At 39.2% G+C, this 288358-nt stretch overlaps 4 protein-coding genes and 5 pseudogenes across 15 annotated transcripts in view; 2 read left to right on the plus strand and 7 right to left on the minus strand.

The window, feature by feature from the left end:
* The first annotated feature begins 2451 nt into the window (after positions 1–2451).
* On the plus strand, positions 2452–8956 carry LOC309868887 (MANSC domain-containing protein 4 pseudogene; annotated as a pseudogene). The gene is made up of 3 exons: positions 2452–2933; positions 5658–5792; positions 8298–8956. The product of its transcript is annotated as an MANSC domain-containing protein 4 pseudogene (transcript).
* An 8337-nt stretch (positions 8957–17293) lies between these two features.
* LOC309868534 (small ribosomal subunit protein mS35-like) lies at positions 17294–64186 on the minus strand. Its single transcript, XM_082738454.1, has 6 exons — positions 64146–64186; positions 62374–62541; positions 59596–59656; positions 45594–45733; positions 38721–38830; positions 17294–17577 (listed from the first exon to the last, which is right to left on the minus strand). Exons 2-6 carry the CDS (start codon positions 62515–62517, stop codon positions 17445–17447), a joined length of 588 nt encoding a protein of 195 aa, XP_082594580.1. The 5' UTR covers positions 62518–62541; positions 64146–64186; the 3' UTR covers positions 17294–17444.
* Positions 64187–68023: 3837 nt separating this feature from the next.
* On the minus strand, positions 68024–69186 carry LOC309868533 (rab15 effector protein pseudogene; annotated as a pseudogene). The gene has a single exon. The product of its transcript is annotated as a rab15 effector protein pseudogene (transcript).
* Positions 69187–69483: 297 nt separating this feature from the next.
* LOC309868514 (liprin-beta-1-like) lies at positions 69484–147533 on the minus strand. Of its 7 annotated transcripts, none has more exons than XM_082738433.1 (28): positions 146393–147533; positions 133093–133190; positions 129668–129876; positions 121234–121320; positions 120190–120303; positions 119139–119270; positions 114489–114581; positions 112605–112719; positions 109114–109175; positions 105703–105787; positions 95465–95619; positions 90177–90292; positions 88879–88935; positions 87513–87573; positions 87128–87157; positions 85058–85229; positions 84561–84593; positions 82298–82430; positions 81883–82011; positions 80240–80390; positions 79445–79556; positions 79209–79297; positions 75472–75594; positions 74622–74747; positions 73860–74048; positions 72382–72561; positions 71629–71694; positions 69484–71347 (listed from the first exon to the last, which is right to left on the minus strand). In XM_082738433.1, exons 1-28 carry the CDS (start codon positions 147262–147264, stop codon positions 71261–71263), a joined length of 3876 nt encoding a protein of 1291 aa, XP_082594559.1. In that variant the 5' UTR covers positions 147265–147533; the 3' UTR covers positions 69484–71260. The 7 variants fall into 7 exon arrangements, with proteins under 7 accessions (XP_082594559.1, XP_082594562.1, XP_082594561.1 ...); XM_082738436.1 differs by lacking the exon at positions 146393–147533 and adding an exon at positions 114074–114166 and having other exon boundaries at positions 133093–133397; XM_082738435.1 differs by lacking the exon at positions 84561–84593 and having other exon boundaries at positions 105712–105787.
* An 8273-nt stretch (positions 147534–155806) lies between these two features.
* LOC309870272 (MANSC domain-containing protein 4 pseudogene) lies at positions 155807–157519 on the plus strand (annotated as a pseudogene). The gene is made up of 2 exons: positions 155807–155894; positions 156840–157519. The product of its transcript is annotated as an MANSC domain-containing protein 4 pseudogene (transcript).
* A 27139-nt stretch (positions 157520–184658) lies between these two features.
* Positions 184659–206225, minus strand: LOC309868536 (small ribosomal subunit protein mS35; the record flags this gene model as incomplete). The annotated part of the gene is made up of 6 exons (XM_082738456.1): positions 206185–206225; positions 204412–204579; positions 201649–201709; positions 194103–194242; positions 187230–187339; positions 184659–184728 (listed from the first exon to the last, which is right to left on the minus strand). The coding sequence occupies exons 2-6, from the start codon at positions 204553–204555 to the stop codon at positions 184659–184661; spliced, it is 525 nt and encodes a 174-aa protein (XP_082594582.1). The 5' UTR covers positions 204556–204579; positions 206185–206225.
* Positions 206226–210034: 3809 nt separating this feature from the next.
* Positions 210035–210801, minus strand: LOC309870567 (rab15 effector protein pseudogene; annotated as a pseudogene). The gene has a single exon. The product of its transcript is annotated as a rab15 effector protein pseudogene (transcript).
* A 693-nt stretch (positions 210802–211494) lies between these two features.
* Positions 211495–262375, minus strand: LOC309868537 (liprin-beta-1-like). Its single transcript, XM_082738457.1, has 23 exons — positions 262289–262375; positions 261236–261367; positions 256599–256691; positions 256184–256276; positions 254715–254829; positions 251222–251283; positions 247820–247895; positions 237340–237494; positions 232042–232157; positions 231013–231069; positions 229640–229709; positions 227266–227437; positions 224507–224639; positions 224092–224220; positions 222450–222600; positions 221653–221764; positions 221417–221505; positions 217693–217815; positions 216843–216968; positions 216081–216269; positions 214386–214565; positions 213639–213704; positions 211495–213353 (listed from the first exon to the last, which is right to left on the minus strand). The coding sequence occupies exons 1-23, from the start codon at positions 262298–262300 to the stop codon at positions 213267–213269; spliced, it is 2538 nt and encodes an 845-aa protein (XP_082594583.1). The 5' UTR covers positions 262301–262375; the 3' UTR covers positions 211495–213266.
* A 25869-nt stretch (positions 262376–288244) lies between these two features.
* LOC309869422 (kelch-like protein 42 pseudogene) overlaps positions 288245–288358 on the minus strand; it is a 1522-nt pseudogene continuing 1408 nt past the window's right edge. The window contains exon 1 of the transcript in view: positions 288245–288358. This exon is cut by the window's right edge and continues 1408 nt beyond it. The product of the transcript in view is annotated as a kelch-like protein 42 pseudogene (transcript).

The raw sequence follows: 288358 nt of genomic DNA on the forward strand, positions 1-288358 counted from the left end.
CCAGTTTCTATCTCTCCTTTTCAAAATATTTGGCTCCAAGAAGTTCCTGGTTTCCAACTGAATGTTTATGCAATCACAAAAAAAAAAAAAAATGTTTAAAAAATTTTAAAGCATGCTTTTACATTGGTATTTGGAGATTCTTTAAAAAATGCAACTTTGATCTTTACTTGAATACCATTTGACAGCAAAAGGATTAAGCAATTATGGGTTGTTCCATTATCCCTGCAGGATACATGAGAACTTCAAGGAATTCTATATCACCCAAAAGAAACTGCATTTAATGTGATTGAAAGACACTGAGGGGAGAAGGTTAGAAAGCTGACTTTCTGGTTTATGTCCCCGGGGCATGAACTAATTGCTGTATCTATGGAACCTCATGGAAAAAAAGGGAGTAATCTTTTTGTTCCTCGCCTGTCACTTACTTTGCCATCAGGAAACCTCTCTTCCCTTTCTCCTTGGAACAGACAGAATGGTCGGATTATTTGCAGGTAAGCAACTGAAACTTGTTTTCTATGAGAAGTTCAATAGAATAACACATTAATCATTTTTAGTATATTTTAGGTGGCTTATGCAGGGTTAGGAGTTAATCCATGTTATAATTTTTGCTTAGGAGAAAGTAAAATGTTTTGTTTTTAAAGTTATTCAGCCCTTTGATTATTTGCTTATTATTGATGATTAAATCATTTCTAAAAATTAAAGCATATGTGATAGGCTATTATTACAAAACAGGTAGAGAAATGAAAATTCAAAGAATGTTAACATTTTTGTGCCAAGTAAGTGAATGAGTCATTGTGCAAAAGGTACGAAAGAAACTGAGATCACAGGATAGAAAAAGCTTTATCTTTTTTTTTTTTTTAAAAAGAGCAGTTCAGCCGTACTTTATGCCAAAAGCTGATTTTCACTTATGCTTGGTATAAAAATGGCATAAAAACCCAACAGTTTCATATTTTGAACTACTTTGTCAACGTGGACATCATCATGGGATATGGAAACTACAACCTTCACAAAAGTGAGAGGCCATTTTTTGCCTCCTTTAGTATCTTTTCGAATGTTTTGGCCTTGCAATTGAAGTGATTTTTATTAATACTTAGAAATTTATTTTATTTTATTTTTTTTAAAGATTTTATTTATTTATTTGACAGAGAGAAATTACAAGTACACTGAGAGGCAGGCAGAGAGAGAGAGAGAAGGAAGCAGGCTCCCTGCTGAGCAGAGAGCCCGATGCGGGACTCGATCCCAGGACCCTGAGATCATGACCTGAGCCGAAGGCAGCGGCTTAACCCACTGAGCCACCCAGGCGCCCCAATACTTAGAAATTTAAAACCATTTCATTTCCCTAATACACATTTCTTAGAAACTGTCCCTGCTTTAGTCAGAGATACTATGCATTTTGTATATGCTTCAGAAAGAAGTATCTTTTATAACTTGCAAACAAGCCCCCATTTTGAACTTTTTTTTTTTTTTAAGATTTTATTTATTTATTTGACAGAGAGTGAGCGAGGGAGGGAACACAAGCAGGGGGAGTGGGAAAGCGAGAAGTAGGCTTCCCCTTGAGCAGGGAGCCCAATGGGAGCTCAATCCCAGGACACTGGGATCAGGAACCAAGAGGAAGGCATATGCTTAATGACTAAGCCACCCAGGTGCCCCCTCCTTCCACTTTTTGAACTTCTTCACAACTTTCACTGTTATGTTTTATTTTCTCTTTTTAAAGAAAGTCTGTGGTTGACCTTTGAGGGGGTGGGGAATGCCTAGCTCCAAGAAGTGACCAGGATCCACATATCCACATTCAATGTTTTCAAAATCACTGCAAAATTAATTTTTTTTCATTTTCAGTTTTCATTTACTTTCAAGGTTTTGTTGTTGTTATTTTGTTAATAAAAACAAAAAATTTAAACCAGGGCACAAACTGGTTTTCTGGTGAATGTAAATACCAGAACTTAAATCATAGGGGGAACATTTTTTTTTTTTAAGTCTGCAGTTGGGCGCCTGGGTGGCTCAGTGGGTTAAGCCTCTGCCTTTGGCTCGGGTCATGATCCCAGAGTCCTGGGATCGAGCCCCACCTCAGACTCTCTGTGGTGGGGAGCCTGCTTCCTCCTCTCTCTCTGCCTGCCTCTCTGCCTACTTGTGATCTCTCTCTCTCTCTCTGCCAAATAAATAAATAAAATCTTTAAAAAATATAATAAAAATTTAAAAATTAAAAGTCTGCAGTCACAGGTTTCTTTAAAACCATACAACAGTCCCCTTACAAACCATGTCTTGTTTCTGGTATGATGGATCCTTCCTTTATCTGACGTCAAGTGACTAAATTATTGTTTTCCTCAGAAAGACTCTGGGCTAGGATTTCCACTTGTCTTTATATTTACTTAGGAAGAGGTGTCTGTGACTATTCACTTTCAGAGAAAGAAGAAAAGCAGAGGAGAGAATCCACATCTTCAAGAGGTTAAGGGACAGAGTATCAAAATGGCCTGGAAAATGTTCAGAATTAACATCAGAAAGTCAAATGTTCACCTAGGGCTCAGCTGGGAAGAAACAAAAGAAAAATCAATATGCAGTCAAAGAATGGCTTCACTTTTCTAGAAGGTGACTCTCTAGGAGAGTCCCTTAGCAACAGCTTTGAAATTCCAGAACCTGTCCTCAACCCTGATGGTCAGCTTCGGCGTCTGTCTGGATCTCAGACTTCTTGCCCGATCTTCCTACCACGGAAATGCACGTGGCAGTGGTGGAAACAGCCTTGGTGCTGCTGCTGAGCATGGGGTGGACCTCAGACTCTCTCTGCTCACCCACCATTTTTTATAGAGACTGTTGGATCCGTCGCTTTCCAGGTCTTCTGATTGACCTGGAGGAGTCTCAGAAGCTGGGAGCTCAGTTCCTGAAGTATTATTCTGAAAGTACCGGCCAGAAATGTAGCAGGAGCTGCTGCCTTAGGAAGGATGGTAAGTATCAATGATATGCCTGAGCAAAAATCAGGAGAAACTTAGAAAATGAAGACCTAAGTAAGGAGCTCTAGGCAGAGGTTCCAGGGAACAGATGATCAGGACTAGGGAAGATGAGGGAGAGACAAGGGGATGGGGGAGGCAGGAGAGAGATTGAGACTGACTTTGCCATTTGGATCAGTTCTGGCTCAGTTTACAAATCTGGTGATGGTCCAGAGTGCCATGGAACCCACAGGTAACACAGAATCTTCTTTTCTTCACTAAAGCACTAAATGAAACTATTTCCTCGAGGGTTAACTAACAATATTTCCACATCCCCCCAAAATGGCATATTTGGCTTCAAAAAATAATACAATAATTTCTTTTTCAAACTTCTTTTGGTGATCTCAATATTTCAAATTTTTGAAATGTGCTTGTTTGTGTTGAGCAAATGTGGGTTGCATTGAGCAAGAATTTAGATTGTTTAGATGTTTTGAAGGACATAGGTAGATATATGTCAACTAGCAAAAAGAAAGAAAATAAATATATATTTTAAATATTCTGATTTTTTTGTCTGAAGTCCAGAATCAGAGTTAAGCATCACCCATGTAATATGATCAAGGTTTATAATAAGGAAAACATTTCATTATTGCAGAATTTCCAGTTATAATTGTCTAAAGACTACTTTCATTTGTTTTTCATTTTTCCAAGATTTTAAAGCTACTTGGAAAGAAATAGCAAAAGCAACACAATACGTTAAAATAATTCTCTTGTTTCTTCTACACTTTCTTTCCATGGTTTGATACTGACTTATTAATTGCCAGTGCCTCCTATCCAAGTACACATGGCAGATTTCTGGGATGTGTACTGAGGCTACCCAAGGGTGTAAACTGACCACAGTGTGAGAAGCTGTCCCGGGCTAAGCCCTAGAAAGTTAATCAGGCACACAAGAGAGCAATTAATTTTTTAAAGGGAATTTTTTTTTTTTACAGAATTTATTTATTTGAGAGAGAGAGAGAGAGAGAGTGTGTGTGTGTGTGTGAGAGAGAGAGTACAAGCAGAGGCAACAGCAGAGGGAAAGGAGAAACAGATTTCCCGTTTAGCAGGGAGCCCAATGCAGGGCTTGATCCCAGGACCCGGGATCATGAGCTGAGCCAAAGGCAGACGCTTAACTGACTGAGGCACCCAGGTGCCCCAAAGGGAAATTTTTTGGAAAAGGTTGCCAATCTAGATTCTCACCTTAAAGATGCTTCTAACTCCCATAAGCCTGAAGGGAAGGTGTGTGGGGGGGTGTACCTTTCAGCATTTTCCCATGGTATCCATTTACCTGACTGTCCATTGCAGGGAAACTGTGTCCTCTGGACTTCCAGGGATACTTTAAGCATCCAGTAGAATTCCATGATTTTAGAGCCTCTGTAGCTTCCAAGTTGTGGTTTTCTTCCTCCAGAAGAAAGGGCACGAACACACGTCTGTTTTTAGCTGGAAGCCAGAACTTTAAAAAGCCACAGTCCTGCAATAACTAACCTGTTCAGAGCTGGAACTCTAAAATGTACACGAAGAGGAATATAAAACTTCTTTTAAAATTGTTCTCTTTACAGCATCAACTACTTTCTTATCAAAAATTTAAATGTCTAAATTTGCATATTTTTAATCCTTTCCCTTAAACTTGACAGTCCAGTCTTTAAGGAATGCATTTGTAATCTAAAATGTATTAGCAATGTATTATTCATTGAATTCTGCCCTCTTCTTTATCCTCCTGGCTGGCCCAGAGGTAACGGGGGAGGGGTGGGATAGAGCTCCCCACAGTTAACCTTACACAGAAGCAGCAAAGGTTTGGCCAACCACAGTTCCACAACAGCTTTAGGGATACTCTGAGGTCTGGTAATTGTATGCTATCCCTCTGTAATCTTATTTTATTAAAGAAGTTGATACCTTTGGTCAATGGATATTTCCTACTACACTGCAGCAGGAGGAAAGTCTGTTTTGTACTTTAGGGAGGACAGACTGGATACTGGCACTCAGCAAATCAGACTTAAGGGTTTCCAGAAATAACATGATGTATTTTATGGAGCAAAGTTATTTAGGAGAAGGGGGATAGCATCAGTGACGTACCCCCACCCACTAGAATTCCAAATGTTCACATCCTTGTCAGTGGACTCTCTTCCTCTTTAAAGGACATTGAATGGGCTTTCCGTTGGATGTGTGATTTGCAAATGGGGCTAGTGCTCCCCTATAATCAGGGTCAGGGTAGCGTTCACCTGGCCTGCTGCCTTTCTACCATCCGGGCCTCTCCCAGTAATTGCAGTGTTTGCCTTCCCATGACTCCCTCTTTTGTTACAACATCTGTCACTTGATTTTTGTTTTTCTTTCTCTGGTGAACTCCGGTGCATTAGCATTCTGAGAGGGCACTGCAACTAGAAATCTGATAAGCCCCAGGGGCTTCTGTAGCCAACTGAACTTTTCATGAACATAAAATCCTGGGATTGGAAAATGATTCCAGGTAATCCTGTGTGGAATGGAATGTGTGAAAGATTAGAGAAAAATCCATGGACAGTTTCTTTTAAAAGGGCATTTTCCACATTCATAGAAACAGTTACTGTAGTTCACCATGTTCTGTGAGATGTCTGAACATAGCCCTGCAATATACTGGTGTGAATGCCATGTTCTTGGAAGAAATAGAAGCTACTCAGAGCTCTTCCAGCTGGGAGAAACCAAAACCACCTGCAGATGCACTTTTCCTTTCAGTTTCCTGTAACGTGGCTGTCTTCTACCATGATCCCATGCATGACAATGTCAACTGCCTCCATGTTCACTGCCCCACACTGGAGAGCTGCATATTAGAGCCTGGAACCAGTGCCATTTTATACAACGTAACAGAAGGTAATGATTTGTGCATTTTGTGTTTATGCTGAAGAATGTTGGTAACGCTCTAGTAGAGATGTATAACCTAGAAACTGGCTGGTAACAACCTGAACCACTATTTTCCCATGATCTCTATCTGGAAAAGTTTTGGGCATCCAGGGCAGAAAACTACAAATAAATTTGCTCTAGTTTGGCATGCTCAGCACTGATGAATTCATTCCAGATGATAACAAATTGTATGTGATCAAAGAAGAGCTTAAGCATTACCTATATTCCAGGAGCCCCTAGCAAAAGCCCAAAAAGGCATTCCTAATAGTGAATACTGTTATGCTGAAAAAAATAAGTAAATTAAAAAAAAAAAAAAAGAAGAAGGCATTCCTACTGGAGGGGCTAAGCGTACTACTAGGAACAAAGAAAATGCTTAGTGGCAGTTTTGAGGTCTATGGACAGACACTGTATACAAGGCTTCTACAAAGATTGATGTCAAGGACAAGGAAATGCACTTACTAACATACATTAGCCTACCAATGGTCCCAAGATAACCATTATTTTAGATAAATACACATTTAAGCGTGCCTTGCCCATGTATACAAACACATGGTACAAATTGGTAAATGTGAAAAAATAGATTTTTGCCATCTGGATACAAAGGCGCTAAATTTCATCATTGGTTTTATTTACTGAACACCTAATTCAGGCCAGGAGCAGCATTGCAGAAGATGGCAGCTGTATGTCTGCCCTCGAGTTTCTTACAATCTAGTTGATATGACAAGGCTCACAATTAGTGTAGAACCTAATTAAATACAAAAATGTGTGATACTGCCTCAAGTACAAGCACTCAAAAGAAGAGACTAAAGAAACCTATGTTCAGAGGCAGCTTCGTGGAAGAGGCCAGGCAGAAGCAAGACAAGGAGTTCTATATCACACGACGGGAGAGTAGAAAACAGATCTGGCTACAAAAGGGGCACTTTTGGGGTTGCAATGAAAATCTGGGTAAGGATAGGGTAGGCCAGGTTACAAAAGTGTTTTGGACAAAGCAGTGTTTGGACTTGACATTGTCAGCAACAGAGAACCAGCAAAAGAATTTAGTGAGAGAACGTTATCATTAAAGTGATGAGTGTGATTGTCTTTAGTCTGGAAAAATAATATGCAGGATGCGAATTAGAATATCTAGTCAGGGAAGCATTAGATCTGGAGAAGGTGACCAGAACTGCAATGAAGAGGAGGGATGATTACCAGCACATTGGGAGGGAACCAGATAGGAACCACTTTTTGGATGAAGGAAAAGAAGAAAGTGGAGTCCAAGATTGCTCTGCAGTACATAGATTCCAGCTTGGGTGATGGAAGATTGGTGAGGTCACGGAAAGGGATAGAGAGCCAGACAAAATGATTTTGGCTTTGGGACTGTTCAGTGATGACATGAGATGTCTAGGTGGGAACCTTCAGTAGACCACAGGAGCAATGAGACCAGGGACCGAAAAAGAGGAAATAACAGGTGATGCGGATTTCAGTGCCACTGACATAATGGTGACAGCCGATGAGGATACTTGTGTGTGTGTGTGTGTGTGTGTGTGTGTGTGTGTGTGTGTGTGTGGTGAAGGGGTGAGATGAAGGGAAAAGACCACAGACTAAAGATTGTGGAAAGCACACAACCAATTTGAACCAAGGAGAGAACCAGCTAAAGAAAGAAAAAATGAGAAACAGGCAATCTGAGATAAAGTGTCAAGAGAGTCTGCATTCCAGGGAGTCACAAAAGGAGAATTTTAGGGAAAGGATGGCCAGCAGGATTGAGGGTAAAAGAGAAGTCAGAACAATGAGGTGGCCAGGAAATATGGAAACTACTGATTATCTCAGAAGCATAATTCTGACAGAATAGTGTGGATGGAACAAGATGGCAGAAGGCAAACAACAAAGAAAGGAAATGGATATCGTTATGTTGAGAGGGAGAGAGGCAGAGAGACAGAAACTGATAGGAGAGACAACTGAAAAGCTGTTGAGAAGTTTTTTCCCCTCCCCTTTATAGACAGAGCAATATTTGCTTGTGTCTGAAGTCAGAGGGAAAGGAGTTCCTTTACAAGAGAGAAAATACTGAAGACAAAGTCATTACCTTCAGGGACTGGGAAGGGAGGAGACAGAGGGCTTTGCTCATGATTTTGAATACAGTTATACTTCTGTATTATTTATTTTTTTAAAACTTTAAGATGCTTCATATCTCAAATGGTTACTGCTTTTTTTGCAATTCTTGCACTAACATTGGCTATTGTTACCCAGAAGCCCCGGCAGACACAAAGAATCCTCCATGATGGAGCCAGCTGTTTGTAACAGAAAGTGTTCTTGAAAGTTAAGATAAATTCAAATGTGGCCAGGACGTTTCTAAGCCTTCCAGAAATATGCAATAGTAGAACTTGAACTTAAGCTCAGTTCACTAACTTGGTGGCAAACCCAAGACTTCTCCAAGCTGTGCTTTGATATTCTCTCCTTGAAATAAAAAATAAAATGAATGATGCCTTATTTATCTTTCAGGTATAGATCCAGATTTGCTGGTTTTTGAACAATCACGTCCCACATATCTAAATACTCGTTCCTCATCTAACACACGGGACAGACTAAGGATTTTAAAAGCTACGCATTTAGATGAACAACAAACCACAGTGATAAACCAAATGCTACCATCAACAGAGATGCCGTCATCAACCACACATCAAGATTTGGTTGTCAACACAAACAGTACTAGGTATTCCAAGGAGTTAACCACAGATTCTTGGGCAAAACTCATTTCCCTGAATAACTCCATTACCACAGAGGTAAATATGGTGTCACACAGCACTGATTTCATCAATAATCCAGATAACAAGACTATTTCTCCTTTCTTTGTTCCCATAGACACAAAAGCTTTTCATAGGCCTATTCCATCCCGACTCAACAGTAGCAAGCAATTACTAAATAAAACCAAGGGGTCCAACAGCAGAAACCACACAGCTGAGAATGAAGACATGACACCTGATGGGGCATCTGTGACTTCAAAGATGTGGCTGGCTCCAGTGGCCCTCTGTACCTCTGTCATCTTTCTTTGCTGTTGTATGATCATCCTAGCATCTGGATGCTGGAGAAAGCAGCAGGGCCAGTATAAGCCAGGGCAGAGAAAGGCAGGATCCAGGCATGTCAAAAAGTTAACACTCTAAAGAAGAACTCTTCATAGTAAAAGTTACAAGATTGTAAGCTTTCAAGGGTATCGTTTTTAGTTTTCTGTAAGACAAGGGCTGTTTGTTTAAAAAAAATAAATATTGCACAGGATTGCAAGGCCATAATCTTCATAAACTTAACTGCTTTGATCATTTCTATTTTGTGAATAGTCTACCCTTTGCCAAAGTTCCAAAATTCTGACCCCTGCACTTGTTTAGCACAGTGTGAGAGATATGCTTCTAAGTGCTATACATGTATTCCCTCATGGATATAATTTTATGAATTAGATATACTTTTTAAAATGACTATAGTATTATTATCACATTTTACAGATGAGGAAAATGAGAAGAGAGAGGCTATCTTCCCTAAAGTCACATAGCTTAATATTAGGGAGGGCAGGATTTAATAGATATCTGGTTCAAAAGTTCATGCTGGAAATCACTGTTAGATTAAAAGCCTCCAAAAAACATGGAAAAAAAAATACAGAGAGGAAAACACCATAATATCATATGTTTCCTGTCAAGGTCAAATAATTGTCATGTATGTTAATAAAATCTTTTAGTGGATTGGACAGAAAAGTGCTATTATTACAGTTACTAACACATGTGCAAATGCTGCCTTTTAAAAAAATTTAGTTTTGATGTTCGACTGATTAATTCTTCTTAATCCTAAACCATCTTCATTTTTTAAAGTTGACATGCCTTTAACTCTGGTACTGGAATTGTGTTGATCTCTGTTGAATAAAGTTTGGGAGTTTTAGTTTACAGCCCTCACGTGTATGTAGTGTTTTCCCAGGTGCAAACATTAGCTGTAGGTATTTGAGCTCTGTCCAAATCTTACACCAGATCTACCCCCACCCCCACCCTGAAGTGCAGACACTTTAATTCAATCAAGTCTCCAATGATTTTAAGCTTTAGACCCTTAATCTAACCCTTGAAACTCTTTTTAAATGTGAGGAGAGATACTAAAAGACAGCCAATATGCAAGAATAGATAAAAGAAAGCCCTATTACAGGATTAATAAAACAGTATTGTTCTCTCTTATGTTAAAACAAACTGTCCAGTGGCTTAAGAGGTGTTTCTGTTTCTTTCCCTAGTGTTGATACTATGTGGGGGAAAAATATGTCTGTTTCTTTTTTTAATATAAGGAAGAAATATAAAAAATCTCTATCAGTGGAATATTAGCTACAAATAAAAATCTGATTTTTACAATGTCATCAACTTACCCTTATTTACTAGTCATGATATTAAATATTAAATTTTATCAATTTCTTTCCCAATTCATTAGGAAAAAAATTATTCATATTACATAGGGAGGATATAAAGACTTAAATTACCCTAAAATTATATTTCAATAAGTAACTCAGGAAGCAGTCTTTAAAAATTATTTGTACAATCTTTTAAAAGATTATTTTTCTTTAAAATATATGCAAGTTTTTAATTTACCTTATTTTATTTTTTATATACAAGCTTTTAAAGGTTTCCAAAAAACCAGGGGTGCTAGAAAAACATTTTTCTTCCTTGGGGTTTCTTAGAATTTGCTCATTTCCTAAAATTGGTAGTTTTATAAAAATGACCATAATTTGAGAAAACATATTTACATTTGTAAGAAACCAAACTCATACTCCTCTTCTTCAGCCACTATCTGTGACCATCAGATAAACTGAAGACATTTATTAGACTGCAGATGCAACCAGGCCAGTGTCAGCCAGGAAGCAAAAATCGCCGAGCCTAGAAACCATGTCCTTCCTGGAAGCCACAAGGACCAAAAGAGAACTTCTGAATAGAATTTAAAACTTTCTCAAGAAACAATAAAAGATTCTCAAGGCCAACAACCAGTCAACAACCAAGGCCAAGATTGTTAAACTCAATTGCAAAGTAATGATAATACTGAAATCCTCCCAACATTGTAACTAGCCAGACCTCTTTTAAAAAGTCTGTAACTGTCCAGTATTATGAAATACTTACCACTGTTGGGGAAGACATATGCAAAGAAAGAACTAAAGCATGTCACAATTAAGGGAACAGATTTATCCTACTTCTTAGTTGCCTATGTGTTTAAGCAACTTCTGAGTTATATAATTTTAAGTTTGATGTCAGCAGTCAATGTGTTATCAATGTAGCAAATATCCCTTAGACTTGGTTAAAGGATAAATATGATGTTCATTGTATATATTGGCTCAATTAATATCTTAAAGGATGGGTAAAGATCCGATTAATGAAAAACAGTAGTTTAATTATTGCTAAAATTATAATGATCGTAACTGCTTTCTATCTGAGGAAGTTCTGTATTAATCTCACAGCTCTAAGATTTTGCCATTAGGTGTCAGTGCTACAGCCTATCTTCAGATCAGTTGCCTGGAGATACCCAAACTGCAAAGGCTAGAGGGTACAGTGCTCTGTGAGACACCAAGTATAAATTTGGACCGGGGAGGTCTGTCTGAAAAACCACCCTCGGGTTTGGTAATTCACTAGAATAATTCACAGAACTCAAGGAAAGCTGTTATACTCATGGTTATGGTTTATCACAGGGAAAGGATATGGATTAAAGTCAGCCAAGGAAAGAAGCACATAGAATGAAGTCACAGAGGGTTCCAAAGTTATAGTTTCTCGTGTCTGCCCCTAGAGGCAAGATATGTTACTTTTCCTGCACCAGTGTATGGTAATATGCCCAGAGTACTGCCAGCCAGGGAAACCTGCCCAAACTTTAGCAGTTCAAAGATTTTATAGAGGCTCTATTGCATGGGTATGACCGAGTGATTACCTGGGTGGTTGATCTCAGCTGCCAGGTGGACTGATCCCAGGTGACTTAATGCCCCTTCCTCTAAATCATGTGGTTTTGCTGGCATGGCTAAGACTGTCAGGTGTGGCCAGCCCCACCCTAAAATCCATTGTGACTGGCTCTCACCCTAAACAAAGATATTCCTATGAGGTATGACATAGGTTACCTCCTAGAAGCTGCAAGCAAAGGCCAGACCTCTCTTTGGGCCAGGTCAGATTTTTTATTACACAGCATTACCTCCTCTGTTTTATCTACTATTATAGTATTATTTCAAAAGATGGATGACCCTAACCTACCATCTCTTTACATGTTCCCAAAGGATTTCTCCTCAACCTCTATTTTCAAAATGTTCCCTTCTTCAATACTGTTTCTGCATCTGAAATTCCTTAAACTCCATGAATCTCTAAGAAATATAACATTTCAATACACTTAAAGTATGCTTTTAATTTTTAATTTTAATTTATTTTTTAATTTTTATTTTTTTAATAAAATTTTTTTAATTTTTATTACTTATTTATATTTTTTTTAAAAAGGTTTTATCTATTTATTTGACAGAGAGAGATCACAAGCAGGCAGAGATACAGGCGGGGGGGTCAGGGGTGGGGGGAGCAGGCTCCCCGCCAAGCGGAGAGCCCAATTCAGGACTCAATCCCAGGACCCTGATATCATGACCTGAGCCAAAGGCAGCGGCTTAACCCACTGAGCCACCCAAGCACCCTAATTTACTATTTCTATGCAGTGGGTTACAATGTATCTCTCTTTTTGCAGTCAAGGTCATCTTATCATACTTAATAACATACAGATTCTTGAACTTGCTAATACTAAATCATACCTTCATTTCATATAAATCCTTTGGGTAACTGTTTTCAAATTCTTTTTGGCTTTCATTTATGTTCTCTAATTCTGTTAGGCAAAGTAAGTTTTGGACAAGTAACAAACTCATTAATTCCAAGTAATTAAACTCAATAGAAAATAAAATTCTATTTTAATTAACTTAACCACTTACAACTTTGGAAGTGGTAGACATAATAGATAAAAAGACTGAATTGACAGTTAAATTGAATGGAATGTTTCATAGGACAAGTCTTACTTTGTCATTTACTCCAATTAATTTCAAGGTCTTACAACTCATCTCTTTTCTGAGCTGCAGAAACTCTAACTGGGGAATCTAAAGAGATGAATACCAGTTAACCTCCATTTCCACTTTTCTGCAAGCATTGGCTTGGAGAAGTGAGCCCCAGAAAACAGAAAGAAGGATGCTAAGCAGAGTTGAATTAACATAAAGTGAGCCCAAAAGAGAGGAATGGAGCAAACTTTTCAGATTAGAAATATACTTCCAAGAACCTGTTTCTAATCAGAATTGGCATCTGTAGAAAAGGCATTGGGTGGACAGTAGTTATGTAAAAAAAAAGCACTGAACTATATACAGGGAAGTAGGTTCTGGACTTAGCCTCCTAAATAACCAAAGTCATTACAGCTGGTCCTGACTTATTTTGACTCACGATTTTTTGAATTTATAATGGTGTGAAAGCAGTAACATACTGAGGAAACCATACTTCAGATTTTGAATTTTGATCTTTTCCCAGACTAGTGATATATAATGATACATTTTCATGATACTGGGCAGCAGCAGCCAAAGCTCCTATCCAGCCATGTGATCCTAAGGGTCAACAACCTGTTTAATGACAACCACTTTGTACCCATAAAACCATTCTTTAACTTTCAGTACAGTATTCAATAAACTTCATGAGATATTTAACACTTAATTATAAAATAGGCTCTGTGATAGATGATTCTGGCCAACTGTAAGCTAATGTTAAGTGTTCTGAGCACGTTTAAGGTAGGTTGAACTAAGCTATGATGCTTGGTAGGTTAGGTGTATTAAATATATTTTCAACTTACGATATTTTCATCTTAAGATGGATTTATTGGGACATAACCCCATCCTAAGTTGAGGAAGATCTGGATTTAAAAGCAACCAATAGGTGCTAATTTGTATAAAAAGAAATAGGAGATAAAATAACAACATATGTATATACATGAATATTAAAGTGATGGCAGAAATAAAATTTAAATACTTTCAAACCAGAAGGAATCACACAGGTCGTCTAATCAGTTCTACTGCCACACCATACAAATAAGAAAATTGCTGAATAATCATTGCCATGATGCATTAGTATGAGAAAATATTTTAAATGTGATGTGGCTTCTAGAGTTAACATGGTGGAGTAGTAAGGACCCTCTGTTAGTCTTATCCCTGGAATTCAGCTAGATAGTTATCAAATCATTCTGAACACTTGCATTTTCAACCAGAGATCTGATAAAAGAAATGCTGCAATGCTACAAAGAGAAAAGTGGCCACTTCTTAGAAATATTGTCGTCTTTACTCTCTCTTTCTTCTTTTCTTTTCTGGACATAATAACAAGATGGAGAAACTTAATAACAAAAGAAAGAAGAACAGGAGTTAATATGGATATAAGTAAGATGTCTGAACTAGAACTTAAAACAATGATTATAAAGATACAAGTTGGGCTTGAAAAAAGCATTCAAGATACTAAAGAATCCCTTACTGTAGAAATAAAAGAACTAAAATACAGTCATGCCAAAATTAAAAATGCTATTACTGAGATGCGGTAAAAAATGGAGGCTCTGAAAGTGACAATAAATAAGGCACAGGAGAGTCAGTAATATAGAAGACAAAATAATGGAAAATAAGTAAGCCGAAGAGAGACAACTACTTAATCACGAAGGAAAGCTTCCAGAAATCGGTGATTCGATAAAGCAAAATAATATCCAGATAATAGGGGTCCCAGAAGATGAAGGGGAAGGAGGGAGGGCAGAATGTTTATTTGAACAAATTACAGCTGGGAACTTCCCTAATTTAGGGAAGGAAATAGGCATTCAATCCAGGAGGGACAGAGACACCCCCTCAAAATCAATAAAAAGATTGAGGTAATGATAAATGGTTCTCTAACCCCTTACTCTCAGTTTGGAGTTGTGTTTGGACATACAATAAAGAAGCTTGCAAATTTCAGATAAAGAGAAAAACCTGAAAGCAGCTTAGGACAAGAGGTCCATAACCTACAATGGTAGAAACATAAAGCTGACAGCGGACTTGCCCAGAGACCTGGAAGGCCAGTAAGGACTGGCATGATATATTCAGGGTACCAAATGAGAAAAATATGCAACCAAGAATACTTTTATCCAGCAAGGTTGTCATTCAGAATAGAAGGAGAGATAAAGAGTTTCCAGGTTAGACAAAAACTAAAGGAATTTTTGACCACTACACTAGCCCTGTAAGAAATATTAAAGGGGATCCTTTGAGGGAAGAGAACCCAAAAGTAACAAACAGCAGAAAGGAACAGTGACAATCTACAGAAACAGTGACTTTACTGAAAATACAATGGTATAACTTCCTACGTAATTACTTTGAATGTAAATGGACTAAATGTTCCAATCAAAAGACACATGATATCAGAGTGGATAAAAAACAAGACCCATTGATATGCTGTCTATAAGAGACTCATTTTAGACCCAAAGATACCTCCAAATTGAGCATGAGGGGGTGGAGAACCATTTATCATGTTAATGAATATCAAAAGAAAGCTGGAGTAGCCATCCTTACATCAAACTAGACTTTTTAAACCAAAGACTATAATAGGAGATGAAAAGGACACAGTATCATAATAAAAGGGTCTACCCAACAAGAAGATCTAACAACTGTAAATATTTATGCCCCTAACTTGGGAGCAGCCAATTGTACAAACCAATTAATAAAATTAAAGAAACACACTGATAATAATACAATCATAGTTGGAGACTTCAACACCCCACTCACTGCAATGGACAGATCATCTAAGCAGATGAAAAAGGAAACAAGGGCTTTGAATGACACACCAGACCAGATGGACTTAAGAGATCTATTTAGAGCATTTCATTTTAAAGCAACAGAATACACATTCTTCTTGAGTGTACATGGAACATTCCCCTGAACAGATCACATACTGCATCAAAAATCAGGCCTCAACTGGTACAGAAAGACTGAGATCATACCATGCAAATTTTTAGAACACCATGCTTTAAAACCTGAACTCAATCACAAGAGAAAAATTGGAAGGAACACAAATACATGTTGGTTAAAGAGCACCTTATTAAAGAATCAATCAGGAAATTAGAGAAGAACTCAAAATATACATGGAAACAAATGTGAAAACAGGATAGTTCTGAACCTTTGGGATACAGCAAAGATGGTCCTAAGAGGGAAGTATATAGTAACATAAGCCTTTCTCAAGAAATAAGAGAAGTAGGGTGCCTGGGTGGCTCAGTGGGTTAAACCCTCTGCCTTCGGCTTGGGTCATGATCACAGGGTCCTGGGATCAAGCCCCACATCAGGTTCTCTGCTCAGTGGGGAGTCTGCTTCCCCCTCTCTCTGCCTGCCTCTCTGCCTACTTGTAATCTCTCTCTCTCTCTCTCTGTCAAATAAATAAAGAAAATCTTAAAAAAAAAAAAAAAAAAAAAAAAAGAAAGAAAGAAACAAGAGAAGTCCCAAATACACAACCTAACCTTAGACCTAAAGGAGCTGGGAAAAGACCAGCAAATAAAGCCAAAATCTAAATCTACTACAAAGCTGTAATCAGCAACACAGCATGGTACTGGCACAAAAACAGACACATAGATCAATGGAGCAGAACAGAGAGCAGATATGGACCCTCAACTCTATGGTCAACTAATCTTCAACAAAGCAGGAAAGAATGTCCAATGGAAAGAAGACAGTGTCTTCAACAAATGGTGCTGAAAAATTAGACAGCCACATGCAGAAGAATGAAACCGGACCATTTCCTTACACCATCACAAAAATAGACTCAAAATGGATGAAAGACCTAAACGTGAGATAGGAATCTGTCAAAATCCTAGAAGAAAATATAGGCAGCAACCTTACCTCAGCTGCAACAACTTCTTGCTAGATATGTCTCCAAAGACAAGGGAAACAAATGGATAAAGATGAGGTATATATACACAGTAGTATTTTTATTCAGAAAGAATTAAATCTTATCATTTTCAACAATGTGGATAGAATTAGAGTATTATGCTAAGCAAAATAAGTAAGTCAGAGAAAGACAAATACCATATGATTTCATTCATATGTGGAATTTAAGAAATAAAAGAGATGAACACAGGAGAAGATAAGGAAAAATAAAATAAGATGAAAATTGACAGGAAGGCAAACTGTAAGAGACATTGAACTCTAGGAAACACACTGAGGGTTGCTGAAGGGGAGGTGGGTGGGGTGATGAGGTAACTGGGGGATGGGTATTAAAAAGGGAAACCGATGGAATGAGCACTGGGTATGTTATATGCAACTGATGAATCACTAAACTAATAATAATCACTAAGCCTCTGAAACTAATAAAAAAAATCTGAAATATGTAAAAACGTTTTTTTTTTTTTAGCATTTTCAAATTTATATAAAGTGAGATAATTATAAAATTATATCATGGAGATTTTAAATCAAGGAGATTTTTAAAAATCATAAAATAAAAATTAAATCAAGGAGATTTTTCTAAATAAATCACATTAGATTTAATAGTTTCTTCACTGATTCTTTGTACTGAGAAAGGGTATTTTCATTGTCCCCTTCATTCTTAAGACTAACAACAGACTTTTTGTACTCTTCAACTTCTTTCGTAGCAAGGAGCTCTTCTTTATTTACATCCAGATTTTTCTCAGCAGCTTTGATTTGGAGAAGTGTTTCCAGAATATTTTTTTCAGAGGAGCTATTGTTCCATACATACTCTTCCATGTCTGCTTCAGTCTTATCTTTCTCCCATTCTTCAGTTTTCTGAAAGGAAAAAAATGAGTTCTGAAATCTGAGAAATACGATCCAAAAACAAAGTTTTGTTTTTGTTTTAGGGAAAGAGAATCTGCAAAATGTGGAGTCCCTATGGATACTTTGTATGTGAACTTTGATTTCCCTCCCTTACAGCACTGCTATCCACCTGCACCAACTGTTTCAGGACCCCACACTCTGTAATGTGACTACTACATTACCACTCACTAACTCTACAGAATTTATCTGGCTTGCAAATTCCACTCACAAAGCAACACTATTTCCCAAAAGAGACAGAAAACTCATTTTTTGCAGCTTTCTAATCCCTAAACTCTTAACACATCAACACTTGCACATTTCTGAGGTTAATAATAAAGAGTTGAGAAAAGACTGTATTTATCTTTGTAACATGCCTGTGGGGATGACAAGGAATACCAATCATTACAATAAAATAAAAAATATAAAATACATGTGTAATACATGATTTTTAGTCCTAATGGCTTCATATATTCTGGAATTTTATTTTGTTATTATCTTTATTTTCTGTTCCTCTAAGGGAAACAATTTTTGTTACTACTTGTTTTCTCTTTTCTTTCTTTCTTTCTTTTTTTTTTTAAAAGATTTTATTTATTTATTTGATAGAGAGAGACACAGTGAGAGAGGGGAAGCAGGGGGGAGCGGGTGAGGGAAAAGCAGGCTTCCCTTGGAGCAGGGAGCCTGATACAGGGCTCAATCCCAGGACTCTGGGATCATGACCTGAGCTGAAGGCAGATGCTTAACAACTGAACCACCCAGGCTCCCCACTAACATGTTTTTTCTTACAAAAGTTACTACTATGCTATCTTAGGGAACACTGTTAGGTTTTATATTAATATAATTCAGATTTTTGATTTAGATGAAGATGTAACAATCTGTGAAAAATCAAGGAACGCAGCTGATAAATAATAAGCCCTGGTTCAATGAAGTGCTGAATGCCAGCCACATTCTTTTCAAACTAACATATTCTAACATAATATAACATATTAACAATATTTATTTCCAAAATAACATATTCTGAGCTATATACTATTATAGAATCATCCAATATTCTTAAAGCTTTTGAAGGTGGTAAACCCCGCAAATTAGAACATTTCTGAAGTATTAAAAGAAAGATTTGTAAGGCTGTCAAAATTATTTTATCTCTGAAAACTCCTCTTGAAAAAGACCCCAACTTGAGCAGACAGAGCTCCAAGTCTGTTCAGAATTAAGTGAGTACCAAGGAGTCGGTTTCCACTTCTGCCTCCCTCCTGTCCCCAACCTTACTATTCGAGTCCATGAAAAAAGAAAAAGCACAAGAGGGGTGCCTGGGTGGCTCAGTGGGTTAAAGCCTCTGCCTTCCGCTCAGGTCATGATCCCAGGGTCCTGGGGCATTAGGCTCTCTGCTCAGCAGGGAGCCTGCTTCCTCCTCTCTCTCTCTCTGTTTGCCTCTCTGCCTACTTGTGATCTCTATCAAATAAATAAAAATTTTAAAAAATCTTAAGAAACAAAAAAGGAAAAGAGAAAAAGCACAGGAAATGCATCCCTCAAAAGGTAAAGAGGAGCCCCACCAACTGCAAATAGGCCCCTGGATATGCCATGGACTCAGCTAACCCCATTTGGGTTAACTGAAGGCAAGGAAAGAGTCTCCTCCACAAAGAACCACAAGAAAAAGAAATCCTGTTTATATCCTTCAAACTAAATAACCTTTCCTTCAAGATAAACCAATAGGATGTGGAGTGTCTCCCTGACCCTCAAATTCCTTAGCCAAAGGGGCTATACTCACAACTCCCTATATACTGTTTGCCCCACCTCCCTATCCTGAATTTATAGCTGAGGAAAACATCGCAACTAACATTCTAGAAACATATTATCTGGTTGAGAATTAACTCTACACTCCTTTTTTAATCTGGCTGTGATTCACCCCATAGACTTGGCAAAGGGGCGGGGTGGGTGAATAATGTGAAACAACTTCTTGTATCCTGTGCAAATAACTTCCAACAGCCAAACTCTGAATTTTACATTAAAAAGAAAACTGACAAAATCATCCTACCCTACCTACGTTTTACTGTAATATTTGGGGAAAAAATAAATGTCAGACCCTTAAAAAAAACAAATGCCCTAAATTAAATGTATCTTTGGTCCTATCTACTCTTAGAAGTGCTTTAAATGATGAAACAGTGTCATGGTTTCTTCATAATTCTAACTTACAAATGAGTATCCTTAAGATTCCAACAAATACATTATATAAAGCACTATGTAAAACAGTCAATCTACCTCTTACTTTAAAAAAAAAATTCTAATCTACTTCATTCTTGACTGCTAGAAGACAATTAAGAAATGAATAATTTAAAAAATTATAACTTTCACTTAGTTTTATGTGGATTTTTTCACCTATTCTGAAATAGATACTTAAAGAGGTAACAAAAGTAAATTCACTGTAATCTTCATCATTTCATTTATCTTCCGCTTATGTTTGGTGTACACAATTCTAGGCTGCTTTGTCAAAGTGTTACAGTGTGCCATGCTATTGATTCTCTCGGCCCTCAGGTGGCCAGGAGACCCTGGAGCAGCGGTGCACAAGCACCCTCTTCCTTCACTGATCTCAGGAAAGACTTTTCTCTGTGTGCAGCGACACAAAAAAGGTTAGGAAATACTGCACTAAGGGATAACAAACACTTACAGGAGAAAATCATACTGTGTTAAATAGCCAGTGGTAAGTCAAAGTGACTACAATGTGTAGAAGGCATAGTTTCCTACTAATCCTACACAGACACAAAGCAGTGTTGGGCTTCAGCTGCAAGCTAAACAAAACTCATGTTTTCAACAATTCTAATAACTTTAGGATCCAAACTCTGCACAGTTGAATATAAATTCCAAGATAATGATAGTAACAATACCAATAAATTAAATACTTATATGCCACGGACCTTAAATGCTTACATACGTTAATTATTTCATATAATTCTTATTAAAACCTACTGGGTTTGATGTTAACATCTCTACAGAAAAAAAATAAAGTAATATGGAAGTTAAATAGGGGCCATAGCCACCTGGGAATGTTTCTGATTTCAGAATTTTTTACATTTTAGAAAATTAATACAGTGCATACACCATATATTTTGTTAACATTTCCAGAGAAGATCAACCACAGGACACCCTAAATCAAATACATCACCATTTTTGCAGCAACATGTATGCAGTCACACTAAATGGGATGAACAAAGGCTGTAAATGTTTTTCATCCATTCAAGTCTCATTTTGCCACCAAATAAGTTATGAAAAAACTAGCAATTTCCAAAGCTTTGGGGGTTACAGAGTTAGGGTGTGTGTGTGTGTGGTTGCTCAGGATCGCACAGGGAGGTGGTATGACACAATATTTAATATGGGCTTTGGTGTTTTACGGAACTCAGTTTACATCCTAGCTTCATCACTTACTACTGTGACAGACTTGTGTTACAGAAGAAGTGATTCCAAGGGCTGTTCTGTGAATTAAAAGAGGTAAGGAATAAAAATAAAATAAAATAGGTAAGGAATATCCATGCACTTAGAGCAACTGGCTAAGAGTAAACACTAAATAAATGCTTGCTACGAATAAAACATAGCTTATGAAGATGAATGAAAGAGAGTGGGATTCAAATCCTTGTTAGCCTACCTACAAAATGTGTTTCTATGTCAAGGGCATCACTGCCCCCATCAAACAATAAATAGAAACTTTCACTGTAAATATAAACACAAACCAAATTGTTCGAATGTTCTGCAATTATTCCCACTCACAAAATTGTATCATTATTTTTATAATGTTTAGATAAAATAGTTAAAGAAACAAGAGGTCTTTATTTCTTATCCCTGATATAAAGGTAATGTTTTTCGTGATTCTTGTAACTTCATGTCTTCTTGATAAATGCTATCACTGATTAAATTTTCCCAATTAATTGCCTATTCTTACTAAGTTATCTCCAGTTTTCCTGCAGTCTCCTTCGGATATAGGCATTTTATGTCTAATCAGATGTAGATTAGAAAACACAGACACACACACACGCACACAAAATACCATTCTTGTCAAGAAAAAGAAATTTACTTTTTTGAAGTCCTGAGTTAAATGAAAGAAAATATCTTTACAGCATCTTTAGAATGTCTCTGTTTTTCAAGCAGGAAAAGTAAAAGCTAATTATTATCAATTTATTTACTTTTTGAGGGAAATCTTTACTACTCATTAATGTATAAGCTTTCACAGATGAGTAACAACCAAATAGAGCTTGTCATTGAAGAGAGAACAGAACTAACTAAAAGAGATGCTGTTCTATAAATGATATATTAGGAAGCTATTCTAAAACATCTTAATCTTTGTCAATGATATAAAGGCAGTAATACTGTCCATACTACTTGTCACGTTAGAATATTTTTCATTTCTAAGAGGTATAAATATAAAATCCTTGGGGCACCTGGGTGACTCAGTCAGTTAAACACCCAACTCTTGATTTCAACTCAGGTGATGATCTTAGGGTCCTGGGATGGAGCCCCCAGTAGGGCTTCCTCCTCAACAGGGAGTCTACTTGGGAATCCCTCTCTTTCTGCCCCTCCCCCACTCTCACTCTTTCTCTAAAATAAATTTTAAAATCTTAAAAAAAAAAAAAAGATATCAGAGTTACAGAATCAGTGATGACTAGACGAATGTGAATTCCAGGCTGCAAGGATGTGAGAAGGATCCTTTTGAAAATCCTTAAACATTTTCTTTCCTGAGGGCATTTTCCAATTCTGTACAAGACTGGCACTTGGCAAATGCAGGATTCTTCTTGGGTATAGAGGAATACGTGAAATTTGAGCTGTTACACAGGGCTCTATAAAACAGACTGGAACTGAAGAATCCCAAACATGACTGGTTTTAGTTCTGGGGTTACTTATGGAGAAGCTGGGAAATCATAATCACACCTCTAAAAAGCAAAGTAAAATCCCCCATAATCTCAGAATGTTTAGGAGACAAAGTCGCACTAGAAGGAAGAAGTGTGTTTTAAATGCACAACCAATCACCCTTTTTTTTTTTTTTTTAATTTATTTATTTGACAGAGATCACAAGTAGGCAGAGAGGCAGGCAGAGAGAGAGAAGGGGAAACAGACTCCCTACCAAGCAGACAGCCTGATGTGGGACTTGATCACAGGACCCTGAGATCATGACCTGAGCTGAAGGCAGAGGCTTAACCCTCTGAGCCACCCAGGCACCCCCTACCCCAATCACCCTTTTAAAACATCTACCAGATTCTGTTTCAAGGTTAGAGGTTACACCAAGCTAAGCTCAAAACTTCTGAAAAGTACAAATGACTCTACAGCAGATATAGAAGTTGATTAACCAAGTTCCCAATCAAAAGCCTTGAAGGCTATGCCTAAGGAAGAGCTGGATGGGATTAATAACAGTCTAGATAGAGCAGAAGTCAGAATTAATAAATGCCAAAACAGACCAACACAAAACTACATTGCTATATATATCAGATCTGTACTATGGGATTATAACTATGAGATTCTGAAATCTTTTTATATTTTATGATATAACTCCAAGATTCCCAATGATTCTACTTAACAAGTTCCAACAAATCTTAACATATTTCTTATAGACTGAATGCTTGGGTCTCCGCCCCCCCAATGCCCACCCTAAATTCTTGTAGGAATGGAATTCCCAAATGGTGGCATTGGAGGTGGGGTCTTTGGGAGATGCATAGGTCATGAGGTGGAGCCCTCATGAATGAGATTAACACCCTTGTGAAAGAGCTTCCAGAGAAAACCCTTGCCCCTTCTGCCATGTGAGGAGACAGCAAAACGATCGCTGTTTATGAAACAGGAAGTGAGCCCTCACTAGACACCCAACCTGCCAATGCTTTGATCTTAGATATCTCAAACTTCAAAAAAACAAGAAACAAATTTCTTTTGTTTATAAACAGACCAGTCTGTGGTACTGTGTTATAGCAACCTAAATGGAATAAGATAATGTCTTATACAAATAAAAATCAAAACTTATTTTTTAAGTTTGCAATAACAAATTTTGGGAAATTTAGTCTGGATCAATTTTCTTAAATAAGTTTATTTATTTATTTATTATTTTTTAAAAGATTTTATTTATTTATTTGACAGATCACAAGCAGGCAGAGAGGCAGACAGAGAGAGAGGAGGAAGCAGGCTCCCCGCTGAGCAGAGAGCCCAATGCGGGGCTCGATCCCAGGACTCTGGGATCATGACCTGAGCCGAAGGCAGAGGCTTTAACCCACTGAGCCACCCAGGCACCCCCAATAAGTTTATTCAAAAGCCTATAATTTTCACCATCTAAAACATAATTTTTCTATAACTTCAAACTTAAAGAACTAATAGTGTTAAATTTCACAAAAATAATCTGATACCATAGACTTCCTGATGGAAGAGCACAATACTAATTACACAGTAGTTTTTAAAAAGTCAAAATAGAATCTGATGAAGCTCTAGATACAACTATCAACTTAAAAAATTATAGTATGGTGATACAATCAGCAGAATTCAAATGATGGGAAAGCCCACAGCAAACAAGAGCCCAAGGTTTCTTCAACAAATAAATTGCAATGAAAGAGCTCAACAGACAAAACTCCCTTTCGGTCTGTGACTGCTCCTGCATACTCTTTCACAAAACATTTCCTGAGAACCCACCATGTGCTAGGCAGTACGGGGAGAAGCAGGATGTCTCTAGGTACCCTGGCTAAAAATGAATGTTTTCATATCCAAGCATTTTAGAAAAAGGGTACCTATGCTTGTTCGTATTAGGCATCTGCTGATGAAATAAAAAACAGAAAAAAAAAATCCTCATTATTCAAATACAATAATAATGTAGTGGAACAAAATCCAATTTTTTAAAAAAGATTTTATTTATTTATTTGACAGACAGAGATCACAGGTAGGCAGAGGCAGGCAGAGAGAGAAGCAGGTCCCCGCCGAGCAAGGAGCCTGTTGCAGGGCTTGATCCCAGGACCCTGAGATCATGACCTAAGCCGAAGGCAGAGGTTTTAACCCACTGAGCCACCCAGGTGCCCCCAAAATCCAATTTATAAGCTAATTCTTTTCTTTTCTTTTTTTCCTAATTCTTTCTTTCTTTTTTTAGAGAGAAAGGGCACATGCTAGCAGGGGGAGGAGCAGAGGAAGAGGGACAAGCCAACTTAGTGCTATGCACGGAGCCCAACTGGGGGCTTGATCCTATGACCCTGAAATCATGACCTGAGCCAAAAATCAAGAGTCCAACACTCCATTGACTGAACCACCCAGGCACCTCTAAGTTAATCATTTTCTATGAGGCTAAATACATTTTGTTTTTGTGATTTAAAGGAGTCTATTACAGAAAATTTCAAACACATACAAAAGAGATAGCACTATATAAACTCTCACGTACTCCTCAACCAGTCTCTCCACCGCAACCCCAAAGATTTTGTTTATTTATTTGAAAGACAGCAAGAGAAAGAGCAAAAGAGATAGAGAGCATGAGTGGGGTAAGGGGCAGGGAGAGAAGCAGACTCCTGGCTGAGCAGGGAACCCAATGCAGGGCTTGATCCCAGGACTCCGGGATCATGACCTGAGCTGAAGGGAGATGCTTAACCAACTGAGCCACCCAGGTGCCCCAAGAGTTTCTTCTTTTGAAGTGTAGCTGCAATATATTAATTTTAAAGTATAAATAATATCGTCTTCAAATTACTGGGTGGCAATTAAAAATATCACTAAGCTTAAATTGATCACCATTTAGGCAGAGTTTGATTAACCTATAGACTCCTATTTTAATACTTCAACCACTAAACATTTATAATTTTAGCATTTAATTTGTATGAGTGTGTATATAATACATATACACATATCTGGGCTCTCTTTTTTCTTCCCTGCCTACAACGAGAGAACCTGTTCTGACTACAACCCTATAGGAAGCAACCTTTCATTCTACACGATCTGTTCTCCTTTCTACAAAGCCTCAATTATTCATTTGCTCAATAAATCTTTATTGCACAACTACCCTGCCAGGCACACACTGTGCTGTCCTGCAATTGCCAGTCTAGTAGGAAACCTGGAGTTGAGTTGGAGCCAATCAAATGGAAGACTGCAACCCCAGCAGAGAAAAGAGCATCCAGAAAGACCTGGAGATAGCAAAGACCTCAGTATAATCACGGAACTGAATGGAGGCCAAGGTGAGGAAAGCAGCATGGGATGAATATAGCTATTAGAATACTTACTTTAGAATACTTACTACGTATGTCAGCACCATACATACAATAATTCACTTAACTTCCACAACAACCCTATGAGGTAGTACTATTACTATCTGCTTTATAGACCAAAAACTGAAGCCCAGACCCATTAAATAATTTGCCAAATCATACTGCTTTTTAGTGGCAGAACAACATATTCCAAGGAACACAGATACACTGTAAAAAAGAATATAAAGAACAAAAGAATAATTTAATTGCATCTATCACCTTTTTGTCCTCTTGTAAGCATAAATTCAATACAAAGAAAAACACTGCATTCCATGCATTGGTCAGTGTATTCTGATGTAACAGAAGGCAAAGAAATAGCTGTTCCACTGAACACACAAAGTTGTCACCTTTTACCATCTTAATTACAGCTCCCTTTGCCTAGAACATGAATCACAGTAATATTCCACTTCTCATGATTATAAGTAAGGCATTGTGCTACATGAGGAAAAAACAGTTTAAGCATTAGAAGAAAATTCAAGTTATTTGAAAATCATAAAAAATAAGAAGAGGTAAATATCCATAGTGGATTTTTTAAAAAAAGAAAGACTACTGCCAATTCTTTCAGTTACCATGGCCAAATGTTTAACTGAGTATGTCAAGGAACTCGATTTAATTCAGATTGGTTTTTTAAAAATTTACTGAATGCTATTTTGTCAGACATTGTACTCGGGGTTGGGAATGCAACAATAAATGAAAGATACGTCCTTCTCCTCAGTAATCTCACAGTCTAACAGGGTCAGTCAGACAATTACCATAGAAGCAATAAGAAGAATGCTAACAGGAGGAGGAGGAAAGGATACACTGATAACTTCTAGGACGGGCTACATCTGAAGTGTATTAAAAGATTCATATGAATCGGCAAGGCTGATCAATTTGAAAAAAAAATCATAAGCAGAAAGAACAGCATATGTAAAGTTATAAAAGAACACATTATGTTCATTACGGCTGAGATACAGAATACATAGCTTATATTTCCTGAGAACTGGTAATGAGGTGGCAAACTGTTGTGGACAGGCTATGTAGGTTAGATTTTATCCTGGGTAATAGGGAACCACTCACTGAAGGACTTTATAAAGCAATATGACACAACAGATTTGCTTTTTAGAAACAATTACTTTAACAGAAATCCAGCAGATAGACGGGATGGGAAAATCAATAAGGCTATTATAGTTAAAAGATGATGAAGACTCAGAGTGGTAGCAGTAGGCAACAGGAAGAGAAAATATTTTTAAAGGATGTAATATGATGTTTTCCCTGACAGCAAAGAGAAGTGTCACCTTAATTGTGCCATCATCCAAGAATACAGAACAGCTGCCTATTGCCTAACACATCAAGTCAAAAAAGTCTGTATCATGGACAAATTTTTTTGCCCTTCTTCTTTTTTTTTTTTAATGATCTTATTTATTTATTTGAGAGAGAGAGCAAGTAAGAGAGAGCATGAGAGGGTAGATGGTCAGAGGAAGAAGCGGACTCCCTGTGGAGCTGGGAGCCCAATGCGGGACTCAATCCTGGGACTCCAGGATCATGACCTGAGCTGAAGGCGGTCACTCAACTAACTGATACTAGACACATATACAAAAACCATCTTAAAAGAGATATACCAGCCTTCTGTGTAGTTTCTTTATTAAGAAGACTCAAAGATTGGGGAAATTATTCACAATCAGAACTTATATCAGACTCCTCTGTGGAGACTTTAAAATGAAACCTTCCTGAGTTTCACCACTAGAGATGTTAATTATGTAGAGTTCATGGATCCGTCATTTAAAAAAAGCTTCCCAGGTGAGTCTAATGCAACCCCTACCTGAAAACAGGTTAGGGGGATAAATTTTCTTTCTTTTTTCTTTTTTTAAAAAGATTTTATTTATTTGAGAGAAAGAGCACAAGCAGGGGGAGAGGCCAAGGGAGAGGAAAGGTAGGCTCGCCCCTGAGCAGGGCGCCTAATAGAGGGCTTTCCATCCCAGGACACTGGGATCATGACCTGAGCTGAAGCCAGAAGCTTAACCAACTGAGCCACCCAGGTGCCCTGGAAATAAATTTTCAACTGTCAATTGTTCAGTTTGAGAACATAGTAAGCTAGCAGCTAAAGTGCAGATTTGATTTCATCTCTTATTTTTTTTTTTAATTTTTTTTTTAAAGATTTTATTTATTTGTCAGAGAGAGAGGGAGAGAGAGCGAGTACAGGCGGACAGAATGGCAGGCAGAGGCAGAGGGAGAAGCAGGCTCCCTGCCGAGCAAGGAGCCCGATGCGGGACTCGATCCCAGGACGCTGGGATCATGACCTGAGCCGAAGGCAGCTGCGTAACCAACTGAGCCACCCAGGCGTCCCAAGATTTCATCTCTTATTTAATAGTCTGTTTTAATGGAAGTCAAAGTTGAATAACACTAAATATGATACCATGGGAAGAATATGAACTTTGAAGCTGCAGTTCAAGTCTCGAGTCCCTCAGCCAACAAACTCTGTAAACTTGAGAAAAACTATGTATCTCTCTAAATCTTGATTTCTCAATTTATATCATGAAGAGGTTGTAACAGATAAATCTGATTCCTGATCTTCAACGTCAGTACTAATTTAAAATGGATGGACACACTAAACACTATTGTGTTCAGAAAAAAGACACCATTTTAAAGCACTTTTTAAAAATGGAGCTCCTCAGAGCACCTGGGCAGCTCAATCAGATAAGCGTCTGCCTACGGCTCAAGTCATGATCCCAGGATCCTCGTATGGAGACCGGCATGCGGCTCCCTGCTCAGCGGGAAACTGCTTCTCCCTCTCTCCCCTGCTCATCATGCTCATCCCTCACTATTTCTCTATGTCAAATAAATAAATAAAATCTTAAAAAAAAAAAAAATGGAGCTCCTCTCTCACTCCTCATCCCCTTTTTGGTTTCCTTTTTATTTTTATCCAGGGTGATCATTTGGAAAGCAAAGGTAAAAAAGAAAGAGACACAGGTGACTCCTGGAGCAAGACTAAAAATTTCTTTTAAAACGAAAGCCAAGGGGAGCCTAGGTGGCTCAGTCAGTTAAGTGTCGAACTCTTGATTTTGGCTCAGGTCATGATCTCAGGACTGTGCTACCAAGCCCCACATCTGGCTGGGTGCTAGATTTGGAGCCTGCTTAAGATTCTTTCTTTCCTAGAATGAATGAAACAAGATGGGATTGGGAGGGAGGCAAACCATAAGTGACTCTTAATCTCACAAAACAAACTGAAGGTTGCTGGGGGGAGGGGGTTTCCGAAAGGGGGGTGGGGTTATGGACATTGGGGAGGGTATGTGCTATGGTGAGTGCTGTGAAGTGTGTAAACCTGGCGATTCACAGACCTGTACCCCTGGGGATAAAAATACATTATATGTTTATAAAAAAGAAAAAGAAAAAAAAAAAGATTCTTTCTCTCCTCTCTACTCCCTCTCTAAAAATAACAATAACAATAACAAAAATAAAAATAAATTAAATAAAGGCCAGATGTGCTATTTGCCTGGAATCAAGGAAAAGGTAGCAAGTAAGCACTCTTTATTGTTACTGCTCTACTACAAATGCTCAGACTCATCATGGGAATCCAATTAATGTATTTAGTTATTTTTTTCTTTAATAAACACTGTAATATTAGTTTATGCATAATTAGATTACTCAGAAGTTTATGCATAAATACATTTCACATTGAAAAGATGTACCCTGTTACAGCAGCCATTATTTTTCTATAATACAGAGGATACTACCATAGTCAAATATAAATTAGCATCAGGAAATAAACTCATAGAAGCAAATGTTTGTGGAAAACTTCCAAAACAATAAGGAATTAAGAATACTTTGTAAATATTTGAGAAAACATAATCAAATGAAAAGCAAACCTAATCTACACATAAATCATACACCCATGAAAATTAAGTATCTCAAACTGTTGCAAAGATATTTTTTATAAACTGGGCACAATTATGATTGCTGATTATTAACAATTTTATCAATAGATCATTAAGCTAGAACAGTAAGCTAATCATTGCTAAGATCTAACAAGTATGCTACGTTTTTACTAAAAAGGAAGTTTGATACTTTGTCACCTTACTTTTGAAGACTTCTACTTCAAAAGGCTATGGAAATCGGCACCTGGATGGCTCAGTGGGTTAAAGCCTCTGCCTTCGGCTCAGGTCATGATCCCAGGGTCCTGGGATCAAGCCCTGCATTGGGTTCTCTGCTCCGCAGGGAGCCTGCTTCTTCCTCTCTCTCTCTGCCTGCCTCTCTGCCTACTTGTGATCTCTGCCTGTCAAATAAATAAATAAAATCTTTAAAAAAAAAAAAAGGTCTATGGAAATCTAAAAGAATGGACAACTATTATTAAACATTCAGTGTTCTTATATAGCACTGACCTAGATACTATGAAGAACAAAATACAGTAAGGTTGGATATATGCTAATGAGGACCTTATGATCAGTCAGAAAGACAAAACATACATGGAATAACAAAAACACACATGGGAAACAGTCAACTGTTTCCAGTCATACATGGCACAACTGTCTGTGGTCAAGGGCCCTATGAACCAATATAGATGAGACAGTATAACTTGCTATTTATGTGAGATAGGAGTTACGCAAAGAATAAAAGGCTCAAATTCATCTGTTGAATTAATATCCAAAATATATGAAGAACTCATAACAACTCAAGCAGAAAAACAATTTGAGAATGAGAAGATCTAAATACCCACTTTTCCAAAGACATACAGATGGCCTAAAAGACACATGAAAAGATGTTCCACATCAGTCACCAGTGAAATGCAAATCAAAAGGACAATGAAAGACAATGAAAGAACACTTCACACCGGTTACAATGGTTATTCTCAAAAAGACAAGAAATAACAAGTATTGATAAAGATAGGGAGAAAACTGCTGGTGGGAATGTAAATTGGTACAGCCACTGTGGAAAACAGTACAGAAGTTCCTCAAGAAATTAAAAATATAACTATCACAAGATCAAGCAACTCCACTTCTGGGTATACATCCAAAGAAAAGGAACATTAACTTGAAAAAATACCTGCACCCTCAAGTTCACTGCAACATTATTTACAATAGCCAAGACATGGAAACAATCTCTGTGTCCAATGATGGATAAACCGATAAAGAGTTAAGTGTGTATGTATGCAAGCATACATACATATACACTATGGACTATTATTCAGCCAAAAAAAGGAACTCCTACCATCTGTGACAACATGAATGGCTCTTGAAGGCATTAAGCTAAGTGAAAAAAAGTCAGAGAAAGATATATAACATATGATCTTATTTATGTGTGGAATCTAAAACACCTCAACGTATAGCAACAGAACAAATTGGTGGCTGCTAGAAGCTAGGGTTGAGCAAAGTGAGTGAAGATGGTTAATAGGTACAAACTTCCAGTTAGAAAGCAAATCATGGGGATGTCATGTACACCATGGTGACTACAGTTAATAATACTGTACTGCATATTTGAAAGTTACTAAGAGTAAATTTCAAAAGTTCTCATCACAAGAAAAAAACATTTGTAACTATATGCAGTGATGAGTGGATGAATGTTAACTAGACATAATGTGATCATTTCATAACATATGTTATGGAAGCATTACACTTTACCACCTGAAACAAATATAATATTATACATCAATTATATCATAAAAAATAGGCTCAAAGCAGGTATCAACTGAAGTGTTGAAGGATATACAATAAGTAGAAAAAATTAAAAATTAAATAGTAACCTATACAACATCGTAAACTATATAACAACACTTTTGTAATATTTACTACTAAACCTTGTTTCTACTAGTGTTCCTCAATGGAAAAGACAAAGTCTTCCTCCTTATATATTAAACCCCATATGCAACAACACCAAGCAAGTAATAGGCAACCAGTAAACTTTTACCCCATCAATCAATAAACAGTTCATTTTAATGAAAGCACACCTGACATTTGCTATACGGATGGTTTACTATTTCATAAACATTAAAAAAGTGAAAGGGGTACTTTCTTAAACAACTAGTAAAATGCTACCTCAGCTCAATTTTGCCCTCTGGATACAATTTTACACTCTGTAAATAAGCCATACAACCTGTTCACAACCTGGCTCTGACTTGTTTTCCTGGTCTCAACTCCTTACCTCTGCCCTATCAGCCTTACACCCCGGCCACACCCAACTTCCGCCGGCTCTCTACATCCACAAGGCCAGAGTCCTTCACCCACTGCTCTACTGCATCTTCCTATTTATCTTCCAAAACCAGTCACCAGTTCTTGTGAAGCTTCCAGGGAGAATTAATACTCATCAGTGGCTCTCACAACACCGTGTTCCTACCTCCGTTACTGAGTGAAACAGACTACGTTATAACTTACTGATTCTCTCCAGAAATAAAGGTACCTAAAGGCAGAGCTCTTTCACTTTCATAGTATGAGCAATACCTAGCACTGTACATGGTACACAAGACAAAATTACTGCTGAATGCAGGAAAGAGTACACAACATTACAAACATCATTCAAGAGTTCTTTACTGGGGCGCCTGGGTGGTTCAGTGGGTTAAGCCACTGCCTTCGGCTCAGGTCATGATCTCAGGGTCCTGTGATCGAGTCCCGCATCGGGCTCTCTGCACAGCAGGGAGCCTGCTTCCCTCTCTCTTTCTGGCTGCCTCTCCATCTACTTGTGATTTCTCTCTGTCAAATTAATAAATAAAATCTTTAAAAAAAAAAAAAAAGAGTTCTTTACTATCACCTGGAAATATACGTGCATTCCATGTATTCCACACATCATAAGGAACTCACAGACCAAACATTAAATGGTGATGATGGAGCTGCAAAAGGACTCTTCATTATCAGATACGTCTGCGATAAGGTCTGCTTTAAAAATGAACTTTTTTTTTTTAACGATTTTATTATTTGAGATAGAGAGAAAGGGAGAAGCAGGATCTCCACAGAGCAGGGAGCCTAACATGGGGCTCAATCCCAGGATCCTGGGATCATGACCTGAGCTGAAAAGAGATGCTTAACCAATTGAGCCACCCCACTGCCCCTGAACTTCTTACTTTGACATGAACTCTTTACTTCAAAAATGAACTCTGAGGGGCGCCTGGGTGGCTCAGCGGGTTAAAGCCTCTGCCTTCGGCTCAGGTCATGATCCCAGGGTCCTGGGGTCGAGCCCCACATTGGGCTCTCTGCTCAGTGGGAAGCCTGCTTCCTCCTCTCTCTCTCTCTGCCTGTCTCTCTGCCTGCTTGTGATCTTTCTCTGTTAAATAAATAAATAAAATCTTAAAAAAAAAAAAATGAACTCTGAGTCTGAAATTACCCGACTCAGAAGTTTGTTATGTGCCTTTCCAGAACCAATTTAGTATAAAGCTAGATGTATTTTTGACTAGCAATAAGACTATCATGGAATCCACATAAGACAGTTGAAAATTCAAATTTAAAAAAGGAACTATTAGTAATTAAATATCAAATTATTCAAGAATCCTTGGAATTTGATTTCAGATCTCTATAAAGTAAGTGTTTTTTTTCTTCCCCCAGTGTCTATCTTTTGTGCAAATCATTTTACAAAATGTTTCATCTGATCATTTCTTAACCAAATTACTTGTGGAAGCTTTAAAGAATATCATGGCACGAAGTTAAAATCTAGGAAGTTTTGTTATTATCAGCATGTCAGAATGCTGAGAAGGATACCTGTTCTAAAAATTCAAATACAACAGGGTACAGATCTGATTACCTATATAAAGTCTCTGTCAAGTTAAATGGGAATAAATTAATTTGAAATCCAAAGACAAATCTTTCTTCCTTTTAGTATTAACAATAATGTTAATAGCCACCATTTACTGAGAGCCTGCTACCTGCCAGACATTTCATGCAAATTCTACCCGAAAACACTTAGAAGAAAAGTGAACCTAGGAGGCCAAATAGCTGGCCAAAGCTACATAGGAAGTAATGGAATTCAAATCCAGGTCAATCAGGTTCCAAAGGATAAAAGTTAATTCACTCCTATGCTAACAACATGTCATACTGAAAGACTGAAACAAATTTCTACAACTCTCTTTCCTTCTTTGAACTGCGGAAGGATAAATGGTCTAAAGCATGTCTCATCACCTCCTAGCACTGCCATAACCATTCTTTAACTCACTGCTTGAAGTCTACGGTATGTGAAATCTATGCTTTTCAACATTTACTTTGATACTTCCAAAGTTAAACTGTTTGAATAGCATACAGTAGTAAATTTCTTTATCCTCAAGTCTAGATGAACACGTTGTCATAGAAGTTTCCGAACTGTGTGCTACATAAAATCAACTACTTTCCCCTCAACACTTAGAGGTAACCTCCACAAAAAGGTTAAAAAGCCAGAAAATTAAGAGCAGCTTACTTTTAGGTATTAAAGACTCCGAAACTAGTTAAAAAGAAATGGATTAAAAGGGGGTTCTCTAAATATTTGATTAAATACCAGTTTGGTAACATCAATTTCAAGTCTGAATTCCAGAAAGGAAGGAAAGAGAAGGAAAAAAGAACTTCAATTCAATAAAAATTCTGTTCCACCAGCTCTGCAAAATTTCACGGCTCATCTGCATTCTCTTAAAGCTTCTTCATTGATGGTACTTATTTAGAAAGGATTAAGAGCCAAGTTTAATACAGAAATTATTTAATTATATCTGTTTAGGACAGATGTATGTGGCCACTTATTCTGGCATCAAAGTAATTAGCATTAAAGATCAAAGGCTACTTGTGTGAATCCAGAATACAAACTTGTTTGGATTCTATGTCATGGAACCACAGAAAGAATCCAGTAAGTCAACTTTCACTGAATTTATTTATGCCTGTCATTTCCTTTGGGGCAAATTCAATTTCCAGGCTGCTGGCAAAAGAGACTCAAAACTGGTCAGTTTTTATTGTTTGGTATTAACTCTTTCAGGATCAGCCATAGAGCTATAGCTAATTCAACCATGTTGCTGGTTCAAAAGAGAACTTAATTACATTAAGCCAAAGGCATTTATAAAATCAACTGACAGGAAAGAGAGATTAACTGCTATTATGATGTTGCTCCTGAAGCCAGGAACTAGAAAATCTGGATAAAGTATGATAATTAGAATACCTCAGAAGAGAAAAGCTACCAGCTACTTTTTGTTCTTTAGTAACCTGGCAACAAAATTTCCTTTTCTTTTATTTTCCACTTAAGCTCTTGTGCTACAGTTTTACTGTTATTATGAAGAGAATGCTGTGAGCAGTCTGGAGAATGGTTGCATGTGTTTACTCAATTACAACAACTCAGGGATGGCAGGAGATTCCCAAGGGCATCTAATCCAACTATCTATCCACAGAGAGTGATCCTTTCACCACCATATCTCCATTAAGTAGCCAAAGGATGGAATGTTCTCTACCAATTAAAAGTAGCACACTCCATCTTTAGAGGACTCTCTTAGAAAGTTTGTACTCAGTGACAAAGTCTGTTTCTCTATTGCTTTTACCTTGTTGTAATACCTAAAAGTCATGAAAAACAAATCTAACCTTTCTTTAATATGAAGTCCTTCAAACATCTAAAGAGAGTGACACTCTCCTATCTCCATTCCTTCATATGTTCCTAATAGAAAATACTACTGAGTCCCATGTCTGTTAGGCAAGCTGCAAAAAAATTAATTTATGCATATTTTAAATTATTTTAATTTTTAAAAATAATATTTAAAACTTTGAGTTACCCAAACTATTAGATACCAACTTTAAATTAGTAAGTTGATGCTCAAGCAAAAACTTCCTTATAAATAAATGTGTATGCCTGTATTAAATCTCAAAACACTCAGACACAAGACTATTTTTAATACTAAAATTAAATAAATAATTGCCCTTAATTGTCCCTGATGTAAACTAGTGAAATGTTCACACAAAAGGCTATGTGTTAACTAAAAATTTTAATAAATATTTAAAATACCTTTCTATAAAGTTTTGGGGCTTTGTTATGAAGTTTATTTGAACAGCAGGATGCATTCTAAATTCTTGAGTTATACAGATGAACTCCCTTCTATAACTTTGATAACTTTCAGCCAAAGTCAAACAAAAGAAAAAAAAAATTCAGATCTTCTAAACGAAGACAGAAACTCTGAATTTTAAAGGCATTTAGTATTTGGTCATCTGATTTCTGTAAGATGGAACTGAGATGGACTGCATAATCTATTTCAAGGTCCTCAATTTCAATGTCAGTAGAAATTATTTATAACATTTCATCTGTAGTTTAGTGGTTCATTAAATCCTCAACCGACTAACTGTCACAGACTGTTTTGAAATGTTAACACCATCTAAATTATCCTGACAAAATTATTAAACATTCACACACAATCACTTACCCAAGACTCATGGTATAAAACTGTTAGCAGATAGAGTGCATAATCATAATTCTGTCTCTTGAAAGGGCACCTGTAAGAGAAAGAGAGAGAAGAAGTCAAAATTTTAAAAATTCAGTACATAAAATAATTTGCAAAATATACAAACAATAAATACAAAGGATAACTTATATTCAGGTATTCTCTATATTCAGGGAATATCCTACCTTTTATTTCTCTTTGTTTTCATCACTAATGGGAGTTATTTGTATCTGATAATAGTTTTACACTATTTTTAATATGACTGTGTCCAATCCAAGTGCCCTTCACAATCTTGGGGCTAAGAGTCTGCTGGACAGTGTGAGTGTATCTACTGAGTTCATTTTAAAAATAGAGATAGACTAAAGACAGTGGCTAATCAAAACGTTCATCTTGATTTCTCCAGAGCCAAGTTTTAAAAAAAAATAAGCTATATTATTCAATGCTATACTGAAGTTGTTGTATTTAAAATAGAATTAATGACCTAATACTAGATAAAACTTCTATATAAATTTGAGATAACAAATTAAGCTTTTAGAAATTATTAATTCCAATTTCTTTAAATATAAAATAAAATCATCATTTGACAGGAGCATATCGGTGGCTCAGTAAGTTAAGCATCTGTCTTTGGCTCAGGTCATGATCCCAGGGTCCTGGGATGGAGTCCCATGTTGGACTCTGCTCAGTGGGGAGCCTGCTTCTCCCTCTGCCTGCTGCTCCCCCTGCTTGGACTCACTCTCTCCCTCTTTCTGTCAATTAAATAAATAAAATCTTAAAAAAAAAAAAACAAAACCATCACATGACAAGTGACTTTAACAGTACTCTGCTTATTCTACATATTTAGGTTTAATAGTTCTCTAAATAGTTGCTACCATAAACACACACCCACACCCACCAACACTGGAAAACTTAGGGAAAAACTCTGTCAGATACTTACAGAATTTCAAAGAGCAACACTTTAAAAGTAATTTTTTAAGCTGCACAAACTAAAAACTCAACCTTATTTTACATTTTCTAAAGACAGTAAAAAAGAATATTACTAATATATCTCAAATCTATTTTCCCCCATACTATAATACTCTAAAACCAGGGTTCCCAAGTTTTTTCCACCCCTCATTATTGCCTTCATTTATATATGCCATACTACTTCTTCTCACCATTAAGAAGGAGGACATAGGGGCGCCTGGGTGGCTCAGTGGGTTAAGCCGCTGCCTTCGGCTCAGGTCATGATCTCAGGGTCCTGGGATCGAGCCCCACATCGGGCTCTCTGCTCAGCAGGGAGCCTGCTTCCCTCTCTCTCTCTCTCTGCCTGCCTCTCTGCCTACTTGTGATCTCTGTCAAATAAATAAATAAAATCTTTAAAAAAAAAAAAAAAAGAATGAGGACATAAAACTTAAATGACTTCCAAGAGCTTTGAAACTAGAATGGGAAGGGAGAGAAGATATCTGCCCACTTGCTTTTCTTTAAAGGCAGGTCTTTATATTTTGACATAATTCAGAAACAGCCAAATATGGTAAGATAAAAATAAAATAATCCTGGGGCTCCTGGGGGCTCAGTCCGTTAAGTGTCTGACTCTTGATTTTGCTCAGGTCACGATCTTGGGGTCACAAGATCATGCCCCGTGTTGGGCTCCGTGGTGGGCATGGAGCCTGTTTAAGATTCTCTCTCTCCCCCTTTCCTTCTACCCTTCCCCGCCTTCCAGAAACAGAAATAAAATAACCCTTTTGTAAAAACATACCAATAACCCTTCTTCACCTCAAATAACACAATTTATAAATTCATATGAGGTAAATTTAATACTGTTTTTATGAAGCAAATTCACTAAAATTCTTATTTACAAAATTGCCTGGGTAAATTAAATCTCTGTATTTAATCATTTAAATTTTGAACTGAAAGATCTTTGACTTTGTAAAAATCAGTTTAAACTTTAATCACTTGCAAATCACACTTTTGTTCTCTTCTAACATCTTCCCTGAGTCTTATTCACATGGATATATTAGAATCCAGACTGAAAAATAACAATAATAATTTAACTAGGCAGTTAGGCAAGCCTCTCCATGTCCATAAAGAGGACAGCAACAGTAGACTAGTGTGAAGATATTAAACACATGAAATGTAGGTGGCTGGGTGGCTCAGTTCTTAAGTGTTTGCCTTTGGCTCAGGTGATGATCCCAGGGTCCTAGGATGGAGCCCTGCATCGGGCTCCCTACTTGGTGGGAAGCCTGCTTCTCCCTCTTCCACTCCCCCTGCTTGTGTTCCCTCTCTCACTGTGTCTCTCTCTGTCAAATAAATAAAATCTTTAAGAAAAAAATAAAATAAATAAACACATGAATGGGACAACTTCACTGACCTAATACGTTAGTTTATGTTGATGTATAAGGCTACCCCGATTTTTTTTTATTGTTTTAATTTCTTTTCAGTGTACCAGAATTCATTGTTTATGTATACCCTGATTTTCAATGTCATTTCTTAAGGAAAGGACTGCCAGAAGACTGGAAGATAATAAAACAACACAATGACCAATAAAAACAACACAATGACCAATTGGCTGAACTTTTCTTTACCTGTCTGTTTTGATGGTAAGTACATCTGTAGTCTTGCAGCATCGCTCTCCCACAAGTTTAATGAGTTTCTTCTTTGCATGATCATCTAAATTCAAACTGGAAAGTTTAACCTTAAAAATACAAGAAAAAGTTATTTGAAAAGAATTATTTCAGATACTTTGTTTAGTGAAAAGAAAACCCCAAAACCCAGTATCAATATCATTTAATGTTAAACTAACCAAAAAGAAACTTTTGCAACCTGTACTGTTGTCTATGTAGAGTTAGCAAACGGCATGCATTATGAAGCCTGATCTTACTCATGGGGGAAAAAAAAAAGGAGGAGGAGGAAACTGTTTTGAGTTGAAAGTTCTGGGCATTAGCACCTTTCCTGTTAAAACCAATAAGTCTCTTAAATAAATGATATTACAGCTTATGAGTAGCACTAAGAATTACACTCAATTAGTATTAGTAAAGCTGGAATATAAGAATACTGGGATAAAACAAAAATGCTTTAAGATATTTCCACCATGCAATTATGAGACTTTTATCATTGCAACTTGCTTAGGGGTATTTATTTTAAAAGGTACAGGTATCTCATGGAAGATGGTATAGAGCATTCATGAAGGATCAAGACATTTAAAATTCAGCTCAACATTTCTCAAAATGTTAATACTAGTCCCAGAGGCTGTTAAGTAGAATTATTTCTCGGGGCCCCTGGGTGGCTCAGTGGGTTAAAGCCTCTGCCTTCTGCTCAGGTCATGATCCCAGGGTCCTGGGATCGAGCCCCACATCGGGCTCTCTGCTCAGCAGGGAGCCTGCTTCCTCCTCTCTCTCTGCCTGCCTCTCTGCCTACTTGTGTTCTCTGGCTGTTAAATAAATAAATAAAATATTAAAAAAAAAAGAATTATGTCTCTAAAAAGGCTATTTTTGTTGAATATATTCAGATAATACAGAGTTAAACTGGGTTCTTTATAGAAGGACTTCTTAGAAGTGGTAATATGCTAATGAGCATTCTGAAATTTCAAGACGCAGGGTTCTTATGTAACAATTTCCAGATTTATCTGACCTCATATTCTATTTTTCAAGGGACAGTTCATGGAATTAGTCTTCCTTAAAACATATTTTGGGAAACACTGGACTACATGAACAGTTTTTAATTTGGAGAGAATTATGGCATGGATTGAAGGTATCTAAAAGAAAACTAGACTTGACATAGAAAAATAGGTTAGATATTAGAATACAGTTAAGTAAGGTAAGCCACACACTGTTTTTCCATGGACGGCATTAAGAATAAGAAAAATCCATAACTATATGAAGAGAAAAAAAGGCTCAATAAGATTTTACAATCACATCTACTTCTCGTTAGCTTCAATAACCCTGCACTTCCCTCAAGCCTTTATAGCAGAAGAGCTTATTTATTTTTCCATTTTTCCCACTAGCCTGCAAACTCTCCAGGGTAAGAACGGTATCAGTCCCATTTTTGGTGATGGCCTAGCACTTAAAGAACATATGACATGTATTTGTTGAATGAACACATTAATGAAAAAAAGAAAGGATACATGTTTTTTTTAAGCACTGTGAATTTTTATTTGAACTAAGAAAATATAGGAAATAAATAAATAAAAATATACTTTTAAAGAATAAATGCAGGAAAAACATTGACTATTAAATATCAACCTAACAGAATGGTCCTATGTGCAGGCAGTGCAAATTACCACAGTCCCCTGGAAAGAATACGTATCAACAACCAGTTTATCAGCTTGAGGTATAAGAAATATAATTCTGATTATTAACGATAAGAATTACTTAAAAGGAAATAGTGAAATGAATGTACCCCTAATTATTAACATACTTGTACATATGCATGCATACAGATACAGTACAAAGAATAGTTTTTACGTTAGAATAAGAGAATGGAATGATTTTTTTCCTTTTAAAACTCCCTTCAATGTAATCATTTTCAACAATAAATTTAAAAATTTACAATTTAAAAAATTTAAGTGTTCTAGCTTTTTATGTAAGAAGTAGTAAAAAAAAAAAATGGCACCAATGCTGATTATTGTAACTGCTTTAAAACTAACATTCACATTAACACTTTGAATGTTCAAAAATTATACAGCGTTTATGCCAGAAACTCCAAATATTTTAGAGCCATGTGGTACACTCACGCCACCTGCTAGCACTCAAAGGCACTGCAAAATTGTAGTCATTAAACTAGATGAACAGTCTGACTCTGAAATTGAGCAGCAATCATTACCATTCTTTTTCCAAAATTCCAAAGAATGCTTGGACTTTTCTTTTGCTACATTTTAAAGCATCAATACTGTATTAACATTATCCCCCAAAACAACACTGACATTTCAAATCATAGGAGATCATGGTTTTATGTATATACTTTCAAATGCCCATATTTAAGAGTTACATAAATTGAGAAATAAACCTAATTGTGTGAAGTACCTTCTCTATTTAGAAGCATAGTACGTCAGTTAAAGAACTATAGTTATATACAAAAGACAAGACCTGGGTTTGATTTCTAGATTTGCAACTTTATTTGCTAAGTGACCTTAAATCACTTGATCTTACTGTTTCCTCATTTACAAAACAAAGTACTCACAGGATTTTTGTCAGGAATAAATGAGAATAAATAGAAGAAAGCCATTTTTAAAGAAAAGTCCTACACAAATATTGTTTTTAATTCAGCACTACCTTTATGACTATCAAGAAAAATATGATACCATCTTTCTTTCTCTGAATTTAAAAATTTGAGTATCTTTTTTTTTTTAAAGATTTTATTTATTTATTTGACAGAGTGAGAGAGATCACAAGTAGGCAGAGAAGCAGGCAGAGGGAGGGGGGAAGCAAGCTCCCCACTGAGCAGAGAGCCCGATGCGGGACCCGATCCCAGGACCTTGAGATCATGACCTAAGCCGAAGGCAAAGGCTTTAACCACTGAGCCACCCAGTGGCCTCGAATATCTCTTAATATAGTACTTTATACTATTTGACTGGCTTCACAATATTACTTTAAATCATGCCAGGCGACACCTGGTTAAATATCTGACTCTTGATTTTGGTCATGATCTTGGGGTTGTGAGATCAAGCCCCACACTGGGCTCTGCACTGGGCAAGAAGACTGCATGGGATTCTCTCTCCCTCCCTCCCTATACCCCTGAAGAGAACTCAGGTTCTCTCTCATGTTCTCCCCCCCAAAAATAAATAAAATAAAAAAATAAGTCACACAGGAATGCACATGCTTTAGTCCCACTGTTTTACCTACTTTTACCCTTGAAATGATACCATTCAGGACACCACCACTGAGCTTCAACTGTCAGTGGGTAGAGTGAAAAGAGTCCGAGAAGGGCAGATGTGAGTTAGGAAAAGAACACAAAGAAGTGATGAAGGTTTCACATGGTGGTATAAGACAAAAAGAAGACAGGAGGCCCCTGTGTGGCTCAGTGGGTTGGGCCTCTGCTTTTGGCTCAGGTCATGATCTCAGGGTCCTGGGACCAAGCCCCACTTTGGGCTCTCCACTCAGCGGGGAGCCTGCTTCCCCTTTTCTCTCTGCCTGCCTCTCTGCCTACTTGTGATCTCTCTCTCTATCTCTCTGTCAAATAAATAAATAAATAAAATCTTTAAAAAAAAATTTTTTAAAAAAGGAGACAAAAGTGGATGGCGGCCTGATAGGTAAGTGGTATCTTGTGGGATACTTCAAATAATGCAGTCGGATTATTTTTATGTAAAATAAAATAAACAAACAGAACAAGTAGGGAACCGGATGTCTATTCTGGTACTGAAGATTAAGGCCCACAAAAAGTAAGGCAAAATTCTAGATTTCCTGATTCTGAGTTCAGAGATTTTTTAAATCACTTAACATGGAGCTTGACAACAGCTGGTTGTTATTATCATCATTATTATTAAAAAGAGGCAACATTTACTAAATTATTAAAAATATATCAGGTATTAATTACCCCTAGGTACTTTTTAAAAAAATTTTTAAAAACATTTTTAGGTAATCTCTATACCCAACATGGGGCTCAAACTCACATCCCTGAGATCCAGAGTCACATGCTCCTCTGACTGAACCAGCCAGGCGCCTTACTCCTTAGGCAATTTATATTAACCTGGGGAATGTTGGCCAAGCATAATTTTAAGGTTTCCCCCCCTTTATCTAGATTTTCTAAAATTTATACAGTAAACATGTATTGTCTTTTGTGATTTTAATATTTTCAATTTCTCCAAACATATAAATGTAATGCTATGATATTTAAACTATTCTAGGGGGGAAAAAAAGGCTGACGAGCTTTGTAAATTTATTTCATAAAGAAGGCACAATCCTGATACCAAAACCTTTCAAAGAAAGAAAATTACAAATCAAACATGGATGTACCTCTAATAATATTTCTAGAAATTAAAGTTTATCTACTTGTTACCTTATAGTGTAAAAATGGTTGCGAGACTGTCAACATATTTTTGCAGTCCACATGGAATGTTCTTTTTCATTTTTTTTTTAAGATTTTATTTGACAGACAGAGATCACAAGTAGGCAGAGAAGCAGGCAGAGAGAGAGGGGGAAGCAGGCTCCCCGCTGAGCAGAGCCCGATATGGGGCTCGAACCCAGGACCCTGGCATCATGACCTGAGCCAAAGGCAGAGGCTTTAACCCACTGAGCCACCCACGAGCCCTTTCTTTTTCATTTTTTAAAAAGATTTTATTTATTTGACAAAGAGACAAAGAGAGAAGGGGAGGGAGGGAGAGAGAGAGCACACATGAGCAGGGGGAGGGGTAGAGGGAGAAGCAGGCTCCCAGCTGAGCAAGGAGCCCAAAGTAGGTCTTGATCCCAGAACCCTGTGATCATGACCCTGGCCAAAGGTAGCCGCTTAACTGTCTCAGCCACTTAGGCACCCCAAACATGGACTGTTCTGATTTAAAATAAAAACTACATGGAGTACAAAATCTCATTTTTTGAGTGTAAAAAAAAAAAAAAAGGAGTCTCCACCTTTGCTATGATATGACGAAATGGCACTTTACTGGTGAGGTTTTCCTCCCCAAAAATACATACCAGTCTAAGCATGAGAAGAAAATCAAACAAATCTAAAATGAAGTACATTCCACAAAATACATAACTAGTACTTCTCAAAACTGTCAAGGTCACTAAAAACAAGTAAATTCTGAGAAACCACCACAGTCAAGAGGTGCCTAAAGAAATCTGAATAGGGGCACCTGGGTGGCTCAGTCTGTTAAGCATCTGCCTTTGGCTCAGAGCATGATCCTAGGGTCCTGAGACAGAGCCTGGTGTCAACAGGGCTTCCTGCTCAGCGGCAAGCCTGCCTCTCCCTCTCCCATGCACTCCAACTCATGTTCTGTCTCATGAGTGCTGTTTCTCAAATAAAGAAATAAAATCTTTAAAAAGAAAATCTGAATAAAGTATGAACTTTAATTAATAATGTATCAATATTGGCTCGTTGTAATAAATGTACCACAATAGTAAAAATGTTAACAACATAAGAAATTTGGTGTGAAATATAGGAGGATTCTGTGAACTATCCTTGAAAGTTTTCCATAAATCTAATTTTTTTTTAGTTAAAAACAAAAAAACAAAAAACAAAAACCCATCAGGTAACTGCTCTGTGACTGCTATATGAGAAAGCTATGCCATGTGGATCAAGACTCTTACCGGAGAAAACAGTGGTTTCAAATACTAACTTGGAAGTTAGTACAGCAAGACACTTGGAACTGCAATAGTATGTGACATGCTCTGATGGGTAGGAGCAGGGATTTAATGTTTCTCCAAGCAACAAACGATCCTAAAGAAAATGCTAACAGAGCAGATCCATAGGAAGGCAAAAGAATGATGTACTATGAAATAATCAGGGTTCAGAACACTTCAGTAAGTGTAAATACAACCATATAATTCATTACTACATTAATTCAAAGGAGATCATTTCAAAAATGCTATAGGACTAGGACACATCGTTAACATAATAGAGGCTATTATCTCAAACTGAATACCAGTGTATACTTAGAAGCTAAAAGCCAGAGGCACATCCATTGTATAGAACAGCATAAAGGACTACATAAACATTATTTTAGAAGTTTCACCTAATGAAAAAGACAAAAAGAAAAGATAAAAACAAGGTATAGATATTTAAAAAGGAGAATTAAAACCACTCTTATTTATCACTTATTTCCTAAGAAATCTCTGAAAGAGTAAACAAAAAGCCCAAATATTCAGATTTTGGTCTCTTATTATATATCAGTGTTCAGCCTCAAACACTCTCTTAGCATAGAAAAGACCCTGATTTACGTTATTCTATGTAGCCATTAATAATATATGAAAGAGGGGCATTTGGCTGGCTCACTCAGTAGAGGATGTGACTCTTGATCTTGGGGTTTTGAGTTCAAGCCCCACCTTGGGTATGGAGATAACTTAAAAATAAAATAAAAAAATAATATTAAAGAGTGATAACTTTGTATGCTAACAGATGGTAACTGCACTTATCATAGTGAGTATTTTGTAATGTATATAATCATCACTAGCTTGTACACCTGGTATTAATATAATAATGTATGTCAACTATACTTCAATAAAAAAATTAAAGAATGTTTAATAACCTTGGAAAAATTTTAATTCACATTGTTAAATAAAAAAGAGCAGATAACTAATCAAATATAGTATCATCCTATTAACATACACAAAGGTTGACTATATATATACTAAAATGAATTCCAGTAGTCAAGGTTATTTATAAGTAGTAGAATTAGAGGCAATTTTATTTAATACTTTAAAATTTTCACTGTTTTCCAAATTTTCTACAGTATCAGTTTTCTATATACAAAATGTTATTTTGAATTAATGTATTATAATAATTCTTATTTTTAGAGAAATATTCCTTACCCTTAAGGTTACTACTCGTGCTTTGGGGTTTCGGATAGATGGTCCTGCTGAAACATAATCAGTTGTGTCCACTTCAATGGGAAAATGCTTCTCACATTTTTCATCACTGTCCAGAGCAGCTGGCCACTCAGTGCAGAAATCTGAGAATTAAGAAAAATAATCTCAAGTATAGTTTCGCCAAGTACATTCTCGTTGCAATGTGCGCTACCAGACCAAATCACTGAGGGAGATGACTCTCGAGCTACATGGAATGAAAGAGCAGACTCTCTTCTGCACCTCACAAACACATCATCATCCTTCACCCCTTTTCTTCTCAGATGAATCCTCGTTAGGGAATGTGATTAAATAAAAGACTCAGATAACTTGGGTTTGGTGAGGAGCAGTAAGCTTGGTTAAAAGGAAGCTATGACTTGATAGAAGCTTATTATAGCTTTGCACATACCCAGTTATGGGGCACTTTAATCCCCCCTCACTCACCAACTAAAAGCAAACAGTTCATAGTGCTCAGAGTGTTAATTATTTTTGAGAAAAGCAACAGTTCATAGTAATTCATTCCCAAATGAAAGTTACTAAAGTTCTGAGGGGAACTGAAAAAGGCTCTGAAAGAGCTCTTAGAAGAGAGATATGGTCTCCATTCTCTCAGAAACTGAGCTGAATAGGGCCTCAAACTGAACAGGTACAGTCTAGGGCATTACTAAATAGATCCTTACAGTAACTCATGTTTCCTCTAGGTGACTTCTGTGCCAACGAAGCTAAATGGAAAAAGGAACAGACTTGTCCTCAGATTCAGGCAACACAACTAGCCTAAAGGGGAGATGGGACTGGCTGTGAGAAGTGGGCCACAATGGGAAGTTTCAAGCACTGTGACAAAAATGTGGTGCACCGTCTATCTCCACAGCACAGATCTCCACAGCACATACAAACTCAGGCCTTCAGTGGAGGGGTGGGGAATAGGGGAGAGGGGGCTGAAAAGAAAAAGAGCTCCTGGCATGTCCTACAGCTATCTGTATTGAGGGACTCCGTAAGAAGGTAGCTGATTTCATTTTGCCCTATTCCTATAAAGTTAGTGAGGTAGAGGGCTCTCAGCTTGAGATGTACTTCTGGCACTATCAGCCTCCCCTCCATGGAAATTTCACTGCATTCTAAGAGTCTTCATTCATTCGAAGAATACCTAAAAGTAATTGGTTTCTTAGGTCAAACCTATTAAATCTCAGGGGGTCTGTGCTTTCTCCAAAAAGCATGACTGCAGGAGAGGCTGGTCACAAGCACAGGCATATGTGGAAACCCTTCCACGTGACCATTTAAGGGACAGTGAAAGGTACTTTGTCAATAACATTTCCTATAGTTAACAATTTTCTTTCTTTTTTTTTTTTTAAGATTTTATTTATTTATTTGACAGACAGAGATCACAAGTAGGCAGAGAGGCAGGCAGAGAGAGAGGAAGGGAAGCAGGCTGCCTGCTGAGCAGAGAGCCCGATGTGGGGCTCGATCCCAGAACCGTGGATCATGACCTGAGCCGAAGGCAGAGGCTTTACCCTAGTTAACAATTTTCTTATAGTAGGTACTATATTTAGCTCCCTTTATAGGCTTTAATACCAGTCAGCAAAATGCCACAAAGACTCTCCAAGATTTATAACTAAATATATGGTAACAAATTAAGTATAGCTCACACCATTCCCTGAACACCCTGCTTAAGAGAGCAATACTCACACACTTGAGGGGAAAGAAGTAGCTCCACAATTCTGACATTTAAATAAAATGGAAAGAGCATGATTACTGAAGTTAAATTTTATTCCCATCATGGAACAATTCCAATATCCTGCACTCTAAGATGCCACACTGCCAAGCACTTTATAAGAGACTAGTTTGGAGAATTTTATGAGTTCTTGGGTTTGTATTGACTCTTTTATTTTTTATAACTTTGAATAAGTCATTTCAATAACCAGATGATAATTACAACTTTTTTTTTTTTAAGATTTTTTTATTTATCCATTTGAGAGAGAGACAGTGAGAGAGAGAGCATGAGCGAGGAGAAGGTCAGAGGAAGAAGCAGACTCCCCATGGAGCTGGGAGCCCGATGCGGGACTCGATCCCGGGACTCCGGGATCATGACCTGAGCCGAAGGCAGTCGTCCAACCAACTGAGCCACCCAGGCGTCCCGGTAATTACAACTTTTAAATTACCGGATTATATGTCTAAAAAATACAGCCAACTGGAAAGTACATAATAGACCCCTATTCATCTGATAGGTAGAGCAATAGACTAGACTTCGAAAGACCTTGGTTTTTACTTAACTTCTACCACTGATTATTAAAGTTTGGGTAAATTACCTAACTTTCCTGTGCTTCAGATTTTCCACTTGCAAGTTAGATATAAAATCTGAACTGACCTACTTTAAAAGAAAATTGAGAAGAAATATTTTAACTTTTTATTTTTTATAAACATATATTTTATCCCCAGGGGTACAGGTCTGTGAATCACCAGGTTTACACACTTCACAGCACTCACCAAAGCACATACCCTCCCCAATGTCCATAATCCCACCCCCTTCTCCCAAACCCCCTCCCCCCAGCAACCCTCAGTTTGTTTTGTGAGATTAAGAGTCACTTATGGTTTGTCTCCCTCCCAATCCCATCTTGTTTCATTGATTCTTCTCCTACCCACTTAAGCCTCCATGTTGCATCACCATTTCCTCATATCAGGGAGATCATATGATAGTTGTCTTTCTCTGCTTGACTTATTTCGCTAAGCATGATACGCTCTAGTTCCATCCATGTTGTCGCAAATGGCAAGACTTCATTTCTTTTGATGGCTGCATAGTATTCCATTGTGTATATATACCACATCTTCTTGATCCATTCATCTGTGGATGGACATCTAGGTTCTTTCCATAGTTTGGCTATTGTGGACATTGCTGCTATAAACATTCGGGTGCATGTGCCCCTTTGGATCACTACGTTTGTATCTTTAGGGTAAATACCCAATAGTGCAATTGCTGGGTCATAGGGCAGTTCTATTTTCAACATTCTGAGGAACCTCCATGCTATTTTCCAGAGTGGCTGTACCAGCTTGCATTCCCACCAACAGTGTAGGAGGGTTCCCCTTTCTCCACATCCTCGCCAGCATCTGTCATTTCCTGACTTGTTGATTTTAGCCATTCTGACTGGTGCGAGGTGATATCTCATTGTGGTTTTGATTTGTATTTCCCTGATGCCGAGTGATATGGAGCACTTTTTCATGTGTCTGTTGGCCATCTGGATGTCTTCTTTGCAGAAATGTCTGTTCATGTCCTCTGCCCATTTCTTGATTGGATTATTTGTTCTTTGGGTGTTGAGTTTTCTAAGTTCTTTATAGATTCTGGACACTAGTCCTTTATCTGATATGTCGTTTGCAAATATCTTCTCCCATTCTGTCAGTTGTCTTTTGATTTTGTTAACTGTTTCCTTTGCTGTGCCAAAGCTTTTGATCTTGATGAAATCCCAATAGTTCATTTTTTCCCTTGCTTCCCTTGCCTTTGGCGTTGTTCCTAGGAAGATGTTGCTGCGGCAGAGGTCGAAGAGGTTGCTGCCTGTGTTCTCCTCAAGGATTTTGATGGATTCCTTTCGCACATTGAGGTCCTTCATCCATTTTGAGTCTATTTTTGTGTGTGGTGTAAGGAAATGGTCCAATTTCATTTTTCTACATGTGGCTGTCCAATTTTCCCAGCACCATTTATTGAAGAGTCTGTCTTTTTTCCATTGGACATTCTTTCCTGCTTTGTCGAAGATGAGTTGACCATAGATTTGAGGGTCTATTTCTGGGCTCTCTATTCTGTTCCATTGATCTATGTGTCTGTTTTTGTGCCAGTACCATGCTGTCTTGATGATGACAGCTTTGTAATAGAGCTTGAATTCTGGAATTGTGATGCCACCAACGTTGGCTTTCTTTTTCAATATCCCTTTGGCTATTCGAGGTCTTTTCTGGTTCCATATAAATTTTAGCATTATTTGTTCCATTTCTTTGAAAAAGATGGATGGTACTTTGATAGGAATTGCATTAAATGTGTAGATTGCTTTAGGTAGCATAGACATTTTCACAATATTTATTCTTCCAATCCAGGAGCATGGAACATTTTTCCATTTCTTTGTGTCTTCCTCAATTTCTTTCATGAGTACTTTATAGTTTTCTGAGTATAGATTCTGTGTCTCTTTGGTTAGGTTTATTCCTAGGTATCTTATGGTTTTGGATGCAATTGTAAATGGGATTGACTCCTTAATATCTCTTTCTTCTGTCTTGCTGTTGGTGTAGAGAAATGCAACTGATTTCTGTGCATTGATTTTATATCCTGACACTTTACTGAATTTCTGTATAAGTTCTAGCAGTTTTGGAGTGGAGTCTTTTGGGTTTTCCACATATAGTATCATATCATCTGCGAAGAGTGATAATTTGACTTCTTCTTTGCCGATTTGGATGCCTTTAATGTCCTTTTGTTGTCTGATTGCTGAGGCTAGGACCTCTAGTACTATGTTGAATAGCAGTGGTGATAATGGACATCCCTGCCGTGTTCCTGACCTTAGTGGAAAAGCTTTCAGTTTTTCTCCATTGAGAATGATATTTGCGGTGGGTTTTTCATAGATGGCTTTGATGATATTGAGGTATGTGCCCTTTATCCCTACACTTTGAAGAGTTTTGATCAGGAAGGGATGCTGTACTTTGTCAAATGCTTTTTCAGCATCTATTGAAAGTATCATATGGTTCTTGTTCTTTCTTTTATTGATGTGTTGTATCACATTGACTGATTTGCGGATGTTGAACCAACCTTGCACCCCTGGGATAAATCCCGCTTGGTCGTGGTGAATAATCTTTTTAATGTACTGTTGAATCCTATTGGCTAGTATTTTGTTGAGTATTTTCGCATCTGTGTTCATCAAGGATATCGGTCTATAGCTCTCTTTTTTGGTGGGATCCTTGTCTGGTTTTGGGATCAAGGTGATGCTGGCCTCATAAAATGAGTTTGGAAGTTTTCCTTCCATTTCTATTTTTTGGAACAGTTTCAGAATAGGAATTAGTTCTTCTTTAAATGTTTGGTAGAATTCCCCCGGGAAGCCATCTGGCCCTGGGCTTTTGTTTGTTTGGAGATTTTTAATGACTGTTTCAATCTCCTTACTGGTTATGGGTCTGTTCAGGCTTTCTATTTCTTCCTGGTTCAGTTGTGGTAGTTTATATGTTTCTAGGAATGCATCCATTTCTTCCAGATTGTCAAATTTATTGCCGTAGAGTTGCTCATAGTATGTTCTTATAATAGTTTGTATTTCTTTGGTGTTAGTTGTGATCTCTCCTCTTGCATTCATGATTTTATTTATTTGGGTCCTTTCTCTTTTCTTTTTGATAAGTCGGGCCAGGGGTTTATCAATTTTATTAATTCTTTCAAAGAACCAGCTCCTACTTTCGTTGATTTTTTCTATTGTTTTTTTGGTTTCTATTTCATTGATTTCTGCTCTGATCTTTATGATTTCTCTTCTCCTGCTGGGCTTAGGGTTTCTTTCTTGTTCTTTCTCCAGCTCCTTTAGGTGTAGGGTTAGGTTGTGTACCTGAGACCTTTCTTGTTTCTTGAGAAAGGCTTGTACCGCTATATATTTTCCTCTCAGGACTGCCTTTATTGTGTCCCACAGATTTTGAACTGTTGTATTTTCATTATCATTTGTTTCCATGATTTTTTTCAATTCTTCTTTAATTTCCCGGTTGACCCATTCATTCTTTAGAAGGATACTGTTTAGTCTCCATGTATTGGGGTTCTTTCCAAACTTCCTTTTGTGGTTGAGTTCTAGCTTTAGAGCATTGTGGTCTGAAAATATGCAGGGAATGATCCCAATCTTTTGATACCGGTTGAGTCCTGATTTAGGACCGAGGATGTGATCTATTCTGGAGAATGTTCCATGTGCACTAGAGAAGAATGTGTATTCTGTTGCTTTGGGATGAAATATTCTGAATATATCTGTGATGTCCATCTGGTCCAGTGTGTCGTTTAAGGCCTTTATTTCCTTGCTGATCTTTTGCTTGGATGACCTGTCCATTTCAGTGAGGGGAGTGTTAAAGTCCCCTACTATTATTGTATTGTTGTTGATGTGTTTCTTTGATTTTGTTATTAATTGGTTTATATAGTTGGCTGCTCCCACGTTGGGGGCATAGATATTTAAAATTGTTAAATCTTCTTGTTGGACAGACCCTTTGAGTATGATATAGTGTCCTTCCTCATCTCTTATTATAGTCTTTGGCTTAAAATCTAATTGATCTGATATAAGGATTGCCACTCCTGCTTTCTTCTGATGTCCATTAGCATGGTAAATTCTTTTCCACCCCCTCACTTTAAATCTGGAGGTGTCTTCGGGCTTAAAATGAGTTTCTTGGAGGCAACATATAGATGGGTTTTGTTTTTTTATCCATTCTGATACCCTGTGTCTTTTGACAGGGGCATTTAGCCCATTCACATTCAGGGTAACTATTGAGAGATATGAATTTAGTGCCATTGTATTGCCTGTAAGGTGACTGTTATTGTATATGGTCTCTGTTCCTTTCTGATCTACCACTTGTAGGCTCTCTCTTTGCTTACAGGACCCCTTTCAATATTTCCTGTAGAGCTGGTTTGGTATTTGCAAATTCTTTCAGTTGTTGTTTGTCCTGGAAGCTTTTAATCTCTCCTTCTATTTTCAATGATAGCCTAGCTGGATATAGTATTCTGGGCTGCATGTTTTTCTCGTTTAGTGCTCTAAAAATATCATGCCAGCTCTTTCTGGCCTGCCAGGTCTCTGTGGATAAGTCAGCTGCCAATCTAATATTTTTACCATTGTATGTTACAGACTTCTTTTCCCGGGCTGCTTTCAGGATTTTCTCTTTGTCACTGAGACTTGTAAATTTTACTATTAGGTGACGGGGTGTGGGCCTATTCTTATTGATTTTGAGGGGCGTTCTCTGAACCTCCTGAATTTTGATGCTCGTTCCCTTTGCCATATTGGGGAAATTCTCCCCAATAATTCTCTCCAGTATACCTTCTGCTCCCCTCTCTCTTTCTTCTTCTTCTGGAATCCCAATTATTCTAATGTTGTTTCGTCTTATGGTGTCACTTAATTCTCGAATTCTCCCCTCGTGGTCCAGTAGCTGTTTGTCCCTCTTTTGCTCAGCTTCTTTATTCTCTGCCATTTGGTGTTCTATATCACTAATTCTTTCTTCTGCCTCATTTATCCTAGCAGTTAGAGCCTCCATTTTTGATTGCACCTCATTAATAGCTTTTTTGATTTCAACTTGGTTAGATTTTAGTTCTTTTATTTCTCCAGAAAGGGCTTTTCTATCTCTCGAGAGGGTTTCTCTAATATCTTCCATGCCTTTTTCGAGCCCGGCTAGAACCTTGAGAATTGTCATTCTGAACTCTAGATCTGACATATTACCGATGTCTGTATTGATTAGGTCCCTAGCCTTCGGTACTGCCTCTTGTTCTTTTTTTTGCGTTGAATTTTTACGTCTTGTCATTTTGGCCAGATAAGAGTAAATGAAGGGGCAAGTAAAATACTAAAAGGGTGGCAACAACCCCAGAAAAATATGCTTTAACTAAATTAGAAGAGATCCAAAATCGTGAGTGGGGAGAAAGGGGATAAAAAGAGGTTCAAAAAGAAAGAAAAAAAAAAAAAAGAAAAGAAAAAAAAATTTTTTAAAAAAAGAAAACACCTGAGAAAAATGTAAAAAAGAAAAAATATATATATTAGATAAACTAGTAAAAAATCGTTAAAAAAGAAAATGGTAACAGTTAAAAAAAAAAAAAATTTTTACCCGAAGGCGAGAAGAAAAAGAAAAAAAAAAAAATGAAAAAGAAAAAAATTAAATTAACTGCAAGACTAAAAAAAAATCACAGGAAAAAAGCCATGAGTTCCGTGCTTGGCTTTCTCCTCCTCTGGAATTCTGCTGCTCTCCTTGGTATTGAAACCGCACTCCTTGGTAGGTGAACTTGTTCTCGGCTGGATTTCTTGTTGATCTTCTGGGGGAGGGGCCTGTTGTAGTGATTCTCACGTGTCTTTGCCCCAGGCGGAATTACAGCACCCTTACCCGGGGCCGGGGTGAGTAATCCGCTCGGGTTTGCTTTCAGGAGCTTTTGTTCCCTGAGCGCTTTCCGTTGAGTTCCGGAGGACGGGAATACAAATGGCGGCCTCCTGGTCTCAGGCCCGGAGGAGCCGAGAGCCCAGGGCCCCACTCCTCAGTGTGCCCTCAGAGAACAGCGCCCAGTTATTCCCGTCTGCCTGACCTCCGGCCGCGCTCCGAGCTCACCGAGCCTGCGATCGGTTCAAGGTCACCCCAGCTGTGAGCTTACTGTCGGCTCTGTTTCTGTAGCCGGCTTTCCCGTTCCAATACCCGCAAGCTCTGCGACACTCAGACACCCCTGATCCTTCTGTGACCCTGCGGGACCTGAGGCCACGCTGACCCCGCGTGGGCTTCGCCCCGGTTTAGCCTCTGGAGCTATGTCCCTCAGCGGAACAGACTTTTAAAAGTCCTGATTTCGAGCGCGGTTGCTCCGCCGCTTGCCGGGAGCCGGCCCCTCCCCCCGGGGTCTATCTTCCCGTCGCTTTGGATTCACTTCTCCGCCGGTCCTACCTTTCAGAGAGAAGAAATATTTTAAAAGCTTTTGAGTTATTTGGAAGATACAAGCTAAATCTAGAAGCTGGCAAAAGTGTAAAGACAAAATCAAAGAAAGATTAAACAAACACTTAAAATATAATGCAACTTTTCTGAATGTGCTATATGAAAACCATTCATTTAAGAATTGTGAAGTATTTTAGAAGTACCTCATTTAAAAACCCATTTCTAGATTATAAATGCACATTCCAAAATAATGTTTAAAAAGGAAAAAAATGAGATTTATCACAGTGCAGAACATTCCTTAACTGGCTTCACAAAGGATCAAAAAGTGCTACATGGTTTGTGCCAAACAAGGAACAAATCTGGAATAATGATCAGTGACAGTCTATCACTAGGCACCAATATAAACAGAAACATACTAAAAGGATAGAAATGCATTCTACTATCCCAAAAAGACCACATCCATGAAAGAAGATAGGAGAAACTGTTCTTCCTTCATGTAAGAGTAAAGTCATTCTTCCTACTTTTTGACTTCTTTATTTCTTCCTTACATTTCTCAATAAAAGGCCCTTCCAAAAGCTCAAATTATATCATAATCATGATCACTATACTATTTCTCCTTCCAGCATTATCACGTTACCTGCGAAGAGCTTTTGCATTTCATTTCTTTTCTGAAAAGCCTTAACAAGTGTACTGAGCATTTATATATCTCCTTTTTAATTAGCATGAAGAATTCATTCAAAGGTACTAACTCTTGAATTAAACTACACAACCAATCACTAACAGCTGTGAACCTAAAACAATTCTAATGTCCTTCTGTATGTAGTCCAATGCAAATGAGATGAGAAATTGAGTCTATGTATATATGAAAACATGCATAAAACTATGAAAAAAAAATTCTTTGCCTTTACCTCCGTGCATGTGGGAAGGAAAAAGAATAAGTGAGTGAGGGCTATCTGGGTGGTGCAGTCAGTTAAGCCGACTCTTGGTTTGGTTCAGGTCACGATCTCAAAATCATGAGACTGAGTCCCCTGTGAGGCTCTGTACTCAGCAAGGAGTCTGCTTCACATTCTTTTCTTTTTTTTTTTTTTTAAAGATTATTTATTTATTTATTTATTTGACAGACAGAGATCACAAGTAGGCAGAGAGGAGGAAGCAGGCTCCCTGCTGAGCAGAGAGCCCAATGTGGGGCTCAATCCCAGGACCCTGGGATCATGACCTGAGCCAAAGGCAGAGGCTTTAACCTACTGAGCCACCCAGGTGACCCTCTGCTTCAGATTCTCTTTCCCTCTTCCTCTCTCCCTCCCCTCTGCATGCTCTCTCTGCCAATATCTAGGAATCAATAAATATTGTTCAAATTCAATAAATTTAGAACTGGCAATATAGTCATGGTCTGGTGATTACTTCCATTTTACGTATGTATAATGAAAAATATATACTAACATAACTATACATATATAAAATATACAGAGAAAGAATATATAATAAATACTGTATAGAAAGAGATTATATCGGGCACCTGGGTGGCTCAGTGGGTTAAGCCTCTGCCTTCAGCTGGGGTCACGATCTCAGGGTCCTGGGATCGAGCCCCATATTGGCTCTCTGCTCAGCGGGGAGCCTGCTTTCTCCTCTCTCGTTGCCTGCCTCTCTGCCTATGATCTCTCTGTCAAATACATACATACATACATACATACATACATACATAAATATGAGACTATGTGGAAAAAATAAGCAAATATACTCTCAGCAAGTAATTATCAGACCTAAACAATGACTAAAAGAGAACACTTCTAAAATGAGGGGCTGAGGGGAAGGGAGAAATAAAAGACTACTGCTTTTCATCATCAGTTTTTCTGCTACTTGATGTTACCACATCTATGTATCACTATGAAGTTCTTATTTTAAATAGTTTCTTCAAGATAACTCTCTGCAAAGTATCCCATTACTGACTCTATAACTATTGACTTGGCATCTTTCTACATTATCTTCAGTTTGGATTATACTGACTTCTATCTATAGGCAACACTCTGCAATATTTTCTTCCATCACTTTATGTATGTGCTATCTATAATGCAACAATTAAGTCCCTAGTCTACCTGAACAAGGACTACAATTTCCGGTTCTATTTATTATTCATAGCCACTTGCAGAGTAGTCTGCAAAAAAAAAGAAAAAAAAAAAAAAGGAACTTGCAGATTTGACATCTTAACAATTCACTGAAAACTTGAAAATTTTTCTAAAAAAAGGAGAAACTAGCAATGAATATAAGACAATTTAATACAATAAAAATGAGGTTTTGTTCTTCCATTTTTATTGAGATATAGTTGACATAAAACATTGTGTAAGTTTAAGGTACACGATATATTGACTAGATGCACTTAATATATGTTGCAACATGATTACATTCACAACACTAACACAGTGTCACGTAATTACCATTTCTTCTTGTGTTAAGAATATTTATGATCTGCTCTCAGCAAATTCCAGGTAGAGAACACAGTATTAATAACTATAATCACTATTCTGTATGTTAGATTCCCAGAACTTATCATAAAACTGGAAGTTTGTATTCTTTGACCAACATCTCCCTCCCCCACGTAGCCCCTACTCTTCTGAGTTCAGCCTTCTCAAATTTCACATGTAAGTGAAATAATAATCCAATTGTTTTTCTCTGTCTTATTTCATTTAGTACAATGCCCTCAAGGCCATCTATGTTGTGACAGATGGCAGGATGTCCTTCCTTCTCATAACTAAATAATATCAAACACACACCCCACTTTTTTTTTTAAGGTTTCAATTTATTTATTTGACAGAAAGAGAGACTGAGAGAGGGAACACAAGCAGAGGAAGTGGGGGAGGGAGAAGCAGGCTTCCCACTGAGCAAGGAGCCCAATGCAGTGCTCAGTCCCAAGACCCTAAGACCATAACCTGAGCTGAAGGCAGACGCTTAATGACTGAGCTACCCAGGCACTCCCCACTTAGGTTGTTTCCATTTTTTGTTGTGGTAAATAATGCTGCAGTGAACAGAAGAGTACAGATATCTCTTCAATACCATGTTTCCTTTTCTTTTGAAAAAAAAAAAAAATATATATATATATATATACACACACCCACACACATATACACATTCACACACACATACATGTATATATCCAGAAGTGTGATTGCTGGATCACATGAGAGTTCTAATTTTTTTTTTTGAAGATTTTATTTATTTATTTATTTGACAGACAGAGATCACAAGCAGGCAGAGAGGCAGGCAGAGAGAGAGAGGAGGAAGCAGGCTCCCTGCTGAGCAGAGAGCCCGATGCGGGACTCGATCCCAGGACCCTGAGATCATGACCTGAGCCCAAGGCAGAGGCTTAACCCTCTGAGCCACCCAGGCGCCCGGGAGTTCTAATTTTTTAAGGGACCTACATATATATTCCATACTGGCTATATCAATTTACATCCCTAGCCATTAGTACAATAGGGTTTCCCTTTTTTCCACACCTTCACCAACATTTGGTATCCCTTGCCTTCTGGGTGGTAACTATTTCTAGCAGGTGAGAGGCAACAGCTCCTTGTGGCTTCGATTTGCACTAATCTTTCCACAATTAGTTATACTGAGCATCTTTTCACTTGTCCACTGATGATTTGTATGTCTTCCTTGGAAAGACATCTATTCAGGTTCTCTGCCCATTTTTTAATCAAATTATTTGGGATATTTTGGTGTTGAGTTGTGTAAGTTTTTTATATATTTTATATAACCCTTATTAGATATATCACTTGCAAATACCTTCTCCCATTCAGTAGGTTGCCTTTTCATTTTGTTGATGGTTTCCTTCATTGCGCAAAAGCTTTTTATTTTGGTGGTCTCAAAAGTTTATTTCTGCTTTTATTTCCCTTTCCAAAGAGACATATCAAGAAAAATAGTGCTAAGATCAATGTCGAAGAAATGCCCATGTTTTCCTTAAGCAGTTTTATGATTTCAGGTCCACATTTATGACTAATCCATTCTGAGTTTATTTTTGTGTGTGACTTAAGCCAGTGGTCCAGTTTCATTCTTTTGCATACAGCTGTCCCATTTTCCCAGCATCATTTATTAGAGACTGTCTTTTCCCCATTGCATATTCTTGCCTCCTTTGTCACAGCTGAATTTACCATATAAGCATGGGCTTATATGGACTCTCTATCCCATTCCATTGATTTATATGTCTACTTTTGTCCTGATATCATACTGTTTTGATTACTGTAGCTTATTGTATATCCTGAAATCTGAGACTGTGTTATCTTCACCTTTGGTCTTGCTCAAGACTCTTGGTTATTCAGGGACTTTTGTGGGTCCATACAAATTTTAGGATGCTTCTTTCTAGTTCTGTGAAAAATGCTGTTGGTATTTTATAGGGATTATATTCAATCTGTACTTTGTTTTGGGTAGTATGAACACTTTAACAATATTAATTCTTCCAATCCTCTATTTATTTTTAAATTGAGTTGTCTGGGATTTTTTATCATTGAGTTGTATGAATTCTTTATATATTTTGGATACTAACCTCTGACCCGAAGTTTGCAAATATTTTCTCCCATTCTGTAGACTGCCCTTTCCTTTTGTCAATGGTTTTCTTTGCTGTGCTATAGCTTTATAGTTTGGTATAGTCCCACCTGTTTATTTTTGCTTTTGTTGCCTTTGCTATTGGTATTGAATCCAAAAATCATTGCCAAAACTCACGTCAAAGAGCTTACTGCCTATGTTTTCTTCTAATTTTGTTTTGTTAATGTGATACATCATTCTGACTGATTTTTATGTTGGACCATACTTGCATTCCTGAAATAAATACCATTTGATCTGACATGATCCTTTTAATGTACTGTTGAATTTGATTAAGTAATATTTTGTTGAAGACTTTCTGGGTTTTTCTTGTAATAGAGTTCTAGTTTTATACCACTGTGATCAGAAAGGGTGCCTGATAGGACTTCAGTATTTTAACATTTGTTGAGACTTGTCTTTTGCTCTAACATATGATCTGTTCTGGAGAATGTTTCATATGTGCTTGAGAAGAATCTGTATTCTGCTTCTTTTGGATGCAACGTTCAGTAAACATCTGCTAAACCCATCCAGTCTAACATATAGTTTATATTCAGTGTTTCCTTACTGATTTTCTGACTGATCCATTTATTGTTGGAAATGGTATATTGAAGTCTCCTATTGCTATACTGCCATCTGTTTCTCCCTTCAGTTCTGTTAATATGTGCTTTATATACTTAGGTATTCCTATCTTAGGTGCATAAACTAAGATGCGTAAATTTAGGTGCATAAACAAATGTTATATCTTCTTGATGAACTGACCCCTTTATCATTAGAAATGAAATTTTTATGTTCAAAGTTATTGATAAGTTCATATACTGAAACAATCACTTACCTTTAAGAGCTTCACAGTGCTTTTTAATTGCTACAGGAGTTAAATGCAGAAAATTGGGGATCTAAAATAGAGAAATTTAAAGGATAAATTCACCTACTACCTCAAAAACATAAAATAAAAATTTCATAAAACTAAATCCTAAGCACAACAAACCTTGTAATAAATAAAATCTAGTTTTTACAATATTAATTCTATGTCACATGTGTTATGAATTCAATAAATGAATTCTGGGAAATATAGATTCATGATGTATCTTATGATGACTGGCCGTTGTGGGGGGAAAAAATGCTGTTCTTATAGTACTCTTCCTGCCAAAAATCTACAGGTACACATATTTTAGTTATAAAACTAAAAGCACTCAAGGACACAGATTATTGTTTAATCATCTTAATTTCCCTGGAATACAAAAAGACATACAAATTATTCAAGGTTCTACAGTCTTAACACTTTGGTTAACATCCTTCTAGACATCTCTTTAAAAAACAGATACATGTATATGACTTTACATAAATGGATTCATACTGTTCTAGAAACTGCTTTTTTTTTTTTTTGTCTATGTTTTTTTTTTTCCCCCAAGGGAAAACCATTTTATAAACATATATTTTTATCCCCAGGGGTACAGGTCTGTGAATCACCAGGTTTACATACTTCACAGCACTCACCAAAGCACATACCCTCCCCAATGTCCATAGTCCCACCCCCCTTCTCCCAAACCCTCTCCCCCCAGCAACCCTCAGTAGAAACTGCTTTTTAAAGATTTACTTATTTGAGACAGAGAGAACGTGCACATGTGTGCACACAGCTGGGAGGGGCAGAGGGAGAGGGAGAAGAATCTCAAGCCGACTCCGCATTGAGTGCGAAGCCCAATGTGGGGCTCGATCGCACGACCTTGAAATCATGACCTCACCCAAAATCAGGAGTCACTCAACCACTGTGCTATCCAAACACCCCTAAACTAAGTTCCCTTCTTTCATTTAAAGAAATGATCAATTTCTTCAATGTTTGTTTTCTTTTATCCCTTGAAACATTCAGATTTCCAAATTTCATTTACCCCTCTCTAGCAGCAGTCAACTCCTTCTCCATATTACCATCTCATTTTTTAACCACCATCTTTTAGCAATTTATTTTTTGTTTTTCGGTTTTTCAATACTAAACATATATATATGCGATGCATATAAAAGTAGCATATAAAAGTAGCATACATATGCTAAGTGAAGTACGTCAGAAAAAGAAAATACCATATGATTTCACTTACATGTGGAATCTAAAAACATAATGAACAAAAAGCCGAAACAGACCCTTAAATTCAGAGAACAAACTGGTGGCTGGAGGGGAAGGGACATGGAGGGATGGGAGAAATGGGTGAAGAGGAGTGGGAGATAAAGGCTTCCAGTTATGGAGTAAGTAAATCATAGGGACAAAAGGTAGAGCATAGAAAATATAGTCAATGATATTGTAATAGGGCTGTATGGTGACAGATGCTAGCTACATTTGTAGTGAGCACCGTATAGCACAAAAACTTGTGAAACCACTACGTTGTATACCTGAAACTAATGTAAAATTGTGTGTTAACTATACTTCCAATTAAAAAAAAGAAGAAAAAGATTCTCATAGAGTGGAAAACACAGTTTATGACAATTTTACCGTATATAACATGAACCATCTAAGATATGCCTTCTCAGGCAAAACATATTCATATTTTCTTTAAAAAGGTTATAGTTCATGGCACCTGGGTGGCTCAGTTGGTTAAGTGTGTGTGTTCGGCTCAGGTCATCCTGGGATTGAGCCCTGCATTGGGCTCCCTGCTCAGTGGGGAGTCTTCTTTTCCTTCTGCTCCTCCCCTCCCCCTGCTCATGCTCCCTCTATCTTGCAAAAATAAATAAATAAAATCTTCAAAAAAAAGCTTATAGTTCATAAATCATTATAGATGCTACCAACTGAAGCATTGAATATGACATATTTTGCTTCACGAAATAAAGAAGTTGAAGGACTATAACAATATTAAATGATATTCTACTTTTCTGGGCAGAAAGTTTTAGAATCTCTTTAAAAGTAGATTTCAAGGGTGCCTGGGTGGCTCCATGGGTTAAGCCGCTGCCGTCGGCTCGGCTCATGATCTCAGGGTTCTGGGATTGAACTCTGCATTGGGCTCTCTGCTCGGTGGAGAGCCTGCTTTCCCCTTTGTCTCTGCCTGCCTCTCTGCCTACTTGTGCTCTCTCTCTCTGTGTCAAAAATAAATAAAAATCTTTAAAAGTAGATTTCAGGGACACCTCAGTGGCTCAGCTGTTTAGGCGCCTGTGTTCAGCTAAGGTCATGATCCCCGTGATCAAGCCCTGCACCCTCTGCCTCTTGCCCCGTTGGTGTTCTCTTGTGTGCATGGTTCCTCACCCTCTCTCTCTCAAATAAATAAATAAAATCTTACCAAAAAAAAAAAAGTAAATTTCAGTCACAATTCTCAATCTCAAATTAGGTCATTTCATTTTTCTGAGTTCCACTTGAAAGATATAGGTAGAAAAAATACAATAGAAAAGAAAAAGCCAGAAAGGAAGCCATAGGATCAACTGGTTATATTCTTAAATGCTCAGGACTCTTTGAGTCTTCTCTACCATGGACAATCAGAATGTATCATCCATTATTACCTGAAAAAAAGTTTAAACTAAAATACAATACCTGCTGCTACATACTGAACCCTCAAGTACAAGGCAGTGTAGGAGTGGGAAGAGGACCAGCATTTCTTTAGAAATAATTCTTAGCCAATGAATCAGCAATTGACCTTACCTTTAATAGTTCTAGATTTCCCTCCTTTGCCATGGGCACCCCCCTTTTTACTGGATAGCCCATTCGAATGGGAAGAGGTACAGCAGAAGGTTTAAATGGTGCTGCTACAGGATAAACACTAGGCCAATCTTGGTCAACAGTCATTTTCTCTGTCCTAGGAGGTAGTGCCTATAGAACATAAAATGGTTTAGTATTTTAAATATGAATATGATCTTTAATTTTAAAGCAAAAAACCTACAAAAAAGAAACACAAGCAGAATTGCAACTGATGTAAAATCTGACCTCTCATAAAGCTGCTGCTATTCAAATGAAAAACACCAAATCTACCTAATATTTTTGCACTGTTTCTGCAAAGCTTCTGGTAAGGATCTTCTTTAATAGCACACTTCCTTCACTAAAAATTTCTGTGGATTTAGACTTTTAGCAAATTTTTTACATTTTGTTGAAGAGTAACAATGTATTTTGAAATACAGATCTTCCTCAACTTATGATGAGTTTATTGGATACTCTGTTTAAGTTGAAAACACCATAAGTTAAAAATGCTTTTAATACACCTAACCTACCAAACAGCATACCTTAGCCTAGCCTGCCTTAAATGTGCTCAGAACACTTACATTAGCTTACATTTGAGCAAAATCTTCTAAAACAAAGCCTATTTTATAATAAAGTGTTGAATATGTCATATAATTTATTGAATACTGTACTGAAAGTTACAAAAAAAAAAAAGAATAGTTATAAGGTACAGACTGGTTGTTAAGTATATTGGTTATTTATCCTCATGACTCTGTGGCTATACCTAACTGACACTGCCCAGCATCGCACAAGCTCATACCGCATAATGCTAGCCTAGGAAATGATCAAAATTCAAAATTCCTAGAACAGTTTCTACTGAATGTGTACTGCTTTCTCACCACTATAAAGTTGAAAAATTATAAGCTGAACCAGTGTAAGGTGGTGAATGTTTCCCAAGTTAAAATAGTTTTCAGAACTTTATTGATGGAAGTCAGTACAGGAGAAGACACTGATAACTGAGAACTAGAGGAAATAAGAAATAAATAATATGAACTTAGAAATAAGTAAGTAGGTTAAACTAACTGAATACATATATAATGAGAGATTATAAGTCTCCTAGTTTCAGAGAACAGCTATGTGACAGTTTAGTCAATCACATTAACATACACGTATTTTTTAAAAAACTGTATTCATTAGAAGGGGACGGCTGGCATATAAAAGTAGGGTTTTAAAGAAGCAAAATCTGGCAATGCCCAATAATGCAATACCAAAACTAGGGTAGTGTACGCCTTGGAAGAAGGTAATATTCCTGTGAAAATAACTACTCTAGATAATTATAATTTGGTACCAGTTAACTTCCATCTAATAATTTGTCTCTGTTCTGACTCCATCCTCAACAAGTGACCTTAGGATTCGGATTCTTTTATAGACTTGCCTACAGCGTAAGACCAAACTGGTGAGATTAATACACACATCCCAGGCTTCATAATTATTAAAAGCACCATCAAAAATAATTCTATATTCTAGTTTATATACCTATTTCCCAGGAATATGTGAGTCTATTTCTCAAAGAGGATCCATTTCTTGGGGTACTGACAAAAACCAGTCAAAGAATAGAGCCAAAGCTCTGGCAGTCACCAAGTACGCATCCCCTTGTGAAGCCTTCTCGGGCAGCATTCTTCTGCCTGATCATCAATATCTGCCTCACTTTAGAACTTCAGAGATCATAAAGATAATATGTAGTAGAGCACATTGTTTACCTTTCTTCTCAGTGGTCTTTCATATCTGGGTGTTCTGCCTGCTGTACCTAAAAGACAACACAGTAGTTACAGAGAACTGAGTATGTACAGTTGTTCAACAGTGATCATGATCCCAAAACTCTGAGATTATTTCAGGTATTCATGAAAATGAAATAATAATCCATTTTCTTTTTTTTTTTTTTAATAATCCATTTTCTGTAAGCTCTGGGACTAAATCATCTTAATGAAAAGTCAGAAATAGTTAAGAAAAGTCCAGTTACTATTTTTTTTTTTAAAGATTTTGTTTATTTATTTATTTGACAGACAGAGATCCCAAGTAGGCAGAGAGGCAGGCAGAGAGAGAGGTGGAAGCAGATGGGTATGGGGTTTGAATCCAGGCTCTGTTTTTTTGTGTTCTGGAGAAAATCTATCTAACATCTCTGAGCTTCAGTTTCATGGAAAATGGAACCGTAAGATCTTCCTCAGAGCTGTTGTGATTTAAGTAGTTGTGTTGCAGAAGGCAGAGTATAAATGGTGGTCATGGGGCCTCTGGGTGGCTCAGTGGGTTAAGCCTCTGCCTTTGGCTCAGGTCATGATCCCAGGGCCCTGGGATTGAGTCCCGCATCTGGCTCTCTGCTCAGCACGGAGCCTGCTTCCCTCTCTCTCTGCCTGCTTCTCTGCCTACTTGTGATCTCTCTCTGCTAAATAAATAAATAAAATCTTAAAATAAATAAATGGTGGTCATTGGAATTAAGCTCATGGTCAATACAGCTGTGATTTTTGTACTCTCCAGTTTGTATGTTCTAGGACAGTGAATTAATTACAAGACCTATACCATACAAATTTAGGGACAAAAGAATTATGAATCTTTACAGAATTACTTTATATTCAGGGATCTCTCGGTTTCTGAGCAGGAAGTTGAGACTCCTGTCCTCACCCTGCCCTCCTGTGTTTTCTTTTTGTCTTACTATCTCCCTAAGACGTTAGTGGACAGACATGACCAGAGTTAGAGGACCTAGAAAAATACTTACTGTTTTCCCAGACATCAAGTACAGTAAGGTTCCTTCTGAATTAAAAGAACTCATTTGCAATCCTGTCAGCAGGCAATAATATGTTTCATGCAGTGTAAACAGTAACACATGTACCTAGGAGTCACTAAGAATTACATAATTTTTCAGTTGGAAGAATTCTTAAAAGTGCAGTTGCTCACTTAGGATAAAAACTTTTTGTTCAGCTTTCTTACCAAATTATGGCCCTGCAAATTATAGCCAATGCTGCGTGGAATAATTTTAAGTATTAAGGATTTTTATAATGGGGTTTTATTATATCTAAAATCCAGATTAATCCAGTGACTTTCTGTCAGAGAGCTACTTTTAGTTAAAACTTCTTCAAAACGTCTTAGTTAATAGCAAAATTCTTAATTCTTAATTATGCAAATTTCTTAAGCAAATTCTTAATTAAGCAGAATTGTTAATTAAGCAATATTCTTAATGTTAACTCTCCAGCAAACTGGAGAGAGTGGGTATGGAGAGAGGGTGAGACTCCCGAAGGCTTAACTTTCTGTATTTCCATACTTTTTTACAGCAGAATGCAGATTTTTAAAAAATACAATATTTTTTAAATCAGCAAAACCTTCACATTTTTATTTTCATGAAAAAAAGAAGACATGGTAAGTCTTTGATTTATATCTTCCAGTTGTTTAGAACATGGATATTTACAATTTGTACTAGAGTTCCCAAAATTATTGTTAGCTTATAATTTAGTATGGAAAAATGTTATCACAAGCATCATCTCCTTCAAATTAATTGAACTCATCCCCATACCCTAACCACCTTCTTGATAGTTTCCTTGACACAGCATTGCTACAGATAGGGTCCACATATGCCAAGGAAACATTCAGTGTCAGGGTAGCTTCCAGGCTCATTCAAAGTGTGTGCCTTTATTTCTTCCCTTGCATCCTTAATATTTAAGATGTTTGGAAATACAGCATTAATTGTGGTAGATTTCATCCCTACATCCAATCATCAGCAAACGCTGTATGCTTTACCTTCAACTCTTTTAACAGCTTCCCAGCTGCTCCCATGGGCTCGGATTTCACTCTTTCCTCCTTACAGCCTAGTCGCCACCCAGTAATAATCAAACTTCAAGGCTGACTTTATTCTCTCCTCTCATTTTTATTATTGAATAAATTAATTTTCCCTGCAATATGAGCAGGGTTTTTTCCCCCCCTGTTGTCATGACATTATATGCTTTGATCCACCCAAGTGAGGTGTTGTTTTTTGTTTTAAAGATTTTATTTATTTATCTGAGAGAGAGAGAGTGAGAGAGCATGAGAGGGGAAGAGGTCAGAGGGAGAAGCAGACTCCCCGCATAGCTAGGAGCCCAATGCGGGACTCCACCCGGGGACTCGGGATCATGACTTGAGCCGAAGGCAGTGGCTTAACCAGCTGAGCCACCCAGGTGCCTAAGAGAATTTTTTTTTGAAGAGTAAGTCTGATCAATCTGATCAAGGCATGTCTGTCTGTCCCTTTATCACTCACAATAAAATTGGGTCCTCACAAGGGTGATTTGCTTGTTTCATTTGCTGGGTACTTCAATTTCAACTCCTATCACTCTCTCCCGGGCTCCCTGGACTCCATTCACACCAGCCGCCTCTGCTTTGCTTTACACACATTGACTCTGCTCCCATTTCAGGCTCTGCCTTTGCAGTACTCTAAGCCTAGAACATTCTTTCCCAGATCTCTCTGTACTAATGCTCTCCCTTTTCATTCAGATCTCTGGTCAATTATCCCTTCTCAGAGGTCTTAACCTAAATCCTAAATCCCATATATAGTAGTACCCCCTTCACTCACTGTCCCTTTATCCGTGCTTTCACATAACACTAGATATATTTTTAAGATGCATTTTATATAATCATATATTTGTCAATTGTCAGTCTTCCATCATTAAAAGAGAAATCGCCAAGAGTAGGGACTTTGTTCTTACTACTGGATTGGAAGGGTGTAGGACAACACCTGACACAAAACTAGGCATTTACCAATCATGTGAATGAATCTTTCATTTACATTCCTAAGCACTTTTTGCTTCACTTAGTTTTCCTCTCTTTTACTACTATTACAATTGCACCCAGGCTTTTAAGCAAAGATGCTTTTTATAAGTGGATACATGTTAATCATCATTACGAGGGATTGCTATAGGGGTCACTGTTTATTTATTTTAAATGTTTTATTTGACAGGGCGGGTGAGAGAGCACAAGCAGACAGAGTAGTAGAGGGAGAGGCAGAAGCGGGGAGCCTGATGTGGGTCTCAATTCCAGGACCCTGAGATCATGACCTGAGTTGATGGCAGATGCTTAATCATCTGAGCCACCCAGGCACCTCAGGGGTCACTGTGTTTAACACATAGGGAAAGTGGACACTTCAAGCAAGTCCCAAAGTGAATCCTACCAAGAGTCTCTGTGCGCAGAAAAAGCAGCTGGGGAGGAGATGGGATCAAGGGCAGAGCTCATAGGAAGAGAGGGAATGAGGTTTTGTTTAGGGGTCCTGAATCGGACTGGTGCTGTCAGTGTAATTAATCCCATTCTGTAGTCTCACGGACCAGCTTATCCCCCACCCTGCCACCTCCCCCAAGCAGTAAAAATACATTTTACACTTTACAGTTCTAGACTTATTAAACAATTAAAGACTTTTTCTTAGCAAATCAAACTTCAAGGCTGACTTTATTCTCTCCTCTCATTTTTATTATTGAATAAATTAATTTTCCCTGCAATATGAGCAGGGTTTTTTCCCCCCCTGTTGTCATGACATTATATGCTTTGATCCAGGTGATTATTTTCTTGCAATGGAGGGTGGGTAGAGAAAAAAAAAAAAATCCCATGCTGGGATGATGCATGTGGATGAGCTCGCTGAAATACTTTTTCCTTTTTGCCTTACAGTCTCTTTGCCCACGTCCAGTTCAGAGGATGCTAATATAAACCTTGCCCACCTCTCTCAGCCCATCTTTCTTACTCAGACAGTTCCCCAGCAGCTTTCTGATGGGCACACACTCTTCCGTTTCCAGGACAAACTGTGCCACGGCCTTCCGTCCTGGCAACTGGCCCCGCACGATCTCACTTTTGACACTGTCCAGGACTACTCCTCTGATGTCTTTGGGCTTACCTGGCACCCCAAAGATGATAAACAGGCCCAGTCAGTCATCTCCTATCAAGTGACAGAATTCTTCAAGCTTATCAAATCGACTTCTCTTCCTGGAAGACCCCCCTGCCCTGGATTCTGGAGGGGACATGTCACAGGGCTGAGATGCCACAGGAGGGAGGGAAGACATCTGCAGAGTTTGCACTGCCAGCTGAAGCCTGATCTGTTTGTCGGCTCCCCAGAAAGTCCAAATCCAGTCTGCCCCGAACAGTACAGCTTGGTGCTTGGTCATCTTGGTGGTGGTGAGCCATTCATCCACTCCCTTGTCTTGGCAGAAAGTGATGAAGTGGATTAAGAAGATCTCGTTCAGAGTGTTGGAAGCTGGGCACAGATTGCTCAGAGGATCTTCGAATCCAAGATACTCCCTCACTTTCGGAGCTGCATGGACTATAGCCTCGCTGACAACCTCACAGATGCTGGAATCCTCTTTGCTGTCCTTCGGAGGCAACTGTTGCGATGAGTTTTGCCCCATATTTCCTCTGCACCTGATCAATACTGCTTCCGGAGATCGAACGTATGAAGCTCATGCAGAATGACTTCTTCGGAGAAGTTTTACGGTGTTTTACAGTGAAGTCATGTCTGGTAATGCAGTCCCAGTTTTCTGACTCAGCATTGACGTGGCGTAGCTGAGCACATAGACACACAGCTAAACAAACATGCCCGGTCTCTCTGTTTGCCAATGAGGTGTGTTGTATTCACACATTCCTGCTGGTTTATTAAGTTAGAGATGATTAACTCTCACCAAAACATCTGTTCTTCTCTAGCGATGTTCACTCCACTTCTAATATTGGGCAATCTCTTCCAAGATAGGTTTCCGCTTTTCAAATTTTACTTAAAGACAGTATTTAGTTCTTTAAAGGAATATACATCTCCTTCTAAAAAAAACTTCTTCAACTTTGATGGCGAGTCATTTCCCTTTGCTTTTCTAATAACCCCTCTACTAGGATTCCTTACGCCCCACCCAGTCCAGCTGCCTATTTCCTTTTGTACAGAAATTCCTCAGAGCCCTCAAATTTCTACCTGTCGATATATGCTATAACCCTCCCCCATGAAATTTATGGGAGTTTGCAAATGATAAAGCATCTGTGTCACTGTTCTAATAGGTCAGAAATAAAGCCTACTGGGTATTCTGCACAAAGGAAAATAAAGTCACAGAGCATAAAAACAGGAGACAATTATCAACTGACTTTATTTCTTTTCATATGTTAAAACCAGCAGTGCACAATGTTTTGTAAATAAAATATATCTCATCAAAAAAATATTTAACTTTATCACATATCATCAGTTATGTTACACTGCCCTGAATAAAGAATATTTGGCATCTCTAACAGTCTTCTGGCATATTTTTTTTAACCAGGTTTGAATAAGAAATTGTTTTTCAAATGGTGACATATGTTCACATTAAAAAAAATACTAGTATGTAAGAGTCCAATACAGTTACCAGACAATGAATAGTAGAGAGTAAAGGATTATTATTAGCATCAGATCATTTTAGTCACGAATAAACAGTAATTTGGTATTATAGGCCCTTGCTGAAAAGCTTGGTAACCTGCTAAGAACTTGCAAGATCACACCACTGATATTCAAATAGAATTTATAAGCAAATCCATGGGCACATACTGAACTGCCTCTCCCCACACCAATTTGTGACGTGTCTTTACCATGTTGGCTATCGTGGGAAGTGTAGTAGTGAATAAAAAATAGGTTATTTTTTCGACTACCCCTAAAAATAATGATAAACACAGTAAGTTTTTGCCACCGCTATTTCCTTTAGAAATAAATGTCATCTGGGCCCTGTGCTAAAAACATGAATTACGTTTTCTCATCAATATATAGCCATTCTAAAACTCATTGTGCAGCCTCAGCGTTACTGAACTCTGAGACGAAATGTTCAGATGCATATTCAGCTTAACATAACAAAATCCCATCCACTGATAGCCTGAGAAATATACAATTAATAACAGTAGGTAGATGGTTAGTATTTTGATGTCATGAGATACTCAGCAAGAAGGAAAATAAGCAGCTTAATACTGTGAAGGTTTTTGTTTGGGTCTGATTTCTTCAGAAATTTCTACAAATTTGGGGGGGAACTTCTGAATTCATTTGAGTTAATAGTATTCAAATGTCCCTGGTGTTCTTCCTTTTGAGGCTAAAGGATCCAAGATGAAGGCTGAAACTTTCAACTCTTCAACAATTAACTGGGTGATGTGTCATCAGAGAAGGGGCATTTCATATACCCTAATTTAGTTGGGATGATCAATATTAACTCATTTTTAATATCATTAAAATTCAGCTTGGAGAAGGAGAGATCATCCCAACCTTTCGAGGACCACTTGGTATATGACTGTTTGGAGCACTGCATTTGCTTTTCATCATCTCCTGTATGTCACAAAATAAAAGTTCTATTTTCTATGTACTAAATATATACACGTATTTAGAAAAATATATAAAATAGGACAAGAGGTGGCAAGTGGAGGTGGCCGCTGGCATTTAGCAGGCACGTGGAACACTTGAGGAAATTCCACATACGGATTTTGAAAGCATGTGATGTCCTATGCTGACAGCTACAGTGTTGTCACACTGACGTGACGAGATCATCCACGCACTGCTTCCTGATCCCCAAATCCTGGGTACTGTTGAATGGGAACGTGAAACGCTACAGTAAAACACTCATATTAAATGCAACACTTTAAATATATCACAGATTTTTACATTAAATAGAGGACAGACCACTACACTCTCATTCACCAGTGTCTCATTTTTCATGGCGTCTTCGGAATAGGCACACGCTGTCCCCCGCAACCCAGGCCTCCGTGTCCATTTCCGAGAAGGTGGAATGATCAATTGTATATAATCTGTTGTTTGTTCTAGATTCTTTGAGTTGTTTGAAAAATCAGGTGGAGGAAAGCCAAGGGGCTCCTCATGTTCGTCCAAGTGCTCAGATTAAACATTGGAGTCCTCGTCAGTGATGCTGGCACTGGGGAAACGGGCGGCAAAATCCCGAAACATGTCGTCCTCCTTTAACTTGCGCTGGAAAACAAGGGGATGGGGTCATGAAACAGGAAGCAGGAGCTCGGCACGACACACGCTCCGTTAAAACATGCAGTCCTTTGGGGTTATTTTAAATATCTTTTTAGAATAACATTTTTATTTTAAACTTCTTCTCATTTTTAAAGATTTTATTTTTAAGTAATCTCTACCCCCAACGTAGGGCTCGAAGTCACAACCCCATCAAGAATCGCACGCTCCACCAACGGAGCCAGCCAGGTGCCCCTGTAGAATAACATTTTAACTTCGTTTTACAGACTTACCGTTAGATTGTTGATGCCTTCGGTGAACACCCGTATCTGTCTCACTGTGTCTTCTGAATCCTCCATCTGTAAAGAACACACCCATCATGTGACCTACTCGGTTGCATCATTTCAAAGAAAGGACAGCAAAATGAGAAGTCGAAGAAGAAATAATGCAAGTGATATGAAACGGGCTGGGAGCAACAGAACACTTCTGGGGATACCTCCTTTCGTTACAGCAACCAGAGGCTAAGAATGAGCCAAAATGTCCCTTTACTGGCACCTCTAGCCTAATGCTCTGATATTGACAATGACATCAAAGGATTGGTGACTAGGGGGCAATACTCAAATCCAGGACTTTGCATTGAAAAAGACTACATGAGCTGTGTATTTCCACTTGACTTAATACACAGATTTCCATAACCCAGAGACAGTATAACATCAGTGAGCAGCCCAGCCTGGCAGCTTGGAAGCCCAGGTCTTCAAGCTGCTCTTCTATCTCAGGTGAGTTACTCAGCCTCTCCGTGCCTTGGTTTTCTTCCCCCTACACTGAGGATGACAAGGCTCTGTCAGTGAAAGCTGACATACGTTAACTGCTGAGGATAGTGCCTGGGACATAGCAAGCAACTGGGAAGCTATTGACTATTATTTTCTTATTATATTTTCAGATATTAGAGAAAAAACTGATTAGTAGACACAGTGCATCAAGTTTCCATTTAGTGTTTCATGGCTGGAGGAACTTGAAAGAAAACAGGCATGTCCTATTGCCTTTACCTGCTCCAACCAGTCCAAATCATCTTCGTCATACAGACGCGTGTCCAATCCAGGTTTAAATCCCTTCTTAGAGGTACTTCCTGATGGATGTCCCAGTTCCATAGGACAAATATATTTTTCCCTATCTTCCTGTCTCTTCCTTCTCAGTTTCCAAAAATTGCCGAAGGTAAGTTTCCTTGGCTTTAAAAGAAAAGCAGACATCCAGGGATTTAATAAAACTCATATGGCAGAAATTGAGAATATGCATGATTCAAATATTCACTCCATTTACAGAGAAAAGCAATTGGATGATTAAATTGGTGTGACAAAAATAAAAGCACCCTGTGTGTGTATGATTGATGTGCCCAAATATAATAAATGATCCAGATTATGAATCTCAGAAGATTAAGCTTGTTCTACTTATTCACCCCAATTAGCTGCGCAGTCACGGTGATACGCAAAAAAATGCCAAGAGCCTTAGTTTTTGATTAAACAGGACTTAATGCAATGATATTTCTCAGGGATGAATCCAGTTTTGCAAGGTTTTCCCATCTCAGATCAGGAAAAGAGAATGGTCCTAACTGTGTTTTCTTTTCAGGGGAAGCTAGGATTATCCTGTATGCCGGCTATGCTTCCATAACAGAACTGAGGTTGCTAAAGGAATCCTCGCTTGTTTGGAGAGAGAATTTCTAATGATACTTGGAAGAGAAACTCCATCTGAGTCACTGCATAGTCCCTGAGACTATCAGTTCAGCAGACGGTGATCAGGCTGATGGTGAGAATTTAAATAGAACAGAGTCTTTGAGAAGTTTCAAATCTGGCAGATCTCTTAAGAGAGAAAGGGAGCTAATGAGAAAGTGTCAGGCAGGTAGAGGAGGTAAAAGAGAGAGAGAGAAATTAGTACAAATAAAGAAATTAGTACAAATTTGCAGAAGAGCTGATAAACTCTATCTCCACATTAAGTTGGTTGAGATAACAGACTCATAAGAGTTCACAGAGAAATGATTAAAAAGAAGAAAATGTAATCTGAATTTGGTATGACCCATGAATCTGGGTATACCCAGAAACAGCCATTCTCTGTTGGTCTACCTTGAGTCATTTCTTAAGTATCTTTTTCTAACTTGCAAGATTGGTTCACTGCAAGCCAGACAAGTTGAATCTGTGTGAGAAATCTTCCTCTTCTGCTGGATTTATCCATAGAACAACTGCAATCAATGTTTGAGCCCAAGTCATGGACTCTGCATTGGCAATACATTGACTGCATCCCAACGTCATCCTCTTCATCACTGTTAACTCTAATAGAATAAATGTGAGCAAAGGTTCCCCCAGAAAGACACTTGCAAAAATGCATTTTCTTAATTACTCTTAAAGATGCACAGACCATTAACCCATCCACAAGACTCAGGAAACTCCAGAAAATGGGACAGTCAGGTCAAAACCAAGCCCCAGCTTTAGTTTTTGCTTTAACCAGTTATTAGAAGACAGAAGCCTAAACCAACCTTCACTTTGGCCTTGGCTGTCAGGAGTACATAATCTGGTAACTCCATGGCATCACGCTTTTGGTGCTGGGCCTCGGCCCCGATCAGAAGGTTGAAATGAGTAGCCAAATGTCTTCGCAAGAGGGTCTTACTTGGTGGGATGTTCAATAGCTGAGCCATTGTTTCTACATTAAAACGAGGTTCTAGAACCTATAAAAAAAAAAAGTCATTTAAGGCACTGTGTATCATGCATGTCTGCCCTGCGCTTTGTAATTGGCAAAGTTCCGTCATTTAGTCATCACCAATGATCCCGCAAAAGCCCAGAGAGACCGAGCATGGACTTTGATTTTCAAGCTATAGATCTTTATTTTGCCTAAGCCAGTGAGAAGTAGAGCCGTTCCCAACATCCATGCATTCCAAAGTTAGGGCTTGTAGCTCCCCAAAGTGGAGCCTTTGGAAGGCGACTCCTTATATCACTGTGCAGAAATAGAATCTGGATGTGGCAGGTGTTTCACGCCTTTGGTGCTGCGCCTCACATGAGAACCAGTGGCCAGATGGTCACATAAGATAAGAGACAATGGATTGAAATCTGATCTAACCCTACATGATACAAATACATGATGGGGAAAAATACTCGGAAAGTAAAGACTCCCTAGAAATGGTTACAGGAGGGCTCAGTTTGATGGTGCTAGGATTATGACAAGCAAACTGATAATGTCCTAACTCATTTGACTGATGGAAACAAAATGAGAAGTCAGTTTTTCAATTAAAAGAGAGTTTTACCATGAGCCCACCATGGACACCACTGCCTCTGAGATTGGGGGCATATTCTGCCAAGTCCACGGAGCGCAGCCACTCCATCACCCGGTGATTGGTCCACTGCTGAACTTCGGACGGGGTGACGCTGTTCTGTGAGAACAAACAACCACCAGGAGCTTCAGTCATGAGAGACTGTGGGCTCTGAGAAACACACAGAGGGTTTTGGAGGGGAGGGGGGTAGGGGGTTGGGTGAGCCTGGTGGTGGGTATTAAGGAGGGCACGTATTGCATGGAACACTGGGTGTGGTGCATAAACAATGAAATCTGGAACATTTTATTTTTTATGAAAAAAGTAAAACAAAATAAAAGGAGCGTTAGTCCATTGACTGTGGGATCCCAAACACTCAAACTGCACCTTCTACAAAGTCTGCCTTCTAGAGCACAATTCCCTCGACATCCCACTAAGTATTTACAGAAAAGGTGAAAAGGGGTCTGCTAATCTCAGTTTTGTTTTGAGGCATCCGTGCCAGTGTTCCAAGCTTTTTTCACAAACTCATGAAGCAGTGCTTTAGGAAAACAAGTCTCTAGAGTGATATTTAACTCTGTGGCTTAAGGAGGCAAGAAAATAAGAGACACCTGAGAAAAGGAGGGAGGGAAATTAAAACACAATCTTTGTGGTTACACAGGTAGACCCATCACAATGGGGGGGATATAGGAAAATAAAGCCCGAGAAGGTAATGAGGCTGGACTTGAGGCTCTGAGGATGGCAGAAGCCTTCCCTGCCGGCCCATGAAGACTCGTGTGTCTGTTTTGCCCGCACAGCTGTCCCGTGCATGGAGAGCACATGCAGCGGGAATCTCAACCTCAGGTGCTACCTCGTCAGACGGCCGCCTCCCCAAACAGTTCGGTTCAAAGTTATTGATCCTCAGGACCTGGATAGCCCTTTTGATACTGAGATGATGTAGCACACTCACGACCTTCAAAGACAGTAAGTCATCCTGAAAAAAAAAACAAAACAAAACAACAACAAAAAGAGGAGTTCACTGAGCTGGCCTAGAGCAGGAGGACCTTCTCAGGGAAATTTCAGAAAACAAGTAAAACTAGGAAACCCCTCTACCAACAGGCCTCGAGCGCTTGTATTTTCAAACCCTTTATTTGGTAACAGAACACTTTGTTTCCTGTTCCCAACAAAATCCTCTCCAGGACCCCAAATTAAAAACAACCACCAAAAAATTAGTGTTGTATCAACAGAAGCCAAGTTTCACCTGTTTCTCTTCCGGACACTTTGAAACAGGATCGTGAGACCCCACAGCTCTGTAGAGCACAGTTGGAAAGGAATTGGCTGGGTTACACTTTGATTTGGTGTGATAAAGCAAAGAGTTAAGAGCCCATGATGTTCAGTGAGGACAGCAGAACTAGGTTTGCTGAACTAAGGCACATCACCATTTGGGAGAAAATCAGAAAAGTATCTCTGTTATAGTATTCCCCAAGCCTCAAGGAATCTCTAGTTCTTGATTATTATGCTCTATCCAGCAGAGTCTGTGATCGATGAGAAGGTTTTGGTGAGAGTTAAAGAGAAAGGAGACATGAAGAAGTTATTAGTAGCAACATGTATCACCATCAGTTCCTTCCAGGTGTAACTTTCCTGTCTGTGGTTATTGGGAACATTTCAAACATACCAAACACACCAAAACAAATTATTTCAGAAGGTGATGTGGAGGGCAGTGTCAAGATAAGCACCAGTCTATTTCCAAACACACCCAGAAAATAAAACAAGAAAAATATCCATTTTAGACACACCTTACTGATAAACACATTTGTTGGTGGGGGGGGGTGATAATCTATTATAAAAATAGTTTTTAAATAAAAATATTGGACAATCAGCTTAAATTCTTATAGCTACTCAGCAAAATTATTTCCTGAATTTTTTTTGGATAAATTTCTTTAAGGCACTTCCTTATGGTAAGTTAGAAGGCATTCAACACATTTTAATCTAAGATTGAGACACCCATTCAAAACATTTCCACGTGGGTCAGTTTCAACTAATTCAAGTTTTTCAGATTTAAAAAAATCTAAATACGTGATTACAATGTAAATACAATGCAAATTATTTTAGCTTGAGACATTTTTTTTAGAGGGCTGTTTTAAATCAAAACAGATACTATTTTTAGATTTTTTAACAAATCTTTTGTTTTTTTAAAGATTTTTATTTATTTATTGGTCAGAGCAAGATCACAAGTAGGCAGAGAGGCAGGCAGAGAGAGAGAGGAGGAAGCAGGCTCCCTGCTAAGCAGAGCCCGACGCCGGACTCAATCCCAGGACCCTGAGATCATGACCTGAGCCGAAGGCAGGGGCTTAGCCCACTGAGCCACCCAGGTGCCGCCGCCTTCTTCTTTTTTTTTTTTTTTAAGATTTTATTTATTTATTTGACAGAGAGAGAGAGATCATAAGTGGGAGAGAGGCAGGCATAGAGAGAGAGGGAGAAGCAGGCTCCCTGCTAAACAGAGAGCCTGATGCAGGGCTCGATCCCAGGACCCTGAGATCATGACCTGAGCCGAAGGCAGGGGCTTAACCCACTGAGCCACCCAGGTGCCCCTAAAAAAGTCTTTTAGGTAATTTTAATTTACCAAAGAGTTGCCAAAGAAGAGATAATAGTTCCATATATCCTTCACTCAGCTTTCCCTAATGGTTAACACCTTCTATAACCATAATGTAGTCATCAAAACTGAGGAATTAACATAAACAAAAAACTGGTAATTAAAACTACAGACTTTACTCAGATTTCACCAGCTTTTCCACTAGGTCCTTTCTCTATTCCAGGATCCAGCCCAGGATACCATGTTCAAATAGGTATTTTTGTGACTCAGAACTTTTGAGGTCTAATTGTCTAAGATGATTTACTCTTTTATAGTCACAAAATTTATGTGCACTTTTCTTGTGGTTTTAAGCCTGAATCTACTCACGTTCGTGCAGAAGCATACCTACCTAGACAAGCAGGCAAGTATTTACTGAATTTGTTGCAGGCTGAGCTATTAAGAGGAGGAATCTGGAAACATCTTGGGTTCAAACACCCTGTGACTTCTGACTACTTTCTGGCTGTGGAAACTTGGTTGAGCTACCCCATTTCTCAAGTTTCTCATTCCCTCACCTAAACACTGGGGGATAACAAGAATGTCACCTCAAGGCTTGCTGAAACTGGAGTATTCATAGGAGTACGGAGCTTGGAAGAGTGTCTGGCACACAGTATACATGCAATGTGCCACGCGCTCGTGTTATTACAAGCAGGTGCCCACCAAGGTACGGACTTTGGTTCAATGACAGAGAAGAAAATGAATCCCATGAAAGGAACCCCACAATTCTGACATTGAAAAATAAGCTGTTTGAAATTTTCAACAACTTTTTTTTAAAAAACGATTTATTTATTTGACAGACAGAGATCACAAGTAGGCAGGGAGGCAGGCAGAGAGAGAGAGGAGGAAGCAGGCTCCCTGCTGAGCAGAGAGCCCGATGCGGGGCTCAATCCCAGGACCCTGAGATCATGGTCTGAGCTGAAGGCGGAGGCTTAACGCACTGAGCCACCCAGATGCCCCAAATTTTCAACAAACTTAAAGAAGATACTTCTCGGGGTTGGTTCCAGAGCGTAGCTCACAAAAGGCCTTTTAAAGAAAAGAATCTAAAGCAGCAGTGCACTAACAGGACTGCGGAATCTAGAACAAGTTCTCCTGGAAACCGTCTCTTCCACTGTTGTAAAGTCCTTCTACCTCTTAGATGGAAGGATAAAAATACGGAACAGTAATGCAGGAATCAGAGAGTCCACCTCAGCCTACTTCTTGCCTCTGCGATTACTCCCCTAGTGGAACGGGGCTAAAGAGAGAAAGGAGGCAGGTTTTGGGTAACATTCTCCAAAGCAGAAGGGAGGAGAGGAGACGGGTCTCTAGATGTCAGGTCAAAAGGGTGGTCTCTTCTGAGCAGTCACTGCATATAGGAATGTGTAACTCAGAAACCCCCAGGGCTTCGACACTCTACACTCTATTTTTTAAACATCGTTAGGAGAGGGGCGCCTTGGTGGCTCAGTCAGTTAAGTGGCTGCCTTCGGCTCAGGTCATGATCCCAGAGTCCCGGGACCAAACCTCACATCAGGCTCCCTTCTTAGTGAAAGTCTCCTCCTCTCTCTGACCCTCTCCGGGCTCGTGCTCTATCTCACTCTCTCTCTCAAATAAATGAATAAAATCTAAAATAAAATAAAACAAAGCATCTTCATAACATATAATTCGCATATAAAATTATGCGAAAATTTACCCCTTCAAAGCGTGCACTTCAGGGTCTACATTGTCGAATATACATAAAACCATCTTCCTGGAGAGCTGAGTTTAGATTAGCCTTCATACAGCTTAAATCCAAGTTTTAAATTTCCCAACGATACTGCAATCACCAAATCCTCTGACTTCAACTTAACAGAAACTCTTCTGGCTCTTCTCAAGTTAAGGCAACACCCTGAAACTCTGGTGGAATCATTGTGAAAACAATGTATTTTGCTCACTATTTCTGTGTCTTTCCAGAGAAAAGCAATTTGACACTCCCCTTCCCCAACTCCCAGGAGCCAATCACTTACAAGAGTCATGTAATGGAGCATTCGACCATCTACCCGTCCTTCGTCAAACTGGGTCTTGTACTGGGGGAGACCAATGTCATCCAACCACCCTACAGGAGAGAAATCGGTGTTGTTAGTAAGCCACGCAACACCTGTACTTGTGATTCAAAAGAAAAAGCAGCTTCATTCATTTATTCATTCATTCATTCAGTCACTCATTTACTCATTCATGAATGAGTGAATTTAAAATCTCTTACTAGTAACCCAGTTGAAATCCAGCTTTCCATGGTTGGTTTCTTCTTCAGACCCCACGGCTTGCAGTGCCAGCTGGAGCTTCTTTCGATGAAGTGAACGCTTAATCCCAAGTTCCTGAAATAATAAGCAGAAACACTGGTTTGACCATTCTGTCACTATGGGCTAGATGCCACTGGCAAAAGATGCCAGCTGCCCCCAAACGAAGCCAGTGTTAAAGACCCGACAATCCTGTTCAGTCAGCATGCCAAGTCAAGTTGGTGAAATGTTGCTGAACAAAAGGCCCCTAGAAAGCCAAGACCACAGCAACTAGTTTAGTGGGATGTTCCATTCCCTAGTAGGCTCCTTCCTCAGCAAGACTGGAATTCTATTCTTTCTGTACAAAAGGTTAAACAATTAGGAAATATGTTAAATAATTTGACGTAAGATGTAGGGCTCTTTCCTTTTCCTTTTTGCAAAGTAAAGTTGAATTGCATACATTACACTGAGAAGTTGGGCCAATGCTAAAGCCTCACAAAGATTCTGAGAAATATGAGCTTAAGGTTTATTATTATGTCTATACAATTATTTCTCATTAAAATAGCCAGTGGCTTACATGTTTCATAAGGAATCATTAAGATCAGGTCCTTCTTGTTAAATCCATGCGATTAAATTAAAAAAAAAAGTGTGAAGCAGAAAACACAGTTTTTCAAGAGTACTGACTGGCTCCCCCCACTCCCCTTTCTGGAGTATAAAACAATTCTACAATCATATTCTCTTTCTCAGTAGCCATTGTCTAAACAAAACACAGAAGCAGTCACCTTCTCCAGATCTTGCTGAGAAGCCTGCAGAAGTGTTTGGCCAGATGCAATCCAGTGCTTGCCTGAATTCACGTAGGACCCCAAGCCCTGCTCCACAAGCCAATCGCAAACCTGCTCCTTGGTCCATTTGGCAAATGGCATATCCAAGTCGCTATAAGAAAACGAACAACTGTGTGAAGAACAATTCCAAGCCAGCCCTGTGGCTTCTCAAGGTTGACCAACTTATACTGAATGAATGTAGAAATTCCCTAGTAATGCCCTATTTGACCATGAAAAGCTTACTTTTCAGTCCATGTTTAGGGGAGGTGGTACTGGCATTGAAAGTTACCTCAAAAGGACCACAGCTTTCATTTTCAAATGAAACCACAAAAGATTCAATATGTTTGAGCAAGAAACATATTTGTGGAAGAAAAACAAGTTGAACCAACAAGTCAAGTCACTGTACTAGTTTCAGTCAACGTGGTTTGAAGACTGAATTTCTAAACAGAAAACACTAGGTTAGATGGAAAGAAATCAAGTCTAACTTGAACTGTAGCAGAATTATGGTTTCTCTCCAAATGGTTATCAGTGAGAAGAGCGCAACATGCCATCACTGAGTACAGGGAAACATAATCACAGTAATTTCTGGGTCAAATTTTCTACTTTGACATGTAAATCGTGTTCCTCTTTGGGGGAAAAAAAAATGTAGATAAACAAAAATTTTCTTTATTTTTTTTTAAAACAGCACAAGGAGATCCTCTACTGTGTATAAAGAGAACACATGGCAAATGAGACCTTCATGTGTTTGGAGAAAGCCAGGGTTTCCTCCTTGATAAAACCTGTGCCCAGTCTTCTGCGAGGGTAGGAGAGACCATGTTCCAAAGACTAAGTGTAATGGTTTGTGCTAGATGTTTGCCAACCCCATCCTTCTCATGCTCAGTAGGTCAGTACAGTAATTTCAAAACAGCCCTCAATTGTGGTAAGGGTGTAGGAAAAGTTCCTAGAGTCTTAACAGATAAAGCATTACATAGTCCTGATAAATTCAGGATTATTTAATCCTGATTAAATTCCGTTAGAATTTGTGTCTTAATGAATTTATGTAGGTGCGTTCACAGAATCCATTAGTCATTAACGTTCACTGAACAGTTACTATTTACCAGATACTCAACGCATATTAACTCCTTTAATCTTCATAATTAGACTAATTCATACCAGGGGACACGGAGGCGTAGAGTATGGATGTAGTTGCTCAAAGGTCACCCAGGTTACAGGAAGCAGCCAAGCCAGCAATCAGATCCAAGCAGTCTGTCTCTAGAACCTACTCTTAACCGCTATGTTAGCCCATCTCTCTAGAGCTATGCTTTAGAGTACTTGGAGTAACTATTTTCTCAGTCAGATTGAAGTCAAAGAATCATTCTTACACAGATGTTGCTGACACTTTAGCTTTGGTTCCTCCCCTGGCTCACGCAGCCCTCATCTTCTGCATGATTTTCACCAACCACTGCCAACCCGCACTGCTCTAAAGATGACGGACCCCTCTGCCAGGCAAAGGGGTAAGCAAGGGATTCTACTGCTCAGCCCAGGGACAATACTAACATTGCAAGTGCTCATAGCCTGGACATGTGGGTAGAGATGTCAAAGTCCATTCGTTCAGTTTTTCTCACCTGTTAGATTGTCCCAAATCTCGAGACCAACCCAGTCGTGGCCCTGCAGTTGCCCTTGTCCCTCCTCTTTTAAATTCAGGCTCAGACAGGTCATCTGGGTTGAATGTAGTTGACTGACTTCTCCTAAGTCTGAATAGAAGAAACAACATCACATTGCCTTGTAGAGACCTGAGGAGACCTTAGGACTTTAAAGTTAATGAGAACATTGCTTATGTATGGTCAGAAAAGATGTCTGGATTTACACTTTAACTGAGATCCAGTGAGTCAGTGCATCCCAGATCACAATCTTCCTTCCATCAAAGGAACAGCAAAGCCTTACAACTGCATACTTGTTTCTAGGCAATCTTCCATTTATTCCTACATTTGAGCAACACACAACACAAAGCCCCCTCCGGTTGTCTGCTGTGTTACTTACTTTCCAAAGAGTTTCATGATCCCTCTGGATTTCTTTTTGGAATCCGGCCATGGTGGAGATATCTGCGAATTTTTCAGCTGGGAAGATCTACCAGCCAGATCTAGGTGCTCAGCTGTCTCCTTCTCTGTTTCAGCTATTCCAAGAACAGAGTACATACTTGGTGAGTTTTAAAGTACGGAATGAACATGACTAGATGCTACCCTTCTTAACTTTAGCAACTGTTCACAAATTCTTCTTCTGTTGGTCTGTAAAGAGCACCCTACAAATATTACAGATGGAACACAAATTTATGTTCTGCTTTACCGTCTGCTGTGTATCAGTGAATGATGTGTATAATATCGCATATGATATTGTGCCTAAATTCATTAACTCACAAATTACCACCTCTTTGAAGTTCAAAGGTGGGATAGGATTGCCACATTCTTTAAGTGATCTGAGATCACTTAAATTAATCTCGATTTTTCTGCAGCACTTGGTACTGCTGACATTCTTCCCACATTCTTCAAAAACATCATCTCCTTCATCTTGTTAGGACAATCTCCCAGATCTGTCATCTGATCGTTTCTTCTCTGCTATAGGACCTGTTTTCTCCTCTTCTTCCACTCCAAGATTCTGTTCTAGGCTCCTGCCAGCAGGATCTCTGAACAAGTTCACCCACTCCGTGCCTGGCACAAAATGATGGCTTCCCTCATTCATAAGCAGCCAGTATCACAATCTCTGGTCCTAATCTCTCTCCCCAGACTCAGGATCTGAACGTTTATGGATATTCCCAATGTGCTGTGCCAGGAACATCTTAGACTCAACAAATCCATCCAATTCTCAGAAGAATTCTCTTAGATTTTCTTATTTAATATTCCCTTGATACTAATTAATATTCTTCCTGTTACTCCCATTCACACTCTTTGGCATTTTCTTTTCACTCCCTCCTCTCCTTTGGCATTTACATCAGATCCTAGTCACCAAGCCCTGGCGGTCTTTTTTCAAGAGAGTTATTCCTATTTATAACTTGCTATGTCCTACTGAGAAAAGACTGTACTGGATATGCACACATTTTTCTTTTGATATAAAATCAGTGTCTGTTGATTCTGCCTTAAAAGAGTAACATCCAAATTTGCTACGCCCAGTTCTCCCAGCATTCTCTATTTCTTAATTCTTTTACCTGCCCCTTAAGATATGATCCCCCACTAACAAACACGAGCAGTACTGTTTCCTCAGTGCGAGACGACACTTTTACGGGAAAGAAAAAGTTGTACAAAAATCACAGAAATGGTGTTTCAGCAAGATACAAAAGTTGCAGAGGTTGACTTTTCTACGAAGCACAGCTGTGATTATAGGTTATAATAAGCAGCACTGGGCTCTTAGCATTAACAATGTATTTCTTCTAAGAAAGATGCAAAAACATTTGAAAATGTTGTCTGGATTTTATTTATCCCATGTGTATTCTAGAAATGCAAGACTGCAAAGGGAGAAAAGTAACCTGTGCTGACCCACATGAGTTGGTGTATGGGTATCTCAGGGAAAATCCAAAGGAACCTTTCCATCCAAACCCCAAAGCCATCATGGGTACGGGTATACCAGAAAATGTTGCCTAACTCACCCTCATTCTAAAAGCATCCTGTTTTCATTTTTTTGTTTTGAGGATGTTTCCTCCCTCCCATGCCCCACACTTTTAAAAAGGAAAACGGAGTTTCCCCTCTCCTAAAATCACTCTAGGGGAGGCTCCTTAAATATCCCAGAAATCTTCCTCCAGTGTCACTAAATGCCACTTCCATCTTCAAAGCAATAAATGTCAGAAGAACATTCCCTTAAGAAAAGTCAGTCTAAAGCAATCATTTGCAATGTCTTCTACAGACTTCTCGATTTGGCTGAAAACATTGCTCTCTGGGGATAATGGAGACATGGAGAAGGAACTGTCAGGACCTGGGAGTTAGTGTGAGACAGGATGCACCGGAAGGGTGAGAAAGCTGGAAGGTACGAGGCAGGAGAGTCCTGCCCTGGACTCTGAGGGTGCCGTGCGCTTCTGGGTCCTCCCAGAGCTCCTGGCAAGGTGTCATTAGCAGGGGTTAAAACAGCACGTAGGCTGGGAAGCAAAGACTCTCCAGAAAGTTCACTTTAGCAGCAGTTGGAAGGAACTCTCTGGAGTCGAGGACAACATTTTCTGATCGCTGCCAGCTTGCTTTCTAGAGATCGCAGATACCAAGAGCAAGGATTAGTCAGCCTGGAGGACAGCACTGGCGAAGGCTGGCATGCAGGGGTACGATACCTAGGGTGGGTGCACTGGCACTTCGTTTACGATCTTCAGATATCCCAACAATGCACACAATCACACGCAGCCCAATGGAGAGAACACAGGAGAATGACAAAATGAAACACAGCTCAAAGTCCTACTCACAAAATACACACAGGGGGAGGAAAGGCAAGCACTGCGCTGTGCTTCCAACATCGCAGACTCCATTAGCAGGAACAATATGGGGTAAATTGGCCCACGTTCGAAACAGATGAGAAGCTGTTTACAATGAAGTCAGAGAGTGTCAAGGGTTTTGGTCTTTCCTCTACACTTATACTCCAACAAGGAGAGCAGGGTGATGGCCTGCACAGAGCTATCTTTACCACCGAATTAAACCCAAGGGGTCAGTTTCTTGCATTCACCTTCATTTCTGAGAAGGAGAAACGCACAGATCAATGAACCAGGGAAGGCAGGGGATTGACCTTGTCCTCGTCCTGAGTGAATTAAAGCAAAAGCACGCTGGCCATACGTACCCAAGTTTGGTGCACTTGCTGTCCTCTTGTTACTTTTTATTTTAAAAAAGCCACGCCCAAAGAATGATCTGGCTTTCCGAGTGCCAAAGGGGTTGTCGTCCACGGATGCATCACGCCCCGGAGCTTTCGGAGGGAGGCCCCTGAATGGGCTGCTTTCTACAGGAGCTTTATCCTAAAAGACAAGTAATAATAAATGGAACACAGCGTGGCTGTGCACAATTAGGAGTACACGCTGGGCACAACACCTGATCTGTTACACATGTGATTTTATTTAAAAGAATCACAGAACTGATAAGTTGATTATGAACACCAAGCACCATATTACAATTTAGAAAGTCAGTTCTGAAAGCTACTTAGGAAGCAAGAGCAGCAACAAAAACATGTTCATCACTGACCTATAACCGGCATGCTTCAGATGTGAAGTATTTAGGACATAGAAATTCTCAAGCTTTATTTTATTTGCCTCATTCCCCCAATGACATGGAAATAAGGTACTGCATAACCAGAATACCAGCAGGCTTCCTATTTTTCGAATGGTTATGACATGGACTAGGCTACAATGCAGTTCACAGTCTTTGTACCGTAACTGCATCAGAAGCCCAGCGTAATATAATCACTGTGCAAAGTAGGCGTTATCTCCAAGCTTCTACACCAGCAGCAGAAAGAGATTCTACTCCAGTTATTTAAATATTCTACTCAAGGAATTACTAGTCAAATGAGGACACAACCAGTGACTGTTAAACATTTTGTTTTTGAGAGGGTGTTCTGAGACATATTCATTACCTTGCCTGCAAGTTACCCGACACAGATCACCAATTTTCAAACACTATGACATGCTTGATACACTTAACACCAAAACTAAACTTGTTATAATTAAATTTTTCTTCATCGATTCAGAAGATTCTTTGGCTGTCTCTAATAGGTCAAGGTCTTTATCGCGAAACTTAACTGTAATTAAGTTATACTTCTAAGTACTGTTGATTTTTTAGCTTTCTTGTTATTTGAATTAGCAGTTCCAGTAACATGATCTATTATATTGTTTTAGTAGGATCCAAAGATGCTTTGATTTGCATGCCCTCATTCCTCTAACATCTCCTGCCCTCTGTTTTTGTTTTTGCAGTGGTAGAGAAAGGGGAGAGGGGACACAAGCTTTGAAGGTGGTTATTTTATCCTCTGAATTTATTGCTCATCGTAACTACAAGTTTATAGATGCCACAGTTTAGTGCAACTATTACCTATGTCTCACCACAGATGTCAAAATCATTTAATCATTTATTGAATTGGCAAGACAAAAAAGGACAAAGGATGCCTGTAATTACAGCTGTGTGCACAGTCCGTGCCTTATCAGGGACACCTACATTACAACTCAAGGCATTCAGAGCCAGCAGTCAAGGGAGTGCATCTGGAAGTGGCCTACCAGAAGGTAGCCTTTACAGAGTTAATGATTGAAAATTGGAGGAAGAACGAGAGCCCTTGTTGATGAGGTCTTTAAAAAAAAAAAGACAAAAAAACAGAACACCAAAATGTTTGCTGTATACACAGTGGTTATATTAAATAAACAGCTGTTCTCGGGCGGGTGACCTAAGGATGTTTTGTGAGGTCTTAGGAAGCCCAAATATGATAATTAAGACTATCACTAGCCTGATTGAGAGTTGGGGGTTTTGTCTGTTTTTTGTACCTCCCCAACAGTTTATTGAGGTGAAACATAAAAAGTAACTGAACAATTAGGGGACATTAAGTACACTCACGGTGTTATATAACTGCCACCTCCACCTAGCTCCCAAACATTTCCATCATTTTGAATAAAACCCCTCACCCTGGAAGCAGTTTCTCTCCGTTCCTCCCTCTCCATCTCTGGCAACCGCCAAACTGGGTTCTGTCTCTATGGATTTATCTACTCTACATACTTCACATAAATGGAATCGTGGACTATCTGATCTTTCGTATCTGGTTTCTTTCATATAACATGTTTTGGAGGTTCTGAGTTTGGGTTTTTTGGAGACAGTTAAGCAATCCCATGTATCAGACATCACAAACATTTTTCCATTGTAATCTGGACATAAAAATTACCTCTGGAGGCTTCTGAACAGACTCCTTTTCCTGTTCAAAACAATAATATTTTAGATTGTTACAGGAATGGCTTCATATATTCACAAACTGTTACACACAATTCTAGAAATTAAAATAAACTTTTATCTACTTCTAAGCTATACAATCTCAGTTCCATTTATTTCCAATAATGGCTAATTAGTCTTCAGTTGTGATTATATCCACTAGTTTCAACTGTTCATATTCACCCTTCTTAATATTTACCATTAACTGTGGTATCTAATAAATCTGCATTAGAGAAACCTCAAACTCTTCTTGAGAGTTTTCTTTGGAAAATGGGAAAATGTGAGGATCCCTAAATATTTGCGTCTCAGGGTAACAGACAGAGAAACAACACAGAACCAACCCCATCTGATGACTCTTTCTTCAGATTGACCAGGCTGCTGGACTTTTGCAGACTTGAAGTTCTAAAAATAACAATAATAGTAATTAGGATTAATAATAAGTGGCTCTGGTGCCACTGTTTCTTAGGAGAATATCTTGGAAAGAAACTAAAACTGTGTGTGGGTTGAATCCTGGTCATAAAAGAAAATCCGGATTCAGGCAGTCACTTATGTGCTTTACTAAATTATAACATTGAGTTCTTTTAAAAGCAGAGGTGGTTAACTGTCCTGCCAATAACTCTAAATGTCCCACACATGTTAGAATAGCTGGAAAAACACTTAGGACTCTCCTTGTGATGTCAACATTTGAAAATAAACCAGCATTTTTCCATGGACCAGTGGTGTATCCTTTTATGTATACATTTAGACCAGGAACTTTTTTATTTTTTATTTTTATTTAAATTTTAGTTAATATACCAGGGAACTTCTAAAACACTCACATACTATTTATATATAATCCTTGTAATTAAAATAAAGGACAGAAGTGTTACTTTTCAATTCACAAAGGAATCCATTTTCTGAATCTGGCCAAGTAGTTCATTTTACAGTTCTGATCGAGGCATACAAGAAAAATCCCTCTGGCTGCCCATAATAATTTGTTTGCTATCCTTGCAAAGGCGAAGTGACACTGTAAACATCCAGAGATTTTTTTTCCCTTTCACATAACTAGCATTCAAGTGTACAGGGCTGTCTTTTCAAAAATGGAAGTCAGGAATAGGTGACCAGTTTAGAGAGAGAAAAAAGCTCTAAGAAGCAGAGTAACACACATACACAAACTTTTAAAAGGCAATTCTCATGTACTCATGTGTACATAAGTTACTAGACTTGTCCAGTATCAAATAAAGTAAAAGATATTGGTGAGAAAAGAGAAGATCTCATCTTTGAATACTGCTCTGGTAAGAGATTTTCCTAATTCAGACTTGAACTTGGATAAACATAGATAATGGACCGGTTTACTACATGAAGAATGCAAAAAACTACTGCAGCCTTTCCAGCCATTACATCATTCTCTGTGACTCTTTTCTGCTAGGGTCAAAATGCAAGCCAGTGCAAACCTGAAATTCAAAGCACTGCACTTCACATGAAAACTGATGAAGGAAGGCTAAAGCCGTGCAAACACTTGGCACGAGATAATGGATAACAGTCCATGAGCAAGTATCTCTTTGTTAACTCACAACCTCCCCTTTCCCTGACATCCAACCACCACACCTGCATTAATGTATTCAGGCCTCAGTCATCCGCTTCTCACAGTGGTCACTGTGAGTTTGTCAGAAGCTTCCTCTCTCCCAGGTATCAATGACATTTTCCACATTCAAGAACATGACTTACGGAAGACTATCGCACGGCTGGGTTTCAACAGAAGCACCAAGGATTATTTTTCCATCACTAAAAGAAGAAAGAAAAGGAAAAAAAAAAATGGAATGTGTGTGCTTCACAAGTAAAAGACCATATATATTCTAAGTAAGCAGAACTGTCAAAAAAACAAAAAATTGTGCTGGGGAAGCGATTTCTCTTTTAAAACAGTCATGTGTGTTTTGTTTTGTTTTGTTTTTAAACACAGGCTCCATGCCCAGCATGGGGCTTGAACCCACAACCCTGAGATTAAGACCTGAGCTGAGATTGAGTCAGCTGCTGAATTTACTGAGGATTCCCAGCTGCCCCTCTCTTTTAAAATTTTCTACTATATTTTCTTTTGTTAAAAATATATTTTACTGGGACGCCTGGGTGGCTCAGTTGGTTAAGCAGCTGCCTTCGGCTCAGGTCATGATCCCAGCGTCCTGGGATCGAGTCCCACATCGGGCTCCTTGCTCGGCAGGGAGCCTGCTTCTCCCTCTGCCTCTGCCTGCCTCTCTCTGTCTGCCTGTGCTCGCACGCTCTCTCTCCCTCTGTCTCTGGCAAATAAATAAATGGATTCTTTAAAAAAAAAAAAAAAAAAAAAAAAAAAAAAAAAATATATATATATATATATATATATATATATATATATATATATTTTACTTATTTATCTGACAGAGAAATCACAAGTAGGCAGAGAGAGAAGAGGAAGCAGGCTCCCTGCAGAGCAGAGAGCCCTATGTGGGGCTCGATCCCAGGACCCTGGGATCATGACCTGAGCCAAAGGCAGAGGCTTAACCCACTGAGCCATCCAGGTGCCCCTAAAATATTCTATTATATTTTCTTTTATTTGGTCTCATTATAAGGTTAAGTAATTGAGAACATGCTCCCTCAAAATTCTACTTGTTAATGGAGAAACTACTGTATCCCTGTCCCAAATCCTTCTTCCGAACAGCCTGGGCCACATGACCATTGCTATGGGGCTTGGGACCCACTGGCGGCTCCCCATGACTTAGGACATAAAACTTGAGTCCCCTAAAATCTCTCTCTAACCTGAACACCACACCTCCCTGGACTCCTGCCCTAGGACTTCTTGCTTCACACCCTTTATTTCAATAATCCAGAACTGACTGTAGTGATTGATTTACACTGGTCCCCTGGCACATGCCTTACAGTTTCTTGCCTCTCACAGTAACACCTGTGTCTGTAAATAAATTGCAATGCACTCTTGTGTTTGCTTGATCTACTCTGCTGAACATTTATATTGCAATGTTGGGTCATAAATGACATACCTTTCTTCGAATGAAGTCTCTGGTTGAGGAGGCAATTTTGCGCTTTCAGACGTTTCCAGGCCCTTAGATGTTGGCAGTAATGAAGGGATTGAAACTTGCAAGATGCTGGTGTGGAACTGTAATGTAATTAGAGAAAGTAAAAAATCCAATAAATAAGACAGAAGTCACAGAGATAAAATAAAAATAACGGAGACAATTACATGGTCCATCAAAAAAATTTCATACACCTATGTTTAAAAACACTATTCTTCTATTTATAAAATGGTCTCTGGATATAAACATCAATGACTGTTAAAGTCAGAGAAAACATTCTGGAGGAAGGTCATTTTTTTTTTAAAGGTTTTATTTATTTATTTGACAGAGAGAGAGTGATCACAAGTAGGCAGAGAGGCAGGCAGAGAGAGGGGGGAAGCAGGTCCCTGCTTAGCAGAGATCCCGATGTAGGGCTCGATCCCAGGACCCTGAGATCATGACCTGAGCTGAGGGCAGAGGCTTAACCCACTGAGCCACCCAGGTGCCCCAAGGAAGGTCATTTTTGAACTTGGTTCTGAATAAAACATAATACCATCAAGTAAGTCAATAGTTGATCCTGACAACTTTAAGCCCTAGTAAAAACTTTGGTTCTAACCTTATGCAAGTCACTTAACTGGGCACCAGTTTTCTCCTCTGTAACATGAGAATGGCAATGCCTACCTGACAGGGTTGTCATGATTTGAGATGAGATTTGGGTAAAGTGCCTTGTAAACACACCTGTTTTCACTTTATTTTCTATCACTAGTCTAATATAGAATGTTGTTCAAACCAGATTTTTTTTTTTTTTTTAAGATTTTATTTATTTGACAGAGAGAGACATGGTGAGAGGGAACACAAGGAGGAGGAGTGGGAGAGGGAGAAGCAGGCTTCCCACTTCCCTGAGCAGGGAGCCTGATGAGGGGCTCCATCCCAGAACCCTGGGATCACGACCTGAGCAGAAGGCAGACACTTAACGACTGAGCCACCTAGGCACCCCCCCAAACCAGTTCTTTGTGGATACCACTTAAAACACTTGGCTTAATAATACTACAGCAGCAACAACAAAAATGCCTAAAAACACCTTCCTAAACAAATGCTTTGTGTACGCTAAGGATGGAATCTATGGAACAAATTTTATACTCTGGGGTTAAATAATTTTCGATGACTGTAGAGCAGTATGGTGTAAGAGCCCATCATAAACTACAATACATGAATCACTTAAAAAATATTGTGATAAAAAAAATAAAATTTTCCTCAGTGAATTCAGTCTGCCAGTCAACCAACCAATCAGTGACCGTCCCTCCTTCTGAAGTCAGCCAGGAAGGTAGGGACTTACAACCTGGAACACACTTCTAGATGCCAATCAATCAATGACAGTCTCACCTCTGTAACCACACATCCACAGCGGATGTCAACTCTCTCTAGCCTCTGAGAGTCCCTCAATCCCTGAGCTCCAAGCAACCCCACATGCCCCACATATGATCAAAGAGACTGTCCCTGACCAACAAAGTTCACCGAGGTAACTAAATAAGCAATACATTTAGCTCTGTGGTTTTTTGTTCCAGTTACTGAGCGGTGGTCTCATTCCTTGACACTAAGAGGTTATAACATGTGAAGTCTGTTGAAATAATCTGATTGGGCCCAAGACGGAGTGGTTCGTGTTAAGCTCCATGTCAGTAAACCCAAGCTTAGCTAAGTTTCCGTGCTCGGCACTCCCAGAAAAGGCAGACCTAGGTCAACCAATCGGCACTTGCCTGCCCTTAGTAAGTTACCTGACCCACCCCGCCCCGAGACTTCTCTTTGCTGCACATTAAGGAAAGTAACCCTACTTAACCAACCAGCAAATGACCAGCCTGATCCTCTGCTCCTGCTTCCTTCGGCCTAAAAAAGCCCTTCATTTTGTACAGATCCGTAGAGTTCCTTTCCATCTGCTAAAACGGACATTGCCTGATTCATAAATTGCTGAATAAAGCCAGTAAGATGTTGCAAATTTACTCATTTGAAGTTTGTTCTTTAACAACAAGTCTGATCTTGTTGCTTCGCGATTTTTTTTTTTTTTTGCAATCTTTATGATTGGTTCTGGGCAATTTACAGAGCCATCATCCCTGTGTTAAAAATTTTCTCAGCTGAATTTTTTTTTAAAGATTTTATTTATTTGACACAGAGAGATCACAAGTAGGCAGAGAGAGAGAGGAGGAAGCAGGCTCCCTGCTGAGCAGAGAGCCCAATGTGGGACTTGATTGATCCCAGGACCCTGAGATCATAAACTGAGCCGAAGGCAGAGGCTTAACCTACTGAGCCACCCAGGCGCCCCTGAATTTTGTTCTTTAAGAAGTCCTATTGCTGTAAAATAGGAGATTACTTCACTCTCTTTTTTCTTTTTTTTTTTTTAAATTTGAATCTTTATGATTAGTTCTGGGCGAATTATTGAGCCATCATCCCTTGTGTTGTCAAGTTCACAGTAGCTCCCCGGGTTCCTAACATGGGGAAGGAAATGGCCCACTAACAAACTGATCCATTTCCTTGATTTCGTTTTGAACTTAGGACTTTAACTCCCAACTCCAATCTCCCTTCTAGCTCTTCTTTAACAATATGGCTGAACACACTCAATCCTCATCAAATCATTCTGGTTCCAAACAAAAAGTCTCATTAAAGTACAATTCACATAGGAAAGACTTTTTTTAAAGAGACTATCTGGGCAAATCTTACATGTAACATCTGCCATTCTGTAAATAGGCAGCAAGCATACTCATTGACTGTCAAATGTTATTTTTCCCTTCAGTAGAAATATAATTAGCAATTAGGGGATTTTCCCCCTCTAACATATTTTTTATTTCCCCCTCTAAAATATTTTTTATTCCTTAACTAATCCTTTGCCTCTTTTTTCCAATTTTATTGGGATATCACTGACATGCAGTACCGTATAAATTAAAAAGAAAAAAGAAAAGGAAAGGAAAAAAAAACACATTTTTTTCCTTGCAATGAGAACTTTTCGGATCTACAGTCTTAGCAACCTTCCAGCATACCAGACAGCAGTGTTAACTATAGTCATCACGTTGTACCTTATACCCCCAGCACACTTGTCTTATAACTGGAAGTCCGTACCTTTTGATCACCACCTTCCAATTTCCCCTACCCAGTAATCCTTATGACTGACATCTTTTAGCCCTCTCCTATAGTGAAGAGAGAAATGTTTCCTCCTTGAATTCATTTTCATGCAATTCAAATTTCATTTTCTCATTAGGTAATCAGCAGGAATAGATAGGAAAAGAAAAGATGCCACTTGGTTTTTTTCTCACTGAATACAGTAAAATGTTAAAGGAAAGACGACCAAAGGGGGAATTGGAAAACATAAGGTAGTCAAGACTATTTAGTTAAAAAACAAAAACAACAATAACAAAAACAATTTTTCCCATTCCCAGTTTCTCTAGACAGTACACTGCACTAAAATTAAAAGTTCTAGGGCAAAGACGGAGGTGCTGTCAGGAAGCCACGGGTGTGCCTAGGTTAAGACCTCAGGAAGACTTAAGGTACAGCTGTCTCATTGAAACCTTCAAAAAGTTCGACAACTCTAAAAACAGAGGGATATTCCATAGCAGCCATACAGAAAACTTAAGATAGAGAAAGTCTTATGGTGAAGATAATTGTGGATATCCTTTACCTGACGGAGTGGATTATAAATTGATTCATAAGAAATGCCAAATGAATAAAATATTATACCAAATAGAACCAAGAGGGACAGAGATAGTAGAAGGCAGAAGGCCCTAGACCCGTATAGATACTTTTGCAGAAAACAACTCATCTGCAATTACAGGTTCTTTCTCCTGGAAATGGAAAGATGACTCCCAAGGAACAACCAAGAGCCCAAAGGTCTGGGCCCTGTCAAGGAACTGGCCACACGAGCCTGGCTGGATTTGGGAACTGCTACTGACTAATGATACGTGGGTGTCTTCCATGTCTATGTTCCCTCTTCTTGAATGGGAATGCCCAGTAGTTACTATGCCCATTCCACCACTGCATGTCAGGTGTGTAGGGGACAAATGACTTGACCTTGAATTTCCTGGTTCTTTACATGGAATGGAGTGCTACTCGAGAAGCCAAACCTGAGCAGCTGCACCTACATCTTGACCGGGTCTGGATGACAAGGTCTTGGGATGCGGAAGCCTGACTGGAGTAAGACCAAGAGGTCTTTGATGAGGGAATGAGGACATTTTGCATGGGGGAGGGATATAAATGATTGTAGCCAGAGAGTGGAGGGCAGTTGTACTAGTCGAATATGGTCGTAGGGGTATATGCCATCCCATGTGTTCTTCTCAAATGTGATATTACTTGTCCATCAAGAGGTAGGGTCTTTGTTTCCTCTCTGTGAATGTGTGTGGGCCTGTGACTACAGGAGAAGAGATGCCACAGGGTTTCCGAGTCATAGCATAAAAGATGATATAAATATGCCCAGTCCTCTTATTGGGATGCTCATCCTTAGGATCTAAACGCTCTGCTAGAAGAAAGCCAGGGAGTCACAGGTATTTCCAGCTAGGGCCTCAGCTGAGGTCCTGTCCAACAGTAGTACCAACCAACCATGTGATATACAAATGGGTAGCCTTCAGATGACTCAAGCCTCCAGCCTTCACACCATTCCAACTATTGCCCAGTGGAGCGAAGAAGAAATGCTCCGGCTGAGCCTTACCCACATCACACATTTGTTAGCAAAACAAGTGCTGTCATTCAAGCCACAAATTTTTGGGGTGGTTTGCAATAGGTAATGGAAACAGATTTTGGCACCAGTCTGATATGTGAAAGAAAAGTAAATGAGTTCAAGACAAAATATTCCTGTCCAGCTGCTTTTTTCCAAGTCTAAAGAAGTCAGGGAAGATTTTAGACCAGAATTTTTCAGAGACAACATTGGAAGTGACTAAAACCAACTTCTTTATATAATCTCACGTTATCCCTCTTCATTTATTCCCTATTTGTTCTTTACTAATAAAGATTATTATTGTGTAGATTGTAATCTATTTAGGATGACATCTTTCTCCCATGTTCTTCCTGAATTATTTAAGCAATTTTGACATTGCCCAAGGTATTTATTTATTAAAGAGGGGGGAAAAACCAATCTTTCAAATAAAGTCCTAGCAGACTGAGTTTTGACATGAAAATTGCTAAGACTCAGTCAGTAGCCACACTGAGAAAAGATCCCAGGTCTTTCCTGCTGTCAACAGCATTTTAACCTTCAATGACACAGTCTCTTCACTACAAAGATAATGTTGAGAGTCTGTAAATACCTCTTCTGGAACACTTGTGTTAAATGGGTCACGACTGGGAGATCCCGTGACTGGTGTAGATGATACACTTTTCTCCAGGTCACTAAAACCCTGCGCATCCAGCAAAGTGGAGACGGAACCAGAAGTGAGCAGACCGTCCAAGTCGCCATCTTGGTCTAGGAAAAGGAGAAAAATGGCAGCTTTTCATTTACGTTTCATTTTTGGAGGAAGAATACCAACTGAATATAAAAATTTTTCCCATCCTCAAAAATCAAAAGTGAGTTTCCTTTGAAATCCTTAGAAAAATAACAAGAGGACCTCTAGGAGAAATGTTAAACTATGAGCACCTGGAGCCTGAGGGTGGTATTAATAGCTATTACCACAGACTCACAGCCTTGAAATCAGAAGTTCATTTAGCCCAACAACCTTCCCTAATTTTGTTTCAGAATTTGGGGCTTTACAAATTTCAGTTCAGAAACAACCAAGCTGGGGAGGAGTCAAGATGGCGGAGAAGTAGCAAGCTGAGACTGCTTCAGCTAGCCGGAGATCAGCTAGATAGCTTATCTAAAGATTGCAAACACCTGAAAATCCATGGGCAGATCGAAGAGAAGAAGAACAGCAATTCTGGAAACAGAAAAACAACCACTTTCTGAAAGGTAGGACCGGCGGAGAAGTGAATCCAAAGCGACGGGAAGATAGACCCCGGGGGAGGGGCCGGCTCCCGGCAAGCAGCGGAGCAAGCGCGCACAAAATCAGGACTTTTAAAAGTCTGTTCCGCTGAGGGACATCGCTCCAGAGGCTAAACCGGGGCGAAGCCCACGCGGGGTCAGCGTGGCCTCAGGTCCCGCAGGGTCACAGAAGGATCGGGGGTGTCTGAGTGTCGCAGAGCTTGCGGGTATTGGAACGGGAGAGCCAGCTACAGAGACAGAGCGGACAGTAGGCTCACAGCTCAGTGTTACCTTGAACCGGTCGCAGGCTCGGTGAGCTCGGAGCGCAGCTGGAGGTCAGGCAGACGGGAGTAACTGGGCGCTGTTCTCTGGGGCCCTGGGCTCTCGGCTCCTCCGGGCCTGAGACCAGGAGGCCGCCATTTGTATTCCCGTCCTCCGGAACTCAACGGAAAGCGCTCAGGGAACAAAAGCTCCTGAAAGCAAACCCGAGCGGATTACTCACCCCGGCCCCGGGTAAGGGTGCTGTAATTCCGCCTGGGGCAAAGACACTTGAGAATCACTACAACAGGCCCCTCCCCCAGAAGATCAACAAGAAATCCAGCCGAGACCAAGTTCACCTACCAAGGAGTGCGGTTTCAATACCAAGGAGAGCAGCAGAATTCCAGAGGAGGAGAAAGCCAAGCACGGAACTCATGGTTTTTTCCTGTGATTTTTTTTTTAGTCTTGCAGTTAATTTAATTTTTTCTTTTTCATTTTTTTTTTTTTTCCTTCTCGCCTTCGGGTAAATTTTTTTTTTTAACTGTTACCTTTTTCTTTTTTAACAGTTTATCTAATATATATATTTTTTTCTTTTTTACATATTTCTTAGGTGTTTTCTTTTTTAAAAAATTCTTTTCTTTTTAATTTCTTTTTTCTTTTTTTTTCTTTCTTCCTTTTTGAACCTCTTTTTATCCCCTTTCTCCCCACTCACGATATTGGATCTCTTCTCATTTGGTTAAAGCATATTTTCCTGGGGTTGTTGCCACCCTTTTAGTATTTTACTTGCCCCTTCATTTACTCTTATCTGGACAAAATGACAAGACGTAAAAATACAACACAAAAAAAAGAACAAGAGGCAGTACCGAAGGCTAAGGACCTAATCAATACAGACATCGGTAATATGTCAGATCTAGAGTTCAGAATGACAATTCTCAAGGTTCTAGCCGGGCTCGAAAAAGGCATGGAAGATATTAGAGAAACCCTCTCGAGAGATAGAAAAGCCCTTTCTGGAGAAATAAAAGAACTAAAATCTAACCAAGTTGAAATCAAAAAAGCTATTAATGAGGTGCAATCAAAAATGGAGGCTCTCACTGCTAGGATAAATGAGGCAGAAGAAAGAATTAGTGATATAGAAGACCAAATGACAGAGAATAAAGAAGCTGAGCAAAAGTGGGACAAACAGCCACTGGACCACGAGGGGAGAATCCGAGAGATAAGTGACACCATAAGACGAAACAACATTAGAATAATTGGGATTCCAGAAGAAGAAGAAAGAGAGAGGGGAGCAGAAGGTATACTGGAGAGAATTATTGGGGAGAATTTCCCCAATATGGCAAAGGGAATGAGCATCAAAATTCAGGAGGTTCAGAGAACGCCCCTCAAAATCAATAAGAATAGGCCCACACCCCGTCACCTAATAGTAAAATTTACAAGTCTCAGTGACAAAGAGAAAATCCTGAAAGCAGCCTGGGAAAAGAAGTCTGTAACATACAATTGTAAAAATATTAGATTGGCAGCTGACTTATCCACAGAGACCTGGCAGGCCAGAAAGAGCTGGCATGATATTTTCAGAGCACTAAACGAGAAAAACATGCAGCCAAGAATACTATATCCAGCTAGGCTATCATTGAAAATAGAAGGAGATATTAAAAGCTTCCAGGACAAACAAAAACTGAAAGAATTTGCAAATACCAAACCAGCTCTACAGGAAATATTGAAAGGGGTCCGCTAAGCAAAGAGAGAGCCTACAAGTGGTAGATCAGAAAGGAACAGAGACCATATACAGTAACAGTCACCTTACAGGCAATACAATGGCACTAAATTCATATCTCTCAATAGTAACCCTGAATGTGAATGGGCTAAATGCCCCTGTCAAAAGACACAGGGTATCAGAATGGATAAAAAAACAAAACCCATCTATATGTTGCCTCCAAGAAACTCATTTTAAGCCCGAAGACACCTCCAGATTTAAAGTGAGGGGGTGGAAAAGAATTTACCATGCTAATGGACATCAGAAGAAAGCAGGAGTGGCAATCCTTAGATCAATTAGATTTTAAGCCAAAGACTATAATAAGAGATGAGGAAGGACACTATATCATACTCAAAGGGTCTGTCCAACAAGAAGATTTAACAATTTTAAATATCTATGCCCCCAATGTGGGAGCAGCCAACTATATAAACCAATTAATAACAAAATCAAAGAAACACATCCACAATAATACAATAATAGTAGGGGACTTTAACACTCCCCTCACTGAAATGGACAGATCATCCAAGCAAAAGATCAGCAAGGAAATAAAGGCCTTAAACGACACACTGGACCAGATGGACATCACAGATATATTCAGAATATTTCATCCCAAAGCAACGGAATACGCATTCTTCTCTAGTGCATATGGAACATTCTCCAGAATAGATCACATCCTCGGTCCTAAATCAGGACTCAACCGGTATCAAAATATTGGGATCATTCCCTGCATATTTTCAGACCACAATGCTCTAAAGCTAGAACTCAACCACAAAAGGAAGTTTGGAAAGAACCCCAATACATGGAGACTAAACAGTATCCTTCTAAAGAATGAATGGGTCAACTGGGAAATTAAAGAAGAATTGAAAAAAATCATGGAAACAAATGATAATGAAAATACAACGGTTCAAAATCTGTGGGACACAACAAAGGCAGTCCTGAGAGGAAAATATATAGCGGTACAAGCCTTTCTCAAGAAACAAGAAAGATCTCAGGTACACAACCTAACCCTACACCTAAAGGAGCTGGAGAAAGAACAAGAAAGAAACCCTAAGCCCAGCAGGAGAAGAGAAATCATAAAGATCAGAGCAGAAATCAATGAAATAGAAACCAAAAAAACAATAGAACAAATCAACGAAACTAGGAGCTGGTTCTTTGAAAGAATTAATAAATTTGATGAACCCCTGGCCCGACTTACCAAAAAGAAAAGAGAAAGGACCCAAATAAATAAAATCATGAATGAAAGAGGAGAGATCACAACTAACACCAAAGAAATACAAACTATTATAAGAACATACTATGAGCAACTCTACGGCAATAAATTTGACAATCTGGAAGAAATGGATGCATTCCTAGAAACATATAAACTACCACAACTGAACCAGGAAGAAATAGAAAGCCTGACAGACCCATAACCAGTAAGGAGATTGAAACAGTCATTAAAAGTCTCCAAACAAACAAAAGCCCAGGGCCAGACGGCTTCCCGGGGGAATTCTACCAAACATTTAAAGAAGAACTAATTCCTATTCTCCTGAAACTGTTCAAAAAAATAGAAATGGAAGGAAAACTTCCAAACTCATTTTATGAGGCCAGCATCACCTTGATCCCAAAACCAGACAAGGATCCCACCAAAAAAGAGAGCTATAGACCGATATCCTTGATGAACACAGATGCGAAAATACTCAACAAAATACTAGCCAATAGGATTCAACAGTACATTAAAAAGATTATTCACCACGACCAAGCGGGATTTATCCCAGGGCTGCAAGGTTGGTTCAACATCCGCAAATCAGTCAATGTGATACAACACATCAATAAAAGAAAGAACAAGAACCATATGATACTCTCAATAGATGCTGAAAAAGCATTTGACAAAGTACAGCATCCCTTCCTGATCAAAACTCTTCAAAGTGTAGGGATACAGGGCACATACCTCAATATCATCAAAGCCATCTATGAAAAACCCACCGCAAATATCATTCTCAATGGAGAAAAACTGAAAGCTTTTCCGCTAAGGTCAGGAACACGGCAGGGATGTCCATTATCACCACTGCTATTCAACATAGTACTAGAGGTCCTAGCCTCAGCAATCAGACAACAAAAGGACATTAAAGGCATCCAAATCGGCAAAGAAGAAGTCAAATTATCACTCTTCGCAGATGATATGATACTATATGTGGAAAACCCAAAAGACTCCACTCCAAAACTGCTAGAACTTATACAGGAATTCAGTAAAGTGTCAGGATATAAAATCCATGCACAGAAATCAGTTGCATTTCTCTACACCAACAGCAAGACAGAAGAAAGAGATATTAAGGAGTCAATCCCATTTACAATTGCATCGAAAACCATAAGATACCTAGGAATAAACCTAACCAAAGAGGCACAGAATCTATACTCAGAAAACTATAAAGTACTCATGAAAGAAATTGAGGAAGACACAAAGAAATGGAAAAATGTTCCATGCTCCTGGATTGGAAGAAAAAATATTGTGAAAATGTCTATGCTACCTAAAGCAATCTACACATTTAATGCAATTCCTATCAAAGTACCATCCATCTTTTTCAAAGAAATGGAACAAATAATGCTAAAATTTATATGGAACCAGAAAAGACCTCGAATAGCCAAAGGGATATTGAAAAAGAAAGCCAACGTTGGTGACATCACAATTCCAGACTTCAAGCTCTATTACAAAGCTGTCATCATCAAGACAGCATGGTACTGGCACAAAAACAGACACATAGATCAATGGAACAGAATAGAGAGCCCAGAAATAGACCCTCAACTCTACAGTCCACTAATCTTCGACAAAGCAGGAAAGAATGTCCAATGGAAAAAAGACAGACTCTTCAATAAATGGTGCTGGGAATATTGGACAGCCACATGCAGAAAAATGAAATTGGACTATTTCCTTACACCACACACAAAAATAGACTCAAAATGATGAAGGACCTCAATGTGCGAAAGGAATCCATCAGAATCCTTGAGGAGAACACAGGCAGCAACCTCTTCGACCTCTGCCGCAGCAACATCTTCCTAGGAACAACGCCAAAGGCAAGGGAAGCAAGGGAAAAAATGAACTATTGGGATTTCATCAAGATCAAAAGCTTTGGCACAGCAAAGGAAACAGTTAACAAAATCAAAAGACAACTGACAGAATGGGAGAAGATATTTGCAAACGACATATCAGATAAAGGACTAGTGTCCAGAATCTATAAAGAACTTAGCAAACTCAACACCCAAAGAACAAATAATCCAATCAAGAAATGGGCAGAGGACATGAACAGACATTTCTGCAAAGAAGACATCCAGATGGCCAACAGACACATGAAAAAGTGCTCCACATCACCTGGCATCAGGGAAATACAAATCAAAACCACAATGAGATATCACCTCACACCTGTCAGAATGGCTAAAATCAACAAGTCAGGAAATGACAGGTGCTGGCGAGGATGCGGAGAAAGGGGAACCCTCCTACACTGTTGGTGGGAATGCAAGCTGGTGCAGCCACTCTGGAAAACAGCATGGAGGTTCCTCAAAATGTTGAAAATAGAACTGCCCTATGACCCAGCAATTGCACTATTGGGTATTTACCCTAAAGATACAAATGTAGTGATCCAAAGGGGCACGTGCACCCGAATGTTTATAGCAGCAATGTCCACAATAGCCAAACTATGGAAAGAACCTAGATGTCCATCAACAGATGAATGGATCAAGAAGATGTGGTATATATACACAATGGAATACTATGCAGCCATCCAAAGAAATGAAATCTTGCCATTTGCAACAACATGGATGGAACTAGAGCGTATCATGCTTAGCGAAATAAGTCAAGCAGAGAAAGACAACTATCATATGATCTCCCTGATATGAGGAAGTGGTGATGCAACATGGAGGCTTAAGTGGGTAGGAGAAGAATAAATGAAACAAGATGGGATCGGGAGGGAGACAAACCATAAGTGACTCTTAAGCTCACAAAACAAACTGAGGGTTGCTGGGGGGAGGGGGTTTGGGAGAAGGGGGTGGGATTATGGACACTGGGGAGGGTATGTGCTTTGGTGAGTGCTGTGAAGTGTGTAAACCTGGTGATTCACAGACCTGTACCCCTTGGGATAAAAATATATGTTTATAAAAAATAAAAAATTAAAAAAAAAAAAAAAAGAAAGAAACAACCAAGCGGAGAATATCAGTGGTACAACAAACTAATTCTGAACAGCAACACAGTCACCATGAGAAACTCAATATTCATCATTCATCATTTCTGTGTTCTTATTTTTTTATTAATTTTTAATAAACTAATAATGTATTTTTATCTCCAGAGGTACAGGTCTGTGAATTGCCAGGTTTATACATTTCACAGCACTCACATCATCATTTCTGTGTTCTTAAAGCAAAACAAAACAAAACAAAACAAAAACCACATACATATAAAGAAGAAAAAACAACAATAGGCAATCTTCTGATTCCTTAAGATGATCCTTCTGTGCCATTTATTTTAAAGAAGAAAGAACAGCCTTATGGACAAATGCAACCACATACCCAGGAAAGCGGCCAACTTTGAGAACTACTTCTACATCTTCAGCAATGAAAAGGATTAGCTGCTGAACAACTATGTCAGATATTCTTTTTTAAAACCAAAAATTGATGCTTAAAACACTATTCTCTGAATAGTACAAAATCCTAAACTCATTTAAAGCTGTTAACTAGACTTACCTTCTTATATTTTTATTAGGCATTTATTCTAAGTTCATTAAAATGTAGGTATTATTCACATTCTCTAAGGACTAAGTAAATACAAATACTAGTTAGAAATCACTGTTTATAAACTATTCATTAGAACAGGACATAATTTTCAATGGTGGTTAAAAACTCCCTCTTTTTAATATACAAATGTCAGTAAGTACATGATAAGATGTCCAATACTTTTCATCATGAGGGACTTGTGATGAGAATACTTAAAACACTAAACCAATTAAATCAAAATCATATCAAATGTACAGGATTGTGAAGTTTCAAATACCATACCAAGTGTTGGCAAGTGATACATTGCTGTTGGCAATGTAAAATAATACAACTAACTTTGGAAAAGAAAACGAAAAACAACCTCCTTTTTCTACACATTTTATATGCATTAAAAAAGATGAAAAAAAGTACAGGAGGGGTGCCTGGGTATCTCAGTTGGTTAAGTGTCTCTCTCTCTCTCTTTTTTTTTTTAAGCTTTATTTACTTATTTGAGAGAGAGAGAGCATTGCATGCACGCACAGGCCAGGGGAGGGACAGAAGGAAAGAATCTTCAAGTAGCCTCCACCTGAGTGCAGAGCCAAGGTAAGGCCTGATCTCACGACCCATAAGATCATAAGCTGAGCTGAAAGCAAGAGTCGGACGCTTAACAAACTGAGCCACCCAGGTGCTCCAAACGTCAGACTCCATCTCTGCTCAGGTCTTGATCTCCAGGTCGTGAGTTCAAGCCCTATGTTGGGCTCCATGCTGGTCATGGAGTCTATTTTAAAACAAAACCAGATTAAACAAACAACAACAACAACAACAAAAAACCCCATGAAACTGACAAAAATGATCATGTCAGTGCAATTATGAAGAATACCTCTTTTCTTGGTTTTCTTATGTTTCATAATTATAGAAATTAATGTTTTCCTTTGATTTTTAAATATAAAAACTACAGTATTGAGATTCTATAAAATCAAATACTGTTTTAAATGTTATGACTACAGGGGTGCCTGGGTGGCTCAGTGGGTTGAGCCTCTGCTTTCGGCTCAGGTCATGATCTCAGGGTCCTCTGCTCAGCAGGGAGCCTGCTTTCCCCTCTCTTTCAGCTGCCTCTTTGCCTATTTGTGATCTTTCTCTTTGTCAAATAAATAAATAAAATCTTTAAAAAAAATAAATGTTATGACTATGTAAAATTAATCACTTGTTAATTTGCAATACTGTCTAAAAAGAGACACTCTCTTGAAGGCAGAGAAAATGCTGAGTGATGAGAATCGCTGTAAGAACACTGACAGAGGTTCATTTGCTTGCTCATTTGGATATTTAAAATTTTAACATACACCTAGTCCTGTGGAAAATAAGATGAAGATCCATTTTTTTTCCCCTCTCAGAAATCCTCGTCTGAAGTAGGATTTTCTTTCTTTTTGAACTCATCGAAATTGAAATTCCAAAATCTGAGTATTTCACAAGTATCTCTGAAAAAATTTATTACTCATGTTTACTTTTAGAGCAAATAACCCCACCTTGCATTGCTAATGAATGAGAAAACTTCCAACGTTCTTAACACTTTTGTTTTAAATGACCCCCAGAGATTTTCCACATTTGAGGATGGCCAACTGAACCATGCACCTATAGAATAATACCACATCAAAAGGCATAACTATTTTATTAAGTTTTTAATTCTAATTAACATACAGTGTAATACTAGTCTCAGGTATACAATATAGTAATTCAAAACTTCCCAACATCACCCTGTGCTCATCCCAACAAGTGCACTCCTTAATCCCCATCAAAGCGTGACTATTTTTACTTAGATGTCTTATGGTTTTGGTTTTATTTTATGTTTTAACTTAACACATTCAAAGCTGAACACAACCCCCCTTAATCATTTCAGTGCGCCCTCACTAGGCTTTGCTACCTTGGTAAATGGAATCATCACCCCCCCCACCCCGGTCGCTTTAGTCAAAAACATCAGTCTTTCTTGATTCTTTCCTCTTCTTCACTCTCATCTAATTCGTCACACCACTGTGTTAGTTCGAACACCAAAATGTGTTTCTAATCAGTACCATTATTAACATTCCATTTGGAATCCTGCAAGAGCCTCTTGACTGGCTTCTCTTCTTCTGATACTGCTCCCTCCTCCCAATATGGTCCATTTGTTACGAAAATGCCGCAGACTTGTAAAAACCCTTCCGTGGATCCCTCTGGGCTCACAGAGCTGACTGCCTCACATTGCCTGACCTGGCCAACGCTAACTTCTATCCGCTCGGCTCATCTCCTCTCATCCTCCCCCTGATCACTTCCTTCCAGTCAGTCACAACGGTCTTTTTACTACTTAAATACACCGAGCCCATTTTCCCCATAGGCTCTTTTAATAAACAAACAAACAAACAAACAAATAAATGAATGAATGAATGAATAAAATTTACTTATTTATTTTTGAGAGAGAGAAAGCATAAGCAGGAGGGAAGGGTAGAGGGAGAAGCAGACTGTTTGCTGATCTGGGAGGCCAATGCAGGACTCGATCCCAGGACCCTGGGATCATGACCTGAGCTGAAGGCAGATGCTTAACCCACTGAGCCACCCAGATGCCCCTCCCCACAGGCTCTAGAACACACTGTTCTGTCTAGAATGCTATCTGATGAACTCCACACAGAGGTTCTCCTTGACCAACCAGTCCACAGTATTCTCTTTGGCCTACTCACCAAGAAAGTGTGTGATATTGTTTCCTAATGATATTGTTGAATAAATGAATAAACAAACTATTTTGGAATAATGGATATTCCAGGAAAATGAAAACAAATGTTAAAGTTCATAGCCACTTAAAATCAAGTAAAGTAGAAAAACCTATAGAGCTACAGTACCTTTTTTACCTTGGGTCAGTATCACTGTATCTTGCATCTTCTTGTACCTATTCAGGCACTGTCGAAGATCTTCTATTTTCCGATCCTATTAATAAAATAAATTGTCATCTTTAAACTATGACTTTAAACAGTAAAAGTAATTGCAACACAAAGAATAGGGAGACATGAATTATTTACATTATTCAAGGAATATTTCTAAACTTTAGTAAAACTGGTAATATCTACATTTTACCAGTTTTCCTACGTACATCAGAGATAGAGAAAAAGTACCTCTAAATTTAGAGATCCTATCCTTCAGCTGCCATCTTTAAAAACAAAAACAAAACAAGGTAATAAGATACAAAACAAAAACAAAAACAAAACAAGAAAAAAATCAACTTTAATTATTCTCCTCTCCAACTTATGGGCAGGTCTTGAAAGAAAGGTCTACTACACCTGTTGTCTTTACCTGCTGTCATCAATCATAATCTGGCCTTTCTCTTCTCAAAACACTCAGCCAAAGTTGTACCAATTAGTCATCAGAGTCATCAGAGACTTCATATTTACTAAAAATAAGAGAACTTTTCATCCTTTTTCTAATTTGACCTCTGATACTTGACTGACCCCACTCTTTCCTCCTTTTTCCTTCACTTTTCTTTCCACTCTTTCTTTTCTTCTATTTTGATTTCTTAATCCCTTGACCAGATAGATATTCTACTTCCACTATCTACCCAGCCCAGTCTATAAAATGTTAGTGCTTTAAGATTTTGTCCTTTACCCCCACTCTGGTGGATCCTAAAAAAATGGGCTCCCTAGCTCTTCTCTCACTGGTTTTGGGCCTGGCCATGTGACTTGCTTTGGTCAAAGAGATATCAACAAATGTGGTTAGGGTTTGCCCTCTCTCTCTGCTCCAGGGAACCTTCACTATGTGAAGAAGCACAGGCTAGTCTAATGGAAGACGAGATATCATTTGGAAAAGAGACATCCCAGATGGGCCCAATCTATGCAAGGATGTTAATCACTAGACATGGGAGTCACACCAGCCTAGACCATCCAGCCCCATCCCACCCACCAGCTAACTGCAGAGATCAACAAAGCCAGCCCAGACCAGGAGAACCCCCTAATCAACCATCAGAAGTATGAGAAATAATAAATGTGATTTGTCATGGAGCAAAAGCTAATTTACATATCAACTATAGCTTAGTCTCCGAATATCTATAATTCTGTATTTTTCCTAAAATGGACTGGGTTCACTCCCTACCCCATCTATAATTATACATTAACCCCCAAATTTAGATTCATTTTCCAACTTTCTATGAGAAATCTCCTTTTAAAAGTCCCATGAGCACATCGAAGTGAATGTCTCTAAAATTAAGCTCATTATTTGCCCCTGGTACTTGAGCTTAGATTCCCTTAACTCTTTGAGGGCACTATCATTCACCTCATTACTCAAACTAGAAACTTGTTCTCAAATCCCCCCCCCCAAAAAAAATTACTTCAAAGACTTTTACTTACTCGAGACAAAAAGAGGGTGAGAGTGAGAGAAGAAGAAGCAGGAGGAAGGGGCAGAGGGAGAGGGAGAAGCAGGCTCCCACAGGGAACCTGATGTGGAGCTCAATCCCAGGACCCTGTGGTCGTAACCTGACCGAAGGTAGGTGCTTAACCAACTGAGCCACCCAGGAGCCCTCAAATCCAAAATAAGGTTTTCAAAAACCCTGTCAACCTGTGTAAATGTCAGCTTCATATACCCCTCTACCTTATCTCATTCTGAACTTTCCCAACATGCACTAGGCTGTGCCAAGTCTGGGCTTTTGAGACATGTTTAGTTCATAGATACTCTCCTTAGCAGCTTTTGTTTTCCTGATAAACAACTCTTGCCTTTCCTCAGATTTTGCTCAAATGCAACCTCTTTGAAGCCTTCTGGAACTACTAAAAACTTATGTCAGCGTTGGTGCTCCTAAAGCAGTTTGAATGTCTAGTAAGCCCTCAGTCAACACTGGGAGATTTGTTTGTTATTGATGCTTTTTGAGAGAGAGAAATTAAGACTAAATGAATTTGTGATTACTTTTTTAAAAGTAAAAGCTATGGGGGCACCGAGGGGACTCAGTCAGTTATGCGTCTACCTTTGGCTCAGGTAGTGATCCCAGAGTCCTGGGATCAAGCCCCATATCAAGCTCCCTGTTCGCTGTTTTTCTCTCAAATAAATAAAATCTTAAAAAAAAAAAAAAAGTAAAAACTACATGGGCCCCTTGCTAATGACTTTCCTTTTTATTCCACAGTGGTAAAGACTAGCAAAAAGAAACCTAAATATAGGTGGGTGGAGAGGGCAATGAGTTTATTTCCTAATAAAGAGCAAATAAAGAGAATTGAAGGGAAAAATATAGAGTAAAACAGAGAACACAAGAATTAGAGAAAGAAACAAGCTGAGACAAAAAGATCAAGGCAAAGTTCTTTGGCAGTTGCTTGTTTTTTTACTTCCTTGAAATGACTCTTTTCTTGGGAAAATGCCTCCTTGTTCTATTCATTGAGTAACATGAGATGTAAGAGTAGTTCTGATGATGCGAGCTGAACCCGACTGCTGCTGTCCGCTGGGTATATGGCTGATCAGGTAGGCCATGAAAAAACACCTTGCTTTAGAGGACACTGTTTCCCTGCTCTCATCAGAATGAAATCAGTGAAGCAACAGGAAAGAAGACTCTGGAGTCCCTGGCATTTGGCCAACAAAGCTAAAAGACAGCCTAGGGCCATATTTTATTTCATGGTACTGATGCCTCTGTCTCTTGTTTTCCTGATAAACAACTCTTGCCTTTCCTCAGATTTTGCTCAAATGCAACCTCTTTGAAGCCTTCTGGAACTACTAAAACCTTATGTCAGCGTTGGTGCTCCTAAAGCAGTTTGAATGTCTAGTAAGCCCTCAGTCAACACTGGGAGATTTGTTTGTTATTGATGCTTTTTGAGAGAGAGAAATTGTCTCACATGAGACAATCCCTCATGTGAAAGAATCCAGGAGTGTGAAGAAAATGATAGGAAGAAAATTAACCTCATTGGGAAGCTAACAGTTGTCAGGGACCACCCCTTTCAGAGTTCATGCGAGCCCAGAAAGGATGCACTATGGACTGTATCCTTTCTCTCATTTCCCACCTGAATATAAAGAAATGATCTGAGGGCTTGAACATTTTTCCAGATTCACAGGGAGGTGGGAGAGGGAGATCTCAGTGGACCCAGTGCTGCCGGTCACCACTCTACCCACACAGTCACAATGACAACTGCCATCACCGAGAGCAGGCACATGAAGGTAGAAAGGCAGAACGGCTGTCCCTCAACATCAGTAGTGTGTAGGGTTCTTCCAACCTGGCATATCTCAAGAAAACTCATGGAGTGATCAAAATGGTGGTACACACCCACATAAATACTTTAATTTCATCTAGATACCTTTTCTTCATTTGCTGCCATCAAAGATTCCATAGCCTTTTTCATTTTTTGCACTTCAATATCTGAAAATATCACAAGAACATGTCAGAAGTCAGTTTTGTTAAGGTGTGTGACAATAACAAGGGGCTGACTCTTCAGACTGAAGTGTTTTAATGAAATATTTACCGTCCATATCCTCTTTTGGGGAAAATCTGAAAAATGAACACCTTCCATGTCGCCTGAATAGTTATCACTCCAGAAAGCAAACAATATGGGTCAGAGCTAACTACCCTCTCTCGAAGCAATAACAAAATCCTCACGAGAACACGGAAGGTGAAATTTCAGTGCTACAACCATGAAAACACAGCTTCTCAATTAAAAAAAAAAAAAGAAACAAGAAACCTAGAAAGCAGTGGGCGAAAGCGATGGACGGTGTACACAATGACATAAGCAGAGGACAGGATACTCAGTTTTAACCAAGATGGAGGCATGAATGGCAAGAGCCTGATGGAATGTGGCATCTATAGCTGTCATGCTATGAAGTTGGTTGTAGGTTCCATACAGAAGGATAAGTACTTTGCTTCATCTATAAACATCATTTATGACACTATTGTAAAAGGTAAATGTGATTTTCCTTAAAATTTGACAGTCAATTGGGGCGCCTGGGTGGCTCAGTGGGTTAGGCCGCTGCCTTCGGCTCAGGTCATGATCTCAGGGTCCTGGGATCGAGTCCCGCATCGGGCTCTCTGCTCAGCAGGGGCCTGCTTCCTTCCCTTCCCCTCTCTCTGCCTGCCTCTCTACCTACTGTGATCTCTCTCTGTCAAATAAATAAAATAAAATCTTTAAAAAAAAAAAAAATTTGACAGTCAAATACAAAAGCACATTACTTTAATAATAAAAGAACCAATATTTTAAGATGAAATGTCAACCTAAAACAAAATCACAAATTTAAAAAATTCAAACAGAAAAAAAAATTGAGCTAAGGTTACCTGCTTCTGAGAAAAACAAACAAACAAACTACTACTTAAATGCATCATTCATCACTGATACAACACTTTCAATATGAAGGTATATTCTGTAGAAATTGCCCTTTTTTTTTTTTTTTGATGCCCAATTCTCTGGGTGTAAGAATTCAACATCTGGAGGAAAGAGTCTATTAATTAATGATTTATCTCGATGATGCATTAGATAATCAGGGTTCTGTTAATCAGCCTGGGTACAATCTCTTGTCTAACACCAACAGGGTATGTTTAGTTCTTAATGTAGATCTCAGGGAAGAAGTGGGCTACAAAACCTTGAAAAGTAATTTTCTCCTCTGATACTCTGTCTCCCGAACTACAAAAAAAATTCTTCCTCCCCTCTGTTACTCTGGGTGTTCTGCTATACCCTGTGGAGCAAAAGGGCTGAATCGGGAGGGGGGGGGGGATCAGCAAAATGACCTTTTACTCCTTGTTTTTACTGTTTGTTTATATACGCTCTATTTTGTGCACTCTGAAGAAATGGAGAGCTTATCGATGAAGCAACTTCACATCTTTGGTGAGATAAATGTTTTTAAAACACATGCAAAGAACAGTCCAAGTAGTACTTTTGGTGAATTTAAAGGCTGATGGAAAGACACCAAAAACCTTACTTTTGTCTTTGAGCTTCTTTTTAAAATTTTCATCTGTGTAGGAAAACCCATTGAATTGGAAGTTAGTATATACATTACAACAATAAATATTTTTAAAGTACTATTATTTAGTCTTTTGCCTAAGATAAAGAAGCTAACCCTATAAAAACTGAATATTAAACACTATTTTGTGGCTTTAGGAATGGTACTGCAATGCATGATGCTCTGTGTAAGGTTAGAAAGAGAATATAATTCATCCAAAGACCTAGATTTGAGTTCCTACCTCTGTCACTTCTTCTCTGTGAACCCTGATTTCCTGGCATATTAAAGTTAGGTCTGTGGAATACAAGCAGTCCTTATACTCTACGGGGTGAAAACACCATTAGTGATGTTTGGTTGTAACATTTCCATTACGGGTCAGCACATGGCTTTCCTGAATGTGCCCAGCACTTGGCTTAGGACACATGAACCTCATCACTCAAATTCAATGACTCTGACGTGGTCTACCTCCCGTTCAATGAGATGAGTCCACTGATCATGCAGTGAGATCTTATGCCAACATCAGATTGCTATGAAGTTTCTAAACATTGCTCCCGACTCTTGTGTTTATCGGGCTGTGTGTTGGCGATAAGCAGTTCATAGACCAGCGTCCGTCTTTGGGAACCACTACTCCAACACGTCCTCTAGACCACAACATGATTCCATTTTATTCTTAAAACCGTAAAGGCATGACCTATCTGTGAACATCCTTTAAAGACTACACAAATCTAGGAATGCCTTGCTGGTTCGTTCAGTCAGTATATAGTATGTGATTTTTGATCTCGGGGAGGTGAGTTCCAACCCCATGTTGAGTGTAGAGCTTCCTTAAAAAACAAAAAAACACAACGCCAGAATTCTATTATATGCCAAAATACACAAGGGGGGAAAAATCCTTCAATGGTTGATGAGTTAGCTTTCTGATCCATAGGGAATTACAACTACAGGGATATAAAGCCAGGGTATTCTAGAACCAAGAAAGACATTATAGGTAACCTAACTGAAGCCCTTCATTATTCAGACAGTGAGGTTACCGATGCTCACATAAAAATGTACTAAAGCTACACTCAATGGAATTTTTAGTTTCAAGAGTCAGAAGTTGCTTTGTAGTTTGCATGCCACAGTGATTTATAATAGCAAAGAAAGGTTAAATCAAACCTAGTGTTGTCAGGTGTTCTGTGCATTTATATTTCCAAATATAACATAAAAAACACATTTCATTCAAGTTATTTTCTATCACATATAACGTGTATTAAAAATGACAGTCCATACAATATTCAAGACAAACTTCCTCAGTTATGAGAAAAATTTTTGATAAATTCACACACGTTTTCAAAAAAGAGGATTATTTTTGCTTTCTAGCAGGTTGAGGGCTCAGTCCACCATAAAAAATTTTCCTTGATCTTCCAAAGATGCAAAGTCCTTTCCTCTCTTCTCTCAAAAGTGTAGGAACGGTTTCTAAATCTCTTAGTTCATGCTGTTTCAAGTTCAGTTCAGAGGGAGATTAAACCTGGGACATGATAATGTTCCCTTTTAATGCTTTCTATCACTTCCTTGTACTGCCATCAGAACAAGAACTGTCTCAACAGAATTCACAACTTAGTAATGCATAATAAACACCGCATGAAGTACAGAGTTGCTCTCCTCTAGCTGCTGAAGAGGAAGCTACTAGATCCCCAGGCACAGGGAAGAGTTTCGGAGGAGGCCCTGCTGTCCTGGCCTCAGCTGGTTTCCGCTACCCTTCTCCTTTCTCTGAAAGGACTCACCACTGACACGGGGTTCTTTTGCAGGTGTGGGGAGGAAGGGAGGGCTGCACAGGGAGGTTTCTAAGAAAGTAAGAGAACAAATGTCAAATGTATGTGCCCACCTCGATCGAGAATTTCCACCCCTTCTCCTTTCATCTTGCACACCAGTTTTTCCTGTAGCCTTTTTACTTCAGATTCCTTCTCTTCCAGCTGTTCTTTTAAAGATGCCAGTTCGTCCTACAAATGATAAGCTCGTTTTACAACAGGGAATTATGACTAAAGGAGAATATTCAGGGAGCATGTTAACTCTTAAGTCAATAATGAGTTTTTGGGAATGAAACAAAAAACGATAGGAATCTAGATGCAGACTTCAGAAACCAGACAGTGGCAAGAGGAAGCAGGAAGCAAGACAATTAATGAAGGTCAATGTCTAATAATTCTGGAATAAGTGTTTTAAGATTCTGTGTGACCAAATTAAAACAAAATGCTTTAAAGTGTAATTAGGACCTGAGTAGCCTAAGTTTTAAAGCTTATGTTAAACAAACAAAAAAAACCCTCCCCCAGTTAATCCAGGAAGATAATCAAATTAGACCCCAAGTGTCATAAAAGCAAAATAAAATGCAAATTGGAAAATATATATCAAGACTTGACTGAGATTTATTTAGTATTTCAAGATGGCATTCATGTTCCCTGAGCATGAACAAGGCAGAGCTTAATTGATGGGTAAGGTAGCAAGTGATGAACAATGTTAGCCAAATCATGGGACTAACTAATTCATCTTCATCACCAAAATAAAAGGACAGAGTCTCCCACAACAATGGAAAAAAGATTTAACAGATTTTAAATCCCCCCCCCTTCTTGTCTACTATGTAGCTATTAAAGATTCCAAGTCCAATATTCTATTTACTAATGTTAAATTTTCAGTTTAATTTTGGTGAAGAATTAGCTTTAGCAAACTGAAATTTTGCTGGCTGTATTTTAGCACAGAAAATAAAGCTATGCAGTGCTAATAAGTGTATTTTTATAACTGATATACATTTTATTTTCAGTCTCTTAAGGTAGGTATTGTGTTTAGTACTATGAGAAGATCTCCAAAGACGCAAGAAAGCTGGCCCTATACTTTTTACTTATGATAGGCACGGATCCCAAGTACAAGGAATTTTTAGTAGCACTGGCAAAAAGCTTCTTTACAGCAGTAATTTCAACTCACTGTCATGATACAGTTAACCTGTAAGAAAGTCCCAAAGGAAGAAGCAGTCTGAGGCAAAATGGATATCTTTTTCCAGGTGCATTTTTACAACTATTTTACCAAGCTTGGATCTCAGGTACTCTAAGAGAATGAGATCAAATTTCTAAATGAATATTTTTATTTTGCCCATTTATTATTTTTCATTAATTATTTCATATGTTTCTGAAAACAACATCAGGGATCGCACTGGCCCTTCCATCAGCTTTTTTAAATGTATTTTTAAAAAAACAGATGACACACACACGATGAATGCACATGCTACTAAAAAACACTATCACGGCAAAACAGCGCAAGCCAGAAAGCAAACAGGCCCAGGACCCCATTACCCAAAGTCTACTACACCTTCAGTGACTCCCATTTTTGTTCCATCCGCTGCTTTTCATACTGCATCTGACCCACCTTGATTTTCATGCTAGAAAGTTTGGCCATTAAAGACTGGTAGAGAGACAGAGGTGTGAAAGAAACCACAGATAGAAAAAGACAAGCCTAAATATCCAAGAAAATAGTATCGGTTTATAAAGGAGGTTAGGTTAACTAACAGAAATAACAGGTTATGTTTCACTAGATTAGTTAAAGCCCCAATTTTTAAAAATTCAGAATAGTGGTGTTCAAATTCAAGAAAGTCTCCAGCTTGGGGGGAAATTTCATTCACTTGTAAGATAACTTCTTTATCATCTATTGAGTTGAGAACTTGTATTATGGATCATAGGTAAGTGAGGCAGGCTGTTTACAAATTTTTGCCATTGAGAAAGCTTACCTTGGTTGATTTCAGCTTTTTTTCATACTGAAGTCTTTCATTGTCCATTTCACTGACTCTTAACCTCAAATCATTGATCTCTTGCATTAGCCCCTGTCAAAGGAGGAACAATGAAACATATCAGGAAAGCAACAACACACCTATGTAGGCCAAAATAGCAGCTTGGAAACCTAGTCAACAAGCCCCTGGGTTCAGGTTGTAGGAATTGGATCAGACAAATGGAAATAAATGTATCTCCCTGAGGCCCAAAGCATCTTTCTAGTTAAAACACTATTTTAAATTCTCCATGCATCTGGCCCACAATCATGAGATTATGGAAATCAAAGGTAATTCTTTAAAAATTAAATTCAAATAATTAACATATAATGTATCATTAGTTTCAGAGGTAGAGGTCAGTGATTCATTAGTCTTATATAACACCCAGTCTCTTCACATCACTGCTCTCCTTAATGCCCATCCCCGTTACCCCATCCCCCCACCCCCCACCCCTCCAGCAACCCTCAGTTTGTCTCCTATGCTTAAGAGTTAAAAGGTGACTTTCAATTTTGATTAACAAAGGTAGCCAATCGCATACATCAATCATCAGCTATTTCTGGACTAAAAATCACCATATAGATTCCAACTTTAAAAATTAACTAGAAAAATTTTCTTTAGTAAAGCCATTACTTTTAGGGCCTTTTCAGTGATCTGTGGATTATTTATAAAAATATTTTTACAATTTCTTCCTTTGTCTAACAAAAATATAGATTGTTCATCAACCCAGTCTGGGAGAATGGAATGGAATTTAAATCCTTTTATTGTTTTTTTTGAAATGTAAACCTTTTAAACCAAGGATTCTCAGCTTGAGGGTGCATGAGGGCCCTGTAATTTACAAATACATTGTCATAACATGAATGTTACATTTGGAACAGAAAAAAGAAAATAATCCTAAGGTTTTCATAATACAAATACAGCCAGAAGCTTTTCTCTTTCACATTAAAAAAAACAAAACAAAACAAAAACTAATTTGCTTGTAAAACTTGTCTAAGTGTTCTAAGAAACAGTAACATATTTTTGTCTAGAGCCCGGACAGTAGGAAAAGGGAATCAGAATGCCACACAATACCAACTTCAAATACTGTGGAAAGGATTTCTTTTTTGATTACAAACCATCAAGACTCCAAGAATGCTTAACATGTTTTTATTCCTCATTTTACAAGTCCTCTACTCCTGAGCCACAAATAAACAGATGACAGAACTATACAAAAATGCCATAAAAAAGAAGCAATACCATAAGAAATAAAACTTTCTTACTAAACTTCTATGAGTAATGATTCACACATGAGGAGAGGGATGCCTCTCCTAAATTACTTAACAGTACTACATAATAATTACTCATTAGTTATTATTATAATTATTTTTTCTTTTTTTTTTTTCCTAAAGAGGGGGGAAGAAGGAGAGACGTTTCAAGCAGACTCCCGCTAAGCATGGAGTCCTAGGCAAGGCTCAATGAGATTCTGACCTGAGCCAAAATTCAAGTCAGAGGTTTAACTGACAGGGCCACCTAGGTGCCCCTAGTACAGTTGTTATTAGTACAGTACCTCAGTAAGGGAACAGCTGTTTCCTCCTTTCACGAATGAGGTCAGGAACTGTTTGACATCATTTAATAACATTTTAGCTGTGATTCCTTATCTACAGGTTCGGAATTCAAGTCTAAGGAAAAAGTCAGTTTCTCCCATTTATTTATCCCCCATTTATTAATCATTCTTGCATACTAGAATTCTTAGTGACCTTCCTTCATCTCCTGGTCTTTTTAATATATATCTTGCCACTTTTTCATGGCTAGCAGCTTTGAATTCCTATTTGGTATTGTCTTATTTTAACTCTTCTTTTAGAAACAGTGACAACTTGCAAAAAGAAGTAACTAAAAAAACCACAATTATAAATTGAGATAATTTTTCTGTTAAAAAACAAACAAACAAACAAACAAACAAACAAACCCTACCCAAATTTCCCTTCTGGCAACACTAAGTATGAATGTAAATCTCCAACCTGAAAGAAGTCCTGTTTTTCCACAGTCAGTCAAGCTGGAAAATCTGGAAATAGCTCAATATAAGACTTTAAAATAATGGAATTCAAATTATTTCCAATTCAGTTCTTTATAAAAAGAAAACCCCTGTTACTAGTCCCTTTTCCCTCTCCGAGAAACTTCAGGCTCCGCAGAAACGTCATTTCTGGCATCTGTACTCTTACCAGAAGGGGGCACTGTTGAATAGTGTTAAGCATCTCCTATCAGCCATTCCAGGCAAGTCTTCAAAATTCCAGGATTTCAAGACTTTTACCCTTAATCTTTCAGAAGTGCCTGTATTTCTTCCCCACTCCAATATTTTCTTAGAAATTAATCTCCAAATAATCTAAAATTCTAAGACAAAGTTAAGGAATTTTGGATTCATGAAACAGCCAGGGAAATTTTTGTTTGTTTTTAAAGGAGGCTCCAGACCCAATATGGGGCTTGCACACTCTACTGACTGAGCCAGCCAGGCGCCCCCACCAAACATTTTATTAAGGGAACAAAAATAGGAAAGAGCATATTCAATTCGGTTTTAATTTTGAGGACTATTTTATTTGTTGTTATATGTAATGAGGTTGATCAGATTATAGTTTATAATCTCTAGATATGCATGTGGTATTTTACCAATAGTGTTAAATATCTTAGAAAAAAATCAAGGATTGAGTTTACTGAAAGTCTGATGACAGGATCACTTTGTTTATGATTGAAAATGCATGAGTAATGAGTAAAGGAAGGAAGCACCAGGAAAAAAAAAAAAAGTTTTATTAAAAAAATGCAGACACGGCACCTGGGTGGCTCAATCGCTTACATCTCTGACTTGATCTTCGGCTCAGGGTTATGGGATCGAGCCCCACGACAGGCTCCTCACTCAGCACAAAGTCTCTTGAGATTCTCCCTCACCTTCTCCCCCTGCCCCTCCCCCCCGCTCACACGCTCTTTTTCTCTCAACTCAATAAAATCTTTTTTAAAAAAACGCAGACAAACTCAAGAGATGTGACTACTGCTCTGGAGTCTTACCAAAAAATCCTAACACATCCACTTCTATTTGTCCCAATGCTTGGTTAACATCCCCGATCCAAATTAACCAGTCATGCAGGATGACTCCCCCTCAGCTTTATGGACACAAGGGAAAGGGCCAACTCTTGACCAGAACACTGCGACGTCTTTCCCTGCACCAGAGTAACCTCCATGGCACGCAGTCCATCTGTTGACTGAACTCTGTCATGTTATGCAGCAAGTGTGGAGTCAGGGAATGACAGAGAGGAAATAGAGGAAAATATCCAAATGGATTTTTTCAAGAAAGCACAAAAGGGACAATTTTAGAGAAACTGGATGACTTTCTCAGCTCTGTTCTAAGAGCCCCAGCCTCAATCAAGTGAGGAACATGCTCATATAGGTGACTGACAAAGAACTTTTGAAGATTGAACGTGAACTAAGTTGGGGATTTCCTTTTGCTGTTGAGGAAGTAACACATACGCCAAGACCTTCCATTACAGTTCCATTTTGGCAGAAAATTGAATTTGGAAAATAGCAATGGAGTAAATCTCACTAAAGCCAGTCTATGCGGGACTTGCCCACAGCTAGTAACATACCTAAGGGACCCCGTTATCATGATGGTACAGAGTTGGCTTCAAAGAAACGTGTGCAAAGAAAACAGAGGGGGAAGAATACTTAAATGAGTTCTCCTCTCCGCTTCTTGGGACGCAGTTTCTAATGCAGTATGACAACTTTCCATACTCCAACCGAGGAAACAAAAGAGAGAGAAAGGAAGAGATTCCCTGGGAGATAAGGGAGTCCTGCAGATCTTCAAATTTTTTCCAAATAAACAGATTTCAAACGGATATGCTCTCTTTTCCCAACAACAAATAATAAGCAAATAAAAGACCCAGATTAACAATAAAACAGCCCAAAGAACAAAACATGTTTAACCACAAAAATGGGTACTTCAAGTTGTAGAATCTATCCCAAATTTCACAAAAGTATACTGAGCTTTATTTAATTGGTATGATTTATGTGTGGAAGAGACCAAAAGTAGAAGGCCAAACTAAATAAATTCTAAAAATCTGATTTTTATGATTATATAATAAAAGCATGTTCTCTGTACATATTTTCAAACCTACTTATTATATAGAAAATAATCAGTAAAATGTAAAAATGGCTATTAGTAAAGTGATACACTTAAACCCATTATTTCCATAATGAAGAAAACCACTACAGATGGACAGGAGGACGGACAGGAGGACAGACAGGCAGACGAACAGAGAGAAGCTCCAAATGTCACAAAGTGAAAAGTTCTTTCTAAAGACTAATGAAAGCATTAAAATTTCATATCAAAAGTCTCACAATTTAAAAAAAGGTACGAACAACAAAAAGTCTCACAATAAATATTGCCATGAGCATTTAGTGATTAAAAAGTCAATGTAAAAAAAGCCAATGTAATTAAAGATTATTCCTAAAAAGGAGCACGGATGAACGAGAGCACGTAGCCATTAACTACGTCCCCCTCACGCCTACAAGGAATTTCAACTTGCTCTGGAAATATGTGTATGACATATACACACGCACACGCATATGTATGTTAAGGGGGAGGGTATCACTTACCTCCGTGTCTCTGAACCTGTCTTCATAATCCAATCTATCCTTCTCCACAGCGGTCAGTCTAAGCTTCAAGTTAGATATTTCAGCCATCAGATCCAACTTCTGAGTTTCTAGGAATGTCCTACTCAGAAGCTCCTATTGGAATTTAAGAGATACACTCAAAACTTGTTTTATTACAAATCACCACATATGATTGTGTCTTACCCTACAAAGCAGTAACTATCAAGTCGGGAATGTGGTAAAGATTAATCACTAAACAGATAAAATTTGAAAATATTATCTGCTTCTGTGAACCTTCATGGAGCAGAACTAAGTGTGCGCTTACTTCCTGGGGAGACGTACATGCTCTAGATATGCAGAAATCTTAACTGCTTCAAAGCCTGATGAGAACACTGATGCTGACAGGGTCGCTCTGTGTTAGGCACTGTTCTGATGTGGTTCGATCCTCAAAACAACTTTCTAAAGCAGAAACTCCTACTAAAGATAACTCAGGAATTATCTGTGTTCAACAAATGAGGAAGGTGAGGAACAGAGAGGCTGAAAACCTGCCAAAGGTCATACAGCAAGGATGTGGCAGAGCAAGGACTCAAACTGAAACAGTCTCCCTCCAGTACGTACCCTACCCGCTATATTATAGGCCCTCTCGTCTACGAGCACTGTGTGTGTGTGTGTGTGTGTGTGTGTGTGCGGTGTATTACAAGTTTGGGTTTGTTTTCTTTTCCCCATAAAAGTCACATATGGTACGTATCTTTTTTCTTAATCATAAAATATATGCTCATATCTGGGGGTTAGGAAACCATATGCAAATTTAAAGAAGAACATTAAAACTACCTATAATCCTATCAGTATTTTATTCCAGATTCAAATTACATGAACGCTTTCTATGTTATGCATGTGTTTTGAGACCCAGTTACCCTCTGTTTTTGCTTAAAATATGCCAGTCTCGGTGAATCATGAACTTCAATGCTGCGTCCGAGGGGACACAACAAACAAGTGCAGAACTTCAAACAGGCGAGCAAGAAAACCCCACCTCAGTGACGGCTTCTGAACATACCTGCTGCAGCATTTCCTCTGTGGCATTCAGCTTCTCCCGGTGCTCTTCAAGACAAAATTCCAAATCTCGAATCTTCTCCCCCTGAGCATCCACCTGGTCTGTTAACACACTTACCTGTATATAGAGCAAAATACTGCAATAGATTAGGAAGGATTTGGGTCCCACTACAAACTTTATTTCTCTAAATAGAACAAAAACTGGAATGATGTCACTACCCATTTGTTGTAAGGGGAAAAAAAAAAACTGTCAATAAGACAGCAGTCCTTTACAATCCTATCTAAGTGATGCTTCTTGACCTGCAGACTCCCAATTTTTAAGGAGGTTAGGGCTGATTGGGGATATGCAATACCTTGTAGTTATAGGTTAACTTCATTTCAACCATTTTATGCGAGAGGGTATGTGCATAGATCATCATTTTGGGGGGGTTGGAATGGGAGTGGGAGGTAGTATTAGAGATTAAGAGAGGAAATGGAGTTATGTTTGAAAGAGAAGCTGTCAAGGACTACACGTGAGTCTTTCCCCACGATCACCAATCCCATAAATACACTGCAATTTACTTAACTCAAAATACCAAAATAAAAATGTTTGTCGTGCATTTAAAACATTAAGAAGAAGAAAACTCAAATTTAGCCACGAAACCAGAGTCCGCTACTCACTTCTGTTCTGTTCAGCTCACAGGATCATTTTTAAAATTGAAAATTAAATAGATTCAGATTCAAAAACATTCAGGTTTATGAAAATCTGTGGTATAAAATTGCAATTTATGCTGTAAATTAAAAACACCAGATCAACTAAGATGACAGATCAGATCAGAAAGTCAGCTTAGATGACACTGTGGCTGTCATCAGAGGAGCCGAGGCTGCTCACTCTAGACCGGGGAGGCACACCTTGGTGCTACCACAGTCCTCACCACTCCCTATTGTGTGTACGTACTTATTTCTATCAGCAATCCGACTCCCAAGCATCTGAATATGCCATCCCAATTTAAAATGGTCTTTGTAAATATGTTGTGGAGGAAGAATAGCATTGTTAAAAATCACTTGCCTGAAGAACGAGAGATTCGTTATCATTCTCTAAACGTGCTAGCCTTTCTTGATACACCTCTCCATTTCCGGGCAGGTGTCCATTTGTCTGAAAAGATGAAGGAGTATGTGTAAGGCTTGACTCTCTTTAAAACTGAAACGACTGTGAGCAAATAAAATGGCATACATTCTTAATCCAAGGAACCTGAATAGAATTCAGCCAGCTGCTGCCACCACTGCTAGAAAACACGAGTCTAAAACTTGGTCCATTTGCCTCAAAATAGGTAAAATGGGCATGGTAGGCATGTTATCACCAAACCAGACAAGTTCCCATCAAGCAGAAAAATCATGACCTAAAAGGAACAGTGGTTACTAACATGCTCGCAGGGACGCATAGCTGGGTCATACGAAGTTTCGCGAGTGTGTGGTCAGGCAGAAATTACTTATGCCCCCTGAATGATCTGTGCTATTTCTGGGTGGGGGCACTGGGAATGTCCTGGGCTGCCCTTATGTGCCTCCCCTCTCCTCCCAAGTTGCAAACCCAGAACTGCAAATGCCTGTCTTTACAGAGGAGGCCTTGGGGGCAGCTCATATCAGCTTCCTCCCTGTTACTCAGGACCAAATCTCAGGGCAAGCCTTCCCTTTGTCTTTGAAGCCTTTCTTCCTTCCCCTGAAAGCTTAGGAAGCAGTCCACAACTACTTCCCCCAACCGTCCCCATCCACACCTTACCAGGAACTTTATTAGCTCCCATTCTGACTTCACTCTTTGTGACTTTGCTCAACTCTATTAGGTTACGCCAAGCTCCTGCAGAGCCTGGGAACAGGTATCATCCTGCAACCACAGCACTGGCCTGGGGCTCTGCTTAGATTCGTGCTCACTTTCTTCACCTCCCTCCAGCCCCGCACGTTTTTATCAGATTCGGACATGTCTGTGCATGGGGTAAATGCTGAAGGAAACACCGATTGGGAAAGCGAGTCACATTTTTCTTTTTCTCAGCTGTCTCATATATAAAAGCCATTAAGGAGATACACAAAAAGGCTCACGGAGAGCACACAATATAAAAACATCATTTTGAAATACAGCAGTATATCTGATATGTCCCTTGTTATCTCATGTAAGTAGCTCATAATCATATGACGGGTAATCCCAATAGAATTTCCTGATTCCTCATTCAACTACAACAGAAATAAAAGCCACTGGAGCTCAAATTAGTTAGATAGGGCCATCCAGAGGTCAATGAAGAAAGCAAATAACTTCAGGGGCGCCTGGCAGGCTCAGTTGGTTAAGCATCTGCCTTCAGCTCAGGTCATGATCCCAGGGTGCTGGGATGGAGTCCTACATCAGGCTCCCTGCTCAGCAGGGAGTCCGCTTCTGCCTCTCCTCCCTGTGCATGCTCTCTCATTTTTTCTCTCTCTGAAATAAATAAAATCTTAAAAAAAAAAAAAAAAAAAAAAAAAAAGAGCAAATAACTTCAGGTTTAAACCAGAGAAACACAAACTCAACCTTATCGTCCAAGAACACAGCAGATGTGACATCTATTATTTTTCAGAATTAACTGGTATTCTTATACTACCTTTCCAAATAATGCAGTTTCCCATATAAATTCTGGAAGTAATAAAAGGCATGTGTTGAGCGCACGCACACACACACGTACATGCACATGCTAACAAAAAAGGAAATTGCAGCATGTTGCTTCTAAAAACTTAGATGCACTGGATACATTGCCCATGAGGCCACAAAAGAATCAGAATCTTATTGAGGAAGGCTGCAACATGTATTTAGAGTGGATAAAGTTTTTTAACATCAGCTTGACCACATACCTGCCCTATAACCATTGCATAATTCTGGTCATATTGTAAACCGAAGAATCCAAATACATTAAAAGTTGTGGCCTAAAAGACTTCCAACCCCAGGGACTGCCATGAAAATGAAATTTACATAATTTTTTAAGGACAGTTTTTTGGAACAGAGCCAGGATGTATGATACATGTTCTCAATCTGAAGCAGTACTCAGACTGGCCTTCTACAGCTTTGAATTCCTCATTCTGATGATGAATGTTAGCAGGCATCTGCTTTTAAAACCCCACGTGCTTTTATAAACAGATACATTTCATGAGGTAGAAAAAAAAAAGGTTTCTGTTCACTGAGGATAAAAAGTAAAAGTTGTTATTTCTTCCGATGGAAAGATTAGAAATGCTGCTATAGCAAGTTCTAGAAGGGTTTCACGAAGCTACTGCATTTGAAATGGAAATCAGATGTTCCAAAATCAGTATCACAAAACGATCTTAGAATCAAAATACTAAAAACTGACTCACTATGAGCATACATACTCACACTTCTCGAGACTAGTGATATTTACAAGAGTTCATAATGCTCAAGGAGTTCTTTTTTTAAAAGACCACAGGTCACCACAGCAAAACAAAGCCAAAGTTAAGAATCACCAATGGAGTAGTTAAATACTTTTCAAGGAGTGCACTGACCTAGTCAAGCAGGTGAAAGTCTAGTCTCTTCACACATTTATTTCTATTTCTGCCAATTCTGTTACCTTGGACTTAAGAATCCTTGCAGGAGGTAAATTCCATTAGGCAAATACCTTACCACCTCTGTTTTTCCTCCAACTCCCAAGCTTTACCAACCTGACCACTCAAAACCTCCCCACGTGGCATGCACTCTCGAATTCTATTCCTTTGGCGCGGGCCGTATTTCCCACCCTTTCCTCATCTTTCCTCGCTCTGTAAAGTCCAGCTCAACCTGGGCTTGGCCTGTGAAGTGTTCCTTGAGTTACCTGTTCACTCATAGGCCAGTTAGAGATTCCAGATTGTGGAATCCTCATCGTGGCAGGCAACACACTGAACAGATGAGGTTAGACGTGGCTACATATATGTTCCCCTCTTCCAACAAACTGCCTTCTTTGTGAGTAGGTTTGCCTTTGCACCTGGCACACAGTGAGTTCAAACCAAATGACTATGGAATGAATAACGAATGATAGGTGTTCAATAACCATCAGATGAATACAGGATGAATGAACACTTGGTTGCAAGTTGGCCCTCTCACTTCTCACTCCGTGGTTGACCTGAAGCCTGTACTCCCTCTTGCTACCATGTTTACGAGGTGTTTTCAGAGCCTTTTTAATGGACTATACTTGAGACTATCTTGCATGAACTCCCTTACATACTATCTTCTCCAAAGCAGAGTATATATGGCCTTCGACATCTTCCCTTTCTTCCGCCATCTTGGGGGAATTGAGTCACTTCCTGCTCAAAGCTCATTATTCCACATAACCTTTGGATCCTTAATTTCCTGCTTCCCTGAGACTTACAATTACCACCTCTACCCATACTATCCTCAGTTTCTTCCTCCTAGTGAACTTTCTTCCACTGGCCATTCCAACATCTACTCCAAGGCTGTGTGTCCACCACTATACTCACTCATCATTCCTCTCGGCCTCTACAAATCCATTTTTCTTAGCCAGTTCTCACCTCCTCCTTCTTACCTTATGCCATACTCTCTTCTGCCCCTACACTGGTTTCCCTTCTCTGTCTTGTCTTGTCCTTCACCACTTAGCTTTTCACCATATTCTGCCATGGATGGCTTCCTCATGACCTTACAAGAGTTGGTCACTTATTCTCCTTAATGATCCCACAAGGCAAAACTACCTTACATTTCTTTTGATTCTCCCAAGATTCTTATAAAATCATGGGCAGAGAGTTAAAAATACATTGAGTATCAACTCTTGTTGAGTCTATTTGACATCCAAAGCACTGAACACCAGCTCAAATTACTTTACTCAAAATCCCAGAGATGCCTTCAAAATAACTCTTCCTACTTTCACTCATGATGCAACTCCATCCTGACCACATTTGATACAACTGAAAGTTTAAGTCAAAATCAGCATCAGCTTGGGGATTTCAATAGTATTGTAGCCAACTAACAGTGCGTGTGGAGGAGGGTATGGGACACTTGGGAGGGAAAAGCAAGGCAAGGGATCCAGCTCGAATGCAACAGTGATACTTTAATTAAGGAACTTGTGGTGTTTGCCGGATATTCCTGGCACGACGGGTAAAATGTCTAAATGGCTCTATTCCTTACAGAATTATAGAGTCCAAAAGTTAGCCAGCAACCACCCCTGGGAATATGAGTTGTCTGAATTCATGGAGCAGATGCTCCATATAATGCTAAAGGCACAATATACCTCACCCACAGTCATCTAGATAGAAGCTCTTCTATTTATATTATTTTCCTTTTAATGGTCAAGTAGACCCACGATCAAGTATAAAGATGTAATAAATGTTAGCATCTTGCTTCCCATGCCTCCCTTTCAAAAACTGTTTTATTATACAAAATTTCATTTGTATCTGAAAGTAGAGACCTTAAGTACCCAACACACAACAATATCAACGGTTACTACTTCAAGGTAGGCAGGAATGTTTTGCCTGCAATGTTCACTTAAAGTATCGTGCTATATTTTCCTTTAATTTTCTTAGTTCTGTTGGTTTGCACTTGTCTCCAGTTGACTACCCTCTCTCCCCAGCTTCGTTTTGCTTTGTTCTTTCCAGAGCTCTGCTGTCCTGTCTAAATCCCAAACCAACAAGCAAGCAGTGATTTGCCACAATTACACTTAACTTCTGTTGTAACACAGAACTCAGTTTGAATAGAACATTCCCAAATCAGAGTGCTGAGTAGCTAAATGACAATATGGAAAAGAAAATCAGTTCCATTTTATAAAGACAACAAATGCTAAGAAACAGTTGGACTGCTGCTATAACACAGACACACACACACAGACACATACACACACACACACACACACACACAAACACACAGATACACAGTCTCCACCAAAGTCAATACACTTATTTTTTTTTTAAGATTTTATTTATTTATTTGACACAGAAAGAGAGATCACAAGTAGGCAGAGAGGCAGGCAGAGAGAGAGGAGGAAGCAGTCTCCCCACTGTGCAGAGAGCCCAATGTGGGGCTCGATCCAGGACCCTAAGATCATGATCTGAGCCAAAGGTAGAGGCTTAACCCACTGAGCCACTCAGGCGCCCCTCAATACACTTATTTTTTAAATTAGTTTTAAAAACTGCCATCCAGTTTTTTATTTCATGATGACATTTTTCAAAATTCTGTATCAAGGAAAAAAAAAGGAAGGCGCAGCCCTCTAAATCTCCTTTGGTTAAATTTATCTCCAGCCACTCAAAGAACCCTCTCACACCAGGGCCTCGTGCACCCTAACCAGCATTACCTCTCTACTGCTGCGTGCAGACATTTGTTTGCCTGCTCTCTACCAGATACTGGAGTAGGAGGAGAAACGGAGAAAGACAGGAAGGCCACGAACACCACAGTCACATTTCACCAGGGCCTACCAGCACAAGAAGGAATCTCATACACTGTTGTCCAAAGAATAAATGAACATGATGGCAAGAGCACTGGAAGTCAAACCACCAGGCAACAATACTCCACTCCCCTGTCCTCTCTCCAAGTGTGATGGAATCAGGGCGGTGAGGCTCTCACCTTGTGCTTTGCATAATGATCTCAGGGCAACAGCACTGCCACTGGGAGCTACTGGAGCATCCCCACTGGAGTGTCCCCACTGATTGGCTGATGACGCTATGTACTAGCAGGTCTGCCTCCATCAATCTTGAAACACACCATTTATTGTCTCCTCTGAAATTTCTGTTATGACTCTAAAAAATAAATACGAACCCGGGGCAATACAGACAATCTTTCCAGGAAGATGTCTATTTCTTCCAAAATCTCATCAGGTCTGCTCAAAAAGAAATCCAAAGGGAGAAATCCATCTCACATATACAGCGTCACACCCAAAAAGCCCACTCATGACCCTCTCCTAGAAAAAGATGCCTGTTTATTCAAAGTCGCCAGAAAGTGCTTCAAAGCCCGAAGCTCAGGATAAGCCTGAGTACCTCCTGTACTTTCCAAGTCAAGAGAGCAGATGTGGTCAAAATCAGAAATATGGCTTTTATTTCTGGGTTGTAATTTTTCTCAGTGTTTGTTTTCCAGAAATAGAACACATCTTCTTCACTCAATAGCCAACGGGAGCAAGAAACAAGTGTTCTGGGGGTGAGAAGCTTTCACGTGAGCTAGGATGTCTCAGTGAGACACTGCTGAACTCAGATGATCTGTGACCCTGTGACCCAATCTTAAGATGGGCCTTGTTTGCCAAAGCTGGAACAAACATTCCCTGGAGACACACATGAAAAGGGAAGCTGGGCAGAGAGCAGTGGGGGATTCTGGGGACGGCGGGCCTAGAATGGGTCATGTGGCGGAGAGTCAGGGACTGGAGAGAATGTGCCCCACGTCTCACGTCGTGAGTATTTTTATTTTTATGAAACTTGTTCTAAAAACTTTTTTAGAAGATACACTTGCAATTAATAGGACCTATTTTTTAAATGTAGGAATACGATGGAAATGTATTGTGACTTATCAGGTCAGAAGCCAGTGAGGCACACTTCAATTTATCTTATCGGCCACGATGCCGATTTGAAGTTCTATCATCGCAGTTCCACTCACTTTGTCAAAAACTGCACTTTTGTCATTTCTGCTGATTTTGCGAATGCCTCATACTAAAGCTGCTAAGCAACTGGTAACTTGTGGGATTTTATGCCGATCAAGGTCATGATCCTCAACGTCTTCTATTGGGAAAAGCATAGTATGAATGTTCTAGGCAACTCATAGAGTTAGACCTAAAGCAAACAGAAACTGCTTGCTTGGCTCAAATAATTTGACATATTTTTCTGTTTGCCCTCTTGAACTTAGAGCTTGATAAAGCATGTAATTCTCCACCATTAATATCTCTATTAACAGGATAATACTTGTATCTCAGTACTTGACCAAATACGGCATACTCAACAGATTTGGGTTTTTGTTTTGTTTTAACCACAGGAGAGGAACTTCGGAGTCTTAAACTTGTCAGTGTTTAGAAAGTTACAGCTATAGCTACTTTATTCAAACAAATTCATTCTTAGTGATTTAATATCCCCTCACAAGTAACAAACTATTAATGTGACTATTTTCTTTCTTCTGAACCAGCTTCTGATCCTATGAAAGAATGATACAGCAGAAATCAGTAGGGAAGGAAGACGCGACACCCGACAGGAAACCAGGGGGTCTCCTGGCCCAGACAAAGTAATTAGAACTGCAAAGGGCCAGTGGCATTAATGAGAAGATCGGTATCAGTCTTAAGGACATGGACTCCCAAGGTGGCTATCATTAAACATAAATGAAATCTTAATTATGTAACTGAGAAGAAGTCTCTAAAATATTGTCAAAGCTTCTCCATAGTCTGAAAAATGTCTGTAGTCTTGTAAAAAAGTGAACCATGTAGGAGTGACACGGAACTGGAGCCAACACTTTCTTTCCCTCTTTGCAGATGGACCCAGTAGTTTCCCCTCCATCCTCTAAAATCTCTTCAGTGTTGTATTTTCGACTCGTCTACCAGGCGCACCGACAAGCACTCATAAGTTCGCTCCCGGCACTCACACTCCCGTGCGGCAGAAGCTGTTGTCCCTGTTTCACAAACGAGGAAACGAGACAAACAGCTTAAAAAATCTCCCCCAAATCATGCAAGCTTCTAAGAATCAGCCCCCAAATTGAAATTCAGGTCTGTTGTCTCCAGCACCTGCATTGGGAAATGCCAAGATACAATCCAACCATCAGTTTTATCACAGTATTAATGTTCTCATTTTGGGTGTTGGTAAGATATACCCAGAAAATTTGTCACTTTTACCATTCTTAAGCATTACTCGTATTACAGAAAGAACACTTTTTCTATCTTCTTCTCTCAATATTTTTAGTGGCATTCTTTAGATTTTATTTGTTCCAAATGTATTAAAACCATGGTATATACCAAAGTGTTCAGGGAAAGGGCAGATCCTCCACGCCATCCGTTTTTGAGACGGATGCCTAGAAAGGGGCTTCACTGTTCCGGGAAGAAGAACGCGATTGGAAGCCCAATTCTATAGCTTCCCTCACACCCTAGAACTGACATGACCCCCACAGATCACTAGATGGCACTTCCTATCAGATACTGCAGACCTCTGCCTCGCTGCCTTTGGAGGTTCTATTCACTCTGCTTCCTATCTGAACTGCTCTTGGTCCTTTTACAGTAAATTTTCCAATAGTACTGAGAAAGCATCTATTACGTGCAAGGTTCTTTCCTTTACAGGACTATTTGTTCTAGGCCACAGCAGGTCATCCAAGAAAGCGAGTCCACCTTCAGAGGCAAAATCAGGTGGTGGGCTGGAGCCCATGAAATGTACACTAACATTATCCTTAAAGGGAACTGGGATGCATTAAGGGATAAAAATCACAGTGAACCTGCTGCCCTGTACTTTTTTGTTGTTGTTGCTCTAATCAGCTACTCTATGTTCTAAATTTTGGAAGAAGCCACAAGAGATTCCGAGCGCAGGATCTGTAATGTGCCATTATCTACCATTTGACTCTGAAGCCATTTGACGAGTGTTTCCGCTGTTGAATCTGGGATCTGGCATCTCAACCCTTCCTTCTCATCTGTGTCCATCACCTCCAACAAGCCACGCAGGTCTTCCACAAGGTGCAGAGTTCGCAGGCTTCCCATGAATCCCGGGGAGGTGGGAGACTGGCAATCAAAAATTCCATTGGAATATTCCAGGGCCTTAGAACCTAAGTTTAAAAAAAAAAAATCACAGAGAGAACAACAGGGTTTATATTACATAATGTCCTAAAGCTGAGGGTGGCAAGCAAGTCCAGTCACAGTGAGGAATAATCAAAATAAGCAAAAAGGAAAAGAAAATAAAGGAGTCGTGTGAATCTCTCCAAGTCATAGTGATTCGGTGCAAAAATAAAATCCATATAATTGATGGTAAATATCAATCACCAAATACCTAACAGGGACGTCAACTGTGTATTATGGTAAGAACATAATGAATGGACTTTGGTGAAAGATGTGCTGACCTCATGGAAATAAGGGCTAAGAAGGTAGAGATCAGTGTGGATAGAGCCAAGTACTCCCCAAAATATAAATTTAGGTACCATAAGAGTTTGAGAAATTCCCTGTAAAAGAAGTTGCACAATTTGGTGGAAACCGCATAGCATAATGTCAAGGGTAACAGGACTGGCTTCCGGTTAATTTACCAGAATTTAATCTTTGGAGAATTTCAATGAATTACATGTATACATTTGTGTATGTACAGGAGTGTGTGTGTGTTAACATTTTCTCCCATGATTTTGTTTGCAGCCTAGCATCAAAAACTCTTGCTAATATCAGCTTTAAAAAATAGTTTTACAGCCTTTCTTTCCCTATTACTTATAAGGGAAAGCGTTTTATGACTTGAATGTACATAACTAACCCATTGCCTGCTCAGAAATCACTCATATATACCTCTTCATCTCTTTGATTTTTATTTTCTGGTCTATCAAATATACATATTAATTAGAAGTACTAACTTTAAGTGTCAATAATTATGATATTTTGACTACCACCTCATTAATCTGAGGGTCTTATAAAGGGAAGAAAAGTGTGAACCAATGTGTAAATTCTCTCTCCAGTTGCCACACAGCTTGATCAATTCCAACCATAGGGAGAGGCATTTTCCTTCAGTTAGTCCATTCCACTGACCTTCCAAAGAACTAGACCAAATGATGAGGACCCAAATCTGCCAAACTGTAATAATGGTAACCACTGATATGCTAGGCCCAATGTTAAATACTTCCCATGATCTTCCCCTCAGGAACCATAAAAGGCTGAGAGGAAAATCCAGAAAAATAGAAATTGAGGAGAGTATGTCCGGGAAAGGGAGGAACAGTAGAGCATTTTAAAAACAAAACAGGCTATCGTGTCCTATTCCAGTAGTTTAAAGCACTACAATCACCTGATAATACTATTCACAATAGATGTACCCACAATAACCTTCTACTCTTTTAAGTCTCCATCACAAAACAAGGTGAGGGATAGGGGAGAAATGCATATTTAGAAAAACTCCTCAAATATTTGCAATCACATCTCCCTCTACCTTAGGTGGAGAGCTACTGATAGTAATTTGAGAAAATAAAGCCAGGTCCTACCCAAAAAGCTCCTGACTGCGTCAGTGTGAGCTGAGACCCAGGAAGTCTTGATTTTCCGAAGAACTCTCATGTTGGTCCTGAAGCCCTGCCAGGGCTAAGGAACAAATATACTCATCTAGTAGAGTATGTAAAACGTCAGTCCTCAACTACTGTCCAGAAACATCACTTGTCTTGACTACGGAGTTCCACTAAGAATTTGAGGTTATAACCTCTGATAACAGCCTAGGATCTGGCTCTGGTTATATTTTCCGAAACTGTGACACAGTAAGTCCAATCTCTTTTCCACGTAATAGTCCTTCAACTGTGTGAAAGTATCTATCATGCCCTGAGCAAGAATATACTTGCTTACCAGATGAAGTTGTTTCTTCGCCTTCACGGTCACCTCCTCTTAAGTTTTACCAATAACCTCTTTGAAACGGATATTCCAAGAACTAAACACAGTACACAAGATGTGGTCTAATCTACAAAGGAGGTCAAATTAAAATCTGGTCTCGGGATATACAAGTAGAACAAAGGAGGCCAAACTTTGACTTGCCATGGCATTCAAGGGAAGAACCTCTGACAATGAAAACACCTGTGGTTTCTTCAAACCACTGAAACAGAGTAGGGTCAAATTTATGACCAGAAAAGATAAGCAACAGGGGCTAGGTAGCTAGAATGGAGGAGCAGTAGATGCTACCCACACCTCGACCCTGACCATCAGACCATCAGATGGATGACAACCCCACCCACTGGCCCCTTCAACCTTTCTTCATGACCATGGGTTCCTAAATACATAAAGGTACTTCTCCTGTGACAAAACGCAGAATGTGACATGAGACCTTAAGGAGCCACTACCCCTAGGAGAGCACAAGCATCTGAAAGGGTTTACCTACTGTTCAGTCCCTCTGGTCATGATGAGAAAACAAGCAGGTCATGATCTACACTGTTTCTGCTCTACTTCCATAACAGAGAATCACTCAAGATTCATAATAAGGGAGGAATACGACCAGATCTGTGTTTCAGAAAGAAAATTCTGGTGGTCTAGAGAATGAGGAACTACAGCGGGAAAGCAAGAATGCCAAGAACATCAAGGGAGAGGGTTGCCAGGACAAAGCACAGCAGAGCACAGACAGGACAGACTTCAGAGGGGAAAAAAAGGAATGGCTAAGGGGCACGTGGGTGGCTCAGTCATTAAGCGTTTGCCTTTGGCTCAGGTCATGAACCCAGAGTCCATTCCTTTTTTCTTTCTGTGATGACATGGATATGCATATAGGCTATTTCAAGGAGGTATCTGATTGGCAGTTAGAGACCCAAAGCTTAGCAGAGAATTGAGAAAGTAAATAGAAGTGAGAGTTACTGGTGGCAAAATAAATGTCAAATTCAAGGGAATAGATCAGAATATCCATGGATCCTAGGTAGAGCAGTATTTCTCAAAGTGTGACCTACAGCTACTACCTGCACCGAAATCCCATGAGATGTACTTACTTACTTTTGGGGGGGGGGGCAGCAAAGCAAGGTTTATTGGGAGTACAGTAAAGTACAGATAGTATAAAGCTTCCGAGGAGGAAGGGAACCCGAGAGCATTGCCAGAGAATACTTTCTTTCTCCTTGAGTCAGAACTACAGTATGGAAATGGAATTAGACATTTTCAAACAAAGTTTGAGAATGATACTGGTATAAAATAGAGAAGAGGGGCTAATGTGAAACCATGAGGAATCTAAAGGCAACCAATAAATGAAAATAAAGTGGAAAAGGTAATAAAAGAGTTGGAATGAAAAAGCCAAAAGTGCAGAGTAAATGTCATGATTCCATCTTTCAGAGGACGCAGATTACCTGCTGTAAGCCCATCCATCTGCTCCAACGCCACAGCCAACATATCACTTGCGTCACTCATCATTTTGTGTTTGTCAAGGGCAAATTCCAACCTAGATCTGAAAAAACAATGATGTTACCATTATATCCTTTTAAATGACACATGCTTCCCAGCAGGTGTGACAGCTCAAGGCCAAATTACAACCCCACTTAGACGTCAGCTAGGGAAGAGAAATTTTCTGAACTGGCAGAGCTGAATTACCTCAGTCACTTAACACGCAGTGGCCGACTGTCTACCTAACTGCAAGACCACACACTCCACCAGTTAATAAAATGAGTTTCAGATCTTTCACGCAAGGTGACAACAGATAGTTATGTATTTCTTCTCTGTTCCGTTCAACGAGCCTTTCAAATGCTCTGACACGGAGGTATGAGAACCTAGACCATGGTTTTCAGAGTGGTGAAGAACCATTGTTTTTTTAAAATTTCCAAGCACTTGTTTAATAAGTGACAATATGAAATTGCAATAAGCAGGGGTGCCTGGGTGGCTCAGTTGGTTAAGCAACTGCCCTTAGCTCAGGTCATGATCCTAGAGTGTTATATGAACACTCTTTTCAGTGTTATATAAACCTGCTTGACAGGTATGAGGTTTATCTCTAAAATTCAAACAATGTATTTTACAGGCCTTTACAACAAATGTTCTTTGTAAGAAACAGAATTTGAAATATTCATTGGGGTTATCATGCTATATCTCAGAAAGCAAGTCAAAGTGCTTAAAAACAGGAAATATTTCATTATCTCTTCTTCATTATGGTGTCAAATATGCTATGACGCTATTAGCTACATGTTAAACTACGACCAGGTTCTCCACTTTTTGTCACACACATGGGGCTGGGGTTAGAGGAGGCCCATTATACATCAAAAGGACTGACAGCAAAATGGAAGTGGTCCCTGGAAGGTCCTACCTTTGCTGTGATCTTAAGCTTCGAATGACCGCACTTGCCAGACACACGCTAACCGAAATAACCAAAACATTTTGGGATTCCCATTATCATAATATCCAAAACTAAAACAACTCCTTCAAGTGAACCGCTCAACCTTGAAACCTACAAAGTTCAGCTAGTTGCACTAGACAAGTGTTTGTTACCTAGGATACTCATATTCTAGAATCAATAATGTCATAATGGGCCAAACTGTGGTGAAAACTTACCAAGCATACATAGAGAGCATTCAGCTTTCTCCACACACAGAATTGGAGAGATTAACGTAAATTTTATAGCCCACCCCATGTCAATTTTTTACTCAGTAGGATCCCAATGAGAGAAAAAAGTATGTGCGCCGTACCAGCAAAACAAAATCATTTTCTTCAGACTTGCTTACATATTTGGGCTTACTTTTCAGTGTTATATAAACCTGCTTGACAGGCATGAGTTTTATCTCTAAAATTCAAACAATGTATTTTACAGGCCTTTACAACAAATGTTCTTTGTAAGAAACAGAATTTGAAATATTCATTGGGGTTATCATGCTATATCTCAGAAAGCAAGTCAAAGTGCTTAAAAACAGGAAATATTTCATTATCTCCTCTTCATTATGGTGTCAAATATGCTATGACGCTATTAGCTACATGTTAAACTACGACCAGGTTCTCCACTTTTTGTCACACACATGGGGCTGGGGTTAGAGGAGGCCCATTATACATCAAAAGGACTGACAGCAAAATGGAAGTGGTCCCTGGAAGGTCCTACCTTTGCTGTGATCTTAAGCTTCGAATGACCGCACTTGCCAGACACACGCTAACCGAAATAACCAAAACATTTTGGGATTCCCATTATCATAATATCCAAAACTAAAACAACTCCTTCAAGTGAACCGCTCAACCTTGAAACCTACAAAGTTCAGCTAGTTGCACTAGACAAGTGTCTGTTACCTAGGATACTCATATTCTAGAATCAATAATGTCATAATGGGCCAAACTGTGGTGAAAACTTACCAAGCATACATAGAGAGCATTCAGCTTTCTCCACACACAGAATTGGAGAGATTAACGTAAATTTTATTGCCCACCCCATGTCAATTTTTTACTCAGTAGGATCCCAATGAGAGAAAAAAGTATGTGCGCCGTACCAGCAAAACAAAATCATTTTCTTCAGACTTGCTTACATATTTGGGCTTACTTTTCAGTGTTATATAAACCTGCTTGACAGGTATGAGGTTTATCTCTAAAATTCAAACAATGTATTTTACAGGCCTTTACAACAAATGTTCTTTGTAAGAACATTTGGTTTCATTAAACACATGAAGTTGACCACCGTACCCAAACACCAATGTAGAAGGTAAAAGAAATGGTTGCTAGGTCTCTCTCTCTCTTTTTTCAATTATTTATTACCCCAAAAAGCTGGCAATTATCTTATCTTTACTGGAAAGTCATGAGGGAGAGGCACTGGGACTAGCTCCACAGGGATAAAAACTTGAGGGCATTAAAAAACAAAAAAGTTCACTGCGTCCCATGCATTTCTCTTGGTCACTGACTCTCCTTAGATGCATAAACACAGCACCTGTACTGAGTTCAACAGTGGCTCCCTCAAAGATATGCGCTTTCTATTCCTGTCAAATAAATAAATCAAATCTTTTTTAAAAAATAAAAAATAAATAAATTTCTTTGGCCAAGAGGTAACTCGGACACAAGTGGGGGAGAGCGATAAAAGGCAAGACACACTTCTATCTGGTGGGCCCCACCGCCTCCTAACACAACCAAGTTTGTCATTATCATGTGAGATGCTATCTACCAAGAACAGCAGTAAAAAACCTATTGGGAAAACTTATTTCCAAATTATCAATGCCAAATGCCCACCAAAAACAGAACAGCTTAATAAAAAGCACAACCACCTCCCACCTCTGGTCAGGAAAAAGTTCTCTTATATTGTTGTCTTTTGTAATCCTCTTACACTATGTGAACAACAGCCTTGAGCTGAGCTTCTGGAAACTGTCTGATAGGTTTGTGCTCAAGAACGAAGAAAGTGAAAACACAGATCCACAAGGATGTTCTGGCCCTAAATTCCATAGTGTTAAATGTGTTTGCAAGAAGGATGGCACTTACCCAGTCCAGTCACAAGACAGCTGCTCACAAGGCTGGGCTTCCAGAGCAGAAAGAAAATACGTATTCTCTTGGGGCACCTGGGTGGCTCAGTGGGTTAAGCCACTGCCTTCGGCTCAGGTCATGATCTCAGGGTCTTGGGATTGAGTCCCGCATCGGGCTCTCTGCTCAGCAGGGAGCCTGCTTCCCTTCCTCTCTCTCTGCCTGCCTCTCCATCTACTTGTGATTTCTCTCTGTCAAATAAACAAATAAATCTTTAAAAAAAGAAAAAAAAAGAAAATACGTATTCTCTTCATCACATCCTCTACCCCATTCAATTTTCATGCTCACACAAAGGGATCAAAGGTCCCTTCTGTCCAAAGTACCCTTGTAATACTCAACTCTCTTCCTCCCAGATATGCAAATGTCTAGTATATAATGTATGAAATTACAATATGTACATCAGAGCATTTCCCCAGGCTGCCCAAGCTCACGTGGAAGAGGATCACTTACTTGGCCCCTTCACTTACCTCTGGTCGTATATCCTCCAATGACATAAATTTTCCCCTTACACTCACACGCAGAGAACTCGGCCAGAGGGTTTGGTAAGGGTGCCACAAAATTCCAGGCATCCTGCTCGGGATTGTAACACTCAACATTAGAAACGGCCTGCCCACCAATGGCATAGAGTTTTGAATTAACAGCCACAAGTTTGAAGTTAGACCTGAAAGAGAGATACAAAGGCCCAGAGAGTCAGTTTTCTTAACCATTAAGAAGGCAAATGGCATCAACTGCTAAAGCAGACTGAGGAATGTGCTGGAGATCTAAAGAAAATTAGCTCTCCAAGCTGGGTGCCATTCTGCCTGGGGACAGAGGAATGGCCAAATGACACCTCAAATTTCACTCCTATCTCAGAATTCACAAGAATGAAGCATTTTTCAAATGTTAGCAATTAGAGATAAGCAACTCAATATAACCAAGAGTAGTCTTGCTTAGCCTTATGCCAAGAACCAAAGATATTTTAATAGTAATATTAATTTATTCATATTAACATTAAATAATAATTTATATTAATATTTAATATTTTAATATTTCTTTCAACAGCGGGAGCAAGTGTTAAGGGAGGAACGCATAACCTCCCTTGTCTCTCTACTCAGCATGTTTCCAATTCTTCCTCCCCATTGAGGAGGCTCCATGTTAGGTACACACTAGCACCTTCTATGGTGCATATGCTAAGGGTGGGTGCTAGAGGGTGGTTCAAAGACCCCTTTACCACAAGTGCTCCTGGCAGATCTCTCGCCCCCCCATCCCACCGCTCCATCCGAGGGCATCTTATATACTGTTTCACAACACAATACAAAGGGCTACATAAGCACCAAACTAAACATATTTTGATACGGCACCCTTACGGGGGCTTCCGTATGTTAACAAATACTTAAATCAACAAATGCTCATTTATCATAATAGAAAATAATTTTAGGGGCACCCGGGTGGCTCAGCTGGTTGAGCGTCAGCCTTTGGCTCAGGTCATGATTCCAGGGTTCTGGGAGTCTGCTTCTCCCTCTCCTTCCTGCTCATGCTCTCTCTCACTATCTCTGTCTCTCTCAAATAAATAAAATAATTTTAAAAGGAGAAGACACTGGTTTTAAGCCCCATATTCAGTAATACAATCAAATACTGCTCATCAGCTTCAGATGCTACATAAAATTCTTGTAACTTTTAACTTCTGAATTGAAAAGAAAAAACGAATTTGTTCCAGTGTAGCGCACAGAAATTAATGACTCCTTGAAGGCCAGATGGGATACACATTTGGGTCAGTCTCCCAGATTGGTGCTTGGTCTCAAGTTTACAGGAGTGTGAGCAGAGCACAATGCAACAGAAAGACCTGAAGCAGCTCTCTGACCCTAGTCCAAACACGCCAATTCACTATTGCTGGTATGGGGATAATACTCATCACAGGATGGTCAAGACATTACAGGCAACAGTTTCTCAGGAAGTACCACACTGAGAGAAGATACTACCATTATCATTTCTTAGTTTTCTAGTGTTTGAAATAAAGTAGTAAATTTAGAGACCACATCTACCACTAATACAACAATGTCTTCAAAATTAACAATATCCTAAGAAAGAATGGGGAGACCCACATTTGAAAAATGCAGGTAAGAGGGTAGATGAGGAAGAAACAGGGAACAAGTTGCCCATGTGTGATCTCCTAGCAGGAGTCTAATCAACACTGATGTACCATGACATAGGACATGTGGGTAATAGCCACCTACACCTACTAAAACAGTAAGATGTTTTCAAAGGTGCCTGCAACGTGTCCGTTTAAATGAGTCTTTGTTTTGTTTTTCAAATGACAAAGTGAACAGAGTACTCTTCAGCAAGAACCTCACATTGTCCATTACACCTAGCCAGCCAGTCACATTTTATGCCAACCGACTTCACTGGGGTGGCAGCCACCGGGGGGGTCTCTACTTCATGTTGCTTACTTTTCCTGCTGCCAATGGTCCTTAAAATCTGACCATGATGCCCTCTCTGTGTGTGCAAATTTGGGGAACCAAAGGAAATAAAGCTTGCAAATAAGGACTAAATTTTACTAGTCTGCAATTTGTTTTTGCTTCCCAAAGGTACACAGATAGTAAATTTTCTAAGATCAAAACGGTTTTTAATATTCATCCAGCATAAGCATTTGTCCTAAGTAAACATGTAAGGGCTGAATGAGTAAGCAGTTAAAAGTAAACAATTCCATCTCTCCAGACCCAGCATGCTCAAATTCACTTGAAGAGAAGACGCTTTTCAATATTGAGTTGAAGATGAAACTGCCACCCCAACGCGGACCACTTAGTGAACACGCGTCCTGCTGAGGATTGTGAGCCCAGGCTCACACGGGGAGATCTTAGCTCCACCACTCAATGGCTGTGTGACCTTAGATAAGTCACTAAATCTCAGTTCATCTCGTCCTCAGTTTCCCCACCTGTGAAGTGGAGAAAGGAACATATATCACACAGGAAGAGTTGAAAAGGGGAACACCTGCAGAAAGGGGTCACAAGAGGGAATGCTTTTTCTGGGTGTCATAAGACTAAATTTCTTAATTCCGAGAGGATCTCTTTGTCATTTGTTAACTGCAACAGTCACCGGCTGGAATGTATTCTGGAATTACATACAAAGTGCTCTCTCATCCATAAATTCTCACCATGAAGCACCTCATTTCCTACTCTTTGAAAGTAACTCTTTCACTCTTCACCTACTGGAAGGGTGAAAGTATGAATCCAAGCTACGGCTTAAAAAAAAAAAAATTCATCTCTAGTGTTTTCTTAATATTGATCCCTGACATACTACCTTCAGGGGGTAAAAAGAATAATTTTTAAACCAAATAATGATGTGTTGTAGCTACATCCTTGACTGACGTAGAAATAAAGGGGGAAAAATGCTGATTTAATTACTACTTCACCTCAAGGAAATAAAGAGCTCAGCAAATCCTTAAAAACTAAGTGACATGAAACATGCTGAACCCTGCTACACAGATCAACAGTAGCTGTATACAGCTGTAGGGCGGCCGGTGACACAGAGGTGGGAGCGGCTTCGAGTGCTGGCCCTGTAACCATGCAAACTTATGAAACTCATCCTCAATTTCCCCTTGGGAAGATGGAGCCAATACTACTAAAAAGAGATTAAAAAGATCTAAAAAGAGACTACTCCGAAGAGATGCTGTGAGTGTGAAATAGGAAGTGACATCTAAAACAGTGTCTACAACATGTAGCCCAGAGTTAAGAGCTCAAGAAATAGGAACCATTGTCAAGGTTTGCTACATAGAAAAGTTTGTTGCCATTGGAGTAAACATCAGAGAGAAATGGCAAGATCTTTTCTCAACCACACAGAAAAGACATATAGTTTGTGGAGCATTCAGGTCCTTGTGTCCCCTCCTCCTCCTCCTCTTGCCTACCTTCTGCCACTTCCCTATGGATTAACCTCCCCTGGGGACCAGCAGGTCGCTACCTACTAGGTGTCTGAGAGACTGGAGCACACGAAGCAACTACTGGACAAAATCACAATGAGTGGGGGATGAACAGACATATAGTTTTCTTTCCTTCCCACTATTCTCGGGCTGCAACCTTAACTAGAAAGGAGACCAGAAATGCCCTAAAATACTAAACTTTGGCCCAGAGAAAAAGGGAACAGCTAAGGCTGACGACAGTAATTCCGTCTCAGCCAGGAAACTTGTTTAACTCTCTCCCGGCTTTGTATTCACACACAGAACAACTGCAGAGCAAAAGTACAGGGCAATCAGAGAGACTAGAGATGTTAGAGACGGAGAAATGAACGACCAGGATTGCTGCAAGCAACAGTGGCCAGTTCCTGCAAGTTATCACCAATGGAAGCAAGGAGGGAGGGCAAGCAATGTTGTGGGTACACAGACTTTCGCACAGATGTCCTGACAACTCCTGAGATCAAACCCACATGCAGACCACTGGGCAGTGGGGCATCCCTGGACTTCAAAGCAGCCTCTCTGCTCTGCTGGTACTCACACTGCCATTTTCAAGTGTGCCGGCACAACACTAACATCTCTTTCTTCCTTTTTGGGCGGGGGGTGGGCATGGGGAACACTACTGGTCACATGCACCATTTTATCCAGGGTGCAAAGGGCTTTACAGAATCTCTCAAGCTAGGGTTCCTGCCTGTGCCATACTATTTAAGATTCTGAGATCACCACCCTATTCAGTTGCTGAGGAATGTGGGCTGCTTTGCATTTGACCACTTTGTCAAAGTAAAACAGTAAAGGTACTGTGATGTAAAGGTACATCACAGAGGCAGTGAATCAAGCCAGATGTGAAATGCTGTGTAATCACAGGGGCTGAAATCTGCTTTTCCTCAAGGTTCTAAGTTTCCTCTGGTGTTTCCAGAAACTGTATTAGATACATTATCCAGAAACAATCCCATTCTAAGTTTCATTTTTACTTGTTTCATCATCTAAATTCCTTGAGGACAGGAACCATGTTGTCTTTGTTGTTTGCCCAATAGTGACTAGAAAGATGCTAGACATGAATGAAGGCTGTGGTGAAGCTCAAACACATGTAATGAAATTTTTAAAAGCAGCACAAAACATCTGTGCTCCACTTCTCTGAAGAAAATAATTTTTAAGAAAATTAAAAAATGCACATGAAGATGGTCACTGCCAGTCTAGAAGCCAAACTGTAAATACTCTAAATGGTTATATCTATTCAATGGATATTTACATTTTGGTTACTCTACTTACTACACACCTTAGCAAATTACTTACTTACAGTTTCTGACTGTAAAATGGGAACCTGCCTGATACAGTCTTTGTGAAGAATAAGTGAGATAATACATGCAAAGCAGTAAGAACAGTACCTAGCACAGAGTAAATGTTCAGTTAAATGTTACCTAATATTATTTTTCTGCTATTCTAAATAACGACAGTGACTGTTACAAGATAAAAATATTCACAATATTACATTTAAAAAAATAAAATAATATAGTCACTTTTATTACAATAATATATGATATAGTTCATAATTCAAAAACAATGGTGCATTTTGAGCATCTATGAATTATTGGATACCACATTAGCAGTAGGGGCACACAGAAGCAATGAACTGGACCTGACTGGAAGGGAGAGAAGCAGACATAAGCAGAAAACTTCAATTCGAGGTGGAAAGTGTTCTAGAGAAACAAAGAATTTGAATATTTAGCCTAACTCAGAGTTCAGAAAGGGACATCCAATTGAGCTGACCCTCAAATCTGAGTCAAAGTATGAGAGAGATAAAGAAGGTTACAAATTCCAACATGGCACCCAATTTTAAAATTTGGTGGAAAAAAGTATCTGTGTAGAAAAAGAACAGTAGCTCGGGGTTGCCTGACTCACTCAGTCAGTGGAGCACGCAACTCTTAATCTCAGGGTTTTGAGTTCAAGCCCCACCTTCGCCCAGAACTTACTTAAAAAAAAAATAAACAAAAGTTTTAAAAAAAACTAGAAAATTCCTGAGAATAGCTGCAAAAAATATACAGACTATACAAAGATCATAAACCTTTCCTGAAAGACCAAAAGACCTAAATACATGGAAAAACATTTTTTCTATCTGCAAAGTATTATGAAACTATTAATCCTCCTCCAACTTAACTGATAAATATCAATCAAAACTCCAACAGAACTTGACAATTGGATTCTAAAGCTTCTCTGAAGGGGAAAATGTACAAAGAATAGCTAAGAGAATAAAAATAAAACCAAAAAGGGGTGCCTGGGTGGCTCAGTGGGTTAAGCCTCTGCCTTTGGCTCAGGTCATGATCTCAGGGTCCTGGGATCGAGTCCAGCATTGGGCTCTCTGCTCAGCAGGGAGCATGCTTCCCCCTCTCTCTGCCTGCTGATCTGCCTACTTGTGATGTGTCTCTCTCTCTCTCTGTCAAATAAATAAATAAAATCTTAAAAAAAAAATAAACAGAAAAAAATGGGTCTCTATTCCACGAGACAACAGAATAGTTTACCAAGCTGCAATAATTTAAAAGTATGCTATTGGAAAAAATAAATAAATACATAAATAAATATAAATAAAAGTATGCTATTGGTAAAGGAAAAGCCAATATGTCAATATGGAAACAGGAAAACTATCATCTGATAACTGGTTGTGCAAATCACAGTGAGGACTGAGGCCACTGAGAAATTTAGGAAACATGCTATAACCTTACATTATACTTTACATAAAAATAAATCCCAAACACATTCAAATATAAATGTAAAAAGGCAAAACCATAAAATAGATTATAAGACAGATGAATATTTGTATATTCTTAACTTGTAGACACCTTTCCTGTGCAAGATTAAAAGCTAATAGTATGTAGGACAAATTTGACTCCCCCAAAATTTAAATTTCCTCATGTAAGAATACGTGATACATTTGTATAAAGAGATCTTTTTAAGATTATAATGAAGATTAGGTATTACATATTAAAGATTTAAAATTAAAAAAAAAAAAAAAAAGAATACATGATAAACCTGATGTCCAAAATTGGAGGCTCACAATGCCAGTGTTGTCCTACAGTTTGTTTGGTCTGCAAGGTTTCTGTTATTGTTGATGTTGGTTTTTTCAATGCAGTAAGTTGCCAGTCTTTAAAAATCAGGGCATCTGGCTATCTGGCAATGCTTTCTATACTTGGAGATAGCAACAAGCTGTGGGTGACAGGGGTGGGGCCCTCTTGCGGTAGGGTGACAGCTCTCCGATTCATCATCACTCCAACCCACCCCTCTACTCATTGACTTCACCAGCCTAGTCACTTTGTGGATTTTTATTTTGGAGGCCTTCCAGTAAAATAAAGGCAGGGGGAAAACAGTGCAACATTACCTAAGAGACAAGAGATTGATTCTACGTATGTAAACAGAATTTCTAAACGGAATAGGAAAAAGATAAACCAATTTTATTTTTCATTGGCAAAGGCCACTTATAAAATATATACAAAGTGCCAATAAACATCTGAGAGGAAAAATTTCTCTCCCAAGCAGAAAGATTCACATCAGTGTTTGCCAACTGGATTGGTAAAAATATAAAATGATGATAATATCCTGTCTTGGCAGGAGTACAGGAACTGGCAAGCTCAGACACTGTTGATAGGAGAGGAGATCTGAACAATGTTCTGATGGGCAATTTGGCAGGGGCTACCAAAATTTAAAACTTATATATACTTTGGCCCACCTATCCAGAGATTCCAGGAATTTGTTATTTAGGACTACTGAAAAATGCCTGCTAAGAGAGGCACATCTATGCCAAGATGTTCAACATAGCATTTTTTAAAAAGATCTTATGTATTCGAAAGAGAGAGTGAGCGAGTGAGAGAGCACAAGTGTGGGGAGGGGCAGAGGGAGAGGGAGAAGCAGACTCCCTGAGGAGCAGGGAGCCTAACATGGGACCCATTCCAGGGCCCTGGGATCATGACCTGAGCCAAAGGCAGATGCTTAACCCACTGAGCCACCCAGGCATCCCATTATAGCATTGTTTATAATGGCAAATAGAAGCAACTTAAATGCTCACGAGTAAGGGATGGGCTGATTACATTACCATACAGCCAAAGGCTAGAATACAGCTCTTAATGAGTGAGACAGCTCTATGTATGTTGATATTTGTTGATACAGAAAAAACTCTCCAAGTGGAATTGTCATAATAATCAGCACAGCCTAATCAACCTATGGTAAAAATATATAGAAGATGAAAGACACCCCTACATGTACACACATACAAACATTTTCCCCTAACAATTATTAACATACTTATGTTTATATAAATGTACATTTATAACATATATTTACAAATGTATAATATATAAATATATATCAGTAGATACACATATCTTCCACTCTGTGGTTTCTCGTGTCATTTGTAATTTTTCTAAGCATGTATTTACGAATTACTTGAATACCTTTTTTTTTTTCCCTGGAGGACATAAAGAATATTCCTAAAAAGAAAAAGAAAAAAGAAAAACGACTATCAAGGATTTGTAAAGAAAGAAAAGGGGGCACTGGAGTGACTCAGTTGGTTAAGGATCTGACTTGATTTTGGCTCAGGTCATGATGCCAGCATCATGAGATCAAACCCTACGTCAGGCTCTGTGCTGGACACGGAGCCTGCTTAGGATTCACTTTCCCCCTGTGGCCTTCCCCGCTTCTCTAAAAAAATAAGAATTCTGTGAGGTGTTATGTTAGAACTCAAGCTGGATTTGGGGGTGGAGGGGTTCTGTTGAGCAGCAGTTGATACAGCTGGACACACGTGTGTAGAGGTGACAGACAACCGGCTGGGCCTTCCACCCCAAATCTGAGCACCATTCGTAACCACTGAATGTCCCTTTGTTACCTCAATTAAAGCTTGTAGAATTTGCCTAAAAATAACACTTCTGATACCAAACCTTAAATACAGTATCATCTCAGTGGTATAAATAATACACTAAAAAGGGCTTGGAAGAAAACATGCCAATCTCTACACAGTATTGCCTCTGTGAGGGAGGGAGCAGGAGTGATAGCCTTTCTGTTTCTTGATTCTTTTCCATTTTCCACTTTTCTAAAATAAGTATGTATTATTTTTATCACCAGAAAAAAAAGAACACTTTCCAAAATGAATTTCATGTTAGAGTAGAAATAAAGCCACTGTTCCCCCCACCCCCCTAGGCTGGGGTACCCTTAAGTCAAGTATGTATGTATAATGGTCTTCCCATTCCAGTTACAACTTTCTTTGCCTGTGGTGAGTCCCCCAACTACTTGTTCCACACTTCAGGGTAGGGCCCATGTGGGGGTTGAGATGGATACAAGAATAGCAGAAAAAAGGGTATTCCTGTCCTTTCCTGGATCATACTGATTGATTCTTCTCCCCACTTAAGTGTGAATGGCTCTGGGCCATCTTGAGTCCTTCCATCTTTCTTTCCTACCATCTCTTCCTGTATCTGCTCTGCTCTTTTTTTTTTTTTTTTTCCTTCTTCTTCCTTTTCCTTTCCCACCTCTATTCCCTACTCTCCCTCGCCTCCCCTCCTCCTTTACCTGTCTTCATGTCACCCAAGGGCATGTTGGGAGGGATTTGAGGATGGGAGGGGGAAGGTTGGGTGCACTGAAACGTTCTAATTTTGTAGGTGACCACTGCCAGGCTCAAATTTTAGAACAAAGACGAAACTGTCTGGGAAGGAAGGGAGATGCAAAAGAGAGGATACAAAATAAAAAGACAATCCAAGGTACAATTCTAATGGTAATCTGATTACAGATTGGGGCCCCAGTGTGGAAAGCTTCAAAGTCAATAACAACAACAAAAATCCTCCCAAGACCGCATTACAGGTCACTGCCCGGTCTGTCACTGTAATCAGGATTAGAGCCTAAAAATTTTTAAAAAAGGTAAAAATGAAAGCAAACTTAAAAAAAGTTTTCCTTTACAGTATCCTTCCAGGAAACCACAGACATCCCCCACCCCCACGCCCCCCCAACTGGGAAAGAGGCAAAAAGGCAGTTTGCCTGAAAGAGCGAGACCTGCAAGGAAAGTACTCGGTTAGTTGACCTGGCGGGGGCCACTTCTTCCTCGCAAGTTCTCAGTTCCTTGGGAACTCTGCCAGAGTCCAGGCCAGCGACACTCCTGAAGATGTCATTCCCACTTCAGCAAAATCTCCTGCGATTGCCCAGCAAACATCAAGGGAATGAACGAACTAGTGAGCAAGTGAATGAATGGAACGGGAAAAGAAGCAGAAGCAGCCCCGCTGGGCGCTTACCTCTTCTGGTTCATGGAGGCCACCTGGAGCCACTCATTGGTGCTGGGGTTGTAGGAGTGCGCAGCCGAGATTTCCTGGCTAGTGATCCTATACCCGCCCACTATGAAGAGGTAGTTGTCCAGGATGGCAGACCCGTAACCCCTGACGTTCACCAGGTCGGGAGGAAGGTTGTTGGCCAGCGGGAACCAACGTTCGGTCATCTCCTCATACCTGAGCATGGACGGGGGCTCCCCTTGGTAGGGGTGTGGGGCCAGGGGGCCCCCCAGGAAATCCCCCAGGGCTACAAGAACCGGAGTCCCGGTCATCCGGGCCTCTCTCAGCCTCTGCTTCAGGCTGACATCCCCGGGGGCCTGAGGAGGAGCCCCCAGGAGGTGGAACTGGGGCTTGCACAGCACCTCGTGGAAGTGGACGACCATGAAGCGCAGGCAGGCCTCCTGCAGGTCGGGCAGCCCGTACACCTGCGCCAGGCGGTACAGCTCCAGGCAGTTGGTGAGCCGCACCTGGGACAGCAGCAGCTGCAGCAGAGACGTGACCTGAAGGAAGGAGGCCGCTTCCACCAGCTCCGCCAGCAGGCTCACCTCGTCCATCTCCTCTTCCTCCTCCACCCCGCCGCCCTTCTCCGCCTGCGGGCCCAGGAGCCAGCCTTCGCGGGCCCCGCCGGCGTTGATGAAGTCCAGCACCAGGCGCAGGCCCGGGGCGCTGAGGCCGCGCAGCTGCTGCACCTCGGGGCCGCCGGCCTCCTGGCTCAGGGCCTCGCGCATGCCGGAGCGGTAGAGGGCGCGGAAATAGTCGCTCTGCTCGATAAGCTTCCTCTCGCTCACCGGGTCGCAGCGGTCCTCCAGGCGGATCTGCACCATCTCCTCGGCCGACATGGCTGGGGGGCCGGGGGCCGCGGGGGTGCCCGCCAGCTCTGCGCGCTCGCCTCCCCGCCCCCACGCGCTCGCCGGGTTCCGGGTTGGGCGCGCCGAGGGATGGCGCCGCGGAGGAGGAGGGAGGCGACGGGCCGCCGCCCGCTCCCGCGTCCGCCCAGCCTATCTGGGTCGCGGCGGCGCCCCCGAGGCAGCCCCTCCTCCTGGTCCCGGGGGCGGCGGCTCAGCCTCGCTCCCCCGCAGCGGCCGCCCTGCCGGTCTGCTCTGCCTCAACGCCACAAAAGGCCGGGTTGCCGCGCGCCGGGCGTCGGGCGGCGGCCGCCGTCCTCGTCCGGGTTGTCCGGGCCGCGTCCGCCGCCGAGGGGATCCCAGCCCCCAGCCCGCAGCCTCCTGCCACGCCTCGCTTCTCACTTCCGCCCGCAGGACCCCTGCCGCCCGCCAGACCTGCGAGCGGATCCGTTGTCGGGGAGGGCCGCGGGCCCCGGCGCTCCGGCTGCGGCCACGTCCCCGCAGCCTCCCCCGCACGCCCGGCGCAGCGGCTCTGCGGCCTGCGGGCTCCGCAGCGACGCGCGGGTTGGGAGGGGGACTGGAGGCGAGGTGAAGCCAGTCCGCTGTTTCTTCCGCGCTGCTTTACGAGCGGGGAGACAGAGAAGAGAAGAAGAAACAGGCGTGGGGGGACCGGGATGATGGGAGTCGGGGGTCCTGGGAGTCAAAATGACATCACATCTGGGATCGCCCATCTAGCCCAATCCGGCATAGTGTCCCGGGGCCTGAGGCACATAGGCCGTCCCTGCACACGCAGGTGACACCTAGAGCTGATTCTTCGCCAGGGTCATCGTGGAGGAGCCATCTTGCAGAAAGAAGGTCCAGGCAGATGGCAGCAGGTTCTGCAGGGCTCGCTGGGCTGCACAGTACAGCAGATGAAACGGGTCGGGAAGCAGACGAGCTTGTATTTGTTGCTGGGGCCCGTTAAGTCTTTTTATGCTCTTAAAAGAAAGACAATTTAAGTGAGGACACGTGACTTCTTTTAAAACCTCGTCTAAAAGTTATTGCTTTTCCTATTTCAGTTTGGTTGGGCTAGCCATGACAGATGGTCTGAGCAGAAGATCTGGCCGCCTTTAGTCATACTGGCCTACCGAGTGGCGTTTCTTGCCACCCTATGTTCCCCAGCCCATGAGGACTACTGAAGGAGGGGCAACTTCCCGGTCTTCTCTCACTGGACGTTGCAAAGAGATGAGTAAAAAGCTCAGGCCAAATAATGAAGACCTCGTGTTGTTCATGAGATATGAATTAATCTTAGAAGAGAGTGAGAGGGATACTGTTAGGTTAGCTTTGGGTAGATGGAGGGATAAGGATTGGGAGGGAACTGGCACCCTATCCTAAAAAACAAAACAAACAATAAACAAAAACAAAAAAAATTTGAAATTTTTCCCAGACCAAGATTCTTCCGTAATAGTCCTCAACTTGGGGAGGAGATGTATTTGGGCTTTGTTTTTATTATGACAAGCTTCATCTGTCTTCTGGAATGGCAAGTTGTTAAATGACACCTTCTTCATAAATACATTTCCGCTTTTTGAAACAAGTTATCTCCTACAACCGGATTAACATTTTACCTTAGCAAGGGGGGAAGCATTAAAAACCAGAGAAGAAAGATTGGTAAAGCATGAAATCATTTCAGCACCTTTTTGGTTAATTTGTTCTTCTCACTATGTAACTTAACTGCCTCGTGGTGAGTTGTCCTCCATTATCTTCTCTATAAAACACCATGGATAAGGAACTAACATATTAAAGACATAGAAAAAAATTCTAGTAGATTGGCCTCCCTGGGAAAAGTGAAGGAGACAAGGATGGATCTATGACTTGCCTTATTCATCTGTTTTTTGTTTTTAAATCTGTGAACTTTATCTTTTCGCCTTGTTTCTTGGACTTTAAATCATTACTGATAAAAGTAATGATTCTCAAGCAACTTCTCACACTTCTGTTCTCAATAAGGGTGCAGTCAAGACATTCTAAGTTTCTTGGGTGTAGGCAACCATGACTTTAGCAATGTCTTTGGGAAAGTAAAGCGCCACCTCTAGTATTAGGCCCTAAACTGGCAAATTTTGCTGGGAGGCACATCCTCTATTAAAGAGGCTTGGACTTGGGATTTATTTGTGCCTCCACTGGCAACAATGCCAGATTCAGTGGGTCAGCCAAGAAGAACAGGCTCTTAGTCTCTTCCCTGTCCTTTTAGAATCTTTCACCAATGGATGCTTTTGTTTCCAAACGTCATGGATATGCCTCAGACTGGTATTTTCTTGCCTTCTAAAAAGAGACCCAAAAAAATCACACTCAAAGAATGATGCACATCAGAAAGGCAATTCACGCACAGTAATATTATCAGAGTAAGATTTGCTTGGGCAGGGAATCTGGGGTGTGAGTCTGACAATACCAGGCACTAAACCTGTAAGCTTTTTGACCCTGATAATGATAATAATGTCACTTCGGATTTGAAGTATCTTAAAAGACAAATCATTTTTATAACTTACACAGTAAGCTTTCTGTTGAGCTAGAAATGCAAAGTCAAAGCAATATAAACTCATTTATAAAAGATCTAAAATATTATTTCTAAGCCTTATGAAAATATTGCTCATATATAGTTGGTGGTATAATTTTATAGATCTGTTATTGACTGAACAATGAATAATAAAGACTGGCCTTTGTGGTACTATGACTCACTTCAGACACTTTATATTTTATGATCTTTTAACAAAAGACTACAGTAAGTGTCAGACACAGGCTATTTCTTTAAGAATTTCTGGAAAATACAACCTTAATGACTGAGAAGAAAAAAAATATTTAAGTACAAGATGTTTATTACATTGTTGCTTTTAATAATAAATAATTAGAAAACATAACGTATAATAGTAATAGTAGCCAGCATTTATTGAGTATTTATTATATGCCAAGCACTGACTTGTCGGTGATTTTGTGGATTACAATACAATTTTTTATTTTGCTTCATAGCTGAGGAAGCTGAAGTACAGAGTAAATTTTGGTACATTCGTAGAATGAAATACTGGAGAGCCATTACAACTTAGGATAAACATGTAGATCCTTCTTTAGAAACCCTGAAAAATATAATTTTACCCTGGGTATTTAGAAAACAGTTTCTGGAGGGACAAATGGGTGGCAGAGTCAGTTAAGCATCAGGTTCTTGGTTTCAAGTCAGGTCGTGACCTCGGGGTCGTGGGATTGAGCCCTGAGTGGTGTCCATGCTCAGTGTACAGTCTGCTTAAGATTCTCTCTCCCTACTCTCTGCCCTTCCCACTCATGTTCTCTGTCTCTAAAACAAATAAATAAATAAATAAATAAATCTTTAAAAAACAGTTTCTGGAACAGCATGAATCCATTTACGTACAATGGCATATATATATATATATATATATATATATATATATATTTTCTATAGAGATGTCTAGAAGGATGTTAATGAAAGTGTTAAGACTATAGGACTGTAGTTTTTATTCCTTTTTGTGCTTTACTGTAAGTTTGCATTTTTATTTTATTTTTATTTTTTAAAACTTTTTAGAGATTTTTATTTATTTATTTGACAGAGAGAGACACAGCACGAAAGGGAACACAAGCAGGGGGAGTGGGAGAGGGAGAAGCAGGCTTCCCATGGAGCAGGGAGCCCAATGTGGGGCTCAATCCCAGGACCCTGGGATCACAACCTGAGCCGAAGGTAGATGTTTAACAACTGAGCCACCCAGGTGCCCCAAAAGTTTGGGTATTTAAAGTGAAACGTATATCAATTTAATAAAAAGCAAAACATGTTAATAAAGATTATTTCCTTTTCTTTTTTAACAAGCAAAACTGAAATATTTTCCTTTCATGCAAGCATGTGGGACAATTTAAATGACTATAAAGTAGTACAGTTCTTTAAAAATGGCTCAGGGTCTCTTGGGTGATTCTCCGTGTGTTGGCTATCCAACTTTTGGCTTTAGCTCAGGTCATGATCTCTGGGAAGGGACAGGAGATCCAACCCCTTTCATCTTTATACCACCCCCATCAGGTCAGGCTCCCTGCTCAGCAGGGAGTCTGTTTTTTCCTCCCCCTCACTCTCTACCCCCACCTTGACCCACCCATGTGTGCACTCTCTCTCTCTCAAATAAATATTAAAAAAAAATAAAAATCGTTCATATTTAATTCCGATTGAGCATCTTAATGTAAGTAAAACTTCCATTTTTTTTGCAGTCAGTTTTATGTCAGTGTTTTCCAAACATCTTAGTAAATCACCTGGGAACAGATGATCAGGACTAGGGAAGATGAGGGAGAGACAAGGGGATGGGGGAGGCCGGAGAGAGATTGAGGCTGACTTTGCCATTTGGATCAGTTCTGGCTCAGTTTACAAATCTGGTGATGATCCAGAGTGCCATGGAACCCACAGGTAACACAGAATCTTCTTTTCTTCACTAAAGTGCTAAATGAAACGATTTCCTCGAGGGTTAACTAACAATATTTCCACATCCCCCCAAAATGGCATATTTGGCTTCAAAAAATAATACAATAATTTCTTTTTCAAACTTCTTTTGGTGATCTCAATATTTCAAATTTTTGAAATGTGCTTGTTTGTGTTGAGCAAATGTGGGTTGCATGGAGCAAGAATTTAGATTGTTTAGATGTTTTGAAGGACATAGGTAGATATATGTCAACTAGCAAAAAGAAAGAAAATAAATATATATTTTAAATATTCTGATTTTTTGTCTGAAGTCCAGAATCAGAGTTAAGCATCACCCATGTCATATGATCAAGGTTTATAATAAGGAAAACATTTCATTATTGCAGAATTTTCAGTTATAATTGTCTAAAGACTACTTTCATTTGTTTTTCATTTTTCCAAGATTTTAAAGCTACTTGGAAAGAAATAGCAAAAGCAACACAATACGTTAAAATAATTCTCTTGGTTCTTCTACACTTTCTTTCCATGGTTTGATACTGACTTATTAATTGCCAGTGCCTCCTATCCAAGTACACATGGCAGATTTCTGGGATGTGTACTGAGGCTACCCAAGGGTGTAAACTGACCAAAGTGTGAGAAGCTGTCCCGGGCTAAGCCCTAGAAAGTTAATCAGGCACACAAGAGAGCAATTAATTTTTTAAAGGGAATTTTTTTTTTTTTTACAGAATTTATTTATTTGAGAGAGAGAGAGAGAGAGAGAGCGTGTGTGTGTGTGTGTGTGTGTGTGTGTGTGTGAGAGAGAGAGAGTACAAGCAGAGGCAACAGCAGAGGGAAAGGAGAAACAGATTTCCCGTTTAGCAGGGAGCCCAATGCAGGGCTTGATCCCAGGACCCGGGATCATGAGCTGAGCCAAAGGCAGACGCTTAACTGACTGAGGCACCCAGGTGCCCCAAAGGGAAATTTTTTTGAAAAGGTTGCCAATCTAGATTCTCACCTTAAAGATGCTTCTAACTCCCATAAGCCTGAAGGGAAGGTGTGTGTGGGGGTGTACCTTTCAGCATTTTCCCATGGTATCCATTTACCTGACTGTCCATCGCAGGGAAACTGTGTCCTCTGGACTTCCAGGGATACTTTAAGCATCCAGTAGAATTCCATGATTTTAGAGCCTCTGTAGCTTCCAAGTTGTGGTTTTCTTCCTCCAGAAGAAAGGGCACGAACACACGTCTGTTTTTAGCTGGAAGCCAGAACTTTAAAAAGCCACAGTCCTGCAATAACTAACCTGTTCAGAGCTGGAACTCTAAAATGTACACGAAGAGGAATATAAAACTTCTTTTAAAATTGTTCTCTTTACAGCATCAACTACTTTCTTATCAAAAATTTAAATGTCTAAATTTGAATCTTTTTTAATCCTTTCCCTTAAACTTGACAGTCCAGTCTTTAAGGAATGCATTTGTAATCTAAAATGTATTAGCAATGTATTATTCATTGAATTCTGCCCTCTTCTTTATCCTCCTGGCTGGCCCAGAGGTAACAGGGGAGGGGTGGGATAGAGCTCCCCACAGTTAACCTTACACAGAAGCAGCAAAGGTTTGGCCAACCACAGTTCCACAACAGCTTTAGGGATACTCTGAGGTCTGGTAATTGTATACTATCCCTCTGTAATCTTATTTTATTAAAGAAGTTGATACCTTTGGTCAATGGATATTTCCCAGCACATGGTTCCTACTACACTGCAGCAGGAGGAAAGTCTGTTTTGTACTTTAGGGAGGACAGACTGGATACTGGCACTCAGCAAATCAGACTTAAGGGTTTCCAGAAATAACATGATGCATTTTATGGAGCAAAGTTATTTAGGAGAAGGGGGATAGCATCAGTGACGTACCCCCACCCACTAGAATTCCAAATGTTCACATCCTTGTCAGTGGACTCTCTTCCTCTTTAAAGGACATTGAATGGGCTTTCCGTTGGATGTGTGATTTGCAAATGGGGCTAGTGCTCCCCTATAATCAGGGTCAGGGTAGCGTTCACCTGGCCTGCTGCCTTTCTACCATCCGGGCCTCTCCCAGTAATTGCAGTGTTTGCCTTCCCATGACTCCCTCTTTTGTTACAACATCTGTCACTTGATTTTTGTTTTTCTTTCTCTGGTGAACTCCGGTGCATTAGCATTCTGAGAGGGCACTGCAACTAGAAATCTGATAAGCCCCAGGGGCTTCTGTAGCCAACTGAACTTTTCATGAACATAAAATCCTGGGATTGGAAAATGATTCCAGGTAATCCTGTGTGGAATGGAATGTGTGAAAGATTAGAGAAAAATCCATGGACAGTTTCTTTTAAAAGGGCATTTTCCACATTCATAGAAACAGTTACTGTAGTTCACCATGTTCTGTGAGATGTCTGAACATAGCCCTGCAATATACTGGTGTGAATGCCATGTTCTTGGAAGAAATAGAAGCTACTCAGAGCTCTTCCAGCTGGGAGAAACCAAAACCACCTGCAGATGCACTTTTCCTTTCAGTTTCCTGTAACGTGGCTGTCTTCTACCATGATCCCATGCATGACAATGTCAACTGCCTCCATGTTCACTGCCCCACACTGGAGAGCTGCATATTAGAGCCTGGAACCAGTGCCATTTTATACAACGTAACAGAAGGTAATGATTTGTGCATTTTGTGTTTATGCTGAAGAATGTTGGTAACGCTCTAGTAGAGATGTATAACCTAGAAACTGGCTGGTAACAACCTGAACCACTATTTTCCCATGATCTCTATCTGGAAAAGTTTTGGGCATCCAGGGCAGAAAACTACAAATAAATTTGCTCTAGTTTGGCATGCTCAGCACTGATGAATTCATTCCAGATGATAACAAATTGTATGTGATCAAAGAAGAGCTTAAGCATTACCTATATTCCAGGAGCCCCTAGCAAAAGCCCAAAAAGGCATTCCTAATAGTGAATACTGTTACGCTGAAAAAAATAAGTAAATTAAAAAAAAAAAAAAGAAGAAGAAGAAGAAGGCATTCCTACTGGAGGGGCTAAGCGTACTACTAGGAACAAAGAAAATGCTTAGTGGCAGTTTTGAGGTCTATGGACAGACACTGTATACAAGGCTTCTACAAAGATTGATGTCAAGGACAAGGAAATGCACTTACTAACATACATTAGCCTACCAATGGTCCCAAGATAACCATTATTTTAGATAAATACACATTTAAGCGTGCCTTGCCCATGTATACAAACACATGGTACAAATTGGTAAATGTGAAAGAATAGATTTTTGTCATCCGGATACAAAGGCGCTAAATTTCGTCATTGGTTTTATTTACTGAACACCTAATTCAGGCCAGGAGCAGCATTGCAGAAGATGGCAGCTGTATGTCTGCCCTCGAGTTTCTTACAATCTAGTTGATATGACAAGGCTCACAATTAGTGTAGAACCTAATTAAATACAAAAATGTGTGATACTGCCTCAAGTACAAGCACTCAAAAGAAGAGGAGACTAAAGAAACCTATGTTCAGAGGCAGCTTCGTGGAAGAGGCCAGGCAGAGGCAAGACAAGGAGTTCTGTATCACACGACGGGAGAGTAGAAAACAGATCTGGCTACAAAAGGGGCACTTTCGGGGTTGCAATGAAAATCTGGGTAAGGATAGGGTAGGCCAGGTTACAAAAGTGTTTTGGACAAAGCAGTGTTTGGACTTGACATTGTCAGCAACAGAGAACCAGCAAAGGAATTTAGTGAGAGAACGTCATCATTAAAGTGATGAGTGTGATTGTCTTTAGTCTGGAAAAATAATATGCAGGATGCGAATTAGAATATCTAGTCAGGGAAGCATTAGATCTGGAGAAGGTGACCGTAACTGCAATGAAGAGGAGGGATGATTACCAGCACATTGGGAGGGAACCAGATAGGAACCACTTTTTGGATGAAGGAAAAGAAGAGAGTGGAGTCCAAGATTGCTCTGCAGTACATAGATTCCAGCTTGGGTGATGGAAGATTGGTGAGGTCACCGAAAGGGATAGAGCGCCAGACAAAATGATTTTGGCTTTGGGACTGTTCAGTGATGACATGAGATGTCTAGGTGGGAACCTTCAGTAGACCACAGGAGCAATGAGACCAGGGACCGAGAAAGAGGAAATAACAGGTGATGCGGATTTCAGTGCCACTGACATAATGGTGACAGCCGATGAGGATACTCGTGTGTGTGTGTGTGTGCGTGTGTGTGTGTGTGTGTGGTGAAGGGGTGAGATGAAGGGAAAAGACAACAGACTAAAGATTGTGGAAAGCACACAACTAATTTGAACCAAGGAGAGAACCAGCTAAAGAAAGAAAAAATGAGAAACAGGCAATCTGAGATAAAGTGTCAAGAGAGTCTGCATTCCAGGGAGTCACAAAAGGAGAATTTTAGGGAAAGGATGGCCAGCAGGATTGAGGGTAAAAGAGAAGTCAGAACAATGAGGTGGCCAGGAAATATGGAAACTACTGATTATCTCAGAAGCATAATTCTGACAGAATAGTGTGGATGGAACAAGATGGCAGAAGGCAAACAACAAAGAAAGGAAATGGATATCGTTATGTTGAGAGGGAGAGAGGCAGAGAGACAGAAACTGATAGGAGAGACAACTGAAAAGCTGTTGAGAAGTTTTTTCCCCTCCCCTTTATAGACAGAGCAATATTTGCTTGTGTCTGAAGTCAGAGGGAAAGGAGTTCCTTTACAAGAGAGAAAATACTGAAGACAAAGTCATTACCTTCAGGGACTGGGAAGGGAGGAGACAGAGGGCTTTGCTCATGATTTTGAATACAGTTATACTTCTGTATTATTTATTTTTTTAAAACTTTAAGATGCTACATATCTCAAATGGTTACTGCTTTTTTTGCAATTCTTGCACTAACATTGGCTATTGTTACCCAGAAGCCCCGGCAGACACAAAGAATCCTCCATGATGGAGCCAGCTGTTTGTAACAGAAAGTGTTCTTGAAAGTTAAGATAAATTCAAATGTGGCCAGGACGTTTCTAAGCCTTCCAGAAATATGCAATAGTAGAACTTGAACTTAAGCTCAGTTCACTAACTTGGTGGCAAACCCAAGACTTCTCCAAGCTGTGCTTTGATATTCTCTCCTTGAAATAAAAAATAAAATGAATGATGCCTTATTTATCTTTCAGGTATAGATCCAGATTTGCTGGTTTTTGAACAATCACGTCCCACATATCTAAATACTCGTTCCTCATCTAACACACGGGACAGACTAAGGATTTTAAAAGCTACGCATTTAGATGAACAACAAACCACAGTGATAAACCAAATGCTACCATCAACAGAGATGCCGTCATCAACCACACATCAAGATTTGGTTGTCAACACAAACAGTACTAGGTATTCCAAGGAGTTAACCACAGATTCTTGGGCAAAACTCATTTCCCTGAATAACTCCATTACCACAGAGGTAAATATGGTGTCACACAGCACTGATTTCATCAATAATCCAGATAACAAGACTATTTCTCCTTTCTTTGTTCCCATAGACACAAAAGCTTTTCATAGGCCTATTCCATCCCGACTCAACAGTAGCAAGCAATTACTAAATAAAACCAAGGGGTCCAACAGCAGAAACCACACAGCTGAGAATGAAGACATGACACCTGATGGGGCATCTGTGACTTCAAAGATGTGGCTGGCTCCAGTGGCCCTCTGTACCTCTGTCATCTTTCTTTGCTGTTGTATGATCATCCTAGCATCTGGATGCTGGAGAAAGCAGCAGGGCCAGTATAAGCCAGGGCAGAGAAAGGCAGGATCCAGGCATGTCAAAAAGTTAACACTCTAAAGAAGAACTCTTCATAGTAAAAGTTACAAGATTGTAAGCTTTCAAGGGTATCGTTTTTAGTTTTCTGTAAGACAAGGGCTGTTTGTTTAAAAAAAATAAATATTGCACAGGACTGTAAGGCCATAATCTTCATAAACTTAACTGCTTTGATCATTTCTATTTTGTGAATAGTCTACCCTTTGCCAAAGTTCCAAAATTCTGACCCCTGCACTTGTTTAGCACAGTGTGAGAGATATGCTTCTAAGTGCTATACATGTATTCCCTCATGGATATAATTTTATGAATTAGATATACTTTTTAAAATGACTATAGTATTATTATCACATTTTACAGATGAGGAAAATGAGAAGAGAGAGGCTATCTTCCCTAAAGTCACATAGCTTAATATTAGGGAGGGCAGGATTTAATAGATATCTGGTTCAAAAGTTCATGCTGGAAATCACTGTTAGATTAAAAGCCTCCAAAAAACATGGAAAAAAAAAATACAGAGAGGAAAACACCATAATATCATATGTTTCCTGTCAAGGTCAAATAATTGTCATGTATGTTAATAAAATCTTTTAGTGGATTGGACAGAAAAGTGCTATTATTACAGTTACTAACACATGTGCAAATGCTGCCTTTTAAAAAAATTTAGTTTTGATGTTCGACTGATTAATTCTTCTTAATCCTAAACCATCTTCATTTTTTAAAGTTGACATGCCTTTAACTCTGGTACTGGAATTGTGTTGATCTCTGTTGAATAAAGTTTGGGAGTTTTCGTTTACAGCCCTCACGTGTATGTAGTGTTTTCCCAGGTGCAAACATTAGCTGTAGGTATTTGAGCTCTGTCCAAATCTTACACCAGATCTACCCCCACCCCCACCCTGAAGTGCAGACACTTTAATTCAATCAAGTCTCCAATGATTTTAAGCTTTAGACCCTTAATCTAACCCTTGAAACTCTTTTTAAATGTGAGGAGAGATACTAAAAGACAGCCAATACGCAAGAATAGATAAAAGAAAGCCCTATTACAGGATTAATAAAACAGTATTGTTCTCTCTTATGTTAAAACAAACTGTCCCGTGGCTTAAGAGGTGTATCTGTTTCTTTCCCTAGTGTTGATACTATGTGGGGGAAAAATATGTCTGTTTCTTTTTTTAATATAAGGAAGAAATATAAAAAATCTCTATCAGTGGAATATTAGCTACAAATAAAAATCTGATTTTTAAAATGTCATCAACTTACCCTTATTTACTAGTCATGATATTAAATATTAAATTTTATCAATTTCTTTCCCAATTCATTAGGAAAAAAATTATTCATATTACATAGGGAGGATATAAAGACTTAAATTACCCTAAAATTATATTTCAAGAAGCAGTCTTTAAAAATTATTTGTACAATCTTTTAAAAGATTATTTTTCTTTAAAATATATGCAAGTTTTTAATTTACCTTATTTTATTTTTTTATATACAAGCTTTTAAAGGTTTCCAAAAAACCAGGGTTGCTAGAAAAACATTTTTCTTCCTTGGGGTTTCTTAGAATTTGCTCATTTCCTAAAATTGGTAGTTTTATAAAAATGACCATAATTTGAGAAAACATATTTACATTTGTAAGAAACTAAACTCATACTCCTCTTCTTCAGCCACTATCTGTGACCATCAGATAAACTGAAGACATTTATTAGACTGCAGATGCAACCAGGCCAGTGTCAGCCAGGAAGCAAAAATCGCCGAGCCTAGAAACCATGTCCTTCCTGGAAGCCACAAGGACCAAAAGAGAACTTCTGAATAGAATTTAAAACTTTCTTAAGAAACAATAAAAGATTCTCAAGGCCAACAACCAGTCAACAACCAAGGCCAAGATTGTTAAACTCAATGGCAAAGTAATGATAATACTGAAATCCTCCCAACATTATAACTAGCCAGACCTCTTTTAAAAAGTCTGTAACTGTCCAGTATTATGAAATACTTACCACTGTTGGGGAAGACATATGCAAAGAAAGAACTAAAGCATGTCACAATTAAGGGAACAGATTTATCCTACTTCTTAGTTGCCTATGTGTTTAAGCAACTTCTGAGTTATATAATTTTAAGTTTGATGTCAGCAGTCAATGTGTTATCAATGTAGCAAATATCCCTTAGACTTGGTTAAAGGATAAATATGATGTTCATTGTATATATTGGCTCAATTAATATCTTAAAGGATGGGTAAAGATCCGATTAATGAAAAACAGTAGTTTAATTATTGCTAAAATTATAATGATCGTAACTGCTTTCTATCTGAGGCAGTTCTGTATTAATCTCACAGCTCTAAGATTTTGCCATTAGGTGTCAGTGCTACAGCCTATCTTCAGATCAGTTGCCTGGAGATACCCAAACTGCAAAGGCTAGAGGGTACAGTGCTCTGTGAGACACCAAGTATAAATTTGGAGCGGGGAGGTCTGTCTGAAAAACCACCCTCAGGTTTGGTAATTCACTAGAATAATTCACAGAACTCAAGGAAAGCTGTTATACTCATGGTTATGGTTTATCACAGGGAAAGGATATGGATTAAAGTCAGCCAAGGAAAGAAGCACATAGAATGAAGTCACAGAGGGTTCCAAAGTTATAGTTTCTGGTGTCTGCCCCTAGAGGCAAGATATGTTACTTTTCCTGCACCAGTGTATGGTAATATGCCCAGAGTACTGCCAGCCAGGGAAACCTGCCCAAACTTTAGCAGTTCAAAGATTTTATAGAGGCTCTATTGCATGGGTATGACCGAGTGATTACCTGGGTGGTTGATCTCAGCTGCCAGGTGGACTGATCCCAGGTGACTTAATGCCCCTTCCTCTAAATCATGTGGTTTTGCCGGCATGGCTAAGACTGTCAGGTGTGGCCAGCCCCACCCTAAAATCCATTGTGACTGGCTCTCACCCTAAACAAAGATATTCCTATGAGGTATGACATAGATTACCTCCTAGAAGCTGCAAGCAAAGGCCAGACCTCTCTTTGGGCCAGGTCAGATTTTTTATTACACAGCATTACCTCCTCTGTTTTATCTATTATTATAGTATTATTTCAAAAGATGGATGACCCTAACCTACCATCTCTTTACATGTTCCCAAAGGATTTCTCCTCAACCTCTATTTTCAAAATGTTCCCTTCTTCAATACTGTTTCTGCATCTGAAATTCCTTAAACTCCATGAATCTCTAAGAAATAGAACATTTCAATACACTTAAAGTATGCTTTTAATTTTTAATTTTAATTTATTTTTTAATTTTTATTTTTTTAATAAAAATTTTTTATTTTTATTACTTATTTATATTTTTTTAAAAAAGGTTTTATGTATTTATTTGACAGAGAGAGATCACAAGCAGGCAGAGATACAGGCGGGGGGGTCGGGGGTGGGGGGAGCAGGCTCCCCGCCAAGCGGAGAGCCCAATTCAGGACTCAATCCCAGGACCCTGAGATCATGACCTGAGCCAAAGGCAGCGGCTTAACCCACTGAGCCACCCAAGCACCCTAATTTACTATTTCTATGCAGTGGGTTACAATGTATCTCTCTTTTTGCAGTCAAGGTCATCTTATCATACTTAATAACATACAGATTCTTGAACTTGCTAATATTAAATCATACCTTCATTTCATATAAATCCTTTGGGTAACTGTTTTCAAATTCTTTTTGGCTTTCATTTATGTTCTCTAATTCTGTTAGGCAAGGTAAGTTTTGGACAAGTAACAAACTCATTAATTCCAAGTAATTAAACTCAATAGAAAATAAAATTCTATTTTAATTAACTTAACCACTTACAACTTTGGAAGTGGTAGACATAATAGATAAAAATACTGAATTGACAGTTAAATTGAATGGAATGTTTCATAGGACAAGTCTTACTTTGTCATTTACTCCAATTAATTTCAAGGTCTTACACCTCATCTCTTTTCTGAGCTGTAGAAACTCTAACTGGGGAATCTAAAGAGATGAATACCAGTTAACCTCCATTTCCACTTTTCTGCAAGCATTGGCTTGGAGAAGTGAGCCCCAGAAAACAGAAAGAAGGATGCTAAGCAGAGTTGAATTAACATAAAGTGAGCCCAAAAGAGAGGAATGGAGCAAACTTTTCAGTTTAGAAAAATACTTCCAAGAACCTGTTTCTAATCACAATTGGCATCTGTAGAAAAGGCATTGGGTGGACAGTAGTTATGTAAAAAAAAAAGCACTGAACTATATACAGGGAAGTACGTTCTGGACTTAGCCTCCTAAATAACCAAAGTCATTACAGCTGGTCCTGACTTATTTTGACTCACGATTTTTTGAATTTATAATGGTGTGAAAACAGTAACATACTGAGGAAACCATACTTCAGATTTTGAAGTACTAGTGATATATGATGATACATTTTCATGATACTGGGCAGCCGCAGCCAAAGCTCCTATCCAGCCATGTGATCCTAAGGGTAAACAACCTGTTTAATGACAACCACTTTGTACCCATAAAACCATTCTTTAACTTTCAGTACAGTATTCAATAAACTTCATGAGATATTTAACACTTAATTATAAAATAGGCTCTGTGATAGATGATTCTGGCCAACTGTAAGCTAATGTTAAGTGTTCTGAGCACGTTTAAGGTAGGTTGAACTAAGCTATGATGCTTGGTAGGTTAGGTGTATTAAATATATTTTCAACTTACGATATTTTCATCTTAAGATGGATTTATTGGGACATAACCCCATCCTAAGTTGAGGAAGATCTGGATTTAAAAGCAACCAATAGGTGCTAATTTGTATAAAAAGAAATAGGAGATAAAATAACAACATATGTATATACATGAATATTAAAGTGATGGCAGAAATAAAATTAAAATACTTTCAAACCAGAAGGAATCACACAGGTCGTCTAATCAGTTCTACTGCCACACCATACAAATAAGAAAACTGCTGAATAATGAGAAATATGAGAAAATATTTTAAATGTGATGTGGCTTCTAGAGTTAACATGGTGGAGTAGTAAGGACCCTCTGTTAGTCTTATCCCTGGAATTCAGCTAGATAGTTATCAAATCATTCTGAACACTTGCATTTTCAACCAGAGATCTGATAAAAGAAATGCTGCAATGCTACAAAGAGAAAAGTGGCCACTTCTTAGAAATATTGTCGTCTTTACTCTCTCTTTCTTCTTTTCTTTTCTGGACATAATAACAAGATGGAGAAACTTAATAACAAAAGAAAGAAGAACAGGAGTTAATATGGATATAAGTAAGATGTCTGAACTAGAACTTAAAACAATGATTATAAAGACACAAGTTGGGCTTGAAAAAAGCATTCAAGATACTAAAGAATCCCTTACTGTAGAAATAAAAGAACTAAAATACAGTCATGCCAAAATTAAAAATGCTATTACTGAGATGCGGTAAAAAATGGAGGCTCTGAAAGTGACAATAAATAAGACACAGGAGAGTCAGTAATATAGAAGACAAAATAATGGAAAATAAGTAAGCCGAAGAGAGACAACTACTTAATCACGAAGGAAAGCTTCCAGAAATCGGTGATTCCATAAAGCAAAATAATATCCAGATAATAGGGGTCCCAGAAGATGAAGGGGAAGGAGGGAGGGCAGAATGTTTATTTGAACAAATTACAGCTGGGAACTTCCCTAATCTGGGGAAGGAAATAGGCATTCAATCCAGGAGGGACAGAGACATCCCCTCAAAATCAATAAAAAGATTGAGGTAATGATAAATGGTTCTCTAACCCCTTACTCTCAGTTTGGAGTTGTGTTTGGACATACAATAAAGAAGCTTGCAAATTTCAGATAAAGAGAAAAACCTGAAAGCAGCTTAGGACAAGAGGTCCATAACCTACAATGGTAGAAACATAAAGCTGACAGCGGACTTGCCCAGAGACCTGGAAGGCCAGTAAGGACTGGCATGATATATTCAGGGTACCAAATGAGAAAAATATGCAACCAAGAATACTTTTATCTAGCAAGGTTGTCATTCAGAATAGAAGGAGAGATAAAGAGTTTCCAGGTTAGACAAAAACTAAAGGAATTTTTGACCACTACACTAGCCCTGTAAGAAATATTAAAGGGGATCCTTTGAGGGAAGAGAACCCAAAAGTAACAAACAGCAGAAAGGAACAGTGACAATCTACAGAAACAGTGACTTTACTGAAAATACAATGGTATAACTTCGTACGTAATTACTTTGAATGTAAATGGACTAAATGTTCCAATCAAAAGACACATGATATCAGAGTGGATAAAAAACAAGACCCATTGATATGCTGTCTATAAGAGACTCATTTTAGACCCAAAGATACCTCCAAATTGAGCATGAGGGGGTGGAGAACCATTTATCATGTTAATGAATATCAAAAGAAAGCTGGAGTAGCCATCCTTACATCAAACTAGACTTTTTAAACCAAAGACTATAATAGGAGATGAAAAGGACACAGTATCATAATAAAAGGGTCTACCCAACAAGAAGATCTAACAACTGTAAATATTTATGCCCCTAACTTGGGAGCAGCCAATTGTACAAACCAATTAATAAAATTAAAGAAACACACTGATAATAATACAATCATAGTTGGAGACTTCAACACCCCACTCACTGCAATGGACAGATCATCTAAGCAGATGAAAAAGGAAACAAGGGCTTTGAATGACACACCAGACTAGATGGACTTAAGAGATCTATTTAGAGCATTTCATCTTAAAGCAACAGAATACACATTCTTCTTGAGTGTACATGGAACATTCCCCTGAACAGATCACATACTGCATCAAAAATCAGGCCTCAACTGGTACAGAAAGACTGAGATCATACCATGCAAATTTTTAGAACACCATGCTTTAAAACCTGAACTCAATCACAAGAGAAAAATTGGAAGGAACACAAATACATGTTGGTTAAAGAGCACCTTATTAAAGAATCAATCAGGAAATTAGAGAAGAACTCAAAATATACACGGAAACAAATGTGAAAACAGGATAGTTCTGAACCTTTGGGATACAGCAAAGATGGTCCTAAGAGGGAAGTATATAGTAACATAAGCCTTTCTCAAGAAATAAGAGAAGTAGGGTGCCTGGGTGGCTCAGTGGGTTAAACCCTCTGCCTTCGGCTTGGGTCATGATCACAGGGTTCTGGGATCGAGCCCCACATCAGGTTCTCTGCTCAGTGGGGAGTCTGCTTCCCCCTCTCTCTGCCTGCCTCTCTGCCTACTTGTGATCTCTCTCTCTCTGTCAAATAAATAAAGAAAATCTTTAAAAAAAAAAAAAAAAGAAAGAAAGAAAGAAAGAAACAAGAGAAGTCCCAAATACACAACCTAACCTTAGACCTAAAGGAGCTGGGAAAAGAGCAGCAAATAAAGCCAAAATCTACTACAAAGCTGTAATCAGCAACACAGCATGGTACTGGCACAAAAACAGACACATAGATCAATGGAACAGAACAGAGAGCAGATATGGACCCTCAACTCTATGGTCAACTAATCTTCAGCAAAGCAGGAAAGAATGTCCAATGGAAAGAAGACAGTGTCTTCAACAAATGGTGCTGAAAAAATTAGACAGCCACATGCAGAAGAATGAAACCGGACCATTTCCTTACACCATCACAAAAATAGACTCAAAATGGATGAAAGACCTAAACGTGAGATAGGAATCTGTCAAAATCCTAGAAGAAAATATAGGCAGCAACCTTACCTCAGCTGCAACAACTTCTTGCTAGATATGTCTCCAAAGACAAGGGAAACAAATGGATAAAGATGAGGTATATATACACAGTAGTATTTTTATTCAGAAAGAATTAAATCTTAGCATTTTCAACAATGTGGATGGAATTAGAGTATTATGCTAAGAAAAATAAGTAAGTCAGAGAAAAATAAATACCATATGATTTCATTCATATGTGGAATTTAAGAAATAAAAGAGATGAACACAGGAGAAGATAAGGAAAAATAAAATAAGATGAAAATTGACAGGAAGGCAAACTGTAAGAGACATTGAACTCTAGGAAACACACTGAGGGTTGCTGAAGGGGAGGTGAGTGGGGTGATGAGGTAACTGGGGGATGGGTATTAAAAAGGGAAACTGATGGAATGAGCACTGGGTATGTTATATGCAACTGATGAATCACTAAACTAATAATAATCACTAAGCCTCTGAAACTCATAAAAAAAATCTGAAATGTGTAAAAACGGGTTTTTTTTTTTTAGCATTTTCAAATTTATATAAAGTGAGATAATTATAAAATTATATCATGGAGATTTTAAATCAAGGAGATTTTTAAAAATCATAAAATAAAAATTAAATCAAGGAGATTTTTCTAAATAAATCATAATAGATTTAATAGTTTCTTCACTGATTCTTTGTACCGAGAAAGGGTATTTTCATTGTCCCCTTCATTCTTAAGACTAACAACAGACTTTTTGTACTCTTCAACTTCTTTCATAGCAAGGAGCTCTTCTTTATTTACATCCAGATTTTTCTCAGCAGCTTTGATTTGGAGAAGTGTTTCCAGAATATTTTTTTCAGAGGAGCTATTGTTCCATACATACTCTTCCATGTCTGCTTCAGTCTTATCTTTCTCCCATTCTTCAGTTTTCTGAAAGGAAAAAAATGAGTTCTGAAATCTGAGAAATACGATCCAAAAACAAAGTTTTGTTTTTGTTTTAGGGAAAGAGAATCTGCAAAATGTGGAGTCCCTATGGATACTTTGTATGTGAACTTTGATTTCCCTCCCTTACAGCACTGCTATCCACCTGCACCAACTGTTTCAGGACCCCACACTCTGTAATGTGACTACTACATTACCACTCACTAACTCTACAGAATTTATCTGGCTTGCAAATTCCACTCACAAAGCAACACTATTTCCCAAAAGAGACAGAAAACTCATTTTTTGCAGCTTTCTAATCCCTAAACTCTTAACACATCAACACTTCACATTTCTGAGGTTAATAATAAAGAGTTGAGAAAAGACTGTATTTATCTTTGTAACATGCCTGTGGGGATGACAAGGAATACCAATCATTACAATAAAATAAAAAATATAAAATACATGTGTAATACATGATTTTTAGTCCTAATGACTTCATATATTCTGGAATTTTATTTTGTTATTATCTTTATTTTCTGTTCCTCTAAGGGAAACAACTTTTGTCACTACTTGTTTTCTCTTTTCTTTCTTTCTTTCTTTTTCTTTTTTTTTTTTTTAAAGATTTTATTTATTTATTTGATAGAGAGAGACACAGTGAGAGAGGGGAAGCAGGGGGGAGCAGGTGAGGGAAAAGCAGGCTTCCCTTGGAGCAGGGAGCCCGATACAGGGCTCAATCCCAGGACTCTGGGATCATGACCTGAGCTGAAGGCAGATGCTTAACAACTGAACCACCCAGGCTCCCCACTAACATGTTTTTTCTTACAAAAGTTACTACTATGCTATCTTAGGGAACACTGTTAGGTTTTATATTAATATAATTCAGATTTTTGATTTAGATGAAGATGTAACAATCTGTGAAAAATCAAGGAACGCAGCTGATAAATAATAAGCCCTGGTTCAATGAAGTGCTGAATGCCAGCCACATTCTTTTCAAACTAACATATTCTAACATAATATAACATATTAACAATATTTATTTCCAAAATAACATATTCTGAGCTATATACTATTATAGAATCATCCAATATTCTTAAAGCTTTTGAAGGTGGTAAACCCCGCAAATTAGAACATTTCTGAAGTATTAAAAGAAAGATTTGTAAGGCTGTCAAAATTATTTTATCTCTGAAAACTCTTGAAAAAGACCCCAACTTGAGCAGACAGACCTCCAAGTCTGTTCAGAATTAAGTGAGTACCAAGGAGTCGGTTTCCACTTTTGCCTCCCTCCTGTCCCCAACCTCACTATTCGAGTCCATAAAAAAAGAAAAAGCACAAGAGGGGTGCCTGGGTGGCTCAGTGGGTTAAAGCCTCTGCCTTCCGCTCAGGTCATGATCCCAGGGTTCTGGGGCATTAGGCTCTCTGCTCAGCAGGGAGCCTGCTTCCTCCTCTCTCTCTCTCTGTTTGCCTCTCTGCCTACTTGTGATCTCTGTCTATCAAATAAATAAAAGTTTTAAAAAATCTTAAGAAACAAAAAAGGAAAAGAGAAAAAGCACAGGAAATGCATCCCTCAAAAGGTAAAGAGGAGCCCCACCAACTGCAAATAGGCCCCTGGATATGCCATGGACTCAGCTAACCCCATTTGGGTTAACTGAAGGCAAGGAAAGAGTCTCCTCCACAAAGAACCACAAGAAAAAGAAATCCTGTTTATATCCTTCAAACTAAATAACCTTTCCTTCAAGATAAACCAATAGGATGTGGAGTGTCTCCCTGACCCTCAAATTCCTTAGCCAAAGGGGCTATACTCACAACTCCCTATATACTGTTTGCCCCACCTCCCTATCCTGAATTTATAGCTGAGGAAAACATCTCAACTAACATTCTAGAAACATATTATCTGGTTGAGAATTAACTCTACACTCCTTTTTTAATCTGGCTGTGATTCACCCCATAGACTTGGCAAAGGGGTGGGGTGGGTGAATAATGTGAAACAACTTCTTGTATCCTGTGCATACAAGCCTGTTGCAAATAACTTCTAACAGCCACACTCTGAATTTTACATTAAAAAGAAAACTGACAAAATCATCCTACCCTACCTACGTTTTACTGTAATATTTGGGGAAAAAATAAATGTCAGACCCTTAAAAAAAACAAATGCCCTAAATTAAATGTATCTTTGGTCCTATCTACTCTTAGAAGTGCTTTAAATGATGAAACAGCGTCATAGTTTCTTCATAATTCTAACTTACAAATGAGTATCCTTAAGATTCCAACAAATACATTATATAAAGCACTATGTAAAACAGTCAATTTACCTCTTACTTTTTAAAAAAAATTCTAACCTACTTCATTCTTGACTGCTAGAAGACAATTGAGAGATGAACAATTTTAAAAATTATAACTTTCACCTAGTTTTATGTGGATTTTTTCACCTATTCTGAAATAGATACTTAAAGAGGTAACAAAAGTAAATTCACTGTAATCTTCATCATTTCATTTATCTTCCGCTTATGTTTGGTGTACACAATTCTAGGCTGCTTTGTCAAAGTGTTACAGTGTGCCATGCTATTGATTCCCTCGGCCCTCAGGAGACCCTGGAGCAGCGGTGCACAAGCACCCTCTTCCTTCACTGATCTCAGGAAAGACTTTTCTCTGTGTGCAGCGACACAAAAAAGGTTAGGAAATACTGCACTAAGGGATAACAAACACTTACAGGAGAAAATCATACTGTGTTAAATAGCCAGTGGTAAGTCAAAGTGACTACAATGTGTAGAAGGCATAGTTTCCTACTAATCCTACACAGACACAAAGCAGTGTTGGGCTTCAGCTGCAAGCTAAACAAAACTCATGTTTTCAACAATTCTAATAACTTTAGGATCCAAACTCTGCACAGTTGAATATAAATTCCAAGATAATGATAGTAACAATACCAATAAATTAAATACATATATGCCACGGACCTTAAATGCTTACATACGTTAATTATTTCATACAATTCTTATTAAAACCTACTGGGTTTGATGTTAACATCTCTACAGAAAGAAAATAAAGTAATATGGAAGTTAAATAGGGGCCATAGCCACCTGGGAATGTTTCTGATTTCAGAATTTTTTACATTTTAGAAAATTAATACAGTGCATACACCATATATTTTGTTAACATTTCCAGAGAAGATCAACCACAGGACACCCTAAATCAAATACATCACCATTTTTGCAGCAACATGTATGCAGTCACACTAAATGGGATAAACAAAGGCTGTAAATGTTTTTCATCCGTTCAAGTCTCATTTTGCCACCAAATAAGTTATGAAAAAACTAGCAATTTCCAAAGCTTTGGGGGTTACAGAGTTAGGGTGTGTGTGTGTGTGATTTGCTCAGGATCGCACAGGGAGGTGATATGACACAATATTTAATATGGGCTTTGGTGTTTTACGAACTCAGTTTACATCCTAGCTTCATCACTTACTACTGTGACAGACTTGTGTTACAGAAGAAGTGATTCCAAGGGCTGTTCTGTGAATTAAAAGAGGTAAGGAATAAAAATAAAATAAAATAGGTAAGGAATATCCATGCACTTAGAGCAACCGGCTAAGAGTAAACACTAAATAAATGCTTGCTACGAATAAAACATAGCTTATGAAGATGAATGAAAGAGAGTGGGATTCAAATCCTTGTTAGCCTACCTAAAAAATGTGTTTCTATGTCAAGGGCATCACTACCCCAATCAAACAATAAATAGAAACTTTCAGTGTAAATATAAACACAAACCAAATTGTTCGAATGTTCTGCAATTATTTCCACTCACAAAATTGTATCATTATTTTTATAATGTTTAGATAAAATAGTTAAAGAAACAAGAGGTCTTTATTTCTTATCCCTGATATAAAGGTAATGTTTTTCGTGATTGTTGTAACTTCATGTCTTCTTGATAAATGCTATCACTGATTAAATTTTCCCAATTAATTGCCTATTCTTACTAAGTTATCTCCAGTTTTCCTGCAGTCTCCTTCGGATATAGGCATTTTATGTCTAATCAGATGTAGATTAGAAAACACAGACACACACACACGCACACAAAATAGCATTCTTGTCAAGAAAAAGAAATTTACTTTTTTGAAGTCCTGAGTTAAATGGAAGAAAATATCTTTACAGCATCTTTAGAATGTCTCTGTTTTTCAAGCAGGAAAAGTAAAAGCTAATTATTATCAATTTATTTACTTTTTGAGGGAAATCTTTACTACTCATTAATGTATAAGCTTTCACAGATGAGTAACAACCAAATAGAGCTTGTCAGTGAAGAGAGAACAGAACTAACTAAAAGAGATGCTGTTCTATAAATGATATATTAGGAAGCTATTCTAAAACATCTTAATCTTTGTCAATGATATAAAGGCAGTAATACTGTCCATACTACTTGTCACGTTAGAATATTTTTCATTTCTAAGAGGTATAAGTATAAAATCCTTGGGGCACCTGGGTGACTCAGTCAGTTAAACACCCAACTCTTGATTTCAACTCAGGTGATGATCTTAGGGTACTGGGATGGAGCCCCCAGTAGGGCTTCCTCCTCAACAGGGAGTCTACTTGGGAATCCCTCTCTTTCTGCCCCTCCCCCACTCTCACTCTTTCTCTAAAATAAATTTTAAAATCTTAAAAAAAAAAAAAAAAAAGATATCAGAGTTACAGAATCAGTGATGACTAGACGAATGTGAAATCCAGGCTGCAAGGATGTGAGAAGGATCCTTCTGAAAATCCTTAAACATTTTCTTTCCTGAGGGCATTTTCCAATTCTGTACAAGACTGGCACTTGGCAAATGCAGGATTCTTCTTGGGTATAGAGGAATACGTGAAATTTGAGCTGTTACACAGGGCTCTATAAAACAGACTGGAACTGAAGAATCCCAAACATGACTGGTTTTAGTTCTGGGGTTACTTATGGAGAAGCTGGGAAATCATAATCACACCTCTAAAAAGCAAAGTAAAATCCCCCATAATCTCAGAATGTTTAGGAGACAAAGTCGTACTAGAAGGAAGAAGTGTGTTTTAAATGCACAACCAATCACCCTTTTTTTTTTAAGATATTATTTATTTATTTGACAGAGATCAAAAGTAGGCAGAGAGGCAGGCAGAGAGAGAGAAGGGGAAACAGACTCCCTGCCAAGCAGACAGCCTGATGTGGGACTTGATCACAGGACCCTGAGATCATGACCTGAGCTGAAGGCAGAGGCTTAACCCTCTGAGCCACCCAGGCACCCCCTACCCCAATCACCCTTTTAAAACATCTACCAGATTCTGTTTCAAGGTTAGAGGTTACCAAGCTAAGCTCAAAACTTCTGAAAAGTACAAATGACTCTACAGCAGATATAGAAGTTGATTAACCAAGTTCCCAATCAAAAGCCTTGAAGGCTATGCCTAAGGAAGAGCTGGATGGGATTAATAACAGTCTAGATAGAGCAGAAGTCAGAATTAATGAATGCCAAAACAGACCAACACAAAACTACATTGCTATACATATCAGATCTGTACTATGAGATTATAACTATGAGATTCTGAAATCTTTTTATATTTTATGATATAACTCCAAGATTCCCAATGATTCTACTTAACAAGTTCCAACAAATCTTTGGAGGATAACTCTTAACATATTTCTTATAGACTGAATGCTTGGGTCTCCGCCCCCCATGCCCACCCTCAATTCTTGTTGGAATGGAACTCCCAAATGGTGGCATTGGAGGTGGGGTCTTTGGGAGATGCCTAGGTCATGAGGTGGAGCCCTCATGAATGAGATTAACACCCTTGTGAAAGAGCTTCCAGAGAAAACCCTTGCCCCTTCTGCCATGTGAGGAGACAGCAAAACGATAGCTGTTTATGAAACAGGGAGTGAGCCCTCACTAGACACCCAACCTGCCAATGCTTTGATCTTAGATATCTCAAACTTCAAAAAAACAAGAAACAAATTTCTTTTGTTTATAAACAGACCAGTCTGTGGTACTGTGTTATAGCAACCTAAATGGAATAAGACAATGTCTTATACAAATAAAAATCAAAACTTATTTTTTAAGTTTGCAATAACAAATTTTGGGAAATTTAGTCTGGATCAATTTTCTTAAATAAGTCTATTTATTTATTTATTATTTTTTAAAAGATTTATTTATTTATTTGACAGATCACAAGCAGGCAGAGAGGCAGACAGAGAGAGAGGAGGAAGCAGGCTCCCCGCTGAGCAGAGAGCCCGATGCGGGGCTCTGGGATCATGACCTGAGCCGAAGGCAGAGGCTTTAACCCACTGAGCCACCCAGGCGCCCCAAATAAGTTTATTTAAAAGCCTATAATTTTCACCATCTAAAACATAATTTTTCTATAACTTCAAACTTAAAGAACTAATAGTGTTAAATTTCACAAAAATAATCTGATACCATAGACTTCCTGATGGAAGAGCACAATACTAATTACACAGTAGTTTTTAAAAAGTCAAAATAGAATCTGATGAAGCTCTAGATACAACTATCAACTTAAAAAATTATAGTATGGTGATACAATCAGCAGAATTCAAATGATGGGAAAGCCCACAGCAAACAAGAGCCCAAGGTTTCTTCAACAAATAAATTGCAATGAAAGAGCTCAACAGACAAAACTCCCTTTCGGTCTGTGACTGCTCCTGCATACTCTTTCACAAAACATTTCCTGAGAACCCACCATGTGCTAGGCAGTACGGGGAGAAGCAGGATGTCTCTAGGTACCCTGGCTAAAAATGAATGTTTTCATATCCAAGCATTTTAGAAAAAGGGTACCTATGCTTGTTCGTATTAGGCATCTGCTGATGAAATAAAAAACAGAAAAAAAAAATCCTCATTATTCAAATACAATAATAATGTAGTGGAACAAAATCCAATTTTTTAAAAAAGATTTTATTTATTTATTTGACAGACAGAGATCACAGGTAGGCAGAGGCAGGCAGAGAGAGAAGCAGGTCCCCGCCGAGCAAGGAGCCTGTTGCAGGGCTTGATCCCAGGACCCTGAGATCATGACCTAAGCCGAAGGCAGAGGTTTTAACCCACTGAGCCACCCAGGCGCCCCCAAAATCCAATTTATAAGCTAATTCTTTTCTTTTCTTTTTTTCCTAATTCTTCTTTCTTTTTTTAGAGAGAAAGGGCACATGCTAGCAGGGGGAGGAGCAGAGGAAGAGGGACAAGCCAACTTAGTGCTGTGCACGGAGCCCAACTGGGGGCTTGATCCTATGACCCTGAAATCATGACCTGAGCCAAAAATCAAGAGTCCAACACTCCATTGACTGAACCACCCAGGCACCTCTAAGTTAATCATTTTCTATGAGGCTAAATACATTTTGTTTTTGTGATTTAAAGGAGTCTATTACAGAAAATTTCAAACACATACAAAAGAGATAGCACTATATAAACTCTCACGTACTCATCAACCAGTCTCTCTCCACCGCACCCCCAAAGATTTTGTTTATTTATTTGAAAGACAGCAAGAGAAAGAGCAAAAGAGATAGAGAGCATGAGTGGGGTAAGGGGCAGGGAGAGAAGCAGACTCCTGGCTGAGCAGGGAACCCAATGCAGGGCTTGATCCCAGGACTCCGGGATCATGACCTGAGCTGAAGGGAGATGCTTAACCAACTGAGCCACCCAGGCGCCCCAAGAGTTTCTTCTTTTGAAGTGTAGCTGCAATATATTAATTTTAAAGTATAAATAATATCATCTTCAAATTACTGGGTGGCAATTAAAAATATCACTAAGCTTAAATTGATCACCATTTAGGCAGAGTTTGATTAACCTATAGACTCCTATTTTAATACTTCAACCACTAAACATTTATAATTTTAGCATTTAATTTGTATGAGTGTGTATATAATACATATACACATATCTGGGCTCTCTTTTTTCTTCCCTGCCTACAACGAGAGAACCTGCTCTGACTACAACCCTAGAGGAAGCAACCTTTCATTCTACACGATCTGTTCTCCTTTCTACAAAGCCTCAATTATTCATTTGCTCAATAAATCTTTATTGCACAACTACCCTGCCAGGCACACACTGTGCTGTCCTGCAATTGCCAGTCTAGTAGGAAACCTGGAGTTGAGTAGGAGCCAATCAAATGGAAGACTGCAACCCCAGCAGAGAAAAGAGCATCCAGAAAGACCTGGAGATAGCAAAGACCTCAGTATAATCACGGAACTGAATGGAGGCCAAGGTGAGGAAAGCAGCATGGGATGAATATAGCTATTAGAATACTTACTTTAGAATACTTACTACGTATGTCAGCACCATACATACAATAATTCACTTAACTTCCACAACAACCCTATGAGGTAGTACTATTACTATCTGCTTTATAGACCAAAAACTGAAGCCCAGACCCATTAAATAATTTGCCAAATCATACTGCTTTTTAGTGGCAGAACAACATATTCCAAGGAACACAGATACACTGTAAAAAAGAATATAAAGAACAAAAGAATAATTTAATTGCATCTATCACCTTTTTGTCCTCTTGTAAGCATAAATTCAATACAAAGAAAAACACTGCATTCCATGCATTGGTCAGTGTATTCTGATGTAACAGAAGGCAAAGAAATAGCTGTTCCACTGAACACACAAAGTTGTCACCTTTTACCATCTTAATTACAGCTCCCTTTGCCTAGAACATGAATCACAGTAATATTCCACTTCTCATGATTATAAGTAAGGCATTGTGCTACATGAGGAAAAAACAGTTTAAGCATTAGAAGAAAATTCAAGTTATTTGAAAATCATAAAAAATAAGAAGAGGTAAATATCCATAGTGGATTTTTTACAAAAAGAAAGACTACTGCCAATTCTTTCAGTTACCATGGCCAAATGTTTAACTGAGTATGTCAAGGAACTCGATTTAATTCAGATTGGTTTTTTAAAAATTTACTGAATGCTATTTTGTCAGACATTGTACTCGGGGTTGGGAATGCAACAATAAATGAAAGATACGTCCTTCTCCTCAGTAATCTCACAGTCTAACAGGGTCAGTCAGACAATTACCATAGAAGCAATAAGAAGAATGCTAACAGGAGGAGGAGGAAAGGATACACTGATAACTTCTAGGACGGGCTACATCTGAAGTGTATTAAAAGATTCATATGAATCGGCAAGGCTGATCAATTTGAAAAAAAAATCATAAGCAGAAAGAACAGCATATGTAAAGTTATAAAAGAACACATTATGTTCATTACGGCTGAGATACAGAATACATAGCTTATATTTCCTGAGAACTGGTAATGAGGTGGCAAACTGTTGTGAACAGACAGGCTATGTAGGTTAGATTTTATCCTGGGTAATAGGGAACCACTCACTGAAGGACTTTATAAAGCAATATGACACAATAGATTTGCTTTTTAGAAACAATTACTTTAACAGAAATCCAGCAGATAGACGGGATGGGAAAATCAATAAGGCGTTTATAGTTAAAAGATGATGAAGACTCAGGGTGGTAGCAGTAGGCAACAGGAAGAGAAAATATATATTTTTTTTTAAAGATTTTATTTACTTATTTGACAGAGAGAAATCACAAGTAGATGGAGAGGCAGGCAGAGAGAGAGAGAGGGAAGCAGGCTCTCCGCTGAGCAGAGAGCCCAATGCGGGACTCGATCCCAGGACCCTGAGATCATGACCTGAGCCGAAGGCAGCAGCTTAACCCACTGAGCCACCCAGGCGCCCCAAGAGAAAATATTTTTAAAGGATGTAATATGATGTTTTCCCTGACAGTAAAGAGAAGTGTCACCTTAATTGTGCCATCATCCAAGAATACAGAACAGCTGCCTATTGCCTAACACATCAAGTCAAAAAAGTCTGTATTATGGACAATTTTTTTTGCCCTTATTCTTTTTTTTTTTTTTTTTAATGATCTTATTTATTTATTTGAGAGAGAGAGCAAGTAAGAGGGAGCATGAGAGGGTAGATGGTCAGAGGAAGAAGCGGACTCCCTGTGGAGCTGGGAGCCCAATGCGGGACTCAATCCTGGGACTCCAGGATCATGACCTGAGCTGAAGGCGGTCACTCAACTAACTGATACTAGACACATATACAAAAACCATCTTAAAAGAGATATACCAGCCTTCTGTGTAGTTTCTTTATTAAGAAGACTCAAAGATTGGGGAAATTATTCACAATCAGAACTTATATCAGACTCCTCTGTGGAGACTTTAAAATGAAACCTTCCTGAGTTTCACCACTAGAGATGTTAATTATGAAGAGTTCATGGATCCGTAATTTAAAAAAAGCTTCCCAGGTGAGTCTAATGCAACCACTACCTGAAAACAGGTTAGGGGGATAAATTTTCTTTCTTTTTTCTTTTTTTAAAAAGATTTTATTTATTTGAGAGAAAGAGCACAAGCAGGGGGAGAGGCCAAGGGGGAGGGAAAAGTAGGCTCCCCCCTGAGCAGGGCGCCTAATAGAGGGCTTTCCATCCCAGGACACTGGGATCATGACCTGAGCTGAAGCCAGAAGCTTAACCAACTGAGCCACCCAGGTGCCCTGGAAATAAATTTTCAACTGTCAATTGTTCAGTTTGAGAACATAGTAAGCTAGCAGCTAAAGTGCAGATTTGATTTCATCTCCTATTTAATAATCTGTTTTAATAGAAGTCAAAGTTGAATAACACTAAATATGATACCATGGGAAGAATATGAACTTTGAAGCTGCAGTTCAAGTCTCGAGTCCCTCAGCCAACAAACTCTGTAAACTTGAGAAAAACTATGTATCTCTCTAAATCTTGATTTCTCAATTTATATCATGAAGAGGTTGTAACAGATAAATCTGATTCCTGATCTTCAAAGTCAGTACTAATTTAAAATGGATGGACACACTAAACACTATTGTGTTCAGAAAAAAGACACCATTTTAAAGCACTTTTTAAAAATGGAGCTCCTCAGAGCACCTGGGCAGCTCAATCAGATAAGCGTCTGCCTTCGGCTCAAGTCATGATCCCAGGATCCTCGTATGGAGACCTGCATGCGGCTCCCTGCTCAGCGGGAAACTGCTTCTCCCTCTCTCCCCTGCTCATCATGCTCATCTCTCACTATTTCTCTATGTCAAATAAATAAATAAAATCTTAAAAAAAAAAAAAATGGAGCTCCTCTCTCACTCCTCATCCCCTTTTTGGTTTCCTTTTTATTTTTATCTAGGGTGATCATTTGGAAAGCAAAGGTAAAAAAGAAAGAGACACCGGTGACTCCTGGAGCAAGACTAAAAATTTCTTTTAAAACGAAAGCCAAGGGGAGCCTAGGTGGCTCAGTCAGTTAAGTGTCGAACTCTTGATTTTGGCTCAGGTCATGATCTCAGGACTGTGATACCAAGCCCCACATCTGGCTGGGTGCTAGATTTGGAGCCTGCGTAAGATTCTTTCTTTCCTAGAATGAATGAAACAAGATGGGATTGGGAGGGAGGCAAACCATAAGTGACTCTTAATCTCACAAAACAAACTGAAGGTTGCTGGGGGGAGGGGGTTTCCGAAAGGGGGGTGGGGTTATGGACATTGGGGAGGGTATGTGCTATGGTGAGTGCTGTGAAGTGTATAAACCTGGCGATTCACAGACCTGTACCCCTGGGGATAAAAATACATTATATGTTTATAAAAAAGAAAAAAAAAAAAAGATTCTTTCTCTCCTCTCTGCTCCCTCTCTAAAAATAACAATAACAATAATAAAAATAAAAATAAATTAAATAAAGGCCAGATGTGCTATTTGCCTGGAATCAAGGAAAAGGTAGCAAGTAAGCACTCTTTATTGTTACTGCTCTACTACAAATGCTCAGACTCATCATGGGAATCCAATTAATGTATTTAGTTATTTTTTTCTTTAATAAACACTGTAATATTAGTTTATGCATGATTAGATTACTCAGAAGTTTATGCATAAATACATTTCACATTGAAAAGATGTACCCTGTTACAGCAGCCATTATTTTTCTATAATACAGAGGATACTACCATAGTCAAATATAAATTAGCATCAGGAAATAAACTCATAGAAGCAAATGTTTGTGGAAAACTTCCAAAACAATAAGGAATTAAGAATACTTTGTAAATATTTGAGAAAACATAATCAAATGAAAAGCAAACCTAATCTACACATAAATCATACACCCATGAAAATTAAGTATCTCAAACTGTTGCAAAGATATTTTTTATAAACTGGGCACAATTATGATTGCTGATTATTAACAATTTTATGAATAGATCATTAAGCTAGAACAGTAAGCTAATCATTGCTAAGATCTAACAAGTATGCTACGTTTTTACTAAAAAGGGAGTTTGATACTTTGTCACCTTACTTTTGAAGACTTCTACTTCAAAAGGCTATGGAAATCGGCACCTGGATGGCTCAGTGGGTTAAAGCCTCTGCCTTCGGCTCAGGTCATGATCCCAGGGTCCTGGGATCAAGCCCTGCATTGGGTTCTCTGCTCCGCAGGGAGCCTGCTTCTTCCTCTCTCTCTCTGCCTGCCTCTCTGCCTACTTGTGATCTCTGCCTGTCAAATAAATAAATAAAATCTTTAAAAAAAAAAAAAAAGGTCTATGGAAATCTAAAAGAATGGACAACTATTATTAAACATTCAGTGTTCTTATATAGCACTGACCTAGATACTATGAAGAACAAAATACAGTAAGGTTGGATATATGCTAATGAGGACCTTATGATCAGTCAGAAAGACAAAACATACATGGAATAACAAAAACACACATGGGAAACAGTCAACTGTTTCCAGTCATACATGGCACAACTGTCTGTGGTCAAGGGCCCTATGAACCAATATAGATGAGACAGTATAACTTGCTATTTATGTGAGATAGGAGTTACGCAAAGAATAAAAGGCTCAAATTCATCTGTTGAATTAATATCCAAAATATATGAAGAACTCATAACAACTCAAGCAGAAAAACAATTTGAGAATGAGAAGATCTAAATACCCACTTTTCCAAAGACATACAGATGGCCTAAAAGACACATGAAAAGATGTTCCACATCAGTCACCAGTGAAATGCAAATCAAAAGGACAATGAAAGACAATGAAAGAACACTTCACCCCTGTTACAATGGTTATTCTCAAAAAGACAAGAAATAACAAGTATTGATAAAGATAGGGAGAAAACTGCTGGTGGGAATGTAAATTGGTACAGCCACTGTGGAAAACAGTACAGAAGTTCCTCAAGAAATTAAAAATATAACTATCACAAGATCAAGCAACTCCACTTCTGGGTATACATCCAAAGAAAAGGAACATTAACTTGAAAAAATACCTGCACCCTCAAGTTCACTGCAACATTATTTACAATAGCCAAGACATGGAAACAATCTCTGTGTCCAATGATGGATAAACCGATAAAGAGTTAAGTGTGTATGTATGCAAGCATACATACATATACACTATGGACTATTATTCAGCCAAAAAAAGGAACTCCTACCATCTGTGACAACATGAATGGCTCTTGAAGGCATTAAGCTAAGTGAAAAAAAGTCAGAGAAAGATATAGAACATATGATCTCATTTATGTGTGGAATCTAAAACACCTCAACGTATAGCAACAGAACAAATTGGTGGCTGCTAGAAGCTAGGGTTGAGCAAAGTGAGTGAAGATGGTTAATAGGTACAAACTTCCAGTTAGAAAGCAAATCATGGGGATGTCATGTACACCATGGTGACTACAGTTAATAATACTGTACTGCATATTTGAAAGTTACTAAGAGTAAATTTCAAAAGTTCTCATCACAAGAAAAAAACATTTGTAACTATATGCAGTGATGAGTGGATGAATGTTAACTAGACATAATGTGATCATTTCATAACATATGTTATGGAAGCATTACACTTTACCACCTGAAACAAATATGATATTATACATCAATTATATCATAAAAAATAGGCTCAAAGCAGGTATCAACTGAAGTGTTGAAGGATATACAATAAGTAGAAAAATTAAAAATTAAATAGTAACCTATACAACATCGTAAACTATATAACAACACTTTTGTAATATTTACTACTAAACCTTGTTTCTACTAGTGTTCCTCAATGGAAAAGACAAAGTCTTCCTCCTTATATATTAAACCCCATATGCAACAACACCAAGCAAGTAATAGGCAACCAGTAAACTTTTACCCCATCAATCAATAAACAGTTCATTTTAATGAAAGTACACCTGACATTTGCTATACGGATGGTTTACTATTTCATAAACATTAAAAAAGTGAAAGGGGTACTTTCTTAAACAACTAGTAAAATGCTACCTCAGCTCAATTTTGCCCTCTGGATACAATTTTATACTCTGTAAATAAGCCATACAACCTGTTCACAACCTGGCTCTGACTTGTTTTCCTGGTCTCAACTCCTTACCTCTGCCCTATCAGCCTTACACCCCGGCCACACCCAACTTCCGCCGGCTCTCTACATCCACAAGGCCAGAGTCCTTCACCCACTGCTCTACTGCATCTTCCTATTTATCTTCCAAAACCAGTCACCAGTTCTTGTGAAGCTTCCAGGGAGAATTAATACTCATCAGTGGCTCTCACAACACCGTGTTCCTACCTCCGTTACTGAGTGAAACAGACCACGTTATAACTTACTGGTTCTCTCCAGAAATAAAGGTACCTAAAGGCAGAGCTCTTTCACTTTCATAGTCTGAGCAATACCTAGCACTGTACGTGGTACACAAGACAAAATTACTGCTGAATGCAGGAAAGAGTACACAACATTACAAACATCATTCAAGAGTTCTTTACTGGGGCGCCTGGGTGGTTCAGTGGGTTAAGCCACTGCCTTCGGCTCAGGTCATGATCTCAGGGTCCTGTGATCGAGTCCCGCATCGGGCTCTCTGCACAGCAGGGAGCCTGCTTCCCTCTCTCTTTCTGGCTGCCTCTCCATCTACTTGTGATTTCTCTCTGTCAAATTAATAAATAAAATCTTTAAAAAAAAAAAAAAGAGTTCTTTACTATCACCTGGAAATATACGTGCATTCCATGTATTCCACACATCATAAGGAACTCACAGACCAAACATTAAATGGTGATGATGGAGCTGCAAAAGGACTCTTCATTATCAGATACGTCTGTGATAAGGTCTGCTTTAAAAATGAACTTTTTTTTTTTAACGATTTTATTATTTGAGATAGAGAGAAAGGGAGAAGCAGGATCTCCACAGAGCAGGGAGCCTAACAAGGGGCTCAATCCCAGGATCCTGGGATCATGACCTGAGCTGAAAAGAGATGCTTAACCAATTGAGCCACCCCACTGCCCCTGAACTTCTTACTTTGACATGAACTCTTTACTTCAAAAATGAACTCTGAGGGGCGCCTGGGTGGCTCAGCGGGTTAAAGCCTCTGCCTTCGGCTCAGGTCATGATCCCAGGGTCCTGGGGTCGAGCCCCACATTGGGCTCTCTGCTCAGTGGGAAGCCTGCTTCCTCCTCTCTCTCTCTGCCTGTCTCTCTGCCTGCTTGTGATCTTTCTCTGTCAAATAAATAAATAAAATCTTTAAAAAAAAAAAGAAAAGAACTCTGAGTGTGAAATTACCCGACTCAGAAGTTTGTTATGTGGCTTTCCAGAACCAATTTAGTATAAAGCTAGATGTATTTTTGACTGGTAATAAGACTATCATGGAATCCACATAAGACAGTTGAAAATTCAAATTTAAAAAAGGAACTATAAGTAATTAAATATCAAATTATTCAAGAATCCTTGGAATTTGATTTCAGATCTCTATAAAGTAAGTGTTTTTTTTCTTCCCCCAGTGTCTATCTTTTGTGCAAATCATTTTACAAAATGTTTCATCTGATCATTTCTTAACCAAATTACTTGTGGAAGCTTTAAAGAATATCATGGCACGAAGTTAAAATCTAGGAAGTTTTGTTATTATCAGCATGTCAGAATGCTGAGAAGGATACCTGTTCTAAAAATTCAAATACAACAGGGTACAGATCTGATTACCTATATAAAGTCTCTGTCAAGTTAAATGGGAATAAATTAATTTGAAATCCAAAGACAAATCTTTCTTCCTTTTAGTATTAACAATAATGTTAATAGCCACCATTTACTGAGAGCCTGCTACCTACCAGACATTTCATGCAAATTCTACCCGAAAACACTTAGAAGAAAAGTGAACCTAGGAGGCCAAATAGCTGGCCAAAGCTACATAGGAAGTAATGGAATTCAAATCCAGGTCAATCAGGTTCCAAAGGATAAAAGTTAATTCACTCCTATGCTAACAACATGTCATACTGAAAGACTGAAACAAATTTCTACAACTCTCTTTCCTTCTTTGAACTGCGGAAGGATAAATGGTCTAAAGCATGTCTCATCACCTCCTAGCACTGCCATAACCATTCTTTAACTCACTGCTTGAAGTCTAGGGTATGTGAAATCTATGCTTTTCAACATTTACTTTGATACTTCCAAAGTTAAACTGTTTGAATAGCATACAGTAGTAAATTTCTTTATCCTCAAGTCTAGATGAACACGTTTTCATAGAAGTTTCAGAACTGTGTGCTACATAAAATCAACTACTTTCCCCTCAACACTTAGAGGTAACCTCCACAAAAAGGTTAAAAAGCCAGAAAATTAAGAGCAGCTTACTTTTAGGTATTAAATACTCCGAAACTAGTTAAAAAGAAATGGATTAAAAGGGGGTTCTCTAAATATTTGATTAAATACCAGTTTGGTAACATCAATTTCAAGTCTGAATTCCAGAAAGGAAGGAAAGTGAAGGAAAAAAGAACTTCAATTCAATAAAAATTCTGTTCCACCAGCTCTGCAAAATTTCACGGCTCATCTGCATTCTCTTAAAGTTTCTTCATTGATGGTACTTATTTAGAAAGGATTAAGAGCCAAGTTTAATACAGAAATTATTTAATTATATCTGTTTAGGACAGATGTATGTGGCCACTTATTCTGGCATCAAAGTAATTAGCATTAAAGATCAAAGGCTACTTGTGTGAATCCAGAATACAAACTTGTTTGGATTCTATGTCATGGAACCACAGAAAGAATCCAGTAAGTCAACTTTCACTGAATTTATTTATGCCTGTCATTTCCTTTGGGGCAAATTCAATTTCCAGGCTGCTGGCAAAAGAGACTCAAAACTGGTCAGTTTTTATTGTTTGGTATTAACTCTTTCAGGATCAGCCATAGAGCTATAGCTAATTCAACCATGTTGCTGGTTCAAAAGAGAACTTAATTACATTAAGCCAAAGGCATTTATAAAATCAACTGACAGGAAAGAGAGATTAACTGCTATTATGATGTTGCTCCTGAAGCCAGGAACTAGAAAATCTGGATAAAATATGATAATTAGAATACCTCAGAAGAGAAAAGCTACCAGCTACTTTTTGTTCTTTAGTAACCTGGCAACAAAATTTCCTTTTCTTTTCTTTTCCACTTAAGCTCTTGTGCTACAGTTTTACTGTTATTATGAAGAGAATGCTGTGAGCAGTCTGGAGAATGGTTGCATGTGTTTACTCAATTACAACAACTCAGGGATGGCAGGAGATTCCCAAGGGCATCTAATCCAACTATCTATCCACAGAGAGTGATCCTTTCACCACCATATCTCCATTAAGTAGCCAAAGGATGGAATGTTCTCTACCAATTAAAAGTAGCACACTCCATCTTTAGAGGACTCTCTTAGAAAGTTTGTACTCAGTGACAAAGTCTGTTTCTCTATTGCTTTTACCTTGTTGTAATACCTAAAAGTCATGAAAAACAAATCTAACCTTTCTTTAATATGAAGTCCTTCAAACATCTAAAGAGAGTGACACTCTCCTATTTCCATTCCTTCATATGTTCCTAATAGAAAATACTACTGAGTCCCATGTCTGTTAGGCAAGCTGCAAAAAAATTAATTTATGCATATTTTAAATTATTTTAATTTTTAAAAATAATATTTAAAACTTTGAGTTACCCAAACTATTAGATACCAACTTTAAATTAGTAAGTTGATGCTCAAGCAAAAACTTCCTTATAAATAAATGTGTATGCCTGTATTAAATCTCAAAAAACTCAGACACAAGACTATTTTTAATACTAAAATTAAATAAATAATTGCCCTTAATTGTCTCTGATGTAAACTAGTGAAATGTTCACACAAAAGGCTATGTGTTAACTAAAAATTTTAATAAATATTTAAAATACCTTTCTATAAAGTTTTGGGGCTTTGTTATGAAGTTTATTTGAACAGCAGGATGCATTCTAAATTCTTGAGTTATACAGATGAACTCCCTTCTATAACTTTGATAACTTTCAGCCAAAGTCAAACAAAAGAAAAAAAAAATTCAGATCTTCTAAACGAAGACAGAAACTCTGAATTTTAAAGGCATTTAGTATTTGGTCATCTGATTTCTGTAAGATGGAACTGAGATGGACTGCATAATCTATTTCAAGGTCCTCAATTTCAATGTCAGTAGAAATTATTTATAACATTTCATCTGTAGTTTAGTGGTTCATTAAATCCTCAACCGACTAACTGTCACAGACTGTTTTGAAATGTTAACACCATCTAAATTATCCTGACAAAATTATTAAACATTCACACACAATCACTTACCTAAGACTCATGGTATAAAACTGTTAGCAGATAGAGTGCATAATCATAATTCTGTCTCTTTAAAGGGCACCTGTAAGAGAAAGAGAGAGAAGAAGTCAAAATTTTAAAAATTCAGTACATAAAATAATTTGCAAAATATACAAACACTAAATACAAAGGATAACTTATATTCAGGTATTCTCTATATTCAGGGAATATCCTACCTTTTATTTCTCTTTGTTTTCATCACTAATGGGAGTTATTTGTATCTGATAATAGTTTTACACTATTTTTAATATGACTGTGTCCAATCCAAGTGCCCTTCACAATCTTGGGGGCTAAGAGTCTGCTGGACAGTGTGAGTGTATCTACTGAGGTCATTTTAAAAATAGAGATAGACTAAAGACAGTGGCTAATCAAAACGTTCATCTTGATTTCTCCAGAGCCAAGTTTTAAAAAAAAATAAGCTATACTATTCAATGCTATACTGAAGTTGTTGTATTTAAAATAGAATTAATGACCTAATACTAGATAAAACTTCTATATAAATATGAGATAACAGGGGCGCCTGGGTGGCTCAGTGGATTGAGTCTCTGCCTTCGGCTCAGGTCATGGTCTCAGGATCCTGGGATCGAGCCCCACATAGGGCTCTCTGCTCAGCAGGAGCCTGTTTCCCCTTCTCTCTCTCTGCCTGCTTCTCTGCCTACTTGTGATTTCTGTCTGTCAAATAAATAAATAAAATCTTAAAAAAAAAATATGAGATAACAAATTAAGCTTTTAGAAATCATTAATTCCAATTTCTTTAAATATAAAATAAAATCATCATTTGACAGGAGCATATCGGTGGCTCAGTAAGTTAAGCATCTGCCTTTGGCTCAGGTCATGATCCCAGGGTCCTGGGATGGAGTCCCATGTTGGACTCTGCTCAGTGGGGAGCCTGCTTCTCCCTCTGCCTGCTGCTCCCCCTGCTTGGACTCACTCTCTCCCTCTTTCTGTCAATTAAATAAATAAAATCTTAAAAAAAAAAAACAAAACCATCACATGACAAGTGACTTTAACAGTACTCTGCTTATTCTACATATTTAGGTTTAATAGTTCTCTAAATAGTTGCTACCATAAACACACACCCACACCCACCAACACTGGAAAACTTAGGGAAAAATTCTGTCAGATACTTACAGAATTTCAAAGAGCAACACATTAAAAGTAATTTTTTAAGCTGCACAAACTAAAAACTCAACCTTATTTTACATTTTCTAAAGACAGTAAAAAAGAATATTACTAATATATCTCAAATCTATTTTCCCCCATACTATAATACTCTAAAACCAGGGTTCCCAAGTTTTTTCCACCCCTCATTATTGCCTTCATTTATATATGCCATACTACTACTTCTCACCATTAAGAAGGAGGACATAAAACTTAAATGACTTCCAAGAGCTTTGAAACTAGAATGGGAAGGGAGAGAAGATATCTGCCCACTTGCTTTTCTTTAAAGGCAGGTCTTTATATTTTGACATAATTCAGAAACAGCCAAATATGGTAAGATAAAAATAAAATAATCCTGGGGCACCTGGGGGCTCAGTCCGTTAAGTGTCTGACTCTTGATTTTGCTCAGGTCACGATCTTGGGGTCACAAGATCATGCCCCGTGTTGGGCTCCGTGGTGGGCATGGAGCCTGTTTAAGATTCTCTCTCTCCCCCTTTCCTTCTACCCTTCCCCGCCTTCCAGAAACAGAAATAAAATAACCCTTTTGTAAAAACATACCAATAACCCTTCTTCACCTCAAATAACACAATTTATAAATTCATATGAGGTAAATTTAATACTGTTTTTATGAAGCAAATTCACTAAAATTCTTATTTACAAAATTGCCTGGGTAAATTAAATTTCTGTATTTAATCATTTAAATTTTGAACTGAAAGATCTTTGACTTTGTAAAAATCAGTTTAAACCTTAATCACTAGCCAATCACACTTTTGTTCTCTTCTAACATCTTCCCTGAGTCTTATTCACATGGATATATTAGAATCCAGACTGAAAAATAACAATAATAATTTAACTAGGCAGTTAGGCAAGCCTCTCCATGTCCATAAAGAGGACAGCAACAGTAGACTAGTGTGAAGATATTAAACACATGAAATGTAGGTGGCTGGGTGGCTCAGTTGTTAAGTGTTTGCCTTTGGCTCAGGTGATGATCCCAGGGTCCTAGGATGGAGCCCTGCATCGGGCTCCCTACTTGGTGGGAAGCCTGCTTCTCCCTCTTCCACTCCCCCTGCTTGTGTTCCCTCTCTCACTGTGTCTCTCTCTGTCAAATAAATAAAATCTTTAAGAAAAAATAAAATAAATAAAAACATGAATGGGACAACTTCACTGACCTAATACGTTAGTTTATGTTGATGTATAAGGCTACCCCGATTTTTTTTTATTGTTTTAATTTCTTTTCAGTGTACCAGAATTCATTGTTTATGTATACCCTGATTTTCAATGTCATTTCTTAAGGAAAGGACTGCCAGAAGACTGGAAGATAATAAAACAACACAATGACCAATAAAAACAACACAATGACCAATTGGCTGAACTTTTCTTTACCTGTCTGTTTTGATGGTAAGTACATCTGTAGTCTTGCAGTATCGCTCTCCCACAAGTTTAATGAGTTTCTTCTTTGCATGATCATCTAAATTCAAACTGGAAAGTTTAACCTTAAAAATACAAGAAAAAGTTATTTGAAAAGAATTATTTCAGATACTTTGTTTAGTGAAAAGAAAACCCCAAAACCCAGTATCAATATCATTTAATGTTAAACTAACCAAAAAGAAACTTTTGCAACCTGTACTGTTGTCTATGTAGAGTTAGCAAACGGCATGCATTATGAAGCCTGATCTTACTCATGGGGGAAAAAAAAAGGAGGAGGAGGAAACTGTTTTGAGTTGAAAGTTCTGGGCATTAGCACCTTTCCTGTTAAAACCAATAAGTCTCTTAAATAAATGATATTACAGCTTATGAGTAGCACTAAGAATTACACTCAATTAGTATTAGTAAAGCTGGAATATAAGAATACTGGGATAAAACAAAAATGCTTTAAGATATTTCTACCACGCAATTATGAGACTTTTATCATTGCAACTTGCTTAGGGGTATTTATTTTAAAAGGTACAGGTATCTCATGGAAGATGGTATAGAGCATTCATGAAGGATCAAGACATTTGAAATTCAGCTCGACATTTCTCAAAATGTTAATACTAGTCCGAGAGGCTGTTAAGTAGAATTATTTCTCGGGGCACCTGGGTGGCTCAGTGGGTTAAAGCCTCTGCCTTCTGCTCAGGTCATGATCCCAGGGTCCTGGGATTGAGCCCCACATCGGGCTCTCTGCTCAGCAGGGAGCCTGCTTCCTCCTCTCTCTCTGCCTGCCTCTCTGCCTACTTGTGTTCTCTGGCTGTTAAATAAATAAATAAAATATTTAAAAAAAAAGAAGTATTTCTCTAAAAAGGCTATTTTTGTTGAATATATTCAGATAATACAGAGTTAAACTGGGTTCTTTATAGAAGGACTTCTTAGAAGTGGTAATATGCTAATGAGCATTCTGAAATTTCAAGACGCAGAGTTCTTATGTAACAATTTCCAGATTTATCTGACCTCATATTCTATTTTTCAAGGGACAGTTCATGGAATTAGTCTTCCTTAAAACATATTTTGGGAAACACTGGACTACATGAACAGTTTTTAATTTGGAGAGAATTATGGCATGGACTGAAGGTATCTAAAAGAAAACTAGACTTGACATAGAAAAATAGGTTAGATATTAGAATACAGTTAAGTAAGGTAAGCCACACACTGTTTTTCCATGGACGGCATTAAGAATAAGAAAAATCCATAACTATATGAAGAGAAAAAAAGGCTCAATAAGATTTTACAATCACATCTACTTCTCGTTAGCTTCAATAACCCTGCACTTCCCTCAAGCCTTTATAGCAGAAGAGCTTATTTATTTTTCCATTTTTCCCACTAGCCTGCAAACTCTCCAGGGTAAGAACGGTATCAGTCCCATTTTTGGTGATGGCCTAGCACTTAAAGAACATATGACATGTATTTGTTGAATGAACACATTAATGAAAAAAAGAAAGGATACATGTTTTTTTTAAGCACTGTGAATTTTTATTTGAACTAAGAAAATATAGGAAATAAATAAATAAAAATATACTTTTAAAGAATAAATGCAGGAAAAACATTGACTATTAAATATCAACCTAACAGAATGGTCCTATGTGCAGGCAGTACAAATTACCACAGTCCCCTAGAAAGAATACGTATCAACAACCAGTTTATCAGCTTGAGGTATAAGAAATATAATTCTGATTATTAACGATAAGAATTACTTAAAAGGAAATAGTGAAATGAATGTACCCCTAATTATTAACATACTTGTACATATGCATGCATACAGATACAGTACAAAGAATAGTTTTTACGTTAGAATAAGAGAATGGAATGATTTTTTTCCTTTTAAAACTCCCTTCAATGTAATCATTTTCAACAATAAATTTAAAAATTTACAATTTAAAAAATTTAAGTGTTCTAGCTTTTTATGTAAGAAGTAGTAAAAAAAAAAATGGCACCAATGCTGATTATTGTAACTGCTTTAAAACTAACATTCACATTAACACTTTGAATGTTCAAAAATTATACAGCGTTTATGCCAGAAACTCCAAATATTTTAGAGCCATATGGTACACTCACGCCACCTGCTAGCACTCAAAGGCACTGCAAAATTGTAGTCATTAAACTAGATGAACAGTCTGACTCTGAAATTGAGCAGCAATCATTACCATTCTTTTTCCAGAATTCCAAAGAATGCTTGGACTTTTCTTTTGCTACATTTTAAAGCATCAATACTGTATTAACATTATCCCCCAAAACAACACTGACATTTCAAATCATAGGAGATCATGGTTTTATGTATATACTTTCAAATGCCCATATTTAAGAGTTACATAAATTGAGAAATAAACCTAATTGTGTGAAGTACCTTCTCTATTTAGAAGCACAGTACGTCAGTTAAAGAACTATAGTTATATACAAAAGACAAGACCTGGGTTTGATTTCTAGATTTGCAATTTTATTTGCTAAGTGACCTTAAATCACTTGATCTTACTGTTTCCTCATTTACAAAACAAAGTACTCACAGGATTTTTGTCAGGAATAAATGAGAATAAATAGAAGAAAGCCATTTTTAAAGAAAAGTCCTACACAAATATTGTTTTTAATTCAGCACTACCTTTATGACTATCAAGAAAAATATGATACCATCTTTCTTTCTCTGAATTTAAAAATTTGAGTATCTTTTTTTTTTTAAAGATTTTATTTATTTATTTGACAGAGTGAGAGAGATCACAAGTAGGCAGAGAAGCAGGCAGAGGGAGGGGGGAAGCAAGCTCCCCACTGAGCAGAGAGCCCGATGCGGGACCCGATCCCAGGACCCTGAGATCATGACCTAAGCCGAAGGCAAAGGCTTTAACCACTGAGCCACCCAGTGGCCTCGAGTATCTCTTAATATAGTACTTTATACTATTTGACTGGCTTCACAATATTACTTTAAATAATGCCAGGCGACACCTGGTTAAATATCTGACTCTTGATTTTGGTCATGATCTTGGGGTTGTGAGATCAAGCCCCACACTGGGCTCTGCACTGGGCAAGAAGACTGCATGGGATTCTCTCTCCCTCCCTCCCTATACCCCCGAAGAGAACTCAGGTTCTCTCTCATGTTCTCCCCCCCCAAAATAAATAAAATAAAAAAATAAGTCACACAGGAATGCACATGCTTTAGTCCCACTGTTTTACCTACTTTTACCCTTGAAATGATACCATTCAGGACACCACCACTGAGCTTCAACTGTCAGTGGGTAGAGTGAAAAGAGTCCGAGAAGGGCAGATGTGAGTTAGGAAAAGAACACAAAGAAGTGATGAAGGTTTCACATGGTGGTATAAGACAAAAAGAAGACAGGAGGCCCCTGGGTGGCTCAGTGGGTTGGGCCTCTGCTTTTGGCTCAGGTCATGATCTCAGGGTCCTGGGACCAAGCCCCACTTTGGGCTCTCCACTCAGCGGGGAGCCTGCTTCCCCTTTTCTCTCTGCCTGCCTCTCTGCCTACTTGTGATCTCTCTCTCTATCTCTCTGTCAAATAAATAAATAAATAAAATCTTTAAAAAAAAATTTTTAAAAAAAGGAGACAAAAGTGGATGGCGGCCTCATAGGTAAGTGGTATCTTGTGGGATACTTCAAATAATGCAGTCGGATTATTTTTATGTAAAATAAAATAAACAAACAGAACAAGTAGGGAACCGGATGTCTATTCTGGTACTGAAGATTAAGGCCCACAAAAAGTAAGGCAAAATTCTAGATTTCCTGATTCTGAGTTCAGAGATTTTTTAAATCACTTAACATGGAGCTTGACAACAGCTGGTTGTTATTATCATCATTATTATTAAAAAGAGGCAACATTTACTAAATTATTAAAAATATATCAGGTATTAATTACCCCTAGGTACTTTTTAAAAAAATTTTTAAAAACATTTTTAGGTAATCTCTATACCCAACATGGGGCTCAAACTCACATCCCTGAGATCCAGAGTCACATGCTCCTCTGACTGAACCAGCCAGGCGCCTTACTCCTTAGGCAATTTATATTAACCTGTGGAATGTTGGCCAAGCATAATTTTAAGGTTTCCCCCCCTTTATCTAGATTTTCTAAAATTTATACAGTAAACATGTATTGTCTTTTGTGATTTTAATATTTTCAATTTCTCCAAACATATAAATATAATGCTATGATATTTAAACTATTCTAGGGAAGAAAAAAAGACTGACGAGCTTTGTAAATTTATTTCATAAAGAAGGCACAATCCTGATACCAAAACCTTTCAAAGAAAGAAAATTACAAATCAAACATGGATGTACCTCTAATAATATTTCTAGAAATTAAAGTTTATCTACTTGTTACCTTATAGTGTAAAAATGGTTGCGAGACTGTCAACATATTTTTGCAGTCCACATGGAATGTTCTTTTTCATTTTTTTTTTAAGATTTTATTTGACATACAGAGATCACAAGTAGGCAGAGAAGCAGGCAGAGAGAGAGGGGGAAGCAGGCTCCCCGCTGAGCAGAGCCCGATATGGGGCTCGAACCCAGGACCCTGGCATCATGACCTGAGCCAAAGGCAGAGGCTTTAACCCACTGAGCCACCCACGAGCCCTTTCTTTTTCATTTTTTAAAAAGATTTTATTTATTTGTCAAAGAGACAAAGAGAGAAGGGGAGGGAGGGAGAGAGAGAGCACACATGAGCAGGGGAGGGGTAGAGGGAGAAGCAGGCTCCCAGCTGAGCAAGGAGCCCAAAGTAGGTCTTGATCCCAGAACCCTGTGATCATGACCCTGGCCAAAGGTAGCCGCTTAACTGTCTGAGCCACTTAGGCACCCCAAACATGGACTGTTCTGATTTAAAATAAAAACTACATGGAGTACAAAATCTAATTTTTTGAGTGTAAAAAAAAAAAAAAAAAAAGGAGTCTCCACCTTTGCTATGATATGACGAAATGGCACTTTACTGGTGAGGTTTTCTTCCCCAAAATACATACCATTCTAAGCATGAGAAGAAAATCAAACAAATCTAAAATGAAGTACATTCCACAAAATACATAACTAGTACTTCTCAAAACTGTCAAGGTCACTAAAAACAAGTAAATTCTGAGAAACCACCACAGTCAAGAGGTGCCTAAAGAAATCTGAATAGGGGCACCTGGGTGGCTCAGTCTGTTAAGCATCTGCCTTTGGCTCAGAGCATGATCCTAGGGTCCTGAGACAGAGCCTGGTGTCAACAGGGCTTCCTGCTCAGCGGCAAGCCTGCCTCTCCCTCTCCCATGCCCTCCAACTCATGTTCTGTCTCATGAGTGCTGTTTCTCAAATAAAGAAATAAAATCTTTAAAAAGAAAATCTGAATAAAGTATGAACTTTAATTAATAATGTATCAATATTGGCTCGTTGTAATAAATGTACCACAATAGTAAAAATGTTAACAACATAAGAAATTTGGTGTGAAATATAGGAGGATTCTGTGAACTATCCTTGAAAGTTTTCCATAAATCTAATTTTTTTTTAGTTAAAAACAAAAAAACAAAAAACAAAAACCCATCAGGTAACTGCTCTGTGACTGCTGTGTGAGAAAGCTATGCCATGTGGATCAAGACTCTTACCGGAGAAAACAGTGGTTTCAAATACTAACTTGGAAGTTACTACAGCAAGACACTTGGAACTGCAATAGTATGTGACATGCTCTGATGGGTAGGAGCAGGGATTTAATGTTTCTCCAAGCAACAAACGATCCTAAAGAAAATGCTAACAGAGCAGATCCATAGGAAGGCAAAAGAATGATGTACTATGAAATAATCAGGGTTCAGAACACTTCAGTAAGTGTAAATACAACCATATAATTCATTACTACATTAATTCAAAGGAGATCATTTCAAAAATGCTATAGGACTAGGACACATCGTTAACCTAATAGAGGCTATTATCTCAAACTGAATACCAGTGTATACTTAGAAGCTAAAAGCCAGAGGCACATCCATTGTATAGAACAGCATAAAGGACTACATAAACATTATTTTAGAAGTTTCACCTAATGAAAAAGACAAAAAGAAAAGATAAAAACAAGGTATAGATATTTAAAAAGGAGAATTAAAACCACTCTTATTTATCTCTCATTTCCTAAGAAATCTCTGAAAGAGTAAACAAAAAGCCCAAATATTCAGATTTTGGTCTCTTATTATATATCAGTGTTCAGCCTCAAACACTCTCTTAGCATAGAAAAGACCCTGATTTACGTTATTCTATGTAGCCATTAATAATATATTAAAGAGGGGCATTTGGCTGGCTCACTCAGTAGAGGATGTGACTCTTGATCTTGGGGTTTTGAGTTCAAGCCCCACCTTGGGTATGGAGATAACTTAAAAATAAAATAAAAAGATAATATTAAAGAGTGATAACTTTGTATGCTAACAGATGGTAACTGCACTTATCATAGTGAGTATTTTGTAATGTATATAATCATCACTAGCTTGTACACCTGGTATTAATATAATAATGTATGTCAACTATACTTCAATAAAAAAATTAAAGAATGTTTTATAACCTTGGAAAAATTTTAATTCACATTGTTAAATAAAAAAGAGCAGATAACTAATCAAATATAGTATCATCCTATTAACATACACAAAGGTTGACTATATATATACTAAAATGAATTCCAGTAGTCAAGGTTATTTATAAGTAGTAGAATTAGAGGCAATTTTATTTAATACTTTAAAATTTTCACTGTTTTCCAAATTTTCTACAGTATCAGTTTTCTATATACAAAATGTTATTTTGAATTAATGTATTATAATAATTCTTATTTTTAGAAAAATATTCCTTACCCTTAAGGTTACTACTCGTGCTTTGGGGTTTCGGATAGATGGTCCTGCTGAAACATAATCAGTTGTGTCCACTTCAATGGGAAAATGCTTCTCACATTTTTCATCACTGTCCAGAGCAGCTGGCCACTCAGTGCAGAAATCTGAGAATTAAGAAAAATAATCTCAAGTATAGTTTCGCCAAGTACATTCTCGTTGCAATGTGCGCTACCAGACCAAATCACTGAGGGAGATGACTCTCGAGCTACATGGAATGAAAGAGCAGACTCTCTTCTGCACCTCACAAACACATCATCATCCTTCACCCCTTTTCTTCTCAGATGAATCCTCGTTAGGGAATGTGATTAAATGAAAGACTCAGATAACTTGGGTTTGGTGAGGAGCAGTAAGCTTGGTTAAAAGGAAGCTATGACTTGATAGAAGCTTATTATAGCTTTGCACATACCCAGTTATGGGGCAGTTTAATCCCCCCTCACTCACCAACTAAAAGCAAACAGTTCATAGTGCTCAGAGTGTTAATTATTTTTGAGAAAAGCAACAGTTAATAGTAATTCATTCCCAAATGAAAGTTACTAAAGTTCTGAGGGGAACTGAAAAAGGCTCTGAAAGAGCTCTTAGAAGAGAGATATGGTCTCCATTCTCTCAGAAACTGAGCTGAATAGGGCCTCAAACTGAACAGGTACAGTCTAGGGCATTACTAAGTAGATCCTTACAGTAACTCATGTTTCCTCTAGGTGACTTCTGTGCCAACGAAGCTAAATGGAAAAAGGAACAGACTTGTCCTCAGATTCAGGCAACACAACTAGCCTAAAGGGGAGATGGGACTGGCTGTGAGAAGTGGGCCACAATGGGAAGTTTCAAGCACTGTGACAAAAATGTGGTGCACCGTCTATCTCCACAGCACAGATCTCCACAGCACATACAAACTCAGGCCTTCAGTGGAGGGGTGGGGAATAGGGGAGAGGGGGCTGAAAAGAAAAAGAGCTCCTGGCATGTCCTACAGCTATCTGTATTGAGGGACTCCGTAAGAAGGTAGCTGATTTCATTTTGCCCTATTCCTATAAAGTTAGTGAGGTAGAGGGCTCTCAGCTTGAGATGTACTTCTGGCACTATCAGCCTCCCCTCCATGGAAATTTCACTGCATTCTAAGAATCTTCATTCATTCGAAGAATACCTAAAAGTAATTGGTTTCTTAGGTCAAACCTATTAAATCTCAGGGGGTCTGTGCTTTTTCCAAAAAGCATGACTGCAGGAGAGGCTGGTCACAAGCACAGACATATGTGGAAACCCTTCCACGTGACCATTTAAGGGACAGTGAAAGGTACTTTGTCAATAACATTTCCTATAGTTAACAATTTTCTTTCTTTTTTTTTAAAGATTTTATTTATTTATTTGACAGACAGAGATCACAAGTAGGCAGAGAGGCAGGCAGAGAGAGAGGAAGGGAAGCAGGCTGCCTGCTGAGCAGAGAGCCCGATGTGGGGCTCGATCCCAGAACCGTGGATCATGACCTGAGCCGAAGGCAGAGGCTTTACCCTAGTTAACAATTTTCTTATAGTAGGTACTATATTTAGCTCCCTTTATAGGCTTTAATACCAGTCAGCAAAATGCCACAAAGACTCTCCAAGATTTATAACTAAATATATGGTAACAAATTAAGTATAGCTCACACCATTCCCTGAACACCCTGCTTAAGAGAGCAATACTCACACACTTGAGGGGAAAGAAGTAGCTCCACAATTCTGACATTTAAATAAAATGGAAAGAGCATGATTACTGAAGTTAAATTTTATTCCCATCATGGAACAATTCCAATATCCTGCACTCTAAGATGCCACACTGCCAAGCACTTTATAAGAGACTAGTTTGGAGAATTTTATGAGTTCTTGGGTTTGTACTGACTCTTTTATTTTTTATAACTTTGAATAAGTCATTTCAATAACCAGATGATAATTACAACTTTTAAATTACCGGATTATATGTCTAAAAAATACAGCCAACTGGAAAGTACATAATAGACCCCTATTCATCTGATAGGTGGAGCAATAGACTAGATCCGAAAGACCTTGGTTTTTACTTAACTTCTACCACTGATTATTAAAGTTTGGGTAAATTACCTAACTTTCCTGTGCTTCAGATTTTCCACTTGCAAGTTAGATATAAAATCTGAACTGACCTACTTTAAAAGAAAATTGAGAAGAAATATTTTAAAAGCTTTTGAGTTATTTGGAAGATACAAGCTAAATCTAGAAGCTGGCAAAAGTGTAAAGACAAAATCAAAGAAAGATTAAACACTTAAACACTTAAAATATAATGCAACTTTTCTGAATGTGCTATATGAAAACCATTCATTTAAGAATTATGAAGTATTTTAGAAGTACCTCATTTAAAAACCCATTTCTAGATTATAAATGCACATTCCAAAATAATGTTTAAAAAGGAAAAAAATGAGATTTATCACAGTGCAGAACATTCCTTAACTGGCTTCACAAAGGATCAAAAAGTGCTACATGGTTTGTGCCAAACAAGGAACAAATCTGGAATAATGATCAGTGACAGTCTATCACTAGGCACCAATATAAACAGAAACATACTAAAAGGATAGAAATGCATTCTACTATCCCAAAAAGACCACATCCATGAAAGAAGATAGGAGAAACTGTTCTTCCTTCATGTAAGAGTAAAGTCATTCTTCCTACTTTTTGACTTCTTTATTTCTTCCTTACATTTCTCAATAAAAGGCCCTTCCAAAAGCTCAAATTATATCATAATCATGATCACTATACTATTTCTCCTTCCAGCATCATCACGTTACCTGCGAAGAGCTTTTGCATTTCATTTCTTTTCTGAAAAGCCTTAACAAGTGTACTGAGCATTTATATATCTCCTTTTTAATTAGCATGAAGAATTCATTCAAAGGTACTAACTCTTGAATTAAACTACACAACCAATCACTAACAGCTGTGAACCTAAAACAATTCTAATGTCCTTCTGTATGTAGTCCAATGCAAATGAGATGAGAAATTGAGTCTATGTATATATGAAAACATGCATAAAACTATGAAAAAAAAATTCTTTGCCTTTACCTCCGTGCATGTGGGAAGGAAAAAGGATAAGTGAGTGAGGGCTATCTGGGTGGTGCAGTCAGTTAAGCCGACTCTTGGTTTGGTTCAGGTCACGATCTCAAAATCATGAGACTGAGTCCCCTGTGAGGCTCTGTACTCAGCAAGGAGTCTGCTTCACATTCTTTTCTTTTTTTTTTTTTTTTAAGATTATTTATTTATTTATTTATTTGACAGACAGAGATCACAAGTAGGCAGAGAGGAGGAAGCAGGCTCCCTGCTGAGCAGAGAGCCCAATGTGGGGCTCAATCCCAGGACCCTGGGATCATGACCTGAGCCAAAGGCAGAGGCTTTAACCTACTGAGCCACCCAGGTGACCCTCTGCTTCAGATTCTCTTTCCCTCTTCCTCTCTCCCTCCCCTCTGCATGCTCTCTCTGCCAATATCTAGGAATCAATAAATATTGTTCAAATTCAATAAATTTAGAACTGGCAATATAGTCATGGTCTGGTGATTACTTCCATTTTACGTATGTATAATGAAAAATATATACTAACATAACTATACATATATAAAATATACAGAGAAAGAATATATAATAAATACTGTATAGAAAGAGACTATACCGGGCACCTGGGTGGCTCAGTGGGTTAAGCCTCTGCCTTCAGCTGGGGTCACGATCTCAGGGTCCTGGGATCGAGCCCCATATTGGCTCTCTGCTCAGCGGGGAGCCTGCTTTCTCCTCTCTCTTTGCCTGCCTCTCTGCCTATGATCTCTCTGTCAAATACATACATACATACATACATAAATATGAGACTATGTGGAAAAAATAAGCAAATATACTCTCAGCAAGTAATTATCAGACCTAAACAATGACTAAAAGAGAACACTTCTAAAATGAGGGGCTGAGGGGAAGGGAGAAATAAAAGACTACTGCTTTTCATCATCAGTTTTTCTGCTACTTGATGTTACCACATCTATGTATCACTATGAAGTTCTTATTTTAAATAGTTTCTTCAAGATAACTCTCTGCAAAGTATCCCATTACTGACTCTATAACTATTGACTTGGCATCTTTCTACATTATCTTCAGTTTGGATTATACTGACTTCTATCTATAGGCAACACTCTGCAATATTTTCTTCCATCACTTTATGTATGTGCTATCTATAATGCAACAATTAAGTCCCTAGTCTACCTGAACAAGGACTACAATTTCCGGTTCTATTTATTATTCATAGCCACTTGCAGAGTAGTCTGCAAAAAAAAAGAAAAAAAAAAAAAAAGGAACTTGCAGATTTGACATCTTAACAATTCACTGAAAACTTGAAAATTTTTCTAAAAAAAGGAGAAACTAGCAATGAATATAAGACAATTTAATACAATAAAAATGAGGTTTTGTTCTTCCATTTTTATTGAGATATAGTTGACATAAAACATTGTGTAAGTTTAAGGTACACGATATATTGACTAGATGCACTTAATATATGTTGCAACATGATTACATTCACAACACTAACACAGTGTCACGTAATTACCATTTCTTCTTAAGAATATTTATGATCTGCTCTCAGCAAATTCCAGGTAGAGAACACAGTATTAATAACTATAATCACTATTCTGTATGTTAGATTCCCAGAACTTATCATAAAACTGGAAGTTTGTATTCTTTGACCAACATCTCCCTCCCCCACGTAGCCCCTACTCTTCTGAGTTCAGCCTTCTCAAATTTCACATGTAAGTGAAATAATAATCCAATTGTTTTTCTCTGTCTTATTTCATTTAGTACAATGCCCTCAAGGCCATCTATGTTGTGACAGATGGCAGGATGTCCTTCCTTCTCATAACTAAATAATATCAAACACACACCCCACTTTTTTTTTAAGGTTTTAATTTATTTATTTGACAGAAAGAGAGACAGAGAGGGAACACAAGCAGAGGAAGTGGGGGAGGGAGAAGCAGGCTTCCCACTGAGCAAGGAGCCCAATGCAGTGCTCAGTCCCAAGACCCTAAGACCATAACCTGAGCTGAAGGCAGACGCTTAATGACTGAGCTACCCAGGCACTCCCCACTTAGGTTGTTTCCATTTTTTGCTGTGGTAAATAATGCTGCAGTGAACAGAAGAGTACAGATATCTCTTCAATACCATGTTTCCTTTTCTTTTGAAAAAAAAAAAAAATATATATATATATATATATACACACACACACACACACACACATATACACATTCACACACACATACATATATATATCCAGAAGTGTGATTGCTGGATCACATGGGAGTTCTAATTTTTTTTTTTTGAAGATTTTATTTATTTATTTATTTGACAGACAGAGATCACAAGCAGGCAGAGAGGCAGGCAGAGAGAGAGAGGAGGAAGCAGGCTCCCTGCTGAGCAGAGAGCCCGATGCGGGACTCGATCCCAGGACCCTGAGATCATGACCTGAGCCCTCTGAGCCACCCAGGCGCCCGGGAGTTCTAATTTTTTAAGGGACCTACATACTATATTCCATACTGGCTATATCAATTTACATCCCTAGCCATTAGTACAATAGGGTTTCCCTTTTTTCCACACCTTCACCAACATTTGGTATCCCTTGCCTTCTGGGTGGTAACTATTTCTAGCAGGTGAGAGGCAACAGCTCCTTGTGGCTTCGATTTGCACTAATCTTTCCACAATTAGTTATACTGAGCATCTTTTCACTTGTCCACTGATGATTTGTATGTCTTCCTTGGAAAGACATCTATTCAGGTTCTCTGCCCATTTTTTAATCAAATTATTTGGGATATTTTGGTGTTGAGTTGTGTAAGTTTTTTATATATTTTATATAACCCTTATTAGATATATCACTTGCAAATACCTTCTCCCATTCAGTAGGTTGCCTTTTCATTTTGTTGATGGTTTCCTTCATTGCGCAAAAGCTTTTTATTTTGGTGGTCTCAAAAGTTTATTTCTGCTTTTATTTCCCTTTCCAAAGAGACACATCAAGAAAAATAGTGCTAAGATCAATGTCGAAGAAATGCCCATGTTTTCCTTAAGCAGTTTTATGATTTCAGGTCCACATTTATGACTAATCCATTCTGAGTTTATTTTTGTGTGTGACTTAAGCCAGTGGTCCAGTTTCATTCTTTTGCATACAGCTGTCCCATTTTCCCAGCATCATTTATTAGAGACTGTCTTTTCCCCATTGCATATTCTTGCCTCCTTTGTCACAGCTGAATTTACCATATAAGCATGGGCTTATATGGACTCTCTATCCCATTCCATTGATTTATATGTCTACTTTTGTCCTGATATCATACTGTTTTGATTACTGTAGCTTATTGTATATCCTGAAATCTGAGACTGTGTTATCTTCACCTTTGGTCTTGCTCAAGACTCTTGGTTATTCAGGGACTTTTGTGGGTCCATACAAATTTTAGGATGCTTCTTTCTAGTTCTGTGAAAAATGCTGTTGGTATTTTATAGGGATTATATTCAATCTGTACTTTGTTTTGGGTAGTATGAACACTTTAACAATATTAATTCTTCCAATCCTCTATTTATTTTTAAATTGAGTTGTCTGGGATTTTTTATCATTGAGTTGTATGAATTCTTTATATATTTTGGATACTAACCTCTGACCCGAAGTTTGCAAATATTTTCTCCCATTCTGTAGACTGCCCTTTCCTTTTGTCAATGGTTTTCTTTGCTGTGCTATAGCTTTATAGTTTGGTATAGTCCCACCTGTTTATTTTTGCTTTTGTTGCCGTTGCTATTGGTATTGAATCCAAAAATCATTGCCAAAACTCACGTCAAAGAGCTTACTGCCTATGTTTTCTTCTAATTTTGTTTTGTTAATGTGATACATCATTCTGACTGATTTTTATGTTGGACCATACTTGCATTCCTGAAATAAATACCATTTGATCTGACATGATCCTTTTAATGTACTGTTGAATTTGATTAAGTAATATTTTGTTGAAGACTTTCTGGGTTTTTCTTGTAATAGAGTTCTAGTTTTATACCACTGTGATCAGAAAGGGTGCCTGATAGGACTTCAGTATTTTAACATTTGTTGAGACTTGTCTTTTGCTCTAACATATGATCTGTTCTGGAGAATGTTTCATATGTGCTTGAGAAGAATCTGTATTCTGCTTCTTTTGGATGCAACGTTCAGTAAACATCTGCTAAACCCATCCAGTCTAACATATAGTTTATATTCAGTGTTTCCTTACTGATTTTCTGACTGATCCATTTATTGTTGGAAATGGTATATTGAAGTCTCCTATTGCTATACTGCCATCTGTTTCTCCCTTCAGTTCTGTTAATATGTGCTTTATATACTTAGGTATTCCTATCTTAGGTGCATAAACTAAGATGCGTAAATTTAGGTGCATAAACAAATGTTATATCTTCTTGATGAACTGACCCCTTTATCATTAGAAATGAAATTTTTATGTTCAAAGTTATTGATAAGTTCATATACTGAAACAATCACTTACCTTTAAGAGCTTCACAGTGCTTTTTAATTGCTACAGGAGTTAAATGCAGAAAATTGGGGATCTAAAATAGAGAAATTTAAAGGATAAATTCACCTACTACCTCAAAAACATAAAATAAAAATTTCATAAAACTAAATCCTAAGCACAACAAACCTTGTAATAAATAAAATCTAGTTTTTACAATATTAATTCTATGTCACATGTGTTATGAATTCAATAAATGAATTCTGGGAAATATAGATTCATGATGTATCTTATGATGACTGGCCGTTGTGGGGGGAAAAAATGCTGTTCTTATAGTACTCTTCCTGCCAAAAATCTACAGGTACACATATTTTAGTTATAAAACTAAAAGCACTCAAGGACACAGATTATTGTTTAATCATCTTAATTTCCCTGGAATACAAAAAGACATACAAATTATTCAAGGTTCTACAGTCTTAACACTTTGGTTAACATCCTTCTAGACATCTCTTTAAAAAACAGATACATGTATATGACTTTACATAAATGGATTCATACTGTTCTAGAAACTGCTTTTTTTTTTTTTTGTCTATGTTTTTTTTTCCCCCCAAGGGAAAACCATTTTATAAACATATATTTTTATCCCCAGGGGTACAGGTCTGTGAATCACCAGGTTTACATACTTCACAGCACTCACCAAAGCACATACCCTCCCCAATGTCCATAGTCCCACCCCCTTCTCCCAAACCCCCTCCCCCCAGCAACCCTCAGTAGAAACTGCTTTTTAAAGATTTACTTATTTGAGACAGAGAGAACGTGCACATGTGTGCACACAGCTGGGAGGGGCAGAGGGAGAGGGAGAAGAATCTCAAGCCGACTCCGCATTGAGTGCGAAGCCCAATGTGGGGCTCGATCGCACGACCTTGAAATCATGACCTCACCCAAAATCAGGAGTCACTCAACCACTGTGCTATCCAAACACCCCTAAACTAAGTTCCCTTCTTTCATTTAAAGAAATGATAAATTTCTTCAATGTTTGTTTTCTTTTATCCCTTGAAACATTCAGATTTCCAAATTTCATTTACCCCTCTCTAGCAGCAGTCAACTCCTTCTCCATATTACCATCTCATTTTTTAACCACCATCTTTTAGCAATTTATTTTTTGTTTTTCGGTTTTTCAATACTAAACATATATATATGCGATGCATATAAAAGTAGCATACATATGCTAAGTGAAGTACGTCAGAAAAAGAAAATACCATATGATTTCACTTACATGTGGAATCTAAAAACATAATGAACAAAAAGCAGAAACAGACCCTTAAATTCAGAGAACAAACTGGTGGCTGGAGGGGAAGGGACATGGAGGGATGGGAGAAATGGGTGAAGAGGAGTGGGAGATAAAGGCTTCCAGTTATGGAGTAAGTAAATCATAGGGACAAAAGGTAGAGCATAGAAAATATAGTCAATGATATTGTAATAGGGCTGTATGGTGACAGATGCTAGCTACATTTGTAGTGAGCACCGTATAGCACAAAAACTTGTGAAACCACTACGTTGTATACCTGAAACTAATGTAAAATTGTGTGTTAACTATACTTCCAATTAAAAAAAAGAAGAAAAAGATTCTCATAGAGTGGAAAACACAGTTTATGACAATTTTACCGTATATAACATGAACCATCTAAGATATGCCTTCTCAGGCAAAACATATTCATATTTTCTTTAAAAAGGTTATAGTTCATGGCACCTGGGTGGCTCAGTTGGTTAAGTGTGTGTGTTCGGCTCAGGTCATCCTGGGATTGAGCCCTGCATTGGGCTCCCTGCTCAGTGGGGAGTCTTCTTTTCCTTCTGCTCCTCCCCTCCCCCTGCTCATGCTCCCTCTATCTTGCAAAAATAAATAAATAAAATCTTCAAAAAAAAGCTTATAGTTCATAAATCATTATAGATGCTACCAACTGAAGCATTGAATATGACATATTTTGCTTCACGAAATAAAGAAGTTGAAGGACTATAACAATATTAAATGATATTCTACTTTTCTGGGCAGAAAGTTTTAGAATCTCTTTAAAAGTAGATTTCAAGGGTGCCTGGGTGGCTCCATGGGTTAAGCCGCTGCCGTCGGCTCAGCTCATGATCTCAGGGTTCTGGGATTGAACTCTGCATTGGGCTCTCTGCTCGGTGGAGAGCCTGCTTTCCCCTTTGTCTCTGCCTGCCTCTCTGCCTACTTGTGCTCTCTCTCTCTGTGTCAAAAATAAATAAAAATCTTTAAAAGTAGATTTCAGGGACACCTCAGTGGCTCAGCTGTTTAGGCGCCTGTGTTCAGCTAAGGTCATGATCCCCGTGATCAAGCCCTGCACCCTCTGCCTCTTGCCCCGTTGGTGTTCTCTTGTGTGCATGGTTCCTCACCCTCTCTCTCTCAAATAAATAAATAAAATCTTACCAAAAAAAAAAAAGTAAATTTCAGTCACAATTCTCAATCTCAAATTAGGTCATTTCATTTTTCTGAGTTCCACTTGAAAGATATAGGTAGAAAAAATACAATAGAAAAGAAAAAGCCAGAAAGGAAGCCATAGGATCAACTGGTTATATTCTTAAATGCTCAGGACTCTTTGAGTCTTCTCTACCATGGACAATCAGAATGTATCATCCATTATTACCTGAAAAAAAGTTTAAACTAAAATACAATACCTGCTGCTACATACTGAACCCTCAAGTACAAGGCAGTGTAGGAGTGGGAAGAGGACCAGCATTTCTTTAGAAATAATTCTTAGCCAATGAATCAGCAATTGACCTTACCTTTAATAGTTCTAGATTTCCCTCCTTTGCCATGGGCACCCCCCTTTTTACTGGATAGCCCATTCGAATGGGAAGAGGTACAGCAGAAGGTTTAAATGGTGCTGCAACAGGATAAACACTAGGCCAATCTTGGTCAACAGTCATTTTCTCTGTCCTAGGAGGTAGTGCCTATAGAACATAAAATGGTTTAGTATTTTAAATATGAATATGATCTTTAATTTTAAAGCAAAAAACCTACAAAAAAAGAAACACAAGCAGAATTGCAACTGATGTAAAATCTGACCTCTCATAAAGCTGCTGCTATTCAAATGAAAAACACCAAATCTACCTAATATTTTTGCACTGTTTCTGCAAAGCTTCTGGTAAGGATCTTCTTTAATAGCACACTTCCTTCACTAAAAATTTCTGTGGATTTAGACTTTTAGCAAATTTTTTACATTTTGTTGAAGAGTAACAATGTATTTTGAAATACAGATCTTCCTCAACTTATGATGAGTTTATTGGATACTCTGTTTAAGTTGAAAACACCATAAGTTAAAAATGCTTTTAATACACCTAACCTACCAAACAGCATACCTTAGCCTAGCCTGCCTTAAATGTGCTCAGAACACTTACATTAGCTTACATTTGAGCAAAATCTTCTAAAACAAAGCCTATTTTATAATAAAGTGTTGAATATGTCATATAATTTATTGAATACTGTACTGAAAGTTACAAAAAAAAAAAAGAATAGTTATAAGGTACAGACTGGTTGTTAAGTATATTGGTTATTTATCCTCATGACTCTGTGGCTATACCTAACTGACACTGCCCAGCATCGCACAAGCTCATACCGCATAATGCTAGCCTAGGAAATGATCAAAATTCAAAATTCCTAGAACAGTTTCTACTGAATGTGTACTGCTTTCTCACCACTATAAAGTTGAAAAATTATAAGCTGAACCAGTGTAAGGTGGTGAATGTTTCCCAAGTTAAAATAGTTTTCAGAACTTTATTGATGGAAGTCAGTACAGGAGAAGACACTGATAACTGAGAACTAGAGGAAATAAGAAATAAATAATATGAACTTAGAAATAAGTAAGTAGGTTAAACTAACTGAATACATATATAATGAGAGATTATAAGTCTCCTAGTTTCAGAGAACAGCTATGTGACAGTTTAGTCAATCACATTAACATACACGTATTTTTTAAAAAACTGTATTCATTAGAAGGGGACGGCTGGCATATAAAAGTAGGGTTTTAAAGAAGCAAAATCTGGCAATGCCCAATAATGCAATACCAAAACTAGGGTAGTGTACGCCTTGGAAGAAGGTAATATTCCTGTGAAAATAACTACTCTAGATAATTATAATTTGGTACCAGTTAACTTCCATCTAATAATTTGTCTCTGTTCTGACTCCATCCTCAACAAGTGACCTTAGGATTCGGATTCTTTTATAGACTTGCCTACAGCGTAAGACCAAACTGGTGAGATTAATACACACATCCCAGGCTTCATAATTATTAAAAGCACCATCAAAAATAATTCTATATTCTAGTTTATATACCTATTTCCCAGGAATATGTGAGTCTATTTCTCAAAGATGATCCATTTCTTGGGGTACTGACAAAAACCAGTCAAAGAAGAGAGCCAAAGCTCTGGCAGTCACCAAGTACGCATCCCCTTGTGAAGCCTTCTCGGGCAGCATTCTTCTGCCTGATCATCAATATCTGCCTCACTTTAGAACTTCAGAGATCATAAAGATAATATGTAGTAGAGCACAGTGTTTACCTTTCTTCTCAGTGGTCTTTCATATCTGGGTGTTCTGCCTGCTGTACCTAAAAGACAACACAGTAGTTACAGAGAACTGAGTATGTACAGTTGTTCAACAGTGATCATGATCCCAAAACTCTGAGATTATTTCAGGTATTCATGAAAATGAAATAATAATCCATTTTCTGTAAGCTCTGGGACTAAATCATCTTAATGAAAAGTCAGAAATAGTTAAGAAAAGTCCAGTTACTATTTTTTTTTTTTAAAGATTTTGTTTATTTATTTATTTGACAGACAGAGATCCCAAGTAGGCAGAGAGGCAGGCAGAGAGAGAGGTGGAAGCAGATGGGTATGGGGTTTGAATCCAGGCTCTGTTTTTTTGTGTTCTGGAGAAAATCTATCTAACATCTCTGAGCTTCAGTTTCATGGAAAATGGAACCGTAAGATCTTCCTCAGAGCTGTTGTGATTTAAGTAGTTGTGTTGCAGAAGGCAGAGTATAAATGGTGGTCATGGGGCCTCTGGGTGGCTCAGTGGGTTAAGCCTCTGCCTTTGGCTCAGGTCATGATTCCAGGGCCCTGGGATTGAGTCCCGCATCTGGCTCTCTGCTCAGCACGGAGCCTGCTTCCCTCTCTCTCTGCCTGCTTCTCTGCCTACTTGTGATCTCTCTCTGCTAAATAAATAAATAAAATCTTAAAATAAATAAATGGTGGTCATTGGAATTAAGCTCATGGTCAATACAGCTGTGATTTTTGTACTCTCCAGTTTGTATGTTCTAGGACAGTGAATTAATTACAAGACCTATACCATACAAATTTAGGGACAAAAGAATTATGAATCTTTACAGAATTACTTTATATTCAGGGATCTCTCGGTTTCTGAGCAGGAAGTTGAGACTCCTGTCCTCACCCTGCCCTCCTGTGTTTTCTTTTTGTCTTACTATCTCCCTAAGACGTTAGTGGACAGACATGACCAGAGTTAGAGGACCTAGAAAAATACTTACTGTTTTCCCAGACATCAAGTACAGTAAGGTTCCTTCTGAATTAAAAGAACTCATTTGCAATCCTGTCAGCAGGCAATAATATGTTTCATGCAGTGTAAACAGTAACACATGTACCTAGGAGTCACTAAGAATTACATAATTTTTCAGTTGGAAGAATTCTTAAAAGTGCAGTTGCTCACTTAGGATAAAAACTTTTTGTTCAGCTTTCTTACCAAATTATGGCCCTGCAAATTATAGCCAATGCTGCGTGGAATAATTTTAAATATTAAGGATTTTTATAATGGGGTTTTATTATATCTAAAACCCAGATTAATCCAGTGACTTTCTGTCAGAGAGCTACTTTTAGTTAAAACTTCTTCAAAACGTCTTAGTTAATAGCAAAATTCTTAATTCTTAATTATGCAAATTTCTTAAGCAAATTCTTAATTAAGCAGAATTGTTAATTAAGCAATATTCTTAATGTTAACTCTCCAGCAAACTGGAGAGAGTGGGTATGGAGAGAGGGTGAGACTCCCGAAGGCTTAACTTTCTGTATCTCCATACTTTTTTACAGCAGAATGCAGATTTTTTAAAAATACAATATTTTTTAAATCAGCAAAACCTTCACATTTTTATTTTCATGAAAAAAAGAAGACATGGTACGTCTTTGATTTATATCTTCCAGTTGTTTAGAACATGGATATTTACAATTTGTACTAGAGTTCCCAAAATTATTGTTAGCTTATAATTTAGTATGGAAAAATGTTATCACAAGCATCATCTCCTTCAAATTAATTGAACTCATCCCCATACCCTAACCACCTTCTTGATACTTTCCTTGACACAGCATTGCTACAGATAGGGTCCACATATGCCAAGGAAACATTGAGTGTCAGGGTAGATTCCAGGCTCATTCAAAGTGTGTGCCTTTATTTCTTCCCTTGCATCCTTAATATTTAAGATGTTTGGAAATACAGCATTAATTGTGGTAGATTTCATCCCTACATCCAATCATCAGCAAACGCTGTATGCTTTACCTTCAACTCTTTTAACAGCTTCCCAGCTGCTCCCATGGGCTCGGATTTCACTCTTTCCTCCTTACAGCCTAGTCGCCACCCAGTAAGAATCAAACTTCAAGGCTGACTTTATTCTCTCCTCTCATTTTTATTATTGAATAAATTAATTTTCCCTGCAATATGAGCAGGGTTTTTTCCCCCCCTGTTGTCATGACATTATATGCTTTGATCCACCCAAGTGAGGTGTTGTTTTTTGTTTTAAAGATTTTATTTATTTATCGGAGAGAGAGAGAGTGAGAGAGCATGAGAGGGGAAGAGGTCAGAGGGAGAAGCAGACTCCCCGCATAGCTAGGAGCCCAATGCGGGACTCCACCCGGGGACTCGGGATCATGACTTGAGCCGAAGGCAGTGGCTTAACCAGCTGAGCCACCCAGGTGCCTAAGAGAAATTTTTTTTGAAGAGTAAGTCTGATCAATCTGATCAAGGCATGTCTGTCTGTCCCTTTATCACTCACAATAAAATTGGGTCCTCACAAGGGTGATTTGCTTGTTTCATTTGCTGGGTACTTCAATTTCAACTCCTATCACTCTCTCCCGGGCTCCCTGGACTCCATTCACACCAGCCGCCTCTGCTTTGCTTTACACACATTGACTCTGCTCCCATTTCAGGCTCTGCCTTTGCAGTACTCTAAGCCTAGAACATTCTTTCCCAGATCTCTCTGTACTAATGCTCTCCCTTTTCATTCAGATCTCTGGTCAATTATCCCTTCTCAGAGGTCTTCCTTAACCTAAATCCCATATATAGTAGTACCCCCTTCACTCACTATCCCTTTATCCGTGCTTTCACATAACACTAGATATATTTTTAAGATGCATTTTATATAATCATATATTTGTCAATTGTCAGTCTTCCATCATTAAAAGAGAAATCGCCAAGAGTAGGGACTTTGTTCTTACTACTGGATTGGAAGGGTGTAGGACAACACCTGACATAAACCTAGGCATTTACCAATCATGTGAATGAATCTTTCATTTACATTCCTAAGCACTTTTTGCTTCACTTAGTTTTCCTCTCTTTTACTACTCTTACAATTCCACCCAGGCTTTTAAGCAAAAATGCTTTTTATAAGTGGATACATGTTAATCATCATTACGAGGGATTGCTATAGGGGTCACTGTTTATTTATTTTAAATGTTTTATTTGACAGGGCGGGTGAGAGAGCACAAGCAGACAGAGTAGTAGAGGGAGAGGCAGAAGCGGGGAGCCTGATGTGGGTCTCAATTCCAGGACCCTGAGATCATGACCTGAGTTGATGGCAGATGCTTAATCATCTGAGCCACCCAGGCACCTCAGGGGTCACTGTGTTTAACGCCTAGGGAAAGTGGACACTTCAAGCAAGTCCCAAAGTGAATCCTACCAAGAGTCTCTGTGCGCAGAAAAAGCAGCTGGGGAGGAGATGGGATCAAGGGCAGAGCTCATAGGAAGAGAGGGAATGAGGTTTTGTTTAGGGGTCCTGAATCGGACTGGTGCTGTCAGTGTAATTAATCCCATTCTGTAGTCTCACGGACCAGCTTATCCCCCACCCTGCCACCTCCCACCCAAGCAGTAAAAATACATTTTACACTTTACAGTTCTAGACTTATTAAACAATTAAAGACTTTTTCTTAGCAAATCAAACTTCAAGGCTGACTTTATTTTCTCCTCTTATTTTTATTATTGAATAAATTAATTTTCCCTGCAATATGAGCAGGGTTTTTTCCCCCCCTGTTGTCATGACATTATATGCTTTGATCCAGGTGATTATTTTCTTGCAATGGAGGGTGGGTAGAGAAAAAAAAAAAAATCCCATGCTGGGATGATGCATGTGGATGAGCTCGCTGAAATACTTTTTCCTTTTTGCCTTACAGTCTCTTTGCCCACGTCCAGTTCAGAGGATGCTAATATAAACCTTGCCCACCTCTCTCAGCCCATCTTTCTTACTCAGACAGTTCCCCAGCAGCTTTCTGATGGGCACACACTCTTCCGTTTCCAGGACAAACTGTGCCACGGCCTTCCGTCCTGGCAACTGGCCCCGCACGATCTCACTTTTGACACTGTCCAGGACTACTCCTCTGATGTCTTTGGGCTTACCTGGCACTCCAAAGATGATAAACAGGCCCAGTCAGTCATCTCCTATCAAGTGACAGAATTCTTCAAGCTTATCAAATCGACTTCTCTTCCTGGAAGACCCCCCTGCCCTGGATTCTGGAGGGGACATGTCACAGGGCTGAGATGCCACAGGAGGGAGGGAAGACATCTGCAGAGTTTGCACTGCCAGCTGAAGCCTGATCTGTTTGTCGGCTCCCCAGAAAGTCCAAATCCAGTCTGCCCCGAACAGTACAGCTTGGTGCTTGGTCATCTTGGTGGTGGTGAGCCATTCATCCACTCCCTTGTCTTGGCAGAAAGTGATGAAGTGGATTAAGAAGATCTCATTCAGAGTGTTGGAAGCTGGGCACAGATTGCTCAGAGGATCTTCGAATCCAAGATACTCCCTCACTTTCCGAGCTGCATGGACTATAGCCTCGCTGACAACCTCACAGATGCTGGAATCCTCTTTGCTGTCCTTCGGAGGCAACTGTTGCGATGAGTTTTGCCCCATATTTCCTCTTCACCTGATCAATACTGCTTCCGGAGATCGAACGTATGAAGCTCATGCAGAATGACTTCTTCGGAGAAGTTTTACGGTGTTTTACAGTGAAGTCATGTCTGGTAATGCAGTCCCAGTTTTCTGACTCAGCATTGACGTGGCGTAGCTGAGCACATAGACACACAGCTAAACAAACATGCCCGGTCTCTCTGTTTGCCAAGGAGGTGTGTTGTATTCACACATTCCTGCTGGTTTATTAAGTTAGAGATGATTAACTCTCACCAAAACATCTGTTCTTCTCTAGCGATGTTCACTCCACTTCTAATATTGGGCAATCTCTTCCAAGATAGGTTTCCGCTTTTCAAATTTTACTTAAAGACAGTATTTAGTTCTTTAAAGGAATATACATCTCCTTCTCAAACAAACTTCTTCAACTTTGATGGCGAGTCATTTCCCTTTGCTTTTCTAATAACCCCTCTGCTAGGATTCCTTATGCCCCACCCAGTCCAGCTGCCTATTTCCTTTTGTACAGAAATTCCTCAGAGCCCTCAAATTTCTACCTGTCGATATATGCTATAACCCTCCCCCATGAAATTTATGGGAGTTTGCAAATGATAAAGCATCTGTGTCACTGTTCTAATAGGTCAGAAATAAAGCCTACTGTGTATTCTGCACAAAGGAAAATAAAGTCACAGAGCATAAAAACAGGAGACAATTATCAACTGACTTTATTTCTTTTCATATGTTAAAACCAGCAGTGCACAATGTTTTGTAAATAAAATATATCTCATCAAAAAAATATTTAACTTTATCACATATCATCAGTTATGTTACACTGCCCTGAATAAAGAATATTTGGCATCTCTAACAGTCTTCTGGCATATTTTTTTTAACCAGGTTTGAATAAGAAATTGTTTTTCAAATGGTGACATATGTTCACATTAAAAAAAATACTAGTATGTAAGAGTCCAATACAGTTACCAGACAATGAATAGTAGAGAGTAAAGGATTATTATTAGCATCAGATCATTTTAGTCACGAATAAACAGTAATTTGGTATTATAGGCCCTTGCTGAAAAGCTTGGTAACCTGCTAAGAACTTGCAAGATCACACCACTGATATTCAAATAGAATTTATAAGCAAATCCATGGGCACATACTGAACTGCCTCTCCCCACACCAATTTGTGACGTGTCTTTACCATGTTGGCTATCGTGGGAAGTGTAGTAGTGAATAAAAAATAGGTTATTTTTTCGACTACCCCTAAAAATAATGATAAACACAGTAAGTTTTTGCCACCGCTATTTCCTTTAGAAATAAATGTCATCTGGGCCCTGTGCTAAAAACATGAATTACGTTTTCTCATCAATATATAGCCATTCTAAAACTCCTTGTGCAGCCTCAGCGTTACTGAACTCTGAGACGAAATGTTCAGATGCATATTCAGCTTAACAAAATCCCATCCATTGATAGCCTGAGAAATATACAATTAATAACAGTAGGTAGATGGTTAGTATTTTGATGTCATGAGATACTCAGCAAGAAGGAAAATAAGCAGCTTAATACTGTGAAGGTTTTTGTTTGGGTCTGATTTCTTCAGAAATTTCTACAAATTTGGGGGGGAACTTCTGAATTCATTTGAGTTAATAGTATTCAAATGTCCCTGGTGTTCTTCCTTTTGAGGCTAAAGGATCCAAGATGAAGGCTGAAACTTTCAACTCTTCAACAATTAACTGGGTGATGTGTCATCAGAGAAGGGGCATTTCATATACCCTAATTTAGTTGGGATGATCAATATTAACTCATTTTTAATATCATTAAAATTCAGCTTGGAGAAGGAGAGATCATCCCAACCTTTCGAGGACCACTTGGTATATGACTGTTTGGAGCACTGCATTTGCTTTTCATCATCTCCTGTATGTCACAAAATAAAAGTTCTATTTTCTATGTACTAAATATATACACGTATTTAGAAAAATATATAAAATAGGACAAGAGGTGGCAAGTGGAAGTGGCCGCTGGCATTTAGCAGGCACGTGGAACACTTGAGGAAATTCCACATACGGATTTTGAAAGCATGTGATGTCCTATGCTGACAGCTACAGTGTTGTCACACTGACGTGACGAGATCATCCACGCACTGCTTCCTGACCCCCAAATCCTGGGTACTGTTGAATGGGAACGTGAAACGCTACAGTAAAACACTCATATTAAATGCAACACTTTAAATATATCACAGATTTTTACATTAAATAGAGGACAGACCACTACACTCTCATTCACCAGTGTCTCATTTTTCATGGCGTCTTCGGAATAGGCACACGCTGTCCCCCGCAACCCAGGCCTCCGTGTCCATTTCCGAGAAGGTGGAATGATCAATTGTATATAATCTGTTGTTTGTTCTAGATTCTTTGAGTTGTTTGAAAAATCAGGTGGAGGAAAGCCAAGGGGCTCCTCATGCTCGTCCAAGTGCTCAGATTAAACATTGGAGTCCTCGTCAGTGATGCTGGCACTGGGGAAACGGGCGGCAAAATCCCGAAACATGTCGTCCTCCTTTAACTTGCGCTGGAAAACAAGGGGATGGGGTCATGAAACAGGAAGCAGGAAACGACAGGAAACGACACACGCTCCGTTAAAACATGCAGTCCTTTGGGGTTATTTTAAATATCTTTTTAGAATAACATTTTTATTTTAAACTTCTTCTCATTTTTAAAGATTTTATTTTTAAGTAATCTCTACCCCCAACGTAGGGCTCGAATTCACAACCCCATCAAGAATCGCACGCTCCACCAACGGAGCCAGCCAGGTGCCCCTGTAGAATAACATTTTAACTTCGTTTTACAGACTTACCGTTAGATTGTTGATGCCTTCGGTGAACACCCGTATCTGTCTCACTGTGTCTTCTGAATCCTCCATCTGTAAAGAACACACCCATCATGTGACCTACTCGGTTGCATCATTTCAAAGAAAGGACAGCAAAATGAGAAGTCGAAGAAGAAATAATGCAAGTGATATGAAATGGGCTGGGAGCAACAGAACACTTCTGGGGATACCTCCTTTCGTTACAGCAACCAGAGGCTAAGAATGAGCCAAAATGTCCCTTTACTGGCACCTCTAGCCTAATGCTCTGATATTGACAATGACATCAAAGGATTGGTGACTAGGGGGCAATACTCAAATCCAGGACTTTGCATTGAAAAAGACTACATGAGCTGTGTATTTCCACTTGACTTAATACACAGATTTCCATAACCCAGAGACAGTATAACATCAGTGAGCAGCCCAGCCTGGCAGCTTGAAGGTCTTCAAGCTGCTCTTCTATCTCAGGTGAGTTACTCAGCCTCTCCGTGCCTCGGTTTCCTTCCCCCTACACTGAGGATGACAAGGCTCTGTCAGTGAAAGCTGACATACGTTAACTGCTGAGGATAGTGCCTGGGACATAGCAAGCAACTGGGAAGCTATTGACTATTATTTTCTTATTATATTTTCAGATATTAGAGAAAAAACTGATTAGTAGACACAGTGCATCAAGTTTCCATTTAGTGTTTCATGGCTGGAGGAACTTGAAAGAAAACAGGCATGTCCTATTGCCTTTACCTGCTCCAACCAGTCCAAATCATCTTCGTCATACAGACGCGTGTCCAATCCAGGTTTAAATCCCTTCTTAGAGGTACTTCCTGATGGATGTCCCAGTTCCATAGGACAAATATATTTTTCCCTATCTTCCTGTCTCTTCCTTCTCAGTTTCCAAAAATTGCCGAAGGTAAGTTTCCTTGGCTTTAAAAGAAAAGCAAACATCCAGGGATTTAATAAAACTCATATGGCAGAGAATTGAGAATATGCATGATTCAAATATTCACTCCATTTACAGAGAAAAGCAATTGGATGATTAAATTGGTGTGACAAAAATAAAAGCACCCTGTGTGTGTATGATTGATGTGCCCAAATATAATAAATGATCCAGATTATGAATCTCAGAAGATTAAGCTTGTTCTACTTATTCACCCCAATTAGCTGCGCAGTCACGGTGATACGCAAAAAAATGCCAAGAGCCTTAGTTTTTGATTAAACAGGACTTAATGCAATGATATTTCTCAGGGATGAATCCAGTTTTGCAAGGTTTTCCCATCTCAGATCAGGAAAAGAGAATGGTCCTAACTGTGTTTTCTTTTTTTTTTTTTTAAAGATTTTATTTATTTATTTGACAGAGAGAAATCACAAGTAGATGGAGAGGCAGGAGAGAGGGAAGCAGGCTCTCCGCTGAGCAGAGCGCCCGATGCGGGACTCGATCCCAGGACTCTGAGATCATGACCTGAGCTGAAGGCAGCGGCTTAACCCACTGAGCCACCCAGGCGCCCCTAACTGTGTTTTCTTTTCAGGGGAAGCTATGATTATCCTGTATGCCGGCTATGCTTCCATAACAGAACTGAGGTTGCTAAAGGAATCCTCGCTTGTTTGGAGAGAGAATTTCTAATGATACTTGGAAGAGAAACTCCATCTGAGTCACTGCATAGTCCCTGAGACTATCAGTTCAGCAGACGGTGATCAGGCTGATGGTGAGAATTTAAATAGAACAGAGTCTTTGAGAAGTTTCAAATCTGGCAGATCTCTTAAGAGAGAAAGGGAGCTAATGAGAAAGTGTCAGGCAGGTAGAGGAGGTAAAAGAGAGAGAGAGAGAGAAATATCTATATTTCTATATATAAAGAAATTAGTACAAATTTGCAGAAGAGCTGATAAACTCTATCTCCACATTAAGTTGGTTGAGATAACAGACTCATAAGAGTTCACAGAGAAATGATTAAAAAGAAGAAAATGTAATCTGAATTTGGTATGACCCATGAATCTGGGTATACCCAGAAACAGCCATTCTCTGTTGGTCTACCTTGAGTCATTTCTTAAGTATCTTTTTCTAACTTGCAAGATTGGTTCATTGCAAGCCAGACAAGTTGAATCTGTGTGAGAAATCTTCCTCTTCTGCTGGATTTATCCATAGAACAACTGCAATCAATGTTTGAGCCCAAGTCATGGACTCTGCATTGGCAATACATTGACTGCATCCCAACGTCATCCTCTTCATCACTGTTAACTCTAATAGAATAAATGTGAGCAAAGGTTCCCCCAGAAAGACACTTGCAAAAATGCATTTTCTTAATTACTCTTAAAGATGCACAGACCATTAACCCATCCACAAGACTCAGGAAACTCCAGAAAATGGGACAGTCAGGTCAAAACCAAGCCCCAGCTTTAGTTTTTGCTTTAACCAGTTATTAGAAGACAGAAGCCTAAACCAACCTTCACTTTGGCCTTGGCTGTCAGGAGTACATAATCTGGTAACTCCATGGCATCACGCTTTTGGTGCTGGGCCTCGGCCCCGATCAGAAGGTTGAAATGAGTAGCCAAATGTCTTCGCAAGAGGGTCTTACTTGGTGGGATGTTCAATAGCTGAGCCATTGTTTCTACATTAAAACGAGGTTCTAGAACCTATAAAAAAAAAAAGTCATTTAAGGCACTGTGTATCATGCATGTCTGCCCTGCGCTTTGTAATTGGCAAAGTTCCTTCATTTAGTCATCACCAATGATCCCGCAAAAGCCCAGAGAGACCGAGCATGGACTTTGATTTTCAAGCTATAGATCTTTATTTTGCCTAAGCCAGTGAGAAGTAGAGCCGTTCCCAACATCCATGCATTCCAAAGTTAGGGCTTGTAGCTCCCCAAAGTGGAGCCTTTGGAAGGCGACTCCTTATATCACTGTGCAGAAATAGAATCTGGATGTGGCAGGTGTTTCACGCCTTTGGTGCTGCGCCTCACATGAGAACCGGTGGCCAGATGGTCACATAAGATAAGAGACAATGGATTGAAATCTGATCTAACCCTACATGATACAAATACATGATGGGGAAAAATACTCGGAAAGTAAAGACTCCCTAGAAATGGTTACAGGAGGGCTCAGTTTGATGGTGCTAGGATTATGACAAGCAAACTGATAATGTCCTAACTCATTTGACTGATGGAAACAAAATGAGAAGTCAGTTTTTCAATTAAAAGAGAGTTTTACCATGAGCCCACCATGGACACCACTGCCTCTGAGATTGGGGGCATATTCTGCCAAGTCCACGGAGCGCAGCCACTCCATCACCCGGTGATTGGTCCACTGCTGAACTTCGGACGGGGTGACGCTGTTCTGTGAGAACAAACAACCACCAGGAGCTTCAGTCATGAGAGACTGTGGGCTCTGAGAAACACACAGAGGGTTTTGGAGGGGAGGGGGGTAGGGGGTTGGGTGAGCCTGGTGGTGGGTATTAAGGAGGGCACGTATTGCATGGAACACTGGGTGTGGTGCATAAACAATGAAATCTGGAACATTTTATTTTTTATGAAAAAAGTAAAACAAAATAAAAGGAGCGTTAGTCCATTGACTGTGGGATCCCAAACACTCAAACTGCACCTTCTACAAAGTCTGCCTTCTAGAGCACAATTCCCTCGACATCCCACTAAGTATTTACAGAAAAGGTGAAAAGGGGTCTGCTAATCTCAGTTTTGTTTTGAGGCATCCGTGCCAGTGTTCCAAGCTTTTTTCACAAACTCATGAAGCAGTGCTTTAGGAAAACAAGTCTCTAGAGTGATATTTAACTCTGTGGCTTAAGGAGGCAAGAAAATAAGAGACACCTGAGAAAAGGAGGGAGGGAAATTAAAACACAATCTTTGTGGTTACACAGGTAGAGCCATCACAATGGGGGGGATATAGGAAAATAAAGCCCGAGAAGGTAATGAGGCTGGACTTGAGGCTCTGAGGATGGTAGAAGCCTTCCCTGCCGGCCCATGAAGACTCGTGTGTCTGTTTTGCCCGCACAGCTGTCCCGTGCATGGAGAGCGCATGCAGCGGGAATCTCAACCTCAGGTGCTACCTCGTCAGACGGCCGCCTCCGCAGACAGTTCGGTTCAAAGTTATTGATCCTCAGGACCTGGATAGCCCTTTTGATACTGAGATGATGTAGCACACTCACGACCTTCAAAGACAGTAAGTCATCCTGAAAAAAAAAACAAAACAACAACAACAAAAAGAGGAGTTCACTGAGCTGGCCTAGAGCAGGAGGACCTTCTCAGGGAAATTTCAGAAAACAAGTAAAACTAGGAAACCCCTCTACCAACAGGCCTCGAGCGCTTGTATTTTCAAACCCTTTATTTGGTAACAGAACACTTTGTTTCCTGTTCCCAACAAAATCCTCTCCAGGACCCCAAATTAAAAACAACCACCAAAAAATTAGTGTTGTATCAACAGAAGCCAAGTTTCACCTGTTTCTCTTCCGGACACTTTGAAACAGGATCGTGAGACCCCACAGCTCTGTAGAGCACAGTTGGAAAGGAATTGGCTGGGTTACACTTTGATTTGGTGTGATAAAGCAAAGAGTTAAGAGCCCATGATGTTCAGTGAGGACAGCAGAACTAGGTTTGCTGAACTAAGGCACATCACCATTTGGGAGAAAATCAGAAAAGTATCTCTGTTATAGTATTCCCCAAGCCTCAAGGAATCTCTAGTTCTTGATTATTATGCTCTATCCAGCAGAGTCTGTGATCGATGAGAAGGTTTTGGTGAGAGATAAAGAGAAAGGAGACATGAAGAAGTTATTAGTAGCAACATGTATCACCATCAGTTCCTTCCAGGTGTAACTTTCCTGTCTGTGGTTATTGGGAACATTTCAAACATACCAAACACACCAAAACAAATTATTTCAGAAGGTGATGTGGAGGGCAGTGTCAAGATAAGCACCAGTCTATTTCCAAACACACCAAGAAAATAAAACAAGAAAAATATCCATTTTAGACACACCTTACTGATAAACACATTTGTTGGTGGTGGTGGGGGGTGATAATCTATTATAGAAATAGTTTTTAAATAAAAATATTGGACAATCAGCTTAAATTCTTAAAGCTACTCAGCAAAATTATTTCCTGAATTTTTTTTGGATCAATTTCTTTAAGGCACTTCCTTATGGTAAGTTAGAAGGCATTCAACACATTTTAATCTAAGATTGAGACACCCATTCAAAACATTTCCACGTGGGTCAGTTTCAACTAATTCAAGTTTTTCAGATTTAAAAAAATCTAAATACGTGATTACAATGTAAATACAATGCAAATTATTTTAGCTTGAGACATTTTTTTTAGAGGGCTGTTTTAAATCAAAACAGATACTATTTTTAGATTTTTTAACAAATCTTTTGTTTTTTTAAAGATTTTTATTTATTTATTTGACAGAGCAAGATCACAAGTAGGCAGAGAGGCAGGCAGAGAGAGAGAGAGGAGGAAGCAGGCTCCCTGCTAAGCAGAGCCCGACGCCGGACTCAATCCCAGGACCCTGAGATCATGACCTGAGCCGAAGGCAGGGGTTTAGCCCACTGAGCCACCCAGGTGCCACCGCCTTCTTCTTCTTTTTTTTTTTTAATTTGACAGAGAGAGAGAGATCATAAGTGGGAGAGAGGCAGGCATAGAGAGAGAGGGAGAGGCAGGCTCCCTGCTAAACAGAGAGCCTGATGCAGGGCTCGATCCCAGGACCCTGAGATCATGACCTGAGCCGAAGGCAGGGGCTTAACCCACTGAGCCACCCAGGTGCCCCTAAAAAAATCTTTTAGGTAATTTTAATTTACCAAAGAGTTGCCAAAGAAGAGATAATAGTTCCATATATCCTTCACTCAGCTTTCCCTAATGGTTAACACCTTCTATAACCATAATGTAGTCATCAAAACTGAGGAATTAACATAAACAAAAAAATGGTAATTAAAACTACAGACTTTACTCAGATTTCACCAGCTATTCCACTAGGTCCTTTCTCTATTCCAGGATCCAGCCCAGGATATCATGTTCAAATAGGTATTTTTGTGACTCAGAACTTTTGAGGTCTAATTGTCTAAGATGATTTACTCTTTTATAGTCACAAAATTTATGTGCACTTTTCTTGTGGTTTTAAGCCTGAATCTACTCATGTTCGTGCAGAAGCATACCTACCTAGACAAGCAGGCAAGTATTTACTGAATTTGTTGCAGGCTGAGCTATTAAGAGGAGGCATCTGGAAACATCTTGGGTTCAAACACCCTGTGACTTCTGACTACTTTCTGGCTGTGGAAACTTGGTTGAGCTACCCCATTTCTCAAGTTTCTCATTCCCTCACCTAAACACTGGGGGATAACAAGAATGTCACCTCAAGGCTTGCTGAAACTGGAGTATTCATAGGAGTACGGAGCTTGGAAGAGTGTCTGGCACACAGTATACATGCAATGTGCCACGCGCTCGTGTTATTACAAGCAGGTGCCCACCAAGGTACGGACTTTGGTTCAATGACAGAGAAGAAAATGAATCCCATGAAAGGAACCCCACAATTCTGACATTGAAAAATAAGCTGTTTGAAATTTTCAACAACTTTTTTTAAAAAAAAGATTTATTTATTTGACAGACAGAGATCACAAGTAGGCAGGGAGGCAGGCAGAGAGAGAGAGGAGGAAGCAGGCTCCCTGCTAAGCAGAGAGCCCGATGCGGGGCTCAATCCCAGGACCCTGAGATCATGGTCTGAGCTGAAGGCGGAGGCTTAACGCACTGAGCCACCCAGATGCCCCAAATTTTCAACAAACTTAAAGAAGATACTTCTTGGGGTTGGTTCCAGAGCGTAGCTCACAAAAGGCCTTTTAAAGAAAAGAATCTAAAGCAGCAGTGCACTAACAGGACTGCGGAATCTAGAACAAGTTCTCCTGGAAACCGTCTCTTCCACTGTTGTAAAGTCCTTCTACCTCTTAGATGGAAGGATAAAAATACGGAACAGTAATGCAGGAATCAGAGAGTCCACCTCAGCCTACTTCTTGCCTCTGCGATTACTCCCCTAGTGGAACGGGGCTAAAGAGAGAAAGGAGGCAGGTTTTGGGTAACATTCTCCAAAGCAGAAGGGAGGAGAGGAGACGGGTCTCTAGATGTCAGGTCAAAAGGGTGGTCTCTTCTGAGCAGTCACTGCATATAGGAATGTGTAACTCAGAAACCCCCAGGGCTTCGACACTCTACACTCTATTTTTTAAACATCGTTAGGAGAGGGGCGCCTTGGTGGCTCAGGCAGTTAAGTGGCTGCCTTCGGCTCCGGTCATGATCCCAGAGTCCCGGGACCAAACCTCACATCAGGCTCCCTTCTTAGTGAAAGTCTCCTCCTCTCTCTGACCCTCTCCGGGCTCGTGCTCTATCTCCCTCTCTCCTTCAAATAAATGAATAAAATCTAAAATAAAATAAAACAAAGCATCTTCATAACATATAATTCACATATACAATTATGCGAAAATTTACCCCTTCAAAGCGTGCACTTCAGGGTCTACATTGTCGAATATACATAAAACCATCTTCCTGGAGAGCTGAGTTTAGATTAGCCTTCATACAGCTTAAATCCAAGTTTTAAATTTCCCACGATACTGCAATCACCAAATCCTCTGACTTCAACTTAACAGAAACTCTTCTGGCTCTTCTCAAGTTAAGGCAACACCCTGAAACTCTGGTGGAATCATTGTGAAAACAATGTATTTTGCTCACTATTTCTGTGTCTTTCCAGAGAAAAGCAATTTGACACTCCCCTTCCCCAACTCCCAGGAGCCAATCACTTACAAGAGTCATGTAATGGAGCATTCGACCATCTACCCGTCCTTCGTCAAACTGGGTCTTGTACTGGGGGAGACCAATGTCATCCAACCACCCTACAGGAGAGAAATCGGTGTTGTTAGTAAGCCACGCAACACCTGTACTTGTGATTCAAAAGAAAAAGCAGCTTCATTCATTTATTCATTCATTCAGTCAGTCACTCATTTACTCATTCATGAATGAGTGAATTTAAAATCTCTTACTAGTAACCCAGTTGAAATCCAGCTTTCCATGGTTGGTTTCTTCTTCAGACCCCACGGCTTGCAGTGCCAGCTGGAGCTTCTTTCGATGAAGTGAACGCTTAATCCCAAGTTCCTGAAATAATAAGCAGAAACACTGGTTTGACCATTCTGTCACTATGGGCTAGATGCCACTGGCAAAAGATGCCAGCTCCCCCCAAACGAAGCCAGTGTTAAAGACCCGACAATCCTGTTCAGTCAGCATGCCAAGTCAAGTTGGTGAAATGTTGCTGAACAAAAGGCCCCTAGAAAGCCAAGACCACAGCAACTAGTTTAGTGGGATGTTCCATTCCCTAGTAGGCTCCTTCCTCAGCAAGACTGGAATTCTATTCTTTCTGTACAAAAGGTTAAACAATTAGGAAATATGTTAAATAATTTGACGTAAGATGTAGGGCTCTTTCCTTTTCCTTTTGGCAAAGTAAAGTTGAATTGCATACATTACACTGAGAAGTTGGGCCAATGCTAAAGCCTCACAAAGATTCTGAGAAATATGAGCTTAAGGTTTATTATTATGTCTATGCAATTATTTCTCATTAAAATAGCCAGTGGCTTACATGTTTCATAAGGAATCATTAAGATCAGGTCCTTCTTGTTAAATCCATGCGATTAAATTAAAAAAAAAAAAGTGTGAAGCAGAAAACACAGTTTTTCAAGAGTACTGACTGGCTCCCCCCACTCCCCTTTCTGGAGTATAAAACAATTCTACAATCATATTCTCTTTCTCAGTAGCCATTGTCTAAACAAAACAGAGAAGCAGTCACCTTCTCCAGATCTTGATGAGAAGCCTGCAGAAGTGTTTGGCCAGATGCAATCCAGTGCTTGCCTGAATTCACGTAGGACCCCAAGCCCTGCTCCACAAGCCAATCGCAAACCTGCTCCTTGGTCCATTTGGCAAATGGCATATCCAAGTCGCTATAAGAAAACGAACAACTGTGTGAAGAACAATTCCAAGCCAGCCCGGTGGCTTCTCAAGGTTGACCAACTTATACTGAATGAATGTAGAAATTCCCTAGTAATACCCTATTTGACCATGAAAAGCTTACTTTTCAGTCCATGTTTAGGGGAGGTGGTACTGGCATTGAAAGTTACCTCAAAAGGACCACAGCTTTCATTTTCAAATGAAACCACAAAAGATTCAATATGATTGAGCAAGAAACAGATTTGTGGAAGAAAAACAAGTTGAACCAACAAGTCAAGTCACTGTACTAGTTTCAGTCAACGTGGTTTGAAGACTGAATTTCTAAACAGAAAACACTAGGTTAGATGGAAAGAAATCAAGTCTAACTTGAACTGTAGCAGAATTATGGTTTCTCTCCAAATGGTTATCAGTGAGAAGAGCGCAACATGCCATCACTGAGTACAGGGAAACATAATCACAGTAATTTCTGGGTCAAATTTTCTACTTTGACATGTAAATCGTGTTCCTCTTTGGGGGAAAAAAAATGTAGATAAACAAAAATTTTCTTTATTTTTTTTTAAAACAGCACAAGGAGATCCTCTACTGTGTATAAAGAGAACACATGGCAAATGAGACCTTCATGTGTTTGGAGAAAGCCAGGGTTTCCTCCTTGATAAAACCTGTGCCCAGTCTTCTGCGAGGGTAGGAGAGACCATGTTCCAAAGACTAAGTGTAATGGTTTGTGCTAGATGTTTGCCAACCCCATCCTTCTCATGCTCAGTAGGTCAGTACAGTAATTTCAAAACAGCCCTCAATTGTGGTAAGGGTGTAGGAAAAGTTCCTAGAGTCTTAACAGATAAAGCATTACATAGTCCTGATAAATTCAGGATTATTTAATCCTGATTAAATTCCGTTAGAATTTGTGTCTTAATGAATTTATGTAGGTGCGTTCACAGAATCCATTAGTCATTAACGTTCACTGAACAGTTACTATTTACCAGATACTCAACGCATATTAACTCCTTTAATCTTCATAATTAGACTAATTCATACCAGGGGACACGGAGGCGTAGAGTATGGATGTAGTTGCTCAAAGGTCACCCAGGTTACAGGAAGCAGCCAAGCCAGCAATCAGATCCAAGCAGTCTGTCTCTAGAACCTACTCTTAACCGCTATGTTAGCCCATCTCTCTAGAGCTATGCTTTAGAGTACTTGGAGTAACTATTTTCTCAGTCAGATTGAAGTCAAAGAATCATTCTTACACAGATGTTGCTGACACTTTAGCTTTGGTTCCTCCCCTGGCTCACGCAGCCCTCAACTTCTGCATGATTTTCACCAACCACTGCCAACCCGCACTGCTCTAAAGATGACGGACCCCTCTGCCAGGCAAAGGGGTAAGCAAGAGATTCTACTGCTCAGCCCAGGGACAATACTAACATTGCAAGTGCTCATAGCCTGGACATGTGGGTAGAGATGTCAAAGTCCATTCGTTCAGTTTTTCTCACCTGTTAGATTGTCCCAAATCTCGAGACCAACCCAGTCGTGGCCCTGCAGTTGCCCTTGTCCCTCCTCTTTTAAATTCAGGCTCAGACAGGTCATCTGGGTTGAATGTAGTTGACTGACTTCTCCTAAGTCTGAATAGAAGAAACAACATCACATTGCCTTGTAGAGACCTGAGGAGACCTTAGGACTTTAAAGTTAATGAGAACATTGCTTATGTATGGTCAGAAAAGATGTCTGGATTTACACTTTAACTGAGACCCAGTGAGTCAGTGCATCCCAGATCGCAATCTTCCTTCCATCAAAGGAACAGCAAAGCCTTACAACTGCATACTTGTTTCTAGGCAATCTTCCATTTATTCCTACATTTGAGCAACACACAACACAAAGCCCCCTCCGGTTGTCTGCTGTGTTACTTACTTTCCAAAGAGTTTCGTGATCCCTCTGGATTTCTTTTTGGAATCCGGCGATGGTGGAGATATCTGCGAATTTTTCGGCTGGGAAGATCTACCAGCCAGATCTAGGTGCTCAGCTGTCTCCTTCTCTGTTTCAGCTATTCCAAGAACAGAATACATACTTGGTGAGTTTTAAAGTACGGAATGAACATGACTAGATGCTACCCTTCTTAACTTTAGCAACTCTTCACAAATTCTTCTTCTGTTGGTCTGTAAAGACCACCCTACAAATATTACAGATGGAACACAAATTTATGTTCTGCTTTACCGTCTGCTGTGTATCAGTGAATGATGTGTATAATATTGCATATGATATTGTGCCTAAATTCATTAACTCACAAATTACCACCTCTTTGAAGTTCAAAGGTGGGATAGGATTGCCACATTCTTTAAGTGATCTGAGATCACTTAAATTAATCTCGATTTTTCTGCAGCACTTGGTACTGCTGACATTCTTCCCACATTCTCCAAAAACATCATCTCCTTCATCTTGTTAGGACAATCTCCCAGATCTGTCATCTGATCGTTTCTTCTCTGCTATAGGACCTGTTTTGTCCTCTTCTTCCACTCCGAGATTGTGTTCTAGGCTCCTGCCAGCAGGATCTCTGAACAAGTTCACCCACTCCGTGCCTGGCACAAAATGATGGCTTCCCTCATTCATAAGCAGCCAGTATCACAATCTCTGGTCCTAATCTCTCTCCCCAGACTCAGGATCTGAACGTTTATGGATATTCCCAATGTGCTGTGCCAGGAACATCTTAGACTCAACAAATCCATCCAATTCTCAGAAGAATTCTCTTAGATTTTCTTATTTAATATTCCCTTGATACTAATTAATATTCTTCCTGTTACTCCCATTCACACTCTTTGGCATTTTCTTTTCACTCCCTCTTCTCCTTTGGCATTTACATCAGATCCTAGTCACCAAGCCCTGGCAGTCTTTTTTCAAGAGAGTTATTCCTATTTATAACTTGCTATGTCCTACTGAGAAAAGACTGTACTGGATATGCACACATTTTTCTTTTGATATAAAATCAGTGTCTGTTGATTCTGCCTTGAAAGAGTAACATCCAAATTTGCTACGCCCAGTTCTCCCAGCATTCTCTATTTCTTAATTCTTTTACCTGCCCCTTAAGATATGATCCCCCACTAACAAACACAAGCAGTACTGTTTCCTCAGTGTGAGACGACACTTTTACGGGAAAGAAAAAGTTGTACAAAAATCACAGAAATGGTGTTTCAGCAAGATACAAAAGTTGCAGAGGTTGACTTTTCTACGAAGCACAGCTGTGATTATAGGTTATAATAAGCAGCACTGGGCTCTTAGCATTAACAATGTATTTCTTCTAAGAAAGATGCAAAAACATTTGAAAATGTTGTCTGGATTTTATTTATCCCATGTGTATTCTAGAAATGTAAGACTGCAAAGGGAGAAAAGTAACCTGTGCTGACCCACATGAGTTGGTGTATGGGTATCTCAGGGAAAATCCAAAGGAACCTTTCCATCCAAACCCCAAAGCCATCATGGGTACGGGTATACCAGAAAATGTTGCCTAACTCACCCTCATTCTAAAAGCATCCTGTTTTCATTTTTTTGTTTTGAGGATGTTTCCTCCCTCCCATGCCCCACACTTTTAAAAAGGAAAACGGAGTTTCCCCTCTCCTAAAATCACTCTAGGGGAGGCTCCTTAAATATCCCAGAAATCTTCCTCCAGTGTCACTAAATGCCACTTCCATCTTCAAAGCAATAAATGTCAGAAGAACATTCCCTTAAGAAAAGTCAGTCTAAAGCAATCATTTGCAATGTCTTCTACAGACTTCTCGATTTGGCTGAAAACATTGCTCTCTGGGGATAATGGAGACATGGAGAAGGAACTGTCAGGACCTGGGAGTTAGTGTGAGACAGGATGCACCGGAAGGGTGAGAAAGCTGGAAGGTACGAGGCAGGAGAGTCCTGCCCTGGACTCTGAGGGTGCCGTGCGCTTCTGGGTCCTCCCAGAGCTCCTGGCAAGGTGTCATTAGCAGGGGTTAAAACAGCACGTAGGCTGGGAAGCAAAGACTCTCCAGAAAGTTCACTTTAGCAGCAGTTGGAAGGAAATCTCTGGAGTCGAGGACAACATTTTCTGATCGCTGCCAGCTTGCTTTCTAGAGATCGCAGATGCCAAGAGCAAGGATTAGTCAGCCTGGAGGACAGCACTGGCGAAGGCTGGCATGCAGGGGTACGATACCTAGGGTGGGTGCACTGGCACTTCGTTTACGATCTTCAGATATCCCAACAATGCACACAATCACACGCAGCCCAATGGAGAGAACACAGGAGAATGACAAAATGAAACACAGCTCAAAGTCCTACTCACAAAATACACACGGGGGAGGAAAGGCAAGCACTGCGCTGTGCTTCCAACATCGCAGACTCCATTAGCAGGAACAATATGGGGTTAATTGGTCCACTTTCGAAACAGATGAGAAGCTGTTTACAATGAACTCAGAGAGTGTCAAGGGTTTTGGTCTTTCCTCTACACTTATACTCCAACAAGGAGAGCAGGGTGATGGCCTGCACAGAGCTATCTTTACCACCGAATTAAACCCAAGGGGTCAGTTTCTTGCATTCACCTTCATTTCCGAGAACGAGAAACGCACAGATCAATGAACCAGGGAAGGGAGGGGATTGACCTTGTCCTCGTCCTGAGTGAATTAAAGCAAAAGCACGCTGGCCATACGTACCCAAGTTTGGTGCACTTGCTGTCCTCTTGTTACTTTTTATTTTAAAAAAGCCACGCCCAAAGAATGATCTGGCTTTCCGAGTGCCAAAGGGGTTGTCGTCCACGGATGCATCACGCCCCGGAGCTTTCGGAGGGAGGCCCCTGAATGGGCTGCTTTCTACAGGAGCTTTATCCTAAAAGACAAGTAATAATAAATGGAACACAGCGTGGCTGTGCACAATTAGGAGTACACGCTGGGCACAACACCTGATCTGTTACACATGTGATTTTATTTAAAAGAATCACAGAACTGATAAGTTGATTATGAACACCAAGCACCATATTACAATTTAGAAAGTCAGTTCTGAAAGCTACTTAGGAAGCAAGAGCAGCAACAAAAACATGTTCATCACTGACCTATAACCGGCATGCTTCAGATGTGAAGTATTTAGGACATAGAAATTCTCAAGCTTTATTTTATTTGCCTCATTCCCCCAATGACATGGAAATAAGGTACTGCATAACCAGAATACCAGCAGGCTTCCTATTTTTCGAATGGTTATGACATGGACTAGGCTACAATGCAGTTCACAGTCTTTGTACCGTAACTGCATCAGAAGCCCAGCGTAATATAATCACTGTGCAAAGTAGGCGTTATCTCCAAGCTTCTACACCAGCAGCAGAAAGAGATTCTACTCCAGTTATTTAAATATTCTACTCAAGGAATTACTAGTCAAATGAGGACACAACCAGTGACCGTTAAACATTTTGTTTTTGAGAGGGTGTTCTGAGACATATTTATTACCTTGCCTGCAAGTTACCCGACACAGATCACCAATTTTCAAACACTATGACATGCTTGATACACTTAACACCAAAACTAAACTTGTTATAATTAAATTTTTCTTCATCGATTCAGAAGATTCTTTGGCTGTCTCTAATAGGTCAAGGTCTTTATCGCGAAACTTAACTGTAATTAAGTTATACTTCTAAGTACTGTTGATTTTTTAGCTTTCTTGTTATTTGAATTAGCAGTTCCAGTAACATGATCTATTATATTGTTTTAGTAGGATCCAAAGATGCTTTGATTTGCATGCCCTCATTCCTCTAACATCTCCTGCCCTCTGTTTTTGTTTTTGCAGAGGTAGAGAAAGGGGAGAGGGGACACAAGCTTTGAAGGTGGTTATTTTATCCTCTGAATTTATTGCTCATCGTAACTACAAGTTTATAGATGCCACAGTTTAGTGCAACTATTACCTATGTCTCACCACAGATGTCAAAATCATTTAATCATTTATTGAATTGGCAAGACAAAAAAGGACAAAGGATGCCTGTAATTACAGCTGTGTGCACAGTCCATGCCTTATCAGGGACACCTACATTACAACTCAAGGCATTCAGAGCCAGCAGTCAAGGGAGTGCATCTGGAAGTGGCCTACCAGAAGGTAGCCTTTACAGAGTTAATGGTTGAAAATTGGAGGAAGAACGAGAGCCCTTGTTGATGAGGTCTTTAAAAAAAAAAGACAAAAAAACAGAACACCAAAATGTTTGCTGTATACACAGTGGCTATATTAAATAAACAGCTGTTCTCGGGCGGGTGACCTAAGGATGTTTTGTGAGGTCTTAGGAAGCCCAAATATGATAATTAAGAATATCACTAGCCTGATTGAGAGTTGGGGGTTTTGTCTGTTTTTTGTACCTCCCCAACAGTTTATTGAGGTGAAACATAAAAAGTAACTGAACAATTAGGGGACATTAAGTACACTCACGGTGTTATATAACTGCCACCTCCACCTAGCTCCCAAACATTTCCATCATTTTGAATAAAACCCCTCACCCTGGAAGCAGTTTCTCTCCGTTCCTCCCTCTCCATCTCTGGCAACCGCCAAACTGTGTTCTGTCTCTATGGATTTATCTACTCTACATACTTCACATAAATGGAATCGTGGACTATCTGATCTTTCGTGTCTGGCTTCTTTCATATAACATGTTTTGGAGGTTCTGAGTTTGGGTTTTTTGGAGACAGTTAAGCAATCCCATGTATCAGACATCACAAACATTTTTCCATTGTAATCTGGACATAGGAATGGCTTCATATATTCACAAACTGTTACACACAATTCTAGAAATTAAAATAAACTTTTATCTACTTCTAAGCTATACAATCTCAGTTCCATTTATTTCCAATAATGGCTAATTAGTCTTCAGTTGTGATTATATCCACTAGTTTCAACTGTTCATATTCACCCTTCTTAATATTTACCATTAACTGTGGTATCTAATAAATCTGCATTAGAGAAACCTCAAACTCTTCTTGACAGTTTTCTTTGGAAAATGGGAAAATGTGAGGATCCCTAAATATTTGCGTCTCAGGGTAACAGACAGAGAAACAACACAGAACCAACCCCATCTGATGACTCTTTCTTCAGATTGCCCAGGCTGCTGGACTTTTGCAGACTTGAAGTTCTAAAAATAACAATAATAGTAATTAGGATTAATAATAATGGCTCTGGTGCCACTGTTTCTTAGGAGAATATCTTGGAAAGAAACTAAAACTGTGTGTGGGTTGAATCCTGGTCATAAAAGAAAATCCGGATTCAGGCAGTCACTTATGTGCTTTACTAAATTATAACATTGAGTTCTTTTAAAAGCAGAGGTGGTTAACTGTCCTGCCAATAACTCTAAATGTCCCACACATGTTAGAATAGCTGGAAAAACACTTAGGACTCTCCTTGTGATGTCAACATTTGAAAATAAAACAGCATTTTTCCATGGACCAGTGGTGTATCCTTTTATGTATACATTTAGACCAGGAACTTTTTTATTTTTTATTTTTATTTAAATTTTAGTTAATATACCAGGGAACTTCTAAAACACTCACATACTATTTATATATAATCCTTGTAATTAAAATAAAGGACAGAAGTGTTACTTTTCAATTCACAAAGGAATCCATTTTCTGAATCTGGCCAAGTAGTTCATTTTACAGTTCTGATCGAGGCATACAAGAAAAATCCCTCTGGCTGCCCATAATAATTTGTTTGCTTTCCTTGCAAAGGTGAAGTGACACTGTAAACATCCAGAGATTTTTTTCCCTTTCACATAACTAGCATTCAAGTGTACAGGGCTGTCTTTTCAAAAATGGAAGTCAGGAATAGGTGACCAGTTTAGAGAGAGAAAAAAGCTCTAAGAAGCAGAGTAACACACATATGCAAACTTTTAAAAGGCAATTCTCATGTACTCATGTGTACATAAGTTACTAGACTTGTCCAGTATCAAATAAAGTAAAAGATATTGGTGAGAAAAGAGAAGATCTCATCTTTGAATACTGCTCTGGTAAGAGATTTTCCTAATTCAGACTTGAACTTGGATAAACATAGATAATGGACCGGTTTACTACATGGAGAATGCAAAAAACTACTGCAGCCTTTCCAGCCATTACATCATTCTCTGTGACTCTTTTCTGCTAGGGTCAAAATGCAAGCCAGTGCAAACCTGAAATTCAAAGCACTGCACTTCACATGAAAACTGATGAAGGAAGGCTAAAGCCGTGCAAACACTTGGCACGAGATAATGGATAACAGTCCATGAGTAAGAATCTCTTTGTTAACTCACAACCTCCCCTTTCCCTGACATCCAACCACCACACCTGCATTAATGTATTCAGGCCTCAGTCATCCGCTTCTCACAGTGGTCACTGTGAGTTTGTCAGAAGCTTCCTCTCTCCCAGGTATCAATGACATTTTCCACATTCAAGAACATGACTTACGAAAGACTATCGCACGGCTGGGTTTCAACAGAAGCACCAAGGATTATTTTTCCATCACTAAAAGAAGAAAGAAAAGAAAAGGAAAAAAAAAAAGGAATGTGTGTGCTTCACAAGTAAAAGACCATATATATTCTAAGTAAGCAGAACTGTCAAAAAAACAAAAAATTGTGCTGGGGAAGCGATTTCTCTTTTAAAACAGTCGTGTGTGTTTTGTTTTGTTTTGTTTTTAAACACAGGCTCCATGCCCAGCATGGGGCTTGAACCCACAACCCTGAGATTAAGACCTGAGCTGAGATTGAGTCAGCTGCTGAATTTACTGAGGATTCCCAGCTGCCCCTCTCTTTTAAAATTTTCTACTATATTTTCTTTTGTTAAAAAAATATTTTACTTATTTATCTGACAGAGAAATCACAAGTAGGCAGAGAAGCAGGCAGAGAGAGAAGAGGAAGCAGGCTCCCTGCCGAGCAGAGAGCCCTATGTGGGGCTCGATCCCAGGACCCTGGGATCATGACCTGAGCCAAAGGCAGAGGCTTAACCCACTGAGCCATCCAGGTGCCCCTAAAATATTCTATTATATTTTCTTTTATTTGGTCTCATTATAAGGTTAAGTAATTGAGAACATGCTCCCTCAAAATTCTACTTGTTAATGGAGAAACTACTGTATCCCTGTCCCAAATCCTTCTTCCGAACAGCCTGGGCCACATGACCATTGCTATGGGGCTTGGGACCCACTGGCGGCTCCCCATGACTTAGGACATAAAACTTGAGTCCCCTAAAATCTCTCTCTAACCTGAACACCACACCTCCCTGGACTCCTGCCCTAGGACTTCTTGCTTCACACCCTTTATTTCAATAATCCAGAACTGACTGTAGTGATTGATTTACACTGGTCCCCTGGCACATGCCTTACAGTTTCTTGCCTCTCACAGTAAAACCTGTGTCTGTAAATAAAGTGCAATGCACTCTTGTGTTTGCTTGATCTACTCTGCTGAACATTTATATTGCAATGTTGGGTCATAAATGACATACCTTTCTTCAAATGAAGTCTCTGGTTGAGGAGGCAATTTTGCGCTTTCAGACGTTTCCAGGCCCTTAGATGTTGGCAGTAATGAAGGGATTGAAACTTGTAAGATGCTGGTGTGGAACTGTAATGTAATTAGAGAAAGTAAAAAATCCAATAAATAAGACAGAAGTCACAGAGATAAAATAAAAATAACGGAGACAATTACATGGTCCATCAAAAAAATTTCATACACCTATGTTTAAAAACACTATTCTTCTCTTTATAAAATGGTCTCTGGATATAAACATCAATGACTGTTAAAGTCAGAGAAAACATTCTGGAGGAAGGTCATTTTTTTTTTTTTAAAGGTTTTATTTATTTATTTGACAGAGAGAGAGTGATCACAAGTAGGCAGAGAGGCAGGCAGAGAGAGGGGGGAAGCAGGTCCCTGCTTAGCAGAGATCCCGATGTAGGGCTCGATCCCAGGACCCTGAGATCATGACCTGAGCTGAAGGCAGAGGCTTAACCCACTGAGCCACCCAGGTGCCCCAAGGAAGGTCATTTTTGAACTTGGTTCTGAATAAAACATAATACCATCAAGTAAGTCAATAGTTGATCCTGACAACTTTAAGCCCTAGTAAAAACTTTGGTTCTAACCTTATGCAAGTCACTTAACTGGGCACCAGTTTTCTCCTCTGTAACATGAGAATGGCAATGCCTACCTGACAGGGTTGTCATGATTTGAGATGAGATTTGGGTAAAGTGCTTTGTAAACACATCTGTTTTCACTTTATTTTCTATCACTAGTCTAATATAGAATGTTGTTCAAACCAGATTTTTTTTTTTTTTAAGATTTCATTTATTTGACAGAGAGAGACATGGTGAGAGGGAACACAAGGAGGAGGAGTGGGAGAGGGAGAAGCAGGCTTCCCACTTCCCTGAGCAGGGAGCCTGATGAGGGGCTCCATCCCAGAACCCTGGGATCACGACCTGAGCAGAAGGCAGACACTTAACGACTGAGCCACCTAGGCACCCCCCAAACCAGTTCTTTGTGGATACCACTTAAAACACTTGGCTTAATAATACTACAGCAGCAACAACAAAAATGACTAAAAACACCTTCCTAAACAAATGCTTTGTGTACCCTAAGGATGGAATCTATGGAAGAAATTTTATACTCTGGGGTTAAATAATTTTCGATGACTGTAGAGCATTATGGTGTAAGAGCCCATCATAAACTACAATACATGAATCACTTAAAAAATATTGTGATAAAAAAATAAAATTTTCCTCAGTGAATTCAGTCTGCCAGTCAACCAACCAATCAGTGACCGTCCCTCCTTCTGAAGTCAGCCAGGAAGGTAGGGACTTACAACCTGGAACACACTTCTAGATGCCAATCAATCAATGACAGTCTCACCTCTGTAACCACACATCCACAGCGGATGTCAACTCTCTCTAGCCTCTGAGAGTCCCTCAATCCCTGAGCTCCAAGCAACCCCACATGCCCCACATATGATCAAAGAGACTGTCCCTGACCAACAAAGTTCACCGAGGTAACTAGATAAGCAATACATTTAGCTCTGTGGTTTTTGTTCCAGTTACTGAGCGGTGGTCTCATTCCTTGACACTAAGAGGTTATAACATGTGAAGTCTGTTGAAATAATCTGATTGGGCCCAAGACGGAGTGGTTCGTGTTAAGCTCCATGTCAGTAAACCCAAGCTTAGCTAAGTTTCCGTGCTCGGCACTCCCAGAAAAGGCAGACCTAGGTCAACCAATCGGCACTTGCCTGCCCTTAGTAAGTTACCTGACCCACCCCGCCCCGAGACTTCTCTTTGCTGCACATTAAGGAAAGTAACCCTACTTAACCAACCAGCAAATGACCAGCCTGATCCTCTGCTCCTGCTTCCTTCGGCCTAAAAAAGCCCTTCATTTTGTACAGATCCGTAGAGTTCCTTTCCATCTGCTAAAACGGACATTGCCTGATTCATAAATTGCTGAATAAAGCCAGTAAGATGTTGCAAATTTACTCATTTGAAGTTTGTTCTTTAACAACAAGTCTGATCTTGTTGCTTCGCGATTTTTTATTTATTTATTTATTTTTTAGAATCTTTATGATTAGTTCTGGGCAATTTACAGAGCCATCATCCCTGTGTTAAAAATTTTCTCAGCTGAATTTTTTTTTAAAGATTTTATTTATTTGACACAGAGAGATCACAAGTAGGCCGAGAGAGAGAGGAGGAAGCAGGCTCCCTGCTGAGCAGAGAGCCCAATGTGGGACTTGATTGATCCCAGGACCCTGAGATCATAAACTGAGCCGAAGGCAGAGGCTTAACCTACTGAGCCACCCAGGCGCCCCTGAATTTTGTTCTTTAAGAAGTCCTATTGCTGTAAAATAGGAGATTACTTCACTCTCTTTTTTCTTTTTTTTTTTAAATTTGAATCTTTATGATTAGTTCTGGGCGAATTATTGAGCCATCATCCCTTGTGTTGTCAAGTTCACAGTAGCTCCCCGGGTTCCTAACATGGGGAAGGAAATGGCCCACTAACAAACTGATCCATTTCCTTGATTTCGTTTTGAACTTAGGACTTTAACTCCCAACTCCAATCTCCCTTCTAGCTCTTCTTTAACAATATGGCTGAACACACTCAATCCTCATCAAATCATTCTGGTTCCAAACAAAAAGTCTCATTAAAGTACAATTCACATAGGAAAGACTTTTTTTAAAGAGACTATCTGGGCAAATCTTACATGTAACATCTGCCATTCTGTAAATAGGCAGCAAGCATACTCATTGACTGTCAACTGTTATTTTTCCCTTCAGTAGAAATATAATTAGCAATTAGGGGATTTTCCCCCTCTAACATATTTTTTATTTCCCCCTCTAAAATATTTTTTATTCCTTAACTAATCCTTTGCCTCTTTTTTCCAATTTTATTGGGATATCACTGACATGCAGTACCGTATAAATTAAAAAGAAAAAAGAAAAGGAAAGGAAAAAAAAACACATTTTTTTCCTTGCAATGAGAACTTTTCGGATCTACAGTCTTAGCAACCTTCCAGCATACCAGACAGCAGTGTTAACTATAGTCATCACGTTGTACCTTATACCCCCAGCACACTTGTCTTATAACTGGAAGTCCGTACCTTTTGATCACCACCTTCCAATTTCCCCTACCCAGTAATCCTTATGACTGACATCTTTTAGCCCTCTCCTATAGTGAAGAGAGAAATGTTTCCTCCTTGAATTCATTTTCATGCAATTCAAATTTCATTTTCTCATTAGGTAATCAGCAGGAATAGATAGGAAAAGAAAAGATGCCACTTGGTTTTTTTCTCACTGAATACAGTAAAATGTTAAAGGAAAGACGACCAAAGGGGGAATTGGAAAACATAAGGTAGTCAAGACTATTTAGTTAAAAAACAAAAACAACAATAACAAAAACAATTTTTCCCATTCCCAGTTTCTCTAGACAGTACACTGCACTAAAATTAAAAGTTCTAGGGCAAAGAGGGAGGTGCTGTCAGGAAGCCACGGGTGTGCCTAGGTTAAGACCTCAGGAAGACTTAAGGTACAGCTGTCTCATTGAAACCTTCAAAAAGTTCGACAACTCTAAAAACAGAGGGATATTCCATAGCAGCCATACAGAAAACTTACGATAGAGAAAGTCTTATGGTGAAGATAATTGTGGATATCCTTTACCTGACGGAGTGGATTATAAATTGATTCATAAGAAATGCCAAATGAATAAAATATTATACCAAATAGAACCAAGAGGGACAGAGATAGTAGAAGGCAGAAGGCCCTAGACCCGTATAGATACTTTTGCAGAAAACAACTCATCTGCAATTACAGGTTCTTTCTCCTGGAAATGGAAAGATGACTCCCAAGGAACAACCAAGAGCCCAAAGGTCTGGGCCCTGTCAAGGAACTGGCCACACGAGCCTGGCTGGATTTGGGAACTGCTACTGACTAATGATACGTGGGTGTCTTCCATGTCTATGTTCCCTCTTCTTGAATGGGAATGCCCAGTAGTTACTATGCCCATTCCACCACTGCATGTCAGGTGTGTAGGGGACAAATGACTTGACCTTGAATTTCCTGGTTCTTTACATGGAATGGAGTGCTACTCGAGAAGCCAAACCTGAGCAGCTGCACCTACATCTTGACCGGGTCTGGATGACAAGGTCTTGGGATGCGGAAGCCTGACTGGAGTAAGACCAAGAGGTCTTTGATGAGGGGATGAGGACATTTTGCATGGGGGAGGGATATAAATGATTGTAGCCAGAGAGTGGAGGGCAGTTGTACTAGTCGAATATGGTCGTAGGGGTATATGCCATCCCATGTGTTCTTCTCAAATGTGATATTACTTGTCCATCAAGAGGTAGGGTCTTTGTTTCCTCTCTGTGAATGTGTGTGGGCCTGTGACTACAGGAGAAGAGATGCCACAGGGTTTCCGAGTCATAGCATAAAAGATGATATAAATATGCCCAGTCCTCTTATTGGGATGCTCATCCTTAGGATCTAAACGCTCTGCTAGAAGAAAGCCAGGGAGTCACAGGTATTTCCAGCTAGGGCCTCAGCTGAGGTCCTGTCCAACAGTAGTACCAACCAACCATGTGATATACAAATGGGTAGCCTTCGGATGACTCAAGCCTCCAGCCTTCACACCATTCCAACTATTGCCCAGTGGAGCGAAGAAGAAATGCTCCTGCTGAGCCTTACCCACATCACACATTTGTTAGCAAAACAAGTGCTGTCACTCAAGCCACAAATTTTTGGGGTGGTTTGCAATAGGTAATGGAAACAGATTTTGGCACCAGTCTGATGTGTGAAAGAAAAGTTAATGATGAGTTCAAGACTAAATATTCCTGTCCAGCTGCTTTTTTCCAAGTCTAAAGAAGTCAGGGAAGATTTTAGACCAGAATTTTTCAGAGACAACATTGGAAGTGACTAAAACCAACTTCTTTATATAATCTCACGTTATCCCTCTTCATTTATTCCCTATTTGTTCTTTACTAATAAAGATTATTATTGTGTAGATTGTAATCTATTTAGGATGACATCTTTCTCCCATGTTCTTCCTGAATTATTTAAGCAATTTTGACATTGCCCAAGGTATTTATTTATTAAAGAGGGGGGGAAAAACCAATCTTTCAAATAAAGTCCTAGCAGACTGAGTTTTGACATGAAAATTGCTAAGACTCAGTCAGTAGCCACACTGAGAAAAGATCCCAGGTCTTTCCTGCTGTCAACAGCATTTTAACCTTCAATGACACAGTCTCTTCACTACAAAGATAATGTTGAGAGTCTGTAAATACCTCTTCTGGAACACTTGTGTTGAATGGGTCACGACTGGGAGATCCCGTGACTGGTGTAGATGATACACTTTTCTCCAGGTCACTAAAACCCTGCGCATCCAGCAAAGTGGAGACGGAACCAGAAGTGAGCAGACCGTCAAAGTCGCCATCTTGGTCTAGGAAAAGGAGAAAAATGGCAGCTTTTCATTTACATTTCACTTTTGGAGGAAGAATACCAACTGAATATAAACATTTTTCCCATCCTCAAAAATCAAAAGTGAGTTTCCTTTGAAATCCTTAGAAAAATAACAAGAGGACCTCTAGGAGAAATGTTAAACTATGAGCACCTGGAGCCTGAGGGTGGTATTAATAGCTATTACCACAGACTCACAGCCTTGAAATCAGAAGTTCATTTAGTCCAACAACCTTCCCTAATTTTGTTTCAGAATTTGGGGCTTTACAAATTTCAGTTCAGAAACAACCAAGCTGGGGAGGAGTCAAGATGGCGGAGAAGTAGCAAGCTGAGACTGCTTCAGCTAGCCAGAGATCAGCTAGATAGCTTATCTAAAGATTGCAAACACCTGAAAATCCATGTGCAGATCGAAGAGAAGAAGAACAGCAATTCTGGAAACAGAAAAACAACCACTTTCTGAAAGGTAGGACCGGCGGAGAAGTGAATCCAAAGCGACGGGAAGATAGACCCCGGGGGAGGGGCCGGCTCCCGGCAAGCAGCGGAGCAAGCGCGCACAAAATCAGGACTTTTAAAAGTCTGTTCCGCTGAGGGACATCGCTCCAGAGGCTAAACCGGGGGGGCGAAGCCCACGCGGGGTCAGCGTGGCCTCAGGTCCCGCAGGGTCACAGAAGGATCGGGGGTGTCTGAGTGTCGCAGAGCTTGCGGGTATTGGAACGGGAGAGCCAGCTACAGAGACAGAGCGGACAATAGGCTCACAGCTCAGTGTTACCTTGAACCGGTCGCAGGCTCGGTGAGCTCGGAGCGCAGCTGGAGGTCAGGCAGACGGGAGTAACTGGGCGCTGTTCTCTGGGGCCCTGGGCTCTCGGCTCCTCCGGGCCTGAGACCAGGAGGCCGCCATTTGTATTCCCGTCCTCCGGAACTCAACGGAAAGCGCTCAGGGAACAAAAGCTCCTGAAAGCAAACCCGAGCGGATTACTCACCCCGGCCCCGGGTAAGGGTGCTGTAATTCCGCCTGGGGCAAAGACACTTGAGAATCACTACAACAGGCCCCTCCCCCAGAAGATCAACAAGAAATCCAGCCGAGACCAAGTTCACCTACCAAGGAGTGCGGTTTCAATACCAAGGAGAGCAGCAGAATTCCAGAGGAGGAGAAAGCCAAGCACGGAACTCATGGTTTTTTCCTGTGATTTTTTTTTAGTCTTGCAGTTAATTTAATTTTTTCTTTTTCATTTTTTTTTTTCCTTCTCGCCTTCGGGTAAATTTTTTTTTTTAACTGTTACCTTTTTCTTTTTTAACAGTTTATCTAATATATATATTTTTTTCTTTTTTACATATTTCTTAGGTGTTTTCTTTTTTAAAAAATTCTTTTCTTTTTAATTTCTTTTTTCTTTTTTTTTCTTTCTTCCTTTTTGAACCTCTTTTTATCCCCCTTTCTCCCCACTCACGATATTGGATCTCTTCTAATTTGGTTAAAGCATATTTTCCTGGGGTTGTTGCCACCCTTTTAGTATTTTACTTGCCCCTTCATTTACTCTTATCTGGACAAAATCACAAGACGTAAAAATACAACACAAAAAAAAGAACAAGAGGCAGTACCGAAGGCTAAGGACCTAATCAATACAGACATCGGTAATATGTCAGATCTAGAGTTCAGAATGACAATTCTCAAGGTTCTAGCCGGGCTCGAAAAAGGCATGGAAGATATTAGAGAAACCCTCTCGAGAGATAGAAAAGCCCTTTCTGGAGAAATAAAAGAACTAAAATCTAACCAAGTTGAAATCAAAAAAGCTATTAATGAGGTGCAATCAAAAATGGAGGCTCTCACTGCTAGGATAAATGAGGCAGAAGAAAGAATTAGTGATATAGAAGACCAAATGACAGAGAATAAAGAAGCTGAGCAAAAGTGGGACAAACAGCCACTGGACCACGAGGGGAGAATCCGAGAGATAAGTGACACCATAAGATGAAACAACATTAGAATAATTGGGATTCCAGAAGAAGAAGAAAGAGAGAGGGGAGCAGAAGGTATACTGGAGAGAATTATTGGGGAGAATTTCCCCAATATGGCAAAGGGAATGAGCATCAAAATTCAGGAGGTTCAGAGAACGCCCCTCAAAATCAATAAGAATAGGCCCACACCCCGTCACCTAATAGTAAAATTTACAAGTCTCAGTGACAAAGAGAAAATCCTGAAAGCAGCCTGGGAAAAGAAGTCTGTAACATACAAAGGTAAAAATATTAGATTGGCAGCTGACTTATCCACAGAGACCTGGCAGGCCAGAAAGAGCTGGCATGATATTTTCAGAGCACTAAACGAGAAAAACATGCAGCCAAGAATACTATATCCAGCTAGGCTATCATTGAAAATAGAAGGAGATATTAAAAGCTTCCAACACAAACAAAAACTGAAAGAATTTGCAAATACCAAACCAGCTCTACAGGAAATATTGAAAGGGGTCCTCTAAGCAAAGAGAGAGCCTACAAGTGGTAGATCAGAAAGGAACAGAGACCATATACAGTAACAGTCACCTTACAGGCAATACAATGGCACTAAATTCATATCTCTCAATAGTAACCCTGAATGTGAATGGGCTAAATGCCCCTGTCAAAAGACACAGGGTATCAGAATGGATAAAAAACAAAACCCATCTATATGTTGCCTCCAAGAAACTCATTTTAAGCCCGAAGACACCTCCAGATTTAAAGTGAGGGGGTGGAAAAGAATTTACCATGCTAATGGACATCAGAAGAAAGCAGGAGTGGCAATCCTTAGATCAATTAGATTTTAAGCCAAAGACTATAATAAGAGATGAGGAAGGACACTATATCATACTCAAAGGGTCTGTCCAACAAGAAGATTTAACAATTTTAAATATCTATGCCCCCAATGTGGGAGCAGCCAACTATATAAACCAATTAATAACAAAATCAAAGAAACACATCCACAATAATACAATAATAGTAGGGGACTTTAACACTCCCCTCACTGAAATGGACAGATCATCCAAGCAAAAGATCAGCAAGGAAATAAAGGCCTTAAACGACACACTGGACCAGATGGACATCACAGATATATTCAGAATATTTCATCCCAAAGCAACAGAATACGCATTCTTCTCTAGTGCAAATGGAACATTCTCCAGAATAGATCACATCCTCGGTCCTAAATCAGGACTCAACCGGTATCAAAAGATTGGGATCATTCCCTGCATATTTTCAGACCACAATGCTCTAAAGCTAGAACTCAACCACAAAAGGAAGTTTGGACGGGACGCCTGGGTGGCTCAGTTGGTTAAGCAGCTGCCTTCGGCTCAGGTCATGATCCCAGCGTCCTGGGATCGAGTCCCACATCGGGCTCCTTGCTCAGCAGGGAGCCTGCTTCTCCCTCTGCCTCTGCCTGCCATTCTGTCTGCCTGTGCTCGCTCTCTCCCCCTCTCTCTTTCTGATAAATAAATAAAATCTTTAAAAAAAAAAAAAAAAAAAAGGAAGTTTGGAAAGAACCCCAATACATGGAGACTAAACAGTATCCTTCTAAAGAATGAATGGGTCAACTGGGAAATTAAAGAAGAATTGAAAAAAATCATGGAAACAAATGATAATGAAAATACAACGGTTCAAAATCTGTGGGACACAACAAAGGCAGTCCTGAGAGGAAAATATATAGCGGTACAAGCCTTTCTCAAGAAACAAGAAAGGTCTCAGGTACACAACCTAACCCTACACCTAAAGGAGCTGGAGAAAGAACAAGAAAGAAACCCTAAGCCCAGCAGGAGAAGAGAAATCATAAAGATCAGAGCAGAAATCAATGAAATAGAAACCAAAAAAACAATAGAACAAATCAACGAAACTAGGAGCTGGTTCTTTGAAAGAATTAATAAATTTGATGAACCCCTGGCCCGACTTACCAAAAAGAAAAGAGAAAGGACCCAAATAAATAAAATCATGAATGAAAGAGGAGAGATCACAACTAACACCAAAGAAATACAAACTATTATAAGAACATACTATGAGCAACTCTACGGCAATAAATTTGACAATCTGGAAGAAATGGATGCATTCCTAGAAACCTATAAACTACCACAACTGAACCAGGAAGAAATAGAAAGCCTGAACAGACCCATAACCAGTAAGGAGATTGAAACAGTCATTAAAAGACTCCAAACAAACAAAAGCCCAGGGCCAGACGGCTTCCCGGGGGAATTCTACCAAACATTTAAAGAAGAACTAATTCCTATTCTCCTGAAACTGTTCCAAAAAATAGAAATGGAAGGAAAACTTCCAAACTCATTTTATGAGGCCAGCATCACCTTGATCCCAAAACCGGACAAGGATCCCACCAAAAAAGAGAGCTATAGACTGATATCCTTGATGAACACAGATGCGAAAATACTCAACAAAATACTAGCCAATAGGATTCAACAGTACATTAAAAAGATTATTCACCACGACCAAGCGGGATTTATCCCAGGGCTGCAAGGTTGGTTCAACATCCGCAAATCAGTCAATGTGATACAACACATCAATAAAAGAAAGAACAAGAACCATATGATACTCTCAATAGATGCTGAAAAAGCATTTGACAAAGTACAGCATCCCTTCCTGATCAAAACTCTTCAAAGTGTAGGGATACAGGGCACATACCTCAATATCATCAAAGCCATCTATGAAAAACCCACCGCAAATATTCTCAATGGAGAAAAACTGAAAGCTTTTCCGCTAAGGTCAGGAACACGGCAGGGATGTCCATTATCACCACTGCTATTCAACATAGTACTAGAGGTCCTAGCCTCAGCAATCAGACAACAAAAGGACATTAAAGGCATCCAAATCGGCAAAGAAGAAGTCAAATTATCACTCTTCGCAGATGATATGATACTATATGTGGAAAACCCAAAAGACTCCACTCCAAAACTGCTAGAACTTATACAGGAATTCAGTAAAGTGTCAGGATATAAAATCCATGCACAGAAATCAGTTGCATTTCTCTACACCAACAGCAAGACAGAAGAAAGAGATATTAAGGAGTCAATCCCATTTACAATTGCATCGAAAACCATAAGATACCTAGGAATAAACCTAACCAAAGAGACACAGAATCTATACTCAGAAAACTATAAAGTACTCATGAAAGAAATTGAGGAAGACACAAAGAAATGGAAAAATGTTCCATGCTCCTGGATTGGAAGAAAAAATATTGTGAAAATGTCTATGCTACCTAAAGCAATCTACACATTTAATGCAATTCCTATCAAAGTACCATCCATCTTTTTCAAAGAAATGGAACAAATAATGCTAAAATTTATATGGAACCAGAAAAGACCTCGAATAGCCAAAGGGATATTGAAAAAGAAAGCCAACGTTGGTGGCATCACAATTCCAGACTTCAAGCTCTATTACAAAGCTGTCATCATCAAGACAGCATGGTACTGGCACAAAAACAGACACATAGATCAATGGAACAGAATAGAGAGCCCAGAAATAGACCCTCAACTCTACAGTCCACTAATCTTCGACAAAGCAGGAAAGAATGTCCAATGGAAAAAAGACAGACTCTTCAATAAATGGTGCTGGGAAAATTGGACAGCCACATGCAGAAAAATGAAATTGGACCATTTCCTTACACCACACACAAAAATAGACTCAAAATGATGAAGGACCTCAATGTGCGAAAGGAATCCATCAGAATCCTTGAGGAGAACACAGGCAGCAACCTCTTCGACCTCTGCCGCAGCAACATCTTCCTAGGAACAACGCCAAAGGCAAGGGAAGCAAGGGAAAAAATGAACTATTGGGATTTCATCAAGATCAAAAGCTTTTGCACAGCAAAGGAAACAGTTAACAAAATCAAAAGACAACTGACAGAATGGGAGAAGATATTTGCAAACGACATATCAGATAAAGGACTAGTGTCCAGAATCTATAAAGAACTTAGCAAACTCAACACCCAAAGAACAAATAATCCAATCAAGAAATGGGCAGATGACATGAACAGACATTTCTGCAAAGAAGACATCCAGATGGCCAACAGACACATGAGAAAGTGCTCCATATCACTCGGCATCAGGGAAATACAAATCAAAACCACAATGAGATATCACCTCACACCAGTCAGAATGGCTAAAATCAACAAGTCAGGAAATGACAGATGCTGGCGAGGATGCGGAGAAAGGGGAACCCTCCTACACTGTTGGTGGGAATGCAAGCTGGTGCAGCCACTCTGGAAAACAGCATGGAGGTTCCTCAAAATGTTGAAAATAGAACTGCCCTATGACCCAGCAATTGCACTATTGGGTATTTACCCTAAAGATACAAATGTAGTGATCCAAAGGGGCACGTGCACCCGAATGTTTATAGCAGCAATGTCCACAATAGCCAAACTATGGAAAGAACCTAGATGTCCATCAACAGATGAATGGATCAAGAAGATGTGGTATATATACACAATGGAATACTATGCAGCCATCCAAAGAAATGAAATCTTGCCATTTGCAACAACATGGATGGAACTAGAGCGTATCATGCTTAGCGAAATAAGTCAAGCAGAGAAAGACAACTATCATATGATCTCCCTGATATGAGGAAGTGGTGATGCAACATGGAGGCTTAAGTGGGTACGAGAAGAATAAATGAAACAAGATGGGATTGGGAGGGAGACAAACCATAAGTGACTCTTAATCTCACAAAACAAACTGAGGGTTGCTGGGGGGAGGGGGTTTGGGAGAAGGGGGTGGGATTATGGACACTGGGGAGGGTATGTGCTTTGGTGAGTGCTGTGAAGTGTGTAAACCTGGTGATTCACAGACCTGTACCCCTTGGGATAAAAATATATGTTTATAAAAAATAAAAAATTAAAAAAAAAAAAAAAAGAAGAAACAACCAAGCGGAGAATATCAGTGGTACAACAAACTAATTCTGAACAGCAACACAGTCACCATGAGAAACTCAATATTCATCATTCATCATTTCTGTGTTCTTATTTTTTTATTAATTTTTAATAAACTAATAATGTATTTTTATCTCCAGAGGTACAGGTCTGTGAATTGCCAGGTTTACACATTTCACAGCACTCACATCATCATTTCTTTGTTCTTAAAGCAAAACAAAACAAAACAAAACAAAACAAAAACCACATACATATAAAGAAGAAAAAACAACAATAGGCAATCTTCTGATTCCTTAAGATGATCCTTCTGTGCCATTTATTTTAAAGAAGAAAGAACAGCCTTATGGACAAATGCAACCACATACCCAGGAAAGCGGCCAACTTTGAGAACTACTTCTACATCTTCAGCAATGAAAAGGATTAGCTGCTGAACAACTATGTCAGATATTCTTTTTTAAAACCAAAAATTGATGCTTAAAACACTATTCTCTGAATAGTACAAAATCCTAAACTCATTTAAAGCTGTTAACTAGACTTACCTTCTTATATTTTTATTAGGCATTTATTCTAAGTTCATTAAAATGTAGGTATTATTCACATTCTCTAAGGACTAAGTAAATACAAATACTAGTTAGAAATCACTGTTTATAAACTATTCATTAGAACAGGACATAATTTTCAATGGTGGTTAAAAACTCCCTCTTTTTAATATACAAATGTCAGTAAGTACATGATAAGATGTCCAATACTTTTCATCATGAGGGACTTGTGATGAGAATACTTAAACACTAAACCAATTAAATCAAAATCATATCAAATGTACAGGATTGTGAAGTTTCAAATACCATACCAAGTGTTGGCAAGTGATACATTGCTGTTGGCAATGTAAAATAATACAACTAACTTTGGAAAAGAAAACGAAAAACAACCTCCTTTTTCTACACATTTTATATGCATTAAAAAAGATGAAAAAAAGTACAGGAGGGGTGCCTGGGTATCTCAGTTGGTTAAGTGTCTCTCTCTCTCTTTTTTTTTTTTTAAGCTTTATTTACTTATTTGAGAGAGAGAGAGCATTGCATGCACGCACAGGCCAGGGGAGGGACAGAAGGAAAGAATCTTCAAGTAGCCTCCACCTGAGTGCAGAGCCAAGGTAAGGCCTGATCTCACGACCCATAAGATCATGAGCTGAGCTGAAAGCAAGAGTCGGACGCTTAACAAACTGAGCCACCCAGGTGCTCCAAACGTCAGACTCCATCTCTGCTCAGGTCTTGATCTCCAGGTCGTGAGTTCAAGCCCTATGTTGGGCTCCATGCTGGTCATGGAGTCTATTTTAAAACAAAACCAGATTAAACAAACAACAACAACAACAAAAAACCCCATGAAACTGACAAAAATGATCATGTCAGTGCAATTATGAAGAATACCTCTTTTCTTGATTTTCTTATGTTTCATAATTATAGAAATTAATGTTTTCCTTTGATTTTTAAATATAAAAACTACAGTATTGAGATTCTATAAAATCAAATACTGTTTTAAATGTTATGACTACAGGGGTGCCTGGGTGGCTCAGTGGGTTGAGCCTCTGCTTTCGGCTCAGGTCATGATCTCAGGGTCCTCTGCTCAGCAGGGAGCCTGCTTTCCCCTCTCTTTCAGCTGCCTCTTTGCCTATTTGTGATCTTTCTCTTTGTCAAATAAATAAATAAAATCTTTAAAAAAAATAAATGTTATGACTATGTAAAAATTAATCACTTGTTAATTTGCAATACTGTCTAAAAAGAGACACTCTCTTGAAGGCAGAGAAAATGCTGAGTGATGAGAATCGCTGTAAGAACACTGACAGAGGTTCATTTGCTTGCTCATTTGGATATTTAAAATTTTAACATACACTAAGTCCTGTGGAAAATAAGATGAAGATCCATTTTTTTTCCCCTCTCAGAAATCCTCGTCTGAAGTAGGATTTTCTTTCTTTTTGAACTCATCGAAATTGAAATTCCAAAATCTGAGTATTTCACAAGTATCTCTGAAAAAATTTATTACTCATGTTTACTTTTAGAGCAAATAACCCCACCTTGCATTGCTAATGAATGAGAAAACTTCCAACGTTCTTAACACTTTTGTTTTAAATGACCCCCAGAGATTTTCCACATTTGAGGATGGCCAACTGAACCATGCACCTATAAAATAATACCACATCAAAAGGCATAACTATTTTATTAAGTTTTTAATTCTGATTAACATACAGTGTAATACTAGTCTCAGGTATACAATATAGTAATTCAAAACTTCCCAACATCACCCTGTGCTCATCCCAACAAGTGCACTCCTTAATCCCCATCAAAGCGTGACTATTTTTACTTAGATGTCTTATGGTTTTGGTTTTATTTTATGTTTTAACTTAACTTAACACATTCAAAGCTGAACACAACCCCCCTTAATCATTTCAGTGCGCCCTCACTAGGCTTCGTTACCTTGGTAAATGGAATCATCACTCCCCCCCCCCCACCCCGGTCGCTTTAGTCAAAAACATCAGTCTTTCTTGATTCTTTCCTCTTCTTCACTCTCATCTAATTCGTCACACCACTGTGTTAGTTCGAACACCAAAATGTGTTTCTAATCAGTACCATTATTAACATTCCATTTGGAATCCTGCAAGAGCCTCTTGACTGGCTTCTCTTCTTCTGATACTGCTCCCTCCTCCCAATATGGTCCATTTGTTACGAAAAATGCCGCAGACTTGTAAAAACCCTTCCGTGGATCCCGCTGGGCTCACAGAGCTGAATGCCTCACATTGCCTGACCTGTCCAACGCTAACTTCTATCTGCTCGGCTCATCTCCTCTCATTCTCCCCCTGATCACTTCCTTCCAGTCAGTCACAACGGTCTTTTTACTACTTAAATACACCGAGCCCATTTTCCCCATAGGCTCTTTTAATAAACAAACAAACAAACAAACAAATAAATGAATGAATAAAATTTACTTATTTATTTTTGAGAGAGAGAGAGAAAGCATAAGCAGGAGGGAAGGGTAGAGGGAGAAGCAGACTGTTTGCTGATCTGGGAGGCCAATGCAGGACTCGATCCCAGGACCCTGGGATCATGACCTGAGCTGAAGGCAGATGCTTAACCCACTGAGCCACCCAGATGCCCCTCCCCACAGGCTCTAGAACACACTGTTCTGTCTAGAATGCTATCTGATGAACTCCACACAGAGGTTCTCCTTGACCAACCAGTCCACAGTATTCTCTTTGGCCTACTCACCAAGAAAGTGTGTGATATTGTTTCCTAATGATATTGTTGAATAAATGAATAAACAAACTATTTTGGAATAATGGATATTCCAGGAAAATGAAAACAAATGTTAAAGTTCATAGCCACTTAAAATCAAGTAAAGTAGAAAAACCTATAGAGCTACAGTACCTTTTTTACCTTGGGTCAGTATCACTGTATCTTGCATCTTCTTGTACCTATTCAGGCACTGTCGAAGATCTTCTATTTTCCGATCCTATTAATAAAATAAATTGTCATCTTTAAACTATGACTTTAAACAGTAAAAGTAATTGCAACACAAAGAATAGGGAGACATGAATTATTTACATTATTCAAGGAATATTTCTAAACTTTAGTAAAACTGGTAATATCTACATTTTACCAGTTTTCCTACGTACATCAGAGATAGAGAAAAAGTACCTCTAAATTTAGAGATCCTATCCTTCAGCTGCCATCTTTAAAAACAAAAACAAAACAAGGTAATAAGATACAAAACAAAAACAAAAACAAAACAAGAAAAAAATCAACTTTAATTATTCTCCTCTCCAACTTATGGGCAGGTCTTGAAAGAAAGGTCTACTACACCTGTTGTCTTTACCTGCTGTCATCAATCATAATCTGGCCTTTCTCTTCTCAAAACACTCAGCCAAAGTTGTACCAATTAGTCATCAGAGTCATCAGAGACTTCACATTTACTAAAAATAAGAGAACTTTTCATCCTTTTTCTAATTTGACCTCTGATACTTGACTGACCCCACTCTTTCCTCCTTTTTCCTTCACTTTTCTTTCCACTCTTTCTTTTCTTCTATTTTGATTTCTTAATCCCTTGACCAGATAGATATTCTACTTCCACTATCTACCCAGCCCAGTCTATAAAATGTTAGTGCTTTAAGATTTTGTCCTTTACCCCCACTCTGGTGGATCCTAAAAAAATGGGCTCCCTAGCTCTTCTCTCACTGGTTTTGGGCCTGGCCATGTGACTTGCTTTGGTCAAAGAGATATCAACAAATGTGGTTAGGGTTTGCCCTCTCTCTCTGCTCCAGGGAACCTTCACTATGTGAAGAAGCACAGGCTAGTCTAATGGAAGACGAGATATCATTTGGAAAAGAGACATCCCAGATGGGCCCAATCTATGCAAGGATGTTAATCACTAGACATGTGAGTCACACCAGCCTAGACCATCCAGCCCCATCCCACCCACCAGCTAACTGCAGAGATCAACAAAGCCAGCCCAGACCAGGAGAACCCCCTAATCAACCATCAGAAGTATGAGAAATAATAAATGTGATTTGTCATGGAGCAAAAGCTAATTTACATATCAACTATAGCTTAGTCTCCGAAAATCTATAATTCTGTATTTTTCCTAAAATGGACTGGGTTCACTCCCTACCCCATCTATAATTATACATTAACCCCCAAATTTAGATTCATTTTCCAACTTTCTATGAGAAATCTCCTTTTAAAAGTCCCATGAGCACATCGAAGTGAATGTCTCTAAAATTAAGCTCATTATTTGCCCCTGGTACTTGAGCTTAGATTCCCTTAACTCTTTGAGGGCACTATCATTCACCTCATTACTCAAACTAGAAACTTGTTCTCAAATCCCCCCCCCAAAAAAAATTACTTCAAAGACTTTTACTTACTCGAGACAAAAAGAGGGTGAGAGTGAGAGAAGAAGAAGCAGGAGGAAGGGGCAGAGGGAGAGGGAGAAGCAGGCTCCCACAGGGAACCTGATGTGGAGCTCAATCCCAGGACCCTGTGGTCGTAACCTGACCGAAGGTAGGTGCTTAACCAACTGAGCCACCCAGGAGCCCTCAAATCCAAAATAAGGTTTTCAGAAACCCTGTCAACCTGTGTAAATGTCAGCTTCATATACCCCTCTACCTTATCTCATTCTGAACTTTCCCAACATGCACTAGGCTGTGCCAAGTCTGGGCTTTTGAGACATGTTTAGTTCATAGATACTCTCCTTAGCAGCTTTTGTTTTCCTGATAAACAACTCTTGCCTTTCCTCAGATTTTGCTCAAATGCAACCTCTTTGAAGCCTTCTGGAACTACTAAAAACTTATGTCAGCGTTGGTGCTCCTAAAGCAGTTTGAATGTCTAGTAAGCCCTCAGTCAACACTGGGAGATTTGTTTGTTATTGATGCTTTTTGAGAGAGAGAAATTAAGACTAAATGAATTTGTGATTACTTTTTTAAAAGTAAAAGCTATGGGGGCACCGAGGGGACTCAGTCAGTTATGCGTCTACCTTTGGCTCAGGTAGTGATCCCAGAGTCCTGGGATCAAGCCCCATATCAAGCTCCCTGTTCGCTGTTTTTCTCTCAAATAAATAAAATCTTAAAAAAAAAAAAAAAAGTAAAAACTACATGGGCCCCTTGCTAATGACTTTCCTTTTTATTCCACAGTGGTAAAGACTAGCAAAAAGAAACCTAAATATAGGTGGGTGGAGAGGGCAATGAGTTTATTTCCTAATAAAGAGCAAATAAAGAGAATTGAAGGGAAAAATATAGAGTAAAACAGAGAACACAAGAATTAGAGAAAGAAACAAGCTGAGACAAAAAGATCAAGGCAAAGTTCTTTGGCAGTTGCTTGTTTTTTTACTTCCTTGAAATGACTCTTTTCTTGGGAAAATGCCTCCTTGTTCTATTCATTGAGTAACATGAGATGTAAGAGTAGTTCTGATGATGCGAGCTGAACCCGACTGCTGCTGTCCGCTGGGTATATGGCTGATCAGGTAGGCCATGAAAAAACACCTTGCTTTAGAGGACACTGTTTCCCTGCTCTCATCAGAATGAAATCAGTGAAGCAACAGGAAAGAAGACTCTGGAGTCCCTGGCATTTGGCCAACAAAGCTAAAAGACAGCCTAGGGCCATATTTTATTTCATGGTACTGATGCCTCTGTCTCTTGTTTTCCTGATAAACAACTCTTGCCTTTCCTCAGATTTTGCTCAAATGCAACCTCTTTGAAGCCTTCTGGAACTACTAAAACCTTATGTCAGCGTTGGTGCTCCTAAAGCAGTTTGAATGTCTAGTAAGCCCTCAGTCAACACTGGGAGATTTGTTTGTTATTGATGCTTTTTGAGAGAGAGAAATTGTCTCACATGAGACAATCCCTCATGTGAAGGAATCCAGGAGTGTGAAGAAAATGATATGAAGAAAATTAACCTCATTGGGAAGCTAACAGTTGTCAGGGACCACCCCTTTCAGAGTTCATGCGAGCCCAGAAAGGATGCACTATGGACTGTATCCTTTCTCTCATTTCCCACCTGAATATAAAGAAATGATCTGAGGGCTTGAACATTTTTCCAGATTCACAGGGAGGTGGGAGAGGGAGATCTCAGTGGACCCAGTGTTGCCGGTCACCACTCTACCCACACAGTCACAATGACAACTGCCATCACCGAGAGCAGGCACATGAAGGTAGAAAGGCAGAACGGCTGTCCCTCAACATCAGTAGTGTGTAGGGTTCTTCCAACCTGGCATATCTCAAGAAAACTCATGGAGTGATCAAAATGGTGGTACACACCCACATAAATACTTTAATTTCATCTAGATACCTTTTCTTCATTTGCTGCCATCAAAGATTCCATAGCCTTTTTCATTTTTTGCACTTCAATATCTGAAAATATCACAAGAACATGTCAGAAGTCAGTTTTGTTAAGGTGTGTGACAATAACAAGGGGCTGACTCTTCAGACTGAAGTGTTTTAATGAAATATTTACCGTCCATATCCTCTTTTGGGGAAAATCTGAAAAATGAACACCTTCCATGTCGCCTGAATAGTTACCACTCCAGAAAGCAAACAATATGGGTCAGAGCTAACTACCCTCTCTCGAAGCAATAACAAAATCCTCACGAGAACACGGAAGGTGAAATTTCAGTGCTACAAACATGAAAACACAGCTTCTCAATTAAAAAAAAAAAAAAAGAAACAAGAAACCTAGAAAGCAGTGGGCGAAAGCGATGGACGGTGTACACAATGACATAAGCAGAGGACAGGATACTCAGTTTTAACCAAGATGGAGGCATGAATGGCAAGAGCCTGATGGAATGTGGCATCTATAGCAGTCATGCTATGAAGGTGGTTGTAGGTTCCATACAGAAGGATAAGTACTTTGCTTCATCTATAAACATCATTTATGACACTATTGTAAAAGGTAAATGTGATTTTCCTTAAAATTTGACAGTCAATTGGGGCGCCTGGGTGGCTCAGTGGGTTAGGCCGCTGCCTTCGGCTCAGGTCATGATCTCAGGGTCCTGGGATCGAGTCCCGCATCGGGCTCTCTGCTCAGCAGGGGCCTGCTTCCTTCCCTTCCCCTCTCTCTGCCTGCCTCTCTACCTACTGTGATCTCTCTCTGTCAAATAAATAAAATAAAATCTTTAAAAAAAAAAAAATTTGACAGTCAAATACAAAAGCACATTACTTTAATAATAAAAGAACCAATATTTTAAGATGAAATGTCAACCTAAAACAAAATCACAAATTTAAAAAATTCAAACAGAAAAAAAAATTGAGCTAAGGTTACCTGCTTCTGAGAAAAACAAACAAACAAACTACTACTTAAATGCATCATTCATCACTGATACAACACTTTCAATATGAAGGTATATTCTGTAGAAATTGCCTTTTTTTTTTTTTTTTGATGCCCAATTCTCTGGGTGTAAGAATTCAACATCTGGAGGAAAGATTCTATTAATTAATGATTTATCTCGATGATGCATTAGATAATCGGGGTTCTGTTAATCAGCCTGGGTACAATCTCTTGTCTAACACCAACAGGGTATGTTTAGTTCTTAATGTAGATCTCAGGGAAGAAGTGGGCTACAAAACCTTGAAAAGTAATTTTCTCCTCTGATACTCTGTCTCCCGAACTACAAAAAAAATTCTTCCTCCCCTCTGTTACTCTGGGTGTTCTGCTATACCCTGTGGAGCAAAAGGGCTGAATCGGGGGGGGGGGGGGGGATCAGCAAAATGACCTTTTACTCCTTGTTTTTACTGTTTGTTTATATACGCTCTATTTTGTGCACTCTGAAGAAATGGAGAGCTTATCGATGAAGCAACTTCACATCTTTGGTGAGATAAATGTTTTTAAAACACATGCAAAGAACAGTCCAAGTAGTACTTTTGGTGAATTTAAAGGCTGATGGAAAGACACCAAAAACCTTACTTTGTCTTTGAGCTTCTTTTTAAAATTTTCATCTGTGTAGGAAAACCCATCGAATTGGAAGTTAGTATATACATTACAACAATAAATATTTTTAAAGTACTATTATTTAGCCTTTTGCCTAAGATAAAGAAGCTAACCCTATAAAAACTGAATATTAAACACTATTTTGTGGCTTTAGGAATGGTACTGCAATGCATGAAGCTCTGTGTAAGGTTAGAAAGAGAATATAATTCATCCAAAGACCTAGATTTGAGTTCCTACCTCTGTCACTTCTTCTCTGTGAACCCTTATTTCCTGGCATATTAAAGTTAGGTCTGTGGAATACAAGCAGTCCTTATACTCTACGGGGTGAAAACACCATTAGTGATGTTTGGTTGTAACATTTCCATTACGGGTCAGCACATGGCTTTCCTGAATGTGCCCAGCACTTGGCTTAGGACACATGAACCTCACCACTCAAATTCAATGACTCTGACGTGGTCTACCTCCCGTTCAATGAGATGAGTCCACTGATCACGCAGTGAGATCTTATGCCAACATCAGATTGCTATGAAGTTTCTAAACATTGCTCCCGACTCTTGTGTTTATCGGGCTGTGTGTTGGCGATAAGCAGTTCATAGACCAGCGTCCGTCTTTGGGAACCACTACTCCAACACGTCCTCTAGCCCACAACATGATTCCATTTTATTCTTAAAACCCTAAAGGCATGACCTATCTGTGAACGTCCTTTAAAGACTACACAAATCTAGGGATGCCTTGCTGGTTCGTTCAGTCAGTATATAGTATGTGATTTTTGATCTCGGGGAGGTGAGTTCCAACCCCATGTTGAGTGTAGAGCTTCCTTAAAAAACAAAAAAACACAATGCCAGAATTCTATTATATGCCAAAATACACAAGGGGGGAAAAATCCTTCAATGGTTGATGAATTAGCTTTCTGATCCATAGGGAATTACAACTACAGGGATATAAAGCCAGGGTATTCTAGAACCAAGAAAGACATTATAGGTAACCTAACTGAAGCCCTTCATTATTCAGACAGTGAGGTTACCGATGCTCACATAAAAATGTACTAAAGCTACACTCAATGGAATTTTTAGTTTCAAGAGTCAGAAGTTGCTTTGTAGTTTGCATGCCACAGTGATTTATAATAGCAAAGAAAGGTTAAATCAAACCTAGTGTTGTCAGGTATTCTGTGCATTTATATTTCCAAATATAACATAAAAAACACATTTCATTCAAGTTATTTTCTATCACATATAACGTGTATTAAAAATGACAGTCCATACAATATTCAAGACAAACTTCCTCAGTTATGAGAAAAATTTTTGATAAATTCACACACGTTTTCAAAAAAGAGGATTATTTTTGCTTTCTAGCAGGTTGAGGGCTCAGTCCACCATAAGAAATTTTCCTTGATCTTCCAAAGATGCAAAGTCCTTTCCTCTCTTCTCTCAAAAGTGTAAGGAACGGTTTCTAAATCTCTTAGTTCATGCTGTTTCAAGTTCAGTTCAGAGGGAGATTAAACCTGGGACATGATAATGTTCCCTTTTAATGCTTTCTATCACTTCCTTGTACTGCCATCAGAACAAGAACTGTCTCAACAGAATTCACAACTTAGTAATGCATAATAAACACCGCATGAAGTACAGAGTTGCTCTCCTCCAGCTGCTGAAGAGGAAGCTACTAGATCCCCAGGCACAGGGAAGAGTTTCGGAGGAGGCCCTGCTGTCCTGGCCTCAGCTGGTTTCCGCTACCCTTCTCCTTTCTCTGAAAGGACTCACCACTGACACGGGGTTCTTTTGCAGGTGTGGGGAGGAAGGGAGGGCTGCACAGGGAGGTTTCTAAGAAAGTAAGAGAACAAATGTCAAATGTATGTGCCCACCTCGATCGAGAATTTCCACCCCTTCTCCTTTCATCTTGCACACCAGTTTTTCCTGTAGCCTTTTTACTTCAGATTCCTTCTCTTCCAGCTGTTCTTTTAAAGATGCCAGTTCGTCCTACAAATGATAAGCTCGTTTTACAACAGGGAATTATGACTAAAGGAGAATATTCAGGGAGCATGTTAACTCTTAAGTCAATAATGAGTTTTTGGGAATGAAACAAAAAACGATAGGAATCTAGATGCAGACTTCAGAAACCAGACAGTGGCAAGAGGAAGCAGGAAGCAAGACAATTAATGAAGGTCAATGTCTAATAATTCTGGAATAAGTGTTTCAAGTTTCTGTGTGACCAAATTAAAACAAAATGCTTTAAAGTGTAATTAGGACCTGAGTAGCCTAAGTTTTAAAGCTTATGTTAAACAAACAAAAAAAACCCTCCCCCAGTTAATCCAGGATGATAATCAAATTAGACCCCGAGTGTCATAAAAGCAAAATAAAATGCAAATTGGAAAATATATATCAAGACTTGACTGAGATTTATTTAGTATTTCAAGATGGCATTCATGTTCCCTGAGCATGAACAAGGCAGAGCTTAATTGATGGGTAAGGTAGCAAGTGATGAACAATGTTAGCCAAATCATGGGACTAACTAATTCATCTTCATCACCAAAATAAAAGGACAGAGTCTCCCACAACAATGGAAAAAAGATTTAACAGATTTTAAATCCCCCCCCCTTCTTGTCTACTATGTAGCTATTAAAGATTCCAAGTCCAATATTCTATTTACTAATGTTAAATTTTCAGTTTAATTTTGGTGAAGAATTAGCTTTAGCAAACTGAAATTTTGCTGGCTGTATTTTAGCACAGAAAATAAAGCTCTGCAGTGCTAATAAGTGTATTTTTATAACTGATAAACATTTTATTTTCAGTCTCTTAAGGTAGGTATTGTGTTTAGTACTATGAGAAGATCTCCAAAGACGCAAGAAAGCTGGCCCTATACTTTTTACTTATGATAGGCATGGATCCCAAGTACAAGGAATTTTCAGTAGCACTGGCAAAAAGCTTCTTTACAGCAGTAATTTCAACTCACTGTCAGGATACAGTTAACCTGTAAGAAAGTCCCAAAGGAAGAAGCAGTCTGAGGCAAAATGGATATCTTTTTCCAGGTGCATTTTTACAACTATTTTACCAAGCTTGGATCTCAGGTACTCTAAGAGAATGAGATCAAATTTCTAAATGAATATTTTTATTTTGCCCATTTATTATTTTTCATTAATCATTTCATATGTTTCTGAAAACAACATCAGGGATCGCACTGGCCCTTCCATCAGCTTTTTTAAATGTATTTTTAAAAAAACAGATGACACACACACGATGAATGCACATGCTACTAAAAAACACTATCACGGCAAAACAGCGCAAGCCAGAAAGCAAACAGGCCCAGGACCCCATTACCCAAAGTCTACTACACCTTCAGTGACTCCCATTTTTGTTCCATCCGCTGCTTTTCATACTGCATCTGACCCACCTTGATTTTCATGCTAGAAAGTTTGGCCATTAAAGACTGGTAGAGAGACAGAGGTGTGAAAGAAACCACAGATAGAAAAAGACAAGCCTAAATATCCAAGAAAATAGTATCGGTTTATAAAGGAGGTTAGGTTAACTAACAGAAATAACAGGTTATGTTTCACTAGATTAGTTAAAGCCACAAGTTTTAAAAATTCAGAATAGTGGTGTTCAAATTCAAGAAAGTCTCCAGCTTGGGGGGAAATTTCATTCACTTGTAAGATAACTTCTTTATCATCTATTGAGTTGAGAACTTGTATTATGGATCATAGGTAAGTGAGTCAGGCTGTTTACAAATTTTTGCCATTGAGAAAGCTTACCTTGGTTGATTTCAGCTTTTTTTCATACTGAAGTCTTTCATTGTCCATTTCACTGACTCTTAACCTCAAATCATTGATCTCTTGCATTAGCCCCTGTCAAAGGAGGAACAATGAAACATATCAGGAAAGCAACAACACACCTATGTAGGCCAAAATAGCAGCTTGGAAACCTAGTCAACAAGCCCCTGGGTTCAGGTTGTAGGAATTGGATCAGACAAATGGAAATAAATGTATCTCCCTGAGGCCCAAAGCATCTTTCTAGTTAAAACACTATTTTAAATTCTCTATGCATCTGGCCCACAATCATGAGATTATGGAAATCAAAGGTAATTCTTTAAAAATTAAATTCAAATAATTAACATATAATGTATCATTAGTTTCAGAGGTAGAGGTCAGTGATTCATTAGTCTTATATAACACCCAGTCTCTTCACATCACTGCTCTCCTTAATGCCCATCCCCCTTACCCCATCCCCCCACCCCCCACCCCTCCAGCAACCCTCAGTTTGTCTCCTATGCTTAAGAGTTAAAAGGTGACTTTCAATTTTGATTAACAAAGGTAGCCAATCGCATACATCAATCATCAGCTGTTTCTGGACTAAAAATCACCATATAGATTCCAACTTTAAAAATTAACTAGAAAAATTTTCTTTAGTAAAGCCATTACTTTTAGGGCCTTTTCAGTGATCTGTGGATTATTTATAAAAATATTTTTACAATTTCTTCCTTTGTCTAACAAAAATATAGATTGTTCATCAACCCAGTCTGGGAGAATGGAATGGAATTTAAATCCTTTTATTGTTTTTTTTGAAATGTAAACCTTTTAAACCAAGGATTCTCAGCTTGAGGGTGGATGAGGGCCCTGTAATTTACAAATACATTGTCATAACATGAATGTTACATTTGGAACAGAAAAAAGAAAATAATCCTAAGGTTTTCATAATACAAATACAGCCAGAAGCTTTTCTCTTTCACATTAAAAAAACAAAACAAAACAAAAACTAATTTGCTTGTAAAACTTGTCTAAGTGTTCTAAGAAACAGTAACATATTTTTGTCTAGAGCCCAGACAGTAGGAAAAGGGAATCAGAATGCCACACAATACCAACTTCAAATATTGTGGAAAGGATTTCTTTTTTGATTACAAACCATCAAGACTCCACCAATGCTTAACATGTTTTTATTCCTCATTTTACAAGTCCTCTACTCCTGAGCCACAAATAAACAGATGACAGAACTATACAAAAATGCCATAAAAAAGAAGCAATACCATAAGAAATAAAACTTTCTTACTAAACTTCTATGAGTAATGATTCACACATGGGGAGAGGGATGCCTTTCCTAAATTACTTAACAGTACTATATAATAATTACTCATTAGTTATTATTATAATTATTTTTTCTTTTTTTTTTTTTTCCTAAAGAGGGGGGAAGAAGGAGAGACGTTTCAAGCAGACTCCCGCTAAGCATGGAGTCCTAGGCAAGGCTCAATGAGATTCTGACCTGAGCCAAAATTCAAGTCAGAGGTTTAACTGACAGGGCCACCTAGGTGCCCCTAGTTGTTATTAGTACAGTACCTCAGTAAGGGAACAGCTGTTTCCTCCTTTCACGAATGAGGTCAGGAACTGTTTGACATCATTTAATAACATTTTAGCTGTGATTCCTTATCTACAGGTTCGGAATTCAAGTCTAAGGAAAAAGTCAGTTTCTCCCATTTATTTATCCCCCATTTATTAATCATTCTTGCATACTAGAATTCTTAGTGACCTTCCTTCATCTCCTGGTCTTTTTAATATATATCTTGCCACTTTTTCATGGCTAGCAGCTTTGAATTCCTATTTGGTATTGTCTTATTTTAACTCTTCTTTTAGAAACAGTGACAACTTGCAAAAAGAAGTAACTAAAAAAACCACAATTATAAATTGAGATAATTTCTCTGTTAAAAAACAAACAAACAAACAAACAAACAAACAAACCCTACCCAAATTTCCCTTCTGGCAACACTAAGTATGAATGTAAATCTCCAACCTGAAAGAAGTCCTGTTTTTCCACAGTCACTCAAGCTGGAAAATCTGGAAATAGCTCAATATAAGACTTTAAAATAATGGAATTCAAATTATTTCCAATTCAGTTCTTTATAAAAAGAAAACCCCTGTTACTAGTCCCTTTTCCCTCTCCGAGAAACTTCAGGCTCCGCAGAAACGCAATTTCTGGCATCTGTACTCTTACCAGAAGGGGGCACTGTTGAATAGTGTTAAGCATCTCCTATCAGCCATTCCAGGCAAGTCTTCAAAATTCCAGGATTTCAAGACTTTTACCCTTAATCTTTCAGAAGTGCCTGTATTTCTTCCCCACTCCAATATTTTCTTAGAAATTAATCTCCAAATAATCTAAAATTCTAAGACAAAGTTAAGGAATTTTGGATTCATGAAACAGCCAGGGAAATTTTTGTTTGTTTTTAAAGGAGGCTCCAGACCCAATATGGGGCTTGCACACTCTACTGACTGAGCCAGCCAGGCGCCCCCACCAAACATTTTATTAAGGGAACAAAAATAGGAAAGAGCATATTCAATTCGGTTTTAATTTTGAGGACTATTTTATTTGTTGTTATATGTAATGAGGTTGATCAGATTATAGTTTATAATCTCTAGATATGCATGTGGTATTTTACCAATAGTGTTAAATATCTTAGAAAAAAATCAAGGATTGAGTTTACTGAAAGTCTGATGACAGGATCACTTTGTTTATGATTGAAAATGCATGAGTAATGAGTAAAGGAAGGAAGCACCAGGAAAAAAAAAAAAAAAAGTTTTATTAAAAAAATGCAGACACGGCACCTGGGTGGCTCAATCGCTTACATCTCTGACTTGATCTTCGGCTCAGGGTTATGGGATCGAGCCCCACGACAGGCTCCTCACTCAGCACAAAGTCTCTTGAGATTCTCCCTCACCTTCTCCCCCTGCTCACACGCTCTTTTTCTCTCAACTCAATAAAATCTTTTTTAAAAAAACGCAGACAAACTCAAGAGATGTGACTACTGCTCTGGAGTCTTACCAAAAAATCCTAACACATCCACTTCTATTTAGTCCCAATGCTTGGTTAACATCCCCGATCCAAATTAACCAGTCATGCAGGATGACTCCCCCTCAGCTTTATGGACACAAGGGAAAGGGCCAACTCTTGACCAGAACACTGCGACGTCTTTCCCTGCACCAGAGTAACCTCCATGGCACGCAGTCCATCTGTTGACTGAACTCTGTCATGTTATGCAGCAAGTGTGGAGTCAGGGAATGACAGAGAGGAAATAGAGGAAAATATCCAAATGGATTTTTTCAAGAAAGCACAAAAGGGACAATTTTAGAGAAACTGGATGACTTTCTCAGCTCTGTTCTAAGAGCCCCAGCCTCAATCAAGTGAGGAACATGCTCATATAGGTGACTGACAAAGAACTTTTGAAGATTGAACGTGAACTAAGTTGGGGATTTCCTTTTGCTGTTGAGGAAGTAACACATACGCCAAGACCTTCCATTACAGTTCCATTTTGGCAGAAAATTGAATTTGGAAAATAGCAATGGAGTAAATCTCACTAAAGCCAGTCTATGCGGGACTTGCCCACAGCTAGTAACATACCTAAGGGACCCCGTTATCATGATGGTACAGAGTTGGCTTCAAAGAAACGTGTGCAAAGAAAACAGAGGGGGAAGAATACTTAAATGAGTTCTCCTCTCCGCTTCTTGGGACGCAGTTTCTAATGCAGTATGACAACTTTCCATACTCCAACCGAGGAAACAAAAGAGAGAGAAAGGAAGAGATTCCCTGGGAGATAAGGGAGTCCTGCAGATCTTCAAATTTTTTCCAAATAAACAGATTTCAAACGGATATGCTCTCTTTTCCCAACAACAAATAATAAGCAAATAAAAGACCCAGATTAACAATAAAACAGCCCAAAGAACAAAACACGTTTAACCACAAAAATGGGTACTTCAAGTTGTAGAATCTATCCCAAATTTCACAAAAGTATACTGAGCTTTATTTAATTGGTATGATTTATGTGTGGAAGAGACCAAAAGTAGAAGGCCAAACTGAATAAACTCTAAAAATCTGATTTTTATGATTATATAATAAAAGCATGTTCTCTGTACATATTTTCAAACCTACTTATTATATAGAAAATAATCAGTAAAATTTAAAAATGGCTATTAGTAAAGTGATACACTTAAACCCATTATTTCCATAATGAAGAAAACCACTACAGATGGACAGGAGGACGGACAGGAGGACAGACAGGCAGACGAACAGAGAGAAGCTCCAAATGTCACAAAGTGAAAAGTTCTTTCTAAAGACTAATGAAAGCATTAAAATTTCATATCAAAAGTCTCACAATTTAAAAAAAGGTACGAACAACAAAAAGTCTCACAATAAATATTGCCATGAGCATTTAGTGATTAAAAAGTCAATGTAAAAAAAGCCAATGTAATTAAAGATTATTCCTAAAAAGGAGCACGGATGAACGAGAGCACGTAGCCATTAACTACCTCCCCCTCACGCCTACAAGGAATTTCAACTTGCTCTGGAAATATGTGTATGACATATACAGACGCACACGCATATGTATGTTAAGGGGGAGGGTATCACTTACCTCCGTGTCTCTGAACCTGTCTTCATAATCCAATCTATCCTTCTCCACAGCGGTCAGTTTAAGCTTCAAGTTAGATATTTCAGCCATCAGATCCAACTTCTGAGTTTCTAGGGATGTCCTACTCAGAAGCTCCTATTGGAATTTAAGAGATACACTCAAAACTTGTTTTATTACAAATCACCACATATGATTGTGTCTTACCCTGCAAAGCAGTAACTATCAAGTCGGGAATGTGGTAAAGATTAATCACTAAACAGATAAAATTTGAAAATATTATCTGCTTCTGTGAACCTTCATGGAGCAGAACTAAGTGTGCGCTTACTTCCTGGGGAGACGTACATGCTCTAGATATGCAGAAATCTTAACTGCTTCAAAGCCTGATGAGAACACTGATGCTGACAGGGTCGCTCTGTGTTAGGCACTGTTCTGATGTGGTTCGATCCTCAAAACAACTTTCTAAAGCAGAAACTCCTACTAAAGATAACTCAGGAATTATCTGTGTTCAACAAATGAGGAAGGTGAGGAACAGAGAGGCTGAAAACCTGCCAAAGGTCATACAGCAAGGATGTGGCAGAGCAAGGACTCAAACTGAAACAGTCTCCCTCCAGTACGTACCCTACCCGCTATATTATAGGCCCTCTCGTCTACGAGCACTGTGTGTGTGTGTGTGTGTGTGTGTGTGTGTGTGGTGTATTACAAGTTTGGGTTTGTTTTCTTTTCCCCATAAAAGTCACATATGGTACGTATCTTTTTTCTTAATCATAAAATATATGCTCATATCTGGGGGTTAGGAAACCATATGCAAATTTAAAGAAGAACATTAAAACTACCTATAATCCTATCAGTATTTTATTCCAGATTCAAATTACATGAACGCTTTCTATGTTATGCATGTGTTTTGAGACCCTGTTACCCTCGGTTTTTGCTTAAACTATGCCAGTCTCGGTGAATCATGAACTTCAATGCTGCGTCCGAGGGGACACAACAAACAAGTGCAGAACTTCAAACAGGCGAGCAAGAATACCCCACCTCAGTGACGGCTTCTGAACATACCTGCTGCAGCATTTCCTCTGTGGCATTCAGCTTCTCCCGGTGCTCTTCAAGACAAAATTCCAAATCTCGAATCTTCTCCCCCTGAGCATCCACGTGGTCTGTTAACACACTTACCTGTATATAGAGCAAAATACTGCAATAGATTAGGATTTGGGTCCCACTACAAACTTTATTTCTCTAAATAGAACAAAAACTGGAATGATGTCACTACCCATTTGTTGTAAGGGGAAAAAAAAACTGTCAATAAGACAGCAGTCCTTTACAATCCTATCTAAGTGATGCTTCTTGACCTGCAGACTCCCAATTTTTAAGGAGGTTAGGGCTGATTGGGGATATGCAATACCTTGTAGTTATAGGTTAACTTCATTTCAACCATTTTATGCGAGAGGGTATGTGCATAGATCATCATTTTGGGGAGGTTGGAATGGGAGTGGGAGGTAGTATTAGAGATTAAGAGAGTTATGTTTGAAAGAGAAGCTGTCAAGGACTACACGTGAGTCTTTCCCCACGATCACCAATCCCATAAATACACTGCAATTTACTTAACTCAAAATACCAAAATAAAAATGTTTGTCGTGCATTTAAAACATTAAGAAGAAGAAAACTCAAATTTAGCCACGAAACCAGAGTCCGCTACTCACTTCTGTTCTGTTCAGCTCACAGGATCATTTTTAAAATTGAAAATTAAATAGATTCAGATTCAAAAACATTCAGGTTTATGAAAATCTGTGGTATAAAATTGCAATTTATGCTGTAAATTAAAAACACCAGATCAACTAAGATGACAGATCAGATCAGAAAGTCAGCTTAGATGACACTGTGGCTGTCATCAGAGGAGCCGAGGCTGCTCACTCTAGACCGGGGAGGCACACCTTGGTGCTACCACAGTCCTCACCACTCCCTATTGTGTGTACGTACTTATTTCTATCAGCACTTATTTCTATCAGCAATGCGGCTCCCAAGCATCTGAATATGCCATCCCAATTTAAAATGGTCTTTGTAAATATGTTGTGGAGGAAGAATAGCATTGTTAAAAATCACTTGCCTGAAGAACGAGAGATTCGTTATCATTCTCTAAACGTGCTAGCCTTTCTTGATACACCTCTCCATTTCCATTTGTCTGAAAAGATGAAGGAGTATGTGTAAGGCTTGACTCTCTTTAAAACTGAAACGACTGTGAGCAAATAAAATGGCATACATTCTTAATCCAAGGAACCTGAATAGAATTCAGCCAGCTGCTGCCGCCACTGCTAGAAAACACGAGTCTAAAACTTGGTCCATTTGCCTCAAAATAGGTAAAATGGGCATGGTAGGCATGTTATCACCAAACCAGACAAGTTCCCATCAAGCAGAAAAATCATGACCTAAAAGGAACAGTGGTTACTAACATGCTCGCAGGGACGCATAGCTGGGTCATACGAAGTTTCGCGAGTGTGTGGTCAGGCAGAAATTACTTATGCCGCCTGAATGATCTGTGCTATTTCTGGGTGGGGGCACTGGGAATGTCCTGGGCTGCCCTTATGTGCCTCCCCTCTCCTCCCAAGTTGCAAACCCAGAACTGCAAATGCCTGTCTTTACAGAGGCGGCCTTGGGGGCAGCTCATATCAGCTTCCTCCCTGTTACTCAGGACCAAATCTCAGGGCAAGCCTTCCCTTTGTCTTTGAAGCCTTTCTTCCTTCCCCTGAAAGCTTAGGAAGCAGTCCACAACTACTTCCCCCAACCGTCCCCATCCACACCTTACCAGGAACTTTATTAGCTCCCATTCTGACTTCACTCTTTGTGACTTTGCTCAACTCTATTAGGTTACGCCAAGCTCCTGCAGAGCCTGGAAACAGGTATCATCCTGCAACCACAGCACTGGCCTGGGGCTCTGCTTAGATTCGTGCTCACTTTCTTCACCTCCCTCCAGCCCCGCACGTTTTTATCAGATTCGGACATGTCTGTGCATGGTGTAAATGCTGAAGGAAACACCGATTGGGAAAGCGAGTCACATTTTTCTTTTTCTCAGCTGTCTCATATATAAAAGCCATTAAGGAGATACACAAAAAGGCTCACGGAGAGCACACAATATAAAAACATCATTTTGAAATACAGCAGTATATCTGATATGTCCCTTGTTATCTCATGTAAGTAGCTCATAATCATATGACGGGTAATCCCAATAGAATTTCCTGATTCCTCATTCAACTACAACAGAAATAAAAGCCACTGGAGCTCAAATTAGTTAGATAGGGCCATCCAGAGGTCAATGAAGAAAGCAAATAACTTCAGGGGCGCCTGGCAGGCTCAGTTGGTTAAGCATCTGCCTTCAGCTCAGGTCATGATCCCAGGGTCCTGGGATGGAGTCCTACATCAGGCTCCCTGCTCAGCAGGGAGTCCGCTTCTGCCTCTTCTCCCTGTGCATGCTCTCTCATTTTTTCTCTCTCTGAAATAAATAAAATCTTAAAAAAAAAAAAAAAAGAGCAAATAACTTTAGGTTTAAACCAGAGAAACACAAACTCAACCTTATCGTCCAAGAACACAGCAGATGTGACATCTATTATTTTCCAGAATTAACTGATATTCTTATACTACCTTTCCAAATAATGCAGTTTCCCATATAAATTCTGGAAGTAATAAAAGGCATGTGTTGAGCGCACGCACACACACATGTACATGCAAATGCTAACAAAAAAGGAAATTGCAGCATGTTGCTTCTAAAAACTTAGATGCACTGGATACATTGCCCATGAGGCCACAAAAGAATCAGAAGCTAATTGAGGAAGGCTGCAACATGTATTTAGAGTGGATAAAGTTTTTTAACATCAGCTTGACCACATACCTGCCCTATAACCATTGCATAATTCTGGTCATATTGTAAACCGAAGAATCCAAATACATTACAAGTTGTGGCCTGAAAGACTTCCAACCCCAGGGACTGCCATGAAAATGAGATTTACATAATTTCTTAAGGACAGTTTTTTGGAACAGAGCCAGGATGTATGATACACGTTCTCAATCTGAAGCAGTACTCAGACTGGCCTTCTACAGCTTTGAATTCCTCATTCTGATGATGAATGTTAGCAGGCATCTGCTTTTAAAACCCCACGTGCTTTTATAAACAGATATATTTCATGAAGTAGAAAAAAAGGTTTCTGTTCACTGAGGATAAAAAGTAAAAGTTGTTATTTCTTCCGATGGAAAGATTAGAAATGCTGCTATAGCAAGTTCTAGAAGGGTTTCACGAAGCTACTGCATTTGAAATGGAAATCAGATGTTCCAAAATCAGTATCACAAAACGATCTTAGAATCAAAATACTAAAAACTGACTCACTGTGAGCATACATACTCACACTTCTCGAGACTAGTGATATTTACAAGAGTTCATAATGCTCAAGGAGTTCTTTTTTTAAAAGACCACAGGTCACCACAGCAAAACAAAGCCAAAGTTAAGAATCACCAATGGAGTAGTTAAATACTTTTCAAGGAGTGCACTGACCTAGTCAAGCAGGTGAAAGTCTAGTCTCTTCACACATTTATTTCTATTTCTGCCAATTCTGTTACCTTGGACTTAAGAATCCTTGCAGGAGGTAAATTCCATTAGGCAAATACCTTACCACCTCTGTTTTTCCTCCAACTCCCAAGCTTTACCAACCTGACCACTCAAAACCTCCCCACGTGGCATGCACTCTCGAATTCTATTCCTTTGGCGCGGGCCGTATTTCCCACCCTTTCCTCATCTTTCCTCGCTCTGTAAAGTCCAGCTCAACCTGGGGTTGGCCTGTGAAGTGTTCCTTGAGTTACCTGTTCACTCATAGGCCAGTTAGAGATTCCAGATCGTGGAATCCTCATCGTGGCAGGCAACACACTGAACAGATGAGGTTAGACGTGGCTACATGTATGTTCCCCTCTTCCAAGAAACTGCCTTCTTTGTGAGTAGGTTTGCCTTTGCACCTGGCACACAGTGAGTTCAAACCAAATGACTATGGAATGAATAACGAATGATAGGTGTTCAATAACCATCAGATGAATACAGGATGAATGAACACTTGGTTGCAAGTTGGCCCTCTCACTTCTCACTCCGTGGTTGACCTGAAGCCTGTACTCCCTCTTGCTACCATGGTTAGGAGGTGTTTTCAGAGCCTTTTTAATGGACTATACTTGAGACTATCTTGCATGAACTCCCTTACATACTATCTTCTCCAAAGCAGAGTATATATGGCCTCCGACATCTTCCCTTTCTTCCGCCATCTTGGGGGAATTGAGTCTTACTTCCTGCTCAAAGCTCATTATTCCACATAACCTTTGGATCCTTAATTTCCTGCTTCCCTGAGACTTACAATTACCACCTCTACCCATACTATTCTCAGTTTCTTCCTCCTAGTGAACTTTCTTCCACTGGCCATTCCAACATCTACTCCAAGGCTGTGTGTCCACCACTATACTCACTCATCATTCCTCTCGGCCTCTACAAATCCATTTTTCTTAGCCAGTTCTCACCTCCTCCTTCTTACCTTATGCCATACTCTCTTCTGCCCCTACACTGGTTTCCCTTCTCTGTCTTGTCTTGTCCTTCACCACTTAGCTTTTCACCAAATTCTGCCATGGATGGCTTCCTCATGACCTTACAAGAGTTGGTCACTTATTCTCCTTAATGATCCCACAAGGCAAAACTACCTTACATTTCTTTTGATTCTCCCAAGATTCTTATAAAATCATGGGCAGAGAGTTAAAAATACATTGAGTATCAACTCTTGTTGAGTCTATTTGACATCCAAAGCACTGAACACCAGCTCAAATTACTTTACTCAAAATCCCATAGATGCCTTCAAAATAACTCTTCCTACTTTCACTCATGATGCAACTCCATCCTGACCACATTCGATACAACTGAAAGTTTAAGTCAAAATCAGCATCAGCTTGGGGATTTCAACAGTATTGTAGCCAACTAACAGTGCGTGTGGAGGAGGGTATGGGACACTTGGGAGGGAAAAGCAAGGCAAGGGATCCAGCTCGAATGCAACAGTGATACTTTAATTAAGGAACTTGTGGTGTTTGCCGGATATTCCTGGCACGACGGGTAAAATGTCTAAATGGCTCTATTCCTTACAGAACTATAGAGTCCAAAAGTTAGCCAGCAACCACCCCTGGGAATATGAGTTGTCTGAATTCATGGAGCAGATGCTCCATATAATGCTAAAGGCACAATATACCTCACCCACAGTCATCTAGATAGAAGCTCTTCTATTTATATTATTTTCCTTTTAATGGTCAAGTAGACCCACGATCAAGTATAAAGATGTAATAAATGTTAGCATCTTGCTTCCCATGCCTCCCTTTCAAAAACTGTTTTATTATACAAAATTTCATTTGTATCTGAAAGTAGAGACCTTAAGTACCCATCACACAACAATATCAACGGTTACTACTTCAAGGTAGGCAGGAATGTTTTGCCTGCTATGTTCACTTAAGTATCGTGCTATATTTTCCTTTAATTTTCTTAGTTCTGTGGTTTGCACTGGTCTCCAGTTGACTACCCTCTCTCCCCAGCTTCGTTTTGCTTTGTTCTTTCCAGAGCTCTGCTGTCCTGTCTAAATCCCAAACCAACAAGCAAGCAGTGATTTGCCACAATTACACTTAGCTTCTGTTGTAACACAGAACTCAGTTTGAATAGAACATTCCCAAATCAGAGTGCTGAGTAGCTAAATGACAATATGGAAAAGAAAATCAGTTCCATTTTATAAAGACAACAAATGTTAAGAAACAGTTGGACTGCTGCTATAACACAGACACACACACACAGACACATACACACACACACACACACACACACACACACACACACACACACACACAGATACACAGTCTCCACCAAAGTCAATACACTTATTTTTTTTTAAGATTTTATTTATTTATTTGACACAGAGAGAGAGATCACAAGTAGGCAGAGAGGCAGGCAGAGAGAGAGTAGGAAGCAGTCTCCCCACTGTGCAGAGAGCCCAATGTGGGGCTCGATCCCAGGACCCTAAGATCATGATCTGAGCCAAAGGTAGAGGCTTAACCCACTGAGCCACTCAGGCGCCCCTCAATACACTTATTTTTTAAATTAGTTTTAAAAACTGCCATCCAGTTTTTTATTTCATGATGACATTTTTCAAAATTCTGTATCAAGGACAAAAAAGGAAGGCGCAGCCCTCTAAATCTCCTTTGGTTAAATTTATCTCCAGCCACTCAAAGAACCCTCTCACACCAGGGCCTCGTGCACCCTAACCAGCATTACCTCTCTACCGCTGCGTGCAGACATTTCTTTGCCTGCTCTCTACCAGATACTGGAGTAGGAGGAGAAACGGAGAAAGACAGGAAGGCCACGAACACCACAGTCACATTTCACCAGGGCCTACCAGCACAAGAAGGAATCTCATACACTGTTGTCCAAAGAATAAATGAACGTGATGGCAAGAGCACTGGAACTCAAACCACCAGGCAACAATACTCCACTCCCCTGTCCTCTCTCCAAGTGTGATGGAATCAGGGCGGTGAGGCTCTCACCTTGTGCCGTGCATAATGATCTCAGGGCAACAGCACTGCCACTGGGAGCTACTGGAGCATCCCCACTGGAGTGTCCCCACTGATTGGCTGATGACGCTATGTACTAGCAGGTCTGCCTCCATCAATCTTGAAACACACCATTTATTGTCTCCTCTGAAATTTCTGTTATGACTCTAAAAAATAAATACGAACCCGGGGCAATACAGACAATCTTTCCAGGAAGATGTCTATTTCTTCCAAAATCTCATCAGGTCTGCTCAAAAAGAAATCCAAAGGGAGAAATCCATCTCACATATACAGCGTCACACCCAAAAAGCCCACTCATGACCCTCTCCTAGAAAAAGATGCCTGTTTATTCAAAGTCGCCAGAAAGTGCTTCAAAGCTCGAAGCTCAGGATAAGCCTGAGTACCTCCTGTACTTTCCAAGTCAAGAGAGCAGATGTGGTCAAAATCAGAAATATGGCTTTTATTTCTGGGTTGTAATTTTTCTCAGTGTTTGTTTTCCAGAAATAGAACACATCTTCTTCACTCAATAGCCAACGGGAGCAAGAAACAAGTGTTCTGGGGGTGAGAAGCTTTCACGTGAGCTAGGATGTCTCAGTGAGACACTGCTGAACTCAGATGATCTGTGACCCTGTGACCCAATCTTAAGATGGGCCTTGTTTGCCAAAGCTGGAACAAACATTCCCTGGAGACACACATGAAAAGGGAAGCTGGGCAGAGAGCAGTGGGGGATTCTGGGGACGGCGGGCCTAGAATGGGTCATGTGGCGGAGAGTCAGGGACTGGAGAGAATGTGCCCCACGTCTCAAGTCATGAGTATTTTTATTTTTATGAAACTTGTTCTAAAAACTTTTTTAGAAGATACACTTGCAATTAATAGGACCTATTTCTTAAATGTAGGAATACGATGGAAATGTATTGTGACTTATCAGGTCAGAAGCCAGTGAGGCACACTTCAATTTATCTTATCGGCCACGATGCCGATTTGAAGTTCTATCATCGCAGTTCCACTCACTTTGTCAAAAACTGCACTTTTGTCATTTCTGCTGATTTTGCGAATGCCTCATACTAAAGCTGCTAAGCAACTGGTCACTTGTGGGATTTTATGCCCTGATCAAGGTCATGATCCTCAACGTCTTCTATTGGGAAAAGCATAGTATGAATGTTCTAGGCAACTCATAGAGTTGCTTGGCTCAAATAATTTGACATATTTTTCTGTTTGCCCTCTTGAACTTAGAGCTTGATAAAGCATGTAATTCTCCACCATTAATATCTCTATTATCAGGATAATACTTCTATCTCAGTACTTGACCAAATACGGCATACTCAACAGATTTGGGTTTTTGTTTTGTTTTAACCACAGGAGAGGAACTTCGGAGTCTTAAACTTGTCAGTGTTTAGAAGGTTACAGCTATAGCTACTTTATTCAAACAAATTCATTCTTAGTGATTTAATATCCCCTCACAAGTAACAAACTATTAATGTGACTATTTTCTTTCTTCTGAACCAGCTTCTGATCATATGAAAGAATGATACAGCAGAAATCAGTAGGGAAGGAAGACGCGACACCTGACAGGAAACCAGGGGGTCTCCTGGCCCAGACAAAGTAATTAGAACTGCAAAGGGCCAGTGGCATTAATGAGAAGATCGGTATCAGTCTTAAGGACATGGACTCCCAAGGTGGCTATCATTAAACATAAATGAAATCTTAATTATGTAACTGAGAAGAAGTCTCTAAAATATTGTAAAAGCTTCTCCATAGTCTGAAAAATGTCTGTAGTCTTGTAAAAAAGCCAAGATACAATCCAACCATCAGTTTTATCACTCCATGTAGGAGTGACACGAAACTGGAGCCAACACTTTCTTTCCCTCTTTGCAGATGGACCCCGTAGTTTCCCCTCCATCCTCTACAATCTCTTCAGTGTTGTATTTTCGACTCGTCTACCAGGCGCACCGACAAGCACTCATAAGTTCGCTCCCGGCACTCACACTCCCATGCGGCAGAAGCTGTTGTCCCTGTTTCACAAACGAGGAAACGAGACAAACAGCTTAAAAAATCTCCCCCAAATCATGCAAGCTTCTAAGAATCAGCCCCCAAATTGAAATTCAGGTCTGTTGTCTCCAGCACCTGCATTGGGAAATGCCAAGATACAATCCAACCATCAGTTTTATCACAGTATTAATGTTCTCATTTTGGGTGGTGGTAACATATACCCAGAAAATTTGTCACTTTTACCATTCTTAAGCATATAGTTCAGTGGCATTACTCGTATTACAGAAAGAACACTTTTTCTATCTTCTTCTCTCAATATTTTTAGTGGCATTCTTTAGATTTTATTTGTTCCAAATGTATTAAAACCATGGTATATACCAATGTGTTCAGGGAAAGGGCAGATCCTCCACGCCATCTGTTTTTGAGACGGATGCCTAGAAAGGGGCTTCACTGTTCCGGGAAGAAGAACGCGATTGGAAGCCCAATTCTATAGCTTCCCTCACACCCTAGAACTGACATGACCCCCACAGATCACTAGATGGCACTTCCTATCAGATACTGCAGACCTCTGCCTCGCTGCCTTTGGAGGTTCTATTCACTCTGCTTCCTATCTGAACTGCTCTTGGTCCTTTTACAGTAAATTTTCCAATAGTACTGAGAAAGCATCTATTACGTGCAAGGTTCTTTCCTTTACAGGACTATTTGTTCTAGGCCACAGCAGGTCATCCAAGAAAGCGAGTCCACCTTCAGAGGCAAAATCAGGTGGTGGGCTGGAGCCCATGAAATGTACACTAACATTATCCTTAAAGGGAACTGGGATGCATTAAGGGATAAAAATCACGGTGAACCTGCTGCCCTGTACTTTTTTGTTGTTGTTGCTCTAATCAGCTACTCTATGTTCTAAATTTTGGAAGAAGCCACAAGAGATTCCGAGCGCAGGATCTGTAATGTGCCATTATCTACCATTTGACTCTGAAGCCATTTGACGAGTGCTTCCGCTGTTGAATCTGGGATCTGGCATCTCAACCCTTCCTTCTCATCTGTGTCCATCACCTCCAACAAGCCACGCAGGTCTTCCACAAGGTGCAGAGTTCGCAGGCTTCCCATGAATCCCGGGGAGGTGGGAGACTGGCAATCAAAAATTCCACTGGAATATTCCAGGGCCTTAGAACCTAAGTTTAAAAAAAAAAATCACAGAGAGAACAACAGGGTTTATATTACATAATGTCCTAAAGCTGAGGGTGGCAAGCAAGTCCAGTCACAGTGAGGAATAATCAAAGTACTCCCCAAAATATAAATTTAGGTACCATAAGATTTTGAGAAATTCCCTGTAAAAGAAGTTGCACAATTTGGTGGAAACCGCATAGCATAATGTCAAGGGTAACAGGACTGGCTTCCGGTTAATTTACCAGAATTTAATCTTTGGAGAATTTCAATGAATTACATGTATACATTTGCGTATGTACAGGAGTGTGTGTGTGTTAACATTTTCTCCCATGATTTTGTTTGCAGCCTAGCATCAAAAACTCTTGCTAATATCAGCTTTAAAAAATAGTTTTACAGCCTTTCTTTCCCTATTACTTAAAAGGGAAAGCGTTTTATGACTTGAATGTACATAACTAACCCATTGCCTGCTCAGAAATCACTCATATATACCTCTTCATCTCTTTGATTTTTATTTTCTGGTCTATCAAATATACATATTAATTAGAAGTACTAACTTTAAGTGTCAATAATTATGATATTTTGACTACCACCTCATTAATCTGAGGGTCTTATAAAGGGAAGAAAAGTGTGAACCAATGTGTAAATTCTCTCTCCAGTTGCCACACAGCTTGATCAATTCCAACCATAGGGAGAGGCATTTTCCTTCAGTTAGTCCATTCCACTGACCTTCCAAAGAACTAGACCAAATGATGAGGACCCAAATCTGCCAAACTGTAATAATGGTAACCACTGATATGCTAGGCCCAATGTTAAATACTTCCCATGATCTTCCCCTCAGGAACCATATAAGGCTGAGAGGAAAATCCAGAAAAATAGAAATTGAGGAGAGTATGTCCGGGAAAGGGAGGAACAGTAGAGCATTTTAAAAACAAAACAGGCTATCGTGTCCTATTCCAGTAGTTTAAAGCACTACAATCACCTGATAATACTATTCACAATAGATGTACCCACAATAACCTTCTACTCTTTTAAGTCTCCATCACAAAACAAGGTGAGGGATAGGGGAGAAATGCATATTTAGAAAAACTCCTCAAATATTTGCAATCACATCTCCCTCTACCTTAGGTGGAGAGCTACTGATAGTAATTTGAGAAAATAAAGCCAGGTCCTACCCAAAAAGCTCCTGACTGCGTCAGTGTGAGCTGAGACCCAGGAAGTCTTGATTTTCCGAAGAACTCTCATGTTGGTCCTGAAGCCCTGCCAGGGCTAAGGAACAAATATACTCATCTAGTAGAGTATGTAAAACGTCAGTCCTCAACTACTGTCCAGAAACATCACTTGTCTTGACTACGGAGTTCCACTAAGAATTTGAGGTTATAACCTCTGATAACAGCCTAGGATCTGGCTCTGGTTCTATTTTCCGAAACTGTGACACAGTAAGTCCAATCTCTTTTCCACGTAATAGTCCTTCAACTGTGTGAAAGTATCTATCATGCCCTGAGCAAGAATATACTTGCTTACCAGATGAAGTTGTTTCTTCGCCTTCACGGTCACCTCCTCTTAAGTTTTACCAATAACCTCTTTGAAACGGATATTCCAAGAACTAAACACAGTACACAAGATGTGGTCTAATCTACAAAGGAGGTCAAATTAAAATCTGGTCTCGGGATATACAAGTAGAACAAAGGAGGCCAAACTTTGACTTGCCATGGCATTCAAGGGAACCTCTGACAATGAAAACACCTGTAGTTTCTTCAAACCACTGAAACAGAGTAGGGTCAAATTTATGACCAGAAAAGATAAGCAACAGGGGCTAGGTAGCTAGAATGGAGGAGCAGTAGATGCTACCCACACCTCGACCCTGACCATCAGACCCTCAGATGGATGACAACCCCACCCACTGGCCCCTTCAACCTTTCTTCATGACCATGGGTTCCTAAATACATAAAGGTACTTCTCCTGTGACAAAACGCAGAATGTGACATGAGACCTTAAGGAGCCACTACCCCTAGGAGAGCACAAGCATCTGAAAGGGTTTACCTACTGTTCAGTCCCTCTGGTCATGATGAGAAAACAAGCAGGTCATGATCTACACTGTTTCTGCTCTACTTCCATAACAGAGAATCACTCAAGATTCATAATAAGGGAGGAATACGACCAGATCTGTGTTTCAGAAAGAAAATTCTGGTGGTCTAGAGAATGAGGAACTACAGCGGGAAAGCAAGAATGCCAAGAACATCAAGGGAGAGGGTTGCCAGGACAAAGCACGGCAGAGCACAAACAGGACAGACTTCAGAGGGGGAAAAAAGGAATGGCTAAGGGGCACGTGGGTGGCTCAGTCATTAAGCGTTTGCCTTTGGCTCAGGTCATGGACCCAGAGTCCATTCCTTTTTTCTTTCTGTGATGACATGGATATGCATATAGGCTATTTCAAAGGAGGTATCTGATTGGCAGTTAGAGACCCAAAGCTTAGCAGAGAATTGAGAAAGTAAATAGAGGTGAGAGTTACTGGTGGCAAAGTAAATGTCAAATTCAAGGGAATAGATCAGAATATCCATGGATCCTAGGTAGAGCAGTATCTCTCAAAGTGTGACCTACAGCTACTACCTGCACCGAAATCCCAAGAGATGTACTTACTTACTTTTTTTTGGGGGGGGGGGTCGGCAGCAAAGCAAGGTTTATTGGGAGTACAGTAAAGTGCAGATAGTACAAAGCTCCCGAGGAGGAAGGGAACCCGAGAGCATTGCCAGAGAATACTTTCTTTCTCCTTGAGTCAGAACTACAGTATGGAAATGGAATTAGACATTTTCAAACAAAGTTTGAGAATGATACTGGTATAAAATAGAGAAGAGGGGCTAACGTGAAACCACGAGGAATCTAAAGGCAACCAATAAATGAAAATAAAGTGGAAAAGGTAATAAAAGAGTTGGAATGAAAAAGCCAAAAGTGCAGAGTAAATGTCATGATTCCATCTTTCAGAGGACGCAGATTACCTGCTGTAAGCCCATCCATCTGCTCCAACGCCACAGCCAACATATCACTTGCGTCACTCATCATTTTGTGTTTGTCAAGGGCAAATTCCAACCTAGATCTGAAAAAACAATGATGTTACCATTATATCCTTTTAAATGACACATGCTTCCCAGCAGGTGTGACAGCTCAAGGCCAAATTACAACCCCACTTAGACGTCAGCTAGGGAAGAGAAATTTTCTGAACCGGCAGAGCTGAATTACCTCAGTCACTTAGCACGCAGTGGCCGACTGTCTACCTAACTGGAAGACCACACACTCCACCAGTTAATAAAATGAGTTTCAGATCTTTCACGCAAGGTGACAACAGATAGTTATGTATTTCTTCTCTGTTCCGTTCAACGAGCCTTTCAAATGCTCTGACACGGAGGTATGAGAACCTAGACCATGGTTTTCAGACTGGTGAAGAACCACTGTTTTTTTAAAATTTCCAAGCACTTGTTTAATAAGTGACAATATGAAATTGCAATAAGCAGGGGTGCCTGGGTGGCTCAGTTGGTTAAGCAACTGCCCTTAGCTCAGGTCATGATCCTAGAGTGTTATATAAACACTCTTTTCAGTGTTATATAAACCTGCTTGACAGGTATGAGGTATATCTCTAAAATTCAAACAATGTATTTTACAGGCCTTTACAACAAATGTTCTTTGTAAGAAACAGAATTTGAAATATTCATTGGGGTTATCATGCTATATCTCAGAAAACAAGTCAAAGTGCTTAAAAACAGGAAATATTTCATTATCTCCTCTTCATTATGGTGTCAAATATGCTATGACGCTATTAGCTACATGTTAAACTACGACCAGGTTCTCCACTTTTTGTCACACACATGGGGCTGGGGTTAGAGGAGGCCCATTATACATCAAAAGGACTGAGAGCAAAATGGAAGTGGTCCCTGGAAGGTCCTACCTTTGCTGTGATCTTAAGCTTCGAATGACCGCACTTGCCAGACACACGCTAACTGAAATAACCAAAACATTTTGGGATTCCCATTATCATAATATCCAAAACTAAAACAACTCCTTCAAGTGAACCGCTCAACCTTGAAACCTACAAAGTTCAGCTAGTTGCACTAGACAAGTGTTTGTTACCTTAGATACTCATATTCTAGAATCAATAATGTCATAATGGGCCAAACTGTCGTGAAAACTTACCAAGCATACATAGAGAGCATTCAGCTTTCTCCACACACAGAATTGGAGAGATTAACGTAAATTTTATTGCCCACCCCATGTCAATTTTTTACTCAGTAGGATCCCAATGAGAGAAAAAAGTATGTGCGCCGTACCAGCAAAACAAAATCATTTTCTTCAGACTTGCTTACATATTTGGGCTTACTTTTCAGTGTTATATAAACCTGCTTGACAGGTATGAGGTTTATCTCTAAAATTCAAACAATGTATTTTACAGGCCTTTACAACAAATGTTCTTTGTCTCATTGGGGTTATCATGCTGTATCTCAGAAAGCAAGTCAAAGTGCTTAAAAACAGGAAATATTTCATTATCTCCTCTTCATTATGGTGTCAAATATGCTATGACGCTATTAGCTACATGTTAAACTACGACCAGGTTCTCCACTTTTTGTCACACACATGGGGCTGGGGTTAGAGGAGGCCCATTATACATCAAAAGGACTGAGAGCAAAATGGAAGTGGTCCCTGGAAGGTCCTACCTTTGCTGTGTGTGATCTTAAGCTTCGAATGACCGCACTTGCCAGACACACGCTAACCGAAATAACCAAAACATTTTGGGATTCCCATTATCATAATATCCAAAACTAAAACAACTCCTTCAAGTGAACCGCTCAACCTTGAAACCTACAAAGTTCAGCTAGTTGCACTAGACAAGTGTTTGTTACCTTAGATACTCATATTCTAGAATCAATAATGTCATAATGGGCCAAACTGTCGTGAAAACTTACCAAGCATACATAGAGAGCATTCAGCTTTCTCCACACACAGAATTGGAGAGATTAACGTAAATTTTATTGCCCACCCCATGTCAATTTTTTACTCAGTAGGATCCCAATGAGAGAAAAAAGTATGTGCGCCGTACCAGCAAAACAAAATCATTTTCTTCAGACTTGCTTACATATTTGGGCTTACTTTTCAGTGTTATATAAACCTGCTTGACAGGTATGAGGTTTATCTCTAAAATTCAAACAATGTATTTTACAGGCCTTTACAACAAATGTTCTTTGTAAGAACATTTGGTTTCATTAAACACATGAAGTTGACCACCGTACCCAAACACCAATGTAGAAGGTAAAAGAAATGGGTGCTAGGTCTCTCTCTCTCTTTTTTCAATTATTTATTACCCCAAAAAGCTGGCAATTATCTCTTCTTTACTGGAAAGTCATGAGGGAGAGGCACTGGGACTAGCTCCACAGGGATAAAAACTTGAGGGCATTAAAAAACAAAAAAGTTCACTGCGTCCCATGCATTTCTCTTGGTCACTGCCTCTCCTTAGATGCATAAACACAGCACCTGTACTGAGTTCAACAGTGGCTCCCTCAAAGATATGCGCTTTCTATTCCTGTCAAATAAATAAATCAAATCTTTTTTAAAAAATAAAAAATAAATAAATTTCTTTGGCCAAGAGGTAACTCGGACACAAGTGGGGGAGAGCGATAAAAGGCAAGACACACTTCTATCTGGTGGGCCCCACCGCCTCCTAACACAACCAAGTTTGTCATTATCATGTGAGATGCTATCTACCAAGAACAGCAGTAAAAAACCTATTGGGAAAACTTATTTCCAAATTATCAATGCCAAATGCCCACCAAAAACAGTACAGCTTAATAAAAAGCACAACCACCTCCCACCTCTGGTCAGGAAAAAGTTCTCTTATATTGTTGTCTTTTGTAATCCTCTTACACTATGTGAACAACAGCCTTGAGCTGAGCTTCTGGAAACTGTCTGATAGGTTTGTGCTCAAGAACGAAGAAAGTGAAAACACAGATCCACAAGGATGTTCTGGCCCTAAATTCCATAGTGTTAAATGTGTTTGCAAGAAGGATGGCACTTACCCAGTCCAGTCACAAGACAGCTGCTCACAAGGCTGGGCTTCCAGAGCAGAAAGAAAATACGTATTCTCTTGGGGCACCTGGGTGGCTCAGTGGGTTAAGCCACTGCCTTCGGCTCAGGTCATGATCTCAGGGTCTTGGGATCGAGTCCCGCATCGGGCTCTCTGCTCAGCAGGGAGCCTGCTTCCCTTCCTCTCTCTCTGCCTGCCTCTCCATCTACTTGTGATTTCTCTCTGTCAAATAAACAAATAACATCTTTAAAAAAAAAAAAAAAGAAAATACGTATTCTCTTCATCACATCCTCTACCCCATTCAATTTTCATGCTCACACAAAGGGATCAAAGGTCCCTTCTGTCCAAAGTACCCTTGTAATACTCAACTCTCTTCCTCCCAGATATGCAAATGTCCAGTATATAATGTATGAAATTACAATATGTACATCAGAGCATTTCCCCAGGCTGCCCAAGCTCACGTGGAAGAGGATCACTTACTTGGCCCCTTCACTTACCTCTGGTCGTATATCCTCCAATGACATAAATTTTCCCCTTACACTCACACGCAGAGAACTCGGCCAGAGGGTTTGGTAAGGGTGCCACAAAATTCCAGGCATCCTGCTCGGGATTGTAACACTCAACATTAGAAACGGCCTGCCCACCAATGGCATAGAGTTTTGAATTAACAGCCACAAGTTTGAAGTTAGACCTGAAAGAGAGATACAAAGGCCCAGAGAGTCAGTTTTCTTAACCATTAAGAAGGCAATGGCATCAACTGCTAAAGCAGACGGAGGAATGTGCTGGAGATCTAAAGAAAATTAGCTCTCCAAGCTGGGTGCCATTCTGCCTGGGGACAGAGGAATGGCCAAATGACACCTCAAATTTCACTCCTATCTCAGAATTCACAAGAATGAAGCATTTTTCAAATGTTAGCAATTAGAGATAAGCAACTCAATATAACCAAGAGTAGTCTTGCTTAGCCTTATGCCAAGAACCAAAGATATTTTAATAGTAATATTAATTTATTCATATTAACATTAAATAATAATTTATATTAATATTTAATATTTTAATATTTCTTTCAACAGCGGGAGCAAGTGTTAAGGGAGGAACGCATAACCTCCCTTGTCTCTCTACTCAGCATGTTTCCAATTCTTCCTCCCCATTGAGGAGGCTCCATGTTAGGTACACACTAGCACCTTCTATGGTGCATATGCTAAGGGTGGGTGCTAGAGGGTGGTTCAAAGACCCCTTTACCACAAGTGCTCCTGGCAGATCTCTCGCCCCCCCATCCCACCGCTCCATCCGAGGGCATCTTATATACTGTTTCACAACACAATACAAAGGGCTACATAAACACCAAACTAAACATATTTTGATACAGCACCCTTACGGGGGCTTCTGTATGTTAACAAATACTTAAATCAACAAATGCTCATTTATCATAATAGAAAATAATTTTAGGGGCACCCGGGTGGCTCAGCTGGTTGAGCGTCAGCCTTTGGCTCAGGTCATGATTCCAGGGTTCTGGGAGTCTGCTTCTCCCTCTCCTTCCTGCTCATGCTCTCTCTCACTATCTCTGTCTCTCTCAAATAAATAAAATAATTTTAAAAGGAGAAGACACTGGTTTTAAGCCCCATATTCAGTAATACAATCAAATACTGCTCATCAGCTTCAGATGCTACATAAAAGTCTTGTAACTTTTAACTTCTGAATTGAAAAGAAAAAACTAATTTGTTCCAGTGTAGCGCACAGAAATTAATGACTCCTTGAAGGCCAGATGGGATACACATTTGGGTCAGTCTCCCAGATTGGTGCTTGGTCTCAAGTTTACAGGAGTGTGAAAAGAGCACAATGCAACAGAAAGACCTGAAGCAGCTCTCTGACCCTAGTCCAAACACACCAATTCACTATTGCTGGTATGGGGATAATACTCATCACAGGATGGTCAAGACATTACAGGCAACAGTTTCTCAGGAAGTACCACACTGAGATAAGATACTACCATTATCATTTCTTAGTTTTCTAGTGTTTGAAATAAAGTAGTAAATTTAGAGACCACATCTACCACTAATACAACAATGTCTTCAAAATTAACAATATCCTAAGAAAGAATGGGGAGACCCACATTTGAAAAATGCAGGTAAGAGGGTAGATGAGGAAGAAACAGGGAACAAGTTGCCCATGTGTGATCTCCTAGCAGGAGTCTAATCAACACTGATGTACCATGACATAGGACATGTGGGTAATAGCCACCTACACCTACTAAAACAGTAAGATGTTTTCAAAGGTGCCTGCAACGTGTCCGTTTAAATGAGTCTTTGTTTTGTTTTTCAAATGACAAAGTGAACAGAGTACTCTTCAGCAAGAACCTCACATTGTCCATTACACCTAGCCAGCCAGTCACATTTTATGCCAACCGACTTCACTGGGGTGGCAGCCACCGGGGGGGGGGGGTCTCTACTTCATGTTGCTTACTTTTCCTGCTGCCAATGGTCCTTAAAATCTGACCATGAGGGCGCCTGGGTGGCTCAGTGGGTTAAGCCGCTGCCTTCGGCTCAGGTCATGATCTCAGGGTCCTGGGATCGAGTCCCGCATCGGGCTCTCTGCTGAGCAGAGAGCCTGCTTCCCTCTCTCTCTCTCTGCCTGCCTCTCCATCTACTTGTGATTTCTCTCTGTCAAATAAATAAATAAAATCTTAAAAAAAAAAAAAAAAAATCTGACCATGATGCCCTCTCTGTGTGTGCAAATTTGGGGAACCAAAGGAAATAAAGCTTGCAAATAAGGACTAAATTTTACCAGTCTGCAATTTGTTTTTGCTTCCCAAAGGTACACAGATAGTAAATTTTCTAAGATCAAAACGGTTTTTAATATTCATCCAGCATAAGCATTTGTCCTAAGTAAACATGTAAGGGCTGAATGAGTAAGCAGTTAAAAGTAAACAATTCCATCTCTCCAGACCCAGCATGCTCAAATTCACTTGAAGAGAAGACGCTTTTCAATATTGAGTTGAAGATGAAACTGCCACCCCAACGCGGACCACTTAGTGAACACGCGTCCTGCTGAGGATTGTGAGCCCAGGCTCACACGGGGAGATCTTAGCTCCACCACTCAATGGCTGTGTGACCTTAGATAAGTCACTAAATCTCAGTTCATCTCGTCCTCAGTTTCCCCACCTGTGAAGTGGAGAAAGGAACATATATCACACAGGAAGAGTTGAAAAGGGGAACACCTGCAGAAAGGGGTCACAAGAGGGAATGCTTTTTCTGGGTGTCATAAGACTAAATTTCTTAATTCCGAGAGGATCTCTTTGTCATTTGTTAACTGCAACAGTCACCGGCTGGAATGTATTCTGGAATTACATACAAAGTGCTCTCTCATCCATAAATTCTCACCATGAAGCACCTCATTTCCTACTCTTTGAAAGTAACTCTTTCACTCTTCACCTACTGGAAGGGTGAAAGTATGAATCCAAGCTACGGCTTTAAAAAAAAAAAATTCATCTCTAGTGTTTTCTTAATATTGATCCCTGACATACTACCTTCAGGGGGTAAAAAGAATAATTTTTAAACCAAATAATGATGTGTTGTAGCTACATCCTTGACTGACTTAGAAATAAAGGGGAAAAAATGCTGATTTAATTACTACTTCACCTCAAGGAAATAAAGAGCCCAGCAAATCCTTAAAAACTAAGTGACATGAAACATGCTGAACCCTGCTACACAGATCAACAGTAGCTGTATACAGCTGTAGGGCGGCCGGTGACACAGAGGTGGGAGCGGCTTCGAGTGCTGGCCCTGTAACCATGCAAACTTATGAAACTCATCCTCAATTTCCCCTTGGGAAGATGGAGCCAATACTACTAAAAAGAGATTAAAAAGATCTAAAAAGAGACTACTCCAAAGAGATGCTGTGAGTGTGAAATAGGAAGTGACATCTAAAACAGTGTCTACAACATGTAGCCCAGAGTTAAGAGCTCAAGAAATAGGAACCATTGTCAAGGTTTGCTACAAAGAAAAGTTTGTTGCCATTGGAGTAAACATCAGAGAAAAATGGCAAGATCTTTTCTCAACCACACAGAAAAGACATATAGTTTGTGGAGCATTCAGGTCCTTGTGTCCCCTCCTCCTCCTCCTCTTGCCTACCTTCTGCCACTTCCCTATGGATTAACCTCCCCTGAGGACCAGCAGGTCACTACCTACTAGGTGTCTGAGAGACTGGAGCACACGAAGCAACTACTGGACAAAATCACAATGAGTGGGGGATGAACAGACATATAGTTTTCTTTCCTTCCCACTATTCTCGGGCTGCAACCTTAACTAGAAAGGAGACCAGAAATGCCCTAAAATACTAAACTTTGGCCCAGAGAAAAAGGGAACAGCTAAGGCTGACGACGGTAATTCCGTCTCAGCCAGGAAACTTGTTTAACTCTCTCCCGGCTTTGTATTCACACACAGAACAACTGCAGAGCAAAAGTACAGGGCAATCAGAGAGACTAGAGATGTTAGAGACGGAGAAATGAACGACCAGGATTGCTGCAACAATGGCCAGTTCCTGCAAGTTATCACCAATGGAAGCAAGGAGGGAGGGCAAGCAATGTTGTGGGTACACAGACTTTCGCACAGATGTCCTGACAACTCCTGAGATCAAACCCACATGCAGACCACTGGGCAGTGGGGCATCCCTGGACTTCAAAGCAGCCTCTCTGCTCTGCTGTGTACTCACACTGCCATTTTCAAGTGTGCCAGCACAACACTAACATCTCTTTCTTCCTTTTTGGGCGGGGGGGGGGGGGGCATGGGGAACACTACTGGTCACATGCACCATTTTATCCAGGGTGCAAAGGGCTTTACAGAATCTCTCAAGCTAGGGTTCCTGCCTGTCCCATACTATTTAAGATTCTGAGATCACCACCCTATTCCGTTGCTGAGGAATGTGGGCTGCTTTGCATTTGACCACTTTGTCAAAGTAAAACAGTAAAGGTACTGTGATGTAAAGGTACATCACAGAGGCAGTGAATCAAGCCAGATGTGAAATGCTGTGTAATCACAGGGGCTGAAATCTGCTTTTCCTCAAGGTTCTAAGTTTCCTCTGGTGTTTCCAGAAACTGTATTAGATACATTATCCAGAAACAATCCCATTCTAAGTTTCATTTTTACTTGTTTCATCATCTAAATTCCTTGAGGACAGGAACCATGTTGTCTTTGTTGTTTGCCCAATAGTGACTAGAAAGATGCTAGACATGAATGAAGGCTGTGGTGAAGCTCAAACACATGTAATGAAATTTTTAAAAGCAGCACAAAGCATCTGTGCTCCACTTCTCTGAAGAAAATAATTTTTAAGAAAATTAAAAAATGCACATGAAGATGGTCACTGCCAGTCTAGAAGCCAAACTGTAAATACTCTAAATGGTTATATCTATTCAATGGATATTTACATTTTGGTTACGCTACTTACTACACACCTTAGCAAATTACTTACTTACAGTTTCTGACTGTAAAATGGGAACCTGCCTGATACAGTCTTTGTGAAGAATAAGTGAGATAATACATGCAAAGCAGTAAGAACAGTACCTAGCACAGAGTAAATGTACAGTTAAATGTTACCTAATATTATTTTTCTGCTATTCTAAATAACGACAGTGACTGTTACAAGATAAAAATATTCACAATATTACATTTAAAAAAATAATATAGTCACTTTTATTACAATAATATATGATATAGTTCATAATTCAAAAACAATGGTGCATTTTGAGCATCTATGAATTATTGGATACCACATTAGCAGTAGGGGCACACAGAAGCAATGAACTGGACCTGACTGGAAGGGAGAGAAGCAGACATAAGCAGAAAACTTCAATTCGAGGTGGAAAGTGTTCTAGAGAAACAAAGAATTTGAATATTTAGCCTAACTCAGAGTTCAGAAAGGGACATCCAATTGAGCTGACCCTCAAATCTGAGTCAAAGTATGACAGAGATAAAGAAGGTTACAAATTCCAACATGGCACCCAATTTTAAAATTTGGTGGAAAAAAGTATCTGTGTAGAAAAAAAACAGTAGCTCGGGGTTGCCTGACTCGCTCAGTCAGTGGAGCACGCAACTCTTAATCTCAGGGTTTTGAGTTCAAGCCCCACCTTCGCCCAGAACTTACTTAAAAAAAAAATAAACAAAAGTTTTAAAAAAAACTAGAAAATTCCTGAGAATAGTTGCAAAAAATATACAGACTATACAAAGATCATAAACCTTTCCTGAAAGACCAAAAGACCTAAATACATGGAAAAACAATTTTTCTATCTGCAAAGTATTATGAAACTATTAATCCTCCTCCAACTTAACTGATAAATATCAATCAAAACTCCAACAGAACTTGACAATTGGATTCTAAAGCTTCTCTGAAGGGGAAAATGTACAAAGAATAGCTAAGAGAATAAAAATAAAACCAAAAAGGGGTGCCTGGGTGGCTCAGTGGGTTAAGCCTCTGCCTTTGGCTCAGGTCATGATCTCAGGGTCCTGGGATCGAGTCCAGCATTGGGCTCTCTGCTCAGCAGGGAGCCTGCTTCCCCCTCTCTCTGCCTGCTGATCTGCCTACTTGTGATGTGTCTCTCTCTCTCTGTCAAATACATAAATAAAATCTTAAAAAAAAAATAAACAGAAAAAAATGGGTCTCTATTCCACGAGATAACAGAATAGTTTACCAAGCTGCAATAATTTAAAAGTATGCTATTGGAAAAAATAAATAAATAAATAAATAAATAAATAAATATAAATAAAAGTATGCTATTGGTAAAGGAAAAGCCAATATGTCAATATGGAAACAGGAAAATTATCATCTGATAACTGGTTGTGCAAATCACAGTGAGGACTGAGGCCACTGAGACATTTAGGAAACATGCTATAACCTTACATTATACTTTACATAAAAATAAATCCCAAACACATTCAAATATAAATGTAAAAAGGCAAAACCATAAAATAGATTATAAGACAGATGAATATTTGTATATTCTTAACTTGTAGACACCTTTCCTGTGCAAGATTAAAAGCTAATAGTATGTAGGACAAATTTGACTCCCCCAAAATTTAAATTTCCTCATGTAAGAATACGTGATACATTTGTATAAAGAGATCTTTTTAAGATTATAATGAAGATTAGGTATTACATATTAAAGATTTAAAATCTGATGTCCAAAATTGGAGGCTCACAATGCCAGTGTTGTCCTACAGTTTGTTTGGTCTGCAAGGTTTCTGTTATTGTTGATGTTGGTTTTTTCAATGCAGTAAGTTGCCAGTCTTTAAAAATCAGGGCATCTGGCTATCTGGCAATGCTTTCTATACTTGGAGATAGCAACAAGCTGTGGGTGACAGGGGTGGGGCCCTCTTGCGGTAGGGTGACAGCTCTCCGATTCATCATCACTCCAACCCACCCCTCTAATCATTGACTTCACCAGCCTAGTCACTTTGTGGATTTTTATTTTTGAGGCCTTCCAGTAAAATAAAGGCAGGGGGGAAACAGTGCAACATTACCTAAGAGACAAGAGATTGATTCTACGTATGTAAACAGAATTTCTAAACGGAATAGGAAAAAGATAAACCAATTTTATTTTTCATTGGCAAAGGCCACTTATAAAATATATACAAAGTGCCAATAAACATCTGAGAGGAAAAATTTCTCTCCCAAGCAGAAAGATTCACATCAGTGTTTGCCAACTGGATTGGTAAAAATATAAAATGATGATAATATCCTGTCTTGGCAGGAGTACAGGAACTGGCAAGCTCAGACACTGTTGATAGGAGAGGAGATCTGAACAATGTTCTGATGGGCAATTTGGCAGGGGCTACCAAAATTTAAAACTTATATATACTTTGGCCCACCTATCCAGAGATTCCAGGAATTTGTTATTTAGGACTACTGAAAAATGCCTGCTAAGAGAGGCACATCTATGCCAAGATGTTCAACATAGCATTTTTTAAAAAGATCTTATGTATTCGAAAGAGAGAGTGAGCGAGTGAGAGAGCACAAGTGTGGGGAGGGGCAGAGGGAGAGGGAGAAGCAGACTCCTCGAGGAGCAGGGAGCCTAACATGGGACCCATTCCAGGGCCCTGGGATCATGACCTGAGCCAAAGGCAGATGCTTAACCCACTGAGCCACCCAGGCATCCCATTATAGCAGTGTTTATAATGGCAAATAGAAGCAACTTAAATGCTCACGAGTAAGGGATGGGCTGATTACATTACCATACAGCCAAAGGCTAGAATACAGCTCTTAATGAGTGAGACAGCTCTATGTATGTTGATATTTGTTGATACAGAAAAAACTCTCCAAGTGGAATTGTCATAATAATCAGCACAGCCTAATCAACCTATGGTAAAAATATATAGAAGATGAACAGACACCCCTACATGTACACACATACAAACATTTTCCCCTAACAATTATTAACATACTTATGTTTATATAAATGTACATTTATAACATATATTTACAAATGTATAATATATAAATATATATCAGTAGATACACATATCTTCCACTCTGTGGTTTCTCGTGTCATTTGTAATTTTTCTAAGCATGTATTTACGAATTACTTGAATACCTTTTTTTTTTTTTCCCCTGGAGGACATAAAGAATATTCCTAAAAAGAAAAAGAAAAAAGAAAAACGACTATCAAGGATTTGTAAAGAAAGAAAAGGGGGCACTGGAGTGACTCAGTTGGTTAAGGATCTGACTTGATTTTGGCTCAGGTCATGATGCCAGCATCATGAGATCAAACCCTACGTCAGGCTCTGTGCTGGACACGGAGCCTGCTTAGGATTCACTTTCCCCCTGTGGCCTTCCCCGCTTCTCTAAAAAAATAAGAATTCTGTGAGGTGTTATGTTAGAACTCAAGCTGGATTTGGGGGTGGAGGGGTTCTGTTGAGCAGCAGTTGATACAGCTGGACACACGTGTGTAGAGGTGACAGACAACCGGCTGGGCCTTCCACCCCAAATCTGAGCACCATTCGTAACCACTGAATGTCCCTTTGTTACCTCAATTAAAGCTTGTAGAATTTGCCTAAAAATAACACTTCTGATACCAAACCTTAAATACAGTATCATCTCAGTGGTATAAATAATACACTAAAAAGGGCTTGGAAGAAAACATGCCAATCTCTACACAGTATTGCCTCTGTGAGGGAGGGAGCAGGAGTGATAGTCTTTCTGTTTCTTGATTCTTTTCCATTTTCCACTTTTCTAAAATAAGTATGTATTATTTTTATCACCAGAAAAAAAAGAACACTTTCCAAAATGAATTTCATGTTAGAGTAGAAATAAAGCCACTGTTCCCCCCACCCCCCTAGGCTGGGGTACCCTTAAGTCAAGTATGTATGTATAATGGTCTTCCCATTCCAGTTACAACTTTCTTTGCCTGGTGGTGAGTCCCCCAACTACTTGTTCCACACTTCAGGGTAGGGCCCATGTGGGGGTTGAGATGGATACAAGAATAGCAGAAAAAAGGGTATTCCTGTCCTTTCGTGGATCATACTGATTGATTCTTCTCCCCACTTAAGTGTGAATGGCTCTGGGCCATCTTGAGTCCTTCCATCTTTCTTTCCTACCATCTCTTCCTGTATCTGCTCTGCTCTTTTTTTTTTTTTCCCTTCTTCTTCCTTTTCCTTTCCCTCCTCTATTCCCTACTCTCCCTGGCCTCCCCTCCTCCTTTACCTGTCTTCATGTCACCCAAGGGCATGTTGGGAGGGATTTGAGGATGGGAGGAGGAAGGTTGGGTGCACTGAAACGTTCTAATTTTGTAGGTGACCACTGCCAGGCTCAAATTTTAGAACAAAGACGAAACTGTCTGGGAAGGAAGGGAGATGCAAAAGAGAGGATACAAAATAAAAAAGACAATCCAAGGTACAATTCTAATGGTAATCTGTTTACAGATTGGGGCCCCAGTGTGGAAAGCTTCAAACTCAATAACAACAACAAAAATCCTCCCAAGACCACATTACAGGTCACTGCCCGGTCTGTCACTGTAATCAGGATTAGAGCCTAAAAAATTTAAAAAAAAGGTAAAAATGAAAGCAAACTTAAAAAAAGTTTTCCTTTACAGTATCCTTCCAGGAAACCACAGACATCCCCCACCCCACGCCCCCCAACTGGGAAAGAGGCAAAAAGGCAGTTTGTCTGAAAGAGCGATACCTACAATGAAAGTACTCGGTTAGTTGACCTGGCGGGGGCCACTTCTTCCTCGCAAGTTCTCAGTTCCTTGGGAACTCTGCCAGAGTCCAGGCCAGCGACACTCCTGAAGATGTCATTCCCACTTCAGCAAAATCTCCTGCGATTGCCCAGCA

The sequence above is a fragment of the Mustela nivalis genome (assembly GCF_964662115.1).
Source record: "Mustela nivalis genome assembly, chromosome: 7".
NCBI classification, from domain to species: domain Eukaryota; kingdom Metazoa; phylum Chordata; class Mammalia; order Carnivora; family Mustelidae; genus Mustela; species Mustela nivalis.

Bases quoted from the DNA above. Each gene is read 5' to 3' on its own strand.
- LOC309868534 (XM_082738454.1), bottom strand. From the start codon at position 62,517: ATGACTGTTGACCAAGATTGGCCTAGTGTTTATCCTGTAGCAGCACCA. The intron at 38,831-45,593 runs GTAAGGAATATT...TGTATTTTTAAG, and splicing joins CACGAGTAGTAACCTTAAGG to GTTAAACTTTCCAGTTTGAA. The intron at 17,578-38,720 runs GTAAAGAAAAGT...TTTTCCTTTCAG, and splicing joins CTTACCATCAAAACAGACAG to AAAACTGAAGAATGGGAGAA.
- LOC309868514 (XM_082738433.1), bottom strand. From the start codon at position 147,264: ATGTCGGCCGAGGAGATGGTGCAGATCCGCCTGGAGGACCGCTGCGAC. The intron at 82,012-82,297 runs GTAAGTAACACA...TCTTCTATTCAG, and splicing joins ATCATGAAACTCTTTGGAAA to ACTTAGGAGAAGTCAGTCAA. The intron at 74,049-74,621 runs GTAAAACTCTCT...TTTTTTTTATAG, and splicing joins GTGTCCATGGTGGGCTCATG to GTTCTAGAACCTCGTTTTAA.
- LOC309868537 (XM_082738457.1), bottom strand. The intron at 251,284-254,714 runs GTGGGCACATAC...TGATATTTTCAG, and splicing joins GGTGGAAATTCTCGATCGAG to ATATTGAAGTGCAAAAAATG. The intron at 224,221-224,506 runs GTAAGTAACACA...TCTTCTATTCAG, and splicing joins ATCACGAAACTCTTTGGAAA to ACTTAGGAGAAGTCAGTCAA.